The sequence below is a fragment of the Amphiprion ocellaris genome, chromosome 11, assembly GCF_022539595.1.
Source record: "Amphiprion ocellaris isolate individual 3 ecotype Okinawa chromosome 11, ASM2253959v1, whole genome shotgun sequence".
Taxonomy (NCBI): domain Eukaryota; kingdom Metazoa; phylum Chordata; class Actinopteri; family Pomacentridae; genus Amphiprion; species Amphiprion ocellaris.
The window spans coordinates 36,065,709-36,354,066 of NC_072776.1; the positions used below are offsets into that span (position 1 = coordinate 36,065,709).

At 43.9% G+C, this 288,358-nt stretch overlaps 3 protein-coding genes and 2 long non-coding RNA genes across 5 annotated transcripts in view; 1 reads left to right on the forward strand and 4 right to left on the reverse strand.

Annotated features, from left to right (window-relative positions):
- Positions 1–4,109: 4,109 nt before the first annotated feature.
- On the reverse strand, positions 4,110–5,930 carry LOC118470182 (uncharacterized). The gene is made up of 4 exons (XR_004847204.2): positions 5,463–5,930; positions 4,974–5,070; positions 4,728–4,846; positions 4,110–4,589 (listed from the first exon to the last, which is right to left on the reverse strand). It is a non-coding gene; the product is annotated as an uncharacterized LOC118470182 (long non-coding RNA).
- A 6,679-nt stretch (positions 5,931–12,609) lies between these two features.
- On the reverse strand, positions 12,610–211,008 carry ttn.1 (titin, tandem duplicate 1). Its single transcript, XM_055015241.1, has 247 exons — positions 210,864–211,008; positions 205,245–205,348; positions 203,786–203,989; positions 203,030–203,317; positions 202,877–202,944; positions 202,403–202,578; positions 202,205–202,322; positions 200,755–200,967; positions 200,317–200,424; positions 198,927–199,160; positions 198,493–198,558; positions 198,159–198,417; positions 197,748–197,817; positions 197,432–197,629; positions 197,120–197,262; positions 196,816–196,946; positions 195,864–196,091; positions 195,534–195,775; positions 194,898–195,130; positions 194,262–194,426; positions 193,998–194,166; positions 191,574–193,270; positions 191,208–191,489; positions 190,462–190,728; positions 189,949–190,221; positions 189,599–189,862; positions 188,662–188,922; positions 188,320–188,580; positions 187,512–187,775; positions 187,126–187,386; positions 186,783–187,043; positions 185,956–186,216; positions 184,335–184,476; positions 184,080–184,248; positions 183,584–183,815; positions 182,795–183,079; positions 180,965–181,081; positions 180,664–180,852; positions 178,635–179,132; positions 177,868–178,359; positions 177,473–177,523; positions 171,981–172,259; positions 171,174–171,740; positions 170,690–170,971; positions 170,324–170,602; positions 169,946–170,227; positions 169,587–169,865; positions 169,214–169,501; positions 168,832–169,110; positions 168,462–168,743; positions 167,539–167,817; positions 164,978–165,256; positions 161,135–161,416; positions 160,327–160,605; positions 159,961–160,239; positions 159,595–159,873; positions 159,207–159,494; positions 158,833–159,111; positions 158,468–158,749; positions 158,053–158,331; positions 157,449–157,727; positions 156,979–157,257; positions 156,552–156,830; positions 156,101–156,379; positions 155,270–155,548; positions 154,897–155,190; positions 153,834–154,112; positions 153,272–153,550; positions 152,535–152,825; positions 151,418–151,705; positions 150,805–150,921; positions 150,441–150,723; positions 150,125–150,308; positions 149,884–149,964; positions 148,839–149,106; positions 148,732–148,749; positions 148,291–148,497; positions 147,251–147,328; positions 147,149–147,175; positions 146,990–147,046; positions 146,880–146,909; positions 146,219–146,272; positions 145,925–145,993; positions 145,564–145,629; positions 145,302–145,367; positions 144,491–144,718; positions 144,187–144,276; positions 143,930–144,019; positions 143,691–143,771; positions 142,888–143,502; positions 142,681–142,752; positions 142,526–142,591; positions 141,098–142,366; positions 140,666–140,755; positions 140,438–140,527; positions 140,181–140,252; positions 139,913–139,987; positions 139,702–139,764; positions 139,214–139,249; positions 137,004–139,004; positions 136,568–136,618; positions 135,257–135,655; positions 134,797–135,075; positions 133,557–133,826; positions 133,335–133,474; positions 132,104–132,230; positions 131,688–131,954; positions 131,345–131,611; positions 129,942–130,205; positions 129,475–129,614; positions 128,367–128,493; positions 127,347–127,613; positions 126,300–126,566; positions 125,906–126,172; positions 125,303–125,442; positions 125,098–125,224; positions 123,952–124,094; positions 121,090–121,213; positions 118,560–118,826; positions 118,088–118,185; positions 117,817–117,985; positions 117,342–117,611; positions 114,527–114,793; positions 114,165–114,443; positions 112,485–112,893; positions 111,516–111,640; positions 111,166–111,432; positions 110,685–110,954; positions 110,301–110,600; positions 109,696–109,998; positions 109,429–109,616; positions 108,692–108,806; positions 107,976–108,263; positions 107,650–107,801; positions 107,045–107,192; positions 106,751–106,928; positions 106,524–106,645; positions 105,925–106,212; positions 105,370–105,666; positions 105,102–105,288; positions 103,507–103,622; positions 103,121–103,420; positions 102,691–102,990; positions 101,843–101,948; positions 101,423–101,619; positions 101,023–101,331; positions 100,659–100,937; positions 100,170–100,469; positions 99,527–99,829; positions 99,240–99,436; positions 98,973–99,156; positions 98,560–98,862; positions 97,883–98,182; positions 97,547–97,665; positions 97,255–97,432; positions 96,826–97,110; positions 96,344–96,637; positions 95,926–96,225; positions 95,633–95,814; positions 94,648–94,777; positions 94,349–94,539; positions 93,663–94,092; positions 93,025–93,330; positions 92,192–92,373; positions 91,877–92,006; positions 91,625–91,776; positions 91,388–91,535; positions 90,700–90,865; positions 90,383–90,534; positions 89,338–89,634; positions 88,514–88,813; positions 87,633–87,947; positions 87,398–87,546; positions 87,006–87,156; positions 86,640–86,921; positions 86,256–86,558; positions 85,844–86,146; positions 83,894–84,175; positions 83,589–83,776; positions 83,381–83,492; positions 82,823–83,125; positions 81,892–82,200; positions 81,188–81,469; positions 80,801–81,100; positions 80,375–80,668; positions 77,307–80,276; positions 76,899–77,219; positions 76,520–76,804; positions 75,966–76,271; positions 75,256–75,419; positions 74,848–75,088; positions 74,345–74,620; positions 73,935–74,234; positions 73,506–73,808; positions 73,113–73,412; positions 72,732–73,019; positions 72,319–72,621; positions 71,097–71,399; positions 70,698–71,003; positions 69,740–70,027; positions 69,292–69,582; positions 68,275–68,562; positions 67,890–68,172; positions 66,990–67,297; positions 66,802–66,906; positions 66,480–66,677; positions 66,093–66,389; positions 65,391–65,978; positions 64,995–65,297; positions 46,995–64,307; positions 46,599–46,895; positions 45,173–45,760; positions 44,778–45,080; positions 44,185–44,481; positions 43,811–44,098; positions 43,363–43,668; positions 42,923–43,225; positions 42,532–42,837; positions 40,667–42,430; positions 40,218–40,511; positions 38,987–39,271; positions 38,600–38,899; positions 36,428–38,494; positions 35,967–36,269; positions 35,566–35,871; positions 35,098–35,388; positions 34,697–34,996; positions 34,208–34,513; positions 33,784–34,086; positions 33,157–33,438; positions 32,438–33,031; positions 32,013–32,300; positions 31,600–31,899; positions 31,197–31,499; positions 30,773–31,075; positions 30,092–30,676; positions 29,698–30,000; positions 23,330–23,629; positions 22,633–23,208; positions 22,225–22,530; positions 21,479–22,084; positions 16,312–21,347; positions 16,044–16,200; positions 15,166–15,650; positions 14,914–15,067; positions 14,376–14,693; positions 12,610–13,952 (listed from the first exon to the last, which is right to left on the reverse strand). Exons 2-247 carry the CDS (start codon positions 205,333–205,335, stop codon positions 13,660–13,662), a joined length of 91,608 nt encoding a protein of 30,535 aa, XP_054871216.1. The 5' UTR covers positions 205,336–205,348; positions 210,864–211,008; the 3' UTR covers positions 12,610–13,659.
- A 7,362-nt stretch (positions 211,009–218,370) lies between these two features.
- Positions 218,371–242,234, reverse strand: LOC111567532 (bone morphogenetic protein receptor type-2-like). Its single transcript, XM_055015302.1, has 19 exons — positions 241,134–242,234; positions 239,729–239,852; positions 234,355–234,546; positions 232,899–233,111; positions 232,651–232,755; positions 232,426–232,517; positions 231,514–231,747; positions 230,481–230,595; positions 229,395–229,555; positions 228,903–229,050; positions 227,408–227,544; positions 227,185–227,321; positions 226,764–226,941; positions 226,631–226,685; positions 226,155–226,234; positions 225,957–226,079; positions 225,714–225,884; positions 223,900–224,968; positions 218,371–223,727 (listed from the first exon to the last, which is right to left on the reverse strand). The coding sequence occupies exons 2-19, from the start codon at positions 239,781–239,783 to the stop codon at positions 223,420–223,422; spliced, it is 3,573 nt and encodes a 1,190-aa protein (XP_054871277.1). The 5' UTR covers positions 239,784–239,852; positions 241,134–242,234; the 3' UTR covers positions 218,371–223,419.
- Positions 242,235–244,718: 2,484 nt separating this feature from the next.
- mylka (myosin, light chain kinase a) overlaps positions 244,719–288,358 on the forward strand; it is a 93,254-nt gene continuing 49,614 nt past the window's right edge. Inside the window, exons 1-12 of the mRNA XM_055015301.1 lie at positions 244,719–244,991; positions 247,815–247,962; positions 249,627–249,834; positions 250,760–250,805; positions 257,581–257,713; positions 257,828–257,993; positions 258,198–258,222; positions 258,899–259,028; positions 266,201–266,274; positions 267,290–267,390; positions 268,206–268,406; positions 281,381–281,503. Coding sequence (XP_054871276.1) covers positions 247,816–247,962; positions 249,627–249,834; positions 250,760–250,805; positions 257,581–257,713; positions 257,828–257,993; positions 258,198–258,222; positions 258,899–259,028; positions 266,201–266,274; positions 267,290–267,390; positions 268,206–268,406; positions 281,381–281,503 — 1,354 coding nt within the window. The 5' untranslated portion in view covers positions 244,719–244,991; position 247,815. The remainder of the gene's footprint in view (positions 244,992–247,814; positions 247,963–249,626; positions 249,835–250,759; positions 250,806–257,580; positions 257,714–257,827; positions 257,994–258,197; positions 258,223–258,898; positions 259,029–266,200; positions 266,275–267,289; positions 267,391–268,205; positions 268,407–281,380; positions 281,504–288,358) is intronic.
- On the reverse strand, positions 261,226–264,554 carry LOC129350042 (uncharacterized). The gene is made up of 2 exons (XR_008603252.1): positions 263,401–264,554; positions 261,226–263,260 (listed from the first exon to the last, which is right to left on the reverse strand). It is a non-coding gene; the product is annotated as an uncharacterized LOC129350042 (long non-coding RNA).

Below are 288,358 nucleotides of genomic sequence, written 5' to 3' on the forward strand. Positions count from 1 at the left end.
CAGATTATCATGATACCTTCATCTATATGGTTATATAATTTTAATGATATTTTCTGGATCCTTTAAAAGGCCAAGATCCACTTGATGCTTCTTATCTTCCATTGATATGTCTGAAAACTTCAAATTCCTGTTGAACTAAATAGAATCTGATGATCTCTGAGATAGATGTTTATTCTTGTTGATATTGTACCAGTAACTTAACAATGAGTTTTATATTTGCTTTATTTTAGTAGTCAGTCTCACATGTGGTTGTACTTGTGTAGATATTCTGTACATTAATTGATTCCACTAGTTTTATCCTGGGCTGCACAGTGGTGTAGTGGTTAGCACTTTCACCTTGCAGCGAGAAGATCCCCGGTTCACGTCCCGGCCTTCCTGGGATCTTTCTGCATGGAGTTTGCATGTTCTCCCTGTGCATGAGTGGGTTTTCTCCGGGTACTCCGGCTTCCTCCCACAGTCCAAAAATATGCTGAGGTTAACTGATCATTCTAAATTGCCCGTAGGTGTGAATGTGAGAGTGATTGTTTGTCTCTGTATGTAGCCCTGTGACAGACTGGTGACCTGTCTAGGGTGTCCCCTGCCTTCACCTGAGTCAGCTGGGATAGACTCCAGCCCCCCCATGACCCCAGTGAGGATTAAGCGGTGTATAGATGATGGATGAATGGATAGTTTTAGTACTTTTAGCTTTAGCACATATTCTGGTTGTTGTCTGAGAATGTGAAACTTCATGTTCATTTGTTAGTTTTCTGTCAGTAAACTCTACATTAGCTTCATGGAATAATAATGATGAATTTGTTTTACTGAACAATCAATAAGTTGAAGATAATGTTGTTAAACTTTGTGATAATGGGGACATTTGTAGATTTAGTTGGTTTAATGATCCATAACCAGGAGCTGAAGGATGATGGACTTGTCTTCCATCAGTAAGTATATTTTATGTATTATTACCCAGTGAATCAGAATATTGTAAAAGTGTGTGATATTACGTGTTTTAATCTCATTTTAAGCTCAAAGTGTTTCTACAGTCTGAGCTGTATTTAACCTTAGCCTAGCCTAGCTACTTAACAAGCTCACTAAGACATATGATCTTTCATCAGAGGTGGGTAGCAACGAGTTACATTTACTCCGTTACATTTACTTGAGTAACTTTTTCAAAAAAAATGTACTTCTGAGAGTAGTTTTTCTCTGCCATACTTTTTACTTGAGTAGATCTGTGAAGAAGAAACGCTGCTCTTACTCCGTTACACTGGGCTATACTCGACTCGTTACTTCTTTATTTACCACATTAGAGCTGCTTTATTTTGCCAGAGATGCCCCCAGTGGATCTACCACATGACTGTGTTTCACCAATCAGACGAAGCAACAATCATCACGTGACTCCGTTTCACCAGACGTCACCCTATGGTCACATGACCTCATATGAACTGTGCCGGCATAGCGGCACAAACTCTACACACATAGCAGACAGGGAATGAAAAAAACGGGGGCATTTTAGAGAAGTTTGATCTTGCTTCGGAGTCCGACAACATTAGCATAGCATTAGCATGGATATCTCCATCTTTCGTCTGCTGTTGGGCGAAGTGAAGCGTGCAGTATGCACATACAGTCTATAAACATGCTGTATATCTTGTCACTGGAAGTAGTTTGAACTGTTCAAACATACAAATGTTACCTGATTACAGGTATTTGTTTCAAAAGCTTTATGTTGTGAAAAACTGAGATTTGGAAATTTGTGTTTCTTGTGCCTTAACTTGTCATTTTGTAAAGATGTTTATTTTTGCCTTTTTTATTGTTTAGAAATACCAGAATTTGCACATTATTTTAAATTTTTTTCTGTCTGATCACATCATTTCTAAAAAAATAAATCAGACATTACAATCAAACAGTTACTCAGTACTTGAGTAGTCTTTTCACCAAATACTTTTTTACTCTTAGTTGAGTAATTTTTGGGATGACTACTTTTTACTTCTACTTGAGTGATATTATTTTTGAAGTAACGTTACTCTTACTTGAGTACAATTTTTGGACACTCTACCCACCTCTGCCTTTTATCTTGAATATAGTATTATACAAATATTTATTCTTACAAAATGCGTTTGAAAGAGTCATAGTAAGAATCCAGTTCCCTTGTTAACATCTTTTATAGTGAATGTTAGCTTCTGTCAAATCGGAAGCTAACAATGATGTTAGTTTTGTTCATAGCTGATGTTAGTTTCTGTCAAATCACATGCTAAAATGGAAGTAAGCTTCTTCCATAGCTAATGTTAGCTTCTTTTATATAGCACATAAACATAGATGTTATGTTCCAGCTTAACAGAAGTTATCATCCACGCGTAGACATGTTAATTTACAACAGCAGACAGGAACCATACTGTCGTATTACAGTTTTTCTCAATCGATAAGATACTAAATTCCATTCACTGCACACAGCCACCAACTGACTGCACACATTTCTCAAAAACAGGACTCTGCTGTCAAAATTTTGGACACTATTCATGGTTTGGACACAGTTTCCAAAACTCTTGCACTCTTTTTGCAAAAGACAACACGTTTTTTGCTCATTTGAACACACTTTTTCACTCATAGCACACATTTTTCAAACAGTGAACACTAGGAAGCAGAATTGGGACACTGTTCCAACACTGCTGTCACAATTAAGACACAACAGGTCAAAACCGAAAACACTTTTACCAATGAACTGCACACAATAAAACCTGCTGGGAAGCAGAATTAGCTGTTCAGAATGGATGTCAGAGGAGCAAGAGGTCATGTTGGAAGAAGAGGACGTGGACGACCCAGACCACGGCCAGAACCAGAACCAGAACCTGGACCTGCCCATGCACTGGTCCTGGACCACTTTACATGGTGTGTAAATGTTGTTTGTCACTTCAGTGACATGTCTATACTGGAACAATACAAGCAGTCAGAAATGTTCTGAGAATACTGTAAAAAATCTAATGCATAATTCTGATTCACAAGTGCTGGTAAAATTACAGAAAGTGTACATGACTGACTTTTTCTGTGTTTGGTTTGTGTTTGTTCCAGAGAGTTTTTCAGTTGGATTCTGATGATAAACATGAATACATCTGGGACAATGTTAGTTTTCATAGAGGACTATTGATTCAGGAATGTTTCAATATGAACCCTGAAGTTATTGTGGTTTTTCTGCCGCCATATTGTCCCTTTCTGAATCCTATAGAAGAATTCTTCTCTACATGGAGGTGGAAGGTATATGAGCAGCAGCCATACTTTGGGAAAATCTCTGTCAATCAGTGGTCTTGGCATGTGGTGATGTTTCTGTTGATGCAAGTCAGGGTTGGATCAGACACACTAGGTCCTTTTCTCAATGTGCGTTCTTGTCCGTACCTGTGGTCTCGTGTTCTCGTGAAACGTCATCAGTTAGAGACCGAGTTCTGTTCCAATTCAAAGAACGCACTTGACTGAGAACGAAAGTAATACCTGGAAGTGTTCTGGCTCCACCCACATTTATCGAGACTGCATCGGACCAGACTTGTGTGGACTTGGGGCAGCCAAATACTGCATGAAAAACTAGATTATCGACCCTGTGAATTACTGAAAACCTACTAAGTTCCCCGCAGTTATTGGTTGTTCACAGGCTGTGAACTCGTAGTTGGCGGGTGAGGAGAAATACCTTGAATGAATCATGTTTGTGGAGTTGGGGGGTGGGTGTGTGGGGCAAGGGGGGAGTGAGACTTCACACCTGGGCAATGGCAGAGGTGTGAAAACTAATTAGCATCTAGCCTGCCTGTCTAGCATGACTCAGGACACCGATTGGATCAAACAAGACATGACAGCAGAAAAAAACTGTGTCATGATTGGTTGAAAGATCTGTTGCTATTGGTCACCCCCTGGGCCATGAAATCCCCCCCCACCCCTTTATCCTCCCACCTCCTCACCCCCAGTCACACACAATAATAATAATAATGTTTATTATTATTAGTAATAATATTTTATACTTCAATAAATATGGGCCATGTAAAGTGTATAATTAGTTAACCTGCATACTTGTTATTGTTATCCAATGGGCTATCCTACAATCAATGACATTAATTTATTGGGAGGGAAAAAATATGACATGTTGAGACATGTTGAAAAACAACAGCTTTATTGAACAGTATAGATTGTAAGAGTTCCCAAAATCCAAAATTAAAACAAGATAAACCATTCTTTAAAAAAAATAAAATTTACCAAAAAATTAAATAAATATTTCAAAACAAATTAATAACTAAAAAATGGGCAAGTTGGTCTCTCACACTGAGCTGGTCTCAGGCATCAGCTCTGGCTTAAAATGTCTCTTTGCTGCTGCTGTGTCATACTTATGTCTATCAGACGGCTGTCCATTGTGAAAACACCTGTGATGTAGAGCTGTGTACTTTACATCAGCCTCCAGCCTGTAGGGCTGCACACAGGTTGGCAAGCTCCTGGCTGTGGAAGGATGGAGGCCGTACTATCCATCCACGCACTCCGTCAACGCTGCCGTCCTCTTCATCTGACATCATGTCAGCTGTGATGCCCTTCCAGAAGTCCTCTTCATCTGGAGCAAGGACTGTCTTCCTGGCATCCAGCAGCTGTGAACACAATCAGTACAGGAAATCAATACATTTAATAATTTAACAGAAAAATAATGTCATAGTGACCAGCAATACTATTCTAACCACATTTTGTATAAAACACACAATGTAATGAATCAAACTAATATCTGTTACCCTCTTTCTTCTGTGGTGACTCCGGGCAGAAGCCTTTATGGCCTCTGCCTGATCCGCCATGTTGGGTTGAATGTAGCGGTAGTTCCTCCGTAGAGTTTCAAAATGCTTTTTAAAATCAGCTGGAAAACAGTTAAATGAAGCCGTTATTAGCTTTATTATTATTTCCTGCTATTTTCAGCTATTGTTAGCTTTTGTTGCTGTTGATGAAATCGAAAAATTTAGAACAATTTTAAACAGGATACTTACATAGAAGGACGTCTGTCTCCACATCCTCCACATCTGGACTTCAGCCAAAGTTTTAACTAAATATGTCCTGACTGTCTCATTGTGAGGTGAGCCCAGTCTGTGAAAATAAATCAGAACATTCATTTACTACTCACTACAGAATAACTGCAGTCAACTGTAAAGTCATTTAAAACAGTTTTAAATTAGCAGACACAATTTGAATGGATGCATGAATTGTTTACAATCTACAGTACAACAATTTGTGTGCATTCAGCTGACAAAGAATTATTATACATGCTTACAGTAAACATTTTTCTCACAAAAAAGAAACGAAAAAGAAAAAAGAATAAACAGTCTCACCCTTGTTCCTAAAAGTACAAAAAGGCAAAAATAAAGTCACGTTTGTTAACAAAGATGGAGGACAACATGCTATCACTGCTTAACGTTACCAATTCAGAGCATTGTGCTAAAACTCACTAAAAATATCCCACAAATGGAATATATTCTTACCACAATTTTAGGACTGTGCTCTCCTCTTTTCCGCTGAATTTCCTCGCCGCTGGAGAAAGTGTTTAATTTGGCTTCCATGGCGGCTATCCTCTCCTCCAGCTTCTCCTCCAGCGGTCCTCTCTGACCAGACAGCCGGCTGATAACGCTCAATAATTTCTTCTCAGTGTCTGTCGCGGGTCTGACTGGAACCAGTCGGTCATGTCCAGGCTGTTCTATGCGAGGAGTTTGTGGTGAGTCGGAATGGCGATACCGGGCCGCCATTGCCATTGTGTCTGTTCGTGTATCGCGCGGTTCTTGCGAGACGACGCGTGTGATTGGACGAGCAACTCTAACGTGATGACGTCAGTGACGCAGCATTCCTTAAAGTAACATGCCGACTTCTCCAGGTCAACAGATTTTCTCTATGCCTGCAAGATGAACTTCTTTGATCAAAAGAAGAAAAGGCTTTGCCCTTTACTGTGATGCCTCTGTCATATCATCCTAGATGAGCTTGATCTACACTACCAGTCAAAAGTTTGGACACACCTTCTCATTCAGTACATACATACATATGGAATTATGTTGTAAACAAAAAGAGTTAATATTCAGTATCAATCCACAATGTATAAATAATACAAATAACTAAAAACCATTGAATGAGGTGTGTCCAAGCTTTTGTCTGGTAGTGTGCATGCAGTGTTGATAATGTATCATCAGATGAACCCTGTACACTGTAACTACAGTTGATCATTTTGCCATTTCATGCAAACTTGTAACATATTTGAATGACAGATTTAGAGCAGAAAGGTCAGCATATGTATTTGCTAGATGGTGTTTTTTAAGGAATCCATCCTTGAACCTCTGACAGAAACAAGACCAGCCATTATGAAGCAGTTCATAGCTATTAATGTCAGGTCAGAGAGTACTATATATAGACGCGTAATTGCAGGAGTTTCCAAGCTTCATCACCATCCCAACAGACATTTTTATGGAAAGTCGGTAGAAGTTTGGAACTTGAGGGGAACAGACACCTCATGTCCATCATCATTTCTACCTGTTGAGGGCATTGCTGGAAGATATGTGGTAAACACATCCACTGTACAGTTAAGCAACATAAGAGAAAAGGTGACTGTAGTCATGCTGCTCTGCATGGTGTTTGAGATTTAGGATTTTGACAGTGTTGAAAAGTGCCTGTGATGTGCTTTTATTTATTTTTATAAAAGCTGTATGAACCCTGATTCAAATTAAGTATAAACTGTATAGTTTTGTTTGTGTCCTTTTTCTCTTAAAAAAAACTAATGCAAGTGTGAAAAGTCAACCCCCACCCCTAACCCCCCTACCTTACACCTCCAAACCCACCAACTCTCCCACCACAGACACACACGCACGCACGCACGCACGCACGCACGCACGCACGCACGCACGCACGCACGCACGCACGCACGCACACACACACACACACCACTCTGATTTGCATTTGTATAGCTCACAGCATTTTCACTGACACTGGAAAGCTCCCCCCCTGGGACATCAGCCGTCAACGTTAATTCCTGGCATTTCTCAGTAGTTTTTTGTGCTGTCTACAAATTGCAGTTTACTGCCACTAACTTGAAATTCCACGGAAATCTTCAGTGCTGTTTACTGAGAAATATCCCTCCTTTCATGCAGTATACCCATAATGCATTTCGCGCCAACCTGCAGTCAAAGGCCGAGGAGGAAACTTTCAGAGGTAACAGAGATATTTTTGGAGAATACTACTGTTATCATGATACAAAATGTAGTTTTCAGATTATTTCAGGTGAGAAGGTAGTTGTTTAAACGTCAAATAAGTGGTCAGTTTATCAGATAAAGCCTGATTAGAAATTCAGTCCAACGGTTTCAGAGCTGTGAGCGTCCAGGTTAGACGGCTATGAGCTGCCGGTCAGAGGGCAGCCTGATGTCGGCAAGACTTTTAGAAATCTGCCACTGGCTCTGATGGTTCTATAGCGGTTAAACGGGATATAAGTAGTTTTACATTTATTTAATGGTCACACTTTGGCCTCATGGTGTATTTTTTTATTGTTCAGAGAAAAATGGGCTTGAAAGAAGTTAAAGTTAATATTCATAGCATAATATTGTTAATGTTTTATACGATCACTGACTGTGTTCTTCTGAACTATTATCTGTCTTCATTACCTGTAGTACAACTTTGTTCTATTCTTATGACTGTTACTGTGCATTAAAAATAACATTTAATAATATTTTATTGGAGGAACATCTGAAGAAACCCAAATCCTCCCTGACTGCTGGGAGACTCCACAGACAGAACATCAGCAGCTGCATCTTCAGCATCTGGACCAGCAGGATGCTGTTCATGGAAACTGAAGGATAGAAAATGTTGAAATGTATTGAAGCATTTTGCAATTAAATATTTTTCAAACGTGTTCAAAACATGAACTGAATTGTTGAAACCAGAAGTAAATGTTCCTCTAACATCAGACCTGTTTGATCAGATGCTGCTGATGTTTGAAAAGGTTTCTGTTTTACTACCTGACAGGCAGAAGAAGAGCTCACCTGTAGGAACTCACCTGTAGGAGCTCACCTGTAGGAACTCACCTGTAGGAGCTCACCTGTAGGAACTCACCTGTAGGAGCTCACCTGTAGGAACTCACCTGTAGGAGCTCACCTGTAGGAACTCACCTGTAGGAGCTCACCTGTAGGAACTCACCTGTAGGAACTCACCTGTAGCAGCTCACCTGTAGGAACTCACCTGTAGGAGCTCACCTGTAGGAACTCACCTGTAGCAGCTCACCTGTAGGAACTCACCTGTAGGAGCTCACCTGTAGGAACTCACCTGTAGCAGCTCACCTGTAGGAACTCACCTGTAGGAGCTCACCTGTAGGAACTCACCTGTAGGAGCTCACCTGTAGGAGCTCACCTGTAGCAGCTCACCTGTAGCAGCTCACCTGTAGGAACTCACCTGTAGGAGCTCACCTGTAGGAGCTCACCTGTAGGAACTCACCTGTAGCAGCTCACCTGTAGGAACTCACCTGTAGGAGCTCACCTGTAGCAGCTCACCTGTAGGAGCTCACCTGTAGGAGCTCACCTGTAGCAGCTCACCTGTAGGAGCTCACCTGTAGGAGCTCACCTGTAGCAGCTCACCTGTAGGAACTCACCTGTAGCAGCTCACCTGTAGGAACTCACCTGTAGCAGCTCACCTGTAGGAACTCACCTGTAGGAGCTCACCTGTAGGAACTCACCTGTAGCAGCTCACCTGTAGGAACTCACCTGTAGGAGCTCACCTGTAGCAGCTCACCTGTAGCAGCTCACCTGTAGGAGCTCACCTGTAGCAGCTCACCTGTAGGAGCTCACCTGTAGGAGCTCACCTGTAGCAGCTCACCTGTAGGAACTCACCTGTAGCAGCTCACCTGTAGGAACTCACCTGTAGCAGCTCACCTGTAGCAGCTCACCTGTAGGAACTCACCTGTAGGAACTCACCTGTAGGAACTCACCTGTAGCAGCTCACCTGTAGGAGCTCACCTGTAGGAGCTCACCTGTAGGAACTCACCTGTATTCAGGTTCTGAGCACAGTAGTTGACATGAAATATTCTCTCATTCATCAGTGATGATGTTCAGCATGCAGAAGTCCTGGTGATCACATTAAAGTGTAGCGATGTTTGTGTATCTGTCAGACTATAAACCTCTGGATGTTGGAGGACAAACAGCAGTTCTGGATGTAGAATGTAGACTCATGGATTTGAGTCATGTGAATAATAAAATTGTAAACCATCCATCCTGTTTAGGAGGTGTCCTGGTGAAGGTTTAATATTTTTCAGTGATCAGTTTCTGAAAGGTTTTTGTGGATCCACTGATAGACCTGAGAATGAGACGGTTCAGTTCCTCACAAACTACAGCTGTCAATAAATCAGTGGCTCTAAACCATTAAAAAAAAGATTTATAACGATCTCACAAACCTGAATATATATACATAATAACTGTTTTAACATTAAAACGTGAACATGCAGGGCTGTGTTATTATATATGTTCTCTTTTGTTGTTTTTCACGGTAACGATAACCGGAGTAGATGAACCGAGGCGGTGACGTCATCAGGTACGCAGGTGTTCTAAATGCACTTTAGCCTCGATGTGTTCTCACAAGTCCGTTCTCGCAAGTCCGTGAGTACAGACTTGCGTACTTAGAATTGAGAAACGGCCTAGTTCTTTCTTTCCAGAGAAAACACAGCTTGTGATGTTGATGAGGTCCTGAGGTCTGAACAGGCTGAAAGAATTGATGCAGACGTGGTGTAAATATCTGCAGACTGTACTGTGTACAATGCAGGGCTGTGTTGTTTGCCTAAAATTATTTTTATTTTATAATGTACAGTCAAGCACTGCAATGGCCTCTGATTCATTTATAGGATACATTTGTGTTTTTGTCATTTTTGAGGACTGTGAAAACACAGTGAGAGAAGAGTGTTTTGTATTTAGCAGTGCAGTGTCCTAGTTTTGCTTCATGTGTTTTAATTTTGAAAACAAAGTTCAGATTTTGACAATAAAGTGTGCTTTTGACACAAGTGTGCAGTGCTTTGTGAATTGTGTTCAAATAAAGAAAATAGAGTGCAGTGTTTTGGGAAATGTGTACTATTTTTCAGGAACAGTGTCTTATCAATTGAGAACAACTATAAATGACATTTTGAACAAAACAGAGTCATTTTAGACACATTTAAAGCCTTTTTTTATTAAAAAAAAAAAAAAAAAACACAAAACAGTCATTTTGGGCAATTTTTTGTGTGATTTTAGACGACTTTTATGTCATTTGGAGCAAATTTTAAAGTAATTTTCAAAGAAAACCTTTAAAAGGTCATTGTGGGTAAACTTGAAGGCTCAGCATGTTGATAGGTGGTTGGTCAGGACTATTATAGTAAAATAAAAATTTATTTTGGATGATTTTGGACTGATTTTCAGGTGATTTTGAACAAATGTTGAGCCCACTTGGACAACGTCTGACTAATTTTGGACATATTTGGGTAATTTTGGATCATTTTATGTCATTTTAAACAAATGTTTAAGTAATTTTGGACAGTATTTGAGTTATTAAAGAATTTTCAAGTAATTTTGCACAATTTAAAAGACATTTTGAACAACATTGAGTCATTTTAGACATATTTCAAGCCTTGTCTAAAGCAGTTATACTCTAACGTATGCTCTGGTTGTTAAATGCAGAAACAACATTAATGTTCTCATGTTCTCATCTCATTAATAAAGCAGTTTGATTTGAGTGTTTAGGTTCTCCTCTGATAGAGATCACTTCTGGTTCTGTTGGTTCTGTTTCAGACTGAGAACATCAGAGATGAATCTGGTGTCAACATTAGTCTAGTCTAACAGAATATGATGCAGCAGGAATGATCAGGTTTTAATTCATTCTCTAAACAATCTTACATGTTGTAACGTCACTTTTCCTGAGTTTAATGTTTGATCCTCCAGGTGTCGCTGTTGACTCGTCACAGATTTACCTGCCGTCTCTGGACTTTAATGTGTTCAAACGCTGCTTGAATCCCACAGATTTGGAAACCAATCATGTTTGAATCTGTAGAAAACCTGAAGCTTTAACTCTGGTTTACTTCAGTTTGTTCCTCAGAAAAATGCTTTAAAAGCACAGAAAAAATTAGCTCAGTTTCATGTTTAACCTCTAAACAGGTTTTTGATCATTGATTCTTCATCTTCTCAGGTCAGTTTTCAGATTCAGTGGAGCTGCAGATATTAACTCAACAAACAGTCTGCTGGCCGCCGTTGGAGGTTTGGATGTTAAATCTGGAAACGCGAAGCAAACCTCCATCCAGCTGCGTGTCTGACGGCCGTCTTTCAAGCCTTCGTTAAAAAGTCTGAAACATTTTAAGATAAGTTCAGATCAGATCGTCCTTTATTAATCCGTCAGCAGGAAACACTGCAGTTCCAGCAGCAGACAGGATAGAAAAAAATAAAGACCAAATCAAAGAAGCTGTTTTATCCAAAATTCAGATTTCTGTCCAATTAGTCCATATTTCCTGAGATAATACCTTTCTTTCAGAAAACCTGAAATTAAAACAATTATTGTCTTAAAGTCTGTAATCAGCTGGGCAGGTCTTATTCTGACATTTGTTATTTAAAATAGTTTTCAATGAAAATTAATGGAATTCTACAAAACATATCAATAAAGGGATTTTCTTCAAAATTGTTTTTTCCTTCTGAGAATTTTACCATTTTTAAGCATTTAGTTAACATTTTTTATATTCTGTGATAATATGTTAAAGATTTTTTTGGGGAAATTTCATGAATATCTTCTTAACATTCTGATAATATTGTTTATCTGTTGTTAATTTGATTGCTGTTTTATCTGTTTTGGGCATTTTATAATAATTTTTCTAATATTTTTGTTGAAATTCTATTTTCATTAATTTGATTTATACTTTGTGCACTTTTTGTTAGTATCTTTAATTAATAAGTAATTGTGGATATTTTCTGTATTATTGTTTTTGATATTTTATTAATTTTTTTTGACATTTCCTGGCATTTTATTTGTTTTCATACTGTTATTGGATTTGTTGCTATTTTTCTAAACATTTGGTTGATATTTTTTTGATTCTAACATATTTGTTTTTGCTATTCATTTCATTTACTATCAGAAAGTCAGAATATGAAGCAATGTCAAAGCATTTTAGTATATTGTAAAGTATTTTCAGTAAAGCATAAACGTTACAGTAAATTAAATTACAAAAACAATGTTGTCAAAAAACAGTAGTATTTTATGGAAAATATCATAATATAGTTTGTCCTCAAAAATTTTTTCTTCCCCTCCTCAGCTGCACTTCGCTAAAAGTTAAAAAATGTTCCAAAAATAATCTTCAACAGTATATCATCAGAAACACTGTGGTGCAGTGAGTCTTGAAAGCATCATACTGTAGAACATCTTCTCTTCTCCAACATTAACGTTTTTACAGCGTAGTTTAACTTTTTTATTTCATAAACAGCTCATCTGTTTGTCTTTAAAGAGCAGCAAGAGTGGCTTTTATAAATGTTCTGTTCTAAAAAGTGTCGTCTAGCAGTAAAAACACGAAGTACCTCAAAGCTGTACTCAGGTGTCAGTGAAGGCAGTAAATGTACTTCATCATAAACTCCACCACAGACTCAGGAAACACACTGAGGACATGTGTAGTGCTGAAATCATGCTTTAATAAATCAGTAATACATCAAACTCGAGGAGGATGAAATATGGTTCTATGTCAACAGATCAATAAATCAAAGTGCAGCGTGAAACAGAGCTGCTTCTCTCTCTGTCCAGAGCAGGTGGCGTCGCTGTGGCTGAAGAAGCTCTGACTAACAGCTGGAAGGACTAAAAGCTACAAACACTCACACTCAAACAACACGTTGCTAACTATCCTCCGAGAGACGGCGCTGCTTCTGCACAGCAGAGCCGGCATCGGCTTTCTGTTCGTTCATGGCCAGGAGATGTTTCGTTTTGAGAAGCCGATCTGGCCGTGCTGCGCCAGAAGCAGCGCTCTTTGTTAAATGATCTAAGCGCTGAGAGTGCAGGCCGCTTGCACTCTGAGCCGGTCATCAAATCACGGTGGTACGACACAGTCAGTCTGAGCACAAGGCCGTTCATGCTGCTTACATGAGGGTGATGCAAACAGCACTCAGGGTCTTACACTCATGGTACAACTCATAGGAAAGTGTAATATCGCACGCAGATGCGCGTCCAAAACAACAACATTGTCTTTCTGTTTGCGGTTCATAACGTCAGCAGGGAGCCTCTCTACCTGCTGAGGCAATCTTAAGACTTCAACTTATCGTTGAGGCACAGAGTTTAGTTTCTCAGTCTAACAGGGTATTCGTTCCTGCTGGAACTTTCTCCTGTTAGACTGCAGTTGTTCTTTTGTTTCTGTTAATATTATTGTCATAAATAACAATGCATACATTTCCCATAACCGGTAAATTCGGCTATATACATTATGTACATGTCACAGAAAAGTGGTTCAATAATCCTAAGTCATAATTGTCCAATATGGCACATTTTATAACAACTTTAGACTTTAGTCTAGTTTGGCATAAATTAATGTCAAGTTTGGTACAAAAATAGTTTATATTTACAAGAACAGAAATCCAGATCTTTATCCAGTAGATTATTGTTGCTCATTCACTAAATAAAAAAGTTCTGGATGAGGGAAAGGGGGCATAGAAATTAACTTTTTTTCCCCCTTTTTTACATGGACCGAATGTGAACGTTGACGGTTGCAGAGTCGGAGCCGAACTCGTTGGACAGTCGGAGGGTGTAAGCTCCGGCGTCAGCCTCCTTCACCGCACAGATCAGGAGGGTGGACAGGTCGGTCGAGTTCTCCACATGGTACCGCTCGTCCCCGTTGGGAAGGGTTCGACCCGAACGGAGCCACTGGACGGAGGGGGCAGGGTCTCCAGAGAACACCCCCGCCACGGTCAGGGACTTCCCTGGCTCGGCGCTGATGTCCTGCGGAAGAGCTTCGATCTTTGGTGGAGAACCTGTCAGTGGAGAGAGCAGCCAGTGAGGACCTTCTAACGTAGACAAGAGTCTGTCAGCTTCAGTTTGTCTCTTTCACATCAACGGTTTTATTTTTGAGACTTTTCTGAGGATGGTTCCAGAAATCTGTCACAAATCCAAGCAGGTAGTTGGAAAACAGTCCCAGCTTGTAAAATTAGACAAAAATCTGCTTAACGGACTGATTGAGAGTCTTCAAACCAGCACTGTTATAAACATCAGAACAAATGTCTCAGATGTCCGCTGATGATCACAGGCAGATCAAACTGAGGAAAACAAACAACAAAACACTCTCCCAGTGAAGCTATCTTCACCACCTTTACTCACAGAGAGTCTCCACTCATTCAGGCCACCTCTGGTTCCCTCAGTGTAAGTTCACCTTCAGTTAACTGTTCAGTGCAGCTCACCTCTTTTAACCCTGGTGGTCAGAGTCCTCAGCGAGGAGGAGGAGGCCTCAGCATGCGACAGTGTAGACATTTCCATCATTTGGCTGCTGGAGCTCATAGAAACCACTGACTTAGCCATCATGGCAGACATGCTAGTCGCAGACATGCTCTCAAACGAATGCTCAGCAGCAGAGCGTGAGCTGCTGCTGTAACTGCTGGCCTGCATGGAAGCTGCTTCCATACGAACTGACGAGGCCACCAAACCTCCGTGCATGCTCGCAGCGTCAGTAGAAGCTCTTTTTTCCACAACAGTCATTTTTGTTGATTCTTCAACAAGAGCTGTGAGAATGTAAATGACAAGCACACAGCTCACATGACTGGATGAAGTACTGCAGACAGTCTGCAGATGGTGGAAGCCTTGGATTTACACTCAAAAGTCTGAATGTTTAATTAAATTTAAAATGTTGGCTTTGGTGCAATCCAAGTATCATTATTCATCACAAAGTTTAGTATTCAAGCCATCAAACCTACAGTGATTAGAAGTACAGCTGTTACTTACTGAGGACGTTGAGGGATGATGTCGCAGAGCACTGTCCAAACTGGTTTTTGGCTTTTATTGTGTATTTCCCGCTGTCTGCAACCGTGGCTTCACATATCTCCAAAGTGTAAACGTTCTTAGAGCGGCTCAGTCTGATGTTTGATGTGACAGATATCTAGAGAGAGAGACAGGACTGTGTTAAGCCAGCTACACAGGATTTCATTGGGTGGTGGCTTCCAGATAGTATTTTGTCCTAATTACAAAGCTACTAACCATCATGTTGTCTTTTAGCCACTCCACTTCAGGAGAAGGCTCTCCTGCTACTTCACATGTGAACTTAACATTTTGTCCCTCGTCCACGTTCTGGGACCGGGGCTGCACCAAAAAGTGTGGTGCGTCTGAACGCTTGGCCGTGACTGTGGTGTTGAACTGACATCTGACGAGGCCTCGCGATGTTTGAGCCTGACACGTGATGATCCCCTGATCGTGCTGGCTGACAGACCTGATGGTCAAAGTCAGGTCGTTTCCAGAAACTCCGTATCTGAACTGCTCTGAGTTTGCCACTTTCACTCCGTTCAGGATCCATCTGACGTTGGAGGCCTCTGGGATGTTGGCCTTCAGAGTCAGAGACTGGCCCTCTGTGACGGACATCTGGCTGTGGGAGGACTTTACCTCCTTCAAAGAGGACGACACTTCCTCAAGAACTGTTTCCTTTTTAATGATGTCCTCACAGACTGTTATTTTGGAGCTCTTTGAGGCTGGAACAGAAAGAAATGTAAAGTTTATTGGAGGGAACAGTTGCAGCTGCAGGGTGATGGATGATTATGTCTGGGGCTGAACGATGCAGAAAAATCATATGCTACATGAGTCATGATTCTACCGGGAATGGTAACTTGTGCTTTTCTTTTCACAAAAAAATATATAAGATAAGGTGAGATAAGCCTTTATTATTACCACAACAGGGAAATTTGCAGTATTGCAACAGCAGAGAGGATTGTGCAAAAACGATGATGTGATTTTTTGATAGTCTGTACCAAACATGTCCCCCATGTCTGGAGAATGTGATTTATCAGCCTAGGACTCTATCTAGCACCACATTTATAGTGGTATGTTGTGACTCATGAACAAGGTAAGGACATTTCCTTACTTACCTCGTACGGTGACAGTGCAGGTCGTCGATGCTGCTCCAGCAGAATTGGAAGCAGTGCACTTGTAGACCCCACTATCAGAGACCTCAGATTCATAGATCTCAAGATATGCAGAGCCAGAATCCTCAAATATTTCGTACTTCCCACCCTGAGAGAGAACCTGTCAAACAGGAAAATATGATTCAATCATTACACAATGAATTTGTGATGTTGGCACAACTCTTTTCCCTGTTAACTGAAAATGAGCAGTGAAATTATTTGAATATGTTACCTTTCCGTCTTTCATCCATGAGACTGCAGGTTTGGGCTCTCCTGTCAGCTTCACTGACAATTTTACAATCGAGTCGGAAGCTGCAGCGACGTCGCTCAGTAGAGCAGAGAAAGACGGCTTCTTGTTTGGTGGCTTTGTTGGAGAAATCACTCGTTCCCTCTCAGATGGAGTTGGGGATTTGGGAGTAGGAGACTTTGGTGTTGGGGACTTCGGTGTCGGGGACTTTGGGGAGACTGGAGACTTGACTCTCTGTGGAGATTTGATTGGCTCAGGAGACTTGGGAAGAGGGGATTTAGCCTCGGGAGAGGTGACTCTAGTTGTGGAGACCACTTTGTCCTTTGACTCAGACTTCCGGATCTTCAGCGTGAAATGGGCTTCTTGTTTGCCTCCAGCGTTTTCCACAAGTAGACTGTAGCTGCCTTCATCCGACACCTCTACAGCTGAGATCTCGAAGGAGGAGTTGTACTGAGTAGAGACGATGTGGTGGCGAGCGGAGGGACCAACAGCAGCACCTTCATGCAGCCAGGTGATAGCTGGTGCCGGTTCTCCATCTACATCACAGTCAAACCTGGCATTGTCTCCCTCCTCCACTGTCAATGACTGTGGTTTGGTCAGGATTTTGGCGGGAACATTGGGTTTCTCCCTCAGCTTTTCAACAACAGTGGTGGTCTCTTTAACTGTTTCAGTTTCCTTCACCGTTGTTTTGGAGGAGGACATGTGGTACACCTCTGTTCTGGTCATCTCGGGCAGATGGGCAGACGGAGGCTCCTCATCTTTGCGGAGTGAAGAGAAGGCGGCATACTCTTCTCCTGCTACATCCAATGTGGCATAGTCAGAAGTCTCTCCTTTGGCATTCCTGCAGACCACACGGTAAGTTCCGGAGTCTTCAGTCACACATCTGATGATCTGGAGAGTCAGAACTCCGCTGATGTTGGTCATGTGGTATTTGCTGCTCTGGTGAATCTCTTTTCCGTTGTGGAACCACTTGACGTCTGGCTCAGGTTTGGCCTGGATGTTCAGGGTGAACCTAGTGTTGGAGCCGTAGGGCACACGGTGAGATCGCATCCTGATGGTGATACGAGGGGCGTGATCAAGGCTAAAGGGAGTCTGTGTAACCACCTCCACCTTCCTCTCCACAGATCTTCTCTCTGATCTCAGAGCCTGCTTTCTCTCTTCGTACCTGGACATGAAGTCGACTTTAGGAAAGCTGACGTCTGTCTTTGCAGCTTTCTCTGGGGTTGGAGACCTCCTCCTTACAGGTTCAGGCGTTGGGAGCTTCTTGATTGGTTTAGGAATATATTCTGAGGTGAAAGTCGTTAGGTGTTCAGACTCCATGGCCTCAGAGACTGTTGAAATGGTAACAGTTGTTTCCTTTCTTGAGGCTCGGGTCTTGTCTTCAAACTCCATGCGTTTCAGTTCACTCTTGTAAGAAGAGATTCTCTGGGCGGTGGTGTGAGGACGCAGCAGCTCCTGATCTTCTCTTTCTTCATACACCCTCTGCTTCTGTCTCGGAGGTTTGTATGTGGCTTTGTCGTGACGCTGGCGGAGGTCAACAAAGCTTGGGCCAGCCTCATATTTAGATGGAATTCGGTAGGAGTCATACCTGTGGACTTCTTCTCCCTCTTCATCATCGCTATAGACTCTTCTTGGAGAAGAAGGACGCAGTGCAGACAGCTCAAAGCGAACTGGGCTGAGGCTTGGTGGAGAGGCAGAGTAACCAAGCTCCAGCTCCTCCTCCAGACGCAGCCTCTCCTCCTCAGTTCTCTTCATGGACAAGTACTCATCCACCGGCAGCAGCAGCTCTTCATCTGACAAGTCACCCAGGGACCTCCTCCTGATCCTGTGGTAAGCCTCCATCTCAGGGGAAGGTGTACGATGCCTTGCAGGCCTCACTGTCTCTAAGTCATCTTGGGTCATGGATGAGATCCGCCATTTGGGCTTGTACTGGTCCTTGATCCTGATGGGCACCTCATAAAACTGCTCCCACCTGGAGAGGCGGATACGCTTCATCCTCTTCTGCTTGATTTTGTCCATCGGCTCAGGGAACTCATACTGGTCCCGCAGCTTCTTGTACCATTTCATGTCAGAGAGTGGTTTAAAGTGTTTTATTTCCACATCCTCCTCCAGAACAGCAGGGTTAATGACACGAGGCGTGGGGACGACGTAGGGCATACGCAGCCTTTTCTCATCGGCCCTCTTCTTCCTCTCCTCCTGTTCTTTCTGGATCTCGGCCTCAGTCTTCTCGCCCTTCTTAGTGGTGACAGCAGGTTTGAACATGGTGGCTGCCTCTCTTACAGCCTGTACTGCTGCAGGTGGCAGAGGCATAACAACAGTTCCAGACAAAATCTGAGACAGCCTCACCTTCTTATCTAACTCCTCTTTTCCAGCGGCCTTTTCCTTCTCCTTTTCACTGGTCTCAATATCCTTCTTTACGTGGGCAACACGCTCCACCTTGAGCGTGGCCTGGCAGCTTGCAGATCCAGCAGAGTTGGTAGCAGTAACTCTGTAAACACCAGAGTCCTCGGGGAGAGTGTCTCTCACATGAAGGATGAAGTAGTCCAGCCCCTCGTGGATGACCTCGATGGAGGGTCCAAAGGCTAAAGGAGTGCCATCCTTCTCCCACTTCAACGTGGGATGGCCAGATACTCTGATCTCAAAACGCACATTTTGGCCCTCTTTGCACTCAACGTTAGCGAGAAGGCGTTTAAACATGGGCCTCAGAGTGAGATCTGCTGGTTTAGGTCGAGGAACAACGGTGAGACGAGCCTTGCAGCTGTCATCACCGTACCTGTTACGAGCCACAACGCTGTACTCAGCATCATCCTCATTGTCTAGGTTGTGGATAATCAGCTGGTACAAACCTTTGTCGCTAATGAAAGTGTATTTTCTGTCATCATGTCCAGGGATGAGCTTTTGTCCAGACTTATGCCAGATGACACGAGGCTCAGGGTGAACGGTGATGGTGACACCAAAACGCACATCCTCACCAATGTACGCTGTGCGGTTGATCAGAGGCAGGGTGAACTCTGGCGGCTTCTGCAGCATTCTGGCAGTGTCTACTCTGCGCTTTGTTTTCTTCACCACTCGGGTGGTGAAGAAGTCACGGTATGATCTAACAGTGTTGACAAACAGCTCTGCATAAGCACTGTCCTCACCGTACTCATTCACAACCTTGCACCTGTATGTTCCATCGTCTGTTCTTGTAACCTTGTTGACAGTGATTACAGCCAGACCATCCTCATACTCAATTTCATATTTGTCACCAGCTTCAAGTTGCCTGACGCCACAGTACCACGTAACCTCAGTGGTGCTGTCATAATTGTCGATGTTGCAGATGAACTTCACACTGTCCCCGTCATTCACCATAGCGTGGCTAATCTGACCTGCAAGAGGGCCGTGTTCAAACGGAGCAATCTTCACCTTGGCAACGAAGACGCCACGCTGTGATCTGATGGAACCGCCACTGGCCACACGGGCAGCAGATACAACAGTGCTCCACTCTTTTTTCAGCATTGTCTGGTAGTATCTCTTATGCCTTCCAGATGGAATTGATCTGGCGCTGAGCTCCTCAGTAGGCTTGGTGAGCCAAGGATGTGCCAGAGCCTCAGCTGCTTTCATACGGTGCTTACGTTCTTTTGTCATGAGACGGTCGGTGAAGTCCAATGCTTCCACACTGACCTGCTTGAAGGACTCATCATCGTAGCTGTAGGCTGCATTGGAGATGTTGTCGATCATCTGTTGGTTGGTTTCAGCTGTGAATGGATTGAGTCCACTGAGCAGCACATAGGCAAGGACACCAACTGACCACATGTCAGTGACTGTGCTCACCATGTCACACTGGTGGATCTCAGGGGCAGCGTACTCTGCAGTAGTGTACTGAACCTTGATCTGGTCCCCAGGAGTCAGGTGTCTGGACTGTCCAAGCTCAATAATTTTCACATTAGAGCTGCTTCTGGTGGTGTACACGATGTTCTCAGGCCTGATATCAAAGTGTCCATAGCTCTCAGCATGAAGGAACTCAAGAGCTGAGCAGATCTGCCTGATGTAGTTTACAATCTCACGCTCATTCAGCTCAAACTCAGCTGTGTTGAGGCGCTCGAAGATGTCAACACCAGAGATGAAGTCATAGATCATCACAAGTTCCTCAGGGCTGTCGAAGGACTCATGGAGAAGGAGGAAGTTTGTGTGTTTGGCCAGATTCAGTGTTGCAATTTCCTTCTTGACAATTGCCTGATCAGCACCTCTCACTTTGACAAATTTAGCCATATATGTCTTCTCAGAGCTGGTTTCAACACAGCGATGGACAATACCAAACTGACCTCTACCTAGCTCTTCTGCAATGGAGTATTTGTTGTGCAGATTCTTGGCATCACCGTGTGGAGCCTTGCCCTTGGGAACACGTCCAGTATCGTCCACCTCTCTGTCATAGAGCAGGACTCTAGACTTGTCCTCTTTGGTCATGACAGGTCCACTGGACTCAGATGGGGCACTCTGTCCAAACTTGTTCTCAGCAATAACTCTGAACTGATAGCTTGTTCCTCCGAACAGGTTGATAACAGTGTAGCGGGTGTCACGGGACTGTGCAACACGTTGCCACCTCTCAGCTGTGGTAGGGCACTTCTCAATAATGTAGCTGACGACCTTGCTGCCACCATCATTGGCTGGGGCCACCCAGTTCAGAGTGACCGAGTCTCTGGAGATGTCACTAGCTTTAACACCACGTGGAGGATCAGGCACATCAGCTACATCTAGCTCAACTGTTTGCTGGTCAATGCCAAATCTGTTCTTGGCACAAACGATGTAGAAACCAGCATCCTTCTTCTCAACACCGTTGGGGAACACCAACGAGGTGAATGATCTGGTGACGATGACTTGGTAGTGGCCATTGCTGTCAATGAGATCTTGCCCCTTCTGCCATGTGATGACAGGATCTGGTTTGCCGCCGAATGGAATCTTGATGTTGACCACCTCTCCACGCAGGGCGGGGATGGCTTCCTTGTCCTTCAGGGTCTTTGGCAGGTTGATCTTGGCAGGGACTAGAAATGCAAGTATAAGTACAGTGTAAGACTGAAGTATTAAAAATATAACTGTCATATTTGTTTGAATTTAAAAGTTAGTTTATGCAGACATTGGTTTTGATAGAGAGACTAAGTATTTGCAAGCTTACTTTCAACATCCAGGGACACTGTAGCACAGATGGAGCCTCCCTGGTTGGTGGCCCTAATCTGGTAAACAGTAGAGTCTTCCTCATCTGCCTCAGTGATGACCAGCTGGTGGTAACCTCCCTTAAACTCCTGGATCTTGATTTTCTTTCCATCAGAGTGGATCTCCTTTCCTCGCCTGAACCATTTAATCACAGGCTTGGGCTGTCCAAGGATCTTGCAGACGAGCGTAGCATTGCTCTTATACTTGACACTCATGTTTCTCAGCTCCTCCTTGAAGGCTGGAGCACGGACGTCTACAGCTGTAGCCGGAATGATGGGTGCAGTCTCCTCGCTGTACTCACTTTGTCCTCCAAGGTTCTCGCAGTTAACACGGAAGATGTACTCAACGCCCTCTGTCAGATGCTTGACAGAGAACACTGTCTGTTTGATTTCATCAGTGGTCACAGGAGTCCATTCAGTCCATTCCTTCTTGTCCTTCTTGTGCTTCTTCTCAAGACAGTAGCTCTTGATCTTAGATCCACCGTCACTGAGTGGAGGCTTCCAGGAAACCACGCAGGAGTCCTTGGTAATTCCAGAAACAACTGGTGACAGAGGTGGTGATGGCTTCTCTGTAGACAGGAACGTGTAAACACAAAAACACTGTCAGTACTTTTACACAGTGTACCTAGATATTTCTTTACTTATGAATGGATCTTTCTCAACATTGTCAGTACTTATGAAACACAACTGAAGACTTTGTCAAACTTACCCAGCTGGCTCTTGATGAGGATGGGGGATGTGAGCTCCAGTGGCTCACTGTTGCCATAGCGATTCTGGGCATAGACACGGAAGAAGTATCCAGCACTGTCGATGAGGTTGGGCACACGGCAAGATGTGCCATTGATGGATGATGATACCAGTTCCCACTCGGTGCCCTCCTTGTCTTCGCGCTTCTCCACAATGTAGTTGGTGATCATGCAGCCACCGTCGTCCTTCGGAGGCTTCCAGCTGATGATCACTGAGTTCTTTAGGAGAGCATCCAGGATGATGGGACCCTGAGGCATGTCTGGTTTGTCTGTGAGAGAAGTATAAAATGTTTCATTTACAAATCTGATGATACTACCTTTACAGGTGTGCGCATTGTTGCACTTGCTGCAGGTAATATATAGCAACATACCATAGATCTCAACACTGAAGGCAGTGTCTGCCCTGCCAAAGTGGTTGTGCAGTCTGATCCTGTATTTGCCTCCATGGACTCTGCGCTGCACATTCTTAAGGACAAGATGCGTGTAGTGCTCAGTGGTCTCAATGCTAATGTCGTCCGAGTTCTCCAGGGTCTTTGCCCCATGCAGCCACATGATCTTGGGCTCAGGGCGGCCAATGTAGACAACGTGGATGCGTAGAGTAGTTCCCAAGCCGGCGTAGTAGGTTTCTTTCAGTGGGTAGTCGGGGTGGAAGGATGGAGCAGCCTCCAACACCAGAGTGCCTGTAGTTTCGGCTTCTCCTGCATCATTGATGGCCTTGCAGGTATATTCTCCCTCATCCTCCTGCTGGTCAGTCATGATAGACAGGGAGTGGTTGCGGCCATCAGAGCTCATCTCGTACTTGCGAGACTCGACAACCTCCTTGCCAGCATGATACCACTTAATATTGGGGACAGGTCTGCCAATAATCTGGCACTTCATCACACCGGGCTGACCAAGCTTAACAGTTACTTCATCCATTTCCTTTCTCAGGCTTGGTTTAGTTTCAACTGTAGGTATAAAACCAGAATGTATATTCATGAAACACATATAGGGTATTATGTTGGTGAAATCACTCTGGGAAAAAAAGTCTGCAAGTAATCGTCACACAGAGTATTTCAGTGTACTTACCACTGAGTTTGGTCTTGATGCAAGTGGCAGTCCTACGAGGTCTGCTCATTCCCGTCTCATTCTCAGCAAACACTCTAAACTCGTACTCTGTAGCCTCGGCCAGTCCAGGCATGGTAAACTCCTTTTCCTTCAACCGCTGCTTGTTACACTTCTTCCAGGAGCTCTCGATGGACTTTCTGTACTCCATCCAGTAGCCCAGGACCTCTTTTCCACCATCGCACTCTGGAGCTTGCCAGCGAATTGTGATGTAGTTGTTCATCACAGTCACAATGTCAATCTCCCCTGGTTGGCTGGGCTTGTCTGAAAGGACAAAGGCAAAATAAAGAAATGTTCGGTGTGTTTAACAGTCATTTTTTGACTGAAACAATAAACAGTGTATATTTTTTGACTATTTTTGTCTGTAAAATTGAATAAGAGTTTCCATTCCAACCTAGTTGGTGAGGTTTTACTTTGATTTACTGTGAGAAAGTATTGACATTTGGTGGTACTATGTGCATTAAAATATCATCAATAGGGGACTTTCGGTGGCGCCATGTTCGTATAGGATGCAAAAGTTTGAGCTCTGCTGATTAACCAACTTATCAAATGACATTTGAACAAAACTCGGCAATAAACATGCCCAACAACACCGCAAAGACGAGCTCCGGAGACAGACTCTCCAGATACCAGTTTAGAAACAAAGAAGGGGACGAAAAATTGCCGGAAACAACTGAAGCTAACAAGCCTGCTAAGCCGGGCGCAGCTAGCGCTAGCAAATATACTGAACATGCTGCTAAAACCATGGAGGAGATGCTGCAAGTCATCGTCCAATCGAACCGAGAAATACAGGGGGACATTCTCCAGATGAGGATGGATGTAAAGGAATTCAAAGGCCAATCCCAGGAATCATTCATGCAACTTGAAACATCAGTTGAAGGTTTAAGTGCACAACTAACAAAGTTAGAAAAGAGGGTTGTTGACGCAGAGGAGCGTATAACAGTTACAGAGGAGACCACAGCGGCTCACGGAAAAGCCATCGGCTTCCTCCTGCAGCGTGAGACGGAACTTGTGGAATGATGTGAGGATCTTCAGAACCGGGAGAGAAGACAAAACTTAAGGCTGTATCAGGTTCCTGAAGGAAGCAAGGGAAGAGACACGGTGACCTTCATCAAAAAGCTACTGCCGACGGTGCTGACTGATCTACCGCTAAAAGAAGATGACATCAGGATTGACCGGGCGCACAGAGCGCTTATGCCGAAACCGAAAGAAAATGACCCCCCTCGCTCCATCGTGATTAGATTTGCGGACTACACGGTGAAGGAACAGATCCTCCAACAAGCTTGGAAACTGCGCACAGTGAAGATGGGTGAGAGGCAGATCTACTTTGATAATGATTACTCACCTGAGCTGCAGAGGAAACGCACCCAGGTCAGATACGTTGTTAAACAGCTGAAGCAGAAAAGTATTAAAGTGAAGTGCTTGTATCCAGCACGATTAAGGATGTCGGTGGGCTCCGAGGAAATAACTTTCCAGACGGTAATGGATGCAGCGCCGGTGCTTCAGGACCTGAACATGCAGTTCCGAGTTGATGAGTGGGACAAAGTGGAGCGAGAGTTGGCCAGACACAGGTGGGAGAGACGGGACGCCAACCAAGGTGGTCGGAACATGTTTACGAAAAAAGACTGCAGGTTTTTCTTTCCTTGAAATGACTGGGCAGATTATACAAAAATAAGGTGTTTTTTGGTTATTTTGTTTAACTTAGATAACTATGAACAGCTCTGGATAATTTTATGTTAGGTTAAAGCTAAATGTTCCTATTACCCTCCTATTATAGTTGTGTTGTGGGTTTTATATGAATCTATAGATACATAGATATACATATGTACATAATATGTGTGCATGTGTATATGTATACATATATACATGTTTTTATTATTATTACTATTATTTATATTTTGCCGAGTCCAGAATGTAATAACAGCATATTAGTTGGTCGTTTTGGTTTGTGGCATCAGCTGCAGTGGACTCAATATGAGTGATTTACACTCAGCCATCATAGGGCCGCAGCAATATACCCGATGGAGCGGGACTGCTGCACAATGTGACATCCACCACCCTCCGCCCGGTTCCACATGGGAACTGGTCACTTTTGGAGGTAGGCCAGTTGAGGACTTGGAAGACAGTTTGGTATGTTTGATTCCTGATGTTCTTTATCGGGAAATGTTCAGTGTTTCTGTTCTGTTTTGTGTTACTTCCTTGACAACTAATAGGACTTTTATAACAGGTGATGAAGCATATGGCATTTATGAGATGAATACAAAGCATTATGACAGTAAGGATTAAAAGTAGTGTTATATGGATGGTTTGACTGTGGTTAGCTACAACATAAAGGGTGTGGGAAGTCCAGTTAAAAGAAAGAAAATACTCAATCAACTTAAAGCTTTACAATGTTCAGTTGCAATGTCACAAGAGACACATCTGTCTGAGGCAGAACACCTGAAATTAAGGAGGGACTGGGTAGAACAAATATATAGTGCATCTCATGAAGGAGGGAGGAAAAGCGGAGTTGCTATCTTAATCAGAAGGAATGTTTTTTTTAACAGTGAAAAAGTACTGAAAGACAAGGAAGGCAGATATGTCATGGTGATAGGTACGATTGGGGAAAACAGATTTACATTCTTGAATTTGTATGCACCAAATGAGGACTGTCCAGATTTTTTTTTAAGAAAATAGCTTCCGAATTGGCAGATGAAGGGGAGGGAATCATAGTGGTTGGGGGGGGATTATAACTGTGTACTAAATTCAAATATAGACCGACTACCTGCTGAAAAGGGACCTCGAACCAGAAAATCAGTTACTGTCCTGGGAATGATGGACGGATTGGGCTTGACCGATGTATGGCGATATCATCATCCCAGAGACAGAGACTACACATATAGGTCCCATGTTCATGGGAGTTACTCCCGACTGGATATGTTTCTTGTGTCAAAGGCTGATGTACATAGAGTGACAGAATGTAAGATAGAACCTATAACTTTATCGGACCATGTCCCCATTAAGATGAAAATAAACTTAGGTCAAGAAAAAACAATTCAGATACTGGAGACTTAATGTTTCAATACTGAATGACCCCCTAATTCAACAGGAACTACATGACAGACTAAAAGAATATATGGATATAAACGACAATGAGGAGGTTACTCCATCTATTCTATGGGATGGTGCCAAAGCAGTTATGAGGGGAAATATCATTCAAATTACCTCGAGAATAAAAAAAACAAAGAGAAGCCAGGAGACTTGAATTGGAGACTGAAATTAGGAATTTAGAAAAGGAACACAAAATATCAAGAAGAAGAAAAACCTTATAATTATTAAAACAGGAGAGAAAAAAATTAGATGACCTACTTACATATAAAGCAGAGGGAATGCTGAGATTCGTTAAAAGAAAATATTATGAAATGGGTAATAAAGCTAGTAGGTTATTGGCTCTTCAGTTACGGACAGCTCAATCGAACCGTGTGGTACCTAAAATTAAACACCCTGACACGAATAGAATTACTTCCCAACCAAAAGAAATAGCAGAGGCGTTCGCTGCATACTATAAAAAATTATATGAAGGCCAAGAATTACTAGGGAAGAAGGAAAAAATAACAAAACTTCTGAATTCGATCCAATTGAACAGATTATCACAAGATGAGGCTGAGATGCTATGTTCCCCCATAACAGTACAGGAAATAATAGATAGTATAAGTAAGTTAAAGAATAGTAAATCCCCGGGCGCCAATGGCTACTCTGGGGAATACTATAAAGTTTTCACTAAGGAGTTAACCCCAATTTTATGTCGGGTATATAATTATGCACTGGATGAAAGAGATCCCCCAAAAACTTGGTCAGAGGCAATCATCACAGTCATACATAAAGACGGAAAGGACCTCACTCAGTGCATGGGATATCGGCCTATAAGTTTGCTTTGTCAGGATTTAAAAATCCTGACCTCTGTCTTGGCAAATAGAGTACAAAAACACATTCGGAAATTAGTTAACTCAGACCAAACGGGATTCATCAACGGGCGGCAGGGCACCAATAATGTTCATCGAGCTCTAAATCTACAATCTATTGCTTCTCATAGAAAGACTCCGTCAATGCTTCTCAGCCTTGATGCTGAGAAAGCATTCGATAGATTGGACTGGATGTTTTTGCAGCAAACACTGGCTCATATGGGTTTTAATGAAACTTTTGTGAGTTGGATTGGAGTGTTTTATATGAACCAGCGGTCAAGAGTTAGAGTTAACGGCCAATGCTCTGATTTTTTCGATCTGGGACGGGGGACGAGGCAGGGAGATGCACTTTCCCCAGCTCTGTTCGCTCTCAGCATTGAGCCCCTTGATTAGAAGTAACCCCCTTATACAAGGAATTAGAGATGAGGGTGGAAACCAACATAAGATAGCTCTATACGTGGACGACATATCATTATTTATTGAAAACCCCGTCCATTCAATCCCAGCTCTCCTACAAAATCTTAATGAATATGGTCTAGTATTGGGGTATAAAGTTAATACCAGTAAATCAGAGGCAATGATGGTGTCTGGGGCATGGCCCAGCCAGCTTGACGATGTGGTGTCCTTTCACAGAGCCAAACGGGGCTTCAGATATTTAGGAATCATACTCACTCCCCAAGTAGCACAACTATACCAGGCTAATTATAAAAAATTATTTGAGATATTCAGAAATGAATTGGCAAGATGGGATGTACTACCGTTATCACTTTTGGGTAGAGTAGAAGCGGTTAAAATGAACTTACTCCCCAGACTCCTGTTCTTGTTCCAGTCTCTCCCAGTCGGGATCCCAACATCAGCCTTCAATACACTGGACAAGCTTATATCCAGATTTATATGGCAAAATAAGAGACCAAGAGTGAGACTTAAAACGCTCACTCTTGGGAAGAATAGGGGTGGACTCAGCCTCCCCAACATAAAATATTATTTTTGGGCAGCACAATTAACAGCAGTGGTAACCTGGATTAACAATGATGTGGAGTCTGGATGGGTAAGCATAGAGCAGAACTCACTGCCAACTGTACCTCTTTCTGCTCTAGTGTTTCTGAGCAAGCAGTCCCAGGAGAAATTGAAAATTAAAAATGTATGGGTGAAACACACCTTAAAAATATGGTCGATAATCCAAAAGAGAATTAGAGGGACGGCTGCTCTTTCACGGGCTATGCAGATTGGTGGAAATCTGGACTCCCCCCCCCTCAATAACAGATATCACTTTTAAGAACTGGGCAGACAGAAACCTAAGAGTCATTGACCAGTTGTTCTATGACAACGTTTTACACCCATTCTCATATCTCCAAGACAAATTTTCTCTACCCCGAAGTGATTTGTTCCGGTATTTTCAGATTAGACACTATATTACAAGCCACAAAGATTGGGATATAATTAAAAATGCTCCAACAAACGTAGAGACATTTTATTAATATAATTAAACATCAGCTACCCAACAAAAAACATGTTTCCCATATATACAGATATCTGTTAATGGATATGCCAGACAATACTCTTCATATTAAAAATAAATGGGAACTGGAGTTAAACATTGTAATTGAGGATAAAGAATGGGAAACAATATGTACTGGATGTCATAAGGGTATTAATAGCAACATATGGAAGGAGTTTGATTGGAAGATGAAGACAAGGTTCTTTAAGACGTCTTCAGTGGTTTCCAAATTCACAGATAACCAAGCTGCAATATACTGTTGGAGAAAATGTGGAATGGTCGGCGACCACTCACACATATTTTGGGACTGCCCAATGATGCTTCCTTTTTGGAAGGGGGTAAAGAGACAAATAGACAAAGTTATAGGATCTGATTTACTACTCACCCCGAGTCAGTTTCTTTTTGATCAGACTCCTGAAGACATGTACACCAGAGACCAAAAACACCTGTTACATATACTTTTGATGATTGCTAGGAAAATGGTGACAATAAAATGGATGAATCCACAGCCGCCTACAGTGGCACAGTGGAAACAGAAGCTAAGGGAAGTGTATGGAATGGAGGCTTTGACTGCTCAATTACAATTAAAGGCTGATGTATTTGTGAGAAGGTGGCTACCTATAGCAAGATACCTCTCTGACTGAGGGGAACCTCACACTATGCTGAAATGTCTTCACTATCCATCTAATTTTTATTCATTCATTGATTTTATTAAGTTTTCTGGGCCCCAATAGGTTTGTTTTTTTTTTCTTTCTTTTCTGGACTTACTTTCTTGTACTGTCATACTTATTCTGTGATGTTGTCAAGGAATGTTGTGGTTTGTATTATGTCTTTTTATGTTCAATAAAAATACAGTTAAAAAAAAATATCAATAAGACCACTTAGAAACTCACCAAATGGATCTTTGCAGGTGACTGGATCAGACACAGGACCAGCCTCGCTTTCGCCTATGTCATTGACGGCAACAATGCGGAACTGGTACTCTGTATCAGGGGTGAGTCCAGGCACAGTAAACATGGTGGAAGTGATCTTGGTGCCGTGACGGGACCACGCCTCAGCAGACACCACCTTGTACTCAACAAAGTAGCCGGTAATGGCAGAACCGCCATCATCCTTTGGTCTGGACCAGGCCAGTGCCACTGAGCTCTTGGTAACGTCCATGATCTCTGGTGGGGTGCTTGAAGGTTCGGGGGGGCCTGGTATAAAAAACACAGAAGAATTTGAGTCATTACTGAATGATCTTGTGCTGCGCAAAGACATGGATACTGAGAAAAAGTTAAAAATTACAGAGAGGAGTCTTTGGTACAAGTGGCTGCTCGGACTTCAGAGATGCACTGATACCAAAGGAGTTTTCAGCGGTGACCTTGAAGTGGTACTCTGTTCCTTCCTTCAGGCCCTTAACAACAAGCTGAGTTTCAGTCACTCTGGAGTCCACGGTGTACCAGGCGTTTCTTGCTGCCTCACGTCTCTCTACGATATAACCGAGGATCTCTGAGCCACCATCATCTGTGGGAGCCTTCCAGGAAACCTTGACAGAGTTGGCCTGGATCTCTTCAAAGATCATCGGTCCCTCTGGGGCGCTAGGGCGGCCAATGACCTTTACTTTGATTTGGGCTTTCTTCTTACCAACCTTGTTCTCAAGCAGCAGATCATACACACCAGAGTCACTTCTCTCAGCTCCTTTGATCACTAGTTCACTGGTGTCCTCAGTGGAGGCAATCATGGCCTTGGTGGAGATGGCACCACTATCCTTGGACCATTTGCAGGCTGGGTGAGGTTTACCCTTAATGGGCACAGAGAGTCTGACTACTCCTCCATGGCGAACCACGTACACATCTTTGTACTTCAGCTCCAGGTCGTAGTCAGGAGATTCTGAAGAACAGAGATGGTTACAAAAGTCAGCTTTCTCAGTATCAGTTTTAAACATAAACACATGATTGAGTGCAGCTGCAGTGAGTGCATCCTTACCGAGCATTTCAGTCACAGTCACTGTTCCTGGCACTTCAGCAGGCTCTCCCGAGCCACCGGCATTGCAGGCCATCACACGGAATTTGAACTCCTCTCCTTGTGGCATTTTGGTCAGTGTGTACTCGCAGATCAGAGAAGGTGTGGTGTTGCACTTGATCCAGGCCATGGTGCCTACCTTCTGCATTTCAATCAGGTAACCATCCACTCTAGCATCGCCCTCATCATCAGGAGGACTCCAAGCCAGTGACACAGAGGACTTGGTAGTGTCAATGACTCTTGGGTTTTGTGGACAGCCTGGCGGATCTGAGTGAGAAAGAGAAGCATGTTAGTATCTACTGTTGCTCCTTCAATATAAATTGCTATTGTGTTTGCTCTTGTATCTTAAAGTCATCTATCTAAACTTTCTATAAAACTTGTCTCTTACCAATTGGATCTGTTGCCACAGCTGGTTTGGATAGCAGACTGGGTTTGCTCAGTCCTCTGGCATTGATGGCAGTGATTCTGTGCTCGTACTCAAGGCCCTCAATCAGTTCGGTCGACCTGTATCTGGTCATGGTGACGGGGTTCTTGTTGGCACGCACCCATCTGTCAGACCTGACTTCTTTACGCTCAATGATATATCCAGAAACCTCAAGACCACCATCTTCCTCTGGTGGATTCCAGGCCACTGTCATGCCGTCACGTGAAACATCAAAGACAGTTGGGCGGCCAGGAGGTCCAGGTACATCTGTGGAGGGAGAAAAACATTTTAGCCTTCTGCTGTGGATGCAATTCTACTTGTATGTTACTAGCTGCTTTGTTATCTTAAATAAAACCAATAATCTTACTCTTCAAGCTTCTGCAAGAGACAACCTCTGACTGCAGGAACTCTCCGGTGCCATATCGATTTACAGCAGCTGCACGGAAGACGTACTCATCTCCTTCAATCAGGTTCACGAACTTGAACAATGGTCGACTGACGGAGTCACAGACAGGCACCCAGCCCGGTCTATGAGCATCACGCTGCTCCACCACATAGCCACTGATGGGAGCGCCGCCATCTCTGACTGGAGGATCCCAGCTGCAGGTGACGGTGTTGGCATCAATCTCATCAAACCTAACTGGTCCACTGGGCTCATCAGGTTTAGCTGGTAAAAGATTGACAGAAGGATTTCATCACTAAAAGGTAAATGAATTACATATTTGGTGGTATTGGCAGTCTACAAATGAATAAACAAGAACAAAAATGAAGATTTCTTACAGAGAACGATGACTTTGATGATCTCAGTGATGACACCAACAGCATTCTTCACCTCCAAGGTGTAGTCACCAGTGTCATCAATGGTGGTGTCAGACATGGTCAGCTTGGAGAACTTGCCAGTGCTCTTGATCTTGACGCGGTCTGTGACTTTCATCTTGTTGTTAGCAAAGTACCAGGAGCAGATGGGAGGAGGCCTGCCGATGATAGGCAGGTCCAGATCCAGAGTCTTACCAGCCAGTACATTGACAACCTTCTGAGGAATACTGGAGAAGTCCACCACAGGCATCACTGGAGGGGAAAAACAGAAGATTGTGAACTGAACTCCAGCAATGAGTTTTCTGATAACTGCATACTTTATCTTTGCTCCGCCCTACATATTGTATTAAGTTTAACTTCAGATAGCACAGTTTTGCTTTATCTCTTACCTCTTTGTTCCTGTACAGTGACTGCTGCAACAAGCTCTTTGGGCTCACTGGCTCCTCTGCTGTTGACAGCTTTGATTCGAAACATGAACTGCTCGTTCTCAGTCAGCTTCTCGATGGTGTGCTCAAAGTCTGTGAGCTTCAGTGTGGCCACTTTCATCCACTTGTCAGTGCCGAACTTACAAGCTTCAATGACGTAGCCTGTCAGTCTGCTGCCACCATCGTGCTCGGGCTTCTCCCAGCCAAGAGTGACGGTGGTCTTGGTGACATCAATCACCTCCAGCTTGTGTGGTGGCAGAGGCACCTCACAAACGAGGATGAGATCAGGAGTCTCGCTGGGCTCACCAACACCATAAATATTCTCAGGGAGGACACGGAAGTAATAGAGCATGCCCTCGATAAGGCCATCGACCTTGTATGACGTTTTATTGCACTTAGAAGTGACAGTTTTGTAGGCTCTCATGGACGCCTCACGGCGCTCGATGATGTAGTTGTTGACGGGAGCGCCACCATCCACGGTCGGGGCTTCCCAAGAAATGGTAGCAGACTCCTTGGTCAGCTCCTTGATCTTGATAGGTCCAGTTGGTCCAGGAGTATCTAAGAATAGAAATAGATTTTGTAACTTTTTTGAAGCTGTTGTGCCACATTAAATCAAAATTAATGGCTCAGTGAAATTAACTTTTGAAAATCTCCTTTTGTCTCAGAGAGTATCATGAACTTACCGTACACCTTGACCAGAATGTTGACTTCCTGCTTTCCGGCAGAGTTCTCAGCCATCAGTGTGTACTTTCCAGCATCGTAACGATGAACCTTATCAATGATGAGAGTGGTGGAGGTGTTGGTGACCTCGACGAAGCCTCTATTTTGGAGGACGATGCCAGGCTTGCTCCAAGTGATAGCAGGAGCAGGACGACCAGTGACATTGACGAAGAGGCGGAGTGAGCCACCAGCGCGCAGGCAGATGGTTTTCTTGAGGTCATCATGAAGCTCAAAATCAGGAGTTTCTGTGTGAGAGGATGGGATATTGAGGATATGGTTTTTAATACTGGATATTTAAAAATGCCAAATAAGGAAAAACACTACTGTAAGAAGTAAAATTACAAATGCAGGTATTTTGCTGCAAAGCACAAAAGAGACAAAGTCACACTCAGTTAATTATTGTAAATATTTATGGGGCTTTGCCTCTTAAAAGGATCACTTTAGTTTTCTTTATTAGGCTACTTTGCTCTACATATACATCTCTTTTTCTTCATTTGTTGTTTATTGTGTCGTATGTTTATGTACACTTCTTTGCCTGGAAATCATTAAACTGTTATCTTGTCTGAATGCTGTTTCAGGTGTTTGCTTACCGATTCTCTCCACTGGCTCAGTCTCAGCACAGGGTTCACTGAAGTCTCCTGTGCCATTGATGTTGATGCCGGCCACTCTGAAGCAGTACTTCTTGCCTGCAGAGAGTCCAGTCACCACATACTCTGTGGCACGCAGGGTCTTCTCATGGGCCTTCTTCCATTCCTCTGCTCCAGCCTCCTGCATTTCGAGGATGTAACCAATCACTTCGGCTCCGCCATCCTCCACGGGTCGGGACCAGGCCAGGCTAATGCTGTTGGCATGGGTGTCGGTAATACGAGGGATAGAAGGAGGAGCAGGGGTGCCTGAGAGGAGATGATATGAGAAAGAATACCTCTGGTTTTAGAGACGATGGAATCATTAAACTTCACTGTGTCACGAAAGACAGATTTGAACAGATCAAAGTACTGAACAAACTGGACTTACATGTGGGCACTCTGCACACGACGTACAGAGACACCTCGCTGGCCTCACTCTCCCCGGCCTTGTTGATGGCTGTCACTCTGAACTGGTAAATGTTGCCTTCAGTCAAGCCGGACACCTTCAGAGTGGTGTCCAGGTGAGCACCGTCTCTGTTCACTTTCACCCAGCGGGCACTCTTTCTCTCACGTCTCTCCACCAGGTAGTGGATCAATGGACTGCCGCCGTCGCTCTCCGGCTTCAGCCACTCGATGGTGGCGAAGTCCTTTCCCGATACCAGAATCTCCGGAGCACCAGGAGGTGTTGGCACAGCTGGAGAAGATAAATTCAGTGTTAGGAGGATTTGAAGATCTCGTTAGTGGTTACGTTTTCATATTTTCTCTTGCTGTTTTGTTTAAATTTAGCAGGAACTGTTTGAACTCAGAGGTATATGCATTGTTTTCTTTTGACTAGTAGTTTGTAGGAGATACGTGACAGCAATCTGACTGTACTTACTGAATGTGTTCCTGGCAACCATGGGCTCTGACTGGAGGTAGACGCCAGGTCCATACTTGTTAACTCCGCGAACTCTGAACAGGTACTCTGTGTTCTTGAACAGTCCGGTGATGTTGCAGGTCACCTCCTTGCACTCAGCGTGCATGATAACCCAGTTGAGTCTATTGGTGTCCCGCCTTTCCACGATGTAGTAAGCGACATCATCACCGCCGTCCTCCAGAGGAGGTTTCCAGCTCAGGGTGCATGACTCTTCTGTTATCTTGCTAATCTCAATGCTGCCTTCACATACTCCAGGTGTGTCTGGAAAAAATAGATGTCCTCGTGTTCAGCTGCTTTGTATACAAATGAATTTATGTGTGTAGCTGCAGTAATTTAACCGTTAAACACAAACCATCACTCACCAAGCACCTTGACGTTGACCTCAGCAGTCTTGGTTCCGCTTACATTCCTGACAGTTAGGATGTATTTTCCAGTGTCATCTCTGTCACAGAATTTAATGATGGCCATGGCCTTGGTTGGGGTGTATTGCAGGTAGTATTTCTCACATAGATCTAGCTCCCTGTTGCCCTTGGACCAGGAAGCCTTGGGGTCAGGCCTTCCACCAACTGCAGCATCCAGAACCAGGTCTGAACCAGCTCTGACCATCACGGTTTCAGACAGAAGTTTGCTGTCCAGCTGGGCCTTTGGAGGCTCTGCAGAATGAATGCAAAGAGCTTAATTATGAAACTTTACTGAAATATATTTACACATTTAAGCCTGGTGTTCTGATCATGGTACAGGTTTTGCAGTGTGGAAGGTTGAGATGAGTTCCGTTAAGGGTGTTAAAGTGTGCTGTATTGGTGGTATGGTGTCAAGGTGACAAATCTCACCAAAGTCGGTCTTGCACTGCACAGATCCGGTGGACTCGGAGGGCGTGCTGAAGACCTGGTTGGCATTCTTGGCAATAACTCTGAATTCATAGGGCTCTCCCTCTCCCAGTGCGGTCACAGTGTAGAAGTTGTCAGTCACGTTGGTGTAGTTGCACTTGAGCCAGCGACCTTCACCAGTCAGAGTGTATGGCTTACGCTCAATGATGTAGCCCACAATGGGACTGCCACCATCGTTCAATGGAGCTGACCATTTGAGCGACACAGTGGTTCTTGTAACATTTGTGACTTCAGGTTTACCTGGCGGATCTAAACACCACATCAAAAATGTATGTCAGACATGTCTCTTGAATGGTAAACAAAAAACACCAGATGGCGTAAAACTATACTGTGTCAAAACTCACCAACTGGGTTTTGAGCGATTGCTCCCTTGGAGGCCTCGCTGGCTTTGCTCAGTCCAGCGCTGTTCATTGCATAAACCCTGAACTGATACTCTAGACCCTCCACCAGACCTTCCACCTTGTAGTAGCACTCAAAGCATGGGATCTTGTTCTCCCTCACCCACAGGATGTTGTTCCTTTCTTTCTTCTCAATCCAATAGCCTGTCACCTTGCTGCCACCATCATGGTAGGGCTCCTCCCATTTCAGGGTCATTGTGTTAGCAGTGACATTGAAGACCGAAGGCTTTGTTGGTGGACCCGGAGGTGCTGTAATACATAATTAAATGTTGTTGTTCAGTCTTGTTTAACAGAAGACACATTTTTTACATAGAGTACAGTAAGTGTTAAACTGTATTAAAATATTTTCTCATTCACGTGATAAATTAGTGTTTACAATAAAAAATGATTTATGGATTAGTACTCACTGAAAGGATGCTCTGCAATGATAGTCTCAGACTCTGTGGACTTGCTGACACCAAATCTGTTTTCAGCAGAGACCCTGAACGTGTACTGCATGTATTTGGTCAGGTAACTGACGTGGAGAGACGTACGCTTTACACTGGAGTTGATGAGCTGCCAGGCTGTGGAACCAGACTCACGCTTTTCCACAATATAGTTGGTGATGTCGGTGCCACCATCGTCTTCTGGTGGTTGCCAGTTGATGACACAAGACTCAGAGGTGATGGAAGAGATTTCAATGGGCCCAGTTGGAGGACTTGGTCTGGCTGTCACATTCACTTCAATAGTAAAGGTTCTGGTTCCTGCCACGTTCTCCAGAGTCAGGTAGTATTTACCGCCGTCTCCTCTCATGGACTCTTTGACTGAGATGCTGGTTCTGTCCTTGGTTACTTTGATGGATACTCTGTCTGAGCACTTCAGCCTCATCTCCTCCAGCTTCCACGTTACCTTAGGTGCAGGTCTACCAATGATAGGAACATCGATAGTGAAGGTGTTGCCAGACCTGCATGTGATGAGCTGGTTGGCAATTTCACTGAGGTCAGCAGCAGGTTCAATGTGAGGCTCTTTCACCAGTACAGGAGCCAGAGTTTCCTTCGGGATGCTGTACCCAGATTCATTCTTAGCTTTCACACGGAAGTCATACTCGTCACCCTTGTTGAGCTTTTCAACCACGTAGGTGAGATTCTTGGTGTTGCCAACCACCATCCATTTGTCTGTACCCTTTGCCTTAGCTTCAATGACATATTGCTGGATGCGACTGCCACCATCATGCTCTGGTTTCAGCCAGCCCAGTGAAACAGAGCTGTCTGTGGTGTCCAGGATGTCCATTCTCTTTGGAGCTGAAGGCTCTGCAGTCGCAATGACAGGCTCAGTCAGCTCAAACGCTTCGCCTATACCATGCTGGTTCTCAGCGGAGACTCTAAAGAAGTATGGTACTCCCTCCAGCAGGTCCTGGATCTTCAGGATGTGCTGTGTGCACTTACCACCAGACTGCTGCCAAGTACGGCGGCTGGCCTCACGCCTCTCAACAATGTAGTGATGGACTCGGGCTCCACCGTCATTGAGAGGAGGCTCCCAGATTAGTGTGACTGAGCCTCTGGATACCTCCTTGAAGGCCACAGCCTGTGGAGGCCCAGGAGTGTCCATCACCTTTACAACAAAGGTAATGGCCTTGCTGCCGCTGGCATTCTCCAGGTTAACTGTGTACTTGCCTGTATCAGTTCTAGAGCAGTTTTCAATACTGAGAGAGCTATAACCATCAGTTGTTCTGACCTCTGACATGGCACCAAGTTCTCCCTCCTCCTTCACCCAGGTGGCGGTGGGAATGGGCTTTCCTCTGAAGTGGATACCCAGGCACACTGAACCTCCAGCCTTTACGATGTGTGTCTGCTTGAAGGTGGCATCGATGTCTACCTGTGGAGGTGTCAGCCTATCAACAGCCTGAGCGGGCTCTGGGATCTCCTTGTCCTCACCTCTACCCACGTGATTGACAGCTGCCACACGGAACTTGTACTCAGCTCCTGTCTGTAGACCGGTCACTACGTGATGAGTTTCTGGCACAAGCTCCTTGTTCACTCTCTTCCATTCAGTCTCCTCTCCTTTAACCATCTCAACAACGTAGCCAATGATATCCATGCCTCCATCGTCCATAGGCCTGGTCCATTCCAAGCTAATGGAGGTGTTGGTGGAGTCGGACACACAGACCACAGATGGAGCACAGGGAATGTCCTTTGGCTCAGCAGCTTTGATGGGCACAGAGATGTTGCTTGGAGTTCCGACACCGGCGTCATTGACGGCCATAACACGGAACTCGTATTCCATGTCTTCTGTCAGGTTGAGTACCTTGTGAGCACACTCAGTGATGGGTTTCTTGGTCATCACCTTGTAGAAGCGGACAGTCTTCTTCTCTCGTTTCTCAAGGATGTAGTACTGAATGGGGTTTCCTCCATCAGAAGTTGGAGGAGTCCAGGACAGGGTGATGCTCTCTCCGGTCACGTCTGTGGCGTCAGGAGTGCCTGGAGCATCAGGAGTAGCTGGGAGAAACAATTTTCAAAGATGAATGACTTGAATACAAATAATGTGGAAATATAATGTTTCTTTTATTTTAAATATATATTTTCAAAAGTCTTTCCACTTACTATACTGCATCTGTGCAATGATGGGGCTGGACTCCAAAGGTCTGCCAACTCCAAACTTGTTAACAGCAGACACCCTAAACTGGTATTCATTGGTCTTGATTAGCTTGCTGGCATTGAACGTGCACTCCTTACACTCATCAGACACCAGGGCCCAGGAGATTTTGGCAGTCTCACGCTTCTCGATGATGTAATGTGAAATGTCAGAGCAGCCGTCGTTCTCCGGTGCATTCCATGACAGAGTGCACTTGCCCTCTGAGATGTTGCTAAAGGTGATGGGACCGACTGGCTCCCCAGGTGTGTCTGATTAACACAGGTGTAACCAATTTAAGTTAGGACACAGAGAATGGTATAAACACGTACACTGCAAATAAAAAGACAACTGCATACCTTGGACTTGGACCAGGATGTTCTCCTTCTTGGTTCCAGATCCATTGGTGGCCTCTACAGTGTAAAGGCCACGATGGGTGCGGTCAGCATCCCTGACGAATAGAGTGCTAGATCCAGCTACAGTGATGATGTCCATCATTTTTTTGGTGATCTGCATGCCATCTCTGAACCAGACCACTTTGGGAACTGGGCGTCCAGTAATGGTCACCTTCAGTCTGATGATGTCTCCTGCCTTGACTGTCAAACCTTCAAAGTACTCAGGGCCAAACTCGATATTTGGAGTAGCTGGAATTGAGAGAAAGGCCATTGAGTTACAGTGTACAGCTTTATTCTGTTGTAAAGCAATTTAGGCACCCCTTAGTTAGAAAAGTGCTATATAGGTGAAGATAAATAACCATTTGCTTTCTACTCCACCACATTTTCTGACAGCCTTTTTTAGATGCATATTTCACACAACAGATGAAATAAGAAGCTTTTAAAATACAATAAATAGGTACCGATTGTACCAGTGGTTTCCGACCTCTTGTGTTGTTTTGTGTTTATGTGGAGTCTCTTTGTGGTTCTTATGTGTCTCTTTGTGTGATATGTCTGGTTGTAAAGAGTAGTTTTGACAATGGATAATATAACAAGCTTTTAAAATGCAATATATGGTTGCATATAAACCTGTGTTTCATGACCATTTTGGCATCTGAAAGAGCATATTAACAATTCCGATGTCTGTGGGTTGTTAACAGCTCCACCAAATAAAGATATTTCTCTCTAACCTTCTCATATTGTTTATTTCAGTAAATGTTCCAATGATCTCAGTGATATCTGCGCAAAAATCAGAGCAGAGACTACAACTGAAAACACATTTGTGGATCAAAACTATACTGCTGATACACTGATGCCTCACCATTAAAAATCTATTTATGTCAAATATAATAGTATCTCAATCAGAGGGACCAAACTAGGACTTTTACTGCAATACTTGAACCACCTTTTGCAGCTGTGTACTTTTACTCAAGAAGGATTTTAAATGAAGGACTTTTACTTGTACTTTTTGTTTGCTGTGTTAGTATATTTTACCTAAATAAAGAATATGAATACATCTTCTGTCACTGTCATCAACTGTATTATTTACCCGTTAGTCCTGTAATTCAACATCACAACCCTGTCAGCTCTTGCTGTTCTGATTAAGCAATTTCCCTTCGAGGATCAATAAAATAATTCTGCTTCTAATGGTACTCACCGTTCTCACTTCTGACAACAATCAAGCCAGAGGAGTTGGACGGGGGACTGACAACGCCGATGGCATTTCTAGCAATGACTCTGAACTCGTAGCGTTCATTTGTTGCCAGCCCAGTGACGGTGTACTGACAGTCATGTACGTCTGTCAAGTTGGCCTTGAACCAGCGGCCCTTTCCTTGGCGTTTTTCAATGTTATAGCCAGTAATCTTGCTGCCACCATCACGTTTTGGTGCATCCCATTTCAGTGTCACAGAGTCACTGGTCACATCAGTGTAGTCAGGCTGGCCAGGAGGATCTGGAAGACATTGTACAGTTTTTAACTTAGTTTTGTCCAAGTACTTTCATGCTGACTATGTTTCAGTCAGGTTTTAAGAAAGGCATTATTTTGCTGAACATACTGTATGTTTGAAGTGTAAGAAGGAAACAGAAATGGTCTAAATGAGCACTCACCAACAGGACTGACAGCCATGGTTGGCTTGCTCTCATCGCTCATTCGACTGAAGCCAGCATCGTTCTGGGCATAGACTCTGAAGGAGTACTCCAGGCCTTCAATGAGCTCTAAAATCCTGAAGTCTGTGTCCTTGATCAGCATGGTGTTTACCTTTTGCCACATGATGCTGTTCTTCTCCTTCTTCTCCACATGGTAACCCTGGATAGGGGTTCCACCGTCATAGATGGGCTTCTCCCACTGAATGGTCATACCATCATTTGTGATGTTGTACACCACAGGCTTGCCTGGTGGGCCTGGAGGCCTGAACTGATGCTTGGCGATGACCATCTGTGAAATCAGAGGCTCGCTGACACCATATCTGTTCTCAGCACACACTCTAAACTGGTACTGGACACCTTTGATAAGGTTGGGGATCTTGAACTGAGTGCCCACCACACTGGAGCAGGCCATCTTCCAGTCAGACTGGGAAGTGTCACGCTTCTCCACAGAGTAACAGGTGATATCTCCACCACCGTCATCATTGGGTTCATCCCAGGAGATCATGATGCTCTCAGCCCTCACTTCATCCAGTCGGATGGGTCCGACAGGCTTCGATGGTGGTCCGAGTGTGATGACATGGATGTGGAAGGATCTTCTGTTGACCTTATTGTCAAGGGTGAGAGTGTATTTACCCTCGTTCTCCTTTTTCACATTCTTAATCATCAGAGTGGCTTTGTTCTCTGTCTTTTTAAAGCGCACTTGGTCACTTTCCTTTAGAGGCAGGTTGTCCTTCAGCCACAGGACAGCAGGTCTGGGTTTGCCTTTGTATGGTAGCTCAATGTGCACATTATGACCCAGGCGAATGCTTATCTTGCCATCTGGGTACTCTGAAAGGTCTGCCTCTGGTGTGATAATGTAATCAATGACCTTGATAGGTCCAACCTCAACAAAGTCACCCTGTCCCTTTTCATTCCTGGCAGCAACTCTGAAGAACACATTTGTGTGCTCCTTGAGTTTCTTGACCTCAAACTCACACTGCCTGCTGGTTCCTCCCAATGACCACTCCTCATCCTTCAGCTTCTTCTCAATAACATAGTCAGAGATGATGCTGCCACCATCATATTCAGGCTTCAGCCACTGCAAATTGACAGAGGTCTTAGATGAATCCTTCATACAGACTTCCTTGACTGGTCCCGGTGTCTCTGTAGCCTTTACGGGCTCAAGTGTATCACATGGATCACCAACACCATTCTCGTTCTCTGCTAAGACACGGAAGAAGAAGGATGTCTTTTCAGAGAGATCTTCAATGGTGTATGTTGTGTCTGTGCATTTGTTTGTCACTGCAGAGTATGATCTCTTGGAGGAGTCCCTCTTCTCAACAATATAGTTTGTGACTTCAGCACCGCCGTCGAGGAGTGGAGGTTCCCAACAGAGAGTCACCTTTCCACGGGTCACATCCTTTAGGACCAGGTTCCTGCACTGAGCTGGTGTGTCCTGGACTTTCACAGACAGGGTCAGAGTCTTGGGCTCTCCAACACCATTCTCTATCTTCACTGTGTAGTTTCCAGTGTCGAGCCTGGTCACCTCACGCATAACAAGGACTGTGGTCGTGTCTGAGAGGTGGAACTCGTATTGGGGATTGCGGTCGATGCATTCTTCTCCCTTGCTCCAGGAGGCAGTGGGAGCAGGTCGGCCCTTCAGAGGAACAGATAGCTCCACATCCTTTCCAGCCTTCACAATGTAGTGAGTTCTCATGGCAACATCTGAGTCAATCTGGGCCTCCTCTGTGTACAACAGGTAAAAAATGCAACATGAACAATGTGTGAACAAAACAATGATTACTAAACCGAACACATCAGTTTTAGTATCAGATTGATTAATTTACCCAGGATATCCTTGGCCTGCACAGGTTCGGTCATCTCCAGAGGTTCACCACGGCCAGCACAATTGACAGCAGAGACTCTGAAGAAGTAGTTGATATCTGGTTTTAAGTCATGAACTATGTACTCTGTTGTCTTGACCTCTCCCTTGGAGGTAATCATGGCCCACTCTTGCTCTCCCTCAACAAGCTTCTCCACCAGGTAGCTGGTGACCTCACTGCCTCCATCCCATTCTGGTTTGGACCAGCCCAAGGTGATGGATGTCTTCGTGGAGTCCACCACCTTCAACTTGCAAGGCTCATCAGGTGTATCTGTAAGTGAAATGTATTTATTAGGTGAGGCATACATTAATCTTCATTGTTTTCGTTGGAAATGTATGAATTTTGGTCCACTTACCAACTGGGTCAGCAGCCTTGTAGTAATCTGATACATCAGAGAATGGCCCTTCTCCAGCCTTGTTAATGGCACAGACACGATATTGATACTCATTTCCTTCAGTCAGGTGGTAAACAGTTTGTTTGATGTCAGTAACAGGATCTTTGTAAACCCTGATCCAGCGCAGACTCTTCTTATCTCGCCTCTCCAGATAGTAGCCGGTCACGGTGCTACCTCCGTCCACACCTGGTTTGTCCCATTCTACCAACATGGTGGTCTTAGTGATGGTGTTCACCTCAGGAGTACGGGGCTGGCCAGGAGTTACTGTAGAAATAGATAAAATGCCAATGTCAAGTAAACAACAGCAATCCTGTCATAAAAAGAAGTGTAGGAAAAATAAGAACACACCAGATAATTGCTGACGACTAGTAAAGAAAGGACTCAATGCCACCATCACTTACCAAAGGCATTCTTAGCGATGACGGGCTCTGACTCCAGTGACTCGCCTAGTCCGAACTTGTTAACACCCATGACGCGGAACACATACTCATTTCCACGCACCAGTTTGCCGACAGTGATGTGTGTCTGTTCGTACTTGTCTGAAACTGTCGACCAGACCACTCGGCTAGTTTCACGCCTCTCGACAATATAGTGGGTCACTTTAGAACCACCCTGGTCAGACTCGGGCACAGGTTCCCAGCTGAAGATGATCTTGTCAGCTGTGATGGAGTTGAAGTTAATGGTGCCAGCTGGGGGACCAGGTTTGTCTATGGGTAGGTTAAAAAAAAGGGAAGAGCACAAGAACACCAAGTACAGACAGTGGTTTCAGGTTATTTACTGAAAATTCCAACTGATCAGCAATTACGAATTAAATAGATATGGAAGTGGCAGACAAAAATTTTGACATACCGAGGATTTCTATCCTGATGGTTGCAGATGCTGATCCAAGAACATTCTTAATCTTGATCTCATATGAGCCTGTGTCGAAGCGAGTTGCGTCCTTGATCAGAACAGCAGAAGAGTCAGTTGTGCTTTCCACAGACAGTTTGGAGGTTGCTACCAGCTCTTTTCCATCTTTGAGCCACTCGATGGTTGGGAGAGGCTTGGCAATAATCCCTACTCTGAGCTTAACTGAGACTCCAGCCTTAAACTGAACCACGTCCAGATACTCTGGAGGAAGATCGATGGCTGGGGCACCTGTGGGACATGAGACATTAATGTGAGAAACCCAAAAAAATCCAGTAAAAGTAAACAAGACACATCACTGTGGCCAGAAATCTCACCACAGGCATCGACGCAAGTGACAGGGCCGGCAATGAGAGATGGGTTGCTGACAGATCCGACAGCATTCTTTGCATACACTCTGAACTCATAAGACTCATCCTGGTTCAGTCCGGACACAGTGAAGCCCATCTCGATGATGTTTGTAAAGTTTGCCTTCACCCATCTGCCACTTGGAGCTTCCCTCCTCTCCACGCTGTAGCCAGTAATCTTGCTGCCGCCATCGAATGGAGGCCTCTGCCAGGCAAGGCTGACAGAGTTTTTGGTCACTTCTGTGACATGGACGTTTGCTGGGGGCTCTGTGACAATACAGGTAGAAAGATGCAAGATTAACTGAACAACAGTATTTAGAGTGAGCTCTTAAATTATTTAGCTCTATATGCTCCCTTATTACAGGAAATAAATCTAATCAAATCAAACTTTATTTATAGAGCACTTTTCATACAGTTAAAAATGCAACGCAAAGTGCTTTACAACATTAAAAACATTAAAAACAAGAAAACCCATCCCTCCCTCCCTCCATATATACATATATGCACACAACTGCAGAAGCACGCACACGTATAGCACACAAATAGAAGATGATTTTACTTACCGCAGGCATCAATAGCAAGCACCTCTTCAGAAGTCTTACTCAACTTTCCAATACCAGCAGCATTTTCAGCCGCAACCTTGAATTCATAGATGAGGCCAGGGCAGATGTTTGTGACACGCCACTGGTTAGCTGGGATTGCTGTCTTATTGACCTTCTGCCAGAGGATGCTGCTTCTCTCCTTCATCTGGAGATGATATCCAAACACAGGGTTTCCACCATCATTGACAGGCTCATTCCAGCACACTGTTAGGCTCTCACGAGATACGTAGCCAAGCCATGGGGTGGATGGAGGTCCAGGGATGGCTGCAAAACACAACAAATATGTTAGTGTATCTTCAAAAAGATCCACCAGCCATAAAACAAAAGTTGTGACAGCCTTAGGTCGACTGACTTACTGTAGGGAAGCTTTATCGTGACTGGCTTGCTGTCAATATGGTCACTGACACCAAAGCGATTCTGAGCCTTGATCCTGAACTGATACTCCTCTCCTTTGGTCAGCTTAGTTGCCTTGATTGAGGTTCTGGCAATGCTAGCGGACACCTCTGTCCACATTGGAGTGCTGGTTTCACGCTTCAGGACAACGTAGTTGGTAACTGGACTGCCACCATCGTACTCTGGAGGAGCCCATTTCAGACACACTGTCGTTTCTCCAACCTCTCCAATCTCAACAGGACCAACAGGAGGTCCGGGTTTGTCCAGCACAACAAAGATGATGAAGATCTTGGTGGTACCTCCTGCATTTGAGGCGGTGATTTCATATTTGCCAGCATCACTGGAAATGCTTTCGGTTAGGGTAATAATTAAGCTGTCTGGAGTCACTTCTGTCAACAGTCTATTGGATCCCTTGATAGCAACATTGTTCTTAGACATGGTCACCTTTGGTATAGGCCTGCCAGTGAGAGGAATCTCAAAGGTCAGGTCGGCTCCTGCTTTCACATAAACTGTATTCTTGGGGTAGTTAGTCAGGTCAAACTCAGGAGCCTCTGTTGAAATAATCAGACAGAACGGATGTCAGTAAGTTAGCCACAAAACCAGTCCTGCCTAAATTTTCTACTACAAATTCAGTAGCTTTTAAAAAATAACCTAATAGCTATTTGACTGGCAAAACAAACGACACCATTTATATGCCAGAAACTCTAAAACCACAAAGAATTTGCCTGTCAGCCTACTGAAGTGAATTAAACTACTCATTTGTGGCATACTAATTGATTGGCACCCAAACCTGGTTTTCTCAAAATGTATTTATGTCTATTTACATGATTCATTTTAAAATTCTCCAAAAATAATGTGTGCATTAACTGATTTCTGTAAAAAACTAAAAAGTTCAGTGCTCCTTGACGCAACCATGAAGCCATTAATGACTCAGCTGTTACCAACAGTCACAACACAAAATTTCCAGAATTTTTTTGGCTGAACTGCAGGTTGTGTTTACACATAGCAGAGAGAAAAGAAGTATGGAAACAAAATAAAAATGTAAGTAGTAAAATATCTACAGTATGTGGAGCAACTACTTTTTTCACGCATTTTGGTCATCTTTGGGCACCCAGAAAAATGTTGGATTTCTTTTCAGATGTTTGAGTGTAAATAATCAAATAATGACAACTTTTTTATGATTTCTGTCATTCTGTGTCACACTCCACAGAGGACATTTCTGAGTTCTCTCTCTTCACAGTTGTGCTGTTTCCATAGAGCTAGAGGACTTTACATTGCATTGTAAAATGAGGCTGCAGCAAGGAATTATATGACAGGAGCAAAATACCCCAGAAACTGCCTAGAGTTCAGCGGGTTAATTAAATGTATTAGTAAAGCTGGAGATAATACCTTGTATTTCCTTGACAATAACAGGAACGATCATCTCCTTGGGTTCACTGAGTCCGGCGTGGTTCTCTGCTCGGACTCTGAAGAAGTACTCAGCACCTTCCCTCAGGCTCTTAATGGTGTGATTCATCGTCCTCACAGTGGCACACTTCACCCACTTGGTCTGTCCCTTCTCCACGGCATCAATAAGATAGCCAGTGACTCTGCTGCCGCCATCATACTCTGGTCTCGTCCAGGCAATTGTAACACTGTCCTTGGTAACGTTTACAACTCCAAGTTTCATAGGTGGACTTGGTACCTCTGTAAAAGACAGCAAGACATTTTGTTCAGTACATTCTGTTGGGAAACTGAAGTTTGTATAAAATTAAGCTACAATCCCTCAGTTCATTCATATGTTACCTGTAATCTTTGTTCCAGCCTTGGCCTCCTGAGGCTCGCCCACTCCATACTCATTTTCTCCAATAACTCTGAAGTAGTAGATGGCTCCCTCCTGCAAGTCTTCCACCTTGTAAGTCAGATCATGGCAGTTGCTGGTCACAGATACCCAGGCCTTTTTACTGGCCTCACGTTTTTCAACATGGTATGCCTTTACTGCATCACCGCCATCATTCTCTGGAGCCGCCCACATGAGGGTAGCAGAATCCCTGGTCACCGCTGAAACTTTCACATTGACTGGGGGTCCAGGAGAATCAAGCACTTTGACAACAATGGGCAGGGTTGCTTTTCCCAGTGGAGATTCAATGGTAACATGGTACTCTCCAGAATCATTTCTGTTTGACTTCTCAATAGTGAGTGAAGTGCTGGATTCTGTTGCTTCGATGGTTCCTCTGACTTTTAGGTCAACACCCTCCTTGGCCCAAGCTACTGATGGCACAGGTTTTCCTTTGAATGGCACATTGAGTGTAAATGCAGTGCCGTGCTTAACAATAAGTACTTTCCGCATCTCGATATCAGCGTCAAATGATGGCTCTGAAGTTCTGTCCATTGCTGCAGCTGCATCTGAATATGGGCTACGCACACCGCTGCCAACTTTGTTGATTGCCTTAACACAGAATTCATATTCTGCATCTGTCTTTAATCCAGTGATTGTGAACTCTAAGCTCTTGGTAAGAGGGATAGCTTCAATCCATCTTGCAAGTTCTTCAGGTGATTCGGGTACCTCCTCTTCCTCTTCCTCCTCATATTCTTCCTCCTCTTCTTCAACCTCTGGCTCTGGTTTGTGGATGTAGTCTCTGTATTCCACACTGTATCCAAGGATGGGAGCACCACCATCATCTGCTGGAGGTTTCCAGACAATGGACACAGAATCCTTGGTTGAACTGATGATCTTTGGCTTGGTTGGACGAGATGGAACAACCAGAGGATCCAATGCTCTGAATGTTGCAGATGGTTCACTTGGGGGACTCAAACCAGCTGCATTTTCAGCATAGACCCTGAAATCATACTCACAAGCCTTGCGCAGTTTGGTTGCTACTGCAGTACATTCAACAACTGGATCTCTGTTCACACGAACCCATCGCATGCCCGTCTTCTCACGGCGCTCAATCACATATCCAGTGATGGGACTGCCTCCATCACTAGCTGACTTGCACCAGGTGAGGGTCATGGAATCGCTGGTTATAGTAGTTACATCAACACTTGCTGGAGCGGAGGGGAATGTGTAGGGATCTGTGATCTTTACAGCATCACTCTCCAGTGCCTCGCCAAGTCCATGCTTGCTGACAGCCAGAACCCTGAAGATATATTCATTGCCCTTGAGCAGGCCGGTGACTTTGAAGTATGTCTTTTTGACGTCTCCCTTCACCAGTGTCCATGCCAAGCGGCTGGTCTCACGCCTTTCAACAATGTAATGAGTGATGTCAGCACCACCGGCCTCCTGAGGAGGACCCCATGACAGAGTGCACTCCTCAGCTGAGAGACCAGTGATTTGTAGGGGTCCTGCTGAGGGTCCTGGTTTATCCAGAATTACACAGTTTATCGGCATGGTAACTGCTCCCGCAATATTCTGAAGAGTCAAGGCATACTGTCCAGAATCTCTTCTGATGCAGTCTTTCACAATGACACATGTGTTGGTATCTGTTGAGATAATTTGGATTCTGGCTCTCAACTCAATCTCTTTGCCATCCTTTGTCCAGGAGATGACAGGAGCAGGACGTCCAACCAGGTCAGCATTAATCTTCAGAGTTTCTCCTGCTTTTACATGCAATGTCTCTCTGAACTTCACATCCATCATGATGCGAGGTGGATCCACATCATCCTTCACAGTGATAGGACCAGTGTTGTATGATGGTATGCTGAACAGTCCAGCTGCATTCTTTGCAATCACACGGAAATCATACTGGCTGTTCTCTATAAGGCCTGTCACTTCATAGTGGGTCTCAGGCACATTTGTGAAGTTGCACCTTGTCCAGCGTCCTTCAGGAAGGTCTCTGCGTTCAATAATGTAACCAGAAACTTTGGCTCCACCATCATACTCTGGTTTATCCCAAGATAAGGACACAGATGATCTGGTAACTGCAGTAACCACAGGTGTGCCTGGGGGATCGCATGGATCTCTGGCTGCTACAGCTTCACAGGCCTTGCTGCATTTACCAATGCCAGCAATATTTTCAGCATAGACGCGGTATTCATACATCATGCCTTCTTCAATTCCATTGACTTTGTATTCTGTATCTTTGATCATTCCTCTGTTCATCTTTGTCCAAAGAATGCTAGAACGCTCCTTCCTTTCCAGATGGTAGCCCAAAACAGGACTGCCACCATCACTGACCGGCTCATTCCAGGTCACCAACATGTAAGACTTGGTGGCCAGTTTCACTATGGGTGTGGAAGGGGGTCCAGGTTGTTTGAAGTTATACATAGCAGTGATTCCAGGTGAATCCAGATACGTGCTCTTTCCATAGCGATTAACTGCATAGACACGGAACTGGTACTCTGCTCCGTGTGTCAGGCGGCCAGCCTTGAAAGCTGTTCTGGCAACATTACTTGCCACCATCTGCCATTCCTGTGTGTTTGTGTCTCTCTTCTCCACAATGTAATTGCTGATAGAGCACCCACCATCGTATTCTGGTGGGGACCAGGAGAGTGTGATGCTGTCTGAGGTCACAGCATCCACCTTTATTGCTTTTGGTTGACCTGGTTTATCGAGGACAACAACTCCGATATCTGATGAGACAGTTCCTGCTGCATTGGCCAGAGTGATTTCATACTTTCCAACATGTTCTCTGGTAGCCTCTTTGATGACAATTTTGGTTGAGGTTGCAGTGTTTAAGATTGTCACTGATGATGTCTGCTTCAGGGGAAGGCCGTCCTTCTTCCAGGAAACAACAGGTTTTGGTCTGCCTCTTATTGGAACCTCAAGAGTGAGGTCACTTCCAGCTTTAACACTGTAGGTGTTAAACAGTAAATTGGCCGATGGTTCAATTCCAACATCCTTTGCAACTACAGGCAAACCAAGATCCTTTGGCTCACTCTTTCCCTTCTCATTGATTGCAACAACTCTGAATAAATAGGCTTCGTTAGGAGTCAGATTGGGAACAGTTGCTTCTGGCACCTTGACTGTGCATGCTGTGCCCCATTTATCCCCAGTCTTAGGCTTAAATTCTACATTGTAGCACATTACTTTGCTTCCACCATCATGAGCAGGTTTTTCCCAAGTCAGTGACACACTAGTCTTGGTCAAATCTACAAGAGTAACCTTGTTTGGTGGAAGAGGTACCTCAGACACTTTGATTTCTTTAGTTTCAACCATCTGTCCCTGGCCATATTCATTTACAGCACAGACTCTAAAGTAGAACATTCCACCCTCGGGCAAGTCTTCAATCTTAAATGAGTTGACCGTGCAGTTGCTGGTGACAGTAGTATACACCTTCCTGACAGACTCTCTCTTCTCCACAATATAGTTTGTGATTTTAGAACCACCATCAGTCAGTGGCGTGTCCCAGCCAAGAGTCACTGAATCCCTCTTAAGCTCCTTCACAGCAAGCTTTTGTGGTGCACTTGGTGTATCCAAAATTCTCACAGCAACAACTGCAGACTTTGTGCCACTGCTGTTCTCCAATGTCAGCGAGTATTTGCCACTGTCAAAGCGGTTAACATTGTCAATGACAAACATGGTGTATGAAGTGGTGGTGTCGATTGCAGCGCGCTCTGTGAGAGTGCCTTCAACCTTCTCCCATTTCACAGCAGGCTCAGGCCTTCCTCTGATGGTGACGAACAGACGCAGAGTTCCACCAGCACGGACTGATACCACCTTTCTGAGATCAGCATCGAGCTCGATCTCTGGTGCTTCTGCCCTGTCAGATGTAACCACTGTGCCGTGGACATTAGCAGCCTCTCCCACTCCCTCTGAGTTGATAGCGCAGACACGGAACTGGTACTCTCCACCCTCCTTCAGGTCTGCGATGGTGAGTTTAGTGGCTTGAATACCAGTAGGTGGAGTGCACATGTTCCATTCCTTTTCAATTGGTGGTTCTACTGCTGGTGCTACTTCTGCCTCCTCTGTTGACTCTGGCAATGGTGTATATTCCCTCATTTCAACAATGTAGCCTTTGACATAGGCCCCACCATCAAAGTCAGGTTTGCCCCAGGACAGAGACACAGAAGACTTTGAGTAGTCTGTCACCTTTGGATGGTGTGGAGGTCCGGGTGGTGTTGTAGCATCACATGCTCTGTAGAACAGGGACAGTTCACTGAGCTCTCCCATTCCAGCCTCATTCTCAGCAGCAACACGGAACTCATAGAAGTGATCTGTCAGCAGACCTGTGACCTTGAAGTGAGTGTCAGTCAGTTTCTGTCTGTTGCACTTTGTCCACCTTACACTGTCTTTGTCACGTTTCTCCAGATGGTAGCCTTCAATGTCAGCTCCACCAGTCTGTTCTGGAGAGGTCCATGACAGAACCATAGATTCCTTTGTTATCTGACTTGCTTCTGGAGTTCCGGGAGCAGTAGGTGGTTTGTAAGGATTGCGTGCAGTGATGGGTTCACTTTCGAGATAATCACCAACACCATATTTATTGATTGCCCTGACTCTAAAGATGTATTCATTACCAGTAAGCAAATTTGTTACTTTGTGGTACAGACCCTTGATGTTTGGTGCAACCACTGTCCAGGACAACCTGCTAGTTTCTCTCTTCTCCAGGACATAGCGACTGATGCTGGCCCCACCATCCAGAGCTGGCTCAGACCAGGCAATGATACACCTGTCAGACATGACTCCTGTCACTTTCATGGGTCCAGTGGGTGGACCCGGTTTATCAAGGACTTTCACAGTGATAGGCAAAACTTTTGTACCACCCAGATTTTTGAGGACAAGGTCATAGTGGCCACCATCAAGCTTGGTCACGTCTTTAATAGTCATGGCTGCACGTTTCTGTGTAGTTTTCACTTCAATGCGCACAGCTTTGTCCATTTCCTTGCCCTCCTTTAGCCAGGCAACATCAGGAATTGGTTTTCCATAGATGTCTGCATCAAGAAGCAAATGTTCGCCAGTATTGACAACGATAACATCCTTGTATTTTGGATCCATTGAGGCCCTTGGTGGTTCAAGTTCATCAGTAGCAGTAATCGATCCAGAGCTGTCAGATGGCTCACTGAAGACTCCAGCTGCATTTCTTGCAATAACTCTGAATTCATATTGCTCATTCTCTGTCAAACCAGTGACTGCATACTCTGTCTCAATTATGTTGGTAAAGTTAGCTCTTACCCAGCGCCCATCAGGGGAGGATAGATCTTTCCTTTCCACAATATATCCATTTACTTTGCTGCCACCATCATACTGAGGCTTTGTCCACTGAATCTTGATAAGGTTCTTGGAAACAGTTATAGCTTCTGGAGCACCAGGAGGATCACATGGGTCGCGAGCAACAAAGGAATCAGACACTTTACTGCATCTGCCAATGCCAACAATATTTTCTGCATAAACTCTAAATTCATATCCAATACCCTCCTCAAGATTGCATATCTTGAATTGGGTATCAGCAATGAGAGTCTTATTCAGTTTGTTCCACAGAATGCTGCTTCTCTCCTTGCTTTCCAGATGGTAGCCGATAACTGCACTTCCTCCATCATTGACTGGCTCGTTCCATTCAATGATCATCATTTCCTTGGTCACAGATTTGATATATGGCGTTCCTGGAGGTCCTGGTGTTTTGTATGGATATTGCACCACAATGACCTTGGAGTCCAGAGACACGCCCTTTCCATATCTGTTTTCAGCAATGATTCTGAACTGATACTCTGCACCAGTCTTCAACTTGGTGACCTTGAAAGCTGTTCTAGCTAGCTGTGTGGTGACTGGCTGCCATGTTGTAGTGGTGGTGTCTCTCTTTTCCACTATATAGTTCTTTACCTGACATCCACCGGTGTACTCTGGAGGTTCCCATGACAGATGGACAAAAGTGTTGCTCACTTCAACAACCTTGACTGGACCCGTTGGTGGACCAGGTTTGTCAAGAATAATGACAGCCACATCCTCAGTGACTGTGCCAGCACTATTGGTGGCTGTAATTGAGTATTTGCCAAAGTCTTCCTTACATGCTTCAGTAATTTGAATTACAGCTGTTTCTGGAGTGTTTAATACATTGACTCTGGATGTCACCTTCAAAGCCTGACCATCCTTGGTCCAGGTGACTTTAGGTTTGGGCCTGCCAAGCACAGGAAACTCTAACTTCAGATCTTTTCCAGCAAGTACACTGTAAGTGTTGAATTGCACCTTAATGCTTGGTTCCATGGTCATGTCACTTGCAATAACTGGTGCAGCCAATGCTTTTGGCTCGCTCTTTCCCTTCTCATTGTAAGCAATGATACGGAAAAGATATTCTGTTCCAGCTGTGAGGCCTTTGACAGTTCCGTCGCATGTTTTTGTATTTGTGGCAACTCCCCACTTATCTGTACCCTTAGGCAGCATCTCAATTAGATATCCACCAATTCTACTGCCTCCATCATGCTGAGGTTTCTCCCAGGCCAGTGAAACAGTAGCCTTAGTGACATCAGTGAGGAAGACCTTTCCAACAGACAGAGGCACCTCAGAGGCCTTGGAGGCAGTCTTTGTTTCAACAGCCTGGCCAATTCCAAATTCATTCTCAGCCATGACTCTGAAGTAGTACATAGCACCTTCAATCAAGTTTTCAACTTTGAATGTGGTCTTGGTGCATTTTGTAGACACATTTGCATATGCTTTTCTGGTTGATTCCCGTTTGTCAATGACATAGTTCTTGATTTTGGAACCTCCATCAATCAGTGGAGCATCCCATACAAGAGTGACAGACTCCCTTTTGACATCTTTAACCACAAGGTTTTGAGGAGCCCCAGGTGTATCAAGGACCTTAACTGAAACAACTTCAGACGCAGTGCCGCTGCTGTTGGTCAGGCTAAGGGCATATTTTCCAGAGTCACTCCTGTCGCATGAGTCAAGAGAAAGCTGTGTGAAGTTAAGAGCTTTCTCAACCACTGTTTTCTCATTCAGGTCACCCTCATCCTTGGTCCACTTAATCTCAGGTGTTGGCCTGCCCTTGAATGGAACATGGATTCTAACAGATCCACCTGCTTTCACTACGATGCCCTTCCTCAGCTCAGAGTCAAGATGGATCTCTGGTGGTTCTACCCTTTCCTCTGGCTTAGCTGTTCCAGAAAGAGACGCCGGCTCGCCAACTCCCAGTTTGTTCAGAGCACAAACCTGGATCTTGTACTCCTGGCCCTCAGTAAGTTTGGTGATTTCATACTTGTTGACACGCAGGCCAGTGGGTGGAGTGACCATGGTCCATTGCTCCTCTTCAGCCTTGCAGACTTCAACAATGTATCCTTGAATGGTACTGCCGCCATCAGATAGAGGCTTACCCCATGAGACTGTAATTGAAGTCTTTGTGGAGTCAATCACGTTCACATATGCTGGGGCACCGGGTTTGTACTTTGGATCACAGGCCTTGTAGTAAGAACTTGGAAGACTTGGTTCTCCTGCTCCAACTATGTTCTCAGCAACCACTCTGAACTCATACTCATGACCTGTAGTGAGGCCTGTAACTCTGAATGACAGATCTGTGACCTTCTGCCTGTTGCATCTGGTCCATTTGATTCCAGTTCTGTCCTTCTTTTCAATGATGTAACTGATAATCTCACTGCCGCCATTAGTCTCAGGGGCAGACCAAGTGATGGTCATACCATCATGGGCAATGTTGGATACATCCTCAATGTGAGGTGAACCAGGAGGAACAAATGGAGTCTTCATGATCACTCCACCAGACTCTAGTGGCTCACTGACACCGTAACCATTGACTGCCATGACACGGAACATGTATTCATTTCCTTCCAGTAGTTTGGTGACTTTGTAGCTTGTGGTTTTACATGAGCTGGAAACTACAGTCCAGGCTAGACGGCTGGTTTCTCTTCTCTCAATGACGTAATGTGAAATAGGACTACCTCCATCGTGTAGAGGAGCACGCCATACCAGTGTGCATCTATCTTCAGAGACTCCAGTGATGTGGAGGGGACCTTCACATTGGCTGGGTTTATCCAGGACCACAACCTTGAATGGAACAGTTTCACTGCCAGCCTCGTTTGTCAGCTGCAGCATGTAAACTCCACCATCAACTCTAACAGCGTCCTTAATGACAATCATGGCATGGTTTTCTGTGTTTCTGATCTCCAGTCTTAGTGTATTTTCAATGGGTTTTTCATCCTTGAACCACTGGATTGTAGGCAGTGGCTTGCCACGTGTGTCAGCATCTAGCCTGAATGTCTCTCCAGCATTAATGATAATGGTCTTAGTAAATGCAGGGTCAATGGAGAATTTGGGTGCCTCCAGCTTGTCACTTGCAGTGATGGGTCCACTGTTATATGACGGCTTGCTGACGGTGCCAACAGCATTCTTAGCAATGACTCTAAAGTCATACTGTGCATTTTCAGTCAGACCAGTGACAGTAAACTGTGTCTCAATCACATTAGTGAAGTTTGCCCTTACCCACCTGCCCTCTGGCAGATCACGCTTCTCTACAGTATAGCCAGTGATATTGCTGCCACCATCATACTCTGGTTTAGTCCATTCAATGACAATAGTGTCTTTGGTCACATGGATGGCTTCTGGTGTGCCAGGAGGATCACATGGGTCGCGAGCAACACAGCCCTCTGAGACCTTACTGCTCCTGCCAATACCAACAATATTTTCAGCATAAGCTTTGTATTCATACTCAACACCCTCGTCCAATGGGTGACTCTTGAAACTGGTATCATGGATAAGTGTCTTGTTGATCTTGACCCAGAGAATACTATTTCTCTCCTTCCTTTCAAGATGGTAGCCAAGAACAGGGCTGCCTCCATCTGATACGGGTTCATGCCACTCAACAATCTGGTGGTCCCTTGATAGAGACGAAATGAAAGGAGTGCCTGGTGGGCCTGGCTCTCTGTATGGGTACTGAGCTACAACAGCAGATGAATCCAGACCATGACTCTTGCCATAGCGGTTCTGGGCAATGATCCTGAACTGGTACTCAGCTCCAGTCTTCAGTCTACTCACTTTGATGCTGTTTCTAGCACAGTTGATGCTCACATTTTCCCATGTTGTTGTAGTAGTATCTCTCTTCTGCACAATGTAGTTTGAAATTTGGCATCCACCATTGTGTTTTGGTGGTTCCCATGAAATTGTAACACTCTGTGTTGTAATTTCATCAAACTTCACGGGGCCAGATGGAGGGCCAGGTTTGTCCAGTACAATGATTTCAACTGTTGTATCTTTCTTTCCAGCTGAGTTTGCAACATTGATGCCATACATGCCGCCATCATCACCTGCTGCCTCCTTAATGCTCAGTGTTGTATGTGTTGGTGTATTGAGAATGTTGACTCTGGTAGTGAACTTTAGAGGAGCTCCATCTTTAGTCCATGTAACTGCAGGTTTAGGACGTCCAAAGATGGGAATGTCAATGTTCATGTCTTTGCCCACATTCACACTGTAGCTGCTGAATGCTGGACGGGCATCTGGCTCAAAGACTAAGTCTTTGGTCATCACTGGACCTGCAAGGACTTTGGGGTCACTCTTTCCCTTATCATTGATTGCTGTTACTCTGAACAAATACTCCTCTCCTGGGTTCAGATTGGCAACAGTGGCCTCCATTGTCTTAAACGTGTTGACACCAGACCATTTCTCTTGGCCCTTCAGCTGCACCTCGAGTAAATACTGCATGACTCTGCTACCACCATCATACTCAGGCTTCTCCCAGGCCAAAGAGATGCTTGTTTTGGTCTGATCTGTAACACTCAGATTTTTTGGAGTCTGGGGCACCTCTGAGACTTTAAGAGCATCGGCAGTTCCTACAGGCAGGCCAACACCATGAGCATTCTCAGCGAGGACTCGGAAGTAGTAGCTGCAGCCCTCCTGGAGTGGTTCTATCTTCCATGAAAGAGCATGACAATTTGTTACAACCGCTGCATATGTTTTGCGTGTACTTTCCCTCTTTTCAATGATGTAGTTCTTGATCTTGGATCCACCATCCAACAGAGGTGGTTCCCACACCAGTGTTACTGATTGGTTTGTAATTTCTTTGACTTTAAGATTAACAGGAGCGCTGGGTGTGTCGAGAACACGGACAACAACAAAAGCAGATTTTGTTCCACTGGAATTCTCAGCAGTGACTGTGTACTTTCCACTGTCATTTCTGCTCATCTTATCAATTACAAGGGATGTATAACTGCTGGTAATCTCAACCTGAGCAGTCTCCTTGAGCGCAGCTTCATCTTTGTCCCACTTGATAGTAGGAGCGGGCCTTCCTTTGATGGGGATAAACAGTCTAAGAGAGGTGCCAGCTTTAATGGTCACAATCTTTCTCAGCTCTGGGTCAATGTCAAGGTCTGGCTCCTCTGCCCTGTCCTGGGCAACAACAGCTCCAGAGACATCAGCATGTTCACCAACACCCACTTTGTTTATAGCACATACTCTAAACTTGTATGCCTGGTTTTCCTTCAGATTTGTAGCCTCAAACTTTGTCTTCTTGACACCTGTTGGTGGCGTGCACATTGTCCATTCCACAGCTGGTGCATCTGTGGATTCTGTCTCTGCAGCTGGTGCTTCTGTTGGCTCTGCTGCCTCTGTGGTAGTGCAGCACTCAACAATGTATCCCTGAATCTCACAGCCTCCATCACACACCGGCTTTCCCCATGACAGGAACACTGATGTTTTTGTTGTGTCAGTGACTCTTGGATTGTGTGGTGGGCCGGGCATGAAGATGGGATCAAGAGCTTTGTAGAATACAGTTGGGGAGCTTGAGTCACCTACACCAACAGCATTTTCAGCTGCAACTCTGAATTCGTAACTATGGCTTTCAAGGAGTCCAGTGACCTTGAAAGTCAAATCAGTGACAGTTTTCCTGTTGCATCTCGTCCACCTCACACCTTCTTTGTCATGCTTCTCAATTATGTATCCAGTGATTGGACTGCCTCCATCTTCAGAAGGAGCCTCCCAGGTGAGCACCATTGAATCCTTTTTAATATCTGAAATTTCTAAGCCCTTCGGTGATCCAGGTGGCAGGTATGGATCCTTAATTACGACAGCAGCAGACTCAAGTGGTGCACCTATTCCAAACTGGTTGACAGCATGAACTCTGAAGATGTACTCATTTCCTTCAAGGAGCTTGTTGACTTTTAGACAAATATTTTCCACTTTTGGGTCCACAACAGTCCATACAAGTCTGCTTGTCTCTCTTCTCTCCACAACGTAGTGAGAGATCTTGCTGCCACCATCTTGCAGTGGTGGCTTCCATGCAAGGCAGCATCGGTCTTTGGTTATTCCTGTAACAACAAGGGGTCCTTGTGGTTCCCCAGGCTTATCTAGAACAACCACATCGATCTGTACAGCCTTTTCTCCACCAGGATTTTTCAGCAGCAGAGTGTATTCACCTCCATCAGAAAGTTTTGCTTCTTTGACAGATATAAAAGCTTTGGTGGGTGTGTTCTTAATCTCTCTATGAATAGTGTTTCCCAGTTCCAACTCTCCCTTCATCCAGTGGATAGAGGGCAGTGGTTTTCCATTAACATCTGCATCAATTTTAAAGTTATCTCCAGCATTAACCACAACAGTCTGTGTGTACTCTGGGTCAATGCTGAAGCGTGGTGGTTCAATCTCATCCCTAGCAGTGATAGGGCCAGTGCTGAAAGATGCCAAACTGAAAACACCAGCGGCATTTCTGGCAATAACACGGAACTCATATTGATTATCCTGCACAAGTCCAGTGGCTACATATTCTGTCTCGATGACATTAGTGAAGTTAGCCTTCAGCCAACGACCCTCAGGAAGCTCCTTCTTTTCCACAATGTAGCCTGTAACCTTTGCACCACCATCATACTCAGGCTTGGTCCAAACAATGGTCACAGAGTCCTTAGTAATCTTTGTTGCCTCGGGAGTGCCGGGAGGATCGCAAGGATCTCTAGCAACCTGTCCTTCAGATACTTTGCTCACTTTCCCTATTCCAACAATATTTTCAGCATAAACTCTGTATTCATACTCCATTCCTGGCTCCAGACCAGCGGTCTTGAAGGTCTGGTCAGTAATAAGAGACTTGTTGAGTTTCACCCACAGAATACTATTTCTCTCTTTACGCTCAAGATGGTAGCCCAAGATAGTGCTTCCACCATCATTCACAGGCTCATTCCAGGCCACCACCATGCTGTCTTTAGTGCAGGCTGCAATGGATGGTGTTCCTGGGGGTCCTGGGAGTTTATACGGATACTGAGCCACAATACACTCTGATTGGAGAATTGGGCCTTTTCCATACCTGTTTTCGGCTGTGATTCTAAACTGATACTCAGAGCCAGTCTTCAGCCTGCCTGCCTTAATTTTGGTCCTTGCTAGGTTGGGAGATACAATCATCCAGTTAGTTGTAGATGTGTCTCTCTTTTCTACGATGTAGTGTTTGATGGTGCAACCACCATCATACTCTGGTGGATTCCAGGAAATGGTTACACTGTCAGAAGTGACCTCTTCTACCTTAACCGGACCGCCTGGCTGGCCTGGTTTGTCTAGAACAACAATGCCAATATCTGCAGTTGTTTCGCCTGCTGTGTTGGTCAGAGTAATAAGGTAGTGTCCGACATCATCTCTACTAGCCTCTTTGATGGTGAGGTTCAGCATTGTGGCTGTTGCGCCAAAGTTCACTCTTGTAGTTCTTTTCAGAGGCTGACCATCCTTTACCCAGGATACAGCTGCTTTGGGACGTGCAACATATGGAACCTCCACTGTCAGGTCTTCTCCTGCTAACACACTGAATGTGTTGAACAACATTTTGATAACAGGTGCAATCACAAGATCTTTTACGATCACAGGAACGCCAATCTGACGTGGGTCACTAGTTCCTTTCTCATTTCTTGCTGCTACACGGAACATGTATTCTTCACCTGCATTTAGTCCACTAATAGTCGCTTCTGTTTCTTTTACAATCACAGCCTGGGACCATTTATCAGCACCCTTAGGCTGGATCTCAACAACATAACAGCCAACTCTGCTGCCACCGTCATGCTCTGGCTTCTCCCACGAGAGGGTGACACTGTTTTTGGTGACATCCTTGAGAGTAATTTTGCCAGGTGGCTGTGGTTTCTCTGACACTTTAACTGATTCCCCAGTCTCAATGGGCAAGCCAATGCCATATTCATTCTCAGCTAAAACTCTGAAGTAATAGTTGCATCCTTCCAGGAGCTGATCAACCGTGAAGGTGGTATGATGACAATTAGCATTGACTGTGGCATACGCTTTCCTTGTAGACTCACGTTTTTCAACAATGTAGTTCTTAATCTTAACTCCTCCATCATTCATTGGTGGATCCCAAGTCAGAGTGACAGCTTCATTAGTTACAGCAGTTATCTTCAAATTCTGTGGAGCACTTGGTGTATCAAGCACCCTGACTTGAACTGTAGCTGTCTTGGAGCCAGAACTATTTTCAACAGTAAGATTATACTTCCCACTGTCAAATCTGTTGACATTTTCAATGACAAGTGAGGTGTATGATGTTGTGCTGTCAATAGTTGCCCTCTCAATAGGTTCACCATCTCCTTTGGTCCATTTAGCCTGAGGAGCTGGTCTGCCTCTGATAGGAACAAACAGTCTAAGTGAGCAGCAAGCTCTAAGACTGACCAGTTTACGGAGCTCTGCATCCAAATCGATCTCAGGTGGGAGGAGCCTGTCCTCTGCCTTGGGATTGCCAGGTACAGATGCTGCCTCTCCAATTCCTTCACTGTTGACAGCAGAAATGTTGATCTTGTACTCCTGGTTCTCTTTCAGATTAACAATGGTAAAGGAGGTTGCAAGGAGACCTTCTTTGGGTGTAACAATGGTCCATTCCTCATCGTCCTCCTTTTCAGATGGAATGCATGTCTCCACAATGTAGCCGGTGATTTCAGAACCACCATCATACACTGGTTTGTTCCAGGCAACAGTAATTGAAGACTTGGTTGTGTCCAAGATTCTGGGGTTGCATGGAGCACCAGGCTGGTAGAGTCCATCAGTGGCCTTGTAGAATGGACTAGACACACTTGGTGCACTCACTCCAGCAGCATTCTCAGCAATTATTCTGAATTTATAGTCATGTCCAACAAGAAGGCCTGTTGCCTTGAATTGTAGATCTTTGACCTTTCTCTTGTTGCATTTGACCCAGCGCAGGCCTATTCTGTCTTTTCTTTCAATATGGTAATTGGTGATGGGAGTTCCACCATCACTTTTCGGTGCTTGCCAAATAAGAACCATTGAATCTTTAGAGATGGCTGTCACCTCAGGATTCTCTGGAGGATCTGGAATCACATATGGATTGTCTGCAATAGTAGGTTCTGATTCAAGGGCCTCGCCAAGTCCATACTTGTTCAGTGCCATAACTCTAAAGTTGTATTCGTTCCCTTTAAGCAGCTTGGTTACCTTGTGTTGTGTAACTTGCAAGTCTGAAGCCACATTGGTCCAAACCAGTCTGCTTGATTCACGCTTCTCAATCACGTATCCTTCAATCTTGGCACCGCCGTCATCTGCAGGTGGAGCCCAGGTAAGAACACAGTTGTCAGCTGTGACATTAGACACCTGAAGAGGTCCAACTGGTGGTCCAGGCCTGTCAAGGACTTTAACATTAAAGGTGTGCTTTGCAAATCCACCAACATTTGTGGCAGTCAGAACAAACTCTCCTCCATCTGATCTGATGGAATCCTTGTTGGTCAGGGTGGTTGTCAATTCAGTGAACCTAACGTCCAGTTTCATTGTGTTTTCCACCTCCTTTCCATTCTTGGTCCAAACCATAGATGGGATTGGTTGGCCAGCAATATCAGCATCAAGCCTGAAGGACTCGCCAGCCTTCAGCAGAACAACATCCTTAAAGATGGCATCAACCATAATGCGTGGTTCGATAATGTCGTCTTTGCAGGTAATTGGGTCTGACGGCTCAGAGGGCACGCTAACTGCGCCGGCTGAGTTTCTGGCTATAACACGGAATTCATAGGAGGCATCCTGAGTCAGCCCACTGACAGTAAACGCTGTCTCAATGATGTTGGTGAAATTGGCTCTGATCCAGCGACCAGTAGGCAGTTCTCTCTTCTCCACTGTGTAGCCGGTGATTTTGAAGCCACCATCATATTCAGGCTTTGTCCATTGAATAGTAATGACGTTCTTGTTGACAAATATTGGCACAGGCTGACCTGGTGGGTCAACAGGATCCAAGGCCAGAATTGCTTCTGAGGCTTTGCTGGGTTTACCAATTCCAGCCATGTTTTCAGCCATGACACGGAACTCATATGCAATGCCATCTTCAAGCCCAGTGGATTTAAAGATGTTTCCTTTCACAATACCCTTGCTGATCTTATGCCACATGATACTGCTTCTTTCCTTCCTCTCAACATGATAACCAATGACTTCATTTCCACCATCAGACACAGGCTCATTCCAGCCAATCGTTATTGAATCCTTGGTAAATGCAACAACACCAGGAGTGCCAGGAGGTCCAGGAGCTTTGAATGGATAGGCAGCCACCACCGCCTCTGAGGTGATGGGAGGTCCAACACCATATCTGTTCTTAGCCTTTATTCTAAACTGGTACTCTGATCCAGTGGTTAACCGAATGGCTTTGAACATTGTGCGGATGATAGTGGAAGACAGCTCGGTCCATGTTTGGGTGGTGGTGTCTCTCATCTCCACCACATAGTTGTTGATGGGAACACCTCCATCATTCTCAGGAGTTTCCCATGCAAAGATGCAATAGGTACGAGATATCTCCACAATCTTAACTGGTCCTTTGGGTGGCCCTGGTACATCATGCACTTTGACAATGATGTTGTCTGTGACAGATCCTACAATGTTCTTTCCCGTCATGGTGTATACACCACTGTCGGCTCTGTTGCATTCATTGATGCTGAGAGTAACAGTAGCAGCTGTAGTTTCCACATTAGTTCTCTGTGTGAGTTTCAGAGCTGCTCCATCCTTCTGCCAAGAGACAGTTGGTCTAGGACGTCCCGTAACTGGAATCTCAACTTTGATGTCATCTCCTGCCTTGGCAATAACGGTCTTCTGACAGACACCACGCAGGTCGAATTCAGGCAGTGAAGTAGAATCTCTGACAACAATGGGTTTGCTCTCACGTGGAACACTTCTACCAGACTGGTTAACGGCCATTACACGGAAAATGTACTCTTCGTTCTCATTGAGATTCTTCACGGTGAAATCCATGGTTTTAACTGTTGTTACATGGGCCCACTGATCAGTTGCCTTCTTCTGGGCTTCCAGGACGTATCCTGTAATTCTGCTTCCACCATCATGCTTGGGTTTAGTCCAAACGAGACTGACAGAACTCTTGGTGATATCAGTAGGAATAATGCTTTCAGGTGGAGTTGGTGCCTGGGATGCACGAATTGGATCAGAAGTTTCAAATGCTTCACCAATGCCATACTCATTCTCAGCAGATACTCTGAAATAATACTCACAACCTTCACCCAGCTCGTCAATTTTGACTGAAGTGGCTGGGCAATGTGTAATAGCAGTAGCAAAAGCCTTGCGCGTTGATTCCCTCTTCTCAATGATGTAATTTGTAATCTTGGCTCCACCATCAATGAGAGGCATCTCCCATTGAAGTGTGATGCTTTCCTTGTCAATCTTGACTGGTTTAAGGTTAAGTGGAGGTCCAGGTGAATCGAGAACTCTCACATGTATATCAGCACTCTTCTTTCCAGTTGAGTTTTCAAGGGTAAGGTCATATTTGCCTGCATCGATCCTTGAACTCTCAGGAATAATCAGCATTGTGAAGGATTCAGTACTGTCGATGACTGCACGTGGGACAGGGCCTCCCTCCTTAGACCAGGTCACTGTTGGTGTAGGACGTCCCTTGATTGGCACAAAGAGTCTGATGGAGCAGCCAGCTCTAACAACAAGGGTTCTTCTCAGCTCAACATCCAGCTCCAGGTCAGGCTCAGCTGCACGCTCCACAATCTCAACCAGCTCCTTAGTTTCAGCAGGCTCACCTGCTCCCTTTGCATTCACAGCACTAATTCTGAAGTAATATTTTGCACCAGCTTCCAGCTCAGGAACAACAAACTCTGTGATCCTCAGTGGAGATGGCGTATCCTTAACCCATTCTTCTGTTCCTTCTTTCTTGTGTTCAATCACATATCCAGTGACTTCAAGTCCACCATTATCAAGAGGTTTTCCCCAGTTCAGAGTGGCTGTGGTTTTGGTTGTGTCTGTAACTCTTGCATTGACCGGCGGTCCAGGTGGATCTGACAGACATAAAAGAAGTGGTTAATGTTTTTGAAAAACTTAACTGTGTAAACTGCTGATTTTGTTTGATTAAGTCGAAGCATATGAAACCATAGGTAGTTTTCCACAGCAAGAACTTGCAGGTCATTTTAGGGTGGATCAAACCTTTGACTGTTTCGACCACAGGAACTATCCCTGTAGAACCTCTTTCAGAACTCTTTTCAGGGAGAAAATTGTAAATATTCCAGAGTGGGTACTTCTGAGCAGCTGCAAAATTCTTTTGTGTAGATTTACATGCATGATCAGTTAAATTCGCAAGAGACAAATCCTAATTAGTTAAAGTCAGAAAGGACAACAAACACTATTTTTCTGGGCCTCTCAATGTCCTTGACCACCTGAAGTCTTCTCCTTTTTGACATAATCATTCATTCTAACATAACAAACCTGCATTGTTCTATTTTCTACATAGAATTAGGTTTGCTCCCAACAATGGCCATATGTTTTAGTGCACCAGCAGTTAATTTTGCAGTCAAAGCTGTTGGATTTTAAATAGAAACAGAAAGGCTATAAGGGCCATTTAGAGGGTGTTCCTCTAAACGTTTACTCCACCTCACACTGATTTCCTGCAGTGGAAAGTCACCGAATAATAATATTGAATTTTGGCAGTCCACATGGCTTTCACAGCTGAAATGCAAATTTTTACTTACAGGCAATGACTATTGTTCTAACCATCATAGATGGTTCACTTGGCTCTCCGAAACCAGCTTTGTTCTCAGCAAGAACACGGAACTCATACTCAACACCCTCAGTGAGGCCTGTGACTTCGTAGGTGAGTTCAGTAATGGATTTCTTGGATGCCCGGAACCACCTCATACCCTTCTTCTCCTTCTTCTCAACACAGTAACCTATGATGTCACTGCCTCCATCCTCAGTCGGTCTTCTCCAAGTCACAGTTGCTGAATGTCCATTAACCTTGTCCACTTCTGGTTTAGACGGGGGACCAGGAGGACCTACATATGTAGACAAAAAGAAACATATTCATAAATCTGTGGTAGCCTGTAATCTTCCAGATGCAAAGAAACACATAAATTAACTGTACATACCGAATCGATCCACCATCTTGACTGCCTCAGAGTGAGATGGCTCGCTGGCACCATACTGGTTAACAGCAGACACTCTGAAGAAGTACTCATTGCCCTGGATGAGCTTGGTGGCCACATAGTGACAGTTGATGACCTTCTCTTCCAGGACAGTCCAGAGCAGCCGGCTAGTCTCCCTCTTCTCCAGTGTGTAATACTTAATGGGAGAGCCTCCGTCCTCAGTAGGTGCTGTCCAGGTGAGAGTAACCTTTTCAGAGGAGACACCGCTGCATTCGATAGGTCCAGGAGCACCAGGAACATCCAGAACTTTGACCTTGACAGTTTTCTCCTTTACACCGAAGGGGTTGCTGGCTGTGATTGTGTACTCTCCAGAGTCTTTCCTGCTAGCATATTTGATGGACAGAGTGGAGGACGTGGCAGTGGTCTCAATGTGAACAATGTCAGAGGGCTTAAAGTACTTCCCTCCCTTTGACCAGCAGGAAGTCGGTGCAGGTTTACCCAAAATGCTTGTGGCAGTGATGACAATAGTATCACCGGCTCGGACAGTCAGACCCTCCATCACCTGGGAGTCGATAGCAATAGTCGGTGCCGCTGTTGGAGAAAACAGGAAACATTTAGGTTTTCATGCAGTATGCCAAGTCTCTACCTCAGTGTCATACTGTGTGACTGGATTTGCTTAGAAGGGTTTAAATGTCTGCATCTCACCATATTCATCCGTGCAGATAATAGTATCTGTTTGCTCTGAGGGTGGGCTGAGAGCACCAGCAGAATTCTTTGCCCTGATCCTGAACTCATATTTGCAGCCCTCCTGCAAATCTGTGACAGTGTATGCAGGCTCTACAACATTCACGTTGTTGGCCTTCACCCAGATCTTAGAAGGCAGGTCTCGCTTTTCGACAATGTAGCCAGTCAGCCTGTGGCCACCGTCAAACTGAGGCTCAGTCCACTGCAGGGTCACAGTGCTCCTGGTGATGCTGATAACATCGGGTTTACCAGGTGCATCTATTGATACAAATATAAAAAATATGAGCGCATAATTTACAGAATTATTATTTTTCATACTTGTCCAACTCTCAGTCTTTCCATACTTACCAATGGGATCCAAAGCCACCTGTGGATTGGTGGGAGGGCTCGGTCTGCCGATACCAGCCAGGTTGATTGCCATGACTCTGAACTCATACTCCAGACCTTCAGTCAGCCCGGTTACTTTGTGTTCCTTCATCCTTAGAGCAGCTGGACTTGCCCTCTTCCACAACATACTGTTCCTCTCCTTGAACTCAACATGATAACCTGAACAAAAAACACATTCTGGTCATGATATGTACACTTCATACAGATGTCAGTAATAGTGCTAATATAAAAGGTACAAAGAATGCAATAACTGCATGACATTAAGTAGGCCAAGAGGCAATACCTGTGATGGGGGATCCTCCTGTCTTCCTGGGGTCAGACCAGGCCAAGTAAGCTGAATCGTGGCGCATACTCATGATCTCAGGAGGAGCAGGAGCGTCAGGAACATCTGTTGAAAAATAGTCAGAAAAGTTACGTCTTTAAGTTCAGCACTAATTCGGGCTTTAAAAGACATCAAGCCCTGTCACTTACTGAATGGATGTTTAGCTACGAGCGGATCAGACTTCAGTCCCTCTCCAACGCCGTACTTGTTCTCAGCACAAACTCTGAAGATGTATTCTGTACCCTCATGGAGGCCAGTCACCCTCATGCTGTTGGTCTCCACAGTGGAGGACACGGTCACCCACATGTTGGTGATTGAATCCCTCTTGTCCAGGATGTAGTTGGTAATCTCAGAGCCACCATCATCCTTGGGAGCTCCCCACCTCAACGTAGCACCGTCAGCAGTAACATCTTTGAACTTAACTGGTCCAACAGGGATGCCAGGTTTACCCACCACCCTAAAAGGAGACAAAGGAATCATTCTTAGCTTTATTGTGGCTCAGGTGATGGAGTGCAGTCCAACTGAATTGTGATATTTCATTAAATTCACCAAAAACACAAGGAATAGCAAAAAAAATCTGAGATTCTCAGCTCAAATCATTCTCAGTGAGTGACTCAGCTATGACCAACAGTCATGACCAAAATTCTGAGACTTTTCAGGTGAACTGCAGACTATCAACATGGAAACAGTTGTATGGAGTCTCCATTCTTTCCGGTGTCTGTAACACCTGTGGGCACTTGAAAAATGGTGAACATGTTGATTTAATTTTTGTTTTCAGTTCTTACAAAACTAATCATTTAACTTTTTTTCTGCCTTCTCTCTCCTTCATTGTTGTTCTGTCTCCACTGAGGTGCAGGATTTTAGATTAAAGTAAAAAATGAGGCCACAGCAAGGAAAAATGTGACAGGGGAAAATAATGCCAAGAAACTGCCTGTAGTTCAGAGGATTAAATAGAGTCAGTGTATGGATAGGACAGTGTGATCTACTTTAAGGAAAATATTCTTCATGTTGTGTTGCAGTTTCTTCCCTGGTTGTTCTGTGAATCCTACCTGATGAAGATGGTGGACTCCTTGGTTCCAGCGCTGTTCCTCAGCGTGATTGTGTACTTCGAAGCATCAGTCCTCTGGCAGTCTCTGATCAGGAGGGTGGTGTTGACTGCAGAGGACTCAGCGCACACCCGACCGGTGTCTGTCAGGTCTTCATCATCTCCCTTCTTCCATGAGACCTTGGGCGTAGGTTTGCCAATAAGTGGGATCTTCAGACGGACGGTGGTACCTTCTTTGGCAATGTAGCACATGTTGGGCAACTCCCTCAAGTCACAACTGGGATGAACTTCAGAGGGAAGGGAAACATATGTTATACCCCATGTTGAACACTAAACATATTTTCTCACTTAATTGTTTGTGTAGAATTTTCATAAATATGGACACTTACTGATCTGGTCTTTAGCAACCACCGTCAGTTCCTTTGCGGCACTCTCTCCTGAGTCGTTCACAGCTTTGACTCTGTAGGTGTACTCTCTGCCCTCCACCAGGTCCTTGGCACTGTACTGCATATTCTTGGATCTCATAAGCTCCTTGTACTTGTCGTCACCGTTGAGGACCTCCAGCACGTAGCAGATGATGCGGCTGCCACCATCTGTGAGGGGTTTCTTCCAGCTCAGAGTGCAAGAGTCCCTAGTAACTAGCAGGGTTTTGAAGTCCATGACAGGCCCAGGCTCCTCTGGAAAAGTAAATACAAGTGAGTGTGATATTTACTAGAACAAGTATAAAATCAAGCAGTGTATGTCTGCCGCACAGGAGACTGCGTTTTGAAATGCTGACAACATGATGAAATATGTTGTGAATTTGTGCTATATAAATAAAATTGAATTGAATTGAATTGAATTTCCTGGGCTGCTGCTGTAGAACCACAGATGTAGGACATTTTTACAACAACGCTGCCTGCTGAATTCAATAACTACAAGAATAGCACATATTGGAGCAAGGCCGCATTACTGGCCAAGATGGACGACCATAGTGGGAATATGAATTTCAACAGTTCTGATGTCTACAGTTGGGCAGAAAAATTACAGATAGTTTGGGAAAGAAGGGTCGTGTCATGCCTCTCCTCAAACATTCAAATATCTGTTTGAGATCTAGGGACAACAATAACCACAACATATGAATGCATTGTTATTTTACCCGATAATGACCTAAGTATGTTAATTATGGAATTTGGTCAACATGTAGCACTCAGCAACCAAGGTTAATTGCAGATAGGAAGTACTACTTGGATTGAATATATCTTTAAAACTGTAAGTACCTGGGCAGAAAGTAGTATTTTAGGTGGAATTTGAGCACACTTAAGCTATCACCCAATTCAGAAGTTGGGGTTGTCATGAAAAACAAGTGTCCTAGAAGCACGCTGCTGACACATAATTTTGACAATACCAGTGACTGTCTAACCTACCTGATGCTCTGACTGAATCAGCTGTCTCACAACACTCTCCAGCACCAAGCTTGTTGACGGCTGACACTCTGAAGCAGTAGGACCGACCAGCATCAAGGTCTGGAACCTTGAATGCCGTCTTGGCGCAGTTGTTGGAGACAATGGACCAAGCCTTCCTCTCAGTGTCACGCTTCTCCACAATGTAGTGAGTGATTTCAGAGCCACCATCAATGAGAGGAGTATCCCAATAAATGGAGGCACTGTCCTTAGTTGATTCCTTCACCATCAGGTTGACTGGTGGTCCAGGAGTGTCTGAAAAGATACAACACCACCTTTTAACAGCATCTCTTACAATATATTCCTAAACCTAGAACAGTTTTCTCATTTTAGTCACTTCCGTGATTATAATCACTGCTAACAAGCACACGGTGGCTTTATGCAAATGTGAAAAAATAAGTTCTAAACTTACCCAACACTTTGACAATGATGGTGTACATCTTCATGCCAGCCGTGCTCTCCAGGTTGAGGATGTATTTGCCAGCATCGTATCGGTTCACATTCTCTACCATCACCATGGTGTCAACATTGCTGGATTTGATGACGATGCCCTGCCGGTCCTTGATGTTGGTGTTCATTTTTGCCCAGGTGATCTTGGGAATGGGACGGCCCTTGATGTTGGCCTGCAGCTTCATAGTGACACCAGCTTGCAGCTCCAAACCCTCCCTCAATTCGGCACTCAGCTCTGCCTCAGGAGCAACTGCATTAGGACACAGAGGATGCTTTTAGTGAGGACTGCTACTACCATAGCTGGGACGAAATGGCGAAACAGACTGAGAAGAAAATATAATGTACTGGATCAACAAAACAAATACAGTTTGGCTCACGAACAGTATATATAGGAGCAAGTTGTTGGGGATACATTCAACATGGTGAACATCTTTCCACAGCTGATGAGCAGAGTAGTGTGAAAAACACAGACTTTGGAGAGGTTGTGGAAATGTAAATAGGTAAATCACTACAGCATGTGATGCCCTGCTTTTTGTCCAGGGTTTGGAACACCTGGGAAGATGTTGGACATGTTGATTCCATTCAACTTATGTTAAATTTACCAAAAAGAATCTGCTCTTTTTTCTGATTTGTCATTCTTTGTCATACTGCACAAAGACCTTTCTGATTTCTCTCTCTTTCTTCGTGGTTGTTCTGTTTCCATAGAGCTGCAGGACTTTAGATTACAGTGAAAGTGAGCCCCAGTGAAGAAAAATGAGACAGAGCCAAAAAAACCCAGAAAAACTTAGAAATTGCTTGGTGGTTAACCAACGAAAAAAAAAAATCCAGATTTGTTATATCAGTGATACTGTGTTCTACTTAAATTCACTGTAATACAGAATTACAATAAAGACAGCTCAGAAAATCAAAGTTGTACGTACCGATGATGTCCTTGGCAACATGTTTGCCGGGTACTTCAACTGGTTCACCGAAGCCGACTTTATTGACGGCTGTGATGCGGCACTGGTACTCTGACTTGTCGATGAGGTTCTGGATAACATAGCTAGTCTCCTGCAGGTTCCTGGGGACGTTGCAGCGAATCCAATCTGTGGTGTCAGTCCTCTTGCACTCCACCAGGTATCCAATAATGGGGCTTCCACCATTGTTGGCGGGGACGGTCCAGGTGAGACTGATGGTGCTGTGGGTGGTGTCAGTTACACTGGGATTCACAACAGGTCCAGGAGGAGCTGGGAAAGAGCACATTGATTTAGATTCCATGCAGCAAGCAACACAGAAAGAACTATGCAGAGGTTTTTACAGGTAATGAAGCTGGCACTCACTGATGGGATTCATTGCAGTTGCACCAGCAGAGGGCTCGCTAGGTTTGCCGAGCCCAGCCACGTTGACGGCAATGACTCTGAACTCGTACTCAACTCCCTCTGTGAGGCCAGTAACTTCCAGATTCCTTTCTGTCATCGGCTTCCTGTTCATCTTGGTCCAGTTCATGTCCTTGGTCTCTTTCTTTTCCAGCATGTAGCCCAGGATGGTGGACTTTCCGTCATCGGCAGGCTCCTTCCAGCTCACCGTCATACGGTCTTTGGACACATTGGTGATTACTGGGGCCTCACATGGGCCAGGGACAGCTGGACGTGACACCAGAGGACAGGTTTCAATTCAGACTAGGGGATACATATTTCACTTTCTTTCCTTGACAGATAATCAGCCACATTAACAATCAACAAGTCGTCAAAATGAATAAAATACAATTGACTGTTTTCAGTATGCTGATTTAACCATTTTTAACCAAGGGCACTTACTTTTAGCTGCAAATTTAGCTGGTTTACATTAGTGATATCAGGAATAGATAGAGCGAACACCAGGTTCCATATTGTATATCAATTAATAGTTACTAGACCAGAACAATTTTTAAGAAACTTTCAGAATATAAACCTGAGAAACATCTCATAATTAAACAAGCGTCCTCCACACTCAACATGTTAAGCTCCAGGAATGCTGGTCATCCCACGCTACATGGACGCTGGCTGGTAGTCATTAACCATCACAGAACTCCATCGTACTGACCTGTTACTAACTGACCCACAAAGGCCAAAAACCACCTCCCCCATACACAACAATCAAAATTCAAACAAGTAAACAAGACAACTTAATCACTTGAAACTACTAAGTTAACAATGCGGATTTGAGCATTAACATTATTTTAGGCAAATGAGCTGCAGTCTTCCACCTTACTAAACAGTAAGAGGTTCTACGTGATAAAAACCACCGGGTGCTACAAATAATGACCAATATATCTTTGGCCATCAGTGTCCCTCGCCTTCTGCCTTATATTCGTAATCGGTTAAATTATGATCCGCATTCAATCAATGTTTAATCGTTAACATCCCTACCTCAAACATCAATAACATATTTCAAATTTAAAATAAGCAACCAAATCTGTAATCTGTGATGAGAATTGTAGCAAACTGTAGCACTAAGTCTTTCACTTCTGTTAATATTATCATGTCTTGTGTGAACTCAGACAAATTGCTGGTGGCAACTCACTGAATGGGTTCTTGGTGATGACAGGGTTGGTGATCAGGGGGTCTCCAACTCCCCACATGCTTTCAGCACGGATTCGGAACTGGTACTCACGACCTTCAATTAACTTCCCTACATTCAACTCAAGGACATCACCCTTGATCTTGGCGGAGACCTGGGCCCACTCAGCTCTGCTGGTCTCACGCTTGTCAACAATATAGTTATGAACAGCGGCACCGCCGTCCTTCAGAGGAGGCTCCCAGGACAACTTGATGCTGGTTGCCAACACCTCAACATATTTGGAACTGGCAGGAGGCCCGGGCACATCTAAGGAGACAAAGAATTTAATATGACTACAGTCTGTAGATAGTAAACAACATTCAGCATCTTGGTACAGTTTTAACAGCTATCCATGATGAGAAAACAATGATACTCACCAAGGACGATAACTTGGATTGCAGCGGTCTTGGAGCCGCTGGCGTTGTCAGCCATGATGGTGTAGGTTCCTGTGTGCTCCTTGGTAACAGCCGTCATCTCCAGCTGGAAGTGATGCCTCTGCTGGGTGATTACCTGGCCCTCTCCTGACTTCAGGCTGTCATCACCTCTCTTCCAGGTCACTCTGGGCATTGGCTTACCGAAAACATCAGCCTCAAGGAGGATTGTGGTTCCAGCCTTAACCTTCAAACCCTTCTGCATCCTGGCATTAAGCTCTATCCTTGGAGGGACTGCATTTTGAAATGATAAGGTGAATAAATACACAGCTCAGGCACATTGGCTTATCAGCATGGTCATAAGGGCTTTAAGTCAAAACCTCTCACCGTTCTCAGCACAGACCAGGACTGGGTCTGTAGGCTCTGAGGGTTTGCTCATGTTGACAGCAGTTTTGGCAATTACTCTGAACTGGTACTTCAGGTCTCTTTCCAAGCCAGTCACTGTGTATTCCTCTCTTGGCACATTCTGACTGCTGGTGTTACAGCGTACCCAAGTGTCTCCTGGCACTCGCAAGGCCTCAACATAGTAGCCAATGATCTTGCTTCCACCGTCGTTCTTGGGACGGGTCCAAACCAGAGTGACAGAATTCTTAGTTACATCCAGGATTTCAGGTTTGCCTGGAGTGTCTGTGACACAAAAACGACAAATGAGTCAAAGTAAGAAACACATTTAAATAAATAAAATAAAGCCTGTTGCACAGGTGTTAGAGGCAAACTTACCGACTGGTGTTCTGGCAGTGACAAAGTCAGTCTTCCTGCTTGGTTTGCCCTGGCCAGCACGGTTGATGGCGGATACTCTGAAAGTGTATTCCAGGCCCTCGATAAGGCCAGCACATGGGTACTCAGTGGTGCGGACGACAGTGTCGTTGGCCTTCACCCACAGCAGGCTGTTCCTCTCCTTACGCTCAATGTAGTAACCTGTAATGGGGCTGCCGCCGTCGCTCTCGGGCTTATCCCAGGCCACGAACATGCAGTCCTTGTTGGTCTTGTTGATGCGACAGTTGAGCGGCTCACTAGGAACATCTAGTGACAAAAAAACAGATACAATTAGTGTTCTGTATTAGATACAGACCTGTAATAATAAAAATGGTCAGTTTTAGATCGAAACTTGAATCTTAGGTATATATGTAACATTTCATTTAAATTTACCGAAGGGGAACTTGGCGACCATCCGGTCAGACTGAATGGGGTCTGACACACCAAAGCGGTTCTCAGCACGTATGCGGAACACATACTCCTTCCCAGGGATAAGCTTTCCCAGCCTGCAACTGGTCTTTGAGCAAGAAGACACGGCGGTCACCCAGTCACCTCTACTAACATCACACTTTTCCACCACGTAGTTGGTGATATTGCTGCCTCCGTCCTCCAGTGGTTTGTTCCAGGATAGGGAGCAGGCATCAGAGTCAATGTCACTGATCTCCACAGGGCCCTCAGGAGGACCAGGGATGTCTGCAATACACAACAGAAGTTTGCTGTGTCGTGTTCAATCTCTATTGTTGAGTCTCAAAATGTAAATTCATTTAATTTTCCCCTGTGATCATGTCGTATGTGACACTGACCTCTGATGATGATCTTCAGAGCCTCGGACACCTTTGCAGAGCTGTTCTCAGCCACCAAGCTGTACTCTCCGGTGTCAGTCCTTGACACGTCTTTGATGATCAGGACACACATGTTTCCGGACTGATGCACAGCCAGACGGCTGGATGGAACCACAGCATCCTCACCACGCATCCACTTGCAGGTCGGGGCAGGTTTTCCTGAAACAAGAGCCTCAACTCTGAGCTTGGCTCCAGCTCTGGCACTCGCTGTCTCTGGCATGACAATCTTTGGCTCCACTACAGGTGACAAAAAGAGACTTAGACTTATTATGTTTAAAGGAAGCTATGAGCAGGTAACAAATGCTGGTAATGTTTAGTATTATCTCTAGATCCTACATGTTACTGTCATCGACATTCACCATTTTGAAATAATCATGATTATGAAATAAGTGGACATAGCAAGGATGAAAAAAAATGCATAAAACTAAAACAAGATCTGTTATTATTGAGACATGCTGACATACACATCTGTTCCTTGATCTCCACTGGCTCTCTGGTCTCAGTGAACAAGCTCAGGCCCATGATGTTCTTTGCAGCCACTCTGAACCGGTACCTCTTGCCCTCCTTGAGGCCACTGACACTGATTGTCAGACCTTTAACTGTGGTGTAGGCATTCCACACTTCGTTCTCAGGTTCTGCCTCCTCTTCATCCTCTACGGGAGGAGGAGGTGGAGGTGGTGGAGGAGCTTCTTCTCCTTCAGCAACCTGTTATAGAGGGAGGTTGTAGATTAATGATTCAAACTTTTTAAAAAGAGAGCTTGAATTGCAAAATATACACATAAAATGACAGTGAGGGTAGTTTTTTTTAAGCACATCCATTTTGACAGAGCAAAAGACTGACAGAGGAGAATAACTGTGGTCAAATGACAAACCTCCACAGGTGCTGGTGGCTCTGGAGGAGGTTTGACCTCGATGTATTCAATCACATAACCATCTATCTTGGCACCGCCATCTCGCAAGGGCTTCACCCAGCCAACCATGGCGCTGTTCTTAGTGATCTCTAGAACATCGATCTTCTGACAAGGATCTGGTTTACCTGAAACAGGAAATCAGATGTTGGTGTTCAGGTTAGGGATGTCCCCAGCTCAATCCCAAAAACGTGATCAGTACTGGCAGAAAACTAAGCCCTAAGATTCTGTGTTTGCATCAGTTGTCACACAGTAACATTAAACAGACCACAGCAAGAACTGTTCCATACATCAATCAGAAATAAGAACACTGTCGTTGCTTATTCCAACTTGATTTAACCCTTGTGCACTGGCCACAGGGTATTAAGCCTCACAGAAGTTTTTGTCATGGTGGTCCCTGACTGCTAAACTGCCACAATGCTCTGCTTGCCAACATCGAAGTGCCAACTTTCTGTAGTCACTACAGTATTAATCAGTAAGTGGCTCCATCTGGTGGTACAACCAGGTACTCCAGCTGATAACTGAAGTGCATATTATTTAGAGAAATGGTACTGGGTAAGCCAAGTGCTTCTAATGACTGATGAAAACGACTGATGAGTACAGTGGGCAGCTATAGTCTTTGCTTGAATTCTTATTTCAATTGTCATATTTTGTAACTGAGATATGATACGTACTGACAGGATCCGAGGCCAGGTAGGATGTAGGCGACACTCTGGGAACTCCAGAGCCATACTCATTGACCGCTGTGACTCTGAAATAGTACTCAGTGCCTGGCATTAGATTGTTGACTTTGAAAGGAATCTTATCCACCGCAACTTCGGCCTTCACAGTTGCCCATGTCTTGCGGTCTATCTCACGTTTCTCAACGATGTAATGTGTGATGTCGCTGCCACCATTGTTCTCTGGAGGACTCCAGGACAGCATAACAGATGTCTGTTTTATGTCTGTAGCTTCCAGGTTCATCACAGGTCCGGGAGTGTCTGTAAGGGAAATCAAATTGAAATTCTTATTTATTGTTTTTGTGATTTTTAAATTCAGTTAGGTTTTATTCATATAGCCCCAATTCATAATATATGAAACCTATACATGCTTCACCTAGTTTGGTGAAATCTTCCAACATTATACAGAGAAACCCAATAAATCCTAAGTTTCCTTTGGATTCGTTTTAAGCAGCACTGACAAACATTTTTTTTTTACAGCAGGATAAACAAAGAAATCCAGGACTCACCCAGAACCTTAACATTGACAAACACAGCTTTCTCTCCAGCAGGGCTCTGCAGAGTCAGGCAGTATTTTCCAGAGTCATCACGGGTGCTGTCAGGAATGACCAGGAAGGTCATGGTGTCGATAATGTCCACTTTACCCTTCCTGACCACATTATCGATACCCATCCTCCTCCAGGTGACTTTGGGAGGTGGTCTTCCTCTGATGGTGGCACAGAGTCTGATGGGACAACCAGCTCTCACAGTCAGTCCCTGTTTCAGGTCAGCATCCAAATCAATCTCAGGTGCCTCTGTTGGAACAAACAGTACAAGTGTTATCTTGACATTATGAGCACAGACCACAGCTAAATGTTAAAACCATCTTAAATTCAATGAAGTCCTCACCTAGGATCTCTCTGGGGATCACAGCACCCTCCAGGTCGCAAGGCAGGCTCATACCCACTTGGTTCTGGGCCGACACTCTGAATTCATACACAAGCTTCTCATCCAGACTTGAGACTGTAAACTCGCACACGACCAGCTGAGCGGCCACGTTACACCTCTTCCAGCCATCGTCTCCCTTCTTGGCGGATCCCTGCGCTCTCATCTCCACCACGTAGCCAATGAGGGGAGCTCCACCATCAGACACCGGCTTGGTCCAGCCTAGGGTGATGGTGGATTTGCTGCTGTCCAACACCTTCAGGTTAGTGGGAGGTGCAGGGGGCTCTGTAAAAAGACATAAGAGTGTGTGAAGAATTTGGTTTGAGCTATACTAACAGTATTAAACACACCGTAGATATTGTTGTAACATACCAACAGCATCCTTAGCAGTGATGGCACGTGAAGCCTTGCTGGGGCTGCCAGTGCCAATTTCATTCACGGCCTTGACTCTGTACTGGTAGTCATGGAGGGGCAGCAATCCAGTAACTGTGAAATGAGTTGAAGGGATCGGATCTTTGTTGACAGGGGACCACCTGACGGCGTGTTCTTCTCTCTTTTCCAGCAGATATCCTGTGATGGGCTTTCCACCATCTTTTTCTGGCTCTGACCACTGAACAGTCATCTCCTCCTTGCCAATCTTGGTGACTTCTGGTGCTTCGGGAGCATCAGGTACGCTGAACTGGGTGCCAGCAACAATGGCCTCACTTTGTACTGCAGGTCCAGGACCCATCTTATTCTCAGCTCGGACTCTGAAGATATACTCATTACCCTCAATCAGACGGGTGACATTAGCTTTGTTGGTGATGACAGCATTGGAGTGGACCGACCAGACTCCCCTCTTGGTCTCACACTTCTCAATAATGTAGTTGTAAATATCACAGCCACCATCGTCCTCTGGGATTTCCCAGGTCAGAATGCATCTGTCAGTGGTGATACCAGACACCTTAAGATCCCTGATGGGGCCGGGTCTATCCAGAACGTTGACCTTAGCGTGAGCAGAGCAAGTTCCTGCACTGTTTGAGGCAGTAACAACATATTTACCGCTGTCAGTCCGTCTGGCACCGGTAACAAGCAGCTTAGAGAAGTCTGCACCAGTTTCAATCTGAAGCCTAGGGCCCTTTCTGATCTCTGCTGTGCCCTCATCCTTGGTCCATTTGACATCAGGCTGGGGTTTGCCCTTCACTGTTGCCTCAATAGGAATGGAATCTCCTGCCTTCACCACAAGGGTTCCATCCAGTTGAATCTTGATCTCAGGCTCCACCAGCTGTTCCTTAACCAGGACTTCAGCAGTGGTAACCCAGTTGCTCTCACCTCCCTCATTCTTTGTCTGAACTCTGAACTGATATATCTGGTTTTCAATGCAACTGTCAGCCATGAAGTAGGTCTCCTTGATGGCTCCCTTGTGAATCCTCTCCCACTCCTCAGCTTCCTTTGGTTTCTTTTCAACATGATAAGCCAGGTTACGACTGCCACCATCATAGTCTGGCTTCTTCCACTTGAGGAAGCAGAAGGTCTTGCCAATCTCAGATATCTGGAAGTCAATTGGTTCGCCAGGCTTCTCAATGGGATCAACTGCCAGCACTGGTGCCTTGGTCTCATTGGGTGGACCGGCACCAATCTTATTTTCAGCGCTTACACGGAAGAAGTACTCGCAGCCCTCAGTGAGAGGAGCCTTCATCAGACGCTTTGTGCAGTCACTGGACACCACTGTCCATCCTCTCTGGCTTGGTTGACGGCACTCCACAATGTATTGAGTGATCTCAGTACCTCCGTTGTCCTCAGGGTTCTCCCAGGATACCATGCAGGAATTTTTGGTCACATAGGCTACTTTAAGGTTCTGGCAGGCTCCTGGTGTGTCCAGGACATTGACAATAATAGTAGCCTGCGCCTGCCCACTGCTGTTCTTGGCAACAATGGCATATTTACCGTAGTCTGACCTGACTGCATCATTGATGACAAGCTCACACAGAGGGTAGTTGTTGTTAATCTCTGTGCGCTTGTCCCGGGACAAGGCTCTGGCATCCTTGGACCATGTGATCTCTGGATCTGGTCTGCCTTTCACTCTAGTAATCAGACTGATGATCTGACCAGCCCTGACTGTCAGAGAGTCACGGCAGGACACATCCACAACAACTTCAGGTGGCACCAGGATGTCCTTTGCCAAGATGGTCTCAGCCAGCTCCCTGGGTTCACTGTCTCCGACCTTATTGGTGGCTCTGACGCGTATTCTATACTCCAGTCCTTCAATGAGGCCTGGCACTCTGTAGGCACACATCTTGATGAGGTCTTTGTTGATTTTGTCCCACTGAGCAGTTCCTGACTTTTGAGCTTCCACGACATAGCCTAGAATGGGACTGCCTCCGTCTCTGGTAGGCTTGGTCCAGCAAATGTCAGCATACGACTTACTCCAGTCCTTCAGCTTTAGATTGCCTGGAGGTCCTGGTTTGGTGATGGCACGAGTGGCCTTAATGGGGTCGGAGGTGAGAGAAGGCTCGCTGATGCCAGCAATGTTTTCAGCAAACACTCTGAACTCATAGGTATTGCCTTCAAACAAGCCAGAGACTCTGTATCTAAGGTCCAGTACAGGAGTTTTGTTGACCCGAATCCACTTTCCGGTCATTTCTCTGCGCTCAATCACATAGCCACTAATAGGACTTCCTCCGTCGTACTCAGGCAAGGCCCATTCCACTGTTACAGCATTTTCTGTGATATCTGAACACTCAGGCGGGCCTGGTGGACCAGGAGGGTTGAACATGTGTTTGGCAATAGTTGGAGGACTCTCCAGCCCGGCACCAATGCCAATCTTGTTCTCTGCACGAACACGGACAATGTATTCGCGGCCCTTCTCCAGTCTGGACACCTTAGCCTTGGTACTGGTGCCACTGGAACTCACAACAGACCAGGGCTCCCACGGCTTCTTCACATCCTTCTTCTCCACCACATAGTTGGTGAGGGGCGTGCCACCATCATCCTTAGGTGCCCTCCATTGGATCATCATGTGATCAGGGGTGACCTCCAAGATATTGATAGGTCCAATGGGCGGACCTGGAAGATCCAACACAGTGACATGAAGAGCAACGGTCTTGCTGCCTGCAGGATTGGACACAGTGAGGATGTACTCTCCAGTGTCTCCTCTCTGGCTCTCAGGGATACTGAGGATGGTCGTGGATCCAGCAGTCTCAATATGATAACGGCCCTCTGATGCGAGCTCCTTGCCTTCGCTCATCCATTTGGCAGTGGGAAGGGGGATGCCTGTCATCTTGGCTGGAAGAGCAATTGGGCTGCCAGCTTTGACAATGAGACCTTCAATAAGCTTCACATCAACTTCGATAGTAGGTGGCACTGAAGGAAACAAGAGCAACAGTATTAGCATGTTTTCAGGCCTGTACATGAGACTGTGAGCAGCATTCACAATAAAAACAACCACATAAGAATCTTACATGTCTTCTCCTGGCACGTGATGGGAACGCTGGTGTCAGGACGACTTACACCGATAGCATTCTGAGCTTTGACCCTGAAGCGGTAAGTCTTGCCCTCAACAAGGCCTGTGACGTGGCTGTGGCTATTGCTCACGGTCTTGAAGGTGACCCAGTCAGTCTGTCCCTCTTCCTGGTGCTCCACGATGAAGCCGGTAATTTCACTTCCTCCGGTGCGGTCAGGCCATTCCCACGCCAACCACACCTCTGTCTTTTCTGCATCAGTATGGTGCAGGTTCTTGGGTGGGCCGGGAGGATCTGAAAGTGTTAGCAAAAGGAAAAATAATTGCTTATTATTAGTGGATTTAAATTTCGGACCATCTTTGCAGATTACATGACAAATTACTCAAAGATCCTCATAATTTTAAATTAACTTGAACTTTTACTCACAGAGAGGATCGATAGCCTTGACGGGTGTCTTGGTCATAACAAAGTCGCTCCTGCCAAACTGGTTCTCAGCAGCCACCCTGAACAGGTACTGAATTCCCTCCATCAGGTACATGGCCATCAGACTCAGCTTCTTATTGGCTGGAGCGACAGGCACCCACTGCTCAGCTGCGACATCCTTCTTCTGCACAACATAGTGTGAGATGACGGCTCCACCATTATCTTCTGGAACCTTCCAGGTCAGGTAGGCAGACTCGCTGGTCACCTCAGAGATTACCAAGTCTCTGGGAGGAGAGGGCTTGTCTGGTGGAGACAGAAGTAGGTCAGAGGAACACTCTCACGTTCTGAATTCAATAATTAATTGTCTGCAGTGGTGGACATCTCACTTACTTAACACAAGCACAGCAACAGTTGCTGATTTCTTTCCAGCAGCATTCTCCACAGTGAGGGTATAATTGCCAGAGTCTGCACGGACGCACTTGGGGATGAAGACCTTGCTGCCAGAGGCGGTAACGGCAACAGTGATGTGGGAAGGAACATCTCCGTCGTTCTTCTTCCAGCTGACAGTGGGAGTTGGCACACCCTTAATGGTCGCACTCAGTGTGATGTCAGTGCCCAGCATAGCCAGGTGGTCACGAGACATGTTGGCATCCAGCAGCAACTCTGGCTCCTCTGTGGAAGGAAAACAAGAAATTCACTGACATTAGTGGATCTGTGTTTGACATGTAGATATACGAACAGCTGAGGCTCCGGTGGTAGAGAAGGTTGTCCATTAATCACAAGGTTGGTGAGTAAAACCCCCCGCCCCTCCACATGTTGAAGTGTCCTTGGCCAAGACACTGAACCCAAAGTTGCTTTCGATTGCACGACAGCTCTGTCACCACTGGTGTCTGAATGGGTGAATGAGCAACACATTGCAAAGCGATTTGAGTACCACTAAGGTAGAAAAGAGCTATATAAGTGAAGACCATTTACCATATTACATACTGTAGTTGCAAATTCTACAAAAAATGTTGGGTAGTTTTTTACTTGGAAATGTTTGTCAAAACCATTATGATGAGCTAAATTTAGGCAGTTATAAGCGATCCCTGTACCAAGTCTGTCGTGCACTTTGATGGTCTGTTTGACGTAGGATGGGTCAGATCTGCCAGCAGCGTTGACGGTAAAGATCCTGAAGTTGTACTCCTGTCCATCAGCCAGGCCCGTCACCACATAATGGAGATCAGGGCACTGCTCTGGGGTTTCGTTGGCCTGAGTCCATTCCACAGCTCCGGGCTTCTGGTACTCAACTATGTAACCAAAGATTCTGCCTTTTCCATCATGGCGAGGCATCTGCCACTTCAGGCTGATGGAGTCCTTGGTCTTATCGTAGGCCTCAGGAGTTACTGGAGGGCTGGGCCGCACTGTGAGGGGAAAAAGAGCACAGTTGGTTAACACCTGTCTCTATTGAGGATGCACATTTTGGACAATTTTCGTTACTTATAATCAGCAGTGTTCTCAATTAATAACTGTGAAATCAATTACCCAAATTGAGTACAGTGAATTTTACACCAAATGCTAACATCGCTCTTTGTGACAACAGAATGTGACAAAGGCAACTGAAATTACTTTGTTACTTGAACCATGAGGCTATGCAAACATTATCCTGGCAGCCAATAACCATCACACAAGTCTTTGTCATGGTGCCCTTTAGTAGCTAAAGCCCCAAAATGCTCTCTGCTTGACAGCATGAATTGCCCACTGTTCAAGTGACCACCTAATCTGTTCACTACAGTATTAAACACTAAGAGGCTCCACCTGCTGTAACAACCAGGTACTACAGCTAATCTACAATGGATTTTCTGACATGCAAGTGATTAATCTTCTGCCGTATTGGTTAATATATTTTTAATCATTTGAATTTTAAGTAGCAATTTATCAGTTTACAGTTAACCATCCCTAGTCCTAACCCTTACTGAACAAAAAAATCTTAAATAATAAAAACATGGTGACAATCTTATTTTCATGGGTTGGTGTCACACTGACCAATGGGATCTTTGGCAAGGATGGGTTTGGAGGGGACACTAGGATCTCCAGTTCCCAGTTCATTCTCAGCCATCACTCTGAACTCGTACTCGCAGCCCTCTACCAAGTCCTGGACTCGGAACTGAGTGGCTGGGTACAGTGGGTCTCTGGTGGCTCTGGACCACCTCTTGGCTCCAGTCTCCTTCTTCTCCAGGATATAGTTAGTGATGGGCTTCCCGCCATCACGGGGCCGAGTCCACAGCACCAGAGCATTGGTGGCGTACACCTCCCTGACATTTGGTATCTCAGGGGCCTCGGGGACTCCTGCAGGGAGAAAAAAACTGATTATATTTCTTAAAAAATGTAGCTCTGGTAATACACACATTTCATTTGCACTGACATGTTATTAATTGGTGTATCCAGAAAACTTTTGGCTGTAATCTTTGGAAATACTAACTATTCAGTGTAAATTACTGGCCAAACTGAAGTAATTTTCCTTAATTAGTCTTTCTATGGAGACTGATCTGTGAAAAGTGTTAAATTACTGGACTTTCTATTTGAATATTGACCAGAACTTACTGAAGAGATCTTTGGCTCGCATCTCCTCAGACTCCAGAGGGTCACTGATGCCGTACATGTTCTCAGCAGAGATCCTCATGATGTACTCCCTGCCCTCTGTCAGCTTGGGAATCTGAAAAAAGAAACCACAACATCTAAACATATCTGTACCTCTGAATAATCCTTCCACTGGATCTCTAGAAGCCTGACCACCTACAGATGGACCTACCTTGCAGGTGGTCTTGGTTGTGGCAGATGTTACTGTGGTCCACATGTCTCTATTAACATCTCTCTTCTCGATGATGTAGTTGGAGACGTCCACGCCACCACTGTCCAAAGGAGGCTTCCAGGAGATTACCATGTACTCCCTGTGCACCTCCTCAAACACTACAGGGCCAACAGGAGGAGTCGGGCGGTCTGCAAGAATGAAAACAATGATAATAAAAAGGGATGAAGCATCTGTGTTGAGAACAAATATCCCTGCATTATTCAGAAGATTAAAGATGTATCAGCCCTGGATTACAGTCTCCGTACCTACAACCGTGACATTGCAGACACCCTTCCTGGATCCAGTGCTGTTCTCCACAACCACCACGTATCTGCCGCTGTGCTCGCGCTCAGCCTTCATCAGGCCCAGCGACATGGTGGTCAGCGTGTTCTTGAACATGATGTGTTTGTCGGCCTTAAGCTCCTCGTCGTCTCGGTACCAAACGATGGATGGACAGGGTTTGCCAGTGTAGCGGCCCTGCAGCAGGCAGCTCTCTCCCACACGAATGATGATCTTATCACGGAAGTCCAGCTCGATGGTAGGTGGCTCTGCAAGGACAGAAAATGGAGGCAAAGTCAAAGGACATAATACACAAAAGATTCTCTTAGTTTTTCTATGTCGAGTATGAAATAGAGGAGAGAAACACGGGGATTTGTGTAAATAAACCACTCTCATCTTTTTATCTGTTTTTTGTTTTCTTAGTTGACCTTCGTTTTAGTATATATTTTTATGATTATTTACTTAATCCTTTTGGCGCCACAGTTTTTTCAATAAAATATTCAGTTTTGATATCACTTTTTCAAAAGGTTGTAACTTGAAAATGATCAGCGATAAAGGCATACTGTAAATGAATAAAATCATCAGTATGATCCAAAGTTTGTGATGGTAGTAAATTCACTCATCTAATTTGCATATTATGATGTCACCAAGCGGCGGACATATGGATTACATAACTTTTACAGATGTTTATCGATCAAGATGGCATTGCTTGGCTCAGAATTTGTCAGATCCCTGTCTGCACGATACCCAACAGGCTCATCAAAATGTCTGATCCACTTGTGATACTGTTCCTCATCTCTCAAGCAAACCCAGCCATCATAATCGTCATTTACGGCGGGGCCTTGAACGCCACTGCGGCCTCCGCCACTATTATCAGTGCATTTTCTCCCACGTCTGCCGCTATTTCCGTGGTTTTTTGCATCCCCGCTACCCACCTCACCATTAGAGGTGTTTTGACCACCCCCGCTACACCCACCACGTCCCCTCCTGCCACCCCTGCTGCACCCACCACGTCCCCTTCTGCCACCCCCGCTACACCCACCACGTCCCCTCCTGCCACCTTGGACACGGTGAAGCAAAGCATCGGCTCCAGTATGTGCTGCTTGTGGACTGTCATGGCGCACGGACTCGCTGCCATTACACACAGACGCAGCGTCACTTTCTGTCTCACTGGATGACTGAACATCTTCATCAGAGGGTGAATATTCCTCTTCAGAATCTGAGTCAGCCGTTACTTGATGAAGTACTTTGTCAACGTTGAACAAACGTTGCACTCTGACTGCGACCCTCGTCTCCTCGACCGGGGGCCGGTTTTCAAACTCTATAAACTCCAAAACTTTGAATGAAAACACGCCCACAAATGATGCTCAGATTGAAGTTCCAGATGTCCGCCATCTCCTGGTGTAAAGTAGTAACCACATGAGGCACCATACTTGCAGCTATGGCTTGTTATGTTCAGCAATGTTGCTTGTCGCAATATTGCGACTTTGGCACTTAAAGGGTTAAAATATGCGTATGTATCTATATACTGTATATAGGTATCTACAGTATGTACATATGAGCATACGTATGTATCTTTTTACATCTTCTCCCTTTTTTTCCTTTTCTATTCCTTTTTTATATGACTATATAAGTGAGGAAAAAATAATAATCTTTAGGAGTATTTTGGAGCTAACTTTTGACTTCGTGGAAACAATTAGTAAGCAAAGATAAATGAAGGCCTGACATAGTGGGAACTAATCGTGGAGTCCAACAGGGGTCTATTTTAGGTCCCCTACTGACCATTTTACTGTGCTTCTTTTACAGGTGAACATTTTTGACCATGTATTGCTGAGACAAATCCTGAACTAAAAATGTTGAAAAGCTGAAAATACAAATCTTGAGCTGCTTGTCAAAGACTCTAAGTGCTACCTGTTACAATATTGAAAACAACTCACCCAGCTCATCCTTGCAGGTGATTGGTTTGGTGCAGAATGATGGTTTGCTGGGTCCAACCTCGTTGACAGCAATGACCCTGAACTCATAGGTGTCACCCTCCCTAAGGCCATCATAGGTGTACTTCCTCTCCATCAGCTTCTCCTTTGTCAGCCTGGTGAACTTGTCTTTGCCAATCATGCGTGCCTCCAGGATGTACATTGTAATCTCAGAGCCACCATCAAACTTGGGTGCCTTCCAGGTGACACTGATCAAATCCTTGGTGACCTTGGTGACCTCGAGCTCCTCTGGACGGTCTGGTACACCTGAAGGAAAGACAAAAACACAGATGTTCTGACATCCTCCTCCTCTCATCTTTATTGCAGTGATGCCTTTCTGCACCAGCAGTTACCATAGTTGTCAATTCAAACCCACCGATTGGTTCCTTGATCATGATCTCAGCTGCAGTTTCCACAAAGGGTCCAATACCAATAGCATTTTCAGCAGCCACTCTGAAGAAGTAGGACTTTCCAGGAGTAAGGCCATGAGCCACAGCATTCTGCCTGCTGGCAGTGAAGGAGAGCGAGGTCCAGGCCTTGCGTTCAGCTTCACGCTTCTCAATAATGTAGTTGCTGATGGGAGAGCCGCCATCGTTCTCAGGGAAGAACCAGTTGAGCTTGCAGGAGTCGATGGTGAGGTTCTCTGCAATGAGGGGGATGCCTACAGGCCCAGGGACATCTAAGGGACGACACAGCTGAGATTAATAAGAAGAAACAACAGTCTTTACGTGGTTTTCAGATTTAAAAAACCGTGTCTTACCGAGAACTTCAACGGTGACATTCTTCGTCTTCTCCCCTCCAGCATTCTTGGCGGTCAGAGTGTAGACTCCAAGGTGTCTCCTGATGCAGTTTTTGATGACCAGAGACGAGCTGATGGCTGTCGTTTCCACTTTAGCCTCAGGAGGCAGTGCTGCCCCATCTCTGCTCCAGGTGATGTCTGGGGCCGGTTGACCAGACACATAGGCGATGATGCGGATCACACCGCCAGCATGGACCACCATTCTCTCCTTCACAGAGGCATCCAGATCAACTTCAGGCGCAACTGGAAGACAGAAACTCAATATTACAGCATGGTAGTTTTATATGCCTTTGAGGTAATTGCTGGGAAACATCCAGACTAACTCACTTGTTCTGTCATTGACCTCGAGCACCTCTGGGACTTCGCCAGGCTCACCATTACCGGCAGCATTGAAGGCAATCACCCTGAACCTGTACTGACCACCAGTCTTTAGACCAGCAATCACCAAACGAGTGCCTCGAATTTCGGTGTCCTTGGCCTGAAAAACACAAATGTGTGAGTTTCTAAGTTCACTCTTAGCACAGACCATCTCTAAAACTGAGTGATTGATAGATTAATCAATCTTTAAAAGGTTTAGTCTGATAGAAATGTGAGGTTTCTAAGAAGGTTTGTCAGGGTGGATGAGCTTCTGCTCTCAACAGTCCTGCCTGTTTAATGAATGTTGATTCATTAAAGTCATATTTTCAGACTTTTGTATGATCATGTAATGTGGCTCTCACTTTGATCCAGGCCTCTGTGCCCTCCTCTTTATACTCCACCCAGTAGCCAAGGATCTTGGAGCCTCCGTCCTTCAGTGGAGGGATCCACTCAAGATCCACCGTGGACTTCGTCCAATCAGAAATCTTTGGAGTAGGAGGAGACGGTGGAGCTACAAAAGGAAATAAGCAGGTGAATGACATCCTACTCCATGTATGTAAAATATAAACTGTTATGAGATCAGAGTGTAGTTCTTACAGATGGGGTCCCTGGCGAAGATGGGATCTGTGGGTGGGCTGCTGAGTCCAGGACCAGCGGCGTTGATGGCGCAGACTCTGAACAAGTACTGGGAGCCCTCGATGAGCCCGCTTACCACGAATGACTCGCCCATTCCCATGGGACGGATGGGGTCACGGGTGACACGGGTCCAGCGTTTTCCCGTTGTCTCTTTGCGCTCTAGCCAGTAGCCGGTGATTGGTGTGCCGCCATCATCCTCAGGCTCCTCCCAGTTGAGGGTCATGGAGTCCATGGTAACGTTGGTGACTGTTGGCTTCTCACACTGACCGGGTACGGCTGCACGAACACACACAGGTGAGAAGATTACAACTGTCACTTTAAAACAAGGGCACAAATATACAGATTGATCTGAAAATAACATTAATAATGTCAGTAATCCAGGTCTTGGTAATTCTAGGAAACTACAAGAAAAGTTCAACAGAAGTCCAGAAGTTCAGTCAAAACCAACTGGACTTTTCTTTTAGGTTCTTGAGGGTGTTCTCGAGAAACATTAATAATATATCATCACTAACATGCTGAGAAAAAATTATTTTTCTGGATTCAATATAAAACACAACATTACACTAGGTCTGAGAATATATTAACCAGATTATTAGAGAAAGATGAGAACTTAACTGTTGTTTGCTCACATGCTTAATGTAAAATTAATTCTGTTTGAACGTTTGTCAAACAGAATTAATTTGTTCGAACAGAATTAGAACAAAAGTCTGCGATTAATGGAATAGTTGACAACTAATAGATTCATGGTTGCAGAATAAATCTACTATAATCTGTCTTATTAACAGGTGGACCATTAAAACGATCTGATGCTTTGATGATGCCTGTCAGATGGTTGAACTCACTGTAAAGGTTTCGAGCGACCTCTGGTTCGCTGTCCAGTGGCTCTCCGACTCCGTACTTGTTCTGCGCCATGATGCGGAACACGTACTCGTGTCCTTCCATCAGGTTCTCCACGGTCCAGATGCGATCTTTGGGCTCATTGGTTACAGGCACCCAGGTCTTCCTGTTGGCTACCCTCCTCCAGATGACATAGTTTGTGACTTTGGAGCCACCGTCATCCTTCGGCGGCAGCCAGGAGATCGTGATCTTCTCTGCTCCGATCTCCTCAAACTTGATGGGAGCAGAAGGAGGACCAGGACGGCCTGAAAGCCCACAAAAAAACAGGAAGATTAGAACATCTGAAGTTCTTGTGGTGAATCCCTTCTGTAGTCATAGTGTGTCGTTGCAGCTTTGAGTCCATGTTTCATGATTCTTATTGGAAATCTTTATTTAAACAAAGGAACACATAAAACTGTGTATACGTTTCTAAAATACTAAAAACACAGTTGACATTGGTTTTATAAAGACAGCAAAAAACTACAGATTGTGCAGGGGTTTCCACAGCATTTTGTGGCAGAGGCTCAACCTTAACTGGAACATAAATGCTGTCCACTGTCCTCAAAATTATTAAACATTAAAAATATGTGGAACTGTAACATGAAGAAAGCTGTTTCACATGACAGATGCTGCATACGACCTCATGGATGAGCTGATCAACAGAGGAAATGTGTATCAGCTTAATAAGTTCATGGAGAACTCCCAAATTTATAAAACACAGCTTATTATTAGTATTTTACAGTTACACCTATAAAACCTGAGATCATAATGTTGGTCTGTGGGTTCGTACCAAGCACGTTGAGCCTCATCTCTTTGGTGGCCTTGCCGAGGCTGTTGGAGGCCACCAGCGTGTACAGGCCGGTGTCGGGACGTTTGCCCTGCTGGATGAGCAGTGTGCAGCTGTCGTCCGACACGATCTTGTTGATGTTCTCGTCGTATTGAACCTCCACCTTGTCGTCAGACTTGTGGGGCGGAGCCTTGTACCAGGTGAGCGTGGGGAAGGGACATCCGCGGAGCTTGGCCACGATGCTGATGTCGGAGCCCTGCTCGACCTCCATGAACTCCTTGAGCTCGATGGACGGAGCGCCTACAGGGCAGAAAGAAAAAGAACTCAGGCTCTTCTGTCTTAAACAGGAAAAAAATAGATGACATTAATTAATGAAAGCAAATATTGTGGTTCATGGCATCAAGAGTTTTAATCAGATCAATCATAACTTCAACAGAGACAATTTTTTGCAGGTTAGTTAAAGTTGACTTATTCTGCATTGAGTGCAATGAAAAAAAAATTTTGGAGTATGTTTGTGTTAAAGGGGTAAATCAGCAACTTTGTTTACCTCTCTATATAGTAGTTTTGTGTCGGTGTTATAGAAGGATCCAAATCTGTGCAGGCATGAAAATATCTTGACTTTCAGCCACATAATGCAGCTCTCCAGTGTGTCTTATTGAAGACTCCATATCCTGATATGATACAGGTGTACAACTGTATTTGTTGGTCTGTAGAATCTGTTTACTTGGTTTAGTGTTGTTTTCCTCATTCTGTGTGAGGTCAAATTGGCTGCTAGCAGGAGTTAGCTAACAGGAGTTAGCTAACAGGAGTTAAGCTAGTCTGTCACATGATGATGTATTTAAGTAAGAGAAGCCTGGACTTTAAACCAGGAGTTTCAGAAGGTAAAGAGCAGAGATTTCTGTCGGAGAGAAAGTTTGTTTTTTGAAATGGACTTTGTAAGTTTGCAAACCTTCTAGGTGCACAAAAAACAGCTGTATAGCACACTAAAGGAAAGGAGGAAGCAGAAGGCAGACTATGGACTCTGGGCTGCTCAGAGTTCTGGTCTTACAGGTCTGGTCCTGGATGAGGATGGGTCCGGCAGTGGTTGAAGGTCGGCTGGCTCCAGCGTCATTGTAAGCCACCACTCTGAACTCGTACTCGTCTCCCTCTGTCAGATCCTCCACCTTGAAGCTGGTGGTGTCCACGTCTCTCCTGTTACACCTGCAGGACAAACAGTTTAACTGCAGGTGACAACAAAACAGGAACGTAGGACTGAAACTGATTGGTTGAAGACATGTTCTTTGGATCTGGTCTGACTTGGTTCCCATGCAGAGTCCCAGTTAGGAGAACCAGGAGAACACGAGGGCCTCTCAGGTGAAATTTTACCTCCTCCATGACTCCTTCTGGGTGCCGCTGGCGTCCCAGCAGAGCAAGTCAACGCTGTAGTGGGTGACGGGGGAACCGCCATCGTTCTTTGGAGCCTTCCAGGTCAGAGTCACTGTGCCCTTCCTGACGCTCTGGATCTTCAACCTCGTTGGTGGATCGGGAGGATCTGCAGACACATCGTTATATTCAATTAAAGAAACACATCACATGAATTTAGTTTCCTCGTGAAATGGGAGATGTGAAGAGTGACTGTTGCTATTGTACCAGAGAAATCCCCAGCAGAAGGGTTTGTCTAAAAATGTATTTTTGTTAATAACTGAACCAATCCATAAACCTGATAAAAACACAAACTGATTTTCTGATGAAAGATATTCCATCCTTTGGATAAGATTATATTGTACTGAGAAACTACTTTTTACGAAAGAACAAAATTTGTGGAGGGTATAAAGTCTCTTGAATTCTTTTATCAATAAGGTTTAAAGTATTGATAACAGAATCATCTGCTTATCCTTGAAACTGAGAAGTAAAAACCGCACATAACACACTATTTTAAGTATACGACTGAGAATTGGGTCAGAACTGTAATAAATGAACGAGGATGGTGGTGGTGGTTCAAGTCTTTGTGTCTGATGTGTCTCAGCAGTTCAAACCAGCAGGAAACAGCTCATAAAAGAGAAATCCAACATACGGATGGGATCTCTTGCTTTAGAACCCTCGACGGTCTCGGTGTACGGGCCAAACCCGAAACGGTTCTCAGCACGGATACGGAACAGGTACTCCTCTCCATCGATCAGGTCTGGAACCACCAGAGACTGAGCAGTGCATGCTGGGTTCACCTGGAAGACCAAGATCAGGGTAAGATTTTCCTGAGGGCGTTATTTTTCTATGAGCTCAGAGTGTGTTATTGTGCAGGTGTGGATCTTACTTTGGTCCAGGCTTTGCCCATAACCGTCTTCTTCTCGAGGAAGTAGCTCTTCACTCTCTCTCCTCCGTCACACTCTGGAGGCTTCCAGGTGAGTCTGCAGGTGCCTCTTGTCACGTCGCTCACCTTCAAGTCTCTGACAGGTCCAGGTAGGTCTACGGATTAACAAAGCAAGACGTTAATTTAAATCAGGATTACACCGCCTCGCACACTCAACGAACATGTGACAGATAAAACCCCAGAATGTCTTCATACCGAGCACGTTGACTCTGACTTTGACCACTTTGTGTCCAGCGGGACTCTCTGCATTGATGATGTATCGGCCGCTGTGGTTCAGTTTGCTCTCCGGGATCACAACCACAGAAGTCGTGTCGGTGGAGTGGATCTGAGAAAAATAATCACAAGATCCTTAAAACCTCAGTGGCGACTGAGCTGTGGAATAATTTTGACTCCATAACCTGACTAATCTTTCACTTCATGGGTGAAAAGATGCTCCAAACTGTTATTCAGACATTAAACAAACAAAGACGCTGTGCAGGAGTTCACAGAAAAACAAAAACTCAGTCTGACCTCGGAGTCGACAGGCAGTGTGTGAAGTTCGTTCTTCTTCTCGGTCTCGGCAGTTCCGTCGAAGGTCCACGTGACTTTGGGAACAGGCCGTCCGGTGATGGTGGCAGGAATCCTGATGTTTGTTCCGGCTCTGCAGTTCAGCAGGTCGTGAGCACTAACGTCCAGAGTCACAGTTGGCTCAACTGCAGAACAAACACAAACAATAAACGTCTGTGAAGCCTCCTTCAGATCAGTTTATCGATACAAACCGCAGCACAGAACAAGTGTCCAAGATTCAGAGTCCAGTTTGAAGTCGGATGTTCAACTCAGATAATACCGTAGACAGAAATGGAAGCTGAAATGCACATTTTTTGTCTTTTTCGTACTTAAAAAAAAATCTGAAATGGATTATAGTTAAGCTATTGGCATACAAGATATATGATTTTCAGCAAAGAAATGGACATTGCAAAATCCAATAAAAAACAAAACATGTTATTTATACACAGAATATATATCAGGACCCTAAAACTGGGACACTGCTACTTAATTATCTTCTGCTTTTTGAAAGAAAGATATTTTCCACAGCAACAAGCAGAGTAGTGGAAAAAAGTTTTTTGTAAAATAAGTAATGAAAGCATTTTTACTGATTTGTATCATTCTAAATGTGTCATACTGCACAGAAGACAGTTCTGAGTCCTCTCTCCTTCTAGACATTTTTGTAGTGAAAAATGTGAAGCAAAGAAATGCCCAGAACCTGCTTGGAGTTCAGAGGGTTAACTAAATACTGTGGTACACATCAAACAGAACATTATCATCCAGATGCCTAACATCTGAAGTATTATTATTTGTCTTACTCAGGATGTCTTGCACCAGAATGTCAGCTGTCTTTGCAGGTTCTGAGTTGCCTCCGGCGTTCACGGCATAGATCCTGAACTTGCACTTCTTCCCCTCCTTCAGGTCAGGTATGGTGATTTCGGTGGATGGGTGGAGCTTGTCGGCAGGATTCACCCTCCTCCAATCAGGAGAGCCCTCCTCGTGAACCTCAATGATGTAACCTTTGATCGGGCTGCCGCCATCTCTGTCCGGTGGGCTCCAGCTGAGAGTGATGCTGCTCTTGGTCTTGTCTTTAACCTCGGGGGCTCCGGGTGGGCTGGGGGGGCCTAAGAGAAGGGCAGGGGTCAGTTTTTATCATAAAAACAATATCTACCTTTGACTCTTAGTGTTAAGATTTAAGGAGACAAACAAAATCTCCATAAAGACCAAATATGTCAACAAAAGTAAACAAGAATTTTGAAACCGATTTTGTTTAGATTTCTGGCTTTTTGGATCTAAAATAACTCATTTGCATATTTAACCATAACATTTCAGAAAATATGTAAAAAAAAGAATTTTTCTTTGTTCAGTAATCAGTTGGGAAATTTTAATGCTGACATGTTGTAAAGCCCTGTAGATATCTTCCCCTGAAGCCTGGAGGTGGGACATTAACACTCACTGCAGGGGTCCATGGTGAAGCGGCACTCGGAGGCCTCGCTGGGTGGTCCGACTCCTGCGGCGTTGCAGGCTGCGATCCTGAACTGGTACTCTGTTCCTTCGATGAGCCTCAGCACGGTGTACTGCAGGCCCTTCACCGCCGGTTTGGTGACTGGAGCTCGGTTGACGCGACCCCAGTACACGGCACCGCGCTCCCTCTTCTCCAGCCAGTAGCCCTGGATGGTGGAGCCGCCGTTGTCCAATGGGGGGTCCCAGGTCAGGGTCATGGTGGTGGCTGTGGTGGCGATGATTTTGGGGTTACGTGGAGGTCCAGGGAGGCCGAATGGATCCCTCAACTGGACTTTCTCTGAGTCGCAGCCGTCGCTGACACCATACTTGTTTTCAGCTTTGATCCTGAACTGGTAGGAACCATTCAAGTCCAGTTTGTAGACCTGAGGGAGCAGAACAGAGATGCTCATCATACTTTAGACATGGAGCCTCACTCTGTTTGTGATACTTACTATTCTGTGATTATGATATTAATGGGAAATTAGCATGAGAAAGCCAGAAATGTGTTGTTGATGGAGTTGTGCTGCATTTGCAAAACAGGTCACCACAGAGAGAGATCCCATTTAAACTCACGTTATTATTATTTTCTTAGCACCATTACTGACTGAAAGCTTGGCCCTGGTTTTCAGCCAAACTCACCCCGTATCTCCTGTCAATGAGGTTGATGGTCAGAACATCGAAGTCGGACTTCTTCTTGCTGGCGTCTCTGCGCTCTACGATGTAGTTGGTGATCTCACTGCCTCCGTTGTCTTCCGGAGCATCCCAGGTCAGGTAGCACGAATCCGACTTGATGTCTGAGACCACGATGTTCCGCGGAGGAAGAGGACGGTCTGAAAACACAGCATCAGGTTAACATAAGGCTCAAGATTGTAACAACTTTTAAACCTTTCATGCAACTAAACAAACAGGCCAAATGGATGTGAAATAATGTTATTTACCAAGGATCTCGACTCGGATCACATGCTGAGCTTTGCCGTAGCAGTTTTCAGCCACCAGCTTGTAGTTGCCTTTGTCCTGCCTGATGGTTTCTGGGATGGCGATCTTTGTCTTCATTGTCGTCCGGTTCACCTGAAAACAAAACAGGTTAGTTTGTCGCGTGGTGTCCGCTGGAGGATTCTAAATTCATTCTCTGAGATGCAAGATTGTTCTTGGCCTTACAACAGTCTGAAAGTTTAAAGTTTGTCCTTTTTAAAGGGTTAAATGTGCCTGTCAGATCTTCCAGACAACATGTGTTTGTTGGTCTCCATTCAAATTCGATGTAAAAGAAGAATTAACAGTAAACGATGGATCCCCTGAAATGACCACCAGTAACGTCTTAGCTACTCAGCCTCGGCTCCCCAGAGTCTTGGATCACCACTTCCTTCTTTGCAAAATCTGTCTGTTGAACTCTGAGTGTTATCATTAAATAAGAGTTGCAAAATTTAGTCCTTTAAATGATCATTCCTTGCAACCTGTTTCCTCTGTCAGGTTTGGTGAGTTAAATCCAGGTTTTTGAGATTTCAGTGCGATATATCAAGGTATTTCATGTTTGGTACTTTGGTACAGCAATATCCAAGTTATTTATACTTTGGTATTAACTATCCCAGTTTTTTTTTTTAATTTTATTGCGTAAATATTTAGGTTTTGCCTCCACTGTTTCACCCTTATGGTTTGCATCCTAACCACCCTGTGATTGGGGCCCCCTGTGAGCAGAGGTTTATAAAAGATGAATGATTCTTCATGGAGTAGGAAGGTGGCAGCCAATCAAACAAGCTACTGGGCAAGTATCTTCACGTGACAGATGAATAGATGTCATATAATGGGAACACAGTGAATGATATGATGGAGCTTTGGGCCTTTATCTTGCATATTTTTTAATAAACTGTTAGACATATGGACTGAAAAGAGAGTCCAAATCCCCAGGTTAAATGAAGCAGCTCTCACCTCCTCTGTCTCCATCGTCATCTTCTCCTCATCAGGCTTCTCGTTTACCACGTCATCCTTCATCCACTGCAGCGTTGGCAGAGGAAGACCTCTCACCTCTGCAGGGATGTCAATTGCTGCACCTTTCCTCACAATGATGGCATTGCTCTTGAAGAACTTCAGAATTGTGATAACTGGAGCAACTGTGGCAAACAAACATCCGTTTTTTTTATTTTGGGGTGAAATTCACTTTACTAAAAAACATTATTAAGCATCCTTTGAAAAGCAAAGATAGCTTTGAGATTTTAACGTACTCTCATCGTCCTGGATCTTTGCGGTGATTGGTTTGGATGGCTCTCCATCCCCGACCTCATTCACTGCTTTGACGCGGAACTGGTATTCCTGGTTCTCCGAAAGGTTCTCAATAGTTCCACAGCACTCGGTGAAGATCTTGCGGTTGGCCACTTCAAACTCATTGCCATCAGACCTCATCTTCTCCACATAGTAACCTCTGATGGGGCTTCCGCCGTCGGTGCGAGGAGGCTGCCAGGCCAGAGTGATGGTGGTCTTGCTTCTGTCAGTGTAATGCAGCTTCTCGGGAGCAGATGGAGTACCTGGAACATTGTGGAAGAGTTTGAACAATTGTTTCACTCAGAATTAGGTTCCCAAATTCAGAATGCTCCAGAAAGTGTGAGCTAGCAAGCGCACCAGTCCATATTTAAAAAGGTTTACCTTTGGGATCCTCAGCCAAAATGGGGCCCAGGTCAGCAGGAACTCCATCACCATACTTGTTCCTGGCAATGACCCTGAAGTCATACTCCTCACCAACCAGCAGGCCTTGGACGTCGCACTTGCAGGATGCTGTCTCGATGGGCTGGCGGAAGAGTTTCATTTTGGCATCCTTCCTCAGCACCTCATAGCCGATAATGTCGCTGCCACCGTTGTCCACGGGGTCAGACCAAGTAAGGGTGATGTTCTTCTTGGTCACCAAGACCGTCTTCAGGTCAACAACCGGTCCAGGGACATCTACAGAAACACAGACCAGTAAAAATTTGAGCCATAAAATATATTTTGTGTCACTTACCTCACTAAGCTAAAAACTGAAAACCATTCCTAACTAAAGGTAAAACATTAAAGTAAACAAAGAAGTCCCTGTCCATTGATGAGGTTGCATGAGTGTGTTTTTAGTTTAATAATGTGGTGCCTTCACTGACCCATAACGTCCACTCTGGTCTCGGCAGTCTTGGTGCCGCTGCTGTTGGTGCCGGTGATCTGGTACTTTCCATGATCCGCCCTCACTGCCTTTTTGATGAACAGTGTGCTGTTCTTGCCCTCCGTCTCCACAATCATCCTCTCTTTGTCGATGTCGGCTTCATCTTTGGCCCATTTAACCTCCGGCTGGGGTCGGCCGGTCACCACGGCGGGAAGCCTCAGAGACTCGCCGGCCTTGATCAAGACACCGTTCTTCACAGAACTGTCGAAATCCACAGCGGGAGTTTCTGAAGGAAACAGACAGGGAATGAGATGGAAGTTTAATCACTCACCGTAGCTGCTGCTTCACATTGAAATCTGTAAACTAACAGCTGCAGGGAGAGTCAAATAGAGTTTGAACTTGTTTTCCCCATTATAATCCCCTCTGGTACCTTGAGGCTCTTTGACAGTGACAGGTTCAGTAACTCCAGGAGCTCCAGGACCTGCATCATTGATGGCGAGGACCCTGATGTAATAGTCTGCTCCCTCGGTCAGTCCGGTCACGGTGTACGTCAGCTCCTTACACCTGAACTCTGTGCTGCGAGTCCAGTCTTTCTCTCCAACCAAAACCTGAACCCAGACCATCAGAATTTAACATTATCCAGGCCCACATCAAACACCGAAAAGGTGTTTGTTTTGGTCATTCTGAAAAGCTGCTGATGCATCCCATAGAATCTCCTTTACCTTCTCAAGATGGTAACCCAGAATGTCTCCTCCACCGTTGAACAGCGGGGGCTTCCAGGCCACAATGACAAAGTCCTTTCCAGTGTCCACGATCCATGGAGTGGGAGGACCAGGAGGCACTGAGGGAGGGAATTAACAGACTTAACTCAAAAGTAGCAGGTTTGTTTGCATTGTTATATGATGAAAGGTTTATGTTCAGCCACGGCTAGAAAATTAAGTAGTAATAATTAATACTTCCTCCCATCGTGACAGAGAGATCAAAATGTTCAGCTCATACAAAACAGACAACAGTTTGATGCCTCCTTCTCAAACACTTTGTAGCTGATTTAAACTTACGGATGGCATCCATGGTGACAATGCGGTCGGTGGGCTCGCTGAAGGGCCCGGGGCCGGCCAAGTTCTCGGCACACACTCTAAAGATGTAGGTGAGTCCCTCCATCAGGCCGGTGACCTTCACCTCCAGAGAGTTAAGGAAGGCTCGGTTGACTCGGGTCCAGTGTTTGCTGTTCACCTCCTTCCTCTCGATCCAGTAGCCCAGGATGGGGCTGCCGTTGTCCTTTGGCTCGTGCCAGGAGATGTGGGCGGTGCTCGCCGTCACCTCATGGACTCTGGGGGTGTTGGGAGCGTCAGGAGGATCTGAGGGGGAGAAGGTGAGTGACGTTAGTGGAACGTAAGACAGAGACATTTCTTTCACACATTATGCAGTGTCATTTACATGACTAACAGGTGGCACCAAACAATAAGAAATGATAAAAATCCCTCATAATGTTTTTAATGTAAAACGTTAATCATCAAATGTTGCAAATAAGGGTAGCTATAGATGATAGATTAATAATATACAATATTAAATTAAAAATATCACAAAACCTTATCCACGTATTCGGAAATACAACTTATTGTTATGTGACAATGTTAATAAAGTTCATTAAATAAGAGATTTACTTAAGTTTACATTTATTTGTTGTTCAATTAGCTCTTTAAATATTCTTTACTGTTGTTATGCTTTTACTTACTGAATTGGTTCTTGGCAACGAGAGGCTCGGAGATGCATGGCAAGCCGCAGCCAAACTTGTTTTCGGCTGTGACTCTGAAGATGTACTCCTTCCCCTCGATGAGCTTGGTGACGGGGAAGCTGGTGCCCTTCAGGGTGGAGGTGATGGTGATCCAGCCAATCTCATCGTTCTTGTTGTCCTTCTTCTCCAGGATATAGTTCAGGATCTCGCTGCCACCGTCATCCTCTGGAGGCTCCCAGTTACAGACGACCGATGTGTTCCTGATCTCGTCGAAGGTGAAGTTGATCGGAGGGCCAGGTTTGTCTGTGGGATGAGGAAGTCAGGTTTGATGACCACAGGATTATAATATTGTTTACTAAGACCTGAAGGTTCAAGTGTCAGGATACAAACTACAGCTTTTAAGGTTTTCTTACCCATGACATTGACATAGCAGGTGGCAGTGGCAACACCGTGAGTGTTCTCCACCTTAATGGTAAAGTTGCCGTGGTCGACTCTGACAGCATCGCGGACCATCAGCGCAGACTGGCCCTTCTTGGTCTGGTCCATACCCATACGCTCACGCAGAGGAGTCACAAACTCCTCCTCTGGTTCTGGAACCTGCACATTAGAATTAGAAAGACATTTAAAAAATATGACATGAAGACATTCAGGAGGTTCAGCATCACTGTGAGAACACAAACCTTGGCCTTGGTCTTCTTCTTCTTGACAACAGGAATGATCTTCTTGGTTGGCTCTTTGGTGACATCCTCATCATTCCTCAGCCAGGTGATTTTGGGGTACGGTGAGCCAGAGATGAATGCGTCAATGCGGATCTCCTCACCTTTCTTGATGCACAAACCGGATTGCACACGGGGGTGCAGTGTGACCTTTGGTTTTTCTGAAAATGTAAAAACAGTTTGAAACTTAAGTTTAAACTACATTTTCTTGGGTCTACAACTGATTTTATAGTATTTGCAGCTTCACGTACCAACAGGGTCTGCAGCCCTCATGGGCTGACTGCTGCGTGATGGCTCACTGACTCCGGCGGCATTCTCAGCTCGGACTCTGAACTGGTACTCCATGTCCTCTTTCAGGCCAGTCACCACATAGGTGAAACCAGGCACCAGGCTTGGGGTGACCTTCTCGAAGCGGTCGCCATCCTTCTCGATCTTTTCCACGATGTAGCCCTGAATGGGACAGCCACCATCGTAGTCTGGGGCCTTCCAGGTGACAGTAATGGACTTGGATGTTGGGTCACAAGCCTCCACCTGGATGGGTGGGTCTGGTTTCTCTGTACAATCAATTTGAACAGCAGATGGTAAATGTTAGTTTAACATAATCGTAGGTATTTATCAACAGGGTTAGAAGGAAAATTTTCTTTAGTTCTGTGGACCTCATACCACTTGATATGAAAATGCTCCAGCAGGCTGATGCCCAACTGAAAAAATGTTAACAACTTGTATTGATTCCAATAAAGTTAGAAATCCTTTTGTGTCACTTTTTTTTTTTAAATCAAAGTCTTTCAAGTATTTAAGTTATTGTAAGGAATTTGACTACAGCCAAGGAACTGAACTATTAATGCTAACCCTAGCATGTTAACCTGTTCACATGGAGCTGACAACAGAACTTACGTTTGACCTCCTCTGTGATGACCGGGTTGCGCAGCTCCAGGTATTCTCCTGCTCCCACTTTGTTGATAGCCTTTACCCTGAAGTAGTACTCGCAGTTAACGTAAAGGTCTTTGACAGTGGAGGTCAGGACGTTCTCTCCTGACATAACAGGCATGTAGGTCTTCTTGGACGCCTCGCGACGCTCCAAGGTGTAGCTGACGATGGGAGTGCCGCCGTCATCCTCTGGGGCTTCCCAGCTGATCTTGCAGGAGTTCTTTGTGACGTCGCTGGAGGTGATGTCTTTACACTGACCAGGAAGTCCTAAAAAGTTCAGGAAGGAAGTGGATGTTTCGTAAGATGGCAGGTGCTAGTCTGTTTCTGGTTAAAAATCTAATTGGAAAGTGTTGGAGTGTGCCTAAACTGAATTTACAAATAGAAATCACTACTGGGCTACACAACCTGAATGACATGCAAGCATATCATCAAGCCTCAATAGCCGAATCGTCTTACCGATGACTTTGACATTGACGGTGCCAGTGGCGGTTCCTAGACTGTTCTCCAGAGTGATGGCATAGGCACCAGCATCGGTACGTGTGCACTTCAGCAGCTCCAAATGAGCACTGTTCATCTCAACGGTCATGGAGAGCCGGTCGTTGGCCTTACACTCCACCGTGTCCTTTTGCCAAACCATCTTTGGTGTCGGGATAGCCCTGTAAGGGATGTTCAGGTGCAGCTTCTCGCCTTCGACCACTATCACATCATGAGCCTCCAGATCCATGGTTGGAGCACCTTGGGACCAGAATGCAGGTTTATTATTTAAGGTTAATTATTAGTGTTTTGATTATTCCAAAATTGAAACTTTGTATGTGCTTACAGTCGGGATCCTTGGTGGCAACCTTGTCGGAGATCTCGGAGGGATCACCGATGCCGACAGAGTTGATGGCACGGACCCTGATGACGTACTTCTTCTCTGGTTTGATTCCGTCATCGATCCTGAACTGAAGCTCCTTGATGGGCCTGTTGTTGACCCTGAGCCACTTCAGCTCTGGACGGGCTTCTGCCACTTCCACATGATAGCCGGTGATAGGGCAGCCACCGTCCTTGGCCGGAGGCTTCCAGGTGATGTTGATGTGCTCCCTGCTGGCATCAGGGATGGCCACTTCCAGAGGAGGAGATGGAGCACCTGGAGAGAGATATTTTGATAGCACCTCACAACAGAAGAACCAGGTTCTACATCTTTTCAGCAGTGAAGTGAAAATTCAACAGTGTCTTACTGGTTGGATCCTCAATGGTGAGGATCACGGTGGGTTCACTTGGATCTCCGACACCGGCCTCGTTCTCGGCTCTGACCTGGAACTGCACCTCTGACCCCTCGTCCACGTCTGTCACCTTGAACTGAGTCTGTCTGTCTGGAGTCTTGCAGCACTTCAGCCAGCGAGTTCCCATCTTTTCTTTCTTCTCAATCACGTACCTGCGAAGCAAAAGGGGCTTGTCTTCTTCAACGGTTTCAGGAAAAAACAGTGTTTATGTTTTTAATCCTATTTCACTAGAAGAATACTCAGCTCTCAGTTCAATCTGTTCTGCAACTAAGTCTGAACAGTAAGAAAATTGGTGTCCATTCATGTGTCTGTCAATATCGTCTCTGAGATATTCTGCACATTGTCTCATGGTTTCACAACAGTTTATTGTCTTACTTAGTTATGGGTCTTCCACCATGGCTCTTGGGAGGTTCCCATTTCAGTTCCACATGTCTCTTGGTGACCTCGACCACCGTTAGGGCGTAAGGAGGTCCAGGAGTTGCTGCAGAAAATCAAACAAACTTTAGCTTCCACATCAGACGATTCGGTTTGTCTGTAGCTTTGTTTCTTTACGGGCCGACTTAAGACTAAATCACAATATAGTGGCAGCACCCTCGAGCAAAACCAAAGATAACTATGATCAACCTGTTGAGCTTCATGGAGTTTGAAGGTGCTAAATTTTCTTTCGGAAAGACTTGAAAAATCATGTTGCTTGGAGAAGGTTGGTGACCTCTGCTGACTGCAGTGTTTATCGCAGCAGAACAAATGTAGAAAAAGGTACTGGAAATCTGAATCTGGAAAGCCAAAATGTCATGGAACTCCAGACATTGGGGTTGGAGACGGTTGCAGTAGAAGAAAGGTCTAAATCATTTGGCATCATCACATGGGGAACAGGAACTTTGTTAAACAAAAAAAAATCTGATCTAATCAGTAGGTCTGCATTCTGCAGGTGTTCTGGTGGATTGGTTGATCAATGTGTTCAATCTTAAGTGTTACCTTCATTAATAGCCTATCAGGATTGAGCCATTAGTTCTGTGGGACACTGAAAAACTGATGATTTTTATTCCCAGCAACCAACTCACTGGTTGAAGACTTGGTACGATTTCAGTTCACCAACAATTTGTTTGTTGTCCTGCAGGCCTAAAAAACTGTTTTCTGAACACAGTGAGACAGATCTGTTTGAACTGCGGGCTCAAGCTTTTAGTCCATGAAAAGTCAACACAAACTAAATCTTGAAAACTTACTGAAGGTGTCCTTGGCGAGCACAGCATCCTCCAGCTCGCAGAATTCACCCATTCCAACAGCATTCTCGGCGGCGACCCGGAACACGTACAGGGATCCTTCATTAAGAGGAGTCACCGTGTACTTCAGCTCCTTGACAGTGGTGTCGACAGTCTGCCAGGCCTTTCGCCTCACATCCCTCTTCTCCACTACGTAGTTGGTGATGGGTGAGCCTCCATCGCTGCTGGGAGCCTGCCACTTAAGATCGGCGTTGATCTTTGTGATGTTGCTCACCTCCAGCCACTGAGGAGCCGATGGAACGTCTGTTGAGCAGAAAACACGGAGTGTTAGATCAAATTTCTGTATATTTTGTATATATATATGTGTGTGTGCGTGTGTGTTTGTGTGTGTGTGTGTCTATACTACTGCACAACCACCCTGAGCTGAACTTACAAAGTCTCTCCTTGCAGACGACGGGGTCACTGGGCTCGCTGGGTTCGCTCTCGCCTGCCTTATTCACGGCCTTGACCCTGAATGAGTACTCCTGCTTCTCCATGAGACCTTGCAGCTGGTGCTCGGTCTGAGGAACATCTTCTGCGATGCGGATCCATTCCTCGCTTCCAGTCTTCTGGAACTCAATGATGTACCCTTCGATCTTAGCGCCACCATCATGTTCTGGTCGGGTCCATGCCAGCAGGGCTGTGGTCTTGCCGATGTCCCTGATGACGGGTTTACCAGGAGCCCATGGAGGATCTGGAGAAGAGTTTGTTAGTTAAACTAAATAGAATCACTATAAAGTGAACCTGAGCAGACTGAGGGTACCGAGTGATGCAACGTACCAATGGGATCTTTGATGAGGACAGGGTCAGTCTCTGCACTTGGTTTTCCAGGTCCAGCCAGATTTTCAGCCAAAACACGGAAGCGGTACTTCTTCTTGGTGGGGAGTCCCTTTACCCTGCAGACATACAGTCATAACTGATAAATACCTTCCACTCTAATCAGTTTTCATTAGGGACGCAATGATTTCCTTAACTCAGCAGCGTTATCAATAACACAGATTGAGGACAGCAATCTATATTCCACTTGCTAATATGCATATGTTTGGTGAGAGACACTTTACAGGAGCTGTTGATGAGGTGTGATTACATGTGGCTCTGGATTATAAAAGCATTGTCGTAATAGTCTGCGACATGTCTTAAACATATAAGTGTTATGGCCACAGCCTGAGACTGTGGTCAGCTGCAGTACTCTCTCCTCCTCTGGCCCTGTTCTCTCCCTCTTTCACTTTCTTTCTGGCTCTTAGGTGTGCAGGTGTTGATCATTACTGATTGGCAGAGTGCGTGCAGGTGGGAGTCATACAATCAAGCTGCTCCTGCGCCACTACTTAATCAGACGCCACTCTGCTTTGGACGTGGGACTGTGAACAATGAGTAGTTAGTGATTGCACAACTAAAGTCTTTGCTATCGTTGTTTTTTGCTTTTAGTAATCCTGTTCTATCTGTTTAGTTTGACTCCTGCCTGCTTCTACTCCCGGACTTTCGTTCTGATCGCCTCCTCCATCATCTACCATCTGGACACGCTCAGTGAATACACCTGCATCCAGCCGAACCTCTGGAAGAGCTTCACACCACCACCTGTGACACCATTCCACCCCGACGGACAAAGGATTGGAGAAAGCCAGGATTCCCACACTCCTGTTGCAGCTGTCCCACCGCTGCTGCTACATCTGTTGGAAGGATTCTTTTACCTGGACTGGTTGAGCCTGGCTGTTCCCCAAACACGAACTCTGTTCCTCCGAAGCCACCAGTTAAGTCCCTGTTCTCAAGCATTACCAGACTTGCTGTTTAACCTGTTAGTATTTATAGTAGTGCATAAATTGTATCCTGTAATATTCTCTGGTTAAATTATTACCTCATTTTCTCTATTCTAGTTTCGAGTTAATAGGTTCAGGATTACTGTTAGTATGTATTCTAATTTCTTTTTGTTTTAGGATCTCCTGCTTTGGTGTTACCAACCGTGGGTTATCATTATTCCTAAGTTGTTGATATTATTCCGTCCATCCTCTAGAGGGATTACTCCTTGCCGTGTGTAGACGGCTCAGTTACTCTTCCGATTCTGTGTTCCAGTTGCGGGTTAATTTGTAGTTCCAGTTTTTCTGTGTTGTAAATAAAAGCATTTAAGAAATTTGACCTGAGTCTATAATCTCTTCCCTGCACCTGAGCCTTTGCACCCACCGTAACAATAAGTTCAGGTTGGAGGTCATTAACCTCCTCAGAAGTCTTTGTCATGGGGCCCGTTGCTAGCTAAACTCCTACAATGGTCTCTGCTTTAACGTGAACTGTAGTCTGAGCCTCGTCTGGTCTCTACAGTATTAGACAGGATCTTTCTGTCTTTCCTTGACTCTCCTGGAACATGATGTGCTGTACTTATTCACCTGAAGGTTGTGTCCTTGATGGGCAGTTTGTTGCATCTGATCCATTTGTCACTTTCTGGATCGAACTTCTCAATCCAGTATCCGGTAATGGGACTGCCGCCGTCTTCATCTGGCTCGAACCAGATCAGAGTCACAGCGTCCTTAGCAACATCAGAGGGAGTCACCCTAGTTGGAGGACCAGGAGGATCTGAAACGGACGGAAAATAGCTTCACTGGTTGTTCATGTTTCAACTGACTGTGTCCATCTTAGTAGAGGAAATAAACTCACCAAAGGAGTACTTCGCAATGATTGGGGCATGTTCCGCAGGTTCCCCGATGCCGTACTGGTTCTCAGCGCTGATCCTGAAGATGTACTCCTTCAGAGCTGTGAGCTTGCAGGCCTTGAAGGTGGTGTGTTTCACTGTGGCCGACAGCTTCACCCACTCCTCTTTGTCTGTCTGACGACTCTCGATGATGTAGTTGGTGATGATCGAGCCGCCATCGTCTCTGGGAGGGTTCCAGGCCAGGAAGCAGGACTCGTTGGTGATCTCAGAGATGTCGAAGGCGGCTGGAGGGCCGGGTTTATCTGTAGGAGAGGGGACATAAAGTGAAAATGTTTTCCTTTACATTCAACAACACAAAGTACAGGTTTATTTTTTAACCAAGAGTTAGGGGCTAATTTAGTAGTATTTTCTGACAAACCACAAACTTGAAGCCACATTTGATTGGTGTAAATCCAGTAATGGTATTGTGGACTAGTGTGAAACTGAGAAAACAAGTTGTAGAAAGAAGTTCACTGACTCGTGTGTTGATTTATTCACTGCCAGGTAATGTCAGTCCATACCGAGGATGTTGACGTCGATCGTGGCGGTGGCACGTCCACAGGTGTTGACTGCCTCGATGATGTAGGTAGCAGTGTCTCCTCTGGTGGTGCTACCGATGGAAAGCTTGGAGTGTCCCGGCTGGGTGTCGATGGTGATGCGGTCGTTGGCCCGCAGGACCAGGTCAGCTTTGGTCCATTTCACTCGGGGGTCGGGCTTTCCTTTGACATCTGCGGGAAGCTCAATCTTGGTACCAGCTCGGGCTGTCAGACCAGCCAGCAGCTTCACGTCCAGCTGGATCTCTGGAGGTTCTGTTGGAATAGTTCAAGAAAGTTCTCACTCTCTGAATTAAACTTCTCCAACTACCAACCTTTTATTAGCTTCAATTTCCTTCCTGCTAGCTCTTTTATTTCAATTCAATTAATCTAAATGCAGAATGTGTTGTAAACTTAATAAAATATTTGAAAAGAGAATGGTTGAATTATGGCAATAGTTATTTCCCATCACATCAAAATGCGACAATGCTTTCACTCAGAATCTGCTCACTGATCCGACCGACACAACATCAAATGGTCCCTTTCTCATGGAGTTCCTGTCCAGAGAGCACCACAGATCTTTCTACCTTTAGCGTCCACTGCCTGGATCTCGTCGGTGGCCCTGCAGGGTCGGCTGGCTCCCAGCTTGTTGAAAGCTCTGACTCTGTAGGCATACCACTGGCCCTCGATCAGGCCGGTCACCTGGAACCTGCAGCACAAAACATATTACATCCATCTGTCCCAAAACAAAGACATATCAGTCCACGAAACTGTCTGAAACTTTCACGGTCTGTAGGAATCATTAAAGTCTTACTTCAGTTCAGGGATGGGGTCACCACAGGGCTCCCACTTGTCTGTTCCACGCTGACATTTGTCCACCACGTAGCCTTTAATGTGGGCACCGCCATCATACTTCGGAGGCTCCCAGGACAGGAAGATGCTCTTGCCACACTTATCGCGCCACTTCAGGTTCTCGGGAGGATCAGGTACCGCTGCGGGAAAAACAACACCGATGAGATTCTAGATGTTTGAAAAAGTGTTTATATGTGGAGGGAACTAGATCATATCTTTAGGCCTGATGTGAAAAAGTGTCTCCACTCAGACTCACTGGCAGGAGAGGAGACATTGACGGGTTCGTCGATGTACGCCGGCTCTCCAGGTCCACATTTGTTGCAGGCGGTGACGCTGAACAGATATTCTTTTCCTTCAATCACATCAGTCACTGTGTGCTCCAAGTCCAGGACGCCTGTGGCCACCTGGAAAACAGCAGAAATGTTGACGAATGAACAGAAAAGTTTATTTTCAGATATTCCGTCCCTCTTTGGAGTTTTTGTGGACTCAAGTGGAATTTTAAGCTACTGTTTTACATGTTGTTTTGTCTGTTTTTGTTTGTGTACAGGTGCCCAAACATACATACTACATCTGTAGGTTACATCCATAGACAAAGCACACCTTAGTAACATCACTGTCAACGTCATCTATGACCAAAGGAGCCCAACACGGATTTGATCTTGTGTCACAAGTTATTTGTCAAGAGGAATTTCCATGTTCTTCCAGGCACAATCTGTGCTACCCACAGCAAATTCAAATGTACTTGCATCTTTCTCAAGACTTTGTACACATCCAAGACTCTTCTACGTCACTTTGTGTTGAGTGATCTGAATTCAAACATTTCTGCTGCTGTTAATATTTAATCACATCGGTCAGGTTTACCTTTGCCCAGGTCTTGCGGGACACTTCTCTCTTCTCGATTTGATAGTGTGTCACCGGACTTCCTCCATCGTGCTCTGGAGCCTCCCACATCAGGTGGACGTGGTGTCGGGTCACTTCGGCCACCTTGAAGTCTTTAGGAGCGCTGGGGCATGCTGGGAAAATAAAATCACCGGAGACATTCATCCATTTTCTGAACTGCTTCTTTACAGAGTTTCAAAATTAGTTTTTGGAAGACAAACGTCTGTCCAAAAGTAAAGCAACTTTCTAATGAACTGAATACAGTTCTGAAATGTCTGAAATATAAGCGTCTGATAAATCAATGTTACCGATGACATTGACTTCAATCTCTCCGAACACGGACGTGACGTCGTTCTCCAGCTGCAGGGTGTAGATGCCTTTGTCTGGACGGACGCTTGGCGTCACCGTCAGCTCCGTGAAGGTGGACTTCGTCATCATAGAGATGCGTTCATCCTCGGTGGTCAGCTCCTTCTCCCCAAACGTCCATTTGGCAACAGGAGTCGGGTATCCGGTGATGGGGACTCTGATGGTGAGTGGCTGAGGGACGATCACCTCCAGGCCGTTCCTGAAGCCGCTCAGGTCGAGCGTTGGTCCGACTGCAGAGAGATGTTTTACTTCAGAAGCTGCCATTTTATGGACTGTTTAAGTGTTTAAGAGAAATCAAACTGAAAGTATTAAATCCTGACAAACAAAAAATATCAGCTGATTTTACAGTTTGATTGATATTAGTTTTATACTATTTTCCAATGTTTCCTGAAACAAACACTGTCATTTTAATGACAGCAAAATAGGACCAGGTTCTCCTCAGGAATGAGTAAAATTTATACTGAGTTTAGCTTTTTTTGCTGACATATTTATACTTTACATTCCATTAAAGTTCAGTGTTCAAATGCAGATGTCTTATTTCTAAAAGCATCATCGCTACATTTGCATTAAATGTAAGATAAAGTTTCACTGATTCAAGCAACAGCAGAGTCTAGCTAGGTTTTCAACTCTTCTTTTTTTTCTGCTGTTTGTTTCGTACCATGAGGGTCATCGGCAAGCAGCAGTCCGAGCTGTTCGGCTGGATTGGAGACACCGGCGGCGTTCTCAGCACAAACTCTGTAAAGATATTTCTGACCAGGTTTCAGTCCAGACACCTGAAGACCACAACAGAACACACAGACAACAGTCAGCTCAAAGGAATCAGTACTGCTGAAAGATCAGAGGCATTAGAGGGATAAAATCCATCCAGAGGGGATAATGATGGACAATACCACTGCTGTTTTCACTCTTTCCCATAAAAACATGTATATAAAAATATAATTGTTTATGTGGGGTCTACTATATTATGTTTACCTGCTTTACTGTTAAAAAACACATTATTTTTCTTATTCTGCAAAGTGTTTATTGTGGGTTTATTGTCCCTTTGTCGTGGACTTTGGTGTTCGTAAGGTTGCAAATTTTTTACCAAAAATTGTCTAAAATGAAGCTGCAAAAAGGTCTAGCCCACTCGCAAACCTACACAAAATAAATCATGTATAGATAAACAGACGGACAAATGGACGTCCAGAACAATAAAATGCCTAAAATTACTGTAAATTTACCCAAAATAACTCAACATGTCCAAAAAATGGCAAAATCAACTTAAAATTTGTATCAAATAAACTAATTTAAACTAAATAAATTAAACTAAACTCACACGCTGACCCATAATATGCAAAAATTGCAGCTTATTAACATACAAAACCAAAAAGAAGAAGATGGACTGTGGTTTCGTACCCGGTAGGATAGGTCAGGACACAGTCTGGCGTTGCAGCGGAGCCACTTGTCGGATCCGTCGTCGCATTTCTCGATGATGTAGCCGGTGATCATGCTGCCGCCGTTGCTCGCGGGTGTCTCCCAGGTCAACGTGACCGCCGTCTTGATCTGATCGCTGAAGTTTAAGTTCAGTGGCGGACTCGGCCTCTCTGCAGCCCAAACACATGAATGGCATGAGACACTGTTTCACACAAGGCAGAAAACTAGCAGCGGCTGGTTTTCACTCACCGATGGGATCCATGATCTTGACTGGGTTGGTGGCGGCGCTGGGTCTGCCGATGCCGGCCTTGTTCTCGGCTCGGACTCTGAAGATGTACTCCTTGTTCTCGACCACGTCATTCAATGAGGCTGAGCGGTCGCTGGCGCCGCAGATCATGGCTGCCTCCCACTTCACAGATGTCCTATCACGGAACTCGATGACATAGGTGGTGATCTCAGAGCCGCCATCAAACTTGGGAGGCTCCCAGGTGACGGTGGCTCCGAACCTGTTCACGGTGGCGACGGCAACGTTTTCTGGAGCGTCGGGAACATCTGATAAAGAATAAACACATGAAGGATTAAAACATGAAATTGGTCCTCTGCATAAACATTTAACAGACACAAGGCCCCAGATGCAGCACTGAGTGTTTGTTTACTCAGAATAATTTGATTTATGAACTCAAACATCCAGTGAATCTGTTGTGACAAACGTAGTTAGATCCACATTAATTACATTGTATTCTCAATTTAGTGTTTCTTTTACATGAATATCCACTTTCCACCATAATTTGATGCAGACAAAATGTCAAAGACAATATTTTTAAAGAACCAGGGGACGTTTGGGCGTTTCTTACCAAACTTGTTCTTGGCCTGAATGGGGTCCTCAGTGCTGACAATGGGTCCGCTGCCTACTCTGTTTCGGGCGCAGACTCTGAACAGGTACATGGAGTCCTTCTGGAGGCCGCTGACGCAGTACTCTGGAGTATCAGCTCGATCTGTTGCCAGAGTCCACGTTTTACGCTTCATGTCGCGTCTCTCTACAACGTAGGCGACGATCTTGCTGCCGCCGTCGCTCTCTGGCTCCTCCCAGGCCAAACTGACCTCACCGTCGGCAGTATCAACCACTCTCAGGTTCTTGACGGGTCCGGGGACATCTAAAAACCATCAACAGACACAGATCAGACACAGACACCAGCAGGTATCTAATCCGCTGGCATCAATTTAATGCCTGGACTCACCGATCACGTCCAGGTGGATGAACGCTTCTCCCTCGCCATGCTTGTTCTTGATAACCACCTTGTAGCGACCCTGATCCTCCTTGCTGGGACTCTTCAGGCGGTACTCGGTCTTGTCGGCGGAGGTGTCGATGTTCTGGACGGGCAGACTGGTACCCTCAAAGAACCATTCGGCTTCGGCACGAGGGTAAGCATCGTAGGGCACAGCCATGACGAAGGGTTTGCCGGCATCTGTCACCAGATTCTGGTCGGTAGTTTTGATCTTTGGAACAGCTGCAGCAGAGATGAAAGAGTTCAGGGAGATTTCACTTGATCGGCCCATCTAAAGCCTGAAGTGTCGAATGTTATACGACTGAGAAGTAAAGTCTGAATGCGTCTCTAATTTGCTCTGGCTGTTTGATGAAATTATTGAAATGAGTGATTTGTGTGGATTCCTAAATTGTCCATCAGGTTCTGGACTCGTTTTTCTAAAAGGTGGACTCACCTGCCAGCTCCAGCTTGGCTCGGGCGTCCTTGTCTTTGGCCACGATCCTGTACTCTCCCTGGTCTCTGGGTCGGATCTCACAGACCTGTAGTCTGTGAACTTTCCCTTCGCTGATCATCTGGTATTTGTCTCCCTGGACGATGATCATGTTGTTCCTCATCCACTTCACCTCCACTCGGTCCTTGTTGAGCTCCACCTCGAACACGACGTCCGAACCTGGAGGTTCAAACATGTCCTGAGGAGGTCTGACGATCTCCACCGGAGTCTCTGCAGGACAGAAAAACACATGAAGGTTCCAAAAAGAAAGTTTTACCTTCTGGTTCCTGCACAAAGAGAAATTAAGCGTTTACCTTCAACAAAGAGCCGGGCTCTGGTCCTCCTCTCATCCACACCACAGGCGTATTCACATTCATCATCAGGTCGGCACACCTTGATGACCAGTCTGCACGTCTTGCCTTCTTTTTCCATGTGATATCTGGAAAGTTTCATCATCATAAACATCATTAACTGGATCAGTGGAGGTGACTTGTACTGTGATGTTTATTACTTCTTCTCATTTATGTTCAAATTTTTCCATTTCTTGTTGTTTGTATTTATTTGGGGTCACATTTATTTTCAACATTCTGAGGAATCTGCAATATCACCGATACTTATTGATATTCCTTTGTCATTTTTTTTTAAACTGATGTTTGCTATAAACTGCACATTTACCTGTGTCAGTGCGACTAATCAGAACTTTTATTCCAACTATCTATAATGACATTCCAATCAGTCGAGCCACAGTTAGACATTTCTGTAATTAACTTTGAACTGGTGACAATAAATGCTGCAGATATCTCAAACATCGTTGTGAATCAACCTGAAGGAACATCTGTAAAAACATGAATATAAATGTGTTTGTCTTCTTCAGTGCATTAGGGGCTCGGGGTTTCTACACAGCAGGTACAAAATTTTTACATAGAATGTTGTAATTATTCAACTAAAAACATCAGAAGATCTGTTTTTGTCATATTTGGATGGATTTGTGTGTAGATTCTCAGTCATCCAGGATGTGGTAATCTTAAGAGCTTCAGTAGAAATCAACTGGACTTCTCTGGTAAGAAACGTCTTCAAGAGCCTACCAAAGAAGTCCAGTTGGTTTCTAGTATTAAAAAAATTGTACCATTTCAACATCGGTTTATTCTGTGCAAAGCTTTCTAATTTATATGTGTTAGCTTCATTGTCTTTCATTTTACTTTAGTGTTTTTTGGACATTAAAAATCATTGTTGGTGTGTTTTGCTGCTGTCTGAACTTCATGCTGCTGATGTAAAAGTCGTACCTCGGTCCTTCTCTGATCTCCCGTCCATTGCGGTACCACTTCACCGCGGCCTTCTCTTTGCTCAGTTTGCAGGTGAACTCTGCGTCCTCGAACTCGGTGATGGTCTGGTCTTTGAGCTGCGCTGTGAAGTCCGTCGGTGCCTCACTGATGATCAGCTCTGCCGCGCATTTGTCGTCTCCGACCACGGCGGTGTACTCGCCCTCGTCGTCCATGACGCAGTCCTTGATGGTCAGGGTGTGTTTGAGGCCGTCGACTCTGTAGACGATGCGCTTGCTGAGTGTCACTTCCTGGCCGGCCTTCATCCACCTCACCGTCACCTCTGGACGGTTCACCTTACAGATGAAACTGATGGTCTTCTTCTCCTGAGTCTCGATGTCCTCGATGGGATCCAGGAACTTCAGCTTCTCCTCTGAGGATGAAGATAGAGTTAATATGCCAACTCGGTAAAGAGTATTCAAGGCGTCAGTGGAATCCATCTTGCTTTATGGAGCTAACTCCTGGTCACTAACGAAGACACTCAAAAAGAATTGATGGGACTTATACCAGAATGTTAGGGATGGTACAAAACATCTCCTGGAAATCACACCTCACCAACAAGTCACTACATGGTCCACATCCACGCTGGTCAACCATTATAAGGCAACGTAGACCAGCCCTGGATGGACATGTGGTGAGACAATGAAGCAGCTGGTCGAGTATTGTTATGGAAACCTGATAGTATGAGAAGCTCTGGCAGGCCTAGCACAAAGTTAAGGAGGTGCCAGGAGAAGACACTGGTCTGGAAGGCAAAGAACTTTTGATGGCAATGCTGGACAGAGGGAGCTGGATGAAGAACTTTATTCATGTCACTGATTCCATCGGATGCAATCGAATGACTGACTATACTGAGATGAAGCTGTGCACCTTTATTCAAGAACAGATCGAATCATCTGAATTTCACCTTGTGGACACATCCATGCTTCCTAAAATCTGTCTCAGGACTAATCTCACAGACCATATCATCAGAAGCCCACACAACGTTTAGGGTTGCACATTCCCCCAGCTCTTAATCATTATTACCATTAGTCAGGCGATGCATAATTTTTATGCTCAATGACAAGACGGTCTTTCTCAGGTCTCTGTGTGGATGTACATCTCAGATTGTGGATTTGGTTCTCCACATAAATGCAAGACAAAGTTTGGGCTTTACTAATACTCAAAGAACAAATATCACAAAAATCTGTTTGCAGCTTATTTAACCCTCTGAACCACAAAACCTGTTAGTAGATTTGAAAGATGTTACCTTAAAAATCTCCAAAATGAAAGCATTTATCAGCCAGAAGCTTTAAAATCACAGAATCCTGATTTCTGTCCACTGAGTCCTACTAACAGAAGACATCTCTGAGTTCTCGCTCCTTCTTCATGATGTTCTGGTTTCACAGAGCTGCAAGACTTTACATTAAAAATGAACCACAGTGAAGAAAAATTAGCCAGGAGCAAATAACGAGGGTTCAGAGGGTTAAATATGATAGTTTTAAAATGTTCAATAAATTGTACTTTAATGCGCCCTCAAAGTCCCCAAACCTCCTTATTGGAGATAAAACTATCACTTTGAACTTCAGTGTGGTTCCTCTAAAGGTTCATCAGGAGATGTGACTGCAGTGGACGTTCGCTCTACTAAAGTAATGCAACATTACTTACCTGTGACTTTAGCGCTGGCAGAGCTCTTGGCCTGCTCTCCTCTCTGATTGGTCAGGTTGATGGTGTAGGTGGCCTCGTCGGACTTCTGGGCGTCTTTGATCCTCAGAGAGAAGACGTTGTCCCGCTGAGCCATCATGTACTTGCCGCTCTCGAAAATGGTCTCCTCGTTCTTCAGCCACTTGGCCTTCGCTCCCTCAGAGTTCGTCTCACAGTTGAACACGATCTCACTTCCCTCTTTAACCTCCGTGTCTTTAATCGGCGTGATGATCCTGAGTTTTTCTGGAATCAAACAATCTGATTAAAACCAAACCTGTGCTCTGAATGAACCTAAATCATTGTGAAAAATGCAACGGAGGTCTTACCAATCACATACAGATCAGCCGAGGCTTTAACGCTGCCAATGTGGGCGACGTAGCCTCCCTCATCCTTCCGGTCACAGTTTTTCACAATAAGAGCCCTCCTCTTTCCCTCACTGATGATGGTGTACTTGTCTCCAGCTTCCACCTCCTTATCACCTCTGAACCATTTCACCTCGTAGGTGTCTTTGGAGACAGAGCAGGCGAACTCGGCCTTCTCGCCCTCCACCACTTCCTGGTTCTGAGGACGGGCGATGAACTCGGCGGCCAGTTCTAGAAGGAACAAGAAGACGGATGGAGGAGGAGTCAGAGTGGAGCTGATTTTAAAAGTCCAAACTTAAAGGTGAAACATAAGGGAAAACCTTCACCAGCTCTTCCTGAAAACAGCTACATGGTTGGTAAAAAGTGAAAACAGAGTTCAGTAAATCTTTATCTCGTCTTGCGCTCCGTATGGTTCACTTCCAGAAAGTTTTAATGAGGCTATAATATCATTGATACCAAAAAAAAGACAAAGATGGAACAGATCCAGCTAATTATAGACCCATAAGCCTTATACACGTTGATTGCAAAATACTGTCCAAAACATTAGCGCTACAGTTAGATAAGGATTTGCCAAAAATTATTCACAAAGACCAAGTGGGATTTATAAAAAATAGATCTTCAGCTGACAACATGAGGAGACTACTGCATTTAATGTGGATGAATAGAACTAGCCCTCACCCTGTGTCAGCTATATCACTAGATGCCCAAAAGGCCTTCGGCGGGGTGGAATGGGCCTTCTTATTTGCTATCCTGGCAAAATTTGGATTTGGAGAAGGATTCTGCAGATGGATAAAAGTTTTATATTCATGCCCTAAAGCTACGGTTATTACTAATGGGACAATATCTCAGTTTTTCAATATAACCAGATAGACAAGACAAGGATGCAGTTTAAGCCCACTCTTGTTCACAATTTTTTTTAGGACCACTGGCCATGTTAATTAGAGCGGAGTCGAGAACCAAGGGAGTTATGGGAGGGGGCAGGGAGCATAAGCTATTGCTTTATGCAGATGATATTTTGGTGCTTAGTCGGGACCCCACCAGCTCTGTATCAGTTCTACTAGAATCTATCGAAGCATACTCTAAAGTTTCTGGTTACGGTATAAACTGGCACAAATCAGAAGCCATGCCAGTATCTCAAACTTGTACACATGATCAACTAGCTGCCTAGCTGCCTGGCTACCAAAGGGTATGACATACCTAGGGATTGACTTAAACCCAGATATAAAGGAAATTATGACGGCTAATATGCAAAAAGTTCTCGACAAAATTAAAGTTAACTTGGATAAGTGGAGTAAATTACACCTGACATTGTGGGGTAAAGTGAATACAATAAAAATGTCTGTGGCCCCACAGATAAATTACCTAACAGGGATAATACCAATGTGCATTCCGAAACAATTGTTATTAAGATATGACAAGATGATTAAACATTTTCTTTGGGATGGGAAAAGACCTTGAATTCATATAGACAAATTAAACCAGCCCAAGAAAAGAGGGGGCTTATCTTTACCAAACATAATATATTACAGTATCTCTTTTGAAATGTCTAAACTTACAGAACACTGGGATGGATCTGGTGCTGGTTTGGACTGGGTCCTGATTGAGCAGGAGCTTACCTCTCCTTTTAAACCTATTGAAGTTTTGACACAAATGGTTAAACACAAGGGAAATAAAGTGATTAATCATGTTCTAGAACACTCAAAAATGGTTTGGCAGGAGGTACATAAAAAATGTAAAATCTCCCAGTACACTCAGAAATATGCACCCATTTGGCATAATCCAAAGATAAAGATAGAAAAACAGACTATCTGCTGGACTCAATGGCTAAGAAAAGGTATCAGAATATTGGATGATCTATATGAAAATGGTAACTTTCTTTCATATGTCAGATGTAAGGAAAAATTTCATCTGGAGGGTTGAGACCATTTTTGGAAATATTTACAACTTAGACACTGTATTAAAGACATTGCTCCCTTCAGTCAAGACAGAAGCCCGATAGAATGCTATTTACAACTACCTAAAATGTATCATAAGGCATCAAAATGGTATGATATATGTCCCTGGACAACTAATAATGGATGTAATAATCTTAAGCTAATTTGGGAAAAAGACTTATCTTGTACATTGGATGAAAAGACATGGGAGGGGATTCTTTCCAATACTGAAGAATACATAAGAGAAGCCAGAGGCAAATTTACTCAATATAAAATAATTCATAGATATTATTTTACTCCGTCAAGACTTTTCAGAATGGGCCTACTTAATGACGATCTGTCTTGGAAATGTGGGGAAAAAGGCACACTTGTCCATGCATTATGGGAATGTACTAAGGTCCGCCCCCTGTGGGAGAACGTTATGGATTATATGGGAAAGTGGTTGAATTGTCAACTTCCCAGGTCACCAAGACCGTGTCTCCTTGGAGACAGAACTATGGTACCCCACTTAAATAAATTTATATTTAGAATATTAAAAACTGGCCTAATGACTTGTGCACGGACATTCTGAGGTATTGGAAGAACCCTGACACTCCCCCATTGAATATATGGAGAATACAAATGACAGAAACTGTTGCATGTGAGAAAATGTTGGGGAGACTGAATTGGCAGAATGCACCTAAGGAACTTATTTTATTAATGATCTGCAGATATATTCATTTATTAAACAGATACACTGATTGATTTAAATCTCTACAAAGCTCCAGACTAAAGATGAAGGATTTTACTTTTAGCGGTGTGATAAATACGAGCCCAACAGGCACAGAGTGATTCAGTGTTTTTACCATTGAGTCTGAGGGTGGCGGACGTCTTGACGCTGGCACTCAGCCTGCAGTTGTATTCGCCGGCGTCCTCCATCCTCAGGTCCTGGATGATCAGGATCCTCTTGCGTCCGTCCACGACCTGCTCGTAGCGGCCGCCCTCCGGCAGCTCCTCATCTCCTCGGTACCAGATGACATCGGCGCTGGCTTTGGACACCTCGCAGATCATCTTCACGCTGTCCGTCTCCGTTCCCTCCACATTGGACAGATTCTTGGTGAACCTGGCTGCCTCCTCTGAGGACATACAGGGCAGCAGGGATTAATGTGGGCCAAACGTTCACTTAATTTTTACTGTCTTTGACCCAACAGGATGTGAAAAACAGTACCATCAGCATGTGGACACATAACCTTGTACAAAACTGGTCGTAAATTTAAGAGGAGCTACAGAGCCTAAAACTACTGTAGCATTCTGGACATGGAACCGAATAATGTTCCTCACCGATGACGGTGAGCATGCCGGAGGTCTTGGAGGTTCTGGCGTCACATTCGTACTCGGCCTCGTCGTCAAACACTGACTTGTGGACGACCAGGATCCTCTGGACACCCTTAGCGATGATCTCGTACTTCTTTCCTTTCCTGATCTCACTGCCGTCCTTGAACCAGCGAACCTTGAAACGCAACGATAAGAGTCAGTCCAGCGGAAAAGGATCTTCCAACAGTTTGATCATCAGAGCAGCGACTGATTTTTGCATTTCTGTTTTCAGTCTCACCTTTGCAGACTCACGAGACACTTCACATTCAAACTTGGCAGATTCCTTCTCTTTGACCTCTACATCCTGCAGAGGCTTCGTGAATTCCACATGAGGAGCTGCAGACACAAACACGACACTGTTACAGCAAAAAACAACCTTTTCATCTGACTTTTGATTATATTTACTCATGACTTTTATTTCAACCGTAACGTAAATATCTATTTTCAGGACATGATGGAAATAAAATGCAGTGTCTGTCCATTCCAGATAGTAATTTCTACCATGTTTAAGGGCGTTCTAATATCCTATGATAAATGAAAATCTGATAATTAGGGCCTATTTACACTAATAAATCTGACGTTTGATGTAATTGTTCTCTTCATTTTCAAGAATTTAAAGGACTCAAAGAAGTATCTGTCAGCCGCTGTGGTCAGTGAAGGTAACTGAGAAGGACTGAAGAGGGAAAGCTGAAGGTGTGTTTGGTTCTTACGTGTAACCTCCAGGAAGCAGGAGGTCTTGAACTCTTTGGCGTCACATGTGTACATCTTGGCATCGTCCGGAGAGCAGTCGTGGATGACCAGCGCTCTCTTGCGTCCGTCAGATATCGTATCATACTTCTTGGTCTTCCTAATCTCCTGTCCTTCCCTGAACCAGCGAACCTCAGCATTCTCTCTGGAAACTTCACACTCCAGTGTGGCCGTGGCCTCCTCCTCCACCGTCTGGTCCTCCAGAGGCTTCGTGAACTCCACCGGAGGCTCTGAACATCGCAACCAAAGACAGTTTCATCAGACGATAACAAACACACAAAGATACATTCACTGATCGCAGTGTGTTTGAATGTCTCACTTCTGAATAGGGATGCAAGTTTTAAACACTTTCCTTAACTGATAGTTAGCAGCGTTATAAATCAATAATTGGTGAGTTAATACTGTCAATTAAAGGTTTTTTTTTAAATTACCCACGAACACGTGATTGTAAATAACTTGGATGCATCAACAACTTGTCAGTAGCAATGCTTTCCTAGGAAACTGCTGCCTAACTGAAGCCACAAGCTCTAGTCAGACGTCATTAACTGCCACAGAAGTCTTTCTCATGGTGGCCTGTTAGCACTACAAAATCCTGTTAGCGTGAGCCTCAGGTAGCTAGCAAAACCAGTCGCAAATGACTCCCAACCTGTACAAAACACTCTGAATTTGTGCAAAGGAGCAAGACGTTGACTGAACTTGAAATTATCCAAAAAGACAAAAACTTTTTTGTAGGGCTGGGACTTTAACGTGTTAATTTCAATTAATTAATTACAATGGAAAACAATGCGTTAAATAAATTAATGCATTTAATCGCACTATTCTCAGTTTCCTCATTTCTGGCACACCGGTAACTCTGATGAACACTCCAGCCCAGTAGGTGGCGGTAATGAACCTAAAGTCTGTTTGTAGCCATGAAGAAGAAGCACAGGAAGTACTGAGTGAAGTCAGGCTCTGGTGAACAGTGAAGGAAGATGAGATTGAGTTTGTTGGGCAGAAAGTTTTCTTTTAAAAATCTTCCTGATGGCAGCTTGGATAAAAGCCTGGTTGTGAGCAAATTGTACAACAAAGAATTTTCTGATCACTGCAGCACTTCAAGCCGACAGTATCACCTCAATGTAAAACATGTTGCTGTTAGCACCAGAGCTAACGTTAGCTACGAGTCATGCTAACGGCTAACGGTGTAGCCATCCCATAATAGACCACTTTTCTAGACAGTGCTTGAGTTTACAGAAAGTCTTAAAATGTTGAATAAAATCGCTATAATTGCACTTAGATTTGCAGTAATCTGTGAATGTAGCAGACAGATGAAAAATGCAGATAAATAGAAATGAAACATTTTTGTGGTTTAAGTTTTTACTCCTTCGAGGCTCTGCCTCCTTGGAGGAGGAATAACCTAAACAACAAAAATATCTCTTTTAATAACTTAATTATAAACTTTTTGTTTATAAAAAAATTACATAAATAAAAATTGATATTCCTATAAAAAGAACCATCAAAATTCCACCATTTATCAGACCCAGAAAATATGAAAGCAGAATGAATCTCTGGATTTTAAACTTTCTGAAGCTCCTTGAACTACTTATGCTGATTTTATGTGCCATACAGTGGAAAAAACAACTAAATTCAGGCTTTAAGTCATCAAAATCACGTTTTCTATATGTCCCATTTTCCTTTTTTTAAATAAATTTTAAATTATAAACACGTATCTGTCTATTCATTGATTCAACTGTCAACCACAATTTTATTTGAATTGAAAAACTTCACTTATTGTGTCAAATGTTGCTGTTTGACAAGTGCGAATTGCGATTAATTAATTGCAAACCTGTAATTAATTAGATTAAATTTTTTAAATTGCGTCCCACCACTACTTTTTTGTAAATGTCAAAAGTGTCCAAAATGACTCTAAAACTGTCCAGAATGACAAACACTTACCCACAATAACTTAAAATTTGTCTGAAGCAACTCACAACTTTTTCATATTGACTTAAAGTTTGTTCAAAATGACAAGCAGCATGAAGCTAGCTAGCCAACGTGGACAGTCATACACTCAGAGCTCATTAACAGCAGGGAGGAGCGCTTGTTTTAGGGATCCTTGCAGCTGGTCAGTAAATACACCTGCAGCTCCATCCCAGTAAGAACCGGAACAACCAGCTGATCTACAACACATTTACTGACGACCTTCTTCTTCTGCCTTATCAGTCGATGTATTTTTAACTGGTTAAATGATGCCAGCAGTAAATCGATCTACGGTGAGTCACTGACTACTATGTGAAACTATTGGTGTGTTTAGTTTTTCCTCTTGATGATCATGAGGTGCAGTCAGACCATTTTACACAGTGCTTTACAGAATGGTCTGACTGTACCTCATGACCATTCCTTAAATCTGTAGTGTAGAATGGTCCGAATGTACCTCATTCTTACTGGTTCCATTGTTTTAAACTGGTTAAACATCAGTGTAATTAATGGATTATCAATACTTCTGAGCATCCCCACCTCTGACGATGAGCTGAGCCTGGGTCTGGAAGTCTTTGGCAGCCAGTTTGACCTCACCGGCCTCCGACAGCTTCACGTCTCTGATGGTCAAAGCGTGAACTCGACCTGCCACCCGAGTTTTCACCTGCAGAGACCAAACGAAAGTCAGATTTAATGTGGTTGTTTCCTCTAGTGAACACTGGAAATGTCTCCTGTGAACTTACAGAAACCAAACAACACACCTCTACATGTAAAAGCACATTTATTCTCCTCAGCCCTACAGGACAGAAAAACACTCTGAACCAGCTGTCCAGTCAGGTGGTTTGACTTTTTAGCAAAAACATGAAACTTTTCTTTGTGTTTTTGGTCTTCAACGTTTTCACAAAAACACCTTCAATCTTTTAGCTCTCCATCAAAACAACTTTACCTGGATCATTCCAGAACTGGAGGACATTTTACATCAAATTTCCAGTAATCCATGTATTAAATACTAAAACATCAGTAGTGTGTAAATGTTCTTGTCCTGAGACCAAATCTATAAAAACTAGGAGAAAAGAATGTTTGAAAATACTTTAAAACACCAAAAAGTCTGGAATTCCCCTAAAATGCCATTTTTCTCTTGTCCCACCCCCCTGATGACCAAACTGAACCTCTAATAAAACAGTTAGAATCTAATTTAAATCTACTTTTTTTGTTTTTATTTTTTCTTTCATGTCTCTGTAATTGTGGAAACATTTTTTAATCAACATAATATTTAAAATAATAATTATTATTCATGGAACGTTTCCCACAACATGTTAGCAGAATCTATTGATGACGCTTTTGTGATTTTATGCCTTGTTTTTGTTGTTTTCTGTTTCATCTTGTCATTCTATGTGTTGTTTTTGTCATTTTGTGTCTCATTTCTGTCATTTTCTGTCTTGTTTTTGTTGCTTAGTGTCTTGTCTCTGTCATTTTGTGTGTCGTTTCTGTTGTTTTGTGTCTCATTTTTGTCGTTTTGTGTCTCGTTTTTGTCGTTTTATGTCTTGTTTTTGTCGTTTCCATCATCTAACAGTGTTCCTACAGAACGGCTAGAGCAAAGCTATGTCCTCTCTTCTATTTTTCATCTTTCTTGACTGAATGTCTCACTCTACCTCATATTATCAGGATCAGACTAATTCTTTGGACTGTTTTCCATCAGTCAGTTTGTCCTCTTGCTCAGCAGTAACAGCAGCTAAATATCTAGCTTCTACTGCTGAGAAAAAGATCACATTAGCATGGATTAGAGTAGGGTTAGCAAACAGCACAGAAAACATGGAAGAAGAAGCTGATCAATCGATACCTATTATTGATCAATATGGAGCAGAAACCTGGAACTGTTATGATCCTGCTCTAGCTCCTGCCCTTCTTTCTCCTTCTTCCTCTTTTCTTCCTTTTCCCTTCTTCTTCCTGTCTTTGTCATCTGTCTCTTTTGTATTTCTGTCTCTCATCGTGTCTTCTCTCTCCCTGTTGTCTCTCTGTCCATGTCTTGTCCCTCTGGCTCCCTCTGTTTGTGTCTGTTGGTCTCTATGTCTGTCTGTCTGTCTTCCTTGTCCCACTCATCTGCCTGCACTTTGCTGATTGCAGTAATGAACATAAGCTGCAGTAATCAGTTCACTGCATTCACCTGTTCCCCACCTATTGAAGCTCTGTCCTTTCATTCACTCCCTGCTGGATCATTGACTCACATTCCGCCACAGACTCTGTTTCCCCCCCTGGATTTAGTTCTCCACACCAAGCCCTGTGAACCCCTCGTCTGCTTTCTCCCATCCTGGTTTTTCTCCACTTGGACTCTGTTTCGCTCCAACCTGTTCATGGATATTTCCCAGCCTTCTGTCTGCCAGTTTTGTTCCCCCACTAACTTCTGGATTCCCGCCTGCTTTGCCCCCTTAGTTCTGTTTCCCCTGGTTTTGTAAATACATTCTTTTGTTGTCTGGTTTAGTTTATCCCTGTTTGGTTTTTGTAGTTGAGCTGTGGGTTTTTTGTAGGTCTAGTTTGTAGTTCATTCTAGTCTTAGATTGGGTTTAGTTTATCTCCTGGTTTGTTTTCCCCTTTCTGTATTGGTTTAGTTAGTTTTGTTTAAATAAAGACCTGTTTCTGCTGCCACCTGTCTGTCATATCTGTGCCTGCACCTGGGTTCTCCAACCCCCTCTTCTACATATAAGGCTGCAGAGCCTCGGTGGTAAAGATAACAGCTGCTCTCCTATCGCCCATTATTTTTAGCTGCAGCCTGACGGAGGAAAACTCCAAACTGTCCCACAGACTTCTGCTTGTTCTCACAGTAAAGTTGCTCTAAGTGCAGGTTTTGTTCTTGTTTCAGGAGGTTTTAATCTAAAAACATGAGTTTCGATTTCAAATCTCAAATCAAACTTAATAACAGCGAAACATCATGAATCAAGGTAAAGAGAAGAAATGCAAAAAGAAACAGAATTTAGGATTAAACAGTTTGAATTTCATCATTTATCTGAAACTTTGTGGCTGATTTTACACCATATTATTATGTGGCGACATAAACTAAATCATATTTATTTTTAATTAAGAAGAGAAACGGTGAAAGTCTTTTTAAATTTTTTTTTCAAATTGGTGTAAAAATAATTGTTTTTACAGTTTTGACCTTCACACTTCCTACATTTTTTTTTTGTCAAAATGGTTTAAAAAGTTCCAACTTAAACATAAAAGTAATAAATAAGACTGTGTATATGTGTGTGTAATATCTTCTTTAGGATTTTGTTTACTGTGTTTTAAATTAAAGGACATTAAATTTACTTCATTTGTGTGTTTTGAAGTTTCTTACATGAGGATTTTTCAGTTTGTTTCAGATGTTTCCTGAATAAAAAACCCTAAAAACCATCCAGTGCGACTCACCCGGTCGCTGGCCTCCATCTTCTGTCCTCCCAGGAACCAATCAACAGCGATGCCTTCGTACGACAACTCGCACTCCAAGGTGGCCGTCTCTCCGGCTGTCACCGTCACGTCCTTCAGAGGACGCATCAGACCGATGGACCGAGCTGCAGGACAAAAAGAAGATGTGGTGAACACCTGTGGACGTCCTGCTTCATGTTCAGAGGTCTGTGAAGCTACAGGGTCCAGTTTCCTCCAATCAGTGAGCAGGTTTCAGATAAAGTGATGAAAATAACATGGGACCTGATTGGCTGAAGCCTCAGAGACACCAAGCGACAGAAAACGGTTTGATTAAAGTTTCCAGATGACCTGGTATCCAGAGAGCATGTTTTAAATTCAGGATTTATGGAATTATTTTAATGTTCATTGATGAAAACGCTCCTTTTTTCTAAAACAAAAGCTTTGATTAACTGAAAAACTGAGTCAGAAAGAATAATAAAGAGAAATAGTTAAAAGTTATTAACAAAAAAACTAGAAACACACAATGCTGTAAAATATCCCCAAAAAATCAGGAAACAAATGAAATGTTAACAAAATTCCCAAAAAGTGTATGAAAATCTTAATGAAATAACACCACCGTTCAACAGTTTGGGATCATCCAGACAATTCCATGTTTTTCAGTAAAACTTCCACTTTTCTCCATGTGCTAACATAACTGCACAAGGGTTTTCTAACCATCAATGAGCCTTTCAACACCATTAGCTAACACAATGTAGCATTAGAACACAGGAGTGATGGTTGCTGGAAATGTTCCTCTGTACCTCTATGGAGATATTCCACTAAAAATCAGCTGTTTCCAGCTACAATAGTCATTTACCACATTAACAATGTCTACACTGGATTTATCATTCATTTAATGTGATCTTCATAGAAAATAAGGACATTTCTAAGTGACCCCAAACTTTTGAACAGTAGTGTAATAAACACTAAAATATCTCCACAGTATTACCAGTAAGTAATCTGACTACATTTCTGTCAAATGAGTTGGAAACAGAGAAACGTTTGTCTGAGTTGAGCTGAAAATAAAAACTACTAAAAATAAATAAGAATAAGAAGAAACGGTTGTTTTGTGTTTTTTAGAAAAGCTTTGTGGGTTTGGAGGCGTGAGACCTTTGACTCGGAGCTGAGCGTTGGATTTGGCGTTGGCTGCTGAGAAGTCAACGGCTCCGGCCATGTCCATCCTGACGTTGTAGAGGATCAACATGTGTCGGGTTCCTTCTTCTTTAATCTCCACATCCTGCAGGAAAACATTCGGTTGAATTCCTTCTAATGAATCTAGTAGTTAATAACGTGGGGCGGCTGGCGGCGGACTCACTGCAGACTGGTGCAGAGCTTCTCCTTTCAGTTTCCAGTTTCCGTGGACATCCTCCTCTGAAATCTCCGTCTCAAACTTGGCGGTTTCCGTCTCCGTCACCTCGACGCTGTAGAGCGGACGTACAACCTTGATGTCGCGTTCTGCAGCAAAACGACAACAACCGGAGTCAAATAAAAACCTAGTTTCTCCTGGTGACAGAACAAAGAACTGCAACAGTTAAATCAGAGTTTACCATGAAATTATGCTGCATCAAACCTTAAAACCAGCTTAAAACTGATTCAGTTTAAACCTCAGTTTGGTTTTTAGTCTGAATTCTGCTGAAACAAACTTCAGTTTAAACGGAGATTCAGGATCAGCTGGATCTCAGAACTGACTTTCTTTGATGTTTTATCTTCAGTTATTGGTTGAATTTGGTTGAAATGAAGTTGCTGAGGCGTGCTACGGTTTACTCTGCGATGAGTTTAACTGACTAACCAACTAACTAACCAGCCAACTCACTCACCCACCAACCAACCAACCAACCCACCAGCCAGCCAGACAACCAACCAACCAAATTCATTAAAGCTGTTGCTTGAACCTAAAGAGACAGAGCAGTGTTCGGACCTTCGATGTTCAGGTCGGCCGTGGTTTTGTCCGAGCCACAGTCGCAGGTGTAGGCTCCGATGTTGGCTTTCTCCGCCTTCCTCACCATCAGGATGCGCTTTTTGCCGTCGGTGCTGATGGCGATGTTCTTGGACGGGGTGATCTCCTTCCCGTCCTTGAACCATTTGACGTCGGCGACGGCTTTGCTCAGCTCACAGACCAGCTTCACCTCGTCCTTCTCCACTGCCGTGTAGTTCTGCAGCTTGGTGGTGAAGTACAAGTCGCCCTCTGCAGAGAGTTCAACAGCCAGGAGAAAAGGGTCAGACCTTCACAGAAATCTGGTTTCATCACCAACTAACAGACATCAGAACTACAACTTATTGGTCCACCAAACGAAGCAGGACCAGACACTGACCAATGACGGTGAGCATGGCCGTCACCGTCTTGTCCATGGCCTCCACTTTGATCATGGAGGTGTCATCGATGGTGACCTCCTTGAAGGCCAACATGTGGATCTTTCCCTGATCCGACATGTGGACCACTTTACTGGGATGCAGCCGGACGTCGTTCTTGTACCAGACCACCGGGATGTTATCATGGGAAAGTTCCACGCTGAACTCTGCCGTCTCACGCTCCTTCACCGTCACATCCTTGATTGGTTTGGCAAACTCCAGGCGAATACCTGCCAACAGCGGACATCCACACATTCAGCAGCTGTTCCTGAAAGAATGTTGGGCTTTATTCTTCTTCTTCTAGTTTTTTCTAATTCTTATTGCTAATAGGAGCTAACAGGAGCTACTTCAGGGGATATCTGTAGCTACTGGGAGGTAACAAACAGAAGATAACAGGCGCTAACAGAAGCTATCAGGAGGTATATGAAGCTAACAGAGGAAACCTAGAGCTCAGGAAAGTTACCTGGAGCTAATGTGGCTAATAGGAGATAACTGGAGCCACCAGGAGCTAACATGAACAAATAGGAGCTAATAGGATCCAATAAGAGGTAACAACAGCCAACTGGAACTAAAGGACACTAATATTAGCGACCTGGCATCAATTAGACTTACCAGGCACTAACAGAAACAAAGAGCCATGAGGAGCTAACACAGGTGATGAGCAGCTCAAAGGAGCTAAATGAATTAAATGGGAGCTTTCTTTAGCTAATAGGAGCTAACAGGAACCATCAGTAGCTAGCAGAAGCTACATAGACCTCCAAATTTCCACAGAAATGTTTTTTTATTTATATTTGTTTCTATTTGCGCTGAGCCATACATTACCATTTCTTTGGGGAAATAATGGAACATTAATCACCAAATACAAACCTCCAAAACCTGCTCTAAATTCACACATTTCTGATAAACTGTTAATATGAACTGAACCAAATAAAACTCCAGATTTTAATAATGTAAAGAGAGAGAGAACCAACCTCACCACTGGTTCTTCAGGTGAAAACAGAAGGCCTTACCTTGGATGACCAGTTTGCCCGTCGTCCTCTTGTCCTCGGCCTCAAACATGTACTTCGCTTCGTCGTCGTAGGCGGCCGATCGGATCACCAGAACGTACACTTTTCCCTCCTGGACCATCTCGTACTTGTCGTCGCCCTGCAGCTCCTGAGAACCTTTCAGCCAGCGGAACATCTTCGGGGCTCTCGAGACCTCGACCTCGAACCTCGCCTCGTCCTTCTCGTACACCTGGACATCGTTCAGCGGTGTGAGGAAGTTCAGTGGAAGCTCTGAAGACAAACAAAAAGAGGTTTTAAGATCTTTTCAGGGCCTGACTGAGATTCAGTGGCTTTTTCATTGATCTTCCAGGACTTTTTCTGACACAAAATCAAAGATCCAAGTTTTACCTGAAGAATCAAATTAAAGCTAGAAGACGTCCTGACTGTGGCTGTGAACAGGATTTTAGAAATACTGAAGTCTGAAGTGTTCACAAAGTATCAGCAGCAAAACTGAATTCAATATTTTCTGCTCATGACAATAACAGAACAGGAGGTCATTAACCTCCACAGAAGTCTTTGTCATGGTGCCCGCTGCTGCTAAACTCACAAATTGTTAACAGCAGTAAACTGATTAACAAATAACAATTAGTGTAGCTACCAATGGGCACCATGACAAAGACTTATGAGGAGGTTAATGACCTCCAACTAAAGCTTGATGTTGTTTTTGTCGTTTCATGTCTCGTTTTTGTCATTTTGTGTCTTCTTTTTGTTATGCTGCCCGTTGCAACATGGCAATGATTAAACCTGTCAGCATATAGAAAAGCTGTTTACTGCTGCATTCTTGATAATAATTAACTGATTATTAATCGATCACTCTGTTCGGGTAAAAGCCTTAAAAACATCTGGTTTAAACTCATCGTCATGTTGACCAGACTCAGGTTTAATTTAGCTGTTAACTGATTCCCAGCTGGTGTATTTCAGAAGAAATCCTGACGTTTAGCTGCTGTTCCTGATAGAAGCTCTTTAAAGGTGTCTCTGGTTTACCTTTGACCTTCAGGTTGGCAGAACATTTGGCATTGGCGGCGGTGTACGAAACCTCGCCGGTCATCGCCACCCTGCAGTTGTAGAGGATCAGAGTGTGTTTTCCTCCCTCCTCGATGATGTCCACGTCCTGCAGGAAGAAACAGGAAAAATGAACGATGACATATCAGGTTAGTGTCCGTTCTGATTTCTAACGGTACGTTAACATGAGGATCATTCTAGAAATTTTACATCCAATAATTCACGTATTAAACCCTAAAACATGCAGTAGTTGTTTAAATGTTCTTGTCCTGAGACCAAATCTAAAAAAACTAGTAGAAAAGAATGTTTAAAATATTTAAAATACCAAGTAAGTCTGGAGTTCTCCTAAAATTCAATTTTTCTCTTGTCCACCCCCCTGATGACCAAACTGAACCTCTAATAAAACAGAATTTAAATCCCCTTTTTATTGTTTTATTTTTTCATTGATGTCTCTGTAATTGTGGGAAAGTTTTTTTTAATCAACATAATATTTTAAATAATAATTATTATTCATGGAATGTGTCCCACAGCATTTTAGCAGAACCTGCTGATGACGATTCAGTCATTTTCTGTCTCATTTTTGTCATATTATGTTTTGTTTTTGTTGTTTTCTATCTTGTTTTTGTCATTTTATGTCTCGTTTTTGTCATATTGTTTTGTTGTTGTTGTTTTCTATCTTGTTTTTGTCATTTTCTGTCCTTTTCTGTCTTGTTTTTGTCGTTTTCTATCTTGTTTGTCATTTTCTATCTTGTTTTTGTAGTTTTCTGTCTCGTTTCTGTCATTTTCTGTCTTGTTTTTGTCATTTTCTGTCGTGTTTTTGTCGTTTTCAATCTTGTTTTCGTTGTTTTGTGTCTCGTTTGTCATTTTGTGTCTTGTTTCTGTCATTTTTGTCATTTTCTATCGGCTTTTGGTCATTTTATGTCTTGTTTTAGTCATTGTCTGTCTTGTTTTTGTCTTTTTCTGTCTTGTTTCTGTTGTTTCGTGTCTCGTTTCTGTTGTTTCGTGTCTCATTTTTGTCGTTTCATGTTTGTTCTTTATGTCGGCGTCGTGATGACAAAACATTGAGGATAAATGTGAGAATCAAACTTACTGATGAAGGACTGAGAACTTCTCCGTTCAGCTTCCACTGTCCGTGAACGTCATCCTCGGAGATCTCCACCTCGAACCGAGCCGTCTCTCCGTCGAACAGCTCCACGCCGTAGATTGGCCGGACAACCTTAATGTCACGAGCTGTGAATAAAACAGGACAGAGGATGAAAACTCAGATTCATTTGATAGTTTGTGGAAGAAAATGCAGGAAATTTAAGACTGTAAAATAAATCTGATGCTGGCAGTAGAGCAGGAAGTCCTCAGGAAAGTCATTTTCATATAAAGTTGCTTTAATTTTGACATTTTCAATCATTTTTTATGAAGAAAAACATTATCCACCAGTCTTGTATTTTTTTTGTTTGACCACTTTTACGTTAAATTTGTTACTGAGCAATAAGTTGATCTAGCTAAGCCACGCATCTGACCCTAGCAGTTGAGTCATAACAATGATGAAAACAGTTTTTTTACCTTCAATGTTGATGCTGGCTGACGTCTTGTCTGTTCCACAATCACATACGTATTTGCCTTTATCGCTCTGCTCCACTTTCTTCAGGACCAGAGACCTCCGCAGACCTTCTGACCTCATGACCACCATCTTGGAGGAGGTGATCTCCTTCTCCTCGTGGTACCAAACGACGGGAACATCTTTGCTCAGCTCGCAGTCCAGCGTCACCTCGTCTTTCTCGGTGGCTGCGTAGTCCTGAAGCTTCACCACGAAGATGGCGTCGCCCTCTAGAGCAGGAACCAGTCAGTTAGTTTCAGGAAGAAACTGGTTGTTCAAGCCTAGACGGGTCATTCCACGTAAAACCAACCAGATCTGAACAAGTTCCCCTCAGAACCATCTGGTTCTTCATCTCCAGTACCTTCATCAATGATCAGAGTTCTACCTTCAGACTGGGAATATTTCCAGAGTTCCAGGTCCTTGAAATCCATAGAGGAGAACATCCTCTATAGTAGACCTATTCTAGAACTTTCTGGAGTTGTGGGTAGGTCTACTCTAGAACTTTCTCCAGTTGTCAGTAGGTCTACTCTAGAACTTTCTACAGTTGTCGGTAGATCTACTCTAGAACTTGCTCCAGTTGTCGGTAGGTCTACTCTAGAACTTTCTCCAGTTGTCGGTAGGTCTACTCTAGAACTTTCTACAGTTGTCGGTAGGTCTACTCCAGAACTTTCTCCAGTTGTCGGTAGGTCTAATCTTGAACTTTCTCCAGGGGACGTTCTCCTTTCCTGCTTCCAGTCTTTAAGTTTAGTCTCACTTAGAACATTCCAGGTCCTTGAAGTCCATAGAGGTGGGTCCAGATTTATCATGTTTGTGTCTTTGGGATAATTTTCAAGTCATTTAGGACAAATTTCATGTCATTCTGAACTAATTTTCAGTAATTATGGAAAATTTTCAAGTCATTGTAGACACAATGTCAGGTCCTTTTGAGCAGTTTTTGAATAATTTGGGGAACCACTGGGTCATTTTGGAAGATTTATGTCATTTTTTGGATTAATTTTAATAATTGTACTTTTGGACATCTTTTGTCATTTTGGTCAATTTTTTAGTCATCTTGGTCAGTTTTATAGACATTTAGATCAATTTTGGAGTCATTCTGGTTAAATTTTCAAGACATTTATGTCAATTTTTGAGTAAAAACAGATCAGTTTTACATCCATCCAGGTCTCACAGTCTGAAAACTGGACCCGGTTTCTGTTCATTTTCTCTATAATCGTCTTTTAGGGGCTCTGATTAATTTTACATGGAATGACTCATCTAGCACCACTTTAAATATCAGGACTTTAACTTTTTTACTCTAATCAGTCTCAGAAGCATGTTGGGATGACATCCATTCACAGATACAGACAGAAGACATCAGAAGAAGAGTTACCTATGACCGTCAGTTTGGCCGTGGAGTAAATCCCTTTGGCCTCTGCCTTAATCTGGCAGGTATCGTCTAGATTCAACGTCCTCATTTCTAGACTGTGTTTCTTTCCTTCCACATATGTGAGCACTGTTCGGCTCACGTGGAGCTTCATTTCATTCCGGTACCAAACCACCGGTACGTTCTCGTGACTCAGCTCGAGATCGAATCGTACCGTGTTACCTTCTTTCACCGTTTGGTCCTGAAGCTGCTGCACAAACGTGAGCCTCATGCCTGGAATACATCGTCAGTGCACACAGAGTTGGAATGAGCACACAGGAAACGTGAAGCGCTGTTCTGTCCTACTTACCTTCCACCAGCAGCCGAGCCGAGGATTTCTGGCCCAACACTTCGATCGAGTACTGAGCCTCATCGTCAAACTCACAGCTGTTTACGATCAGCATGTGTTTCTTTCCGTCGTCAATTATTTCATATTTGGGGCTCGGGGTGACGATCTCCGCCCCCCTGAACCACATCACCTTTGGCACATCCTTGGTGATGGAGCATTCAAATTTAGCCTGTTTCTTTTCAGGCACAGAAACGTCTTTCAGGTGGTCAACAAAGCCCATTTCGATTTCTGGGAGGTTCAAATAGTTTGGCAGTTATTCACAAAACGCAACAACACAGCCGCCGCCTTTCTTACCTGTTCGCTGAGCGACACCTCAGTTTATCTAGACCGACTAGAGCAGCGACAGACAGATAAACGGTGTGTTTGTGGTCGGGTACCTTTGACGGTGAGCATGGCGCTGGTGACGGCGTTCAGAGCCTGGTAGGAAACCTCTCCGGCCTGGTCCAGCTGAACGTTCTTCAGCGAGAGGAAACGCTTCCTGCCGTCAGATTTAATGTCGCAGCTCTGCAGAACCAAAACATCTGAGTGTGATGGCATCCAAACTGGACTTTTAATATAGATTTATCAACATATTTCATCGTTTTGGAAAAATGAAGAGTCTTTTTGGACAACAATCAGTTTGAACAGAGTCAAATAAGGAGTTCTAGTGTCAGATTTACCTGAAACCAGATGAGTTTATTGTCCAAAATAACTCAAACTGATCCATATTTACAGAAAATTAGTTCAAAATGACATTGCAATTGTCCAAAATGACTCAAAAATGATCCCAAAGACACAAAATGATCCATAATTACAGCAAAGTAGTTCAGAATGACATTAAAATTGTCCAAAACGAGACAAAAATGATCCATAATTACAGAAAATCATTCAGAATTACATGAAATTTGTCCAAAATGACTCAAAAATGATCCCAAAGACACAAAATGATTCATAATTACAGCAAATTACTTCAGAATGACATAAAATTTGTTGAAAATGACAAGCAATTTTTCCAAAATTACTCAAAAATGATCCATAACTACAAAAAATTGTCAAAAATGAATCAAAAACTGTCCATAATTACAGAAAATGAGTTCAGAATGACATGAAATTTGTCCTAAATGATTCAAAAATTATCCCAAAGACTCAAAAATGACAAGAAAAGATCCAAGCTGACATAAATCTTGCTGACAAAATTCATGTCGTTCTGAACTATTTTTTTTGTAATTATGGATAATTTTGAGTCATTTTGGACAATTTTTGAATTATTTCAGACAATTTTTGAGTCATTTAGGACAAATTTCATGTCATTCTGAACTAATTTTCTGTAATCATGGACTATTTTTGAGTCCTTTTGGACAGTTTTAATGTAATTCTGGTTCTCACCTTGATGGATGTAAAACTGATCTGGTGTCAGTTTTTACCAGAACTCAAATATGTTTGAACAGTTTTACATCCATCCAAGTGTTTCCGTCTAAACACTGAATCTGGTTTCTGTTCAGAACCATTTTTTCCCCAATAATTTTAAACAACTGTTGACTCAGAAATTGGATCATTTTCAAGTGATTTAGCTCAGTTTTCCCTTCAGACCAAGCCAGTCCAGTTTGCTGTAGAGGTAGAATCTCTTACCGGAGACCTCGTCAGCACCTGTCCTCTCAGCTTCCATTCCCCGACTATGTCCTCCTCAGATATCTCAGTGTCAAACTTGGCCTCCTCCTTCTCCACCACCTCCACACTGGAGAGCGGCTTCAGGATCTCAGCCTCACGCTCTGAGAACAAACGCAGACATTAAAGTTAGAAACCGTTTCCAAACACAGCCGAACCTCCAGACGTGGCTTGGTGTGAACCGACCTCCCAGCGTCAGCTTGGCGGTGTATCTGCGGTCCTCCACCTCGATGGTGTAGTCGGACACGTCGTCTGGCTGGCAGTTGTTGATGGTGAGCGTCATGTCTTTCCCTTCCTTGTTGATCTCCACCTTGTTGGAGGGCGTGAGCTCGTTCTCTCCTTTGAACCATTTCCAGTTGGGAGTGTCTTTAAACAGCTCACACTTGAAGGAGGCCTTTGCCTTCGGTTTCACATGCTGGTCCCTCAGAGGCTTCACCAGCCAGTCTTTGATGATTTCTGAGGAGGGAGACATGATGTCAAACAGGATGGACTCTGAGGGATCATCAGAGCTGATCTGGAGGTACATCTAACCAACAACTATTCCTCAAGATCTGCAAGTTTCTCTGCAGACGGACAAAGTTGGTTTGTTGCTTCTTCTTTAAGGTTTGTCAGCAGCTGTTACAATTGTTTAGTTTCCATCTTCTACTCTGTTTATTGCAGCTAATGCAGTCTACAGCGCCACCTCCTGATACCACAGCCAAGTTTATTACCTCCAAACCAGTTACTGGAAACATGCCTAAAAGCTCTCCTCAGATTCACCTGACAGGTACATAGAAACACTGAGCTGTTAGATCTTTGACCTTATTGTCTTCACACCAAGAACGACCATAAGAGAGATCCAACAAAAGGGTGTAAGTGGGTTTCTATTCTACGTATCAGAGGGTTTAAGGTGCATTCTATTCTAAGTATCAGAGGGTTTAAATTGGTTTCTATTCTAAGTATCAGAGGGTTTAAGGTGGTTTCTATTCTAAGTATCAGAGGGTTTAAATTGGTTTCTATTCTAAGTATCAGAGGGTTTAGGGTGGTTTCTATTCTACATATCAGAGGGTTTAGGGTGGTTTCTATTCTACGTATCAGATGGTTTAAGGTGTTTTCTATTGTACGTATCAGAGGGTTTAAGGTGGATTCTATTCTAAGTATCAGAGGGTTTAAATTGGTTTCTATTCCACGTATCAGATGGTTTAAGGTGTTTTCTATTCTACGTATCAGAGGGTTTCAGGTGGTTTCTATTCTACATATCAGAGGGTTTAGGGTGGTTTCTATTCTACGTATCAGAGGGTTTAAGGTGGTTTCTATTCTAAGTATCAGAGGGTTTAGGGTGGTTTCTATTCTACGTATCAGAGGGTTTAAGGTGGTTTCTATTCTAAGTATCAGAGGGTTTAAGGTGGTTTCTATTCTACATATCCCAGGGTTTAAGGCTGCTCACCGATCACTTTAACGTTGGTGGTCGTCTTCACGTCCTCCTGTCCGTCCACCTCGCAGGTGTAGGCGCCAGCGTCCTCGTCGGTGGAGTTCTGGATGGTCACGGCGTGCTGCATGCCAATGACATTAATGGCCACTTTTCCGGCCTTTTTCTTGAGGATAGTGCCATTCCGCTTCCAGACCACGTCTCTCTCTTTGTTGAGCTCACAAGTTAGGTACATGGGCTGACCCTTCATACAGGAGGTCTCTGGTTCCAGCTCCTTGAGCCATTTCACTGGCAGCTCTGTGTGGAGGAGACAACCCAGGGTTTCCAGTAAATGGAGGGAATCATTTAAAGATCAGACTCTGGTGCCAGTACCATACCTGAGTTTGGGAACTTTATGACACCTAAAGGAAGCTTGATTTTCATTTAACAATACAAGGTTTCAGAGCCTTTGGTAAAATGTTAATTCATGTTAGATTACCTTCAACGATGAGCTTGGCTGTGCACGTTATCTCCTTTCCAGCGTTCTTGGCCACACAGGTGTATTCACCGGTATCGGACAGCTGGACATCAATAATGTTCAACTTGCGGTCTTTTCCATCTGAGGTGAACTTGTGTTTGGGGCCTTCCCTCAGGTTGCTGCCGTCTTTCATCCAGGAAGTGATGGCGGTGGAGGGCGACACCTCACACTCGAACACGGCAGACGAGCCGATGGACTCGGCCTCCGTCAGCACGATGTCCTGGAGCTTCTTGATGAACTTCAGAGGGACGGCTTTGAGCTTGAATCCTCCGAAGGGCTCTTCCGGTGGAGATGGGCCCTTCCCGCCGGGCCTCAGGCCCCGCCCCCTGCCGCCGTCACCAGGAGACGGCGTTTGTCTTGCTGCAACACCAGATAGAAACACTCAGCCAGTTAGAATCAGACAGAGGGCGGCTTTAGGTGGTTAGTTCTAGGATCAGATAAGTCTTGCGTTTGAGTCAACAGCTTTAGATTCTGTTGACTCATGACAATCATGCAGCGCTACTCATTATGAGTCTGAAGAATTCGAAGAACAGGACGACATGAAGAAGAAACCACAGAACACACAAACACACGAGAAGATTAAGATCACAGTAAAATAAGCGTGAAACTAAAAGAATAGCTCAACTAAAACTATGTTCCTCTCTGAGTCCATATTAACAGACATCAGAAATTAAATGATGGAAAAATATCAACACTAACAACAGCTCTCAGTTTAAAAGTGTGTTTAAGCCACCAGGTATCAGTCAGATATCTTTAGTATTTACAAGCGTCAATGAATCTTTAATAATACAGTTTTTTTTCCCTACAAAGTCGAACATTAGCTGAACAAAGCTGAAGGACAGTCACCGGATCATCTGTCTGGAATTAAAATGTGTAAATATCTGGCTTCTTCCTGCATAGAGGAACTTTTGGAACCCACAAAGAGTTTTAGCCAGATTCAAAATGATGATGGTTGACAATTAGAACAGACATTTTATCAAATGGTCAGAAAATACAGAGATTTCTGCAAAATAAAGGAACACAGATGAACTGAATTTACTGAACACAGACCAATCATGGATCTCTAATTAAAGAACAAGTCAATCAGGTACAGTTGGTGGCAAAACGTTTGACGTAAATCACAGACTTTGAAGTCAAGATTAAAGGCTCAACACAAAACATGTTTCTGGTTTGGTTTGAGAGGACAAGACAAGCAATAATGGAGTTAAACTGCTTCAAACATCATCTAGTACAATGATCAAAGAGCACAGATGAACGTCAGAGAATTCTCACCCCCGAATCCTCGGCCTCGGCCTTTGGGTAGCTCTTCTGACGGTTTTCCATCTGAGCAGAAACAATGAGACGAGTTTTAAGCTCCTCTGAAAGAGTTCTGTGAGGATGTAAACATTCCAGCAGAAACCAAGATGAAGATTCAAACAGCCAACACCACGAAAACACACATCTGACAGAACCAATGAAGAGGATGAAGATTAAATAATGGAACCAGACGATCAAAGGAACACACTTCCTGAGGAAATAGATGAGGACAAACACTGAATGATTGGTGAGACATCGGAGGACAGACTGATATGATGGACATGAGAACATGGACGGTGAACAAACAGACCAAGTGATTAAGAGAAGATGTGATGAGGATTAGATGATTCGTCTGAGATGGATGAGGAGCTCCAGAGGCAGCAGCTGGAATGTTCGCTGGCCTTCATCTCACCTCGTTTGGCGCCAGGCATCCCTGGAGTCTCCAGCGCCCCGTCAACCCCTTCACCCTCCCAGTCCTCCGGAGGACCCAGCTCCCAGCCCCAGGCCTCCTCTTCCTCACCCTCCATGTCCTCAGCCTCCTCTTCAAACACCTCCTCCTCTGGCTGGGTGGTCACTCTCTTCATCTGCACGGCTCCAGGAGAGATCTCCTTGGTCAGGGGGATCCGGCCTCTACTGGGCCTGTCCGGCTCTGATGGCTCCTCTGGCGATGGCTTCTTAGGGACCTTTTTGAGTGCGACAGCTTCAGCGGTGTCTTTTGGTGAAGCAGCTTTGGGAATCTGTTTGACCTTCTCAGCACTGGGCTTCTTCTCAGCAGGGATTTTCTCCACCTCCTTCAGCTTTGGTGATGGAGTCTTTTTCAGCTCAACCTTTTTAAGCTGCTCGATGGGCTTCGGGGGTTTTTCCTCTTCTACCTTTTCCTTACCAGCTCTGGGTGAAGGAGTCTTTCTGGGCTCCATGTCTTTCTTCACAGCCTTGGTTTGTTTCTGTGGGAGCTGTTTCTCTGCTGCTTTCTGGCCTGGAGGACTGGGCTTCTTGGCTGGACCAGCTGGTGCCTCTTTGTCCTGAGGTTTCTCATGTTGGTCTTTAGGTGTTTCAGTCCTTTCAGGTTTCCTCGGCTCCTTTGGCTCTTTGGCAGGTTCTTCTCTTGGGGATACCTTTGCATCCACAGGGTTAGATTCCTCTGATGGTTTTACTAGCTTTTCTTCAGGCTTGGTGACTTTGTCGAAAGGCTTCAACACAACCTGCTCCTCCTCCTGATCTGGTGTGGAAATGATTCTGGATTTTCCACGAAGCTTGTCAGCAGCAGCAGTTTCCTTGTCTTTGGGTACTTGGCCATCCTTTTTCTTCTGTTGGGTTACCTTCTGGTCTTTGCTGACATCTGGAGTTGTGTCTGGACTCTTGAGGGGGGCGTCTTCATTCTTCCTTTGTTTTATAGCAGCGCTGGGTGGATCTCTCTGTGGAACTTCACTTCTCTTGAATGGAGTTTCCTCAGTATCTGTCTTGGCCTCAGCTTCTTTCTGTGGTGTTGGAGGTTCAGCCACCTCTTTTTTCTGTTGTTTGTCAAATGGTTTCAGTATCACTGCTTCCTGCTCCTCATCTTTCTTTGGCAATTTCTTTATTTTCTTTTTGGTTAAATCTGGCTCAGGTTCCTCATCTTTCGGGGCCTTTGGGGTTCTTATCCACCTTGATTTTTCATCTTCTGCATCCAGCTGTTCAGGTTCCTCCACATCTCCGAGTTCAGATGCCTCTTCTGCTGCAGTGAAGACACGTTCGGTTCTGCCAAGTGTTATCATCTCTCTATCGTCCCGATCATGAAGCCTCTGAACAGTCATCTCTGTGTCATAATGCCTTGTTACTTCAACTTTGTGAGTTATGACTTCCTTCTCAGGCTCTTTGGGCTTCGTCAGCACCTTTTTTAGTTGGATCTTTTCTGGTTCTTCTTCTGCTTTCCCTGATTTTCCAAATGGTTTCAGTTTGACTGATTCTTTCTGCTCATCTGCTTTTGGTAGTTTAGTTATTTTCTTCTTCTCTACACCCAGCACCTCAGGTTCCTTCTCTTTTTGCAGTTTTGGGGTTCTTGTCCAACCTTCATTCTCTGTTTTTTGTACAACTGAAACTCTCTCAGCTTCTTCAAAGTGGCCTAACTGAACGGTCTCCTCCTCTGCAGTGAAGACTCGTTCAGTTCTGCCAAGTGTTATAATCTCTCGATCTTCTCGGTCATGGAGTCCATGAACTGTCAGTTCTGCATCATGATGTCTCACCACTTCTGCTTTGTGAGTTACGACTTGTTTTTCAGGCTCTGTAGGTTTTACTGGAACCTTCTTCAACTTAATGACCTCTGGTTCTGGTTCTTTTTCTTTGGGTATTCTGGTGGATTTACTCTTCAGCTTCGGGGATTCTGGTGTTTTTGCTTCCTGAACAGGAATCTTAACCTTTTGCTTAAGAGGTGGTGCTGTGGTTGAGGTAGTAAATACAGCTTTTATAACATTCACATACAGACATAAAGGAACAATTCTTCTGACATTTTTCACAACATAGAAGTCACACAACAGTAAAATATTTAAATTATGAACAAGACACATTTTTAAAGGTCATGATAAATTAAAAATACACAGTAGTTTATACTGATTCTTTTAAAGTAAAAAGCTAATATCGTTATACCTTTAGTTGGTCCAGGAGCGGAAACTGGTTCTTTGTCTGCAAGAATTTCAATAAGATCAACATAAGTACATTTACACAACACACACACTGTTAGACAAAAGACTCCAAGCCAAAGAAGTTTGGTGGTTTTTGGAGACAGATCCTGAGTTAAGAAGGTGTCTCATGCATTTGTTTATAGTTTCTGTTTCCAGAATCATTTGCACCAAAAGGGAGGTTTTAGTGATTTTGTTGTCACTGCAAGGAGAATGCACCAAGAGATGTAGAAGAAAAACACATCTATCAGATTATTTGATCAAATTCAACAGATATGGTTAATATGAAAGACGTGGATTATAGACAGGACAAAGTATTATCCTGTAAACAGATCATCAGACCAACAGATTTAGACAGAAAAGTCATTTCTAAATTATAGCTAATTAAGACAAGCTGAAATAAACTTCAGAGCAGAAGACAAACACAACAGAACAACATGAATGAAGAGGTGTTACCTTCAGGACGGGAGATTTCTTCCATTGCAGGAGATAGTTCCTTCTTCACTGGTGCAACTGGAGCTACAAGAATGCCAACTAGATTAAATCACTGGCAAAGATCTGGTCAACAAGCAACAACTGACAGAACAGTTAAAGAATTCACTGTTGCTACAACCCACCAGGTTTCAGGATAAACTAAACAACATGAGTGACAAACAGAAGAAACTACCTGCAGGAGCAACTAGCTTTTCCTCTGGTAGCTTTGTGGTTGGTGGAGAAGGTTTCTTTTCCTCTGGAGGAGACACTTGGGAGTACAAGACACCAAAAGTCATGACCAATAACGAAATAAAGACAAAAGTAAAAGATGAAAAAGAAAACATTAAACAGAGGACAAAATAAAGACTTCTAAAAATGAAGACAGGAGCAGACGGATACAACCGAAAAATGTGAAGAAGCTCAACCAGAAACAGACAACATGAGGGACTTCTAAGAAATACCTGCAGGAGGAGCAACTTTGGCTGCAGGAGCAGTAGGAGCTGAAGGCTTCGGTGCTGAAGGTTTCTTCTCCTCTGGAGGAAACAATTTAAAAGACAAGATGCCAAGATCATGACCAAGACAACAGCATGGTCAGACAGCAGCACGGACACAACGAAGAGAAGACTGAATGTAAGAAGGTGAGAGAAGCATGAAGGTAGTGGCTCATCACCTCTAGACACACAGTTCACAACAACACACAACCAAGTGAAGAAACTACCTGCAGGAGGAGCAACCTTCTGTGCAGGAGCAGCTGGAGGTGAAGGCTTTGGTGCTGGTGGAGATGGTTTCTTCTCCTCTGGAGGAGATACTTTGGGAATACAAGATTTCCAAGAAAAGGACAGGCTTGGTCAGCACATACGACAACATAAACAACTGAAAATATGGAAATCTGAAGACAACAAGGACAACACAAAGAAAGACACAAGAGGAGGAACTGAACAGATACCTGCAGGAGGAGCAACCTTCGGTTCAGGAGCAGGAGCAGCAGGAGGTGAAGGCTTTGGTGCTGAAGGTTTCTTCTCCGGAGATGGAGACACTTTGAAAATACAAGATTTCAAGATCACGACCAAGACAAAAACATGGCCAGTTAAGACTTTAGGATGATTCAGACATGAAATAGTCCAAACAGCACAACCAGGTGGAAGAAATGAAATGTGAAAGAAAGTCAGAGGATGAAGGAAAAACAGAAATGAAAGACGTTAATAGGCCAAGAATGATTCCTTAGAAGGTGGAGAACAGCAACATAGAAGACAAAGGACGGACACGACTCACTGTGGACGTTAGTGGAAGATGAGTACAGTAAATGGAAGAAAATACACTTCAACAGCTTGATCTTACAGCGATCAGGAGCCTCTGCGGCTCAGAAACCAAAGAATACCTTTCTCAAGAGTTTGTTGTTGGGGCTCCCAGGATGCCTTCTTTACTTGCTGTGTAGTTGGTGGAGGTTCAGTTGCTTCTTCAGAGGAATCCACCTCCACTGTGACCATTTCTTTTTGTGCAGGAGAGGCAGATTTCTTGGAGGAAAGAATTTCTTGCTGAGGAGTTTGACGTTTCTTCTTCAGTGAAACTTGAGATTTTTTAGGTGGAGCAGCTTTAGGTTCTTTGGGGGTCACTTCTTCAGGGGGCAGATCCTCTGTTGGGGCAACAGTTGCTTTGGGAAGAGTAGGAGATCTCTCTGGAGGAAGAACAGATTCTTTTGTTGGTAAAATTTCTTCCTCCATACCGACTGTCTCCTTAGGTGAAGAAACTGAGATCAATGTTTGGACAAGTTCCTCTTCACAAGATGGTTCTTCTGATGCAGAAGCTGGTTCATCCAGAGGTAACGTGTCTTCAAGATATTTTCCTGCAGCTGTCATGAGTTCTTCCTTCTTTTGATGGGATATTACTTCTCTCTTCGGAGCAGAGCCAGTGGTTGTGGGAAGAGTTTTCGGTACGTCTTGTTGAATGGACGTTGAAAATGGAACTTTCTTTTCAACAGAGAACTCTTCAGGTGCTCCAGGCTTCTTTGGTCCAGGAACTCCTTTAGATGTTGCAGAGATTTTAGGTTTACCTAGATGGTCTGTTGAAGAGACAGTTTCTTCCTTAGTTTCTTCATGACCCGCTGAAATATGTGATTCAGTAGCTTCTCTCTGCTCTGTTTGAACTTCAGTTTTCTTCAGTTTTTTGTCTTGGTAAATTTTCTTGAGAGCTTCAGTTCTGGATGTGGTTTGAGAGTCAGGAGAAGCTTCTTTCACTTCAGGTGGAGGTGTGACATCGTTTGGTGGAACGACAGTTTCTTTTTGAAGTGGAGAAGCAGAGCTCAAAGTCATTTCTTTCTTTTCTTCTTCATGAGGTTCAGTGTGCTCCAGCTTTTCAGACTCATATTCTGTTAGTTCAGTCTTCTCTAGTGGCTCAGTATCTTCTGTCTGATGATCTTCTCTGAAACATGTAGAAACCTCCACTGCTGCCTTTGCAGTTTGTTTTATTTCCCTTTCCAAAGTCTTTTCTTCTCTTGCAGTCGACTCTCTGAGCTCCACTCTTCTTTCATACGTCTTCTTCTGTTCGTTCCTGTGTAGATCTGTGAGAGAAATCCTTTCTTCAAGAACCATCTCCAGAAAAGACTTGTCTCTGTCTTCAACCACTGCTGCCTTCAGGGGAGCTGGATAAGCTTTAAGATTTCACCCAAGATTGAAGATGTGCACCATGGAGCGGTGGCCAAGAGGAAAACAACACAAACATTAAGACACACAAACACAGATTTCAGTTTTGGATTTCTTCTACTGTGATTCTTGTTTACAGCTGAACTGTCCGTGTTATGGATCTCTACCTCTCTGCTGCACGACTTCTCTGGACTTTGACTGGACTTCTACTTGTCCATAAGGAATAACCTCATCTAGTTTCAAGGACAAATTAATACAATTTGTCACTTTACAAATAACTGTGAAGACTTTTTTAAGTACCTGAGAAACATTTTCAGTTTACCTTTGGACGTACCCGCCTCCAGCTTTGGTTTAGTTAGTGCTGTTGTTTCCTGCAGTTTCTTCTTCTGTGTTTCTGTTATAACAATGTTAAACAGTCAACACACGACAGAATCAAGACAAACATTTCAAGAATAAAACACAGTGAGTTAACAGATGTACGGATTAGTGAATAAGGCTTCCAAACTGCTCTTGTCTGAGACATATCTACCTTGTTGCTGTGGTTTTCTAGACTGAGGAATTTGTTTTTCCAGTTCTTGTGGAGGTGTAGGTGTTCTGCGATGAGGAGCTGCTTCTTCTGGACTTTTCTCTGGTTCTGCGGGTCGTTCTGCAACCATTTTGTGTGATGCTGGTGCCTTCTTTAGGTCTTGTGGTACCTCCAGAACCTTCTTTGGAGTTTCTGGAATCATTTGTGGAATTTCTGGAACCCTCTTTGGTTCTTCAGGAACCCTCTTTGGTTCTTCCACAACCTTATTTGGTACTTCTGTAACCTTCTTCTGAGTTTCTGGTGCCTTCTTCTGTGTTTCTGGAACCATTTTTGGAGTTTCTGGAACCCTTAATGGTTCTTCCACAACTTTCTTTGGTGCTTCTGGGGCCTTCTTTGGGGCTTCAGGGCTTCTATTTATTTCTTGTGGTACTTTCTTTGGTTCTTCTGGAACCTTTGTCGGCACCTCAGCTCTCCTCTTCGTTTCTCCAAGAACCTTCTTTGGTGTTTCTGGAACCTTCTCTGGCTCTTCTGGTTCTGTTACAGGTGCTTCTGGCTCATGTTTACCAGCCAGCAGGAAAGGTTTTCTTGGGGGTTCAGGTGTCTTTGGTTCTGAGACAGCTTAAAAGAACATTATAAGATCATTATCTCATCTACCAAAAAGTCACACTCTAGCGAGTGCTCTAAGATATTTACAGAAGACAGTCTGGAAAGATTACTTTGAAAGAAGAGGTTGATCAAATCAAGCAGAACATGAAGCTTAACACAGAACATTACAACAGAGGAACCCATTAAGACCTTTGCAGTACCTTTAGTTGGGACGGCCTCAGCCTTCGGTGCAGCAGCTGTAGGTGCAGGCGGTTGGACCACCGGTTCTGGTCTGGGTACATCTTGCATTTAAGAGAACATTATAGAATGTTAAGCTACAGGTAAAGACCAGCGCTAACATGGAATCAAAGATTACACTCTGAACGAGTGAATTGAACGTCTAAAACAACAAACAAGAAGAAGAGAAGCAGCTTCAGATTCAAAGATCATCAGTTAGTACCTGTAGCTGGAAGACGTTCTGGTGTCGGTGGAGGAACCACAGCTGGAGCTGGGCGGGTTATAGGCTCCTCTGGTTTTGGTGGTTCTGGTACTTTAAAGAACATTTTACATGCCGTTTATCGTCAGTAACGTACTGACAACCACAAAGACTTCAACGTAACAGTCCACTCTATCGAGTGTTGGTTTGTTTACCAGAGAGCCAATCACATGGCAGCACACATTAAAGGACCTAAAGATGGAAAAGACTCTTTCTGGTACCTTTAGTTAAAACCTCTTCGGTCTTTGGGGGAGTGATCTTGGCAGCGACTGGCTGAACTGTGGCTTCCACTGGTTTCACTACAGCTGGTACTTTGGAGAACATGAAGAAGTTTTACTCTACATTTGTCATAAAGCAACAAACACTAATGTTTCTACAAGCATTAGTTTGATCAGATCCAGGTGAAGAGGTTAGCAGCCCAGAACATCATCAGTTACATGTTAAAGAGTTTTACTGCAACACAGAACACAGACGAGGAACGTGATCCAGCAGAACAGCAGAGAAGCACAGAGTTTAGGATGTTACCTCTCGGTTTTGGGGCTTCTGGCATTTTCTTGGCGGCTTCAACTCTTGGTGCCACAGATTCCGGCTTAGTTTTGGCCACTTTGGGCTCAGGTTCTGTCGGTTTCTGAGGAGGCACTTTGGGCTCTGGAGGAACCGCTTTTGGTTTTGTTGGGGGCTTGGGTTGGCAAGGTTCAGGAGAGACCTTTATGGGAACCATCTCTGGTTCCGGTTCTGTGTGTACTGAGGGTTCTTCAAGGTTAACAGAGAAAAATTACATCACTTCACACAGAGAACAAACAGCTTCAAGAGTTTATCAGAACATGTAAAAACAGACAAACAGCAAGAACACAATGCTGTCTGCATTGTAAGAACATGGAGAACATTCAGACAACATCAAGACTTACAGATAGAACGCAACAGAAAGTTACACTCAAGAGATCTGTTCAACTGGAAAGATGTTAGTTGGATAAAATGTTCCTGCATTTAAACAAATATCTAGAAAACTTCTAGACAGGTTTAGGTAGAATGTCTAGAAGGATTTTAAATCTGTATAAATATTAATGAAAGAGATTCTTTTTAGAGAGAACCTCAAGTAATTATTCAAAGATAATGTCTTAGGAATTAAAAAAGTTCTCGATGTTACATCTAAAGAATTCTGAATTTAAGATAAATCAGAAAATCTAATTATTTTACAGGACTGCCGGTCATGAAGATGTTGGATGTTTTAAAGTTTTGTTGTGATTGAAGAAAGTTTTCAGGTCATGTTTAGTGTTGAGAAGAATTTGAGCTAATAAAGACTGACAAACACAAAACATTTTCAGGTTTTTGTTACCTTCTGGAGCTGGAGCTTCGTCTCTCCGGGCCGCAGCAGAAACCTCCGTCTTCTTTACTTCTGGTACTTTAAAATATCATCAGAAATTTCAGTTTTCTGATCACAATAAATCCTGACATTAAGACTTTTAATCATTAAGAGAAACAGAACAAAACAAAAATGAAACAAACAATGTGCCTGAACAAGAATGATCTAAAAAACAAGACATAAAAACATGAATAAGATCAATGAGATGAAAGGAAGAGCAGGTATTTGCAGATACCTTTAGCTGGAGGTGGACCTGCAGCCTCAGAGGGTTTCTCCTCTGGTGTCCTGTAAACCTCAGGAACTTCACAGAAAGATCAAGAAAGTTCACATTAAAACTACGACGGACAAACTCTACTCTCTACTCTAAAAGCTCCAGTGTGTTAATCAGAATAGAAGTAAGAGAGAAACAACACAAACAAAAAGAAGTGGACACAGTGACAGACGAGAAGATCCAACGACAGCATGCAACACCATTGAGAGAAGCTTCTAGAAGCTTCTAGAAGCAGAAGCAGGTTGTGAATGTCAAACGACCAGTGGTTCTGATCAGCAGCTAAACTAAACTACAGCCAGAAGCTCGTCTGCATCCTCAGATATACCTGCAGGAGTTTCCTCTCTGACCTCCACCTGAGTCCGTTCAACAATCTCCTCAACGGCCTTTTTCTCTTCTGGTGGAGGAGAAAAATGAACTTAGAGAAGAACCTGAGAGCTGAAAGGACTGAAACCTAGAGCAGACAGACACGGTCCAGAGGGAAGTCATAACCAACCAAGAGATTCAGACAGGTAGAAACACGACAGGCAGAAATACAGACAGGTAGAAACAAGACAGGTAGAAACAAGACAGGTACAAACACAAACAGGTGAGACAGGTGAGGAGGTAGTGATGTCAGTACCTGTGACGGAGAAGAACCGAACTGAAACCGTTTCCTCTTCAACTCTCTGAGAAACTAGAGATTCAGAAGATAATCGGTCAGATGAGGACTTTAAAGATGATCATCGATTGACTGAAGAACTTCTGAGAGGAAACTCTGATTCTTTATGAGTTATTTAACTTTAATTTTAAGAGTTCAGTGATTTTAAGATGAGACACTTCAGACAGAAACCTCTTTTCCGATCTGAAAACTAATTTAAAGAAATGATTTTTTAACGACATTACACCTCCTTTTAATATTTAATCATAAAATGCTTAGCACGGAATCTAATCAGCTGCTAAAGTTTCTGAATCTGTAGTGTCTCCACTTAAAAAATTGGATTAAACATTTTAGAATTTAATGGACATTTAATATCCTAAACAAGAATTTGTGATTTTTAAAGAAATGTTCACGTTAATCTGTGAACATTTCTGAGAGTCAGACTTTAATTCTGAAAGTCTTCAGATTTAATCCTTGTCTGTTTTTGTTCCAGATGATTGAGTTACGAGGTGAGGAGATGGATGAAGGACCACACGGTTATTGGTGATGAGAGTTAAAGATGATGATGGAGATGATGGAGATGATTTAAGGTTTAATGTCGATGAAAAGACGTCGGTTAGTGCGACCGGTTTAAGTTCTGTACCTTCGACGTGAGTTCTCTCCTCGGAGGAATCTTTAGGCAGAAGAACAGACGTGTGAATGTCGGAGCCGCTGGAGATATTCAGGTGATTTTAGAAACCGTCCCAGACTCACCTGAGCAGACGACCAATGACGCTGCTTCTGGGACACGAACCGACGAATCAGGGACATCTGTTTGGCCACAAATACTTCAGTTAATGTAGGAACTAATTAAGACTTAGGTTTTTTTACTGTGTTGTGGCAGTAAACAGTAGTTTTAGAGGAAGTACTCACCCTGAGGAACCCTTCCTAACCCAACCTCTGTAAAACAAGGTGAACGGGTGTTAGCGGCTGACTAGCATTAGCTCCTGTACCTGCTGACTGACAGTTACACACCTTTTCCTGACAGGTAAAGCTCAGCGGTGCTTCGAGCTTCTCCCATCAGCTCCAGACGAGCGATCACCGAGTAAACGCCTGGAAACGTTAGCATGTTCAAGTCAGAACGGATAAGTGGGAAGGCTGCTACGACTGCTAACATGCTAAGACTGGAGAGCTAACGGCTAACCAGAGAGTGAGATAACTGCTAACATGCTAACCACTGAGCGAGCCAACTGCTAACATGCTAGCCATTGAGAGAGAGCTAACGGCTAATATGCTAACCAGAGAGAGGGCTAACAGCTAAGATGTTAACCAGTGAGAGAGCTAACTGCTAACCAGTGAGAAAGCTAAATGCTAACATGTTAATCAATGAGAGATATAACTTACATGCTATCCAGAGAGAGAGCTAACTGCTAACCAGAGAGAGCTAACTGCTAACAAGCTAACCAGGGAGAGGAATAATTGCTAACATGCTAACCAGTGAGACAGCTAACTGCTAAAATGCTAAATAGAGTGAGAGATAACTGCTAACATGCTAGCCAGAGAGAGCACTTACTACTAACATGATAAACATTGAGAGAGCTAACTGCTAATAAGCTAACCACTATATATGTATTTCATAAATTTTTTCAAACATGTTTTTAAGTTATAATTGTATGATTTTGCTAATGTATTATTTTCTTCATAATGTCTAGATATTTGAGACACTTCATTAGTTTTCAAAATATTTTAAGAATAATTATATATTTTTTAATGACATGAAAAGTCTTATGTTACGGTGAATCGTTATAAAGCATAAACTGTTCTGTTCTTTGGTGTTTCAGTTAAACTATCCTGATGACGGACGTCCGTTTGTTGCTGTAATCATTTAATATCGGTTCATTTGAAGCTAAATAACTCAGATTAACTGGTTAATCTCTGCTTATGTTTTTCTGGACATCTGCATGTTACAAAGTTAATTTAATGCCTTTGATGGTCCATTTTAAGCTTTTGTTCTGTTTGTAATTTAAAGCCTGGAGAGGACAGAATCAGTAAAATGTCTCCAGAGGTTCACAAACCTTCATCTTCTGCAGTAACGTTGCGGATCGTCATAAAGTGCCGGAGGCCTTCGGTCCTGAAGTTATATTTTGGGCTTTCTTTAAGCTCCCAGGAGTCTTTGTACCACGAGACGACGGCATTGTCGAAGGACAACTCGCACTCAAAGGTGGCGCAGTGGCGTTCGTTGACCTCGATGCTTCGGATGGATTTAGTGAACTGAATTTGGTCTAGAACCAGACAGTCACAGTCAATGTCTGGCTCATCAGTTTAAAGCACGAATGTTCTCCATCTCATTCTAACATTGAAGTGTGTGTGAAAGTTTAGGCTAAAATGAAAGTAATTGTAAGAGAAACAGAAGAAAAACATAAAACAGAAATCCACAAAACAGAAATGAAAGCATGACAAGAACCGGGAGGCTCAAAGAGGTCAGTCTGAGGCGTTAGTCTGAAAGTGATGCTCACCTGGTCGGTAAGCAGCTCCTGATAGGACAAAAAGGATTGGAACATGAGGACAGTTAGAGACACAAATCCAGCAGACTCGACTCCAAGTTCAGGACTCGGCCTCTTACCTGTGACGGTCAGTTTGGCGTTGGAGATGTGAGGACCACACACCACGCGGTAGTTTCCCTGATCTTTGCTCTGGCAGTTCTTGATCTTCAGATAATGGCGTTCGCCGATGCTGCTGATGTCGTATTTGTCACTGTTGTCCAGTTTCTGTGTTCCCTTGTACCACGTCAAAGCGATCTCCGGGTAGTTGATCCTGATCTGGCACTCGAAAGTGGCGCTCTCGGCCTCAGGGGTCGTCTGGTCGGTGATGTCCTCCAGCACCGAGACGGGCTGAAGATCAACAATCTGGTTAACACTTCACCACAGTTCTCCTGCATACAGGACTTTCTGGAACCCTGAGAGGCTTTAGGCAGATTTCTGTCAAACCAGGTACCACAGACTGTTTACTGTACACAGACTGTTCGTGGTACAGTTTTCAATCTGGTTCTGGTTCTGCTGCTATTTCTACGTGTGACCACTGGTTGGAGGTCATTAACTGCCATAGAAATCTTTGTCATGGTACCTGTTGCTAGCTAAACTCATCCAGGTCCTGGATGCAGCTGACAGTAGGCACTCTGTTTGCCAATAGTAGTCACTACATTAGTCCAAACAGCTAACAGTAGTTGCAACATTGGTCCAAAAGGCTAACACTAGCTTCAGTAGAAACCGGCTGGACTTCTCTGGAAGACGTTTCTTGAAACATCTACAAGTAAAAGGTGGAACATTTCAGGTCATGACCCTCCTCAGAAGTCTTTGTCATGGTGCCCGTTGCTGCTAAACTCTCACAATGCTCTCTGCTTTAACATGAACTGTAGTCTGAGTGACGCCTCATCTGGTCTCTACAGTATTAAACAGGAAGAGGCTCCACCTGGTGGAACAACCAGGAACCACAGCTGATCTATGGTACAGTTACTGACATGTGTCCTTTATGTTTTTCATGTGGTAAATTATTTTCTAGAATTAATCAATGAACTGATAATTTTTAACGTACATGTAGTGCACCATTTAGCTGTCAGATGACATTTGGAAAAGTCTGCTGTTCTCCACTTGTCTGATAGAAATCTTTACCTCTGTGCCAACGCGACCTTCCAGCTGCTGGATGAGCCGAACCATGTCCTCCTCTTCAACCCGACCTCCACGTTCCACCTCCTGCAGCAGAACACATGGATGTTACTCATTAAACAAATATCAAACTGATCTCCATACAACCCAACAAGTTCCAATCAAAACAAGATCTGTGAATCCTTTAATTTAGTTTCCCAGTAATCCCAGTAACGTCCTGTCATCAGTTGGGTGTTTTCAGTCTTACTGGTCGTCCAGTCTCCATCTCCTTCTCCCTCTTCAGGAACTCAATGGCCTGCAGGATGGCTCGATAGTCATGGATGTTGTGTTCTCGAAGGATCCTCTCATAGTCTTTGGGGTCGTGACCTCTGAGCAGCTCCACAATATCAATATCCTCATCCTTCTTGGGACTCTTCTGCTTAGAAGGAGTCCTGACAGACATCAAACACATAATTAGACCTGGAGTCCTAGTGTCTTCTGATCAGTCCTATGTGTCCTACAAACAAACAATCGAACATCAAAACTAAATGTTCCAGTACAACCACCGTATCTTGGAGCCTTACTTCTTCAGCCTTGTCCTTAAGTCTCCGAGTCCTTCCACCTCCTCCTTCTTGGTGACCTCGATCTCAGCACCGCACTCAATCTCTCCATGTTTGTTGGTGGCAACACACCTGTAGAGTCCAGCGTCGGACTTCGTCACCTCTCTGATCTCCATCTTGGCATCCTGGCCCTTGTGCTCGATGGCGATACGACCACCGGGGGTGATCTGCCTCCACTTGCCCTTCATCCACTTCACGCTAGGGATCGGGTCACCTCCGATCTTAGCGATGAAGGTCGCGGTGCCCTCTGCAAAACAAATTAACAAACATGTTGCATCATGAGGAAACTTTGAGCATTGACATGAGAAATGGTCGTAAGTGTCCTTACTCTCTGTGACGGAAACATTTTTAGGTTCCTCGATGAAGAACAGGTTGTCCAGCCTTTTGACTGGAACGGCTGCAGCTGGGGCGGCGGCCTCGGTGGGGGCGACTTTAGCTCCTATATCTGAAAAGGTTTCATAAAGGTGAGTATAAAGCTGCCACATCAAGTCACTTCAGCATCTGCCCTTCAGAATTATTAGTACAGGGAGTCCTCGGTTTACGACGTCCTCGACCTATGGTGTTTTGTCGTTTCGTCGGAACTGGTTACGTGGAACTAGTTGGCGAGCGGAGTGGATGAATACATCGTCACGCGGCACTATAAGATGATTTTATTTACATTCGGTTGTACGCCACCTTGGATTGTGCTACATTCACTAAATTTTTGCCCTTCATTATGGCTCCCAAACTTAAGTCAGACTCTTCTGATGGAGTTCCGACTTGTGGCGAAAATCGACTAATGTTGGGCCGTAGGAACGGAACTCTGACGTAAGTCGAGGACCCCCTGTACAATTGTGGGATGGAATCAGCTGGATTGAAAACCAACCAGACTGCACCACCGGTTGATTGATAAAGTAGAAGGTGTTACAGATGGTTCAAAGCACCACAAACTGATGCCTTACCTCTAACAGTGACCCTGGACTTGCAGAAGTCGCTGCCACTAGCGTTGCTGGCCTTGCAGAGATAATCTCCAGCGTCTGTCTTTGAGACTGGCCTGACCTCCAGTGATGCCGTTCCACCGACAAATGTGATCCTGGTGTTTCCACTGGACTTCAGCTCCCTCCTGTCCTTCATCCACTGGATGTTGAGGGGAGGAGAGCCGTTGACATGGCATTTCAGGGTCAGCTTCTCCCCTTCACTCACCATCACTGGCTCCAGAGGGACGTCGAATTTAGGAGCCTGGCCAGACTCTGAAGACATGGAAGGAAGGAGTCAAATACAGATATTTGTTTTTCAAACAGTGAACTGATGCTTGTTTCTACGACTCCGTGTGATGGACAACAATGAATTTAAAGACTGGAAGCAAGAAAGGACAATGTCCCCTGTAGAAAGTTCAAGAGTAGACTTACCGATAATTGTGCAGTTGTCTACTCTAGAACTTTCTACATTCTATAGACATCAAGGACCTGGAACTCTGGAGATATTCACAGACTTGTTTTCATATATTTGCCTGGATGTAGCCTCAGTTATTGGTGGCTTCAGTCCAAATTTTGCAGAGGCCCAAAAGATTTAAAAGGGATTAACTGTGCTAAGACATAAGTCAATTCAATTTCAATTCAATTTTATTTATATAGTGCCAATTACAGTCAAATTGTCTCAAGACGCTTTACAGAACCCATATGCCTGAACCCCCAGAGCAGCCCTAAGGAGACAGTGGCAGGAAAACACCCTTTTAACAGGGAAAAAAACCTCGAGCAGAACCCGGCTCTAATGTGGGGGGAACCATCTGCCTGCTGGCCGGATGGGTTGAGAGGGACAGAAGAGGTAGAGATAAAGGGATAGAGGTAGAGGGGAAGAGATAGAGGGGTAGAGGTAGAGAGGTGGGGGGGGGGACACAAGGACCATAAAACACACAGTTTGACACATGCATGATAAGACAGATGATACATGCAAAGTATAACTAACATGGAAACTAATTATAGTTTACTGCTATGGTGTAGTCCAGTTGGTTTGGGCCATGAAGCCTCAACAGAACTGGTTTCAGATAAATGATTGATGGAGATGAGCCGACACTCGTACCTGAGACGCTGAGAGAAACCCGACACGAAGCTTTGCCAGCTTCATTGGAGGCCTCGCAAGTGTACACACCGCTGTCAGAGGGGGTGGAGTCTCTGACGCTCAGCACGGCCATGTTGTTCTTGAAGCTGACCTCATATTTGTTCGAGGCGAAGATCTCGCTGTTGTCCTTGAACCAGGTGATGGTCAGAGGCTGAGAGCCTGACACTCGACCCTCCATCTTTACCGTCTTACCCACTGAATCCATCATGGACTCAGAGGGCCTCTTGGTGAAGTTTGGAGGGACTTTGCGCTCTGTTAGTGGGGAGAAAGTGAAGAAAATCAGGCCGAGCTGAGATGTATAGAAGGTTCGAAATCTAATGATCCTTTGCCAGGCCACTGGGCCTTTACCACAACGTAAAGGAAATAACGCAGGACAATGCAGGACAGCAAACAAACAACCAGCAACACATAGCAAACAAAACACAGAACATCAACCTTAGGAACAAACATTTCTACACAAATCTGACCATAACAACACTGAAATCATGCTCTTACACCTCAACTCCTTACAAAGTCTTTTTCCTTCCAAACCTGCCAACCACAGGACGAGTCAACCCTTAACACAGCATCATCCAGGACTCCACAGGACAAACCTCCTCCTGATTACCAACAAGTACGTTACCACAGGAACGATGACTGCACTAGAGGTTAGTAACTGAATGGAGATGAGATGGACAGATGGGTTGTTAACGTGTTACCTATTTTAACATGAGCGTGACAGGTGTCAGTTGCCTCCGCATTGGAAATTTCACAAGTGTATTTTCCGGCGGCACTGGCTCTGTCGCTGTAGAGGACCTCCAGAACGCAGGAGGAGTCGGTGGTTTTGACGTTGTACTGGTAAGAAGCCCAGATGAGCTTGTCGTCCTTCGTCCAGGTCACATAAACCCTCTGGCTGCCACTGTAAGAGCACTCCAGCCTCAGGGGTTTACCCAGCTCATGGAAGACGTCCTCCAGCTTCTTGACAAAGTGAACGGGTTCTGAGAGAAGCAATGTTGACATGAGCCACAGAAACCAGTGATGTTTGCATGCCGAAGACCAAAGACTATGTGACTGCTCAGAATCCAGCAGAATCCACGGATCTTTCCATGTGTAGACGGAGAGCTATGTGAGTGGAGCTTTATTCATACATGAAGGTAAGAACGGTAACAGGCTCTGGAAAAACCTATGTGAGTAGCATTAGTTGTTGTCTCTGGTATTATTGACTTCATGCATTAAATGACTGGTGAGAACCACCAGCTCTGTGCTGCCGGTTAGTGTTACCTAGTTTCACATAAGCATGGCAAATATCGGAGCCTTCGGCGTTGGAAATTTCACAAGTGTATCTTCCACGAGCCTCCTCTCGGTCGCTGTTCAGGACCTCCAGCACGCAGCTGCAGTCTGTGGTCTTCACATTGTACTGATACGAGGCCCAGATCGGCCTCCCGTCCTTCCTCCAGCTCACGTTTATTCTCTGGCTACCGATGAACGCGACTCTAAGCGTCAGCGGCTGGCCGACTCTGAACGTGGTGTTTTCCAGCTTCCTGATGAAGCGAGCAGGTTCTGTGAGAAGCAGTGATGGTTGTTAGATGCAGAGGTGATGGGGAGCAAGCAGACGTTATAATTACAATTCAAATTTGAATCTGTAATTATAATTCATGGATGAAAGTCAGTGAACATTAAATGAATTATATGAAGAGGAGAATTAAATACAGAGAGCCAAAGTCCCACCGACTCCCGAGCCAACACCTGCTCAGTGAACGGACGGATGATTCTGAGATCAGGCCTAAAATCAAAGCCTTATCAGGTCATTGTGGTTGATTTGAATGCATCTATTTGTCAGGAACCGTGAACAAAAAAATTGTCGAGAAGCATGAGCCCACACTCAGATTCAACCAAATTATAAAAACACAGGTAATGAGTAGGAAACCACTAGCCATCTGTTTGTTCATAGATTCAGTCTGGAACAGTCTGAACATCATCTGAACTGGGATTCATTTTTAATTTTATGTACATTTTCAGAGTCCATGTGAACCATCCACATGTGGCTCAAAAGCTTCTCTTTGATTGGATGGAATTTTAGCAGATTGTATGCAGAACATATGAGGAAACGCATCTTCAAACGTGATGCACAGATCATAATGGTAACTCCTACTAATGAACCAACATATTCATATTTTCTTCTTTTCGTGTCTGAAATATGAAAGAATCACGTCCTGTTTGAAAGCTGAGCAGTAAAAGCAACTGGAACCGAAGCTGGTCTGGGAGTGGGATGAAACTTGGGCTGTCTGTAGCTTTGCTTTAGCAAATGTTTGACGTTAGTGTGCAGGTTGAGGTGAGGTTATACCTTTCTTAGAGGTTTTGCAAACTACATAAGCGTCACAGACGGCAGAACCTTCTGCATTAGAGACTTGACATGAATAGACTCCGGTTGCTTCCTCTCGGTCACTATTGAGTACTTCCAGGACAGACGAGGAGCTGCTGGTCCTCATGTTATATTCATACGAAGCCCAGATGGGCTTTCCATCCTTTGTCCAGTTCACGTGCACTCGCTGACTGCCGGTAAATGTGCACATCAGACTTAAAGGACCGCCCAGACGGTACGACGTGTCTTCAAGCTTTTTCAAGAAGCGCACTGGTTCTGAGAGAAGTAACAGCGGTGTTAGTCATGTAGTGTAACCTGTTAGCCAAGCAGGAAATGGATGGTTAGGGGCGGTTACCTAGGCGGACATTAGCGTGACACACAGCTGAGCTGCTAGCGTTGGACATTTCACAGGAATATCTGCCAGCAGCTTCTTCCCGGTCACTGTTGAGAACCTCCAAGACACACGAGCTGTCCGTGGTCTTGACGTTGTACTTATAGGAAGCCCAGATTGGCTTTCCATCTTTTCTCCAGCTCACATAAACATGCTTGCTGCCGGTGTACGAGACCTGAAGCCTCAGAGGCTGGCCAACCCTAAAGGTCATGTCTTCCAGCTGTTTCACGAAGTGCACAGGTTCTACAGGAGGCAAGATGTTAGCCGTTAGTTTCAACTGTGAGAAAGATGAGTGAAGTTATATGATATAGAGTTAGCAAATAAGCTAAAAAAAATACACAGCTAACGCCCATTGATTTCAGTTTGTAATAACTTTAAATCTCAATTTCAAATTAAACAAAAAATGAGCAAAAGGCTGCAGCTGAGTATAATCTGCAGCGTCTGACTCAGTTTAACTTGTTTAGTTGGTGGTTTCATGTCTTTGTGTGATGGTCACACTTCTGATAGTGTTGTATGAGTTAATTTCATGTTTTAAATCTATCACACAGCGAATATTAAAACTGAAGCTTGACTTTATTATCTTTTTATCCTATCTAATCTTGTATCTAAATGCTTAATTTTTTACAGTCTGAAGAGGACAAATATGTCAAAAGTCTGTTTATTTTTAAAGAACATTAACAGGACAGACTAATGCTGAATGTTAAGGCAGTAATAGATGAAGTCCCCTTTTTACAGCAATATCACTAAAATAAAAACTGAAGCTAATGAGCCTCGCTGTGATCCTTCCTGTTTTACCTAGTTGGACCTGAGTGGAGCAGACAGCAGAGTTCTCAGAGTTAGCGATCTCACAGGAGTATCTGCCTGCTGCTTCCAGCCGGTCGCTGTTCAGGACCTCCAGGACACAGCAGTTATCTGTGGTCTGGACGTTGTACTTGTAGGAGGCCCAGATCGGCTTCCCGTCCTTCCTCCAGCTCACATACACCCTGGGGCTGGCGCTGTAAGCACAGTACAGCGACAGCGGCTGGCCGAGCCTGAAAGTTGTGTCTTCCAGCTCCTTTGTAAAGCGCACTGGTTCTACAGGAAGCAACGCTGATGTTAGCTGCAGGTTATATGAGGTTACATATTTTTGTAAAAGGGCTGGAGGGGGTTAGCTGGAAAATGTGATAATTTTTGCCCCTTAAATTCTGTAAATGAACTAAAATCAGCAGTGATGATGGTCGTGGGGTGCATTTGTTAGTGGCTTTACCTATCTTAACCATAGCATGGCAGATAGCAGTGCCCTCAGAGTTGGAAATTTCGCACGAATATTTCCCGACGGCTTCCCGACAGTCACTGTTGAGGACCTCCAGGCTGCTGGAGAAGTTGGTAGTTTTGACATTGTATTTGTATGACGCCCAGATGGGTTTACCGTCCTTCATCCAGCTGACATAAATCCTCTGGCTGCCCGTGAACTTGCACTCCAGCGTCAGAGGATAGCTGATTTTATAGAAGGTGTTTCTTAGTTTTCTCACGAAGCGAACAGGTTCTGAGAAATAAGTTAGCAGTTATGGGATTAGACAATGAGCAATGGTGTTTAGCATTTGGTTACATGACACAAGATGGACACAGAGAGGATTCAGATGGTTTAGTTAAGGCTTGTAAAGTAATGATGAGGTGAGTTGTTAGGTGGTTACCTAGTTTAATGTTAGCGTGGCAGATATCACTGCCTCCAGCATTAGATATTTCACACGTGTATTTTCCAACAGCTTCTTCTCGGTCGCTGTTGAGGACTTCCAAGATGCAGGTGTCATTGGTGGTCTTGACGTTGTACTTGTACGACGCCCAGATGAGTTTTCCGTCCTTCTTCCAGGTCACATTCATTCTCTGGCTACCAGTGTACATGCACTTCAGGGCCAAAGGCTCACGGAGTCTGAAATATGTGTCTCCCAGCTTTTTCACAAAGCGAGGTGGTTCTGAGAGAAGCAATGGTTGGGTTAGTTGCATGTAGCCTACATTATGCTAAGCTAGCAGGCAGGTAAAGCACTAACTGAGGTCATTTTATTAGTCCTACAGGAGCCTACTAAACAACAGCAGAGGGCCATTGTTGTCTACGGTTAGTTGTTGCACTGAGAGCAGATGGTGTGTTAAGGGTTTGTGATGTTACCTAAGCTGACACGAGCGTGGCAGACGTCGCTTCCAGCGTCGTTGGAAATTTCACAAGTGTAAGTTCCAGCTGCTTCGGGCCTGTCGCTGTTGAGGACCTCCAGAACGCAGCTGGAATCAGTAGTTTCAACGTTGTACTTGTAGGAGGCCCAGATCAGCTTGCTGTCCTTCTTCCAGGTGACGTAAACCCTCTGGCTCCCGCTGAACATGCACACCAGCTTCAGCGGCTGACCGACTAAGAAAGTAGTGTCCTCCAGCTTCGTGATAAAACGCACAGGTTCTGAGAGAAGCAAGCTGATTTTAGAGATGTGCTCATTGTTATGTTGCCATGCATTAAGCCCCTATATCACCGTTAATGTAGCTGTTATTGATGAAGTGTAAAAGCACTAGAGATATGCTAAGACTAAGCTAGATTTCTCCAGGAGTTGTACTTTACTCCAGAGGTAAACTTTAGGTCAGTTTCATTTATAATCACAAGACGCTAATTATAAGTTTCTGTTATAAATGTGGGAAACCGCTACATTTGGACAAAATGTATCTTTAAAACTTAAATCACAGCACGATTCATAATTGTAGAAGAAAGAACTTTGGAAAACAAGCATCACCTTTGACCGTTACGTGACAGCTGGCGGAGGCAGAACCGACCCGGTTCTCGGCCTGGCAGACGTATTCACCGTGATCGAACTTGGTCGTTTTTGTCAGTTTCAGAGTGGCAACACCATTTGAAAAGTCTGTTGAACAAGTGCTGGACTTGCGCAGCTTCGCGTCAGTTTTGAACCAACCTACAGAGATGTCAGGAGTTCCTGCAACATGGCATTTCAGGGTAACTGTGTCACCCACGGTTACCACCACCGGCTCCATCTTGTCAACAAAGTACGGTCGCTCTGAAGTGAAAGATGAGGATGAGGGTTTAATAGACTACAGATGTTGAGGTTTGGATGAACAAATGAGAGTGAATGAATGAGTGATCATTAAACTACAGAACTCAGAACAACATCATGCACACGCTACTCATTTTACCTAGAATAGACACTTGTGCTTCGCATCTGTCACTTCCGACTCCGTTGTCTACTTCGCAAGAGTATCTACCGGCGGCCTCCAGCCTGTCAGAGTTCAGAACCTCCAGGATGCAGGAGGTGTCTGTTGTGATCACATTGTACTGATACGAGGCCCAGATGAGTTTACCGTCCTTCTTCCAGGTCACATTTACTCTGGGGGTTCCAGCAAATGTGACCTCGAGCCTCAGTGGTTTACCCTTTTCAGAGGAAATGTCCCTCAGCTTCTTCACAAAGTGGACTGGTTCTGAGGAAGGTAATTCCAACATCAGTTACATCAAATTCACCTTCTGAATTGGCTAAAAAAAGATATGCATCATGCTAACAAACCTTTCACAAACAGATAAACTGGGCAGCTTTCCTTCCCTGCACTGTTAATGATCTGGCAGGTGTATTCGCCTGCGTGGGACGTTTCCACCCGGTTCAGCACCAGAGTGGCGACGTCCTCCTTCAGGGAAATATCACAGCCTCGACCCTGCAGCATCTCCTTGGGTCCCCTGAACCATTTTACCCTCAGGGGGGCGCTGCCTTTCACTTTCGCCGAGAACGACACATTTTTGCCAGGCAGTGTTTCTTTCGCTTCGGGTGTTTCCACAAAAGATGGAGGTTCTGGGTTCACATAAAAAAGATGTGTTGTCAGATTAAATTTCTGTAACGACCCTGATGCCGGCTCCTTTAAGGATCTCTTCTTCACGCCTACTGACCTGTTACATTCATCGAAGCGCTTGTCTCACTGGCTCCTGCAGCGTTCACAGCTTTACATGTGTATTTGCCAGAGTCGGACATCCTGATAGACGGAACTCTGAGTCTGCAGTTGTTATCGGTGCAGCTAATGTCGTAGTTCGGCCCGCTCTTGATCTCCTGGCCGTTGTGGAACCAGGAGGTTGTTAAAGGAGCCGAGCCGGAGACCTTACACTCCATCTCACCAGGCTTGCCCACAACAAGGTGGGTGTCTCTCAGTTTCCTTATGAAACTCGGTGGAATCAACTTATCTGTTGTCAAAAAACAACAAGTTATAACTCTGAGCTGACTGCTACATGAAATGAGAAAACAGAATTATAAGTGATGGCCGTCTGTTCCCTGGACACCAACCTGAGACAGAGAGCTTAGTTTTGCTCAAGGCAGTGCCAACATGATTAGTAACCTCTAGTTTGTATTCTCCAGCATCTGCTTTGTCTGCAGACCGAATCTTCAGAGTGGCTACCTTCTTTGAGAAGGACATCTGGTACTTGGCACCAGCAGACAGCTCTTTGTTATCCTTGAACCACTTAGTCTTCAGCTCTGGTGAGCCACATACTGTTACCTCAAGAGCTGCACTTTCTCCTGATTTCACATTCAAGGACTCTGGGCTATCCACGATAGCAGCAGGTTCTAGAAGTTAGGGAAGAAGATGTTAAGCTAAACGAATCCTTACGCTGTCATTGGAAGCAACAGAATAGAGTCTGGAGTGCTACAAACCTAGAACGGTCACTTGGGAGACAGACTCCACAACTCCAGAGTCACTCCTCAGCTGGCAGGTGTATTTTCCAGCTGTGTTCGAGTCAGCTTTGGGAACTACAAGAGTCACCACATTGTTCTCAAAGGTGATCTTCCTGTTGTCACCATCTCTGAGGACGTGATCTTTGTCCTGAACCCAGGACACTGTCAGGTCTGAGCCCTTCACTGTGGCGGTCAGAGTCAGTTGCTGACCGACTTTCACCGACTGGTTGGCCAGCTTCTTCACAAACGCTGGTTGTTCTGAACGGTGATGGAAAGATCACAGGTGAGGACAGGAGATCACATCTAGACTAAGCCTTGAGGAAAAGCCACTGAAGCTGTACTGACCTTTGAGAGTCATGGTGGTGCGGCAGGTTTCACTTCCTACATTGTTTGACACCATGCACTCATAAACTCCAGCGTCATCCAGCTGCAGCTTCATGACATGAAGCGTGGCAGAGCTGCCTACACTGACCATCTTGTATTTTCTACTCTCCTTTAGAGGTCTTCTGTCTTTGTACCAGTTAACCTGGAAAGGTGCAGTGCCATACATCTCACAGTGCAGACTGGCATCTTTCCCTTTAATGCCCTCCACTGGGTTCGGAGTCTTAGTAAAGGATGGGGACTCTGGAAGATATATCGAGATATATTAACAGAAGTAAAATTCACCGACAAGCAAGTCTTCACGGCAAGCAGTTCATCCGGGCAGTTCCACTGGATCTAAAGTCTTGGAGAGGGTCATGCTAAAGTTCAGGCCATGCTAGAGGTTTCCATCCAGACGCTCACAAAAAACAAAGACTGTTACGTTCATGCTATGATGGGAGGGAGGGTCACATCAGCAGGATCAGAGAAAGGAACATGGAAAGGTCAATGAGGAGTCTAGTAGGTCATTTCACCAAAAGTAGGATAAAGGGTCTCTCTGAAAGAGGTCATGCTATAGGACACACCAAAGGACAGAAATCTGACTCTGAGCTGAAACAGGGAGTGGGAATGTTGGAGTCAATGCTCACATTTTGAAAACAGGGTTCTAAAAACATCCACACCAAGTCAAACTCAAACCGTATTGTCAAAATCTGCATCTTCATTCCTTCTTTTTCATGCTACACAAGTTCACAACACAACACGGTGTATCCTGGATATCTGTTGGGTAGCTGACCTTGGACTGTAAGAATGGTGCTGCAGCTCGCACTGCCAGCATCATTATGAGCCTCACATGTGTAGACTCCGTTATCCTCAAACCTTGTGCTGCACAGCTGGAGGTACGCGGTCGACTCGACAAACATTATTTTATAGTTGTTTCCGTCCACTATCTTTTGGTCATTTTTGTACCAGCACATTTGCAGGTTGCAAGCGCTGGAGGCCTGGCATTCGAAACGGTGTCCTTCACACTGCTTCACAAAGGTAGTAGGAGGCAATTTCAGGACAAACTGAGGAGGCTCTGCAAAGTCAAAAAAAGATCAAGTTACTAATGTGCAACAAAGGAACAGTCACTGTGATGGATGGAGGATGGGGAAGGTGACCGGATGCTGTGACAACAAAGATATCCCTGCAAAGAAAGTAAATGGTGAAGTGGTCAGGTGGAGAAAATGAAAATGAAGAAAGAGGAGCTGTGAAAATAAAAAAAGATGAGCGGTGATGGGGGTGGACAAAAAAAGAGAATAGTCCAACCTTTCACCAACAACTCTGCTGCACTGTTCACTGCTCCTGCCTCGTTGCTAACTCGACAGGAATAAATCCCACTCTGCAGCGTCCCGACTGAGTGGAGCTCTACAGAGGAGGAGTATGTCTCCAGTCTAACGGTACATGAAGGTCCACTGATCAGCTCCATGTCATGCTTGAACCATTTCACTGTAAACGGAGGCGTTCCTTCAAAGACACTTCTGAAGAGCACAGCAGAGTTTGGAGGAACAGCCTGAGACTTGGGCTCGGTTATGAAGGTCGGTGGCACTAGAACCCATACAGAGACATGGTTATGATACACGGCTACCAGCCTGTGAGCTGAGCCTTTCATAAGGTCTGAATGCTAACCTTTAGCTGTAAGAACTCCACTGCACACGCAGCTGCCTGCCTGGTTGGAGACTCTGCAGGAATACTCTCCTGTATCAGAACCTTCAGCCAGCTTCAGCTGCAGGGATGCCGTATGTTCAACGTGCACTAGTTTGTACTTTAAGCTGTCGGTGAGTTTTTGCTTCCCTTTGCTCCATTCGACCGACAGTGGAAGAGAACCAGTCACTTTGATCTCCATGGTAACCACTGAACCCATAATCGCTTGGATGTTTTTAAATTTTCTAATGAATGTGGGAGGAGTTACCTCTTCTGTATAAAGCAATGTTAAAAACATAATCAGTAAAAGACAACAGTTCTATAATTTAAATCATTTGTTCTGAAAGAGTTTAAATGATTTGACAAACCTAAAACTACAAGCATGACTCTACAGCTACAACTTCCCACAGAGTTTCTGACTTCGAACAGATATTCTCCGCCGTCTTCCTGCTGAGCAGACTGGATGTTAAAACTGCTGATGTTGTTCTCAAAGCAGAGATGATGTTTTCTGCTGGACTGGAGCTCTTTGTCTCGTCTCATCCATCTGACACTTAACTGAGCACTTCCAGCTACTCTGCACTCAAGACTGACCGGATCTCCACGGGTCACTTTGACCACCTCTGGCTTCTCTTGGATCGAAGGAGGTTCTACAACACCAGGAGAAAGAGGTGAGTGTGCTGGTTACTGCAGTTAGAGCTAGCTAGATGTTAGGCATATGAAGTACCTTCTACAGTGAGGGTGGCGAAGCAGCTGTCCTGCCCCACCTCATTTACCACCTGGCAGGTGTATTTCCCACCATGAGTCGCCTCACAGGCAGGAATCCTGAGAGTGGCCTCATTGTTCTGAAAGGATCTCTTGATGTTTGGATCCTCTGGGATCCAGGTCTCATCTTTTAGCCACTGAACAGAGAGAGGTGGAGATCCTTCCACCGAGCAGCTAAAGACTGCCACGTCTCCCAGGACAGTGGACACATTTTCTATCCTCTGAACAAATGTTGGAGGGACTGATGGGAAGGAAAGATGTTTGTAACATGGGGAAGAGTTCAGTTGTGTATGTCTGATGCTGTGTGCAGTCATCAGTAGAACCAACCTTTCAGAGACAACAATGCGAAGCCGGCACAGCTTCCAACCTCATTGGCTACCACACACCTGTAAGTACCAACATCCTCCACCTTACAGTCTTGGATTTTCAAGCCCATATTTTCACCATCAACAATAACATGCTTTTGGCTGGATTTGATTGGTTTCTTATCTTTGAACCATGTGACATTAAGAGGAGGACTTCCTGCCACTTTGCAAGCAAACACAGCCGTGGAACCTTTAACCACCTCCAGAGACGACAGCTCTTCAACAAAACAAGGAGGCTCTGGAATAACAAAGCAAATCACTCTAGAGTGACACTGCAATATTTAGCTGGATTGTAACTAACTAGATGTAAACATGTAAAGAAGAACCAACCTTTGACTTCCAGCTCAAAACAGCAGCTCTCAGTGCCGGCCTCGTTGGAAGCCTTGCAGAAGTATTTCCCGCTGTGAAGCTCACTAACCTGACAAATCTCTAAAGTGGCTGCAGAGTTTAGAAATGACATCCTGTGATGAACACTTTGAAGAATCTCAGCTCCGTCTCTGAACCAACGCACAGAGATCTGAGGAGTACCAGAAACCTGACACTCAAACACCTTCCTGTCTCCTACTCTGACTGATGAAACATCTTCAGGTTTTTCTATGAAAAATGGAGGTTCTGCAAAAATACATACAGAAGTTAGTTAAATATGGAGATCACTGCAAAGTGAAGAATAAATGTGAGAGACCAGCATTAACCTTTGATAAAGAGCACTGCCTGGCATGAGGTGGAGCCCACGTCATTCTGTATTTCACAAACATAGTCTCCAGAGTCGGAGGTTTTGGCAAAGAAGAGCTCCAGAGAGCTGGAAGTGTTGTCTTTAACCACAGAGCAGTCGGCGCTGGATAGAACCTCCTTCTTGTTTTTAAACCATTTGATGGTCAGCGGCGGCGTACCAGAAACCAGAACATTAAACAGGACCTTTGATCCAGGCAACACATTCATAGATTCAGGCTTTTCAAGAACACATGGTGGTTCTGCAGGTGGATAAAACTCAGATTTTAGAACATGTACAGTGATTGTGGATCAAAGTGAAGAAGATGCCGAGTTGAGCTCTAACCTTTAACAAACAAGATCCCAGAGCACTGCACTGCTCCTGCTTTGTTTGTAGCGATGCAGGTGTAGCTGCCGCTGTTTTCAGTGTCAAGGTCAGAGATTTCCAGAAAAGCAACATTCTCAAAGAACGTGCATTTGTGTTTGTCATCAGTCTGGATCTCTCTCTCATCTTTGTACCACTGTACTGTTATGGGCAGGGAGCCGGATACGAGGCACTCCAGACTAGCGAAGGATCCTTTGATACCTTCAGTTGGCTTCAGTTTTCTTATGAAGGACGGTTTAATAATCTGATCTGATACACACAGAGTGCAAAGACAGTGTTACTGCGGCTGTTAACTCAAAACTAAATCTTAGAGAGACATCAGAGTTGTGGATAAACTGACCTAAAACAGTAACTGATGCTTCACAAGAGCTGCAGCCGGCCGCATTTGAAACCTGGAAGGTGTATTCACCGCTATCGCTTGTCCCTGTTTTAATGATGTAGAGCGCTGAGCTACAGTCTGTGTTCTGGATTCTGTATCTCTGGCCGGCCGTCAGTGGCTTTCCTGCCTTCATCCACCTGAACCTGAGCGGTTTGGTGCCTGAGAACCTGCATTCGAGCCTGGCCGGGTCACCCTGGGTCACACTGATGAACTTGGCTCGTTCTGAAATACTTGCTGGTTCTGGTACGACAAAACCATTCAGAGCTGAATGAGCAAGCACCAAGTTAAAGCAACACATGAAGCAGACATCACAGCAGCGGTGGTTAAGACAGGAAGAGCCACAAACATCCTACAAACCTGTAACTATGAGCACAGCGGCACATCTCTGAGTCCCGGCCTTGTTCTGGGCCTCAAACACATACTTCCCGCCGTGTGACAACTGAGCGTTTTTCAAATTCAACACGGCACTCTTGGTTTCAGCGGACATCTTAACATGCTCATCTTCTGTGAGCTCATGATCATCCTTTATCCAGGAGAAAGTCATGGGCAGTGATCCAGACAACATGCACCTCATAGAGACCTCAGAGCCCACCATGCAGGACATGTCCTCTAGTCTCTGAACAAATGACGGTGGTTCTAGTGGGAGAAGACCACAGATCAGACTGAAGGCTGCAACAGTTACACACAAAATCCACATTTCAAACCTCCCGATGTCACGGTCTGCTGACAGTAGTGATAAAATGCAAGAGTTTAGGGCTACAAAAGTACAGAATGGAGAAAATACTGCTGAGATGCCACAGACATTTTAATGTAAGCCATTTGGCAGCATGCAGTGAGGTAAACTGTCTCAAAATTTTATGAGTCATTCCAGAACTGGAGGACATTCTACATCCCATAATCCACGTATTAAACCCTAAAACATGCAGTAGTGTGTAAATGTTCTTGTCCTAAGACCAAATCTAAAAAAACTAAGAGAAAAGAATGTTTAAAATATTTTAAATACCAAATCAGTCTGGAGTTTGTCGTGGTTTCTCTGATGTTTGTGATGTGCAGGTTAAGAAGAAACGTCCGGTGACACTGACTTGCTCAATATAATAATTTATTACATAAATAAGACAGCATCTGAACAGGCACCATGGTTTGCCTGTGGAGAGTTCCCCAGCCAATATGAATCTCCCCCGAACAAAAGGCTGGTGGTCATTTTATATGCTTTGGACAAGAAGGTCAAGTATGAGGTCACAACAAATGGTTTCAGCTAAAAGTCCAACATAGCAAACAGAGGGTCCTGTCAGTCTTTCTCCTAGACCCAAGAGCCCCTAAGAGCAATGTCAATCAATATCTTTGACATAGGAATCCTTATAAGGATAACTTCTAAAAGGAGAACACATTCCAGATTCCATATGATAAGTAACACATCAGACACTACAAGTTCCCCTAAAATGCCATTTTTCCCTTGTTCCCCTGATGACCAAACTGAACCTCTAATAAAACAGAATCTACTCTATTCAAATCTACTTTTTTTTTTTCCATTGATGTCTCTTAATTGTGGGAACATTTTTTAATCAACATAATATTTTAAATAATAATTATTATATATGGAACGTGTCCCACAACTTGTTAGCACAACCTGCTGATGATGTTTTTGTCGTTTTGTGTCTTGTTTTTGCTGTTTTGTATATTATTTTGTCGTTTTCTGTTTCATTTTTGTCATTTTGTGTCCTGTTTTTGTCATTTTGTGTCCTGTTTTTGTTGTTTTGTGTCTCGTTTTTTTCATTTTGTGTCTCGTTTTTGTCATTTTGCATTTTGCTTTGTTGTCTAGTGTATTATTTTGTCATTTTTTGTCTCATTTTGTCATTTTCTGTCTTATTTTGTCATTTTCTATCTCAATTTTGTCATTTTGTGTCCTGTTTTTGTTGTTTTATCTTGTTTTTGTTGTTTTGTGTCTCGTTTTTGTCATTTTATGTCTTGTTTTTGTCGTTTTCTGTCTGGTTTTTGCTGTTTTGTGTATTATTTTGTCATTTTGTCTCATTTTGTCATTTTCTGTCTCGTTTTTGTCGTTTCATGTCCTGTTTTTTTATTTTTTGTCTCGTTTTTGTCATTTTGTGTCTTGTTTTTTATGTTTTGTGTCTTGTTTTGTTGTTTTGTTTATTGTTTTATCATTTTCTCTCATTTTGTCATTTTCTGCCTTGTTTTTGTCATTTTATGTATTCTTTCTGTCATTTTCTGTTTTGTTTCTGTCATTTTGTGTCTTGTTTATGTTGTTTTATGTCTTGTTTTTGTCATTTTCTGGCTTGTTTTTGCTGTTTTGTGTATTATTTTGTTGTTTTCTGTCTCATTTTTGTCATTTTGTGCCTTGTTTTTGTTGTTTTGTGTCTCCTTTTTGTTGTTTCGTGTCGTTTGTTCATTTTGTGTCTCGTTTTTATCATTTTGTGTCTTGTTTTTGTTGTTTTGTGTCTTGTTTTGTTGTTTTGTGCATTATTTTATCATTTTCTCTCATTTTGTTATTTTCTGTCTTGTTTTTGTCATTTTATGTCTTCTTTCTGTCATTTTCTGTTTTGTTTCTGTCATTTTGTGTCTTGTTTTTGTCATTTTCTGTCTCATATTAACAGGATCAGACTAATTCTTTGGACTGTTTTCCATCAGTCAGTTTGTCCTCTTGGTCAGCAGTAACAGCAGCTAAATATCTAGCTTCTACTGCTGAGAAAAAGATCACATTAGCATGGATTAGAGTTAGCAAACAACACAGAAAACATGGAAGAAAAATGCTACCATTGATGTGGAAGCTGAGCTAATCAGTACCTATTACTGATCGATATGGAGCAGAAAACTGGAAAAGAGAAGGTTTAGTTTCTAACATTTTGAAGTCCAAATGTCCTCCAGTTGTGGAACGACCCTCATGGTGCTGTTCTTTGACTAACCTTTTAGAGAAATGTGGTAAGAACAAGATGTCTCCCCGACATCGTTAGTGACGGTGCACTGGTACGTTCCAGCGTCAGCGTTCTCACAGTTTAAGATGTGAAGAGTGATCGTGTCATTTTCAACACTGACTTTATGTCTTTTGTCATTTCTGATCAGCTTATCGTTGAGGAAACAGCTTATTTCAAACGGAGCAGAACCTGAAACGGTTCCTTCCAAGATAATGTCGGATCCTTTAACGAGCTCGGCTGATTCAAAAGGCCTCGTAAACGCTGGAGACTCTATAAAAAACATAATAAATGTGATGTTTAGCGGCCTGAGGGAGAATCTGATGAGGCATGTCTGGTCCACAGAATTCACTGCGTTCTTCAGAGGATAAACTCTCCACCGTCACCGCTGAATGTTTCACTAAATGTTAGGAAACGACATCTAGAGCAGAAACAGAAGACTGAATGTTCTCACTGATATTTGAAAATGGACAGCCCTTTAATTAGCTCTTTTCTTTTCCACTGTAGGATTCAGCAGCTTCAACGTCAACTCAGAGCGACCAGAACAAACAGAATTACTGAAGAACTGAAGTTCTATGTAGAAAACAGAACACTGGAGGTTTGTTCTGTTAGAATATGGAAAGAACTGTATGTGTGAAGAAGCTGCTAAACAAGAACATCAAGAGGACAGGAAACATGTTGTCCTCTCTGAGTTTAACCAATCAGCATCCAGAAAGTACTTTGTCCTCCCTAAAAACAGGTTCTTCAGGGATGGTTCTTGTGGTTGGAACATGGTAACCAGCTATATGTTTCTGAAGTAGAAATTAGTCTGTGTAGATGATCTCCAGTGTGTTTCTGGGAGGAATCAGGTCTAAACGCTGTGGACCAGACTGCCAGAGACTAGGAGGTTAGACTAGGTGGCTGGAGACTGAACCAACCTTTGACGGTCACCGAGCTGCTGCACTGGTCTCTGCCGGCTTCACTGGACGCCACACAAACATAATCTCCGCTATCCTGAACAGAGCAGCTCTCTACCTGCAGCGACGCCATCGAGCTGTCAAAGGACATCGAGTGTCTGCGGTCTGAAACGATCTCTGAGCCATTCCTGAACCATGCGACGCTAATGACAGGAGAACCCTGCACTTTGCAGGACAGCTTCAGAGGATGTCCAGTTCTGAGCAGCTGTGAAGGCTCAGGCTTCATTGTAAATGTTGGAGCTTCTGTAAATTAACAGTAATAATTACAGCAAAATCAAAGCAGAGGGGGAAACAATTCAATGCATCTGTAGAAGAAAGAACCAAACAGCACCTTTCACAAAGAGGACTGTGGTACAGTCCACCTTCCCAGCATCGTTGGACACCTGGCAGGTGTATTTAGCTGAATCACTGGGTTTCACAGAGTGGAGCTCCAAAGAGCTCGAAGAGGCGTCTTTCTTTATGAAACACTTTCCTCCAGTGAAAATCTCTCTCTCCTCTCTGAACCATTTAACAACCAGTGGAGCTGATCCAGTGAAGGACGCCTTTAGGACAACGTTTGATGCCGGTGAGGCGTCCTGGGATTCAGGTTTCACCGTGAAGACTGGAGGTTCTGGAGTTATTAAGGAAGAAATACGGCATACACGTTCAAACCAATCAGTATCACCTGTAAAGTCTGCCAAACTACTGTTTCATCCTAGTTCAGCTCCTCTAACCTTTGATGGACAAAGTGCCGCTGGTTTCTTTTTCGCCGGCATCATTGGAGGCCCGACATGTATAAACTCCTCCATCGCTTTGGTCCAGGCCAGTTATCACCACAGAGGCTGAACTCTCACTGAAATCAACCTTTAATCTGTCATCACTGTGGATCTCTTTATCATCTTTGTACCAGGTAACAACCATCGGCTGAGATCCAGCCACTCTGCACTCCAAGGTAACACTACTACCAACACTGCCGTCCACCTTCTTCAGAGTTTTGGTGAAGGATGGTGGAACTGCTCGATCTGTGTAAGAAACACACCAAACATGTACATGGACATGCTGTCCAGGAGCACCATTCAAACTGCTGCTAATGATGCTAGAACTGACCTATGACTGTGACTGAACAGGAGCACTGGTCTTTTCCCACTTCATTGGACACTTCCATCTTGTACTCTGAAGTGTCTCCTTTATCTGCAGTGAGGATCTTTAAAATGGCCGTGTTCTCCTTCAGAGTCATCTTATATTTACGGCCACTGATCATCTCCTTGCTGTCTTTGAACCACTTCACTTTGAGCTCTGGGCTTCCAGAGATGGTGCACTGCAGCGTGGCCGAATCTCCTGCAGTCACACTGATGGACGCTGCTTTCTCTAAGATCCTAGCAGGTTCTAAAATACAACATGAGTTTTAGATTCAGGGAACAGCTACGTCTGTGTAAATACTTCTCATAAATAGGAATGTTTCCAACCTTGAATAGTTAACATAGCTTCGCATTTCTGCTGCCCCGCCTCATTTTCAGCCAGGCAGGTGTATTTGCCACCATGTTTCATCTCAACAGAGGAGAAGGAGATGCTGGCAACGTTGTTCTCAAACATCATCTTGACATTTGGATCATCATCTCTCAGCAGCTCAGAGTCTTTCACCCATTTGATGGCTATGGGAGCTGAGCCTTTCAGGGTTCCCTGCAGCTTCACTGTGTTTCCCAGCACTGCTGTAGCACTTTCAACTCTCTTTGAGAATATGGGCGGCTCTGAAATAACAAGGTGTGTCATGATAATGTCATTAACAGCCCAGAGGACTACAACAATATCATAAATGTTGGTCCTGATGTTTTCCCATCACTAACCTTTCTGTTTAACCCCAGACTTTGAGGTTACTGACCCAACCTCATTTGATACGACACATTCGTATTCACCAACATCAGCGCTCTCAAAGGAGTGGATCTCCAGAGAACTCAGGCATCCCTGTGAGACTATTCTGAACTTCTTATCTGCTGACAGCCGTTTCTTATTCTTTTTCCAAGTCACTTCAAAGGGTGCAGACCCTGAAATCTCACACTCCAACACAGCTACCGATCCTCTGACCGCCTCTACAGAGACTAGCTCCTTCCTGAAACATGGAGGTTCTAAAGGGGAACATACAATCCAGTTAGAGGAGGTCCTATTGTGACTAAAACTTTAGGTTGGTCATAAAGTTCCTTGAATGTTCACACCTTTCACTGTTACTTTAATGCTGCAGCTTTCACAGCCAGACTCATTGAGAACCTCACAGGTGTAGCTTCCACCATCACTCAACATGACTTCCTGTATCTCAAGAGTGGCGACGCCATTTTTCAGACTGATGGCGTATCTGCCACCAGCAGACAGCTCGCTGTTGTTGAAGAACCAGGCGGTGTGAAGCTCGGGGGATCCTTTGACGCTGCACTGCAGCCGAGCAGCACTGCCTTGCTTCCAAACAGTGGTGACCTCCAGCCTCTTTACAAAGACTGGCGGCTCTGCAGAGGTGTGGTTAAAAAGATCCATTATGGAGCCAGAGAAGTCAGTTAAAATCAACAATGCAGCATGGAGAGAGAAGAGGTTAAAAAAGAAAGGTCAACTGGACACCATACAATAAAATGACATCAATTTTCAGTACTGCAGATTTGTAAAAGCTTCAAATGCTGCAGTATCCATGAAAGTTAACTAGACAGCTCTTACCTTGGACCTTCACCGACGTGGAGCAAGACACACTCCCGGCCTCATTAGTCACCACACACACATAGTTCCCACAGTCTTTCAGTGTGGTCTTCAGGATATCAAGAGTGACTGTCTTATCCTCAAAAGACAGTTTACAGTCGGGAGACTGATGGACTTTTCTACCGTCTCTGGTCCAGGTGATGGAGACTCCAGTGTCCTCATCTACCTGACACTCCAGGTGCAGAGGAGCTCCGACCATGGCAGCGACAGCACCAAGGGGCTTCACAAAGTTGGGCTTATCAATAACTCGCAGCTCTGCGCTGCACTCAGCCGTCCCAACATTATTAGAAGCTTTGCACACATAAAGGCCCCGGTCAGCTGCCTCCAGCTTGGTTATCTCAAGAGTGTGCTTATTCTTTTCACAAGAGGTCTGGTAGTGTGTCGGCACTGTGGGCAAAGCCTGGCTGTCTTTGAACCAGACAACACTGAGAGGAGCAGATCCAGTTATTACACACTGCATCACTGCCCTCTTTCCAACAAACACAGTCTGAGGCTCAGGTCTACTTATAAAGACTGGAGGGCATTTCTCTACAAGGATTCAGAAAAAGAGAAACACATTAGTGAATGTGTGTTAACCCCAGATAGTTCACCTTTACCAAAACCTGCCAATGAGACAAATTAAACCGGCGGGGCAAGAAAGTGTAAAAAATAAAATCTATTCACAAGAAACCAGCGTCCATCCAAAGGAACCAAGATGATCTGACGCCTTAAAGAAGGTCAGCTCCAAACACAACCAGCAGAGAAGAAGGAAACATGCATCGCTCTAACCTGTGACACTGAGGGAGGCGGAGCATTCATCGCTGCCATGCTGATTGGATGCCTTGCAGGTGTATTCACCGCTGTCGTCCTTGGATGGGCTCAGGACCTCCAGGGAGGAGGTGCTGAAGCGGCTGATGATCCGGTACTTATCACCCTCCTTGATGGGGTGTCCATCTTTGAACCACTTGAAGCTCACGTTTGGAGCATCCTCAGTCTCACAGTCAAACTTGGCCATGCTGCCAATGTTGATCTCCACCGGAACAATTCTGTGCCTGAACACAGGTTTCACTGCAGAGACAACAGGACAGAGTGAATACACAGAGGGGGTGGAAATAAAAACAAGAAAAGGTTGCTCTGGAGGTGGAGATGTGGTGAACCTGGGATGGAAAGTGACGCACAGAGTTATCCTTGATGACTGGAGGAGGAAAGATGTATTAGGTTTGGGTTGAAGATGTGATGATTCTGTGACAAGAGAAGGAGAGAAAGCATGCAAAGAAGAATGGAGCAGGAATGAGGAATGTCTACAGATATGGAGTCAGAGGTGGTTCCTTGGAGAGGAATGAACATTAGAGTGATGTGTTTGTAGAGGATGAGCTCAGACGTGAAGATGTCACTGCTGTCTGGTGAAAACCTCAAACCATCAAATCTAGTTTGGCTTTGATCCAAAGCCTTTTGTTTTCAGTTTCATTCCTTCATTACATTTTGATTCTGGTTGAGGTTTGCAGACAACAGAGTTTGAATTTCACTGATGTGTGAAGTTAGTTGATGGTGATATCAAAGAACTGTCCATCATCAAACCTCTTGAGACCACCGTGAGTCTTGAAGATGTCGTAATCTTGCCAGCTTCATTCTCAGCCTCACAGACATATTCTCCTTGATGTCTCTCCTTTACAACTTTGTGGATAACCAGTGTGTATGTGTCGTGGTCTTTAGAACACTTGAACTCTTTGCCAGATTTCACCAACTGACCGTTGAAGAACCAGTGAACTTTGGAGACGTACTTTATGGTGGCAGTAAAAACAGCCCTGCCATTTTCCTCAGCGCAAACATGCTCCAGAGACTCAACTACAACTGGATAATCAGCCAGACTGTCGCAGGACTCGCTGATCATGATTGCCTCTGACAGATACTCCTCTCTGGTTTCTCTGTGGACCTCTATGTGTTCAACGGGACCTACAACTACAGTGGTGATGGCGTTCCTCTCTGACCTGACCTGTCTGGACTCTTGGATCTCAGTCCGACCCTGAACTGTGGCGCTGTGGAACGAAGCCCTGGCTTCAGTTTTGACGGCTGCAGACTGAGATGCAGCAGGAGGAAACCCGACTGCACTCTCTGCCACCATCACAGTGTCCACCACAGACGACAGAACCTCTTTGGATGGCACTGAGCTCACCTGCACTTTCTGAGGCTTGCCGATCTGCATGGTGCCTGGTTGCTCTGAAGTGAGACTCTGCTGCTCCTGGAAAACCATTGCATGTAGAGCTACCTGGAGTTCAGACCTGAGGTCAGCTGTCTGAGGATATTCACCTTCAAAACACAGCATGATCTCCAGGGGGGCACCTGGTGAGGTGATCAGGTATGTATTTGTGGCCCGTCGGAGTTCTCTCTGGACCTTCACTTCCTGCACCTCCACCGCCTCCAGCCTTCCAACAACGTCAGCCAGTAACACCGGCTGGTCGCTGGCCACGGCCGACTGGAGGGCGTCTCTGAGCTGACGTCGAACATTCAGACCGGAAGGTTTTGGCATGTTAATGACAAAATTGAGTTCTTTAGGTAGAGTCTGAACATCCCGAGACTCGTGGACAAACAGAACTCCTTTAGGCTGTGTCTTCACACTGACAATCGAACCCTCAGATTTAAGTATTTCATTAGACCGCTCTCCCATAATCACCCTCTTTTCTTCTAGCAGCACCGACTGTCGGACCGACTGACCCTCCTCGATCTGGACAGCAAAGTCCTGCTCAGCAGCTTCTAAGATTTTGCAGCTTTCAGTGGCAGTTGCCTTCTCTTCAATGAAAACTGGCTTTTTGGGGATCTTGGGCTCAGTTTTAATCTCAGACTTGAATTTTTCAGCAGTTTTCAGGCTGGTGGTGTGGCCCTCCTCCAGAGTCTGAGTGTCTGTGATGTTCAGAGAATGCATGATGTTCCAGTAGTCCTCTCTCTGGACTAAAGCTCGATGCTGCTTGTCATTGGTCACAAAAGGCGTCTCCTTCGGGAGCTGGATGGGCTGAGAGGACACAGTCAGGATGTTCGGAGGCCTGGACTCAGTTCGAAGCTGTGCCTCCACACCGACCACAGACACATCGAGATCCTTGTGATAATCCGCAGTGATCTCCCTCCTCTCCTCAGACGTCGCTGCATACGTTCTAGCCTTCTCCTGTTTCTGTGCTGCCACCTGCTGGTCAGGTTTAGTGATTGTCAGGAGACCTTCCTTTGGTAAAATGGACACAGAATGGATGGACTGAAGGTGTTTTGGTTGTGGTAGCTCTTTCTCCGGCTGAACAGAGGTGGCATTGGTCTTTGCTGTGAACTCTGAAGTTGCCTCACAAACCGCCGTCCTCTGGTCCTCTAGAATCACTGAATGCAGCAGAGTGGGACTCTTTCTCATCTCAGCATGTTCTGCAGAAGGCTTCTCGCTGCTGAACCTTCCCTCAGACTGTAAGACCTCCTGACTGCTGATAACCTGCAGGTTCAGGAGTCGCTCTCCTTCATTCTGAGGCTGCAGATTCATAGAAGAAGCTAAAGGTGGCACCAGTCCTTCCTGTTCAGCCTGGAGCTCATACTTCTCTTCACTACTCATAGCTGACTTAAACACCACGTCTTTGCACGGGGTGATGCTCTCCTGCTCTGGTCTTTGTATTTCAAATTCCTTCTCCTTGGATAAAGTTACTCTAGTCTGACTCACTGGTGCTACCACTGCTTTAGGTTGCTCTTTTTCAATCAGGGGTATGAAGGCTTCATCTAAAGCCTGCAGAGGCTCAGAGTGTCCTTCTGTGAGCTGCAGCTGCCCTGCAGACTGAGCCGAGTATAAGATCTTAACCCCCTCTGTGACTCTGAAGCTCTTCTCCTCCTCAGGTCGGTGCACAACGCCTGAGGTTTCATTGAGGATGGGCAGAGCAGATTCCACTTGGTGGCTGCTAACGAGCTGCCTGGACTCAGCCAGAGTCTGAACGTGTTCAGGCGTCCGGTCGGTTAAAGCCTCGGCTCTGACAATGGCCAGAGGAAGGACCTCCTCTGATGTAGCTGACAGGAGCCTGGACAGCTGCTCTTTAGATAACTCCAGTGCTACGACTTCGGGGCTGAGGATTCGCTCAGAGTGCTGCTCGGTGATCTTCTGTCTCTCCTGGATTGAAGATAAGAAAGTGGCCATGTGAAGTTGTTTCACAGGAACAGCAGAAACATGAGGAGGGTGGCTGGGAGCCAGGGAAACCCTCTCCTGGATCTCATGGGCCTGTAGCACTGCCGCCTGGTGGGTGAGTTGCTCTCGATGAAGCGTGGCAGCAGAGATATCCAGCTCTCTGAGGGTTCCCACCTCTTCACTGGGAATAATCTGATGGTCTTCAGTGCTAATGGTGTAAATCATCTGATCAGATCGGGTTCTTTCCCGGTGTGATCTGGACTCTGTGGTTTGCTCTGTCATAAATATCTTCAAACTTTTCTGTACTAGTGTTTGCTCTTCCTGAGCTTTCACCCTGAACACCAGCAGCTCTGCGGTACACGAGGCTTCCCCATACTGGTTGGAGGCCTTACAGGTGTAGACGCCGCTGTGTTCTTGTTTGACACTCTTAAGGTTAATGAAGCCTGAACCGTCTGGGTTGTTCACAGTGAAACAGAACCCACTCGACTGAATGTGGAAGCTGCCTTTGAGCCACTGAACCTCGGGGAGAGGATCTCCGGTCACGACGTACCTGAAGAAACCGTCACCTCCCTCTGACAGCTGAAGACACTCTATAGTTTTAATGAATTCTGGGGGCTTGCCAGTTGGTGCTGCTAATGTTCTCCCAGCATCCTCCTGCTCAGGCTCCCTCACCTGAACATGCAGGTAGGAAGTGCAGGTCGACTGGCCGAATCTGTTGCTGACTGTACAGGAGTACTCTCCCTCACAATCCCTACGAACCCTGTTAATTACCAGACTATACTCATCTAGTTCATGAATGAATGTGTAAATGGATGAACTCGTGATGCTCTGCCCGTTGTGGAACCACCGAACCATGGGCTTCGGGAAAGCGGACACTCTGACGGTAAACATGGCGGTTTCTCCGACAGTCACAGCTGCTGGAGAAAGTTCGCTGAGGAAAACGGGTTTTTCTTTTTTCCTCTCTAAAGTGCTCGAGAAGCGTTTGGACTCTGGCTTGAGTTCAAGTGTTCTGGTTTTGTCTGGTAACTTTAGGCCGGTGTAGTATGACTCCTGGGTTTCCTCTTCCACTGTGATGGTGGAGCTAGAGAAGGCTGAGTGGAATAATAGAGTTAAATGAGAAACACTCTCCAACCACTGAACAGTCAGCTGCAGCCAGAACAGAACATCAGAACTGGAGATAAAACCAACATAGTGTTATTTATGTTTTCAACAAATTAAGTACTTAACACTTAGTGCTACTGCTGTCCAGGGATGTCCCGGACCCGATCCTGATCTAAGGATCCTTAGATTAGGATCTTGACATCGGGATCTTTAGATCAGACCCCTTAGATCAGAATCCTTATATTAGACTCCTTAGATCAGGATTCCGATATCAGGATCCTGATCTAATGGGTCTAAGGATCCTGATCTGAGATCCCGATATCAGGATCAAAGGATCCTGATATCGGGATCCTCAGATCAGTGTCGTTAGACCAGGATCCTTAGACCAGAATCCTTAGATCAGAATCGTGGCAGACCAAGACGATTTTTGGCTCATTGGTACCAGCATGAACCAAAGTCTGTTCCTTTAGGTCAGCCATCACAGATGTGCTGTAAATGTGAAGAATTTACTTAATATTCATCCTTTTTTCTGGGCATCTGCTGACGTTGCTGGAAATTAAGTGGACACTAAGGCACCTGTTAAATATGTGACAGGTGAACAAGGTCCTAATTGATCCCAATTTTATACAGACATGCACCTGATTAAGCCTCACACAAGACTTTGTCATGGTGCCCCTTTACTAGCTAAACTCCCACAATGCTCTCTGATTGCCACCATGAACTGTGATGCCTCCTTTGGTCACTACAGTGTTAAACAGCAAGGGGCTAATCTACAATACTTCATGTGTGTTATTGCTGAAAATGGTCTGGATCAACAAAAAACAAAATTCTTGATCAGGACATCCCTGCTGCTGTCCACCGTAAGTTTTGTCAAACTTACTTTGATAAGAACTTTTTGTACATTTAGTAAAACGTTTGCAGCGTTCAGGGTAATTTGGGAAAATGTAATTCTTACCAGCCAGACCTGAAAACCAAACAATACAAACATCTGCTTTGTAAGGAAATCAACATTAAAAACTGTTCTACATGAAACCATATTTACCTTTCACTTCCTCCTTCACCTCAATCACAGGTTCCTCCTCCACAGTAGTTACTGTAAAGACACAGATGCTTACAGATTAGAAACACTCCAGACCTGCTGTGAGGCATTAGAATCAGTGGCAGCTCGTGCATCCAGATCATCTTTGGTTTCTTTAACTGGTACAATGCATGCTTCCTTTGGCCTCTGAGTGTGCAGCACCTTTGGCTTTGTGGAATAAGCTCAGTGGTGTGAGTGTCCCTCTCTTTATCTCTGTTTTAATCTCAGTGGTTAAAGTCTTGTAGAAGACATGGTGTCGCCCTGTGAAGAAGTGTGTCTCTGCTGGCTGTGTGGGTGGAAAGCAGTGTGATGGAACAAAGCCCGAGCGAGCAGAAGGACCAAAGCATGCAGATGCCAACCTTTCGTCACTGTGCTGCGCTCAGCATCGATGGCTGAGCTCACATTTTTGCAAGTGTAAGAGCCCCCTTGTCCGGGTCCCATTTTAACATTTCTACAGCACAGGGGGCCGTCATGTTTCAGAGAGTAAGACACCGAATCCTCAATATTCAACCGGTTGTAAAGCCAAATGACAAACGCAGCGGGGAGCCCCTTCATAACGCAATACAGGGAGCTGCTGCCTCGGCTTCGGACCAGAAGCTGAGGGGGGAGTTTGATCAGGAACTCTGGGCCGTCTGAGAGTTGCTTGTCGTGAGGCAGGACGTCGGGGAAGTACAGCTGGCTGATGAGGCTGTGAGGTCTCTGGGAAGATGGAGGCAATGGCCCTGGCTTCTCCACCACCTCTGGCTTGTCTTGGTCGGGGGGATCTCTAGGGGTCTCCCTGTCTGCCTGAGACACTTTACGCACAGAATCGGTAGGGATGGGGGTTTCTGCTTTGACATTCGCTTCTTTAGCTGGGTAAGAATAAAGTTAGGGAGAGTAATTAGGGGTCAGAGAGTATAAGGCTGAGAGTCTAAACACTAAACAGTTAGTAGGATGGATGATGAGGTTAGCAAGGCGAAGCTGGAAACAGCAGAAAGAGGATAAACTAGCTATAAAGATTGTTATTCTATTACATCTTAACAGGTTACAGAGGAAATATTAAATCGTGGGGGACGAAGCGGGAGGAGCAGGAGGTGGGATGGACCAGATGGAGAGACAGACTAGTAAAAAAAGAAAGATTAACCACCTTCAACAGTGAGCTGGGCGGAGCAGCTGTTCTGGCCGTGTTGGTTGGTGGCGGTGCAGCGGTACCGGCCCTGGTCCGCCACACCAACACCCTGGATAACCAGTGACAACACAGCCCCGCTCTGAGAGCTCCTCACCCGCTCTGTGTCCGCCAGGTTCTGGCCGTTGTGATCCCAGACCACGGCGGTGAAGGGCTGCCCGTTGAACGAGCAGCTGAACTCGGCCATTTCGCCGCTTTTCACCCGGACGTCGCTCATTTCCATTAGCAGCTCGGGGCTGGCCGAGAGTTTGAAATCAAAGCTGCTCTCAGAGCTTTCCATCTGAATCTCAAACGTCCTCCATGACACAGAGGAACTCTCAGAGACCGTCTCAGTAAACTCAACACTGTGGCAGGTTTGTCCCACCAACAGAGAGCTGAAGCTCTCCGTCTGAGCCTCCAGGCTCTGAATTACTTTAGTCTCAGCCCCAGCGGTCGACACACTAGCTAAGGCTTTCTCATCTGGGCAATAAGAAAGAGTAGAAGAATTAGGTCAACACATCATTCTGGTGACTTCTCCAGGTTACTTGTGTCACAGCTTGTTGAGTCGAGCAGTGGAGGTGGAGCGTTGAGGATCAGTCATTATCAGTGAGGGAGCGACACTGGCTGGTTTCCGCTGTCAATCATGCAAGCTTGACCGGAGCCAAAACTCAAAGTAAAACAGCTTTAGATTACATCCGTGCTGGAGTGAGAGGAACCTGGAAAGCTGCTGTGTTCTGACCATGCTGCATTCTCTGAAATAAAGATCTCGTCTCGCAGGGAGACTGTTAAGACTGTTTGTGGAAGAGAAGATTCATGCAAAGAGAAACCTGGAGGACGAAGCTTCCAGTGAGGATCAAACACTTCTTCATGCTCCGGTCAGTCCAAGTGTTTCAACACGATGAAGAAGCTGGAAAATATTCTCCAGCAGTTTTAACTTTCCGTTTTAGTCTTTTGGTAGAAATGTGTTTTAGTTGTTTGATTTTTAATAGCTTTGGCTATACAAACTAAAATCAATAACGTTGTCTATCTGAACATTTTAGTCTAATTTTTGTTTTTAAATAAGTTTAGTTTGAGAAGAAAACATGAATTCAGCTGTATAACATTATTATAGTGAGCATGTAGGTTCAGAATGAGCTGTTTTATCACTGCAATGCGACATGCTTGGTAATATTAACCAAAGATCTACTTACAAATTAGCTCAGGTCTTAACTGACCCATTAATCCAGTTCATTATTTCTAATTATCAGTATTCTTATTGTTTTAACTGATTCCAGGTAAAGTAAATGAACCTACAAACTGCTCAGGCATCAACTTGTTATCAGCTAAACGTCTTTTTGTATTTCAGATAAACATCATCTGACTTTGTGCAACCACAAGTTAAAGTTTTTAACACAAAGTTCTTTTAACAACATGCTGTTATCTGACAGAACATATCGAGTACAGAAGAAGTATGAATTTACGCGTCTGTTAAAAACAGCCCAAATCAGAAATCTGTTTAGAAATCTGTTCTTTCACACTGTGTGACTGTAAAATGACGCCCCTTAACTGAATTTAAATCAGCTCCAGATATTATTTTATAGATATTTGCTGCTATTATCACAGTTTTGAACATTACAGTATTCCTCTGCTATTTAATGTCTTGTTTCTGGCATCACTGCTGCAGATTTTCACCATTTCTTTGTTTGGGTTTTGTTTTTCCGTGCAGCAGCGATGCTATCTGCCACTATCTGACACCATGCAGCTCTCTGTTGGCTCAGGAACAGTCTCTGTGCACCAACAGATGCTTGGTTTATATTTGACAGGTGAGTGAAGTGTGACACACCTGTCTGCACACACCGCCCTAACAAACAGGGATGCTCTGACCAGTGACTGCTGGTTAACTCCCGTTAGCTCAGCGGCTAACAAGAGTTTTAAAAGCAGGATTTTCAGTGTGGGTTAGGAATCAGAGCAGCCCTGTGAGGAACATGCAGGGATTCAGGCAACAGTTCATCTGGACGTCTACAGGACTCACCGTCGATATTCAGAGAGGCAGCACATGTGACCATTCCTGCCGAGTTTGTGGCAACACATGAGTACTCTCCTTCATGGCTCGGGAGGACTCTGGAAATGTCCAGCTGGCAGGTTTCACCATAATGAGACATCCTGAAGATGTCTGACTGCCTGACCTCTCTGTCATTACAGAACCAAGAAATCTGCACATCTGGAGACACAGCGTTGGTTAGTCAGCATCACCTGAGACAAACAGCACTAACCACAATGTCTGGAAGTTCTGGACAGAAAAATCTGTTTTTAAAGGGAGCTGTGGTCTCTACCTTCCCCAGAGATGCTGCACTGGAACTGGGCCTGGTTTCCCTCTGAGACCAGAACATCACGCATGGGGCTCATAAGGACCGGAGGAGAGATCCGGACGGCTTCAACCACCTCAGGAACTGGAAGAAGAAACATCATCAGTGTGAAGACTGGTTTCTGTCAAACTAGTGGTTCACCAAACAAACAATAGTCTGATGTAAATGTGGTACTGTCATTCATAGAAAATAAACTGAGAAAGTTCCCCTCTGATCTCCTCAGAACATCTGGTTCTTCATCTCCAGTAATTTTATTAATGATCAGAGTTCTACCTTCATACTGGGAATATTTCCACACACATTTCTAGACACATGACATTTTAGGAGGAAAAACACATCTGAGTTCTCGTGAAAACCTAGCACTAAAACAACTTGAAAAAACTGGAAAGCTAAAACAAAAATCACCCCAATAAGAGCCAAAACTGCCCCGAAAGACTCAAATATGCCAGAAAAAACACTCAAAATCACAAAAAGTACTAAAATTACCACAAAAAATATCAAAATTACAAAACAGGTGAAATTGGCACATTTGGCACAAAAAACTTACCCCAACAAGAGCCAAAATTACCCTGAAAAATTCAAATATGCCAGCAATGGCATGGAAAATCACCACAAAAATGGCCACATTTACCATGAAAAGGACCAAAATTACCACAAAACAGGTGAAACTGTGACAAAAACTCAAATTTGGCACAGAAAAACATGCAAAATAACCACAAAAATGGCCAAAATTACCACAAAAAGAGCCAATACTACACTGAAAGGTTCAAATATGCCAGGAAAAATACGGAAACTCACCACAAAAGGTTCCAAAATCGTCCACAAAAAGTAACAAAATTACCAAAAAAACAGGTGAAATTGCAACAAAAACTCAAATTCGGTGCAAAAAAAGAGAGAGAGTTCTACTTTCATACGGTGAATATTTCGAGTTCCAGGTCCTTGAAGTCCATAGAGGACTGAACTGTACAGTTGTCAGTAGGTCTACTCTAGAACTTTCTCCAGTTGTCAGTAGGTCTACTCTAGAACTTTTTCTGGTTGTGGGTAGGTCTACTCTAGAACTTTCTACAGTTGTCGGTAGGTCTACTCTAGAACTTTCTCCGGTTGTCGGTAGGTCTACTCTAGAACTTTCTCCGGTTGTCGGTAGGTCTACTCTAGAACTTTCTCCGGTTGTCGGTAGGTCTACTCTAGAACTTTCTCCGGTTGTCGGTAGGTCTACTCTAGAACTTTCTACAGTTGTCGGTAGGTCTACTCTAGAACTTTGTCCAGTTGTCGGTAGGTCTACTCTAGAACTTTCTACAGCTGTCGGTAGGTCTACTCTAGAACTTTCTCCAGGGGATGTTCTCCTTTCCTGCTTGCAGTCTGGTCTCACTTAAAAAGAAATTCCAGATCCTTGAAGTCCATAGAGGTGGGTCCAGATTTATCACTTTTTAATGGACTTTTTCAGAATTTCATCAGCCCAGCAGATAGAACCATGACATTTAGGAGGAGAAACACATCTGAGCTCTAACAAAAACTGAAGCCAAATGAAGGGAACGCTTACCACGGCTTCATGAAATATACTAAAGTTACTGTAGATAAAAGATCAGCTGACTGAGGAGGTCAGATGGTGGACTGACCCTGTTAGAACCATCAATACTGCTGTCCATTCAAAAGATATTAAATCCAAACTCACTGTAGCTCATATATAAGTTCAAAACATTGCTAATCGATCTCCTTGATTACTAATAATTAGAAACGTATCAGCTGAAAAGTCACAAATAAATCAGATTCCAGCATCTGTTAAATGACCAAACACACCTTCCACTGTGAGAGGGGCGGAGCTTGTCGCCTCTCCGTAGTCGTTCTTGGCCTCGCAGCTGTAGATGGCGGCGTCTTCGGGGAAGACCTCCAGCAGCAGCAGCGTATGTTCCTCTCCGTCGTGGAGGAACTTGCACTTGTAGCTGGTGGACAGAGCCTGGGAGTCTTTATACCAGGACACCTGAGGCAGGGGGATGCCACTCACCTGCGCCGAGAACCGAACCGACCTGCCCGACAGCGCCGTCTGGGGCTGCATGTGGCGGACAATCTGAGGAGGCTCCGGCACTGAGGAACAACAAGACCGTTACTCAGGGTTCCCCACAACCAACTGCAGGATTCCACAACAATGGTTAGATTTACCAGACTCTTTTAAGGAGCCCGAGAACCCACAGCTTCTAAAAAAGCTTCTAGTGGTCACTAAAAAGCTTCCACAGGATAGCTGTTAGAATCTGGTCTAACCTGCTAAAGGAGCTCTAGAACGTCCCCACTGAAGAGGTTCTAGGGTTCCTAAAAATGGTTAGACTAAGGCTCCGAACAAAGGTTATAGTGGTAACCGAGGAGGTTCTAGTTATCTTCGAGTACATACTAGGGATGTTCTCCCACAGTGGTTAGTAGTTACAGTAGAGGTTCTAGGTCTTCTAAAATTGTCCTACAGGTCACTGGGAAGGTTACTGAGGCTCCAGGGCAGCGGTTTTTAAGATAGTTCTGCTAGTAATTTAGGAGGTTCTAAATACAGTACTTTGGGAGGTTAGTTTTTACAGCAGTAGAAGTAAAGCTTGGAGCTCTTACGTCTGACATGAAGGTTCATGGTGCTCCTGTTCTTGCCGGCTAAGAAGGTGTACTCGCCAGCGTCGCTCCTGTAGGTCTCGGAAATGGTGAGGCGGTGCAGCTTCCTGATGGTGACGTAGCTGAACCTCTCCTCCACTGAGAGCTGGATCTCCACTCCGTTCCTCATCCAGCGACCTTCAACATCATCCTCGTTCACCTCAAACTCAAAGTTTGCTCTATGTTTCTCAACAACCTGCAAAAACAGATTGGTGGGACTGAATAACAGAATTGGAGATTCCAGGATTCCTTTTAGAATTCTCACTAAAATCAGTTCCTGATTAGAAAGAAAATACCAGAAGGAACCTATTAGGATGTTTACTTTCATCCCAGTGTGTCTTCTCAGTGGTAGTTAACTTCCAGTCCTACTAATGCATGAATGAACAGAGCATTATTGGATATCCTGAGAGTCCTGGTGGGTCACAGCTGCATTTGTGTGTAGGTAACTCCATGAGCTCACCGTGATGTCCCTGCTGGCAGGTTCTGAGATCTTCACGTCTCGTCCCTCAACTCCCAGCTGGCCCTTGGACATGCTCGACCCGGCCACAGCGGTGTATTCACCACCGTCAGAGAGGCGGACCGAGGGCAGAACGAGGCGGTGCACAAATTTATCTGAGGTCATTTTGTACCTGCAGGACACGGAGAAGGTAAAGTACACCATCATCACCATGTCGGTAACATCGGCTAAAATACACCGGAATGCAAGCTGCTCTACCTGTCGGACATCTCCAGCTCCTGACCATCCTTCATCCACATCACCTGGATGTTCGGTTCAGAAACCTCACACTCAAAAGTGGCCCTTTTCTTCTCAGTGATCTTCAGGTCCTTCAGCTGTTTGGTGAATTCAACCACGCGAGCTGCAGGGGAACACAGGGAGAAATTAACTGAATAAATCCAACCAATCCAATCGATCGGTAAGTTTGACCTCAACAAGGAACCAAATCCCAAACAACAACCCAGTGTCCAGAAAGTCCTTTAGGAGGGTCTAGGGCAGTGGTTCTTAACCTTGTTGGAGGTACTGAACCCCACCAGTTTCATATGCGCATTCACCGAACCCTTCTTTATTGAAAAATAAAATATGATTTTTTTCAAATTCAAGACATAGTTATATGTTTTACTGGTGCACAAAATGAACCCTGCATTAACATCACTTGTGTTCTTGTATTCCCCATCTCCATGCAGCTTAAGGAAGTGTTCCTTTAGTTTTGCCGGTGCTAGACTAGAATTGCTTAATGTGGCATTGCAAATCATGCAGATAGGACTCTGACTCCCATCACATTCCGTTATACATCTGAATCCATGTTGTACATATTCGTCCCACCACTTTCATTTTTTGCTCAACATAGTTAGTATGGATTAAAATATTAAGAAAGAAATCCCACAACGTACCATCGGGACAGTCACAAGTCAACTACTGAGCACACCAAATTCCCTGCAGCACAGATTTGGCCAAGCAATGTAGCGTGATCACCTGCAGCCAGTGATGGCCAAGCAGGGCATGTCATCACGAATCTTGACCTCCGTCGAACCCCTGAGACTGACTCACCGAACCCCTAGGGTTCGATCGAACTCAGGTTAAGAACCACTGGTCTAGGGTATATCCCGTATCTCGTAGTCAGTGAGAAGGTCCTTTATGTCCCTTCGGATGCTCAGGGGATCCTGCTAGGGATTTCAGTGGTTATGTAGGAAGTTCTAGAAGTCCTTTAAGAGGTTCTAGGGTATCTGATATCTAATAGTTGTAAGAGGGGTTTTCTTGACAAGGTTCTAGTTATTGTTTTAGGTGTAATTTATTACTTCTGAACATTTTTAGTACTCAATGCTGAGGTTCTCCAATAATGGTTAGGTTCTAGTAGCTACTGGGGAGGTTCTAGATGCCAACTAGGACGCTCTAAGGGTAGGAAGAAAGTAACTGTCATTGAATGGCCATTAAAGAAGTCTGATTGGTCACTTAGGGAGAATCAGGAAGTCCTTGAAGAAGTGCTAGGAGCCCCATAAATGGTCACAGCAAAGGTTTCAGGGCTCATAAGCTGTTCTAGCAGTTGTTAGAGATGTTCTTGTTGTTAGTGGAACATTATATATGTCACTGGGGAGGTTCTAGTTGTCACTGATGAGGTTATTGTTGTTACTAGAATATTCTATTTGTCATTGGGGAAGTCTTAGAAGTCTTCCTGAAGGTCCTGGTGCTCTTTAAAGTGGTCAGGGAGTTGGTTCTAAACTGCTTTCATCTGGTTCTATTCTCACAGACCAGACAGACTACTGGTTGAGTGAATTAGAATACAGTGCTGATATTATCTAGCATTGGTGGAGACCCAAAACAGAGTTGAAAGACATCTTACACTCAACGAAGAGCTTGGCTGTGGTAACTGCAGAACCGGCCGTGAAGGTGTACTCGGCGCTGTCTCCAAAGTGAACGTTCCTGATGCTCAGAGTGTGAGTGAGCTGTTTGCAGCGAGCCTGGCATCTGTCAGTGGACCGGATCTCCACGCCGTTCTTCAGCCATTTGTAGGTGATGCTCTCATAGTTGACATTCACCTCAAACGTGACAGTGTCTTTTTCCTGAGCGTTCACATTCTGCAGCATCGTTGTGATCATAATACCTGGGAAACAGCCAAACAGACGGTTAGTTCACTGAATCTGTCAGGTGATGGAGCTGTATTTTAAAAACCACTAGCTTTAACTTGTTCTTAATGTACCCCTAAAACATAACAACCTAAATAAAGCTGTTTCATATGTCAGTAAAACTTTACTCTGCATATTAATTAATAAGTTGAGGTGTTTCAGAAGTTGGGAATTTGGTTTGTGTCACAATCTGCTCAGATTTAATCAGATAATATAAATACTGTAAAATGAATTTGGCATGTACAATTCTCTGAGTGTGGAAAGGTAACATACTCCTTAACGGTTTAGATTTCTAAATTATATGACAAATGAAGGGACTCATTGCGGTCAAGCACCCTCATTTAGACTAAGGTGTGTTTTCAAAAAGAAAGTTACTAAAAGACATTCTAAGTTTGTAGTTTAAATGTGAAAAGCCAACAGAATCCATAATAATAATAATAATAATAATAATAATAATAATAATAATAATAATAATAATAATAATAATAATAATAATAATAATAATATCTAAAGGTCTGGGTTGTGGTCAGTGATAGCGTCTTACGGCTGACGGTGACGGTCGCAGACACTCGGTCGTTCCCGCAGACGAAGGTGTACTCTGCAGAGTCATCCCTGCTGGTGTTCATGATCTTCAACTGGTGCAGTTTTCCCTGAACTACGATCCTGAACTTCTCGCTCATCTCGATCTCCACGCCGTTTTTCAGCCAGGTGGACAGCACGTTGAAGTGAGACACTTCACACTCCAGCGTGGCCACCTGAGTCTCTGGAACCTCCACGCTCTTCAGAGGTCTGGTGACTCTCAGAGCTGAGGGGAAAACATAAAGAGGGAAGGTCAGATCCCAAACACAGCAGGTGTTGTGTATGATTTGCAGGATGCTAACACTTACACTCGACAAGGAGGCGAGCACTGCACTGCAGGTGGCCCACGATGGCGGTGTACTCGCCCTCTTTGCTGTTGTCCACGTCTTGGACGATCAGTTTGTGGGTCTTCTTCTCAGAGAGGATCCTGTAGTGCTCACTGGGCCTCAGCTCGGTGTTTTTGAACATCCATTTCACCGGAATGTCGTCCTCAGAGAGGCCAACTTCAAATACAGCTGTAGCACCCAGCAACGACGTCACATCCTTTGGCTTCTTCAGGATCTTGATGGCTGTGGGAAAATTTGACCACGGTCAGGAAATGTTTTTAGGAATCTGTGGGTCCAGTGTTGCTCAGGAATTATTAGTATTTTCTACAACTCTGTTGTGTTTTATTAGAAGATCTGTGGTTACTTACTCTCCACATTCAGTCTGGCGTTTGCTGACAGCTTTCCCAGTTTGAAGGAGTAAACAGACTCGTCCTGTGTGGTACAGTTCTTGATCTTCAAGGTGTGGACCGTGCCTTCGATGCTGATTTCGTATTTATCGCTGGGCTGGATCTCAATCCCGTTCTTGATCCACTGCGCTCCCCTCACATTCTCGTGAGTCAGCTCCAGGCTGAACACAGCTTCCTGAGTCTGGACTACATTCAGGTTCTTCAAGGTCTTCTTCACCTTCACAGCTGTGGAGACAACGATCATGATTAGTTCTGTTAGCATGATCAGATACTTAGCGGCTAGCTGTTTGCTACCGGGCCACATGGATATTTGTTAAAAGTATATTTTTCATTTGGTAATTTGAAAAAGTTCTCCAACATTGTGGGAAATATTCTGGTTAGCCATCCTGGCCCGATCTGGTTGAGAAAAAGGACATGTTTCTGTTATGTGTTCAGTACAATGACAGATCTAAGACCAGTCAACTGAACCTTCTATGCTAGCATGCTACTTAACAAATCTGTTGAAGGTCGATGGTTTAGTTTTTAATGTCAGGTTTAGCTGTTTAAGCTACAACAGTGTGGACAATCAAAAAAACATCAAAGGATTTCTTCAGCTCTTCAGTAGATTTGTTATCATGAGAAAACATTGACTGACATGAATAACTTGATATGTAATTCAATATTATTAAAGACACAAAGTTCAGTTTCAGTGTCTTTTGACACAAATAAGATTTGGCCATCAGGACTTCAAACAGGTTGTGTCTGTTTCCACAGTAAAACCTGGACCTACCCTCGACCTTCAGGGTGGCGGAGGTCTTGGAGGTGGCGACCTGGTAGGTGTACTCTCCGATGTCGGTGCCTTTGGTGATGACGATGACCAGACGTCTCGCGGGGCCGTCCACCTCACTCACCACGTTGTCGCTGTAGTCGATCGGCTGGCCGTCCTTCAGCCACTTGCCTTGTGCAGATGGGTTGGCAACTTCGCATTCCAGTACGGCGGTCTGGGAGTCAGCTACCACCAGATCACGCAGGGGTCTCTTGATGGCGCCACCTGGTGGCAGAAGACAGCCATTTAGTGCTCGGTGACAGAAATTATGTCTGAGAGTTGTGAGGTGTTAAATCTTTGGCGTACCTGTTACGGTGAGTGTGGCAGTGCACATCTTCTCACCAGCGGCAAACATGTACTCGCCCTCTTCATCCTTCATTGCATTCATAACCGTCAGGGTGTGGTGCTTGTTCTTGGACTCCATCTTGTGATTGGTGCCGGCTTTGAGCGGCTGCCTCTTGAAGGTCCAGAAGGCATCAATGCCGGGGTGAGACACCACAACCTCGAAGGTGACGTTCTCCGACTCTGAACACTCCTTGTCCTTCATTGGCATCACAATCTGGACGGCTGTGGAGACAGAACGAAGGTTAACACTGAAACTGACAAGGAACTGATGGTTGGCTAGCCTCTTTTCATATTTACATCAACCCAAATAAACAACCACAAACATTATTTTTATCTGGGCCATAGGAAGTGTGATAATGAAAGTGTCCAGCAGATGGGACTGTATCAGTTCTGTTTATGGTTGGAGAAGATCAGTGTAGGTTTATATCAAGTGTAACTGATGCAGTGTGATGTTCAGGTCATTTTCAGTTCAACTCAGGAAGTTTTGGGTCATTGACTGTTGATTGAACTCTCTGGCTTCATAGGAACTGCTTTGTGTTGGGTTTCAGGTTTATAGGAGTGTTCTGGGTCTCCTGCCAGCTGAAAACCCCTAAAAGAAGTTAATCAGGGGGATCCTACTCAGATGTTAAACCACCTCAGCTGGACGTTTTTCACATGTAGATCAGCAACTCTGCTCTGAGCTCCTCCCCTGATCTCTAAGACTGAGCTCAGATACCCTGCGGAGGAAACTAATTTCTTGCCTCTGATTCCTTCGATTACTACCAAAAGTTGATGACCACAGGTGAGGGTTAGATCGACTGGTAAATCAAGAGATTTGTCTCTCAGCTAATTTCCTTCTTCACATACGAGTAATACATGTATTACAGGTTTTTCACCTCAGTGTTTGACTACAACTTACTCTGAATACTGAACTTGCAGGTGGTGTCGACCCGTCCAACAACCAGCTTGTAGTGTCCTTCATCAGAGGCGAAGGTCCTATTGAAGACCAGGCGCTGTTTTGCTCCTTTAGCCACCGTCTGGATTCGTTCGCTGGGTGTTATCAGTTTGTCGTTGTGGTACCATTTGACGGAGCTGATGTCCTGAGCGGAGATCTTGGCCTCCAGGACAGCCTTGGTGCCCTCAATGGCACTGGTGTCCTTCAGCGGGATCAGGATACCAATAGCTGCAACAGAGATAAAAGGTTTTGTTAGTGACATTTTATTTGGGAGCTAAGCAAATTGAAAAAGTCATGCATCTGAAGTGACCTACTCTGAATGACCAGCTTAGCAGAGGTTGAGATCTCCTGAGCGGGAACCACAAAGGAGTACATGCCAAAGTCATCCTTGCTGGTATCTTCGATCAGGAGTTTGTGGATTTGTTTGTCAATGACGATGTGCACACGGTTTGAGGCTGTGACAAGCTGCCCGTTCTTCATCCAGGTTCCTTCAACATTCTCCTGGGAGAACTTGACCTCAAGCTGAGCGATGTCACCCTCGCAGACTGTCAGGTCGGTCAAAGGCTGCATCAGGGTCACCGGACGCACTGAAACATGAGGACAAACATGTTCAGCACTGTGTGCAACCAAAACTAAGTCAGGGTACTGCTGCTTAGAGGCTGCAGTCTTCTTTACAGACCATTACATGAAACATAACAATTCAGATGTTCCTAGAGCCTTTTGGTGCTACAAGAAAGCTTGTGAAATGGACATGTTTCTTGTCTTTCTTGGTACCAAACTAGAATCTCCAAGCTCACTGCATAACTTATAGAACTTCCATAACTCACACTTCATCTTCAGTGAGGCGCTGGTCTTGAACTCGCCCACTTTGAAGGTGTATTTTCCTTGGTCTTCCTTCTTGACGTCTTTCACAGACAGGGTGTGTCTTCCACGGCGGGAAGATATGACATATTTACTGCTTGGAGAAATCAGCTTCTCTCCAAAGAACCAGCTGCCTTCAGCATCCTCACGAGACACGACACATTCAAACTCTCCAGAGTACGTCTCAGGCACCTCAGTGCTCTCCAGCTGCTTCAGGATCTCCAGAGGAGCTCCTGTTGATCACACAAAACATATGGAACATCAGCAACTGTGGTTCTAATCAATCACATACTTACAGTTCGACATACCGACAAAATATGTTGTCTCTTTATACGCTTCATGGTGTTTTATGCTTTCTGACTGGTTCTATCAATTTAAGACCTAAAAAGTCCATTTTCCAATTTTCTGAATAAGAAATGGAAACGCTCCCTTGGTGACCCAGTTTGTTACCAATAATAACGCAAGTGAAGAAAGCAGCTTCCTTAGTTTTGAACTGATGTTTAAAGTTTTCACTGCAGCTAATACTAAAAGTAAGAATACAGCTCAACCAGCATGCAGCAAAAACACTGGTTAAATCTACAGAAGCAGATCTAAAAGGTATGTAGTGCAATGTTAATAGTTTTCCTTGGAATTTTTTTCACTTACTCAACTTATAAAGTCATCGACACTAAGATTACATTTGGGGTATTCTGTGAACACAAACCAAACCTACCTTCAACAGCAAGCTTAGCACTCGTCCTGATGTTCTCATCCTCGACAACCACGCACGAATATTCTGCATCATCTTTCATGCCAATCACCAGCACAGACAGGAAGTGGACCTTTCTGTCTGAGTGCATCCTGTATTTGTCTCCAGAGAAGATCTCCATGTTGTTCATCAACCATTTGACCTTCACAAAAGGCTCATTGGTTTCACATTCAAAGGTAGCCATGGTGTCCTTCTCCTTGGCATTGACGTCCTCCAGCTTCTGTGTGAAGGTGATGACTTGCTTTGCTGCAGAAATGACAAGAAAATCCTCATTAGAAAATATACAGTTCCACATTTAGTTACCTATTATTAAATCCAGAGATGTGTTACCTTGGACCAGCAGGAAGGCGTGGCTGGAAGTCTCTCCGGCTTTGCTGGAGGCTTTAACCATGATGCTAGCTGAGTCCTCTGCCACGACGTTTTTGATCACCAGTTCACATACATGGTCCTCAGGCCAGTACCAGTAAACACGGTCGGACTTCTCCAGCTGAACACCGTTCTTGAACCATTGGCACTCCGGGTCTGGTCTGCCGATGACTCTGACTCTGAACTTAACTTCTTCGCCCTGGGCAACTGTCTGGCTGGTGATGCGTTCCAGGATCTTCGGTGCTTCCATGCTGGCTGACAGCTTGATTCTCTCTGGTTTCAGGGGTTTAGCTGTGACTTTGCGGCGTTCCTCCTCCTTCTTCTTCTCAGCCTCTTCCTTCTCCTTGGCATGATGAAGCAAGTCTTCCTTAGTCTTCTTCAGCAGATCTTCATAGGAGTCGTCCCTCTTGCGAGACTTGAGCTCCACGGCGGTGATGGACTCATAGTAGCCTTCCTCTGTCCTGCGTTTGAACTTGCTCCTCAGCTCCTCCGTCTCCTCTGTGGCCTTCTCGTGGACAATCCTCTGTGCCTTCTTTAGCTTGACCACCTCTTTCAGCTGAGAGTCCTCTGCAAGTTTCTCCACCTTCACCACCTCAAAAGGTGTTTTTCCGGGTTCAGGTGCAGCCTCAGCGGCCTTAGCCTCAGGGGCTCGGCGCAGGTGAGTCCTGAAGTCCTCCTTCTGCTGAATCTCCAGCTTCACAATGTGCTCAGCTGAGCCCAGGTTGTTGTCTGCCACTACTTTGACCTCTCCGGCATCATAGGATTTGATTTCAATGATCTCCAGATAGTAAATACCATCATATCTAAGTCTGTATCTCTTGCTTTTGCGGATCAGTTGTCCGTTCAGGTACCAATTGACCTTCGGTGCTGGATAACCGGTCACTCTGCAGCGGAATCGTGCTGTGTCGCCCTCCAAAACGCTGACTGGTTCAGGGAGAAGGACAATATCTGGCTTCATTTTCTCAGTGTCTTCTTCAGCAGTGACTCCATATGGTCCACCTTCATGAGCCATGCGCTCCATCTCATCCATCCTGTATGTTCCCTTCCTGCCTTCAGGGAGCTGAGTTTCCTCAACAAGTCCCTTCTCATCCTTGACGATCAGGGTGGCCGAGGTCTGGTCGACTCCATACTTGTTGGTAGCTCTGCAGGTGATGACGCCGCTGTCTCTGGCGTAAGCGACTTCATAGTCCAGACTGCAGTAGCCAAATTCATTGACCATGCGCAGCCTGTTGGCGGCGGCCAGAGGTTTGCCGTCATGCAGCCACTCCACCACCATGGTGGGGTCACCAATAGGAGTCAGTCTGCACTCGAAATGAGCCGGACTGAAGCGCTTCATGCGGACGGAGGTCAGCTTTTTCTTGAACTGTGGTTTCTGTTGCTTCTCTTTGTCGTAGAGGTCGCCCTCCTCCCACTGCTCCTGACCATATCGCAGATGAAGAGGCTCCACTTCTGGAGGGGCAATCTCTTTAGCTTTGTAGGTTCCTTTGGGGATAATGAGTTTCCTCTCTGGCTCAGGCTCAAAATACTCCACCTCCACGTTGACTCTGCAGCGGGTGGTGTCTCTGCCGGCCTTGTTGATGGCTGTAGCGGTGTACCAGGCGCTGTCTGAGCCAGCTGCTGAGGGAATCTGGAATTTGGCTTCTCCTCTGGTTCCTTCAATCCTGGTATGGGAGATTTTCCACATTAGAATAACTTTAACATTGAAAACTTACAAAAAACTTTCCCTAGCTGTGAGGAACTCTTTTATTCTAAAGAAAAATACTAGATTTTTAAACATTATCAGAATGTTGACAATGTAAAAATCAGATTTTGATATAAAATGAGGGCGTTTCCTGCTCAGGAGGTCAAGCAAACTGACTGGATGTCACCTGAGTGGTACGTCTAGAGGTAATATTCCACTGTAAGAACTCTGTTCAGGCACAAGTTGATGCAAATATTTAGAGGAACTGCCCATAAAAAGTACAGACCCTGGGATATGTACTTTTTTCCAAACACCAACAAAGGTGCCCTAAAATGGCTGTTAAGTGTCTGCAGTGGAAAAGTGGCATATGATTGCTTCGTCTCCTATTTGTTCTTTTTCTTTTCACATAGGAGAATATTTTTATGCATCGCTTGAATCCTTACAGAAACAGGATTTAGCCTTATGGCTTAGCTTTAGCCTTTATGTATCTGACTAAGGAAATGAACAAAAAAGTAGTGACATTATTACGTTCTCCAACGGGATTAAAGAAAACTATGAACAACATGTGCAGCAGCTACAAGCTCATGTAGTTGCAGCTGAACCTTCACTGTATAAATAAACAAGAACTCCAACAGTGTTGTGGTTTTACTGTCAGCTGTTTGAGTACCAGTGATGTAAGTCATAAATGCTGCTGATGCGAGGCGTACTTGATGTTTGGGTGCTTGTGAGGGGTGATGATGTCGCTGTTTTTCAGCCAGACGATATCCGGCAGCGGGTTTCCGATGGCTTTGACAGCCAGTTCTACCAGAGTTCCCTGCTTCACACTGATGTTCTTCAGCTTCTCAGTGAACTGTGGACGCACCAAGGTCTCTTTAGCTAAAAAAGATAAAGATTCAAGTATCATAAGTATCTTCTTCTACAAGAGATGCCCCATAGATCACAAAAACTACACAGGAGATGTTGAATCTCACCATCGACAGTGAGAGTGACCGAGAGGGAAGATCGTCCGGCTCGGTTCTGAGCCACAACGGTCCATTCTCCAGAGTCTGGTGGCAGAGCCGGGGCGGTGATCAGGGACTGAGTACCGTCCTCTTTAACCACGATCTTATGGGTGTAGTCGCTAACCACTTGTTGTCCTGAGAAAACAATGAATCTGGATTGTTCTCACATCAACTAATCTTTAAGAACAGCCTTAATTAAGATCTCACATTAAAATCTAATAAATTCATATTATAGAATATGTGCAATAAAGAAAAAAAACAACATAAACACAAGGCAGAACAGGATAATGATTTGTAAAATCAATTACTCAAAGAAAATAAGTGTGAATACATTGAGAACACTAAGGGCAACCAAAAAGCCAATGAAGGAGTACATCATTGAAAAGTGTGTCAGTAGGAAGGACATCCAATTGAAAAAGGAGGCAGCCTTGGAGATGCCACTTCAAAGACAAGATCTCTGATATCCACCAGGCCTGATCATAGAGCAGCTAAAACAGCTGTTCTGTGATATAAAAGACCTGGAGGTAGAATATTAGCAGATAAGCTCTGGTTTATAACCAAAGAAGAACCTTAAAATCTATTCTGCATCATCTATGTTCCTCTCACCGTTGTGGAACCAGTAGGTGTCGGGCATCGGTCTGCCCACGACCTTCAGGTCGAACCTGGCAGTTTGTCCTTCAGAGCATTTACATGAGGAAGGTTTCATGACAAACACGGGTTTGTAGAGTCTTTCCAGCTGAGCCTCGTCCGTCTCATCGAGCCGACGGGCAGGAGAACGTCCGGGAGATCGGCTGGGAGAACGTCCGGGTGAGCGGCTCAGAGAACGAGGAGATGTGGACCTGAAGAGGAGGCAGCGTCATCAGCATAAAGGTGGAGGTAATAAAGCATTAGATCGTCTGGTAGCAGCTCAAATTAAAGTCTGTTTTCACTTAGAAAACTGTTTTCTATTTAACAGTTAAATAAAGAAAGCTGTGTTTCTGGAAAATGTTCTGTGAACCAGTTAGTCCCTAACGCTGTTTGATTTTGGAGATTTTTTTCACTCTCACCAAAACAAACTAGAAGCATGGTGAGGGTGAACCACAACAGTCCAAATGAGTGAGCTGTCCAGTGACAGGTCTCTGTGGGTTCATCAACCCTTTCACTAATCCATGATTGTGGGAAAAGTATGAACAATAACTGCTCTAATGTCTACTCGTGCCTCTGATTGTTTCTGTCCTGGCTGCTGTCGTTGCAAACTCCTACCTGATCCTCTGCATTGCCGGCTGTGGGGTGTATCTCTGGGGGGTTACAGCTCCGGACGGCTCCACATAGAGTTTCCCAGAACTGACTGCGTTTCCCTTCATGTTGGTGGCGAAGGCGGTGTACACGCCTTCATCCTCTGGCTGCACCACGGGCAGACGGAGGCTGGCTCGTCCATCCTGAAGAATCTCCATCTGGTAATGGCCTCCAGCCCTGATGCGCTGGCCGTCTTTGTACCAAGCAATCTGCCAGATGGTACAACGTCATCATCAAACCATTCTGGATTCAAATGTGTAGTTCTAAACTCCATGAATGTCATCAAAGACTCCTCACCTTGGGCAGTGGCACTCCGGCCATCTTGCAGTGGAAGGTGACGCCCATTCCTGCCATGATCCTGTAGTTTTTGACGGGCGTGTCGAAGGCCGGCTGCTCTGCCTGGGTGGTGCTGACAGACACCATCAGCTCTCCATCTTCTGTCACTATCTCTTTGTAGGTTATCGTCATGATTTTGTTCTCAATCTCCTGGATGATTCTCTGCTCAATGGCAGACAGATGGAACTCCTGCAGGATTGACAACACGTCATAGGACTGTCAATTGATCGATCAATCAGCTGATTATTAGTGATCACCAAGAAGTCACCAGAGAGATGTTCTAATGGTCATGAGTGCAAAATGTAATCAAAAAGTTCTGAGACTGTTTGTGAAGTCTGTCAGTCATCAGACTAGGTGATGACCGCCATGGTGACCAGAGGATGGATGGTCTGTGGTTACCATGGTTCCCATTCAGAGACCAGAGAAGGAGGTCAGGAGCTGCAGATGTTCGGTCATTCTGGACAAGTTTTCAATGGGGGGAAAATGAAATTAGGTTTTAATTTTTATAGGAGCAATCTCAGAACGTTTTGGTCACATCTTGTAAAATTCCAGATGTTTCAGTGATGTTTCACAGTAGGTCCTGAAAGATTAAATGCATTGTTTCCAACAGTGTTTTGTTAAAGACAGCACATTTTGAGGTACATAAAGGTACTCTGAAGGCTGGACTGGCAATAGACTAAAGCAGGAAACTAACCAACAAACCCAAACGCCCCAAAATAATCACGTCTGTTGATGTTTGACTAAATTCAATTACAATATCAACTGAACTCAACAAAGAACAAAAGCATTTAAAGAGTGAAAAACTTAAACTCTTCATTATTTATCCTGACGCTGCCATTATGGGTTTACTAAATGTGTAAAGATCCAGGTCCAATGGCATGCTAGTATGGTGCCAAACTCCTGAAGCTCCCACCTGTCCGGAGATGATGGTGGTGGTCAGCGTCTCCACGGGGGGAACATCTCCCACTTTGGGCTCCGTCACCACGGCTGTCACTTCAGTCTTAAAGGTCGCTTCTTGTTTCTTCATGTAGGCTTCATATTCCTCTGTTGGTAGAACACAGCAGCTAGCGTCACCACATCAACGTTTCATCTCTGAATCCTAATGAAGGACTGTGATGTTTGTTGGTTCATTATTTCTACTGAGTCTCCTGGTTTACTTCACGTTTCTTAGATCTTATTTTAATGGGTTAGTGTTGGTGTGGTGTTTGTTGTCATACCTTCCTCCAGCAGGCTGGCCGAGGCTGAAACTTCTCCCAGCTGGTTCTTGGCAAAGACGGAGTATTCTCCAGCATCATCGGCAAAGGTCATGGAGATCTCCAACCTGCACTCTCCAGTCTCCTTCTTGTAGGCTACTTTATATCTAATAGACAGCAGAGGTGAAAACAGAGCATTAACTGATGTTCAGCGACCCCTACAGGCTGCAGTGAGCATTACACCCACTATAAAAACAAACAGCAGCCGGATGTTCCTGCTTTCCACATCATTTTAGAATAAACCCTGAGGACTTGTGACCATGGCGGTGGAGGTACCTGTATCCGGTGGTGAGCGGGACGCCGCTCTTCTTCCAGATGATGTGAGGTTTTGGGTTTCCTCCAACCTGACATTCGAACACGACGCTTCCTCCCTCCACGAGCTTCTGGACGGTCAGCGTCTTGATGAAGAAGGGAGCAGCAGGAACAGTATCGGACTCCACCACGCTCACCTCCTCTCTGGTTTCTTCAGTTATTCTGGAAGTACAAATCTGTTTTCAGGATTTTCTGGAACTAACTGCTGCTCCTCAACTCCAGAATAACAAATGATTATCGATTTATCACCACACATTTGATGATTCTCTGATTGACTCACAGTTTCTCTTGAGCAGTTTCAGTTTGTTCAGGGGCAGCGATCTCCTCCCTGCTCTCGATGTCTTCAGACACTGAAGGACAAAGATGGAGAGTCTGAGTTAGAAGGAACCGTAAGGAAACCATTGAAGGTTTGAGGCTATTTGAACGACAATCTCAGCAACTATTAAACAAAAAAAGCCTGAATTTTTCACTCCTATTTCTTAACACGACATTGACTTCATATATCAGTCTAACATTCACAGAGACCATTTTAAACATCCAGAGTTTATGATTAACAAGTTTTAAATAGATCAGAGAAGGACTCTGATCTGAGAAGGAAGACTTCATAGAGCCAGTGTCCAGTCCTGCTGCATGTTGGACATTATTACTACTCTCAGAGTTGGTGTGGTGGTTTCCAGGTGTTCCTACTGACCCTGGACCAGCAGGTAGCAGGAGGTGCTGACGGTTCCCGCCTCGCTGGTGGCGGTGCAGGTGAAGCGGCCGCTGTCTTCGGCGAACGCCTCGCGGATCACCAGCCGGGCGACTCCGCTCTGGTAGCTGATCTGGAAGTCAATGGAGCTCTCGATCTTGTAGTCCTCCCTGAACCACATGATGATGGGCATGGGCTGGCCACTGATCTGACACTCCAGCGTCACCGACTCGCCTTCGGTTACATTCGTGTTCTTCAGTCCCTGCAGAGGAAACACAGCGGCATCAGGAAACCTCGGTCGACCGCCGGTTTGCTGTAGGATGTGAGGAGTACTTACCGACACCAGGGTGGGCGGGACCACAGCGCCACCTGCAAGCAGTACGGTTGCTGCCTCCATCACCTGCTGCACAATCACACAACTGTTAAAATCAAACCTCGACAAGATTTAGAATTTCTGCTGAACAGGCGATGAAGAGGAGACGACACAGAGGGCTTTATGGATGAAGAGGTGAGGATGAGGAGGTCAGTAGCATCAACGAGCACGTTAAAGAGTTTATTAGAGGGACGTTTAGTCCTGGACTCACAGAAAGCAAGAAAACCGGACTTCTGAGAAACTAGAGGGGTGATTTAGTCAAACTAAATGTGGGGGGCAGGATCAGATCTGATGGTTCAGCAGCTTTAACAACATGAATGTTTCTGCTGAGTCTAACGCTGTTTATTTCCACATCAGGTTTTCTTGTCCTGCTCACATCCAGCTCACAGACTACAAACCTGAGCTCCCCAGTGCTCATACATTCTGTCCGAGTACACCGTCCCAAACTCTAAACCGCTCTGATATGTCTCTGTAAAGCCTCTGAAAGGCGGCGGGACGGACTCCAGCGTCTCTCTGGTCTCGACCGCTGAGCGAGACGGACTCGGAGACTTGACGGACCTGGTGATCTTTCGAGTGGCGGAGGAGGAAAACTCTTTCTGCAGCGTGGCGATGGCCGAGCCGGCGATGGAAACCTGGCCGAGCCGGAGAGGAGGAACAACCACAATGTCATGAAGAACATTTGCTGCTTGTAGGTTTGTGTTAAACACAGCAGAGGAGGAGCTACGTTAGTTCATCACAGCTACAGGCTCAGATGGAGGGAAGGTCACATGGAGCTGGATTAAAGGGGACCACGGATTAGGGAGATGGAGGATCACAGGTTAAAGTCAGGATTTTATCATTTCTACACTACGATTCACAACATGTTTGCATTTCAGGCGAGCAGCAGAGACCAGGACTGGTTTAGATGGTCTGAGATGATGGACTCAAACTTTAACCCTTAGATGCTTCAGTGGCTCGTTTTCTACCAAAATCTTTGTTATGAAAAGTTTCATTTTCCAGCTATTCCTCAAAAAACATGTCTTTGACATAATTTCATTTAAAACTTTTAGTTCCCTTTTATACTGTGAAGGAAACTGTAATGTTTTTATGACTACTCGGAGCTCTTTATCACTGATAATATCATACAAAGGGATGGAGGGATGGAGAGCAGCAACAGCTGGAGGAAAACAAAATTGATGTTTTTCATTCTTCTACTGCTGTTCTGTTTAATATTCTTCTTTTTTAATCATCAAAATGTTCAAAATCCACCATAAAATGAAAAATAAACATATTTCAAACATGAAATCATTCTTGTGTGAACAAAAATATAAAACAAATAATAATACATATAATTATTATGAACCAAAATGATAAAAATGTCATAAAAACACACTGATTCTATTCTATTAGACCCGCTGATGGAGGAGTGCAGGTTCAATAACCAGAGCATCTAAGGGTTAAGCCTGATGAAATTCTACATTTAATACACATTTCTTTATATTTCTTTGCAATGAGGAAGTGTTTCAGTACCGTGAAGTCACAGTAAACATAATAATTCAATCAGAACTGTCTGTATCTCTGTTCTGGATGCTCCTGCTGTTAAACTATCCACTACTGATGAAGGTTAGATGGATCATTTAATTCCAAATTCACATTAACTGAACACAGAGATCAAATCTGCTGCTGCAAACTGGAGAATGTAGAGATGGACAGGTGAGCTACACCTGTCTACTGACTGGACTCTGGAATGTCAGAGTGGTTCTGTTGGTTCTGTTGGTTCTACTGCTCACCTGACGCTGCCTCTCTTACCTCACTGCTAGACTCGTGCTTTGGGACAGAAACTTTAGAAACGGTGAAATGTGGAACTGCAGACGGGCTGAGACCAGTGTCCACACGGACGGAGAGTTCAGTCTGAATCTGAAGCAGAGTTCACAGCAGCATTAGACCTCAGAGCTGGACAACAGGGACCAATCTGTCACAACGCTGGTCCTGATTCTCAAGAGATTTGTCCTCTTACACTGATTTAGATGAGTACTGTGTCTGAGTGGCCTTTAAAGTTCTATTACTGAACGCTATTAAACCTGACCCAACACAGGGACAGTGAACGCACTATTAACACCTGCTCAGTGAGAATAAGTGAAGCTGCTTCAGTGAAACCTGCTCAATGACTAGCAGGTGCAGTGAAACCCGACTGATCTTTGGGTCAAATCTCTTGGTAATCCAGGTGTTTCCGTGGGTCCCGTCTACCTGAGGCTGCTGGCCTGCTTCAGCTGTGAACCTCTGAGCAGCAGTGAGCATTGGTCCAGACGTCCAGCCGACTCCATGCTGCCTGAACTCTACCGCCTCCACCTCCTCCTCTTCGGCTCGACCGCCCTCCACATGCACCGGCTGACGGACCCGAGCCAGGTCGACGGCGGCCACCACCGTGGCCACCGCCCCGGCTCTTTTCCCTCCCCCAGCCTGGAGACACAAGCAGCAGCACATAGATCTGAGGACATCCATGGCAGGACGGAGGTGAAAAAGCAGGTGGGCGATCGAGAAAACTTTAGGATCAGTCAGTCTGTCATTGTTTGGTTATTTGGGACCAAAAGTTCTGTTGAATGTTTTGCTGAATTTTGAGGATTTCATGTTTTCAGACCTGAGAATTGTTTAATGGAACAACAGATTTTCTGAATTCTGTCTGAACTTTCTCTGACTTGGTTCTGATTTCTGATTGACAAAGATTCAAGTCCTTCAAGAACCTGAATTTAAAGTGTTTCTGAGCACCAACCTGCTTCTGTAAAACATCACCACTGAATGAGTTCATGAACACCAGCGTCACTGAGACCTGAAGCTCTGACAGGAAGCAGGAACTGAAACAGGAAGCTGGTGTGACATCATCAGTCTGTCATGCAGTGAATCAGCTGAAAGTGGACAAACAGGACTGGAAGACAAATGGCTGCAGGTGAAGAGAAGTGAAGCTACAACCACAAACTCGTGGCCACAAGATAAAAAAAGAGGTGGTGAAAGAGTTTAAAAAAGACGGCTGAGCAGCTGGGAGGCGTCCGATACCTGCGGCGCCGCCGGACCAACGCCTTGGTAAAGATGGTGGAAACAGAAGTCATCGGGAGGAGTTTCATCTTCAGACACAGCAGGAGAGTCACGGTTATCAACTCTGAACATCTCTTCAGAGGAATCAGCTCTGTTTGGATCAGGAGAAGGATCTCTGAGGGTAGAGATGAAGAACGGAGCTTCACCGTTGGATGGACTGAAACTTGTTTCCTTCACTGAGCTGCTGTTGGTTTCTTCAACCATCACAGTCTGAACTTGACCTTCCACTGAGTCTTCAGGTTCTCGATCTTCATCTTGGTCTACAAATCTTCCAGCGGATGAATGAAAGAAGTCATATGTGACCGTGTCGACCCACCCGTCGATGTTCAGGGTCTCAGTGGATCCATCTTCAGGTGGTTCCACGTGGACAGTTTGAGGCTGAGAACCAGATCAGAGGATTAACGTGTTCAGCTGAGTCAACACGATTTAAGATGTAAGGAAGAAAGAGCGACTCAAACCACCGAGACCACCACGGCCGGAGACGGTGGACCAGACTGAAGGATTCTGGGTAATCAGGAAGTAACCTGGAGTGTTTTGGACCTTCTCAGACCTGAATATTGGTCCTGTGGACCAGTTGGACCTCCCTCCCCAGCGGCCCCTGCCTCACCTCTTTGCCCTCTGCCGGGGTCACGGCGCCTTCTGGTACGTCTCCCTGCTTCCACGGCGGACGGACATCGGCGCCGGCGGGCGACTGCTTGCGTGTGGTGATCGGTGACTTAACGGGCCTGAAAGGGAACAAGGACGTTACTGTTAGAACTGTCAAAGTAGCACTGATCAGGTTATTGATTGGTATGTCTCCACCCACCTGACAGGCGTGGGCGTCGGCGCTTTCACGTGTCTGACAGGCGATGGTGACTGTTGCCGTCCTGCCGCCACCTTGGCGACCAGCGACGGCTGTGTCGGCGACTTGGACGTGGGTTTGGGAGGAACTCTGGGCGGAGTCTTGTGAGCGAGCTGCTCGGCGTCGGCCGGCGTCTCCATCTGAGGACAGAAACACCAGACTCTGAATATAACAGATTTGATGTGAACAAAACATTCGAGCAGATGGAAGATCTGATCCCCAAATAGAAGCTTGGGATGAAAATTACAACTTTATGATCTAATTCCATTTGTTTGTTTCACCAGTAAAAACACTTTTAACAACTAAAATGAGGCTCAAAGAACAAAATTATCTTTGAAAAACTCAACAGCCTCAAACCACCTGCAGACTGAAGCTGTCTTTGGAGTTGTGTCCTTTCTTGTCTCCTCTGTTTCCTACCTTGTCTCCTCTGTGTCCTACCTTGTCTCCTCGGGGTTGTCTTGGTGAAATCACTGTCTTGGTTTTCTTTGCTGGAACGGCTTCTTCACCTGAAACAGTTCAGATTGTGGGTCATTTTCCACCAAACCATCTACTGACGCAATAAAACTCAGAGCAGCAGCGGGCGGTCCTCACCCTGAACCAGCAGCTCGGCAGTGGATGTGGCCCGGCCGCTGCTGTTGGTGGCGGTGACAGAATACGTCCCAGAATCCTCTGGGAAGGCCTCGGCGATCAGCAGGCTGTACAGGTCTCCGTCCTGGAGGATCCTGAAGTCGGCGGAGCTCTGGATCTCGGCCCCCTCTCTGTAGAACTTCACCACAGGTGGTGGGATTCCTGTGACTCGGACGTCCAGCCTCACCTGGCTGCCCTGTCTCACCGTCTGGCTTTGCAGTCTCTGGACGAAGCTGGGAGGAGCTGTCTCCGCTGAGGAACCAGAACCAGAACTACAGTCTGAAACCAGCTCAACATTCTCATTAAAGGCTGCCTGTGCTCTCAGCTGGTCTGATCTACCTAGTCTACCTGGTCTGGTCTCTCTGGTCTACCTGGTCTGGTCTACCTGTCCTGGTCTACCTGGTCTGGTCTACCTGGTCTGGTCTCCCTGGTTTACCTGGTCTGGTCTCCCTGGTCTGGTCTCCCTGGTCTGGTCTCCCTGGTCTGATCTACCTGGTCTGGTCTACCTGGTCTGGTCTACCTGATCTGGTCTACCTGGTCTGGTCTACTTTGTCTACCTGGTCTACCTGATCTGATCTACCTGGTCTGGTCTACTTTGTCTACCTGGTCTACCTGATCTGATCTACCTGGTCTGGTCTACCTGGTCTGGTCTACCTGGTCTGATCTACCTGGTCTGGTCTACCTGTCCTTTTCTACCTGTCCCGGTCCAGCGGGTCTCACCTGTAACGAGGAGTTCAGCAGTGCTCGTGGCCTGTCCGGTGCCGTTGGTGGCTCTGACAGAAAACCTCCCGCTGTGTGCGGCGGTCACAGCGGGGATCCTCAGAACAGCGTGGCCGTCGCTGAACGAGATCTGAACGCCGGGAAGAGCGGCGGCGGAAAGAACCTGGCCATCACGGAACCAGCTCACCTCAGGAACTGGAGAACCTGCAGAGAAGAACCAGACGGATCGGCTGTCAGAGAACCGAGAGAACAACAAACGGCAGAACCTCCAGAACTGAAACCTGCCGGACAAACAGGACAGGATTCTGGTTTCTGCTGCTCACATTTTAGATCTCAGACTCTGAAGTCAAAAATCTGAGATTAAAACTATTTATGGGATTAGAAACGTAAGATTAGGGTTAGGGTTAGTTAGTTCTTCAATCAACGCCTCAGAATTTAAAATGTGATTTTTAACTTTAATATCAGGGTTTAACCTTTGGAGTCTTTTTATGTCAAGTGGGTTTAAACTCATTGATTAGTTTAATTTTTAAGAAAATGCTTCGAGTTCACAATGTGAGACGTCATAAAGTCCCAGAACGCAGCAGCAGGTTGTAAAACTGGCTGCTCCTGAATGCATCACTGGGACAGAAGAGTAAAGTTTAAACATCTGATTTAAAACCAACCAGAGAGTTAAAGTGACTCAAACAGAAGATGAGGTGGTTGTAGAACAAATGAAATAAATGGGTCAATCTATAATAGAGGGACTTTGAAGTCCATGGGATATATCTGCATGCATTTTTATTAAAAGTAAATAAACTAACGTTTTGATGTTCATTATGATCATGTCTTTACAAATTCCATCATTATTTATTATGGAAACAATCACTTACTAATAAAAAATGACTGGATGTCACTAAAATGTCAACTAAATAACCATCTGAACTTAATAGCAACCACCTTCTAATGAGCTAAACAATAATAAAATGAGCTGATTCAGAAATAGTTTGGATTGTGTTCTTTTTATTAAGTTGAGATAATCATGACAGATATTTCTTTTTTGGCAATATTTCACATTTTATATGGAAAATAACAAATTAAATCCCTTCCCACTAAGTTCCCCATTACAAAAACACCTCTCCAGGAAGTGTGTTAATTCCAGATCACATGATCTGCTCCACATGATGTCATTTCCTCCTGAAGAAAAGACTGGCCAGACTCCAAGGCTTTCTGAGTTATTTGATATAAAGTAGTCAACAGGTTTACTACAATATCTGTAGAAATAACTTTACATTTTACTCAGTTGTATATATAATATTTAGAAGAATCTTTGTCTAAAATGCCATGTGGTGTTTGGTTATAGGCAGCCATGTTGATTTTAGGCCTGAAAACAGTAAAAATGTCGACTATGATACAATACCTGTAATTATATATTGACCCAAATATTTACTGCCTCAGACGTGAAGAACAAAGAGTTTCTTACCACTAACTTGAGCCTGGAACGTCGCAGCACTACCCTCTAGTGCTACGACGCTCTGCAGCGGCTGAGTGAATGATGGTGCTTGTGTTGACATGATGATCGGCACCCTGCAACACAAAACACACAAAACATACAGCAGGTTAAAGGCAGGAAACCAGATCACAGCTGAAGTTCTAACCATAAAGAACCCGTGAACTGGTTCCTCTGACCAACAGCAGCTTTAGGTGGAACCGCCAGAGTTGTCCTGGTTCATGTGTTTGTGTGAGGAAGGTTAGCTTTATGTATAAATGAAATTTAAAAAAAATAAAATCAGGTTTAAAACTGTACGAGATCGGAAATGTAAGCTTTAGAGACAAAGATGAAGTCCAACTGGGGGTAGCTTTTAGGGCTAATATAGCGACTACTGTTAGCTGTTTGGGCTAATGTGTCCACTAATGTTAACTGTTTAGGCTAATGTGTCCCCTAATGTTAGCTGTTTAGGCTAATGTGTCCACTAATGTTAGCTGTTTAGGCTAATGTTTTGACTACTGTTGGCTAATGTATTGAAGCTCCTACAATCACCAGGACCTGGATGAGTTTATCTAGCAACAGGGGACCATGACAAAGACTTCTGTGACAGTTAATGACCTCCATGACTCCAACCAGAACTTTAGTTAGGTTAGCAGCAACACACACCATGACAAAGACTAATGGATGTTAATGACCTCCAACCAGAGCTCAGGTGTTTCAGATGAAATCATTCAGTCACCAGTGACCAGTCAGGTTCTCTAACAGTGAGGGTCACATTGAACTGCTCTCATCATAGGTTGACGTTTATCTGAACTTCATTCTGCTAACGATTGATCAGTTATTGAATGATCACTAAGGGGAAGTGATCAAACTGCTGCTACATAAACACGATGGCTAGTACTGAAAATAATGAAAACTTTAAATTGGTGGTTATCTTCTGCATCAATCAATCAATCAATCAATCAATCAATCGATCAATCAATCAATCAATCTATCAGCCGTTCTAAAGTATCTTTAAATATTGAACTGTGGATCAGAGTTTCCTCAGTCCTCTGGTTTAGTCCAGAGATCTTTACTTCCTGTCAGAGGACAGAAACCAGAACTCCTGTTCTATTAAACACACATTAAAACTGACTGATTACCTGAATAGCTGCTAATTAATCTAACAGGTGAAAATTAATCAGTTAACTGATTATTTATTGCAGCTGGAACGAGTCAACCAACAGGATCCCCCACCAGTCAAACCTGATCCATACTCATAAAGTTCCTGCTGGAAGCCAAACCATCAGATCAGGACCAAAATATTTATCAAAGTTCCATGAGCTGCGTCGCCATGGTTACCATAACTCAGTCCCATGTTTTGGTGACCCGTCCATCCGCCCCACCTCCTCCCTTCGCTGCTTTATGGCTTCTTTCACCTGATTCTGCTGCAGAGGTGGGCTAACTGCTAGCCGCTCAGTCCTGGTGACCAACCATAGAGGCTAACCGCTAAACGCTACATAGTCCCGGTGACCAATCATAGAGGCTAACCGCTAGGTAGTCCTGGTGACCAACCATAGAGGCTAACCGCTAAACGCTAGATAGTCCTGGTGACCAACCATGGATGTTAACCGCTAGTTAGTCATGGTGACCAAACATGGAGGCTAACCGCTAACCGCTAGTTAGTCCTGGTGACCAACCATGGAGGCTAACCACTAGTTTGTCCTGGCGACCAACCACAGAAGCTAACTGTTTACTGCTAGTTAATCCTGTTGACCAACCATGGAGGCTAACCGCTAGTTAGTCCTGGTGACCAACCATGGAGGCTAACTGCTAACTGCTAGTTAGTCCTGGTGACCAACCATGGATGCTAACTGCTAACCACTAGTTTGTCCTGGTGACCAACCATGGAGGCTAACTGCTAACTGCTAGTTAGTCCTGGTGATCAACCATGGATGCTAACCGCTAACCACTAGTTTGTCCTGGTGACCAACCATGGAGGCTAACTGCTAACTGCTAGTTAGTCCTGGTGACCAACCATGGATGCTAACTGCTAACTGCTAACAGCAGTTCATATCTTTTAGAACTACAACTTTAAGGTCTGAGCAGAACTTCAGAACTTGTTCACAGCTGAACTTCTAACTTCCTGCTTCAAGTGTTCAACACAATAAAAGCTCAGATTTCCTGTTGCTGCCCACTAGAGGGCGCTGAGATAAATACTGCTGCTTTTGATGGAGACCGTCAGATAAAGCCTTTAAACAACACGTGATCTAAAAACAAAACAACGCTATGATCTGAGGAAAGATCAGAAATAATAATGTTTAAGTGGAGCTCAGCTGTACGACTCATTAACAGTTTATTAGTTTTATTAACAGGAAGCAGGAAAACATCAGAAACAGACACCAGTTCAACAACAGCTCTGGAGTTCCTGCCTCAGATAACACCACAGAAGAAGAGCTGCTCACTAAACTAGGAACACCAACGTCGAGCTTTTCTGAGTTTGTTTCTTCTAAACTTCCCTCCAGGTTTGAGTCGAAGCGCCGTTTTAAAAGTTGTTCAGTGGGATGGAAATGTGCTGAGTTGCCTCCAGCAGCTTCAGTTTACAGGAGAAGCTAAAAATGTCTGACGGACGGCGGCAGCTGGACGAGAAGAAGAAGGAGGAGGAGGAGAAATCTACTCTTTCTAAATCTGATCTGTCACATAATGAAACTTCATTAAAACTAATTTTTACCCAAAATGCTGCAAAAAGCAAGACAAATTTCAAATGAGAAGAAAAACACAAAATCATCAATCACTGTCATTAAAAAGGAAAAATATTAAAAATGAACAAAAAAAACTAAATTAAACTACAAAAAAAAAACAAAAATCCATAATCAATCAATTCAGATGTAAATGCTGCAGATAATCAATAACTGATCAACAACTGATCAATAACTGACGGTGACCTCACATCAACCTGGACTCTGATCAATCAATCAGCAGAGTGATCAGTAAGGATCTGATCAGGTTTAATCTATAGATTTAGAATCTCTTCATTAATCTGAACTTGATTGAACTTTTCTTGTGTTTTCATCTCAAACTGAATTTCTGGAATTTGTTTCAGTAAAAACATTTAAATTCAGTTTCAGGATCTTAGAATCTGAAACTGTTTCATTCTAACGTTTGAAATAAATCAGATTAAAAACAGAAAACTTTAATTCAGCAGTTTATAAAACTATCAGAGAACGTTCATTAGATTTAAACTGATCAACTATCAGCAAATATTTAGTTTGAGCAACAAAAACAAAGAATGAATTTAATTTTTAGACACAGAAACATTCAATATTTATTAGATTTATATGTTATTATTATTCAATTCTATTCAAATATTTATTTTTATCAACAAAAACAGATTTAGGTTAATTTTTAGACACAGACATAATATTGTTAATTTAATAAATATTCTTAAAATCCTTTATTCTGGTCAAATGAAATAAAACAGAATTGAACTAAACTCTGCTTTCTTTTATATTTTTTATTATTTAAATTCATGTTTCAGTTTTGATTTTTTTAATTGACTGAAAACTTATTTTATTCATTTTGCTGATTTATTTTTTGTCTGTTTTGTGAAAAGTGTGAGAGGCGAAAGAAGATGGAATTTTTCTCATGAATAATATTGAGTTGTTCAGTTATGAATCTGTTCTACATGAACCAGAACCAGAACCTGAACCAGAACCTGAACCTGAACCAGAACCAGAACCTGAACCAGAACCAGAACCAGAACCTGAACCAGAACCAGAACCAGCTGGAGATTCATCACAGGTTTTTATCTCTGGACTTTATTTCTGTATGTTGGTCAGTTGAATCTGTATTTTACGTCAAATTATGAATAAACTTTTTCAGTCTGATGGAATAAAAATCTGATTTGAATGTTAGAAATTAAATAATAAATAAATAAATAAATAAATTAAAGCAGAAATATTAGAGTTAAATAAAGTTTGACATTTAAAACAAAAAATACTGAATAAATGTTTAAATGACATAAAAAAAATTCAGATTAGAATAAAAATATATTTTTAAAAATTGTACCTGACTAATATTTTAAAGTCTCATTAATAATAATTCAGATCATTTAGATGGAATTCATTCATTTCTGTATAAAATCAGACTTTGTGTTTTTCAGACGTTTAATCACCAATAATCACATTTATTTTGTGTTTTATTCATTTTTACTTTGTGATTTTCCATCAGTGATCGGCTGCAGATGTTTGGTTTCCACCAGAAAATAAATAAAACTTAAATTTAAACAGTTTTCTCTCAGTTTTCTGGTGTTTTACGATTAAAGGATCTTTACTTTATTCAGACACAAACCTGAAGCTTCAAAACGTTACTTTTTTTATTTTACCATTTATTTTAAAAACCCGTCATGAATGAGATCTTCAGTAATATAATAAATTCACTCATTAGTCTGAATGTTTGTGTTTAGATTCAGTCTGAAGGTTTAAAATGTTGGACCGCAGATACCAGGTTTCTCTGCTGCAGCCAGGCGGTCGATACGAGCTTTTCCTCTGACATCACTGTGTTTTTACTCTCATTACTTTACCTCAAAATATCCGAGTACTTCTGGTACTTGTGATTAAAACTCCAGATTTAATAATAAAACTCAGAGTCTCTGTTTTTAAACTCATTTCGATAAAAAAAATCAACTTCAGTGAAAGAAAAAGAACAAAATATTTAATAAAGCAGAGACACGAATGAACACATCCAATATATAATATACAGACAATATATAATATATAATATAATATAACATGTAAAGCGGATGAAATATGTTTGATAGAAGTTGTCCTGTTTCTGGGCTCTGATCATGATTTATTGTCTTTGACCTGATTTAAAGTTTGTTCTGAAGAGAGCAGCAAATAAATGACATGAAAAACAGCCTGGATCAGAACCATGAAGCTCCATGAAGCTCCAGCAGCAGAACCCGTCCTCAGCTTCACCACATTTAAACCAACAGCTGCTCGGATTAAATCCTGATTGATTTCAGAGGATTTTAAGAACAAATGTCACTGAAACGTTATTTTTAACCATCAGACTGAAGCCTGAACTCCTGAGAGCACTTTAAACTGTAGAACATGCTGATCAATAGTGACTTATTGGAGATTTAATGGAGATCTATTGGCCTCCTCAGCTCCTCAGAACAGTTGCTGCTGGTTTAACGGCCGTCAGCTGATTTGAGGAGAAGTCTGGAGTTTCTTCTATCTGCAGCATCGATCAGCCTCCCATCGATCAACAATCAATAACCACGGATTCCCCTCAGATATTGATTCTTCCTGCAGGACCAGCGTGGATAAACTCAGCTGATATTTACAGGTCGGCATCTGAGCGACCGATAAGGCAGCAGCCAAAAATACCAGCTGACTGACAGCAGCATGTGAGGCCACCCGATCCTCCGCTGCTGATTCCCTTAAAAAGCCATCAGCCACCAGCCAGCTGCTGTGACAAGCTATTCTTGGCTGCACTGATCCGTGCACGGTGTCCTGCACGAGGCCTCCACCCAACAACACACCAAAACACCACAAAACCACCAAAACACAGCAGATAAACCCAAACCCTGGGTCCAGGAGGTCCAGCTCCTCCAGCAGATCTACTCACTTGTTTTCACAAGAGTGCCCCAACTGATGGGCTGGAGCCCGGCCGACCTGCTACCGGCTCCTTATCCTCAACGGTTCCACAAAAATCCAAGGCGAGAACGGTCGAGCCTCCAAATATCCCCACAAAAACAAAACTACACAGTGAGGCCGTGTAGTTTTGTTTTCCCTCCTCGCAGTCCCTCCACCCGAGGCGAGGCTGGGAATGCTCCAACTGCTCAGGAGGGCCCTAACTGTGGTTTGGGCTCTTATAGTGGGGGGCCGCCCCGCATCACACAGCACCCAGCCTTCCCATTGGCTGCCCGGACTCTCAGGGGGGTATGATGGGACATGGCAGCCATTTATGCAACCCACCACCCGTCAGTCAGCAGCCGATGATCCGACTCAGATTGAATCAATCTGCGACCATCTGATAGATAAACGGACTGGAGATCAGAGTTAGATGGTGCTCAGAGCTGATCCCAGTTAAACTACCAGAGAGAGACTGGTTAAAGAAGTGCTGACCAGCAGGAGGCCGAGCTGTTCCTGTCAGTCAAACACAACACAGCTGATGTTGATCTGCTGCTTCCTGCATCAAACCCTGAAGATCTGCAGCCTGTTGGAGCTGCTGCTGCTGCTCAGTGTCGCTTTAAGTCACGGTGTCGCTTTAAGTCACGGTGTCCCTTTAAGTCACGGTGTTGCTTTAAGTCATGGTGTTGCTGCAGCTCCATCAGGTGTGGTAACAGCTTTTGGTAACTCAGCAGCAGCAGGAATGTGGAAAACATAACATGTTTCCTTCAGCAGGTTTATTTTGGTTCCCTCTGATTTCTCATTCTGTCAGATCTCAACTTTACTCTGAAGTTCCCCGTAATTAAACATAAATAAAGTCAATGGAATGGAATTTGACTTATTTTCTCTGATTTCACATTCATCTTGAACACAAGCATGGTGGTGGTAGCATCATGACATGAAGCACGGTAGTGGCATCATGAGGTGAAGCAAACTGCAGCTCAGTTCTCCCATTAAGCAGCAGGGATATAAGGGGAGTAACAAGACAGGAAAAAAAATGTAAAAGTGTTCAATTGTTTACATTTTTTGAGATTTGGGTATTGTATATAAGCTGGTTTGGGTTGTTCAGTCATTACTTTTTCAAGTTCTGCACTTAATTTTAAGATGTACAGTTATATCAAAAGTTATTTGTTAATAAATGTCAAAATGTTTTTGAACCATACTGAATTTATTTGATTTGATGGTCAGTTATTGATTACATGCACACGCTAATAAAACTTCTAGGTTACATCAACATATATTGCACTAATTGAAGTTAGACTTTATGATGTTTTGGACCTTTGCTTTAATACATTTTCTCTGACTGGACCACTTTGAATTTTAGTTGAATACCCCTGCCATAGAGGAAACTGTGACATTAGAAGTGACTTTGTGACCAGTGTAGAACTCCAGTGTAAATAGTGTTAAAAGACCTATAGAACTGTAAAAAATTGTAGGACTAAATGCAGTGAGACATTGAAGAAAAAGTAAGTTAACTTTTCATTAAATTAACTTATTCATTACAATCTAGTCTTCTGTAATTCTATGCATGTTTTTCATTCTAAATCACCTCTATTTTACTGAAAACCTCTTAGCACAAGGGGGGGCTGCGCCCCCCTGGACCCCCCCTGAAGATTGTATACCAAACATTTTCAGCTGAAATCAAAATTTGCTGTTGCCATGCCTGGCATTTAGATCACAGTGTTTGTATTTATGACTAACTAACTAACTAACTAACAAACTAACTAACTAACTAACTAGGTAACTAAGTAACTAACTAGCTAACTAGATAACTAACTAGATATCTAGTTAACTAGCTAGCTAGCTAACTAACCTCCTGTGTGTTTGTCTAATAAACTGAATATGATTTAGTCACTCTCACCTCTTCAGTTGTTTCCAACATTATCCACAACATTTAAACTTCTTTTCATCTCTCTCCTCCTGACTTTGCTTTTTCTCTACGGGACTCTTCATCCATATTTTCGACCCTCTGAGGACACCATCCTCTGCTTCTAGCTGCAGCGTCCTGGTTCCACCGCTGGGTGGCGCTGTTGTCTGTCTCCTCAAACCAAACTACAGTAAGCAGTTAAACACATAGACTGTATGGTTAAACATCATTCTGCCTCCTCTTGAGGAAAACCTGCTGGATCAAACTGTAGAAACATTAATAAAGATCAGCTCTCTCATGCAGCCTCGTTCTAAATGTTCCACCAGAACGCTACAAAGCATTTATTATCTGAACTGTACCACCGCTAATAAAACACATCCAGTTTTTACAGTTTAACACCAGACAACTAAAGAACCCACAACTTTAGAGGAAAAATATACAAATAGCAACAATACACTCAATAATATGGACTATCTGAATATAATATAATAAAAAACAATATAATATATAATGTAATATAATAAAAACAATATAATATAATAAAATATAATAAAAACAATACAATATAATATAATAAAAAAACAATATAATATAATATAATAAAAACAATATCATAGAATATAATAAAATATAATGAAAAACAATATAATATAATAAAAAAACAACAAAATATAATTAGTGGTGGATGCGATTAAAACATTAATCTAATTAATCACAATCTTTTTAATTAATTAATTGCAATTCACATTTAATTATTTTCAATACAAATAAATTTGGTTGACAGTTGAATCAAAGAATAGACATATACATGTTTATAATTCAAAATGTATAAAATTAATACAATTTTAAAATGGGACATATAGAAAAAAAGGTGATTTTGATTATTTAAAGTCTGGATTTAGTTGTTTTTTTCCACTGTATGGATCATAACATCAGCATCAGTAGTTCCAGGACATTCAGAAAGTAGAAAATCCACAGATTCATTCTGTCTTCATAGTTTCTGGGTCTGATAAATGGGGTCATTTTGATGGTTCTTATTTTTAGGAATATACATTTTTATTTACAAACAAAAATATTTTTTCATAATCTAAAAGTTTATAATTAAGTTATTAAAAGACAGACATTTTTGTGGTTTAACTTATTACTCTGCCGAGGCTCCGCCTCTTTGGCAGTGTAAAAACTTAAACCCCAAAAATATTTGTTTCATTTCTGTTCATCTGCATTTTTCATCTGTCTGCTACATTCACAGATTACTGCAAACTCAAAATGCAATTATAGCGATTATATTCAACATTTTACAACTTTTTGTAAACTAAAGCACTTTCAGTGTCTTCTAAAGTGATCTATTATGGGATGGCTACACTGTTAGTCATTAGCAGGACTGTTGTAGCTAACGTTAGCTCTGGTGCTAACAGCAACATGTTTTACATTGAGGTGATCAGAAACAACCAGGCTTTTATCCAAGCTGCCATCAGGAAGATTTTACAAGAAACTTTCCTCCCAACGAGCTCAAAACGTCTCATCTTCCTTCACTGTTCACTAAACCTCCTTCTGCTGACATCACTCCTGTGAATCTTCTTCACTGTAGACCATAGACCATATGCTGCAGACAGACTTCAAGTTCATTAGCGCCACCTACTGGGCTGGAGTGTTCATCAGTGTTACCAGTGGGACACAAATTAGTGAACTGAGAAAGGTGCGATTAAATGCGTTAATTCATTTAACGCGTTTTTCTTCTGTAATTAATTAATTGAAATTAACGCGTTAAAGTCCCAGCCCTAATATAATATAATATAATATAATATAATATAATATAATATAATATAATATAATATAATATAATATAATATAATATAATATAATATCTTATATTTAGTGCTGTCAAATCATTAAAATGTTTAATCTGATTAATCACAGGGTTTCTGTGGATTAAGTTCGATTAATCACGATTTAATGTCATTTATTTTTATTCTATATTAATCGTGTTTCGTATTGCATGAGGAAACAGACTGAAGAAAGAAGAGAATATATTGAACACTGAACACTTGATGTGTTTATTAAAACCTTTAAAGAATCCTAAACAAACATACTTCATGTTAATGTAGGTCTTTAATCTGGAAAATAAAACTTCCTGCAGAATGTGAATATTACTGGATGTCAGTCAACTGTTCCATCTGGGGTTTTTTTGATTCAAATTTCCCACCAGAGGGCCAACATGCTCTTTAGTAGAACCCGACCCATACGGATTTATTGATCTAATTACAATATTTGGCACAACAAAGATATGAATTCCAGGCAGAACATTTTACCATTTTAATACTTTGTCCTTTAGTATTTGTTTAACTTTACAACAGAGAGGAATTTTCAAAAACATGCAACAAAGCATTAAACATCTGGGAAATTATATAACATTAAAAAGAGTGAATCTAAAAATGAGTTATGAAATCCATCTGGTCTGCAGGTTAGAGGTAGGTTATATATATTTATATATATTCTGTATATCAGCAACATAATGAGTGAAGTTCCTGCAAAACATTATTTCTGCAGCCCTCTGATGCCCTTTAACCTTAAATCACATTTTCTCTGCTCCGTTATTTTCTTTGCCATGAAGTCAGGACTCACATGAACCAAAATAAAAACCTGAGATCCTTTCTCAGATATAAAACATGAAAATATTTAAATCTACAATGATCACAGATATGTTCCTCCATAACAGCACAGTGAGCTGCTGTTCCAGTCTGATCACCTCATAGCAGGAGAACCAGGAAAAGGAAGGAAGGAAGGAAAAAATGAAATAAATGAAAGTTTTTATGTGTAACTGTGTTTTCATTGCTTAAAATATTCTGACAGCATGAAGGAGAGGAAACGTCGTGCTAGTTTCATCTTTTTATTCTCCAATCAAACCTCAGGTGGTACCAGCAGCTGTATGGAGACACTCAGAGGACAAAATGTTGGACTAGTGAGACAACTGTCCAGTCAGCTGGCATCTAGGTTAGCTGATAGGCTAGCTGCTAAGCTAGCTGCTAGTTTAGCTGCTAGGTTAGCTGTTAGTGTAGCTGCTCAGTTAGCTGCTAGGCTAGCTGCTAGTTTAGCTTTTCATTCTTCACATATGAACTAAACTGATCTACAGGAGTTCTGCTGTAAAGTTTGGCTGAAACTATCTCAGTGTAAATGTAGATAATCTAAAAATAATAATTTGAATTGTACTTGAAAAGTAGATCTTGGGTCAAAAAATGGGCTGCACAGTGGCGTAGTGGTCAGCACTTTCACCTTGCAGCTAGAAGATCCCTGGTTCGCGTCCCGGCTTTCCTGGGATCTTTCTGCATGGAGTTTGCATGTTCTCCCTGTGCATGCGTGGGTTTTCTCCGGGTACTCCGGCTTCCTCCCACAGTCCAAAAATATGCTGAGGTTAATTGATCATTCTAAATTGCCCGTAGGTGTGAATGTGAGAGTGATTGTTTGTCTCTGTATGTAGCCCTGTGACAGACTGGTGACCTGTCTAGGGTGTCCCCTGCCTTCACCTGAGTCAGCTGGGATAGGCTCCAGCCCCCCCATGACCCTAGTGAGGATTAAGCAGTGTATAGATAATGGATGGATGGATGGATAGATAATGGATGGATGGATGGATGGATGGGTCAAAAAATGTTGGGCCCCCCTGTGTTCTAGTATTTAATAAGTAAAACTAAGAGTGAGATCATGACGGTTACTGAAGACACACAGAAATGTTCATCTTTTAACTTTAACTGTTTCTGTAAACTGATACGGGAGATGCGTTAAGTCATTGTTACATCAAAACATCGTTATAAACTCACTTGTCGGCTCCGCCCACTCCTGTAATGTAGCCTGGCTGTAGCTAACTCCTGTAATGTAGCCTGACTGTAGCTAACTCCTGTAATGTAGCCTGGCTGTAGCTAACTCCTGTAATGTAGCCTGGCTGTAGCTAACTCCTGTAATGTAGCCTGGCTGTAGCTAACTCCTGTAATGTAGCCTGACTGTAGCTAACTCCTGTAATGTAGCCTGGCTGTAGCTAACTCCTGTAATGTAGCCTGGCTGTAGCTAACTCCTGTAATGTAGCCTGGCTGTAGCTAACTCCTGTAATGTAGCCTGGCTGTAGCTAACTCCTGTAATGTAGCCTGACTGTAGCTAACTCCTGTAATGTAGCCTGACTGTAGCTAACTGCTGTAATGTAGCCTGACTGTAGCAAACTCCTGTAATGTAGCCTGACTGTAGCTAACTCCTGTAATGTAGCCTGACTGTAGCTAACTTCATTAATGTAGCCTGGCTGTAGCTAACTCCTGTAATGTAGCCTGACTGTAGCTAACTCCTGTAATGTAGCCTGGCTGTAGCTAACTCCTGTAATGTAGCCTGGCTGTAGCTAACTCCTGTAATGTAGCCTGGCTGTAGCTAACTCCTGTAATGTAGCCTGGCTGTAGCTAACTCCTGTAATGTAGCCTGACTGTAGCTAACTCCTGTAATGTAGCCTGACTGTAGCTAACTCCTGTAATGTAGCCTGGCTGTAGCTAACTCCTGTAATGTAGCCTGGCTGTAGCTAACTCCTGTAATGTAGCCTGACTGTAGCTAACTCCTGTAATGTAGCCTGGCTGTAGCTAACTCCTGTAATGTAGCCTGGCTGTAGCTAACTCCTGTAATGTAGCCTGGCTGTAGCTAACTCCTGTAATGTAGCCTGACTGTAGCTAACTCCTGTAATGTAGCCTGGCTGTAGCTAACTCCTGTAATGTAGCCTGACTGTAGCAAACTCCTGTAATGTAGCCTGACTGTAGCTAAATCCTGTACGTTACTGAGGACAGGATGGAATCAGAGCTCCATGTTTTGGACAAACAGGACATCATTCAGCAGCATTTACTGTTTTATGAGAAATTAAGAATATATCGGCGTTTAACCGCTGATGATGATTATTTTGAAAATGGCTAAAATCGACCCATTTAATCGGCCGGCTGATCAATCAGCTGTGTCCTGCTGCTTAGCGTCTTCCGTTTTGATTTGCTTGATTCTGCCTCTACTGGATCAACTGTCCATTTGTGCTACAGTAAGTCTACTGGGACAAACTGCCTGAAATGCACTTTCAGAGACGTTTCAGGGATTTCGAGTCAGTCTGCAGATGGGTTAACGATGTTAAAAAGTTTCATCAGATTAATCATGATGATGGATTAATCCGCATAAACGCCTTAATTTTGACAGCCATATTTATAATATAATACAATGTTTCATAATGTAATATAATACAATATTTTAAAAGATATTTTATAATATAATACAATATTTTATCATATATTTTATAATATAATATAATCCACTGCTAAATGCAGAAGGTTTGTGGATAATAATGTAAAGTCAGTAATAAATGAGACGTCTGTTCTTTAATTCAGCATGTATTAGTGGAACTGTAGTTACTGCAGTACTTCTACAGAGACCCAGTACTGATGAAGTACTCACTGAATTAACTTGTATTATTATTATTATTATTATTATTATTATTATTATTATTATTATTATTATTATTATTATTATTATTATTATTATTATTATTATTCTCAGGTCTGGGTTTAGACGTTAGGAACGAAACTCTGGGACTCTGTGGAGGTTCTGCACTTTATTTTTTAATGATGAACTCTACATGGAGATACAACATGAGGCTGATGGGTAATGTTCATGCAGCTGTGTGCAGAATACCACACTATATGAAAGTACACAATGTGCAGTACAGAGTATTTACACTACTCAGACTATAGTACAGAAATACACGTGAATACCACAGAACCAGGTAAATATCAGGTTTCTATCTACACGCTCCACAGCTGTCTGAGCTGCTCAACATGTGAGTGAAGCTTCATGCAGGAGGTTCAACGTCACGGGACGCCTTCTCAGCTACAGGAAATGACATCATCAGCTCACCACTCAACAAAAACAACAGCTCCTACTGGTCAGTTTAAAGTCAGTCCACATTCACACGATGGAAAATAAAACTTACAGCAGTGATATTTCAGCTTTTTTTTAAAAAAAAAAAACAAAAAAAAAACAAAAAACGAGCTACTAAGTAAGTTATTCTGTTAGCCTGCTCCTTATTTTTAGTAGTTTTAAAAAAATAATTCTGATAAAATGAGACATAAACATTGTTTTCTTGTTTTAATTAGCTTAATAAACTGTTTCAGTATTAAAGGGAACCTATAATGCTCAATATTATTTCACTATTTTACCCACAAAAATCTTCATCTCACACAGTGACAGAGCATTCTGTAACTCTGTAGAATGGTCTGATTACACCTCATTATCATTCTGTAACTCTGTAGAATGGTCTGACTGCACCTCATTATCATTCTGTAACTCTGTAGAATGGTCTGACTACACCTCCTAATTCTGTAACTGTAGAATGGTCTGATTACACCTCATTATCATTCTGTAGCTCTGTAGAATGGTCTGATTGCACCTCATTATCATTCTGTAACTCTGTAGAATGGTCTGATTACACATCCTAATTCTGTAATTCTGTAGAATGGTCTGATTACACCTCATTATCATTCTGCAACTGTAGAATGGTCTGACTACACCTCATTAACATTCTGTAACTCTATAGAATAGTCTGATTACACCTCATTATTGTTCTGTAACTCTGTAGAATGGTCTGACTGCTCCTCACTGTGATTCTGCTTTAGAAGAACAAATGATCTTTCAGATTTTACTCTTTCATACCTGTTTTATTTTAGAATCTGATCTTACCAGTTTCTCTTCTATTTTTTTTTAGCATTTTATTTGTATTTATTTTACAAACAGATTTGAACAGTTTTATGATGTATGCAGCTCCTTTAAAGCATCCTGTAGAAACAAACTGGATTTGATAACTTTTCCTCACAGTTGGCCAGAAGTTCACCACTAGTTCCTGATGTGAGCTGGTTGCTGATTTGCTGAACCGTTGCTAAAGATGGACCACAACTTCCCGCCTGAAAAGTTTTTGCTGAAATGTTTTAAGACTTTTGAAAATTTTTAGAACATTATCTGAACCTCCAGCGTTATATAAATGGCAGAAAAAAGCACAGGAAGTCCTTTTAAACGTGGGTTGTTGTGTTCAGTCAGCAGCAGTTATTTGGTCTCCAGTGAGTCGACGTTTGTTTTTCTGACTCTGAACAATAACTGCAGAAACTAGGAGCTGTAAAGAATCAGTCAACACAGTTTGAATTTTAAATGTTCCATTAATGCATCAAATCTCCTTTTCTGGTTCCACGTGATTCCTACTTTTCAGATTTGCTTCAATCAGAGTTAATTAATAGCCAGTAAATGATGGACTCTCAGCAGATCTAACCGTGTTCAGGTCCTTCCTGGGATGATGTAGGTTCATCCTCTCACAGCAGATCTGCAGTAAAAACAGTACAAAGTGTAGAAAACACACAGAGCTATGCAGTAGAAGGCAGTAGAGGAACAGTAGGATCTCATCAGGAGGGTGTAAGGCTTTCACTACAAACTGCACATTAAAGGAGCTGGAACACACAAAGACACATCTGAAGGATCACAACTGGGGTTTATAAAAGCAGCCGATCCATCCTCAGGTCCAACCTCCAGAGAAAAGTCTTATAAAAACATAGAATCAGCTCTGGTCCATTTACTCCTGAAAATGTCAAACCAAACTCCATTCAGAAAATGTGGCATTTAACAGAAGTGTGAGAAGAACAACATCTAAACGGGTAGAAGCTCTGGAGATCCAGATTCATGGTCCTGATGTTCAAATGTTGGACAAACAGCTGATCCAACAGCTTCAGACACACCGACTCATAAAAAAACAAAACATTCACTCAACAGGTTAGAAACAGTCTGAGTCCAGATGTGCTACAGGATGAAGGAACCCCAAACATCTGTTGAAGATCCAAACCAACAGGAAGTTAGAAAACACTCATTAACGGAGTCAAACATCTCCACGGTTCCTCTCCAGACCTGTAGAAGATGTTTCACCATCATCTGTAGATGTTCCACCATCATCTGTAGATGTTCCACCATCATCTGTAGATATTTCACCATCATCTGTATATAATTCACCATCATCTGTAGATGTTTGACCAGCACCTGCAGATGTTCCACCATCATCTGTAGATGTTCCACCTTCATCTGTAGATGTTCCACCATCATCTGTAGATGTTTGGCCATCATCTGTAGATGTTCCACCATCATCCGTAGATGTTCCACCATCATCAGTAGATGTTTGACCATCATCTGCAGATGTTCCACCATCATCTGTAGATGTTCCACCGTCATCTGTAGATGTTTGACCAGCACCTGCAGATGTTCCACCATCATCTGTAGATGTTCCACCGTCATCTGTAGATGTTTTACCATCATCTGTAGATGTTCCTCCATGCTGGATGGATCTTCAGCTACTCGCTCCTCTGTTCTCAGTTTGTGCTGCATTTATTTGATTGGTTTTCCTCTCAGTCTCTCTGAGGAAACACTGCCTGCAGTTCATCCCAGTGTTCTAACTTTCTGTGGGTTCTGTTGTTGGGATTCACAGTTTGTGGAGGAACTCACTGGTTTCAGATCTCTGAAAACCACTCGAAGTTCACGGAAACGTATTTCTGAGTCGGACACTGAGCAGGAGTCTCATCTGGACCAGTTTAGACTCTGATAAACTGATTCTGGATCAGTTTAGACTCTAATAAACTGATTCTGGACCAGTTTAAACTCTGATTCTGGATCAGTTTAGATTCTGATAAACTGATTCTGGACCAGTTTAGATTCTGATAAACTGATTCTAGACCAGTTGTTGGACTTTAGGAGGCATCAGAAGCTGCTTCAGCGCTGGATTCACTGCTTCAGACAGAAACTAACTGCTCCTCAGACCTCCAAACTGCCCAACTCTGATTAAAGTGCTTCAAAAACAGTTTCAATAAATCTCTGATCAGTCGACAGCAGCAGAAAGTAAAGCACATTTACTCAAGTACTGTACTTCAGTATTTGAGTATTTCTCCTTCCTCTACATTTACCAGCTGATGTCTCAGAAACACATTAAAGGTTTAAAACCTTCTTCTTCTTCCAAGCAGCCGTTGGTTCATTTCTCATCTCTGAATCAACAGATTTCGCTTCATTTCAATAAATGTTCCAATAATCCAACATGTGAGCAGAAATTCAGATGGAAGAGGAACCGAAAGTAGAACTTAGTTTGTTCTTCTTCAGATTTCTCTGCTGAATATAAACTGGATGTAGAGGAGAGGAAAGCAGCTCCAACAGTAAGAATGACTGAAAATATAAAGAAAAAAATCCTGAAGATGAAATACCCCCAAAGTATTGACAAAATATATGAAAAATAATATTCCACAAATATTAAAAAATGGCCCAAATGTTTTAATAAAATGTGACTAAAATTCAGTAGTGTCTAAAAATGTTTAAAAGTTTGTTGAAAGACTAAAAACATTAATAAAGTGTCAAAATGTCAATAAAGTGTCTCTAAAATGTTTTCAAAATGTGCAAAATATATTAATTTAAATAGTCCAGAAACATGAATAAAGTGTTCTTATATACTAATAAACTATGAATAAAGCTATGTACTACTGGACATAATAATCTAATAAAACACCAGTCTGAGGAACAAACAACGTTCTGCTGCTGTGGACTTCTACTGAAAGAGGATTTTTCTTTAACTTGAGATGGAGAGTTTGTTCTTTTTCCTGAACCTTTCTACCAACAACATGAGATCCTGAAGTTCTTCGCCTGGTCCAGAACCTTCACTGTTAAAGAAACCCCGACGCTAATCATCTGCTTTAAAGACAAATTCATTCCAAAGTCTGAAGGTGCTGTTTCCACCTGCTGCTGTTTCAGGACAGAAAGCAGAGCTGCCCGAAGGCTGCTGGATTCAGGTTCTAATATTATTTTGGAGTTTGTTGGTCTGCATCTAAAACACGAGCAGAGGGAAACAGAACATCAGCTGTTTGACCAATTAAATCCGCAGCACCAAGATCTGGATGATGACAGCAGAGGTTTCACTATGGGAGTTTAGCAGTAATGGGCACCATGACAAAGACTTCTGTAGCAGTTAATGACCTCCAACCAGAACTCTGGTTAGAGGTCATTGACTGCTACAGAATTCTTTGTCATGGTGTCCGTTGCCAGTATGGTTTATCGTTGTTGTCATTCTGAGTTAACGTAGAAACTGAAAAATTAGAGGCTGATCCAGGAACCGTCACCTGAACCGACCCTCTGCTGTTCCACTCAGATCCATTCAGGTATCAACACACAAACCAGGATCTGCAGCAGTAAAACCTGATCAGATGGAGCAGAATGTGGACCCATAAAGACCTTTAGGCCCCACCCACAAACACCTGATTCCGCCTACCAGTCAGAAAAACAGTTAGGACTGGAAACAAACATCTAGATGTAGGAGATTCTTCTAAATATTCTGGACATCGCAGGCATTCAGGCTGAATCCTGGTAAAACAGTCGATCAGCAGGAGTTCTTCAGAAAAAATCCAAACTCCATGAACACACCTTAAAGTGGGTTTGACTCCATCAGAAAGCTTCGATCTTCACTGGAGCCTTTGGTTTGACTGGGGATGCCGAATGGTGCAGATAACTGCGATTTCTTTACAACAGAAGAGAAGGAAGACAATGAAACTAATCTGTAAGGAAAGAAGGAAGCTGTGACCGCTCTTTAGAAGCAGGTCATCCCATCGGGCTCGGAGGTCGTGGTGGCCGTGGCTCCGCCCCCCACCAGAAACACCGCCATGCTGGATTTGGACTGGTTGATTCTGGGGATGCCGAGGCTTCCTGCTCTGTGAAGACCACTGGAGATCTGACTGCTGCTGCTACTGGAGATGAAGTCCGGGTCCAGGGACGTATCCGTGGAGACGACCCAGGAGGCCGGACGCCACTTCTTCAGAGTGTATGGAGTCTTGACACGGCGTTTTATCTTCTCTCCTGAGGCACTCAGACTGCCGACGTCCACCACGGAGACATCATCTGAGGAGAAGAAGAGTAATGATGACATGTTTTCCACAGGACCAGCACTAGATATGGAGGGTCACATGATACTGGTCTATCTTTATGGTCGTCAGTAAGAACATAATCAGAGATATGGAGGAACATATTCCTCACAGGAGGTAATCAAAGTAAGTCAGTAACCTGGACTCACCTGAAGAGATACAGGATGAGGACAGGTCCAGAGAACAGGGACGCTCTGGTCTCCTGGCTTTGGTCTGTCCCACGTGAGACTGCAACAGAACTGGTGTCAGTGGTTCTAAGGCTGGACCTAGTAGAGCTGCAGGTTCTGGCACTGAAGCTTCTCCAACAGAAGTGGTTTCTAAATCCTGACACTCTAAAGCTGGAGTTTCTGACACCTCCAGGGAAACTTCTGGTTCTGAGGCTTTAGCTTCTGGTTCTGAGGCTTTAGCTTCTGCTTCTGAGGCTGTAGCTTCTCGGGCTGGAGTTTCTGGTGACGCAGGTTTCTGAGGGAGGGTTAGCGTATCTTTTGAAAATGAGGTTTGGTCTGCTGGTGCTTTTGTTGAACCAGAGTCTCTGCAGTGAGGAACCTCAGCAGTGAAGCCAGATGGGGCCTGTTGATCTTCTGGACTTTGGGTGTATCCAGAAGCCAACACTGATGCTGAATCATTCTGGAGACCAGGATCTGATCCTTCGTGGTTACCTACGGTGGTAGGAGGTCCACTGTCTGGTTGTGGTTCAGGATCAGGACTGCTGGTTCCTCGGACCTCAGAGGGCATTGTCCTTTCAGGCTGGACCTCTGAACCCTGGACCTGTACGGGCGGTGCTAACCGGTTGTTGTTGTTGTTGGAGTTGGATCCTCGTCCAGACAGGATGCCTCCAGCTCGGCCGTGATGATGATGATGATGATGAAGAGGTTTGCTCTTGGCGGGCAGCTGCTCTCTGCTCAGCAGAGGTTCGTGTTCATCAGGACTGAAGTTGAGCAGGATCAGGCGGTTGTCTCCTCTGCTGGCCGTGTCCTCCATCTGGTCCTCGTCCTCCACCTGCGGTCCGGCCGGGTTGGTCCAACCTCCGCCCATCATCCCGTTGGTCACCAGGGCGGAGACGCCTACACTGTAGCCGCTGGCGACCGCCGGGACAGCGTGGACGTCTTTACCAGTGGCAGCGCTTCCTCTCGTGCTGTTGGTAACCGTGGTTACCAGGTGAGGCTCTGCAGCCGCGGCGACCATCACCGTGTTCATCTTAGCAACACCTGTTTCCACCTGAAAGACAGACAGCAGGTAAAGTAACACACCTGCAGATGGTTGTTAGCCTGATTAATCCCACCTAATGTGAATTTATTGGTTTAACTGTCAAATGTGGGCGGAGCTAAACATCAACATCTTTGATCCCACCCAGTGTCAGTCCTAAAAGCTTGAGTGGAAAGCCGCTGGTCTCTTTTTAGTTCTTTCTAGAGTGGATGCTCTACATGTAGAGGGTGGAGTAACTCCATCAGAGCTTTGAGGTTTTAGAAGGTTTAAGACCTGCAGCTGAACATCTGCAGCTCCATGTTGTCTCATTTAACCAAAGCTGCGACATCTGGACAGTGTTGCTGCTACGATCGATGAAAAACTAGAAAAAGATGGACAGAGTTTGAGTTCTGTTAGTGGAAACTAGTCCATCAAAGAGCTGACAATCTGTGGAGAGATCAGGGAGGGAACTAGGAGAACATGTTCACTGTGGAAACATCAGGATTAAAGAGCTGCAGAACTACTGGAGGAAACACAGTTAAGTCCTGGATTCACGGTCTCATAACTAGAAACAGGACCGGTCCAGTTGAACAGAGACTCCAGGTCCTGCTGGCCTCAAAGCTTAAGATAGAAGCAGCAGGTTGACTGAAACACATCCAGAACATGAGCAGAGGTTCAGGATCTAGATCTGCTGTCTGACACCGAGCCTGTCGGATCATCAGGGATAGATTCTGGTGAAGAACCTGGTGAAGAACCATCAGATTAAATCCTCTGGTACCTGTCGGTGGTTGGACTTGAACTTCCCCAGCTTCTGCCGAGACGAGGTGGAGCTGCTGTCCTTGGCTTTGGGGAGCAGGTGGAGGCTGGTGGGCCTCTGGGGCAGGTTCTGCTGTTTGGGCAGGTGGTGGATGGAGGCTGGAGGAGGATCCATGAAGACTCCTGGTTCAGCCTGAGGATGGACAGAGCATCAGTCAGGTTACTGAGTTCATTCAGCAGCAGACAGAGGATGAAGCGGTCGTACCTCAGAGCGGTGCAGCAGCTGATGGTAGAGGAGGCTGCTGGTCTGAACTGGGTCACAACCAAAGTTCTTCTGGGAATGTTCCATCAGGTTCTCATCCGAAGTTTCCCGCAGGTTCTTAACCACCTGCAGACACATTCAGACTGAAAGGTCAGTCCATGAAAGTCACTCAGTAGATGTGTGAATAGATTAAAGTGAAACCTCTTTGGGGTCCAGCTTGGTGGCCTCCAGGTCTTTTTCTGTCAGCTGCAGGCAGACGGGGACACTCGGACCGGCGCCACCTGGAGGACAGCAGGAGCACTTACTGCAGCTGAGATAAATGTTACACACTGTGTTGTTCTATGAAGTTCACACATGAAGTTTGTCAGTTTAGAAAACAAACCGAGGTAGCAGCAGTTTGTCCTGTTTAGTTCTAAACTGTTTCGGTAGCTTTAAATGAGCCGCTGCTGGCCCCGCCCCCTTCAGGAAGGAGACTCTCTATCTGTGACTGACAGATAAATGAGGCTTTCTATCTTCTAATCTTCCAGTAAACCTGTGTGAGTGTTTTTAACTGTTGTATTTGTGTCAGACAATGTTATAAAATCAGTATTTAATGAAGCTCCAGCTGGTTAGCATGTTCGCATGTTAGCATGCTAGCATGTTAGCATGCTGTGATGTGGATCAGACGGTTGTGTTACCGTTGTGTTGGGACTTGGCGGCGCTGCAGATGACGGAAACATCTGACGGTCGAGTCTGACGGACAGACGGAAACGGATCAGTGTTTTAAAGAACATTCATTCAGTTCTACTGCAACACTCGCTGAACTTCTACCTGCTGACGTTCGTGGTTCCTGTTCTTCTCGGTAACTTCTGCTCCACTCGTGGTCATCTTGATGAGTGACGTCGGATGTCCGTCTCCCTGGAGGTTCTTGACCATGCCCACCTGCAGGTCCTCAATGTAGGGGGAGGCAGAGCCAACCTGAGGAGGCCAGCGGCCATGAGACAGGTTCCTGAGAGACACCAGTCAGAACATCAGTTATTTACTGTGTATATACCTGTTAGGGTGTATATGCCTGTTAGTGTGTGTACCTGATAGTGTGTATACCTGTTAGTGTGTATATACTTGTTAGTGTGTGTGTACCTGTTAGTGTGTGTACCTGTTAGTGTGTATACCTATTAGTGTGTGTACCTGTTAGTGTGTGTACCTGTTAGTGTGTATACCTATTAGTGTGTGTACCTATTAGTGTGTTTACCTGTGGTTTTGTACTGAGGTGTGTGTACTCAGCAGTGTGAGTTCAGCCAGTCTTTCTTCTGCACACTGAGCAGTGAGTCGAGCTTCAGCATCCTGATCCCAGCAGTCCTCCATGGTCTCCTTCAGGGAGCGCAACGCCTGGAACACACACACACACATAAAGTTACACGCACACACACGCAAACACATAGTTACACACAGTGAGCTACTGGTAGCACACCCACCACACTGTTCTCCTTCCAGGCTTCAGGGAACCTGGGCCGCTGTTTCTCTTGGACCACCAGAACCTGCATGTCCTCAAAGCTGGGATGGTTCCCCAGCTCCGCCTGGAACGCCAGCTGGTAGTCAGGCACAGCCTCTCCTGCACAACACAGGAAACACGGGAAACACGCAATAAACACAGAAATAAACATGCAATAAACACACAATAAACACACAAACACACCATAAACACAGCAATAAACACACAATAAACACACAATAAACACGCAATAAACACGCAATAAGCACAGCAATAAACACACAGTAAACACGCAATAAACACGCAATAAACACACAATAAACACGCAATAAACATGCAATAAGCACAGCAATAAACACACAGTAAACATGCAATAAACACGCAATAAACACAATAAACACACAGTAAACATGCAATAAACACAATAAACACGCAGTAAACACGCAATAAACACACAATAAACACACAGTAAATACAATAAACAGCAATAAACACAGCAATAAATATGCAACAAACACACAGTAAACATGCAATAAACACAATAAACATGCAATAAACATGCAACAAACACACAATAAACACAATTAACACAATAAACACAGCAAACACAGTAACTACATGAGCTCTTTGTTTCTGTTTTTGATTTTCAGGTTTTTGGGTTTTTATGTTTTTGTGTGTCGTGTGTTTTGTTCAGAGGTTGTAGAGTATCCAAAAATTGTAGTCAAGTAAGAGTAACGTTACTTCAAAATAATATCACTCAAGTAGAAGTAAAAAGTAGTCATCCCAAAAATTACTCAAGTAATCTCAGTTTTTCACAACATAAAGCTTTTGAAACAAATACCTGTAATCAGGTAACATTTGTATGTTTGAACAGTTCAAACTACTTCCAGTGACAAGATATACAGCATGTTTATAGACTGTATGTGCATACTGCATCCCCCCCACCGCTGCATCACCCGGACCTACAGCCGGATGTCACGCTTCACTTCGCCCAACAGCAGACGAAAGATGGAGATATCCATGTTTTTTTCATTCCCTGTCTGCTATGTGTGTAGAGTTTGTGCCGCTATGCCGGCACAGTTCATATGAGGTCATGTGACCATAGGGTGACGTCTGGTGAAACGGAGTCACGTGATGATTGTTGCTTCGTCTGATTGGTGAAACACAGTCATGTGGTAGATCCACTGGGGGCATCTCTGGCAAAATAAAGCAGCTCTAATGTGGTAAATAAAGAAGTAACGAGTCGAGTATAGCCCAGTGTAACGGAGTAAGAGCAGCGTTTCTTCTTCACAGATCTACTCAAGTAAAAAGTATGGCAGAGAAAAACTACTCTCAGAAGTACATTTTTTTTTGAAAAAGTTACTCAAGTAAATGTAACGGAGTAAATGTAACTCGTTACTACCCACCTCTGGTTTTGTTGTGTAGTGTTGTGTTGTGTAGTGTGTGTTGTGTTATGTGTTGTGTGTGTGTAGTGTTACCTGGGAACAGGTCGCTGCACCTCCTGAAGCTCTCCCAGTACATCAGACCCAGAGCGTAAACGTCCACCTGCTTCAGCGCCGACTCACAGTCTCTGAGGTTCAGAGCTCCGCCCAGAACCTCCGGAGACATGTAGCGCACCGTCCCCACCTGTACAGAGGACCACCGTTAGCCCCGCCCACCGTCCCCACCTGTACAGAGGACCACCGTTAGCCCCGCCCACCGCCCCCACCTGGACAGAGGACCAGCATTAGCCCCACCCACCGCCCCCACCTGTACAGAGGACCAGCATTAGCCCCACCCACCGCCCCCACCTGTACAGAGGACCAGCATTAGCCCCACCCACCGCCCCCACCTGTACAGAGGACCAGCATTAGCCCCGCCCACGTCCCCACCTGTACAGAGGACCAGCGCTAGCCCCGCCCCCTGCCCAGCTCACCCAGTAACATCACAGTGTTTTGTCAGAGCGTGTTCCCAGCATCATGTGACCTCACCTCAGATATGGTCATGGTGTCGTCATCTCCGTGGCGACAGGCCCGGCTGCCTGTCAGCCTCATGGACAGACCGAAGTCAGCGAGGACGCAGGACAGGTCTGCTCGGACCAGGACGTTCCTGCTGGTCAGGTCTCTGTGGGCCACGGCCGGTTTGTACTGGTCTGACAGGAGACAACAGGTAAACAACCAGCAGGTAAACAAGCAAACACACTTAAAGCCGCGTGTCCACTCAATGTGTTTTTCCTGCATGTAAACGAGCTGCATCTGAAAATCGCACACATGGTGGGCGGTCACTAGTGGGTCACTAGGTGGTCACGTTACCGAGCTTTTAGCTTGGCGCTCCGGCAGGCGTGTCGGATAAACACAGCGGCACAGCCACAAACTTTGTCTTTTATTTCGAAAACACTTCAGCGATCACAGTAGATCGCAGCTAGAAACACACCGCATGTTGCATGCTGGTCCAGTTGTGGTGTGTGTACCTGCAGCTCATTTGCATAAAGTAGACTGGACTTCTACTTTATGCAAATTCAATGCGGCGTGCGGAGATTCCACGCATTGTGAAACTGTCCTCAAACATCTAAACTAGCCGTCGGTGAAATAAAACAAGGACAGATTCAGCTGCTGCACAGATTATTTCTGCCTCAAATGCTTTCAGAAATACTTTTTTTAAAAATAAAAAACAAAGTTTGTAGCCGAGCCGCTGTGTTTATCCGACTCATCTGCCGGACCGTCAAGCTGAAAGTTCGGTCACGTGACCACCTGGTGACCCGCTAGTGACTGCCCACCATGTGTGCGATTTTCAGATGCAACGCATTTACATGCAGGAAAAACACATCTAGTGGACCCTCGGCTTTATTCAGTCCCACAAACACTCATCATGTGAATTAATCCGCCCCAGAAAATAGTCCCAGCATGCAGCATTTCCTGCTGTGACCTCAGCAACACCTGAAACAGTTTACCTGCAGTTTGTTTACCTGTATCTTTGTTTACCTGTAGCTGTAATTACCTGTAGCTGTGTTTACCTGTAGCTGTAATTACCTGTAGCTGTGTTTACCTGCAGCTTTGTTTACCTGTATCTTTGTTTACCTGCTCTGTAGAGCTCGGTGTGCAGGAAGGCCAGTCCTCTGGTGACTCCGTGAGTCATCCTGCAGCAGGTGGACCAGTCCACCGTGTGGACGGACAAGTAGCGGGACAGACAGCCCTACACACAGACACACCTGTTAGAGGCTCCATCTAGGACGTCTCACCTGGAGCTCTGACCAATCAGTGTTACCTGAGGCTGAACCGCTAACAGGAAACAGGAAGTTTCGCCTGCAGACGGTCCAGTAAAAGTTATGGTGTCTCTGTGGACCAGCTTCTACTATCTGTGCTAAGCTAACAGATATCTGTGCTATGCTAAGCTAACAGTTATCTGTGCTGAGCTAAGCTAACTGTTATCTGTGCTAAGCTATTATGTGCTAAGCTAAGGTAAGATGTGCTAAGCTAACAGTTATCTGTGCTAAGCAAAGCAATCTGTGCTAGTCTGTGTGAAACATAACCTCAACATGTTGGAACCAAGCTAACTTTAGAACCAGATTAACTTTAGAACCAAATTAACTCTAGAACCAGGTTATTATTAGAAACAGGTTATTATTATATTAGAACCAGGCCAACTTCAGAATCAGGTTATTATTAGAACCAAGTTATTATTAGATTAGAACCAGGCTAACTTTAGAACCAGGTTATTATTAGATCAGAACCAGGCTAACTTTAGAACCAGGTTATTATTAGAACCAGGTTATTATTAGATCAGAACCAGGCTAACTTTAGAACCAGGTTATTATTAGATTAGAACCAGGCTAACTTTAGAACCAGGTTATTATTAGAACCAGGTTATTGTTAGATTAGAACCAGGCTAACTTTAGAACCAGCTTTAGAATCAGGTTATTATTAGATTAGAACCAGGCTAACTTTAGAACCAGGTTATTATTAGAACCAGGTTAATATTATATTAGAACCATGTTTGGGTTCTCAGACATTCTACTGACTGAACAAAGCGCTAATACACATTACTGAGAGTAAATATGTATTTATCAGTTCCTGCTAGAATAGAGGAACCCTGAAGGAACGTAAGTCTTACATGAGGGTAGAACTCCATGAGGATGAGGAACTCGGGCCGTCCGTCAGCCGTCGTGTTCTCGTTGGCAGTCAGGAACCGAGCGATGTTGTCGTGCTGCTGCAGCAGCGGCAGGCCGTAGATGGAACGTTCATTGGCGTAGTTCTGCCGGTTGGCCGAGCTGAACAGCTTGACAGCGATGCAGCGTTCCTTCAGGGTTCCACGGTACACGGCGCCGTAACGGCCTCGACCAATCAGCTGCCAGAGAAACAGGAAATGAAGCTGTGGAGGTCCTCAGGGACCAATCAGAGTCCTCTGATGTTAGTGTGTGTTAGTGTGTGTAACTGTAACCAGTAACTGTAGTAACATCCAGTAACCGTAGTAACACTCAGTAACCTTAGCAACCTTAACCCCTACAACTACCCTCTCTGTTAATATGGACTGAGTGTGTGTGTGTGTGTGTGTTAGTGAGTATGTGTGTGTGTGTTAGTGTGTTAATATGTGTGTGTGTGTGTGTGTGTGTTAGTGAGTATGTGTGTGTGTGTTAGTGTGTTAATATGTGTGTGTGTGTGTGTGTGTTAGTGTGTGTTAGTATGTGTGTGTGTGTGTGTATGTATGTGTGTGTGTGTGTGTGTGTGTGTGGGTGTGTTAGTGTGTGTTAGTGTGTGTGTGTGTGTGTGTGTGTGCGTGCGTGTGTGTGTTAGTGAGTGTGTGTGTGTGTGTGTTAGTGTGTTAATGTGTGTGTGTGTGTGTGTGTGTGTGTGTGTGTTAGTGTGTGTGTGTGTTCGTGTGTATTAGTATGTGTGTGTGTGTGCGTGCGTGCGTGCGTGCGTGCGTGCGTGCGTGTGTGTGTTCGTGTGTGTGTGTGTGTGTTAGTGTGTGTGTTAGTGTGTGTGTGTGTGTGTGTGTGCGTGTGTGTTCGTGTGTGTGTGTTACCTCCATTAGTTTCAGGTTTTCCAGGTCGACAGCTGATTGGCTGCTTCCTGCCTCCGTCACATCCTCAGCAGACAGGTTGTGTTTCCGTTTCCCTGGAAACAAACATGATTATTAATTATTTATTGATCATTGATTATTTATTGATTATTATTTATTTATTGATTGATTATTGATTATTAGATTGATTATTGATCATTAGATTGTTAATAATCAGTGTGTGTGTACTTTTCATCATGCGGTATCCCAGGAACAGCACCACAATGAGGATGGCTGCTATGGCGACAGTCACCAGGGCGACAAGCGCCGTCTCCTCCGGTGTCAGCTGGTGATCTGTGGGATGATGGTGTCATCATTAGTATGACATTAAATATTGATCACCTGCTGACTGGTCATTTAGAACTCTGGCTGCTGATTGGGTTCAAGTTCGATGATTCTGAATGAGCTCAGTGACTGGTCCACATCTGTCCACTCACCTGTCAGCCCGTCGTCGTGGACGTCCGGCTTCATCATCCGCAGGGCGGGTGTGTCGGCAGTGGGCGGGGCCTCGGTAAAGTTGGCGTTGCAGAGGTGGCGGCTGCAGCAGCAGAAGCGGTAGTTGGACTTCAGTACCGCAGACAGAGGCCGGGACACGAGGACACAGCGGTCACCGTGACACTCCTGGTGGTGTCCAACGTGGGTCCAACAACCTGAAACACACGGATCACAGAAGGACTAAAAATAACTTTAAATTTAATAAAATGAAGCTGATGGTTTCAGTTATCAGAATAATGATAGCAGAACCTAAAGAGGGAACCAACCCACTTCCTGTTGGACATAGACCCTAAACGCACCACACCTAGAACCTCACCCAGAACCTCCCTAGAACCTCATCCAGAACCACACCCAGAATCTCACTTAGAACCTCACCTAGAACCTCACCCAGAACCTCACCTAAAGCCTAACCTAGAACCTCACCTAGAACCACACCCAGAACCTCACCTAGAACCTCACCCAGAACCTCACCTAGAACCTCACCCAGAACCTCACCTAAAGCCTAACCTAGAACCTCACCTAGAACCACACCTAGAACCTCACCTAGAACCTCACCCAGAACCTCCCTAGAACCTCACCCAGAACCACACCCAGAACCTCACTTAGAACCTCACCTAGAACCTCACCCAGAACCTCACCTAAAGCCTAACCTAGAACCTCACCTAGAACCACACCCAGAACCTCACCTAGAACCTCACCCAGAACCTCACCTAAAGCCTAACCTAGAACCTCACCTAGAACCACACCTAGAACCTCACCTAGAACCTCACCCAGAACCTCACCTAGAACCACACCTAGAACCTCACCTAGAACCTCACAGAGGACCTCACCCAGAACCTCACCTAAAGCCTAAACTAGAACCTCACCTAGAACCTCACCCAGAACCTCACCTAGAACCTCACCTACAACTTCACTCAGAACCTCACCTAGAACCTCACCTAAAGCCTAACCTAGAACCTCACCTAGAACCTCACCCAAAACCTCACCTAGAACCTCACCCAGAACCTCACCTAAAGCCTAACCTAGAACCTCACCTAGAACCTCACCCAAAACCTCACCTAGAACTTCCCTAGAACCTCACCCAGAACCACACCCAGAACCTCACCTAGAACCTCACCTAGAACCTCACCCAGAACCTCACCTAAAGCCTAACCTAGAACCTCACCTAGAACCACACCTAGAACCTCACCTAAAGCCTAACCTAGAACCTCATGGAGAACCTCACTTAGAACTTCACCCAGAACCTCATCGAGAACCTAACCTAGAACCTCCCTAGAACCTCACCCAGAACCTCAAGAACCTCACCTAGAACCTCACCCAGAACCTCACCCAGAACCTCAAGAACCTCACCTAGAACCTCACCCAGAACCTCACCCAGAACCTGACCTAGAACCTCACCTTGGTTCAGCAGCTGCATCTCCCCATCGCCTCGTCTTTCCCACAATCCATAGCAGCGAGAGCCGCGGCTGCAATGAATCGTGCCGTTCTCCTGAACCACTCCTCGCAGCTCATTGGTTGGAGCACGCTCCGCCCCCTGCAGTCCGTCAGCAAAGGCACAAAGTGGACCATCTGAGTCCTCCAACTGCAGCCCTGCAGAAAGAACCAAGAGAACACAGAACCATGACAACATAGAACCATGACAACATAGAACATGACAACATAGAACCATTAGACCACAGAACCATTAGAACATAGAACCATTAGAACATAGAACAATGAGAACACAGAACCATGAGAACACAGAACCATTAGAACACAGAACCATGAGTACATAGAACCATGAGAACACAGAACCATGAGAACACAGAACCATGATAACACAGAATCATGAGAACATAGAACCATGAGAACACAGAACCATGAGAACACAGAACCAGCTGACATAGAACCATTACAACATAAAACCATGAGAACACAGAACCATGAGAACACAGAACCAGCTGACAGAACCATGAGAGCATAGAACCGTGAGAACACAGAGCCATGAGAACATAGAACCATGAAAACATATAACCATCAGAACACAGAACCATGACAACACAGAACCAGGTGACACAAAACCTTGAGAACACAGACCCATGAGAACATAGAACCATTAGAACATAGAATCGCGAGAACACAGAACCAGGTGACACAGAACCATGAGAACACAGAACCATGAGAACATAGAATCAGGTAAGGAGACACTAATGCTGTATCAGTCGGTTCTTTTACAGGTGCTGCAGATGTTTATGTTGGTCTTTGTACTCAGTAGAACCAGATGTGGTTCTCCTAGTGGGTTCTAACAGGAGTGTTGGATGGTTAGACTGAACATCTGCAGTTAGAATAAACTGGAGCTCTGGTCCCAGAAAATCGGTCAGATGTTACAGAAAGACACAGAACTCTATGATCAGTAGGGGGCGCTGTGGCTCCGTTACTTGTTCTTCATAGGAGCTTCAGTAGGAGCTCCTTTAGTAGGTTCTAGAAGACCTTTCACCTCTAAGTTCTAAGACTAAGGTCTTCTAGAATCTACCAGAGAGTCCATCTGGTTTCTACCAGGACCTGATGACTGAGGATCTACAGATTTCTTATCTGAGTTTATTACTCTGCCAAGGAGGTGGAGCCTTGGATGAGTTATGTGACGATCAGCATCTGTCTGTCTGTCCATCTCTCTGTCTGTCTGTCTGTCCGTCTGCAACATTACTCTAAAACAGACCAACGGATTTGGATGAAATTTCCAGGGAAGGTCAGAAATGACACAAGGACCAGCTCATTAGATTTTGGCAGTGATGCTGCTTATAGTCTGGATCCACAGATTTGTTAAAGATTTCTGTATCATTGCCAGATAGCGTCACTGTAACCATGACAACGAGTGAACGCTACGTCAGCTGCCTGCTGACGATCACGATTGTGATCCTACTACAAATCCACCGCTGAGGACTTATCAGCACTTATCCATCAGAAATGATCCAACCGAGCAGCCTTGGAGGAGGACTGCTCTCTCTGAGTGCTTTTTTGTTTTTTTATTGTGTTTCTGTTTGCATGAACTTGTTCTCTCGACTCTTTAAATCCTAGAACCTCAGTCCCGTTACTTCCTGTTACTTCCTGTCAGCCCTGAGGGACCTGATTACATCTAAACGGCTTCTTCCTGAGCAGCGACACGGAAACGTCTGACGTCAACAAATACACATGCGTTCTGGCATCTGAGAGTCAAGCGGAACAACAGAGAGAATCCAAACCCTGGAACATCATTAATCCAATGTTCAGAACAGACAGTCAACCTGCACCGACCAACAAACCGCAGAAAGACCCGAAATATACCGACGGTCAGAGAGCTCCTACTTCCTGTCAGAGAAGAACAATGACTGATGAGGTTCTGTTGCCCAGAAAAACCCAGAGAACACGCTGAGTCTAGGGAGAACATTAAAGTCACATTAATAAAGTTAAAGTTTCCACAGAGCTCTGACCTTCACAGCTAATTTTAGCCACGTTAGCCTGCAGCATGCTAACCTGAGGGTCCTCCTATGGTTGTGGGGACCTTTAGGAGTCCTCAGATGCTCCCAGAGCATGAAGACTCTTGTGTTCCCTCTAACAGCAGAACATCTGGAGAGTTTTTTTTCATAGTTTAGCAGAAACAGGAGGAAGTAAATAAAGCTGGTGGACTCAGAGGCTCATTCTGATTGGTTACCTCCTCCTCCTCCACCTCCTCTCCACGTCCACCTCCTCCTCCACCTCCTTGTCCTCCTCCACCTCCTCCTCCTCGTCCTCCTCCACCTCCTCCTCCTCATCCTCCTCCACCTCCTCATCCTCATCCTCCTCGTCGTCCTCCTCCTCCTCCTCCACATCCTCATCCTCATCCTCCTCGTCCTTGTCCTCCTCCTCCTCCTCCTCCTCCACCTCCACCTCCTCCTCAACCTCCTCATCCTCCTCGTCCTCCTCCTCCTCCTCCTCCTCCTCCTCTCCACCTCCTCCTCACACAGCAGCCATCTTCTTATTCTCATGTGAAGTCAGATGAAACACTCGACTCAAACAGAAGACTGTCAGGTTTATCTGATGGATCATCTTCTGCTGGTGAGGCGTTCAGGGAACATCTGGAAACTGGAGATGTTCTGAATTCAGCCAATGATTATCTGAGCAGGAAGCAGCTTCTAAGATTAAATGAGAACAGATTTAGTCTCCAAAAGGACGACTGACGGATGAAAACCTGCAGAGACGACATCAGTGAGACGTTCCGAAGTCTAAAAATAAACACCAGGACCAGGTTTGGACTCGACTGAAATACAGGAGCTGCAGAAGGAAACAAGTGGAGGAGAAAAATCCAGAGAGGAAACCACAAAAAGCTTCTCTTTAAAATCAATACATGATTAAAATATCAACGTGAGATTACTGTTTGCTCCTAAAGGTGGAGACGTTCCAGGACAGGAAGTAGAATCTGGACCAGAACCAGATGATGTTTCAGGACAGGAAGTAGAATCTGGACCAGAACCAGATGATGTTTCAGGACAGGAAGTAGAATCTGGACCAGAACCAGATGATGTTTCAGGACAGGAAGTAGAATCTGGACCAGAACCAGATGATGTTTCAGGACAGGAAGTAGAATCACCAAGGAGGCTTCAGTAGGAGCTCCTCTGGTAGGTCTTCTAGAACCTACCAGAGAGTCCATCTAGTTTTTACCAGGACCTGATGACTGAGGATCTTAAGACTTTTTTTAAAGTTATTTTTATGGCCTTTTTTGTTGGCTTTATTTGACAGGCGTAGTGAGAGACAGACAGGAAATGGGGAGAAGAGTGGGGGGAACAAATGCAGCAAAGGGCCGCGAGCGGGAATCGAACCCGGGCCGCTGCGTCGGGGACCAGCCCCTGCACATGGGTCGCCAGCTTAACGCGTTGAGCTATACGGGCGCCCCAGGATCTACAGACTTCTTATGGGTTTATTACTCTGCCAAGGAGGCGGAGTCTTGGATGAGTTATGTGACGATCAGCGTCCGTCCGTCTGTCCGTCCATCCCTCCGTTTGTCCGTCCGTCTGTCTGTCTCTGTCTGTTTGTCCGTCCGTCCATCCGTCTGTCCGTGTCTGTTTGTCCATCCGTCCGTCTGTCTGTTTGTCCGTCCGTCTGTCTGTCTGTCTGTTTGTCCGTCCATCTATCCATCTGTCTGTCTGTCTGTCTGTTTGTCCGTCCGTCTGTCTGTCTGTTTGTCCGTCCTTCTGTCTGTCCGTCCGTCCGTCCGTCCGTCTGTTTGTCCGTCCATCTGTCTGTGTTTGTCCATCTGTCCATCTGTTTGTCTGTCTGTCTGTCTGTCTGCTTGTCTGTCCGTCCGTCTGTTTGTCCGTCCATCTCTCTGTCTGTCTGTTTGTCCATCCGTCTGTCTCTGTTTGTCCATCCGTCCATCTGTCTGTCTGTCTGTCTGTCTGTTTGTCCGTCTGTCTGTCTGTGTGAAACATTACTCAAAAACAGACTATCAGATTTGGATGAAATTTTCAGGGAAGGTCAGAAATGACACAAGGACAAAGTGATCAGATTCTGGCAGTGATGAGGCTTATAGCCTGGATCCATGGATTTGACTAAAAAGTGGTTCAAAATTACTTAAAATTGGTTCAAAATGGTTTAAAATTTGATCAAAATTATTCAAATGTGTCCAAAATGAGGAAAAAAATGTCTAAAATGACAAAAAAAATTGGCAAAAATGACTAAAGTTTTTCAAAAATAACTAAAAATATTCCAAAACGACTAAAAAATTGGTCCAAAATGACTAAAAATTGTGTGACATGACTCAAAATATGTCCAAAATGAGAAAAAAAGGGAAGGAGCTAGAATCTGGACCAGAACCAGCTCTGATCCTGCTCATCATTCACCAGATGGCAGTCAGTTACCTGTAAAGCTAACAGTTAGCAGTGTCCTACAGCGGCCCCCTCAGATAAAACAGGCCGACCAGCTGTTTCCTGCCTCACAGCTCAGGAATGTTCTGCTGGAGCCAGCAGCTGAGTTTAGTCTGACGCTCTGAATGGGAGGAAGGAGGACTGAGTCTTATCAGCTCATCAGAACCTAAACACAGAGCTGCTCAGACGGAGCGACGGCGCCGAGGCTCGGTCCGGATGTCAGTCAGTCATGAACACCACCAGCAGGAATGTGGAGCTCAAACTCTCAACTCAAAGCAGCTGCAGACGGTCGAACACGTTTATGGAGCTTCAGGTTTGTTCACCACAAGAAAGGACAAATTCTAGCTCTTTACTGGAGTCTGTAGAACCAGAACCTCCTTTTGGTTCTGGTTCTACAGGACCGACTCAGCTGAGACCAAAAACTTCAGAGAGTTTCAGGTTGAACTGCAGGCAGTGTTTCCTCAGAGAGAATAAAATAAATGCAGCAGAAACAGAGAAAAGAGGAGCAGGTTGTTGGAGTTCCATCCAGCATGGCGAAACATCTACTGATGATGAACAGAGTAGAGAGGAAAAATGGAGATAGAAAAACATCTGCAGGAGGAGGAGATGGTAGGAGCTGGAGGTTCTGGAAGACGTTTCTAGAAATGTCTTCCAGAACCTCCAGTTGGTTTCTCCCAAAGCTCCTACCATCACCAGGACCTGGATTAGTTCAGAGTTTAACGTCTGTGGAGACACTACTGCCAGAAGACATCTCTGAGTTCTCTCCTTCTTCATGTTGTTCTGGTTCCACAGAGCTGCAGGACTTTAGATGAAACCCCAGTGGAGGTTTTACAGAAACACCACAGATTCTGGGCCAGGCTAACAGGCTCTCAGCCTTTATGCTAAGCTAGGCTAACGCTGGTGTTGTCCATACTGACCGGTGGCAACAGGCAGCAGCAGGACAAGCAGACACAGTGGTAGTGCTGAAGCCATGATGGATCTGCCGAGCAGATCACTGATCCTGGATCAGGTTCTCCTGCAGGAACCACGATCTCAGCATCTCTGAAAGACAAACAACAGCTCAGAGTGACTGCAGCAGTGGAAAGTAATGAAGTACTTCTACTCCAGTTTTAAGTCCTGGTACTCGTGTCTCCATGTGCTGCTGTGAATCCGGCAGCATCTCTTTATATCTCTGTAATCATCTGTATCACATGTCAGGAACATTTCTGTCACATCTCTAAAATATCTCAAACATTTCCTCACATTTTACATTATATAACAAATAGCTGTTTAAATCTCTATTATAGAGCTGTAATAGAACCCTTCAACGACATTTCTGATGCAGCTCTAAAACCTCGACAACATTAACTATAAAATATTACTTCTCTATATAACGTGTCTACAGAGTGGAGAACGTGTATAAAACATAGATACAGAAAGGTTCATCTACATGTTCTCTGTAGAACATGTCTGGAACATCTCTGTATGTGGCTATAGCATGTCTAGAACATTTCTGTTATCTCTATAACCCACATCTATAATGTCTGAAACATAGTAATGTGTATATATACCGTGTATTAATGTTTATATATACTACACAGTATATATTGACATAATACATCTATATATATGCATATATATGTATATATATATGTGTGTGTGTATATATGTATATATGTGTATATATATATACACATATATGTGTATGTATATATGTGTAAATATATACATATACATATACATATATATGTATATATGTGTATATATATATACACATATATATACATACACATATATATGTGTATGTATATATGTGTAAATATATACATATACATATACATATATATATATACGTATATGTGTATGTATATATGTGTAAATATATACATATACATATATATGTGCATATAAATATACATACATATATATGTATATATATATATACATTTACATAGATATATATGTATGTATATAGATATATACACATATATATAGACACAAACACATCACTATACAGTATATTTATATATAATAATAAGCAGTATATATATATTACTACACAGTATATGCACACATCACTGCACTATATATATATGTATATATATATATATACACTATACATACGCACATGACTACACTGCATACACACTGCACATGTGTCTGCTGCAGGTCATGTGAGGGTCGTTGTGATGAAGATCACCTGTGATTTCTGTCCGCAGGTAGTTTTATGGCAGCCGAGGCTGGAATGGGAGTGGCGCACACACACACACACACACACACACACACACACACGCACGCACGCACGCACGCACGCCGGTCGGTGGCTGATGAAACGGTTCTTACCGGTGAGGAAGACTCCGCTCGGCTCTGCAGGAGGAGATGAAGCCGTCTGTCTCCGTCTCCGTCTTTATTCGGGCCCAGCTCGGTTCGGCTCTGTTCGGATCAGGTCGGCTGTGTTCGGTTCGGCCCGGTAAGGGTCCGGGTTAGACGCAGGATTCTCCGGTAGAATCAGAAAATCCGCAGAAACGAAGCTGCGCTTCGTTTGTCTGCTGCCGCATCCAGACCGTGAAGCCGCGCACACGCACGGAGCTTCCGGCTGCACCTTCAGAATAAAACTACAGAATGCGACGCTGACCACACGGACTTTCACAATAAAACCACCACAGACGTGAACTTCTGATCACACTGAAAAAAATCAGACAAAAATATAAACAAGGTCAGAGGAAAGGCACCAGCTGTGTCTGATATCTCTTAATGCTCTGAGGGAACCTTTGACTTAGTGACTCTGAGGTCAACTGGAAGAAGGTTCTTCAATCTGATAAGATCAAAATGTCCATCAGACGAGACAATATGGAGGACACCAATCATTCCGAGTCCAGACGTCAGTCCACCTGAGAACTAGAGTGTGGACCTGAAAGGTTCTGTTGATCAGGATCCCTGAGGAACCTGACAGAGTTTAACAGTTTATGAAGAAGGAGGTCCAGATGTTCAGACCAACAGGACCAAGGGTTAGGATCTATGAAACACTAGAAGGTGAACACTACGTCTGCTGTCACTTATTTCAAGTTTAATCATTTTTATTAACTGACATTACTATGGATAAATCTGCTGTCACTTTGACATGAGTCTTTTGGGAATTAAACTGAGCATGGAGAACATCTCCAGGGTGAATACTTCATGGTTCTATGTACTGGCCATAAATACTGGTTCTAAAACCTGAGGAATGTCTGCTTACTGGTCACAGTCCAGTGTTACGGATCTTCAGCTGCTCCTCACAGCTGACCAGGAGGCAGATCAACACTTACTGCTGGACCTGACCTGAAGGTCCTCCTCAGGACATCTGTCTGAACCTCAGCAGGAGCTTGATCTTCATCCTGCAGCACCACCTGGTGGCCATCTGTCGCCACTGCACCTTCATCTGCCATTTAGAATCACTATCATCACCTTTATCACCACCATCATCATCCTCATCACCACCATCATCATTATCATAATCATCATCATCATCATCATCGCCATCATCATCATCACCATCATCATCATCACCATCATCACCATCATCATCATCATCATCATCCCCGTCATCATCATCGTCGTCACCACCATCACCATCATCATCATCCTCATCATCATAACCATCACCATCATCATCATCATCATCATCATCATCATCATCATCATCATCACCATCATCATCACCATCACATCATCATCATCATCATCATCATCATCACCATCATCCTCATCATCACCATCATCATCATCAACACCATCATCATCACCATCACTATCATCATCATCACCATCATCACCATCATCACCATCATCCTCATCATCATCATCACCATCATCATCATCATCCCTGTCATCATCATCGTCGTCACCACCATCACCATCATCATCATCATCATCATCACCATTTTCATCATCATCATCATCATCATCATCATCATAACCATCACCATCACTATCATCACCATGACCACCATCATCATCATCATCATCACCATCACCATCACATCATCATCATCATCATCATCATCACCATCATCCTCATCATCATCACCATCACCATCATCATCAGCACCATCATCATCACCATCACTATCATCATCATCACCATCACCATCACATCATCATCATCATCATCACCATCATCCTCATCATCATCACCATCACCATCATCATCAACACCATCATCATCACCATCACTATCATCATCATCACCATCACCATCATCCTCATCATCATCATTACCATCATCGTCATCACCATCATCATCATCACCATCATCATCACCGCCACGCTTCATCCCACTGACTGCACACTCATCTTCAACACAGAGAATGTGACGAGAGCCCTGAGGAGAACTAAAGAGGCCAGTTCACCCTCTACCAGTTAACCCATTCAGCTGGTTCCAGTCTGACTCCAACAAAAACCAGCTCACCCGGCCTGGACAACATCAGTGGTCGTGTGCTCAGGCACTGTGCGGAACAGCTGGGAGATGTGTTTCAGACCCTCTTCCAAAACTCCCTGCACAACTGTACAGTTCCTCAGTTGTAGAAACACTCCACAGTCATCCCCATCCCCAAGAAGAATACAACCAAAGTCCTCAATGACTTCCACCTCCCTTGTGATGAAGTAACTAACTCACAGATTGACCCTCGCCAATTTGCATATCGGTCGAGCAGGGGTGTTGATGATGCCAAAATATTCATTCTGGACACTTTACACCGTCACCTGGAACACCCAAACACCTCAGCAACACTCCTGTTTGCCGACTTCTCCTCGGCATTTAACACCCTCCAGCCTCACATCCTGGCTCACAGACTCTCCTCCTGCTTCCACCTGGATGATCAGCTCATCCTGTGATTATTGGACTTTTAAACCCACAAATCACAGAGAGTGTGGGTCAATAACACCTTCTCTGATCTACTACACACCTCCAGTGGTTCTCCTCAGGGCTGTGTCCTCTCTCCACTACTCTTCATCCTCTACACGGATGACTGCAGATCCACACATTCCAATTCCCACCTGGTCAAATATGCAGACGACACAGTCCTCCTGTCTCTGCTGTCAGGACCTTCTCAGTCCCACAGCTCAGTCCTCCAGGAGGTTGTGGACTGGTGGTGATGACTCTTGTCTGGAGCTGAATGTTAAAGAACCAAGGAGATGGTGGTGACCTTTTCCAACCAGCAGATGGCGCTGGCTACAGCTGTCACCACCAACATCCATGGAATGCCTGTTGAGCTTGTGGAGGAGAACAAATATCTGAGAACCATCTTTGACAGCCAGCTGAAATTCTCCTCTAACACAGAGGAGATTATCAGGAAATGTCACCAGAGGCAGTATCTCCTAAGGAAGCTCAACTCTTCTGGAGTAAGTAAGAACATTCTCCAGACATTCTATTACTCCTTCATAGAGAGCACCATCACCTTCTCCATCACCTGCTGGTTCTACTCCATCAGCCTCCAGAACAGAATCTACCTGCAGAGGACTGTCACTGTCTGCTCTAAACTCATAGGACTGCCTCTCAGAACTCTGTCTGCAGTGTATGAACAGTTAACATGTAGACTGGCAAACTGGATCATACGTGACCTTCACATGATCTCTACTCTGCATCTGAGTGACTTCCATCACCATCATCAGATCTTCCAGTATCTCTACAGTTGCAGTGCTCAGGTTCTGACTGCAGGCGGCGCCAAAGCGACTGATATCAACTGAACCTCCTCAAACTGCAGCATGAACACACACACGCACGCACGCACGCACGCACGCACGCACGCACAAACACACACACACACACACACACACACATACATACATACATACATACACACACACAGACACACACACACACACCAACAACAGCCAACCAGAGGAAGAGGAGGAGTCCTGGTGATGAATGTTCTGATTATTCAGGTGAAGCTGCTCTGAAGAACAGAAACTTTTCAGTTTGTGGCAGTTTTCCTTCAAGAGTCACAAGAAGTTCAACAGGACTGGCAGGAGCACAAGAGGAGAACCACAGGAGAACCAGAGGAGAACCAAAGGAGAATCAGAGCAGAACCACAGTAGAACCAGAGGAGAACCACAGGAGAACCAGAGGAGAACCAAAGGAGAATCAGAGCAGAACCACAGTAGAACCAGAGGAGAACCAGAGGAGAACCAGAGGTGTCATCTCATCCTGCAACAGTTTTTCAGGTCAGACTTTTGTTTGTGAATAAACTCTGAGTTAGTAGAACCACATCTCTACTGCAGTAACAGTACTCAGACCACTGAAAATACTCCAGTACAAGTACTGCGTTCAGAACCTTACAAGCTACACATTATCAGCTAATGTAGTAAAAATATCCAGACTAAAAACTTCCTGTTCTGCCGAAACCAATAAAAACACCCGAACGGCCGGGGTGTGTGTGTTTAGTGTGTGTTTAGTGTGTGTTTAGTGTGTGTTCGTGTTTAGTGTGTGTTTAGTGTGTGTTCGTGTTTAGTGTGTGTTTAGTGTGTGTCTAGTGTGTATTCAGTGTGTGTTTAGTGTGTGTGTTTAGTGTGTGTTTGTTTTTAGTGTGTGTTTGTGTTTAGTGTGTGTTTAGTGTGTGTTTGGTGTGTGTTCATGTTTGGTGTGTGTTTAGTGTGTGTTTAGTGTGTGTTTGTGTTTAGTGTGTGTTTAGTGTGTGTTTAGTGTGTGTTTAGTGTGTGCAGCTCATGGTGAATCAGCTGTTACCGTTTGTTGCTGCGACAGTTTCTGGTTTCTTCATGTTAACCTTTAGACTGAGGGTTCTATTAGGGTTCTGCTGGGGTTCTGCGGTTGTTCTCCTAGGGTTCTGCTGTTGTTCTCCTAGGGTTCTGCTAGGACTCTGCTATGGTTCTCCTAGGGTTCTTCTGGGGTTCTGCTGTTGTTCTGCTGGATGAGGACGTTTGGGTTCTGCTATGGTTCTGCTGTTGTTCTCCTAGGGTTCTGCTAGGACTCTGCTATGGTTCTCCTAGGGTTCTTCTGGGATTCTGCTGTTGTTCTGCTGGATGAGGACGTTTGGGTTCTGCTATGGTTCTGCTGTTGTTCTGCCGGATGAGGATGTTTGGGTTCTACTATGTCTCTCCTAGGACTCTGCTATGGTTCTCCTAGGGTTCTGCTGCTGTTCTGCTGCATGAGGAAGTTTGTGAAATGCTCGGCTGACGTGAAGGAATCTTCTCAGAGTCGTGGTCCTGCTGCTGCTGGAGCTGCTCAGATCTTGAACTCTCCTGAGAAGATCCTGATGTTCCTGATGTTTTGTTGGATCCTTCTGGTTTATCTTCATGTTTAGATCAGGAGAAGAAATGGAACATCCTGAAGACGTGATTTAAACACTGATTATCTCTGTGTTGTAGATTTAAAATAGACGTCTCCATGAACATGAAGTTCTGTGACGACCATCAGATCCACTCATGGACGTTTAGTGGGAAAGACATTTATCTGTCAGTGATAGGCTAATGCTGCTAATACTGCTACACAGCTAGCTTCTGATATATCCAGCTAGCTCCTGTTAGCTACAGATAGCTCCAGTTAGCTCCAGGTAGCTATTATTAGCTCCAGTTAGCTCCTGTTAGCTACAGATAGCTCCAGTTAGCTCCAGGTAGCTGTTATTAGCTCCAGTTAGCTCCTGTTAGCTACAGATAGCTCCTGTTAGCTACAGATAGCTCCAGTTAGCTCCAGGTAGCTGTTGACGTCCCTGAATCAGTGATTGGTATAAAATGTCCTGAAATAAGAAGCAGCTTCTGTGTGGAACCACAGATCTGCTGCTCTATGGGATGGAGAAAGTGACAGAACAGGATGGAACTAGAACAAATGAAGTCAGAGGCTCGGCTTAGTTTTTATGATGCGGCTGCAGCCTGAAACAGGAAATGGAGTTCAGCCTCAAAATGAACTAATGACGAGTACAGAAAGACTTTCACTGCTGCAGCCTCAGAAACCATAGTAACCCTCAATAACCTCAGTAACCCTCAGTAACCGTAGTAACCTTAGCAACAGCAACCCTCAGTAACAGCAAAAACCCTCGGTAACCGTAGTAACCTTAACCCCAATAATTACTCTCTCTGTTAACATGGACTGACTGTCTCTCTCTGTGTGTGTGTGTCTGTGTATGTTATCAGTGTGTTATCAGTGAAACTAATTATTGATCTTCTGTCAGCTGATTGTTCCCACACTCTCAGTGACCGTCAGTGTTCTAGGTTCTCTGCAGTAGTTGTTGTCCAGAACCTCGATGCTGCCTGCAGGAGAAACATGTTCTCAGGGGTTTGGTTTGGTTCCACGGTTCTCTGCAGGAACGTCGTGTTTGAGTTGACGGTGTTCTGTCAGTTTCCTGTTAAACATCTGAACTGTGTGGAACCAAAGAAAACATGAGAACAGAAAGATTCAGATAAAAGTGTTTCAGAAACACTCCACTTTATTCAGCAGCTAGGAGACCATTTAGAGCCAACCGGTCCAGCTAGCACTCTGCTAACGTCCAGGTAACGTTCAGGTAGCGTTCAGGTAGCATTCAGGTAACATCCAGACAACATTCAGGTAACATCCAAGTAACATCCAGACAACGTCCAGGTAAAGTTCAGACAATGTCCAGGTAACATCCAGGTAACATCCAGGTAACATTCAGCCCATGTCCAGACAACGTCCAGGTAACATTCAAACAACGTCCAGGTAACATTCAGACAACGTCCAGACAACATCCAGGTAACATTCAGACAACATCCAGACAATGTCCAGGTAACATTCAGACAACGTCCAGGTAACGTCCAGTTCAGATGGAGTATTTGTACTGTAAGTCGAGTACATTAGTTTGTGTACTCTGAATAGTTCCTGTACATTGTGCTGGCAATAATGGAGTATTGTAGTGTTGTACTGCAGTAAAGGGAAGCAGCAGGAGGTGAAATAACGAGTCACATGTTGAATGTTCTCCTCTGATCAGCTGATTGTGTCTTTGATGTGTTTCTGTTCCAGTGGAACATGTTAAAGTTGCGTCACATGATTATTCAGGAGTAATCTGATTACTGCAGGATGACTGACGTCCGCTTGGCTGCAGCTTCCTCCACCGTCTCCAAGGTAACAGGATGCAGTTCCCACGGATACCAGCCTCCAGCCTTCGTCCTGCCTCCTCGGAATGTCCGGGTTCTTCTGGGAGGAGACGCCCCTCTGGAGGGGAAGGTGGGAACTGTTTATGTCAGAGTCTAGAACGTTTCTGTAGAACCACAGCTGGTTCTGTTTGGAGGTAAATGTGTCACCCTGAAGCAGAGTCTGGACGTTCTCAGGACATTCTCAGGGAAACAAATGATGTTACATGATAAAAATGGAAGAAGTTCTCAAACCAGGAGAATAGCAGAACGTTTCTCATGAAATGTTATTAACAAAGGTAGAACATTTCACGTTCTACCTTTGTTACATTCTGAGGATGTTCTAGGGACAGTGAAGTGAAAAATAATAGAATGTTCTTCTGTGAAATGTTCCCACAACGTTCCACAGCGTTACATCATAACAAAGAACTACCTTCTCAAAGCGGCGTCTGGAACTCATTAATGTGACGTTCTACTAATGTTCTCTAAAAACATTATAATGTTTTTAGGGAACGTTACCCTGCCTTTAGGAAGAACTCCACTGAAAACGTTACTAGAACCTCCAGAACTTCGGGGTTTTGTAGCTGCGATGGAGTTTAAGAATCATCATGAGTAGCACCGTCTCAGAACATTCAGACAGAACAAACCTACAGGACCCATCCAATCAGGTTCTTCAGATCAGTTCCTGGTTCCAGCATGCGGCTGAATTACTGATGCTTCATATTCATTTTAACCAGAGGAGGGTCAGAACTTCCAGAAGGTAGATCTCAGATGGTCTGACGTGTTCCAGTGCTGAGGAGCTCTGGGAGCAGACAGAGCAGGATATCAGGTTGTCATGTTTGTCTGTTTGATTCCATGGTGTGAATCCCAGCAGCAGGTCGGATCGGTTCCACCTAGAACCTTGGACCGTTCTGTCAGTCCTTCATGTCCTGCAGGTCAGCAGATGTTTGGGTTCTCAGTCTTTAATAATGAGCAGGAGGTAGCAGATGTTCCAGGAGGGCTGGTGTCTCCAGGAGGTTCAGGGAGCAGATGGTTTAACATTTCTTCTGTCTTGTGACCGACTGCATCCTGATGTGCAGCAGCCCAGAACTCCCAGTTAGCAACAAACACTGGTTCTAGCTGGTTCCCGCTGAGTTCCTGCTGGTTCCTGATTCCACCTGCATCTGTCAGAATGTTCTGGATCCCAGTGCTCTGATTCAACTTAACCTCCTCTAAAAAAGAAGAAAGGAAACACCAGTTTGACCAGTTAAAGACCAGTTTAATGGTTAAAGACCAGTTTAACCAGATAAAGACCAGATTAACCATTTAAAGACCAGTTTAACCAGTTAAAGACCAGATTAACCTGTTAAAGACCAGTTTAACCAGTTAAAGACCAGTTTAACCAGTTAAAGACCAGTTTAACCAGTTAAAGACCAGATTAACCAGTTAAAGACCCGTTTAACCTGTTAAAGACCAGTTTAACGGTTAAAGACCAGTTTAACAGACTGGGTGAGGTGAACCTGAAGGCAGCACGCTGTGTTCAGATCAGCTGCTCAGAGGGAAACTCAAACAACTCCTGAAAGCACCGTCAGACCTATCACATGATGGAAGGAGCTGCAAAGCCTCATGGGAGCTGGAGTCAAGAACACACACACACACACACACACACACACACACACACACACACACACACACACACACACACACACACACACACACACACACACACACACACACACACACACACACACACACACACCTGTTTTGTGTGTCTTTCAGGTGCGAGGTCATCCTGAGCCACAGGTCACATTGTACAGAGAAGGGAGGGCTGTGATTGGTGGAGAGCGCTGCCTGGTAGAACGAGGTGGGCGGGGCACCTTCAGCCTGCTGGTGGGCGGAGTCACAGAGGAGGACGTGGGCAGGTACACTTGTCAGGCAACCAATCAGGCGGGGAGCCGGCAGGTTACCGTGGAGATCCTTCTGAATGGTACGAACACCTGCAGTAACCGTTCTCCAATGGTTCTCCTTAGGTTCTCCACCTGTTCTCATTGGTTCTCCACCTGTTCTCCATTGGTTCTCCACCTGTTCTCCTTTAGTTCTCCATCTGTTTTCTATTGGTTTTCATTTGGTTCTCCACCTGTTCTCCATTGGTTCTCTACCTGTTCTCATTGGTCCTTCTTTGGTTCTCCACCTGTTCTCACTGGTTCTCCACCTGTTCTCCATTGGTTCTCCGCCTGTTCTCCATTGGTTCTCTGCCTGTTCTCCATTGGTTCTCCCTGGTTCTTCTTCAAGATGTAAGGTTAAACTCAGAACCACTAAATCCAGAACCTCCCACTGGTTTCTGCTGCAACAGAACCTCATTTAGAACGTCATGCTCACAAACTGTTCTGTTCATAAATCATTTATCTAGAACCCAGACCATTAAAAACACAGATCCGGAATCCTCAAAGCCTCCAACCATCAGATATTTAAGGTTCCTCAGCTTGTAAAGCAGAACCTCAGCAGTGAAGAACCCTGTTCTCATTAGAAATCAGTCAGCAGAGTTCAGCTGGTTCTGGACTGGTTAAATAACGTTCTACGTTCTCTCTGCTCCATGAATTCACTGGCAGATCCTCAACCAGGCCATAGAACCGCCTCAGACATGTGATTTAGAGATAGAACAGATGGTTTTGAGGTAGAACAGGTGATTTAGCGATAGAACAGATGATTTAAAGATAAAACAGGTGATCTAGAGAGAGAACAGGTGATTTAGAGATAGAAGGTACTGGAAGTATTTCAGAGATCAGATCAGGTCACTAAACATCCTCTTCCTCAGATGTTCTGGAAAGTTCTTCTGCTCCGGTCTGGTTTGAATTAAGAACTTCCCTTTACGAACCAAATATTCTGAAGCTCTGATGTGTTTTCACCTGCAGAGACTCCTGGGAACAGATTCCTGCTGCCGTCCTGCATGAGAACAGGGTGAGGATCATTAAATGTTTGTTCTCATTCACAGAGACCAGCAGCTGTTTTCTCAGACTGTGATTGATTTACAGAGTTTGATCTGATAACTGCTGGTAATAATAACAGTTAGTGTGTACGACAGCAGGGGGCGCTGCAGCAGGCTTCAGGTGTTACAAGAACCTGATGCAGACAAATGATGAACTAACCTCTGTTGTCTTCATTTAAAAATATAGTTTCCTTGTCTGAAAAAAATACAAAAATTCAATTTAATTCAATCCAATTCAATTTTATTTATATAGCGCCAATTACAGTCAAATTGTCTCAAGACGCTTTACAGAGGGTGGGAGTGGGAGGGGGGCGGCGGGGGTGGGGGGGCACAAGGACCATAAAACACACAATTTGATACATGTATGATCAGATAGATGATACATACAAAGTAGAAGCTACCATGGAAACTGATTCCTAGTTTACTGCTATGGTGTACGGCTCTGGCATAAATACACTACATATATAGCTGGTAGTAACATTCAAACAGTAAGTAGATGAGCAAATCAAGTATAGTGAGGGTGATGCAGAGTAGATTGATGGAAATGGGCAGCTGGAAGCAGTGGGCTGGAGGAAGGTCAGCAGCAGCAGCATCCCACAGATGGAGATTAGGCCAGTTGGTGGGAGAACCACCACAGATCTGAAGCATCCAGCTCTGGGATCAGGGACACTCAGAGAAAGGACACAGGGAGAAACAGAGTGAGTGTAATGCAATAATGCTATATATATATATATTAAATATAATGGTAGATAGAGAAGGGCTCAGTGCATCCAGAGAGGTCCTCCAGCAGCCTAGGCCTGTAGCTGTCACGTGGGTTCGGTGAGAGCTCAGGCGCAGGAAATGAACAGTCGAGAATAGTGTATAACTCAGGTTTTATTTTCACTGCCCTCTGGGACAACAACAGAAGTCAACATACAGGGAACTAAAAATAGAGCGCACTAAGCTCTGAAGCCTGTAGCGGCACCTAAGGGTAACTAAACTCGAGGCTTTCTCTAACTACATGCGGGTAACACTTGGGATGCTCTGGACAACAGAAACTAAAACCCGAGGCTATCCTTACAATGATAGCGAGAGGGAACTACAACTGAAGTCATCTCCAGGGTCCAGTGCTGACGGCACAATCGGCAGGAATGCCGTGGGTCCAGAAGGAACATGACTTGGTTCTTTTCTTTTACGCTCCGGCACTGAGAGCTGGGTCGTGTCTGGTTATATAGTGAACCAGATGAGGCTTGGTTGGTTGCACTACACAGGGCTGGCTGATTATCAGTGATGGGAAACACCTGTTGCCCCTTCTGTGTTGCTGGACTGCCTTAAAAGGGAAGAGGAAGGAGAGGGGAGGGCACTTAACTAGGCCTGGCAGCAGCCAGCCTGACAGTAGCAGCAGAACTAGGGGCAGAACTAAGGGACGTCCAAGAGGAAGACTCCAGCTGACCCCCTCAGGGTCCCCCAGTCAGTCCTAACTATAAGATTTGTCAAAAAGGAAGGTTTTAAGCCTGGCCTTAAAAATAGTGAGGGTGTCCCCCTCCAGAACCCAAACTGGGAGCTGGTTCCACAGGAGAGAAGCTGATAACTGAAGGCTCTGCCTCACATTCTACTTTTAGAGATTCTAGGAACAACAAGTAAGCCTGCAGTCTGAGAGCCAAGAGTTCTGCTAGGATAATATGGTTCTATCAGGTCTTTAAGATATGATGGAGATTGGTTGTTAAGAGCTTTATATGTCAGAAGAAGGATTTTGAATTCTATATTTAACAGGAAGCCAATGAAGAGAAACCAGTATAGGAGAAATATGATCTCTCTTGCTAACTCCCGTCAGTACTCTGGCTGCAGTGTTTTGGATCAGCTGTAGATATTTCAGAGAGCTATTGGGACAACCTGATAATAAGGAATTACAGTAGTCAAGCCTAGAAGTAACAAATGCATGGACTAGTTTTTCTGCATCACTCTGTGACAGGATGTTCCTAATTTTTAAATTATTTCTCAGGTGGAAAAAGGAAGTCCTACAGATTTGTTTTATGTGTGAGTTAAAGGACATGTCCTGGTCAAAGATAACACTGAGGTTCTTCACAGTAGTACTGGAGGCCAATGTACTGCCATCCAGAGGAACTATATGATTTGAACGCAGTTTTCTAAGATGTTTGGGGCCAAATACAATGACTTCAGTCTGGTCTGAATTTAGTAGTAGGAAATTATAGGTCATCCAGGTCTTTATGTCCTTAAGACAATCTTGCAGTCTGGCTAGCTGATTAGTTTCATCTGGCTTCATAGATAAATACAATTGAGGGTCGTCAGCATAACAATGAAAATTAATACAGTGCTTCCTAATAATATTGCCTAAGGGAAGCATGTATAATGTGAACAGTATTGGTCCTAAGACAGAACCCTGAGGAACTCCATGATTAACCCTAGTATGCTCAGAAGAGTCATTTTTGACATGCACAAACTGGAACCTGTCTGATAAGTAGGATTTAAACCAGTCCAGTGCTGTCCCTTTAATGCCAATAGAATGTTCTAGTCGCTGTAATAAAAGTTTGTGGTCGATTGTATCGAATGCTGCACTAAGGTCCAATAAAATAAGTATAGAGACCAGTCCATTATCTGACGCTATGAGAAGGTCATTAGTAACTTTCACCAGAGCTGTTTCTGTGCTATGATGCACTCTGAAGCCTGACTGAAACTCTTCAAACAAGCTATTCCTTTGTAAATGTTCACATAATTGATTAGCAACTGTTCTTCCAGAAGTTTAGAGAGAAATGGGAGGTTAGAAATTAGTCTATAGTTGGCTAAAACATCTGGATCTAGAGTGGGCTTTTTAAGTAAAGGTTTGATTCCAGCAACCTTAAAAGCCTGTGGTACATAACCTGTTACTAGAGAGAGATTAATCAGATCTAACATTGAGGAATTAATTAAAGGTAAAGCCTCCTTGAACATTCTAGTTGGGATAGGATCTAAAAGACATGTCGATGGTTTGGATGTAGAAACTGTTGAAATTAGTTCAGAGGGATGTATGGGAGTGAAAAATTCTAAATATCCATCAGGTCTTACAGCCAATTCTAAAGCATCTGTACTCGATGATACATCTGTGACATTTGCAGGAAGGGCCAGAGTAATTTTTTCTCTAATCGTAATAATTTTATTTGTAAAGAAGCTCATGAAGTTGTTACTGCTCAAAGCTAAAGGAATACAAGGTTCAACAGAGCTCTGACTCTTTGTCAGCCTGGCTACAGTGCTGAAGAGAAACCTGGGGTTGTTCTTGTTTTCCTCTATTAAAGATGAATAATATGTTGTCCTGGCATTACCAAGAGCTTTTTTATAAATTACTAGACTATTTTTCCAAGCTACATTAACTTCCTTTAAATTAGTGGAGTACCACTTCCTTTCCAGCTTTCGGGACGCCTGCTTTAAAGTCCACAGCTGGGAATTATACCAAGGAGCAGGTCCTCTCTGAGATAGAACTTTCTTTTTTACAGGTGCAACACTATCAAGTGTTGTACGCAGTGAGGCTGCAGCACTATTAACAATATAATCCACTTCTGTGAGGGTAAAATTATAATATTTCCCTTCCATTTTATCACTAAATGGTGCTGAAGTTAATAGAGAGGGTATTATTTCCTTAAATTTAGTCACCGAATTGTCAGACAGACATCTACTGTAATGATATTTATTCTTAACTCCTATACAATCTATTGTTGTCAATTGAAATGTTACCATAAAATGGTCAGAAAGAAGAGGGTTCCGGGGAAATACTGTTAACTGTTTGATTTCTATGCCATAAGTCAGAACGAGGTCAAGGGTATGATTAAAACTATGAGTTGGTTTATTTACATGTTGAGAAAACCCAATTGAGTCTAATATTGAATTAAAAGCAGTCTTAAGGCTGGCACTGTCCACGTCAACATGAATGTTAAAGTCACCCACAATAATGACTTTATCTGAGCTGAGCACTAAATCAGATAAAAACTCTGAGAATTGAGATAAAAACTCAGAGTAAGGAGTAGGAGTACGATATACAACAACAAATAAAACTGGTTTCTGGGCTTTTAAATCTGGATGAGAGAGACTGAGAGTAAGATTTTCAAATGAACTGTAACTAGGTTTCGGTCTCTGGTTCATTTTTAAGCTAGAGAGGTAAATTGCTGCCACTCCTCCTCCTCGGCCTGTGATTGGAGGAACATCACAGTTAGTATGACTAGTAGGAGTTGATTCATTTAGACTAACATATTCTTCCTGCTGCAACCAGGTTTCAGTCAAACAGAACAAATCAATCTGGTGATCAGGTATCAAACCATTTACTAACAGAGATTTAGACGAGAGAGATCTAATATTTAACAGACCACATTTAATTGTCCTGTTTCTTTGCTCAGTTGAAATAGTGGTATTCATTTTTATTAGATTTTTATGGTTACTATGTCTTTTGTTTATTTTTGAATTGTATAATTTATTGAATTTTGGTGGTCGGGGGACAGACACAGTCTCAATAAAGCTAACTGAATTCCTGGAGGGTGACAGCTGAGAGGAAACTGCAGAGAGGTGTGGAAGACTACAACTCTGCATCCTGGTCTGAACTCTGGGTTGTCATGCTTTAGGAGTTCTAATAAAATCAGCCATATTCCTAGAAATGAGAGCTGCACCAGCCAAAGTGGGATGGATGCCGTCTCTCCTAATCAGACCAGGTTTTCCCCAGAAAGAGCTCCAATTGTCTATAAAGCCAACGTAGTTTGCATTACACCACGTAGACACCCAGCGGCGAAACGATGACATGCGGCTAAACATATCGTCGCTGGTCAGATCTGGCAGGGGTCCAGAGAAAACTACGGAGTCAGACATGGTTTTGGCAAAGTTACACACCGATGCCACACTAATTTTGGTGACCTCCGATTGGCGTAACCGGGTGTCATTACCGCCGACATGAATAACAATCTTACTGTATTTACGATTATCTTTAGCCAGCAGTTTCAAATTTGCTTCTATGTCACCCGGTCTGGCCCCTGGGAGGCATTTTACTATGGTCGCTGGTGTCGCTAGCTTCACGTTTCTGACTACGGAGCTGCCAATGATCAGAGTTGGTTTCTCAGCGGGTGTGTCGTTGAATGGGGCAAAAATGATTAGAAAGGTGAAACGGTTTGTGGTGTGCCGGGACAGCGGGCTTGAGTTTAGGACTACGTTTCCTACGAACTGTCACCCAGCTACCCTGACTTCCCGGCTGCTTGGGAGCTACTAGGGGACGGCTAGCAGAAGCTACACTAGCAGCTATGCTATTGCGGTCCGCACCGGCTAAGGGGGCCTGGCTAACAGCTAGCGGGGTGTTTTCCATGGTGCGGAGCCGCGCTTCCAATTCAGAGAGCCTCGCCTCCAAAGCTACAAAGAGACTGCATTTATTACAGGCATCGTTATCACTAAAGGAGGCAGAGGAGTAACTAAACATGTGACACACTGAGCAGGAAAGAGAAGGAGAGGAAGAGGGAGAAGCCATGCTAACTGCTAAGTGCTAGGCTAGCGGACAGAGATAACAGATAAACTTAGAATTAAGTACTGAGAAGGTGCTTGAAGAAAACAAGTGTATGTTACGATTCAAATCTTACCGCTACACACAGATTTAATGAATATCAAATTAGAAGGAGTGGATAAGTTACAACAGTCAGAGAACAACACAGCACTACAACAGGAAGTGACGCAATACGCTCACCGTAACGTCAGACATCAGCAGGATCAACAGCAAAACATTTCGCCAAATTTCGGAAAATCTGCAAAATTTTCAGGAAAAATATTCCAACAATTCCTTAAAAGTTTCCCTTAAAAGTTTTATTTAAAAATAAAAAATTTGGCAAGAAAATTCTTGTAAATATTTTCAAAAAATGAGTAAAAATCTTCCAAAAAAATCCTAAAAATATCTAAAGAGATTCCATATATATATATATATCTCAGTAAAACTTCTAATATTTTCTTTGAGAACATTCCTAAAAAAATCACACACATGTTCATTTTATTCTATCTAATTTCACTTCCATGGAGACGGCTTTCCTTTTCTTCCAAACATCAAAAGAGTCTGACTTATGCTGGGAGCCACATTGAAGGACAAAAAGTTAGTGAATGTAGCACAATCCAAGGTGGCATTGTTGAAGAAATGTCACTCTTGGCGCTTGCTGTCGTGATGTGTTTTATTGGTATTTCCAGTAAAACAGTGGATTTACAGACACAGACTTTGAGTCTGTGAAGGTAAGCCGAATTTAATTGAATCAAGGGGTCTGGTAAACAATTGCAAATAGCAAAGGTGTGACAACAAAAGGTAAGAGGAGGTCTGGCAGACAGCAGCACATTAAAAAGATAAAAGAACTGTGGATAACCGTGGGAAATGAAACGACGTGACGGTAAATATCTGTAGCAAAAGGCCGTACAACTGGAGAATGGAAACAAAGCCGTCTGATAGCGCCATGTGACAACGTATTCATCCGCTTTGCTTGTCAACAAGTTTCACGTAACCAGTTCTGATGTAACGACGAAACGCCATATGTTAAACCGAGGACCTCCTGTACCTTAAACCATTCCAATAATTCCATTTCTGACATTTCATGTAATTTGAGGTATTTTGCGTATCATTTTAGCAGGTCTTCTTCAGTTTTTAAGTAAAGACTACAGCTGTGTAAAACATCTGAAGCTTTCAGGTAAATGCAGTAGAAACAGTTTGATCTGGGCCGTGTGCTGCTGGTCCACCATCTTCAGCTTCACACTCCGTTTCCCTTGATCCAACAGACCCAGCATCTGGAGCCAGAGTCCTCCGAGGTTCATCACCAAACCCAGCCGAGTGTTGGCCAAACTGGGACAGAGCGGGAAGTTCACCGCCAAGACCACGGGACGCCCCCAGCCCCGGGTCACATGGTACAAGGTGGGAGGAGCTTAAGTGACGCTTAGCGAGACCAGAGGAGAAGACGTCAGACGTCCGTAGAGAATCTTAAACAGATCTTTGATGACGACTCTGTTTTTGCTTCCCGTGTCTCAGGAGGAGGCGGAGCTTCAGCTGGGTGGGCGGGTCAGTATCTATGAGTGCACTGGCCACCACTTCCTGGAGATACAGGAAGTGTGTGCAGAGGACACAGGAAGTTACAGGTGTTACGTCACCAACAGCGCCGGATCAGCGACCGCCACCGCCGAGCTCAGCGTCCTGGGTGAGTTGACCAATCAGGACGGCCGATGGGGGGAGTTAAATATTAAGGCTCAGTTCTTGCTTGCTGATTGGTGATTCCCCTGCTGGCCCCGCCCACACGTTAAGAAAATAAAGCTCTCGGGGTGCTGGAGCTGTTTTACAGATATAAATAATATGATTAAACTTTATAAAATCTCTAATTTCATGTCTGCTGTTTCTCCTCCAGGTGGTCCTGACTCCGCCTCCTCCAGGTGAGTCTGTCTTCTCACCTGTCTCCATCAGTCCACTAGTTTACTAGATACTAGATCATGCTGCAGGAACGCTAAAACAACCAGAACTGAAACCTTCAGGAAGAAAATTCCAATAATTATTATAATTATTTTCAAAAAAAATAGTAAAAATCTTCCAAACAAAAAATCCTAAAAATATCTAAAGTGATTACATATATATCAGTAAAACTTTTAATATTTTCTTTAAGAACATTCACAAAAAAATCAACAATCAGGATTTTTTGTGAATGTTCTTAAGAAACATTTTTAACATTTCTTTTTCCACCAAAAAATTTTAAAAATGTTAAAATTACCCAAAAATTTGAAAATGTAGACATCAGAAGTTTCACCGTAAAAAAAAAAAAAATATATATATATATATATATATATATGTATATATATATATATATATATATATATATATATATATATATATATATATATATATATATATATGTATATATATATGTATATATATATATATTTTTTTTTTTTTTTTTTTTTTTCCACATTTTCAAACTTTGTTTGCAAAACCTTCAGGAAGAAAATTCCAATAATTCCTGAAAAGTTTTATTTAAAAAAATCCCCCAAATGTGGCAGGAAAATTCCTTTAACTATTTTTTAAAATACAACCAGAACTGTTTCCTGTTCCCTGCAGGTCCGTGGACCCCCCTGAGGACCCTAAGACCAGGACCAGGAGACCAGCAGTGGACAGAGCAGCACCCAGTGCTCCCAGGCCTCCAGTACAGCTCCCCCTGCTGGCTGAGAGCAGAACTGCAGCTGCTCAGGTGGCTGTAATCAGATTACTGACTTATTAAGATGCTTCTTCAGAGTATTGTTCTTATAAAACTGAACCCCTCACCTCAAACTAAAGTATTAAAAATCATTGGCTCATTCTTTGTCAAAACTCCTACTGTGACACTTTTACATATTATAGAGAAGTATTTATTATTTTTTTATTTATAATAACTTCCAAGGCATATTCAGATAAAATAAAAATAACTGCATTTTATTAAAGTACTGCAGTAATAACTTAATTACTGCTAAATGTAAACCGAACAAACACCTGCTTTAACGACGTATTAAATATCTACTGCAGATGGAGCAGGTTCTCCACTAAACTAGTTCTACTGGATCAGATTTTCACTGCATTAGAGTCGAAAAGAGCACATTTTAAAGTTCAGCTAACAGAGCAACCACAGCAGCTAACATATCAGCTAACGGAGCAGCTAACCTAGCAGCTAACAGAGCAGCTAATATATCAGCTAATGGAGCAGCTAACCTAGTGGCTAACAGAGCAGCTAACCTAGTGGCTAACAGAGCAGCTAACACATCAGCTAACGTAAGCGCTAACCTAGCGGCTAACAGAGCAGCTAACATATCAGCTAATGGAGCAGCTAACCTAGCGGCTCACAGAGCAGCTAAACTAGCGGCTAACAGGGCAGCTAACATATCAGCTAATAGAGCAGCTAACCTAGCAGCTAACAGCAGCTAACATATCAGCTAATGGAGCAGCTAACCTAGCGGCTAACAGAGCAGCTAACATATCAGCTAATGGAGCAGGTAACCTAGCGGCTCACAGAGCAGCTAAACTAGCGGCTAACAGAGCAGCTAACATATCAGCTAATGGAGCAGGTAACCTAGCGGCTAACAGAGCAGCTAACTGAACAGCTAATGGAGCAACTAACAGAACAGCTAACCAAGTAGCTAACAGAACACATAACGAAGCAGCTAACAATACAGTACAATAACTTTATTAATCCCCGAAGGGAAGTTCAATTATCTGGGTTCACATCTGTTTACGTTAGAATTAAATAGTCTCATCGCTGCAGGACAGACAGATTTTCTGAATCTTTCAGTCCTGCAGCGGAGGGATAGGAGCCATCCACCACTGATGCTTCGTTGCTCATTGAGGCAGATATGAAGTGGATGATCCATGTTTGTCAGAATGGCCTTCATCTTGCTCAGTGCCCGTCTCTCCACCTCATCCTCAAATGAGTTCAGTCTGGTGGTGTTAGGAGATGTGCCAAGGCTTCGAAGCCTGTGTTGGGTAATGGAGGGGGCGTTTCCACGAAGCGCATATCGAGGCTTGCTTCATTTAGGGGAGGAGCCAAAATGATGACGTCCAAAGCCTCGCTGCCCGGCTGAACCACGTGACTGCTTTTTAAAGCGGTTCAGATTTTGCCACGAGGCTTGACAGCAACATAAACCCCTCAGGCTCCATTCAAAATGTGGGTTTCTGATAGAGAGTTGCGGTCAGTTGAGAGTTTGGATAGCTTGAATACTAGAGTATGGATAGTGTTTATACAGTTTGGATATAGTTTGGAGAGTTTAGAGAGTGGAAAGATAGTTTGTAGATTTAGGAGAGTGAGGAGAGAAGGATGGGTTTTAGGATGGAGCCAGCTAGGGAGAAGAGGATTTCCCCTGCATGGGAACATTTTGATTTGATAACTCCTAATCAGGTAAGCTAAATCTAACATTATTACAAACGCATTAGCTTTGCTGATCAAGAACTGTATTTTTCACTGTGGCCGTTTCTCAATTCTAAGTACTCAAGTCCGTGCTCGCGTTCTCGCAAAGTCCGGTCTTGTTAGTCGTTCTCGCAAGACCGGACGTTCTCGCAAGACTTGGCGAGAACGCGAGAACGCATGGAGTCTAAAGTGCATTTGGAACACCAGCATACTCGATGACGTCACATCCCCGCTGGGCTGTGATTTTGATCTGTACCTATATATAAATATATATATATATATATATATATATATATATATATATATATATATATATATATATATATATATATATATATATTTACACTATATTGCCAGAAGTATTCGCTCACCTGCCTTGACTTGCATATGAACATAAGTGACATCCCATTCCTAATCCATAGGGTTCAATATGACGTGGGTCCACCCTTTACAGCTAGAACAGCTTCAACTCTTCTGGGAAGGCTGTCCACAAGGTTTAGGAGTGTGTTTATGGGAATTTTTGACCATTCTTCCAGAAGCTCATTTGTGAGGTCACACACTGATGTTGGACCAGAAGGTCTGGCTCTCAGTCTCCGCTCTAATTCATCCCAAAGGTGTTCTATGGGGTTGAGGTCAGGACTCTGTGCAGGCCAGTCAAGTTCATCCACACCAGACTCTGTCATCCATGTCTTTATGGACCTTGCTTTGTGCACTGGTGCACAGTCATGTTGGAAGAGGAAGGACCAGCTCCAAACTGTTCCCACAAAGTTGGGAGCATGGAATTGTCCAAAATGTCTTGGTATGCTGAAGCGTTCAGAGTTCCTTTCACTGGAACTAAGGGTCCAAGCCCAGCTCCTGAAAAACAAGCCCACACCATAATCCCCCCTCCACCAAACTTTACACTTGGCACAATGCAGTCCCACAACTATGGTTCTCCTGGCAACCACCAAACCCAGACTGGTCCATCAGATTGCCAGATGGAGAAGCGTGATTGGTCACTCCAGAGAAGGCGTCTCCACTGCTCTAGAGTCCAGTGGTGGCTGCTTTACACCACTGCATCCCACACTTTGCATTGCACTTGGTGATGTATGGCTTGGATGCAGCTGCTCGGCCATGGAAACCCATTCCATGAAGCTCTCTGCACACTGTTCTTGAGCTAATCTGAAGGCCACATGAAGTTTGAAGGTCTGTAGAGATTGACTCTGCAGAAAGTTGGCCACCTCTTGGCACTATGCTCCTCAGCATCCACTGACCCCGCTCCATCAGTTTACGTGTCCTACCACTTGGTGGCAGAGTTGCTGTCGTTCCTACACACTTCCACTTTCTTATAATACAGCTGACAGTTGACTGTGGAATATTTAGGAGCCAGGAAATGTCACAACTGGATTTGTTGCACAGGTGGCATCCTATCACAGTTCCACGCTGGAATTCACTGAGCTCCTGAGAGTGACACATTCTTTCACAAATGTTTGTAAAAGCAGTCTGCAGCCTAGGTGCTGGATTTTATACACCTGTGGACATGGAAGTGATTGGAACACCTGGTTCTGATTATTTGGATGGGTGAGCCAATACTTTTGGCAATATAGTGTATGTGTAAATATGTTGTTCATCTTTTGCTATATTGTTTTCCTTGTTTTGACAAATTTGACTGTATGCCTGTAAACAATTGTATATCACTAAAATATAGGAATTTGAATGTTTCTGTTTTGTTTGATAACCAATACACTGTTGCTTTAAAGAACAAACTGCCTCGGGTGAATTTAAACAATCTTTATTAAAATTTATTTACTAATTTTTCAAACAATGAAAGATATTTTTCTGCTGGTTCTGCAGCTGCCCTCTCTCTCTCCTCCTCCCTGCCCAAGGCCTCTCTCTCCCTCCCTCTCCTCCTCCCTCTCTGCCTGCTCTTTAAGGAACTGGAGGACAGCATCGCTGTCCCTCCCTCTCTTCCTCTGTGGCTGGCTGGTGACTTCATCAGCAGTAGAAGGGGTAGAGGCTGGAGTGCTGACTGTGCTACCTGCAGTGGCAGTCAGGTTTGCTGCTACAACCAGGGGCGGACTGATTGAGTGCTGCCCCTGGAGTGCAGCATCCATCATGCTATACCACTGCCAGGTGGCAGCAGTCACACTACCGGCCTCTACCCCTTTAACTGTGGGTGGGTCCCTAAGCTCCCGAAAATCATATATAATAATGATCCTAATAATAATAATAATAATAATAATAATAATAATAATAATAATAATAATAATAATAACAACAACAATAATAATAGTGTATATTAATTCATACACTGAGAAGCCAAATGTCTAAACATATTCACACTGCTGAAGTTCACTTCATTTCAGGACCACTGCATCTGTTCTGTTGTCTGTGTTAGGTTTCATATATGGGCTGGCAAACTAAAGTTTAAGAAGTTTCTTTAATAGCAATCTCAGGAGGCATCTCTGGTGTAATTCAAAGCAATTACCTTGTATTTGGCCTTTAGATTAGTCCACTTCTTCTTTGCCTCTTTTGCTGTTATTTGTATTCCAGATGCAGTCACAAAGTCTCTGAGGAAGTCAAAAAACATAAAGAAGTACACACTACCAATTCAATAAGTAATTCACGGTTGTTAATGGAGACTGGCCAAAAACTAAGGTCCTTCCTTGATATACAGGCAATAATTCAAGCACTCAAAAACAACACTCACTCCCATCCACATCTGGAGGAGTTCCTCTTCCCCGTGAAAAGGCCCTCATTGAGTGGCTCGCCACTCAATGAGGGCTCTCGTTTCCTCAGTCGTCCCTTGATTAAAATAGTGCATGATGTTACTTAAAATGCACAGCATTCACCAGTATAACATGTGGAAGACATGCACGATCGAGACAAAACAATTGTCAATAGTACACTTTCAGCTCTCATTTTAAACGTTAAAGTGAAGTTCAATAGCTTTTAATATGAATTTTGCCCTCAGCCAAGCAGATTTTCTCAGAAACAAATACAAATTTACACACACACTGTTAGATTTACCCAAAATGGCTTATTTCTCATGTTTAACCACCACAGAGAAAGAGAAAACAGCCACAGATAGCGGTCCCGTCGGCGGATCTCCGCAATCGTCAGAGCAAATTTTCAAATAAGCTTTAACTTGAAATACTGACCCCATATCAACATTTTAAACTATATTCTCGCCTAAAAAACTCTTAAAACTACATTCCGTTAAACAACAATGCTAATATTTCAAATTTGTTACTCACAGTTATGTGATTTGTCATCCGGCATTTCGCCGTCCAGTTTGTTGTGAAATGCATTATGGGTTATTTGGCCGCTCCAAGTCCGCACAAGTCTGGTCCGATGCAGTCTCGATAAATAAGGGCGGAGCGAGAACATTTCCGGGTATTACTTCCATTCTCGGTCAGATGCGTTCTTTGAATTGGAACAGTACTCGGTTTCCGACTGATGGCTTTCACGAGAACGCGAGACCGCAAGTACGGATAAGAACGCATATTGAGAAACGGCCTGTTTCTTATTTTATTCAAAGGTGAGGTGTTTATTGTGTGTCAAAAAAGGAATCATTTAAAACCAAAAACTGTTGAGAAACTCTTATTTTTGAATGAAAGGCATAAACTCTCCCCTTTCCTGTGCATCTTTGTCCAAGTTAGACAGCATATTCAATACTAACTTCCTAGTTCCCCAAACACTTTCACTCTTCTCTGCCTGCTTAAGGCCATGCCGTTTTCCTAAAGTGACAGAAAAACATTACACAACCTGCCACGTTATATGATGCTACCATTTTGGGGAAAATCTACACACAAAAAATTATTAGCTCAAAAACGTTCATCATGTCTTCTTGTTGATACTTTAGTTTCTGATTCTTTTGTTCAGACATTAGGTGAATGCATAGATGTTAATTACCTGCTTGACAGTTTCGGCAAACACTCTCGCCTTCCTCAGAAGCGTCTCACTGACAGTGTGACGTGTCAGCCGCCAGATTATGACAGCCGGCATTTGCGGCCCGGTAGAGTCGCCAGATGCGGCATGCCAACCACATCCACACCGTAATGGCATGTCGTGGTGAGCCCAACGGACCCGACCATCCCACCAGGCATGCCACATCCCCTGCCGTCCTATTTCCTCTGGAGTATGGTGTCCCAGGTGTGGGAGAGCATGACGCCTCCCTCATCCCTGTTCATGGCTCTCTCCGCCCGCCTCCTGATCTCCATCGCCTCCTTAATCCAGCGTTTCGGTTTGTTTTCTTCCGTTCCGATGATTCTTGCCCCGTCCCAGTCCATAATGTGATTGTTGCTTTTGCAGTGGTCTGATATTGCAGATTTGAGATTTTCCTGTAGTGCCTTTTCTTTCTGTGATCTTGTGAGTCGTGTTGCTGTTTCCTTTTCACATTCCTTCTGATGTTCTTATTTCCTTGTGTAAAATCTTGTCCGTCTCCCCGATGTATGTGTTATTGAAAGAGTTGCATGGTATTTCGTATATGACATTGCACTTTTTATCTTGCTCGATATTATCTTTTGGGTGTACTAGAAGTTGTCTAAGTTTTATGTGTGGTTTTACGGCGGTGCCTATGTTGTGTTTTTTCATGGTTCGTTGGATGGTTTCTGTGATCCCCGGATATACGGTAATGTGACTATGGTTTTATTGTTGTTGTGTGTCTCGTGCCTGTTTTGTTTTTTGTTGTTTCTTTGCTTCTGTTTGTTTTTTACCTGTTGGATTCCTTTATTGATGGCCCACCCATCCAACGAACCATGACAAATTATTTGGTCACATATTTTCTTGTATTTCATTGTAGCTGGTTGGCAATCTAGGCAGGAAAAACAATATTAGTACATGGTTTTCTCACGAGAAACGAACTATTAGGTAGCTAGAGTGAACTGACTGCTAGAAGAGAGTTTACGATCTGGCAGGGTGTGGAGAGTGAGACCGGCTTTTATTGCGAAGATGATTCTCAGGTGTGCCACCACAGCTGCCCGGAGTTCTGAGGATGACAGATAATTAGTAGTGGCGGCAGCTGTGGGGAACAGCTCTGCCAGGCATCAGAGGGAGAGGGAGGGAGAGAGAGAGAGAAGGAGGAAAGGAGGTCAGGCGGGAGCTGAAGCGGGGACGGAGGTGGGGGCCCTGACATTCATAGTCATTCCCAACAGCCATAACAGATAAAAATGCATCAGACATTATGTGGTTCAGATACAGCCTGTGATTATACACCTGGCCAGTAGGTGGCGACATTTTTTATTATTTTTTTTTTGATTCATGTGCTCATGAAGCTTGAAGAAATGAACCGTTTCTCGAACCAGTTGGCTCAAGTTGTTCGATGCCTCACGAGGCTTCATCTCACCATCACTAGTTCAGTCTGACTCCAACCACAGAGCCAGCTTTTTTTTAACAGAGCAGTTAACGGAATAACTAACGGAGCAGTTAACCTAGCAGCTAACCTAGCAGCTAACCTAACAGCTAACAGCAGTTACTGTGATGTTAATGGGATTTTCCTGTTTGTGCAGGTGCAGCCAGTCGGTCCTGATCCGGTTCAGACCAGTTCAGTCCAGCAGCAGGCAGCTGGTTCAGGCAGCAGCAGGTCAGAGCGAAGCTAACAGCAGTTGGCTAATTACAGGAGATAATGCTGTTTATTTAATTATGCGTTCTATCCATCCATCCATCCATTATCTATACACCTCTTAATCCTCACTAGGGTCATGGGGGGGGGGGGCTGGAGTCTATCCCAGCTGACTCAGGTGAAGGCAGGGGACACCCTAGACAGGTCACCAGTCTGTCACAGGGCTACATACAGAGACAAACAATCACTCTCACATTCACACCTACGGGCAATTTAGAATGATCAATTAACCTCAGCATATTTTTGGACTGTGGGAGGAAGCCGGAGTACCCGGAGAAAACCCACGCATGCACAGGGAGAACATGCAAACTCCATGCAGAAAGATCCCGGGAAAGCCGGGACACGAACCAGGGATCTTCTAGCTGCAAGGCGAAAGTGCTAACCACTACCCCACTGTGCAGCCCCATTATGCGTTCTAGTTAATGTTATTTATTTTAGCTCTTTAACCAATGTTTCATAGCAAATGTTATGGAGCTAATTTTCCTGAAGGTACGTCATGACAGCTAAGTTTATGTTAGCTATTGCTACATTAGCAAATGTCAGTTTTGCTAATTTTAACTGTTGTTACTTTAGCTTGTGGTACATTAGCTTTTATTGCTTTAGAAATCAGCTAAAGTTACATTCACTAATAATATATTAGCTATTTTTCCTCAGTGAGAGCTACTTTAGCTAATTTTACTTTAAATAATGTTAGCTTAGCTATTGTTAATTTACCTGCTGTTGCTTTATTCAGTATGTAATTTAACATGTTATGTATGAACAGAAACTACTGCATTGTTGATTAATGGATTAGTGATTTTTCTGTTCCCAGTTATTTCAGTTACTTTGATGTGAGAGCAGAAAAAACACCGCATATTCCATCTAAATGTGTAGTTTTATTTTGAAGGGTGGTTTAACGGGTGATTATTGTAATAGCTCCTGATCAATCCTAGTTTCAGTCAGCTTCAGGACTCTTCTGGTTCTTGTTTTCTTCCAGGGCCGTGAGGAGGTCCACATCGGGGTCCAACCTGCGGTTCGAGGTCGTTCCTCTGGACCAGGAGGCCACAGAGGGGACCCAGGTCACTTTCACCTGCCAAGGTCCTCAACACCCCTGGTTCTAACTTAACAAAGAGCTTTCAGACAGGAAGAACATCTCACATCAGCTCACTTTCAGAAGAATCTTTGCTCAACCACTTCTGATTTGCCACAGTTTGCCTTACATTTCTTAAAAATCATGACTGATTATACATTTGTTAAATTTAAGCTTGAAGTCCCGTTTGAGCACCGATAATACAGAACATTGTAAAATATGAAGGACTTGGTCACACAAAGGACAGAACTGTTGTTCTTGTTGAACTTTAATAACTGACTGAGCAGAAACTAAATGTTGACAGATGGTCTGGTCCAAGTACAACAGAGTCCTGGAGTTTCAACATCGTTAGAGCCAATCAGGATCATAAAGTTATATTAATGACTGATTCACCAAATGAATCAGTCATGAATATAGTTAATAAGAATCACTGATTCATCAAATGAAAACAACACTGGGTAAAGGTACCTGTATCTATAGCTCTACCTGTACCTGTACCTGTAGCTCTACCTGTATCTGTACCTGTAGCTCTACCTGTACCTGTAGCTCTACCTGTATCTGTACCTGTAGCTCTACCTGTACCTGTAGCTCTACCTGTATCTGTACCTGTAGCTCTACCTGTACCTGTACCTGTAGCTCTACCTGTATCTGTACCTGTAGCTCTACCTGTACCTGTAGCTCTACCTGTATCTGTACCTGTAGCTCTACCTGTACCTGTAGCTCTACCTGTACCTGTAGCTCTACCTGTACCTGTACCTGTAGCTCTACCTGTATCTGTACCTGAGGGAATCGTGCACTCATCTGTCCTCTCACCTGCTTTCAGTCTCCTCTGATGCTGTTGCCGTGGTTACCTGGCTGAGAGGCGGGGACCAGGTGAGGACAGGACAGCAGAGACGGGACGGCAGCCGTCTCACTCTCACCACGGAGAGAGTGAGACAGGTGGATGAGGGGACATACAGGTGTGAGCTGACCACCACTGATGGACTGACCGTTACCTCGGCAACGTGGAGGCTCCGAGTCCACAGTAAGACCTGTCTGTCTGTCTGTAACCTGTCTGTCTGTAACCTGTCTGTGGTGTTTTTGCTGTGTGTGTTATGAGGACGGTGTTTTGGACTGAATCCTCCAGCAGAGGGCAGCACAGACTCTGATCACAGAAACACAACATACATGAACGTAAACTTCACATGAAGCTGGGACTGTTGTTGGTTTATGACAGGCTTTAACCTGGTTTTAACATAAACTGGACTCTCAGAGGGAAATAGAGACGGAAATATGGAGAGAAATATACACAGAGATATAGACAAAATATAGACAGAGAAATATGGACTGGAAACCAGCAGAAATTCTCTTTAACTCTGTGGTTCTGAAACTTTATTTAAAGTTGAAGCAGGTCAATGTGGATTGTTACCAGAGTCTCTCCACTTCTGCAGACGGTGTGAAATCAATTTTTACAGCTGCTCTGTCAGAGTATTAAATGATTATCAATAAAGTTTTATTTTTAGTCTGTTTGGTGAGTGAGAAGACTGAAAGACGACTGCAGATACTGTTGGTAGAGAGAAGAACAACGTGACTGTGTGTCTGAGAGTAAAAAGAGTTAAATGAGCAGATGTGAGAACAGCTGTGTGCACTGTAAAACCTCTCAGGACTCCAGTAGAATCAGCTTTCTTCTGAAGGAGAAACATTAACGGGACTCTCATGGTTAAATGATATTAACACAATGGTTCATGGAGAATCATGGAGATAAATGTTAGTAAAGTCCTTCATCACAAGTAGTTCAGATGAAGTTTCTGTTGTCCCTCTGTGTTTCTATCTGAGCTTCTGCTTCTAGATATTCTGATGGTTTCAGTCCTCATGTTGATCCTCCTGTGGATCAGAGGATCATAGTGATCAGAGCTGAAGCAGCAGGTTGGGTTTTACAGTGAGGAGGAGGAGGAGGAGGAGGAGGAGGAAGAGGAAGGAGTCCAGGAGGAGATCTGGAACCATATAAAGGCAAAACACGCTGCTGCTGCTGCTGCTGCTGCTGCACACATACTCACACACATATACACACACATATAGACACATATACACACACATATAATACACACATACACACACACATTATACACACACATATACACACACATATAGACACATATACACACACATATAATACACATATACACACACACATTATACACACACATATAGACACATATACACACACATATAATACACATACACACACACATTATACACACATACATATACACACACACATATACACACATATAATACACACACATATACACACATATATACACACATACAGTGGTATGTGAAAGTTTGGGCACCCCTGATAATTTTCAAGATTTTCCTTTATAAATCACTGGTTGTTTGGATCAGCAATTTCAGTTAAATATATCATATAGCAGACGAACACAGTGATATTTGAGAAGTGAAATGAAGTTTATAGGATTTACAGAAAGTGTGCAATAATTATTTAAACAAAAGTAGGCAGGTGCATAAATTTGGGCACCCCAACAGAAAAATTACATCAATATTTAGTAGATCCTCCTTTTGCAGAAATAACAGCCTCTAAATGCTTCCTATAGCTTCCAATGAGGGTCTGGATTCTGGTTGAAGGTATTTTTGACCATTGTTCTTTACAAAACATCTCCAGTTCAGTCAGGTTTGATGGTTTCCGAACATGGACAGCCCGCTTTAAATCACACCACAGATTTTCAATAATATTCAGGTCTGGGGACTGAGATGGCCATTCCACAACGTTGTACTTGTTGCTCTGCATGAATGCCTTAGTAGAATTTGAGCAGTGTTTAGCGTCTTGTTGAAGTATCCAGCCCCGGCGCAACTTCAACTTTGTCACTGATTCTTGAACATTGTTCGCAAGAATCTGCTGATACTGACTGGAATCCATGCGACCTTCAACTTTAACAAGATTACCAGTACCTGCACTGGCCACACAGCCCCACAGCATGATGGAACCACCACCAAATTTTACTGTGGGTAGCAAGTGTTTGTCTTGGAATGCTGTGTTCTTCATCCGCCATGCATAACGCCCCTTGTTATGTCCAAATAGCTCAATTTTAGTGTCATCAGTCCACAGCACCTTATTCCAAAATGAAGCTGGCTTGTCCAAATGTGCTTTAGCATACCTCCAGCGACTCTGTTTGTGGCATGTGCGCAGAAAAGGCTTCTTCTGCATTACTCTCCCATACAGCATCCCCTTGTGCAAAGTGCACTGAATAGTTGAACGATGCACAGTGACACCATCTGCAGCAAGATCATGTTGTAGGTCTTTGGAGCTGGTCTGTGGGTTGAGTTTGACTGTTCTCACCATCCTTCACCTCTGCTTATCTGAGATTTTTCTTGGCCTGCCACTCCGGGCCTTAACTAGAACTGTGCCTGTGGTCTTCCATTTCCTCACTATGTTCCTCACAGTGGAAACTGACAGCTGAAATCTCTGAGCTAGCTTTTTATATCCTTCCCCTAAACCATGATGTTGAACAATCTTTGCTTTCAGGTCATTTGACAGTTGTTTTGAGGCTCCCATGTTGCTACTCTTCAGAGAAGATGCAAAGAGGAGAACAACTTGCAATTGGCCACCTTAAATCCCCTTTCTCATGATTGGTTTCCCCTGTGTATGTAGGTCAAGGGTCAATGAGCTTACCAAACACATTTTGTGTTCCAATAATTAGTGCTAAAGGTATTCAAATCAATAAAACAACAAGGGTGCCCAAATTTATGCACCTGCCTACTTTTGTTTAAATAATTATTGCACACTTTCTGTAAATCCTATAAACTTCATTTCACTTCTCAAATATCACTGTGTTCGTCTGCTATATCATATATTTAACTGAAATTGCTGATCTGAACAACCAGTGATTTATAAAGGAAAATCTTGAAAATTATCAGGGGTGCCCAAACTTTTACATACCACTGTATATAATACACATATAATGCACACCACACATTATACACACACATACACACACATTATTCACACACATATAATACACACATGTACACATACATTATACACACAAATACACACACATATAATACACATATACAAACACATTATACACGCACATATACACACACATTATACACACATATAATACACACATATACACATACACTATACACACACATATACACACATATACACACACACATACACACATATAATACACACACACTATACACACACTTTACACACACATATACATACATATAATACACACATATACACACACATACACACATAATACACATATATACACACACATATACACACACATATAATACACACATATAATACACACATATACACATTCATTATACACACACATAAACACACATAATGCACACACATATGCACACACATATGCACACATATACACACACATTATACACACACATATAAACACACATATAAACACACATATAACACACACACATATAATACACACCACACATTATACACACACATATTACACACACACACACACACACACACACACACAATGCACACACATTAAACACACACACATTATACACACACACCATACACACACATGCACACACACTATACACACTTTACACACTATACACACACACACTACACACACTACACACATTATACACACACTATACACACACAGACCGAAACACTGAAGCAGCCCCAACAAGGACATCTAGAGAAAGTCCAGCTGCTGGGATCTCCATGAGCAGAACCTCTGGTCAGACAGAACCAGATCAGGTTCTGCTGTTAGACAGAACCTCTGCAGCAGCTTGTCAGCAGGTTCTGGTTCTATTTGCTGCAGGAACCCAGCAGGTTCTGCTGTGGAACACCCTTGGTTCTGGTCCAGCAGGATATTTAAAGCTCTCAGCTCTCATCTCCACATTTGGTTGTAATAAAAATAGATCCGTCTCTCTTCCTCAGAGCGTCCTGCTACAGGGGGCGGGGCCACGCTCTACGCATCACAGCGTGATGAAAGCGTGTCAGAGGTCATCATTAAAGCAGCAGCTTCATTCTGATCAGCTGATATTCATTCATAATCAGTCATCCACATGTTCACCTGCAGCATTAGTCAGCACTTTCATATTCAGCTGCTTTCTGCTGCGTCATGGTTAGAGTTCATTCATTAGTTTTATTTATGATCAATAAGAAAAGAAAGTTAAACAAACCACAGCAGGAAAATACTCACTGTCCTAATACTACAACAGCAAGTACTTCACATAGCAGGAAAATACTGCGTTCAGCAGTCAATCACAGTACTGATACTACTGAAGTACACTGTTTTTACAGCAGTGAAGCATTTATTGAACGACTGATGACTGATTTTAGAGATGATACTGATTATTAGTAATCAGTGGGACTGATACTGATGTCTGGAAGTGATTTACATTTACAGTAAAAATTTAGAACAACTTCATAGTAGAGTATTTGTACTCTGCTGTGTTGGTACTTTTACTCTAACAGAGTATTTGTACTTAAAGATGTGAGTAGTTCTGAGGCTGGGACACAGCAGGTGAAGGTCAAGGGGGCTGAGTTATCATTCAGTGGCTTCACCCCCAGAGGTCAGAGGTCACCTGTTTAGAGCCCAGGTATGTTGTTCAGGTGAACGCAGTAACATGAAGGAACTTACAGGTGGTTAGTTAATCAATCAGTGTTGTTGATCCAGTCAGTGAACGCAGCATCAGTCAGCCAATCGGGGACCAGCAGAAACCATCAGCACAGCTTTATAAGGAGACATGAAAAACCTGGCAGCAGCAGGAAAACCCCGACACACACAGAAAGAGATAACACACACACACACACACACACACACACACACACACACACACACACACACACACACACACACACACACACACACACACACACACACACACAGAGCCAGTAAACAGCAGGAGGTTCCCACAGACCAGATGTCCATGTGTGGACAGCAGAGCTGAGAACGCTCTACTTCACTTTACTTCTGATTTAGTGGCTTTAACCAGTTGTTTTAAATCAGCAGGAAGTCACATGACCACTCACAGGGAACCCTTCACAATAAAATCGCTACAGATCTTCTGTTCCAGTCCCACTGCTGATGTTACTGCCCTCCTCACTGTCTAAAGGAAACTGTGTTGAAGAAACATAAAAAAACAGCAAAAACTTAGATCAATACCAGTAAAATAAATATGTTTTCATCAGAATTAAATGTTTAAATACAGGGCCGAAGAACAAATCACTGTTTCCAGAGGTACAGATTTCTGATGTGGACATTATTTACAGTTTGGGCCTGTTGGTTTGTTAACAGTTAACATGTGAAATCCTACTGTTTCTGTGATTTTACTGTGTTTGTTAAACTGTGAAAGGTTAGTGTAGTGAAGGAAGCAGCAGTCTGTGTCTGTTTCCCTGCTGATATTTAATGCCATGAAGGTCCTGAACAGACTTTAATTATTGTAGTTTTACAGCTGATATTTAATATCATGAAGTAAGATTGTTATTCACATTGGCGGTAATGACACCCGGTTACGCCAATCGGAGGTCACCAAAGTTAGTGTGGCATCGGTGTGTAACTTTGCCAAAACCATGTCGGACTCCGTAGTTTTCTCTGGACCCCTGCCTGATCTGCCTTGTGATGATATGTTTAGCCGTATGGCATCGTTTCGCCGCTGGATGTCTACGTGGTGTACTGCAAACGACGTTGGCTTTATAGACAATTGGAGCTCTTTCTGGGGAAAACCTGGTCTGATTAGGAGAGACGGCATCCATCCCACTTTGGCTGGTGCAGCTCTCATTTCTAGAAATATGGCTGATTTTATTAGAACTCCTAAAGCATGACAACCCAGAGTTCAGACCAGGATGCAGAGTTGTAGTCTTCCACACCTCTCTGCAGTTTCCTCTCAGCTGTCACCCTCCAGTAAATCACTTAGCTTTATTGAGACTGTGTCTGTCCCCCGACCACCAAAATTCAATAAATTAAACAATTCAAATATAAACAAAAGACATAGTAACCATAAAAATCTAATTAAAATTAATACCACTATTTCAACTGAGCGAAGAAACAGGACAATTAAATGTGGTCTGTTAAATATTAGATCTCTCTCGTCTAAATCTCTGTTAGTAAATGATTTGATAACTGATCACCAGATTGATTTGTTCTGTTTGACTGAAACCTGGTTGCAGCAGGAAGAATATGTTAGTCTAAATGAATCAACTCCTTCTAGTCATACTAACTGTCATGTTCCTCCAATCACAGGCTGAGGAGGAGGAGTGGCAACAATTTACCTCTCTAGCTTAAAAATGAACCAGAGACCTAAACCTAGTTACAGTTCATTTGAAAATCTTACTCTCAGTCTCTCTCATCCAGATTTAAAAGCTCAGAAACCAGTTTTATTTGTTGTTGTATATCGTCGTCCTGCTCCTTCCTCTGAGTTTTTATCTCAATTCTCAGAGTTTTTATCTGATTTAGTGCTCAGCTCAGATAAAGTCATTATTGTGGGTGACTTTAACATTCATGTTGACGTGGACAGTGACAGCCTTAAGACTGCTTTTAATTCAATATTAGACTCAATTGGGTTTTCTCAACATGTAAATAAACCAACTCATAGTTTTAATCATACCCTTGACCTCGTTCTGACTTATGGCATAGAAATCAAACAGTTAACAGTATTTCCCCGGAACCCTCTTCTTTCTGACCATTTTATGGTAACATTTCAATTTACAACAATAGATTGTACAGGAGTTAAGAATAAATATCATTACAGTAGATGTCTGACAATTTGGTGACTAAATTTAAGGAATAATATCCTCTCTATTTAGTTCAGCACCACTTACTGATATAATGGAAGGGAAATATTATAATTTTACCCCCACAGAAGTGGATTATATTGTTAATAATGCTGCAGCCTCACTGCGTACAACACTTGATAGTGTTGCACCTGTAAAAAAGAAAGTTCTATCTCAGAGAGGACCTGCTCCTTGGTAGAATTCCCAGCTGTGGACTTTAAAGCAGGCGTCCCGAAAGCTGGAAAGGAAGTGGTACTCCACTAATTTAGAGGAAGTTTATGTAGCTTGGAAAAATAGTCTAGTAATTTATAAAAAAGCTCTTGGTGATGCCAGGACAACATATTATTCATCTTTAATAGAGGAAAACAAGAACAACCCCAGGTTTCTCTTCAGCACTGTAGCCAGGCTGACAAAGAGTCAGAGCTCTGTTGAAACTTGTATTCCTTTAGCTTTGAGCAGTAACAACTTCATGAGCTTCTTTACAAATAAAATTATTACGATTAGAGAAAAAATTAATCTGGCCCTTCCTGCAAATGTCACAGATGTATCATCGAGTACAGATACTTTAGAATTGGCTGTAAGACCAGATGGATATTTAGAATTTTTCACTCCCATACATCTCTCTGAACTCATTTCAATAGTTTCTACATCCAAACCATCGACATGTCTTTTAGATCCTATCCCAACTAGAATGTTCAAGGAGGCTTTACCTTTAATTAATTCCTCAATGTTAGATCTGATTAATCTCTCTCTAGTAACAGGTTATGTACCACAGGCTTTTAAGGTTGCTGTAATCAAACCTTTACTTAAAAAGCCCACTCTAGATCCAGATGTTTTAGCCAACTATAGACCAATTTCTAACCTCCCATTTCTCTCTAAAATTCTGGAAAGAACAGTTGCTAATCAATTATGTGAACATTTACAAAGGAATAGCCTGTTTGAAGAGTTTCAGTCAGGCTTCAGAGTGCATCATAGCACAGAAACAGCTCTGGTGAAAGTTACTAATGACCTTCTCATAGCGTCAGATAATGGACTGGTCTCTATACTTATTTTATTGGACCTTAGTGCAGCATTCGATACAATCGACCACAAACTTTTATTACAGCGACTAGAACATTGTATTGGCATTAAAGGGACAGCACTGGACTGGTTTAAATCCTACTTATCAGACAGGTTCCAGTTTGTGCATGTCAAAAATGACTCTTCTGAGCATACTAGGGTTAATCATGGAGTTCCTCAGGGTTCTGTCTTAGGACCAATACTGTTCACATTATACATGCTTCCCTTAGGCAATATTATTAGGAAGCACTGTATTAATTTTCATTGTTATGCTGACGACCCTCAATTGTATTTATCTATGAAGCCAGATGAAACTAATCAGCTAGCCAGACTGCAAGATTGTCTTAAGGACATAAAGACCTGGATGACCTATAATTTCCTACTACTAAATTCAGACCAGACTGAAGTCATTGTATTTGGCCCCAAACATCTTAGAAAACTGCGTTCAAATCATATAGTTCCTCTGGATGGCAGTACATTGGCCTCCAGTACTACTGTGAAGAACCTCAGTGTTATCTTTGACCAGGACATGTCCTTTAACTCACACATAAAACAAATCTGTAGGACTTCCTTTTTCCACCTGAGAAATAATTTAAAAATTAGGAACATCCTGTCACAGAGTGATGCAGAAAAACTAGTCCATGCATTTGTTACTTCTAGGCTTGACTACTGTAATTCCTTATTATCAGGTTGTCCCAATAGCTCTCTGAAATATCTACAGCTGATCCAAAACACTGCAGCCAGAGTACTGACGGGAGTTAGCAAGAGAGATCATATTTCTCCTATACTGGTTTCTCTTCATTGGCTTCCTGTTAAATATAGAATTCAAAATCCTTCTTCTGACATATAAAGCTCTTAACAACCAATCTCCATCATATCTTAAAGACCTGATAGAACCATATTATCCTAGCAGAACTCTTGGCTCTCAGACTGCAGGCTTACTTGTTGTTCCTAGAATCTCTAAAAGTAGAATGTGAGGCAGAGCCTTCAGTTATCAGCTTCTCTCCTGTGGAACCAGCTCCCAGTTTGGGTTCTGGAGGGGGACACCCTCTCTATTTTTAAGGCCAGGCTTAAAACCTTCCTTTTTGACAAATCTTATAGTTAGGACTGACTGGGGGACCCTGAGGGGGTCAGCTGGAGTCTTCCTCTTGGACGTCCCTTAGTTCTGCCCCTAGTTCTGCTGCATCAGGCCTAGGCTGCTGGAGGACCTCTCTGGATGCACTGAGCCCTTCTCTATCTACCATTATATTTAATATATATATACCATTATTGCATTACACTCACTCTGTTTCTCCCTGTGTCCTTTCTCCGAGTGTCCCTGATCCCAGAGCTGGATGCTTCAGATCTGTGGTTGCTGTCCCATCAACTGTAACCCTCTATCTCTACCTCTCTATCTCTTCTGTCCCTCTCAACCCGCCCGGCCAGCAGGCAGATGGGTTCCCCCACATTAGAGCCGGGTTCTGCTCGAGGTTTTTTCCCTGTTAAAAGGGTGTTTTCCTGCCACTGTCTCCTTAGGGCTGCTCTGGGGGTTCAGGCATATGGGTTCTGTAAAGCGTCTTGAGACAATTTGACTGTAATTGGCGTTATATAAATAAAATTGAATTGAATTGAATTGAATTGAATTGAATTGAATTGAATTGAATTGCATTGAATTGAAGGTCCTGAACAGACTTTAATTATTGTAGTTTTCCAGCTGATATATAGCATCATGAAGGTCCTGAACAGACTTTAATTATTTCTAGAACAGCAGCAGCTCTTGGAAACCTGTAAAGGGTTCACTCACTCATTATCTGTCTGTAGTTCCCACTGGCATGTCTGAAATGTACACACAACTCGTACATGTGTTCATCCTCACACACACACACACACACACACACACACACACACCAAATGGGTCATTAAACACACGTGAATGTGTTTAATGACCCATTTAGTGTGTGTGTGTGTGTGTGTGTGTGTGTGTGTGTTGTAGGAAGACAGAATAGGAAATCCACTGTCCTTATATGGGAAAGGACGAGTGAGGCTCTAACTGACTCTCTCTCTGACACACACACACACACACACACACACACACACACACACATACACACACACACACGAACATCGTCTCCAGACTTTTCCTCTTGACTCTGCTCATCATTTTCTGCCTCGTTTTTGTCATTTTGTGTCTCATTTGTTTCGTTTTCTGTATTGTTTTTGTCGTTTTGTGTCTCGTTTTTGTCATTTTCTGTCCTGTTTTTCTCATTTTGCGTCTCATTTTTGTTGTTTTATGTCTCGTTTTTTGTTTTTGGTCTCGTTTTTGTTTTTTTCGTTCTTGTTTTTGTCGCTTTGTGTCTTGTTTTTGGTCTTGAAAACGAAGATCTGCAGCGCTGTCAGTGTGTTTCTGTTGAAGGTTCAGCTCCGTGTTTGTCTTTATGGTGAACTCAGTGTCTATTTGCTACTTTTTACTTATTTAATAGTTTTTATAAACTTTGATGTGTCCAATAAAAGCTGTTTAGATATGAAGACATTTACTTCTCTTCTTCCTCAAACCTCCCACAGCTAGTGAACTCTACCAACCAGGAGTTACCTCACTGCTATCTAACCAATAGTGACCCAGCTTCTTATAGCCCCGCCCCAATCAAAGATGGTGGAAACTTTAACCCAATAAACCATGACTGGGAGGGTGACTGTGTTTTCATGTTAGCATGTGTTTGCATCTATTAGCTTCTCTCCTGTCTCTGTGACAGGCGAGAACTGCATCTGAATCCAGCTGAACTACAGTCCAGCTGCTCTCATTTCCAGATGTTTCTGTTGTCAGACAGCAGAACGAGGATGAAACAGAGGAACTTATCCAGACCACGTGCTACCATGCTAACTAGCAGTAGCTTCATTTCAATACTTATTTTATAAAGTCATCTGACAACAAACATAGCAGTTGAAAACATTCAGACAGATTAATGAAAAAGGATCCTCAGAGAGAAATTACAAGATTGAAAATCTCATTCATCTGTCAGGCAGAGAGAGTCTTCTTCCTGAAGGGGGCGGGGCCAGCAGCAGCTCAATTAAAGCTACAGACACTGAAACATCCATCCATCCATCCATCCATCCATCCATCCATCCATCCATCCATCCATCCATCATCCATCCATCCATCCATCCATCCATGTTCTTCCTCTTATCCGGGGTCGGGTCATGGAGGCAGCAGATGAAGCAGGTCATTCCAGATGTTCCTCCTCCCAGCAACACTTTCCAGCTCTTCCTGGAGGATCCCGAGGTGTTCCCAGGCCAGATGAGATATAGAATCCCTCCAGAAGGTTCTGGGTCTACCCCGGGGTCTCCTCCCAGGCGGATGTGTTCAGAAAACCTCCAAAGATAGTCTCCCTGGAGGATCAGAATCAGATGTCCAAACCTCCTCAACTGGTTCCTTTAGAGGTGAAGGATCAGCAGCTCTACTCTGAGCTCCCTCCAGATGTCTGAGCTTCTCCACCTATCTCTAAGGCTGAGTCCAGACACCCTACAGAGGAAGCTCATTTCAACCGTTTGGATCCATGATCTCATTCTTTGGGTCACTACCCAGAGCTCATGACCATAGGTGAGGGTTGGAACGTAGATGGATGGTAAACTGAGAGCTTCTCCTTGAGGCTCAGCTCCCTCTTCACCATGATGGTTCGATACAACGCCTTCATTACTGCTGACGCCACCAATCCTCCTGTCCATCTCTCGCTTCATTTTCCCATCACTCGTGAACAAGATCCTGAGATACTTGAGCTCCTTCGCTTGGGGAAGCAACTCCCCCCCAACCCAGAGGGAGAAATCCACCGGTTTCCGGCAGAGAACCATCGCCTCAGACTTGGAGGTGCTGATCCACATCCCCGCTGCTTCACACTCGGCTGCTAACTGCTTCAGTGCTGCTGAAGGTCTGTGGAAGCCAACAGAACCACATCATCTGCAAAAAGCAGAGATGTGATGCTGAGGTCCCCAAACCAGACACCGTCCTCACTCCGGCTGCACCTTGAGATCCTGTCCATGAAGACCACAAACAGGATTGGAGACAAGGGGCAGCCCTGGAGGAGTCCAACACACACTGGAAACGTGTCTGACTTTGTGCCGAGTATGTGGACACAGCTCTCACTATGGTTGTACAGGTACCGAATGACTCGTATCAACGAGCCCGGTACCCCATACTCCTTCAGTACCCCCCACAGAGCCTCATGGGGGACACGGTTGTAGGCCTTCTTCAGAACCGCAAAACACATGTAGACTGGCAGGTCGAACTCCCATGCTCCCCTCAGCAGCTCTGCAAGAGTAAAGAGCTGGTCCAACGAGATGTGTCAGCTGAGACAGTCCAACAACGTCCAGAGCCAGTGTTTCCTCTACATTCCTTTAGGAGCAGCAGGCCGCCATTCCTAAAACCTAGCCGCTGCTCCTTCAAGTTTTTTTTCTTTTCTTTGTTTTAATTGTTCCAAATACACCACCGTTGCATGCCTCCACCTTCACAGCAGAATCCTGCACTGTGTCAGGTACTCTTGAGTACTAAGGTAAACTACAGATAACTATCTTGCTCAGTATCTACTCTTGGATACGTCGAGTTAATACAACATTAATTCCTCGCGAGAGCGTGGCCTTGAAAGTGACCAGGTCAGAGAGTCAGAGGAGTATCGTCTTGGAAAATAGGGCAGCGACTTACTGGAGAAAAGTTATTCCCTTAAAATAACTCATAATAGATTTTACAAATTAAATAGACGTTCACAAAATATTGATGTCCAGCTAACGCTACATAACATATCGGTAGCTTCAGTTAATTGGGCCCGGTGCCAGCCCAGTGTCTAACATGAGTAAACTAATCGATAGCATTAAGCTAATATCTACACTCCCTGATGTAACTGCTGACTGCATTTTCAGATGAGCTTGTTCAAATAGTTTTATGTATTTTAATGTTAACTGAAACACTGAAACAGTTTAGTATAAAACCAGGAGTATAGAGTCTGGAGGAATCAGCCATCTCTGACTGAAACACTGAAAGAAACGTTCTGAAAATCTGCTGAAAACAGACACAATATGGAGCTTTAAAGCAGTTGGTTGACGGCAGTGTTCTTCGTGTGTTTCTGCTGTATTTAACTCTTCTTCGTGTGTTTCTGCTGTATTTAAACTCTTCTGTTTCTGTGCTGCAGGCCGACAGCAGGTCAGGCGGTTGGAGGTCAGAACTTTGTGTGAAGCTCCTCGTTTCATCAGCTGCCTCACAGACCTGAAGGTGATGGACGGCAGCAGAGTCGCCATGACGGTGGAGCTGAGCGGTACGAGTGTGTGTGTGTGTGTCTGTGTGTGTCTGTGTGTTAGCTGTGGTATTTCCTGTCTGATCTCAGGGGAGATGGTGGAGATGAGATGAGGACAGATTTACTCTGGACGAGTCCTGCCTCTTCGTTTCCTTTTAGAATATGTGTGTGTGTGTGTATGTGTGTGTGTGTCTGTGTGTTTGTGTGTGTGTTGTGGTTCCACTGATCTAACAGTCCTTACTGGGTTTTTACTCATGAGTTCATTAAAAAAAAAGAACTATAGTGGAAATCTCCATATCATGGACCCAGCAGAGAGAGAGTGTGTGTTTAATGTGTGTGTGTGTGTGTGTGTACATGTGTGTACGTGTGTGTTTAGTGTGTGTGTGCGTGCGTGTGTGTGTGTGTGTGTGTGTGTGTGTGTGTGTGTGTGTGTGTGTGTGTGTTACATAATGATTTTCCACAATGGGTTTTCTCCATATAAGCTGTGGGGATCAGACGTGCTGCTCTCGGCTGTCACTCAGCAGTTTAAAGGATCTCCCTGTTTTTTCTGGAGGTTTATGTGAAACGTGATGCTTGCTGGAAGTTCTCAGTTCTTTTAAAGAACTCATCCATACTGTGGGTTCTAAAATTACTGACAGCCAAATTAAAATACATAATATAATATAATATAATATAATATAATATAATATAATATAATATAATATAATATAATATAATATAATATAATATAATATAATATAATATAGTATAATATAATATAATATAATGACCATAACCCACAATTTGATATATGCATGATAAGACAGATGATACATGCAAAGTACAACTAACATGGAAACTGATTATAGTTTACTGCTATGGTGTACAGCTCTGGTATTAAATATACTACATATATCTACTACATTTATCTCATGGTCATGTTTACATTTCACTCAGTTTAGCTTTTCTTAGTTCTTAGTTGTTGCTTGGCTCTAATTTTGATTCCTTTGTTCTTTTTTGCCCTTTAATATCTTATTTTCTAAGTGTTTATTTAATGTCTACTGTTGCAGGAAGAGAGAGTAATGAAATTTCGATTCTTGGTATGTCATGTACATATTGAAGAATTGACAATAAAGCTGACTTTGACTTTGATTTTGATATATCGCTGGTGATGAATTCAAAAATATGTAGATGAGCAAATCAAGTATAGTGAGGGTGATGCAGAGTAGATTGATGGAAATGGGCAGCTGGAAGCAGTGGGCTGGAGGAAGGTCAGCAGCAGCAGCAGCATCCCACAGATGGAGATTAGGCCAGTTGGTGGGAGAACCACCACAGATCTGAAGCATCCAGCTCTGGGATCAGGGACACTCGGAGAAAGGACACAGGGAGAAACAGAGTGAGTGTAATGCAATAATGGTATATATATATTAAATATAATGGTAGATCGAGAAGGGCTCAGTGCATCCAGAGAGGTCCTCCAGCAGCCTAGGCCTGTAGCAGCAGAAGTAGGGGCAGAACTAAGGGACGTCCAAGAGGAAGACTCCAGCTGACCCCCTCAGGGTCCCCCAGTCAGTCCTAACTATAAGATTTGTCAAAAAGGAAGGTTTTAAGCCTGGTCTTAAAAATAGAGAGGGTGTCCCCCTCCAGAACCCAAAGTGGGAGCTGGTTCCACAGGAGAGAAGCTGATAACTGAAGGCTCTGCCTCACATTCTACTTTTAGAGATTCTAGGAACAACAAGTAAGCCTGCAGTCTGAGAGCCAAGAGTTCTGCTAGGATAATATGGTTCTATCAGGTCTTTAAGATATGATGGAGATTGGTTGTTAAGAGCTTTATATGTCAGAAGAAGGATTTTGAATTCTATTCTAGATTTAACAGGAAGCCAATGAAGAGAAACCAGCATAGGAGAAATATGATCTCTCTTGCTAACTCCCGTCAGTACTCTGGCTGCAGCATTTTGGATCAGCTGTAGATATTTCAGAGAGCTATTGGGACAACCTGATAATAAGGAATTACAGTAGTCAAGCCTAGAAGTAACAAATGCATGGACTAGTTTTTCTGCATCACTCTGAGACAGGATGTTCCTGATTTTTACAACATTTCTCAGGTGGAAAAAGGAAGTCCTACAGATTTGTTTTATGTGTTAGTTAAAGGACATGTCCTGGTCAAAGATAACACCAAGGTTCCTCACAGTAGCACTGGAGGCCAATGTAATGCCATCCAGAGGAACTATATGCTTTGAAAGCAGTTTTCTAAGATGTTTGGGGCCAAATACAATGACTTCAGTCTGGTCTGAATTTAGTAGTAGGAAATTACAGTTCACCCAGGTCTTTATGTCCTTAAGACAATCTTGCAGTCTAGCTAGCTGATTAGTTTCATCTGGCTTCATAGATAAATACAATTGAGGGTCGTCAGCATAACAATGAAAATTAATACAGTGCTTCCGAATAATATTGCCTAAGGGAAGCATGTATAATGTGAACAGTATTGGTCCTAAGACAGAACCCTGAGGAACTCCATGATTAACCCTAGTATGCTCAGAAGAGTCATTTTTGACATGCACAAACTGGAACCTGTCTGATAAGTAGGATTTAAACCAGTCCAGTGCTGTCCCTTTAATGCCAATACAATGTTCTAGTCGTTGTAATAAAAGTTTGTGGTCGATTGTATCGAATGCTGAACTAAGGTCCAATAAAATAAGTATAGAGACCAGTCCATTATCTGACGCTATGAGAAGGTCATTAGTAACTTTCACCAGAGCTGTTTCTGTGCTATGATGCACTCTGAAGCCTGACTGAAACTCTTCAAACAAGCTATTCCTTTGTAAATGTTCACATAATTGATTAGCAACTGTTCTTTCCAGAATTTTAGAGAGAAATGGGAGGTTAGAAATTGGTCTATAGTTGGCTAAAACATCTGGATCTAGAGTGGGCTTTTTAAGTAAAGGTTTGATTACAGCAACCTTAAAAGCCTGTGGTACATAACCTGTTACTAGAGAGAGATTAATCAGATCTAACATTAAGGAATTAATTAAAGGTAAAGCCTCCTTGAACAGTCTAGTTGGGATAGGATCTAAAAGACATGTCGATGGTTTGTGTAACTGCTCCCAAAGTTTTTCTTCTGGTACAGATAAGCCACGCTCCAACTGATGTTTGTCCAGTATTTATTCTTTTCTTTGCCACAGCAAATCTTCTCTTCACCAGCAAACACCGTGAAAAACTAATAGAAAATAATGATACAAACAAAAGTATTTTATCAGCACAAAATAAAAACACAAACCTAAACAAAATGTCAATACAAAATAAAATTACAGTCACATACCGTGTGCACCTTCTGACCAGAAATTCAGGAGTTGTTAAGGTCTTTAAATGTCCTCTTATTATTTCCACTTACGAAGCATCCTCTTTGCCGTGTCTTGCTATATCAGTAGCTCCTTCCAACTCACAGTTTTTTCTAGGTGATCATGTGAACACCGCATGCTGTTCACTAAGCGCAATACACATTTTGACCACTAGGCGCCAATAATATTCCAGAGAATTCACATACATTCAAAACAAAGGTTTTCTCTGCAAAAACACAAAATCTTTACTAAGAAACAGAATCCTGTGCAACAGCTACACTGCCACCAAAATTACAAAGTTGTATTTTCACTCAAAAGCCAAACAAACAAATCAAATCTTGTAATTTTCATGAACCGACAATAAACCGTCAAAAGTTATATGTTGCTTTACTAATATTAACATAATTCACTCTTCGAACAAACAAAACAACACTGTTCTGTGTTTAAGATATCTGATTTTGGTACCTTTACCCTTTCACTAGTGATCTAGGACTCATTCTCAACTAATACCACTAATTTTTGAACTGGTCGCTCAAGAAAGGATGGTTGCTTCAAGCGTTCTCCATTCTTCGCTAAATCTCTTTGTCCGATTTGGACCTTAACCTTTCGCACAAGACCATCATCGTCTTTACTTGCTTCAACCACTCTGGCCAATTTCCACTCATTCCTGGGCGTATTGTCCTCCTTAACAATCACTACATCCCCCACTTGCACATTTCTTTTGGATCCATGCCACTGTTGTCTTAAGCTTATGTTGACCAGGTATTCTTTGCGCCACCTGCTCCAGAATTGTTCTGAAAGGTATTGCACTCTCCGCCACCTCTTTCTGGCATACAAATCTTCTCTGACAAAATTGCCAGGAGGTGGAAGGGGCAGAGACGTCTTCATAGTGAGTAAATGATTAGGTGTCAAAGGCTCAACACTTTTGGGGTCATTGATTGTATTTGTGGTGAGTGGGCGACTGTTTACAATCGACATGGCCTCATAGAAGAATGTTCTCAGTGAAGTGTCATCTAGTCTTCCTATGGCTTGTGCCAAGACAGAGCTCATTACGCTCCGCACCGTCCGAATTTGGCGTTCCCAAACGCCGCCCCTGTGGCTTGCTTCAGGAACGTTCATTAGGAAGTCACATTGGTTTTTAGCCAGATAGGTAGTAATTCTCTCTTTGTCTAGCTCCAGCAGACATTTCTCCATCTCATTCCTTGCCCCGACAAAATTTGTACCTTGGTCGGATCGAATCTGTCTCACTGCTCCTCTGATTGCTATGAAGCATCTCAAAGCATTTATAAATGCATCAGTGGTGAGATCTTCCAGCATCTCAATATGAATGGCTCTGGAGCTTAAACACGTAAACAACAGGCCATATCTTTTACATTCTTTCCGACCTTGTTTAGTGAAAAAAGGTCCAAAACAGTCAAGTCCAGTGTATGAGAAAGGGGGTGAAGGATCTACTCGGTCAACTGGCAAGTCTGCCATACGCTGTTCTTCAGTTGGTCCCCGCACCTTTCTGCAAATGACACAACATTTGATATGCTTGGCCACTACCTTACTGGCACTTATTATCCAATATCCGTTGGCCCTGAGTTCATTCAATGTTTGGCCTCGGCCTTGGTGTTGAGTTTTCTTGTGACAGTGATCAAGTATCAATTGTGTGACAATGCCTTCCTTAGGAAGGATTACTGGATGTTTCAGCACAAATGATGCAGAGGACTTTCTCAACCGCCCTCCGACCCGAAGCAGGTCATTCACAAGGATGGGATCAAGTTGGTACATCTTATGAGTTTTTGGTAGCTCAGCTGATTTCTGACTGAACCACTTCAGCTCCTCTTCAAAAGCTTCTCTTTGTGCTGCCTGGATAAGTGCCAGAGCAGCCATTTTTCTTTCTTCCACACTAATGGGCCCTGACTGGTCTCTCTTTGCCCATCTTTTAATTCGTGCAACAACATTGAGGGCTGTATTCCAGTCAGAGAATCTTGAGAGCCTGTCAAGAAAGCTGTCCTTTTCAAGAGTATCTGTCTTCAGGACCTTTACCTCTGGGTCACCTACGAGAAGCTCTGGGGAATGTTGGTTTGTGACAATTTCCCTGTCCCATAAAAACTTTGGTCCAGTGAGCCAGTTGGAGTTAATCAGGTCTGCCACCTTGAGACCCCTAGACGCATGATCTGCTGGATTTTGATCATTTTCAATGTAGAACCATTTTCTTGGATCTGTAGCATCTCTTATTTTCTGGACACGATTAGCGACAAAAACATGAAAGCGGCGAGCTTCATTCTTGATGTACCCAAGCACCACCTTTGAATCTGTCCAGAAAAACTCCTCATCTATATTAAGTTCAAGCTCTGCTCTGAGGAAGCTACTGACTGCAGCAGAAACTGCAGCTGCAGTGAGCTCAAGGCGTGGGATGGTGACAATGTTAGTGGGTGCCACTCGGGCCTTACCCATGACCAGTGCACAATGTACTTGTTCATCAGCAACAATCCTGATATATGAACATTGTCCATAACCGCTGCTGCTAGCATCTGAAAAATGATGCAACTCAATTTTCTGTATTGTGCCTAGGTTCTCTGGTGTGAGACATCTTGATATTTTAATGTTTTGAAGATTCTCCAAGTCAAGTAGCCATGCTTCCCACTTGGGCTTCAGTTCAGGGGGAACAGACTCGTCCCATCCAACACCTCGTCTGCACATTGCTTGCAGCACTTGTTTTCCAGTCAGGATGTAGGGAGACAAAAATCCTAATGGGTCGTACACACTTGCGACTGTCGCTAGGATTCCTCGCCGTGTGGCTGTCTTTTCTTTGAAAGAGACACTGAATGAAAACACATCAGCCTTGACGTTCCACTTAATTCCTAAGACACTCTGCATGGGAACCTCACTGTAGTTGAGATTTACATCTTTCCTGTCGCTGGCGCGTTCGGACTCTGGAATCGCATCCAGGACCTCTTTGTTGCTGCACACAAATTTGTGCAAGCGCAGTTTTCCTTTGGCACACATTTCTCGTGCTTCATTAATCAGCTGTTTTGCCTTTTCAACTGACTCAACGCTGATGAGCCCGTCATCCACATAGAAATTTTTGCGAATGAAGCTGGCTGCCAAAGGGTAGTCCTTTTCGTATTCAGTAGCAAGATGTTTCATGCCATAGTTAGCACATCCTGGAGATGATGCTGCTCCAAAAACATGCACTCGCATGCGATATTCCTTGGGTTCAGTGTCTGTGTTCCCATTTTTCCACCACAAGAACCTGAGGAAATCCCGATCTTCTTGGCTGACATGGAAGCGGTGGAACATCTTCTCCACGTCACACATGATTGCGATTTGGTGCTCGCGAAATCTGCACAATACCCCAGCCAGGGCATTGATTAAATCAGGTCCTGTGAGTAGGTGGTCATTTAGAGAAGTACCTTCAAATCTGGCAGAGCAATCGAAGACAACTCTAATTTTCTCTGGCTTCCTAGGATGGTACACCCCATGGTGTGGAATGTACCATATGTTGCCATCTTTTGGTGTGCCATCTGCTTCTTCCACATCACCATCTTCAAAGACACCATCCATAAATTTG

Excerpts from the sequence above, each read along its gene's own strand:
- ttn.1 (XM_055015241.1), bottom strand. The coding sequence starts at position 205,335 with ATGTCAACACAAGCACCATCATTCACTCAGCCGCTGCAGAGCGTCGTA. Across the intron at positions 189,863-189,948 it reads TGCTAAGCTGGTCATTCAGA|CTATTGGTATCCTGATCCCG; the intron begins GTAGGTCACTTC and ends TCTCTGTTGCAG. Across the intron at positions 159,495-159,594 it reads AACTAAGCTCTCTGTCTCAG|ATAAGTTGATTCCACCGAGT; the intron begins GTTGGTGTCCAG and ends TTTTGACAACAG.
- LOC111567532 (XM_055015302.1), bottom strand. The coding sequence starts at position 239,783 with ATGGCTTCAGCACTACCACTGTGTCTGCTTGTCCTGCTGCTGCCTGTT. Across the intron at positions 234,547-239,728 it reads GCTGCTGCCTGTTGCCACCG|GGCTGCAGTTGGAGGACTCA; the intron begins GTCAGTATGGAC and ends TTCTTTCTGCAG. Across the intron at positions 232,518-232,650 it reads GGGATACCGCATGATGAAAA|GGAAACGGAAACACAACCTG; the intron begins GTACACACACAC and ends GTTTGTTTCCAG.